This window comes from Gorilla gorilla, chromosome 20 (genome assembly GCF_029281585.2).
Source record: "Gorilla gorilla gorilla isolate KB3781 chromosome 20, NHGRI_mGorGor1-v2.1_pri, whole genome shotgun sequence".
NCBI lineage: Eukaryota > Metazoa > Chordata > Mammalia > Primates > Hominidae > Gorilla > Gorilla gorilla.
The window spans coordinates 26,970,571-27,258,928 of record NC_073244.2 but is presented as its reverse complement, the minus strand read 5'-3'; the positions used below and the strand labels follow the sequence as shown (position 1 = coordinate 27,258,928).

Here is a 288,358-nt window from a genome sequence, read left to right as displayed (position 1 = left end):
AAGTGTGGAGGTAACAAGTATTTACTAGTTCTTGTGTGTACCTACTCTGGGTAGGTGGAGGCTTATCCAACACGAACTGAGAAAGCTCATGAAGTAACTCGTGTGCTTCTTCGAGATCTTATTCCTAGATTTGGACTGCCCTTATGGATCGGCTCAGATAATGGGCTGGTGTTTGTGGCTGACTTGCTACAGAAGACGGCAAAGGTATTGGGGATCACATGGAAACTGCATGCTGCCTACCAGCCTCAGAGTTCCGGAAAGGTAGAGCAGATGAATCGGACTATCAAAAACAGTTTAGGGAAAGTATGTCAAGAAACAGGATTAAAATGGATACAGGCTCTTCCTATGGTATTATTTAAAATTAGATGTACCCCTTCTAAAAGAACAGGATATTCCCCTTATGAAATATTATATCATAGGCCCCTTCCTATATTGCGGGGACTTCCAGGCACTCCCAGAGAGTTAGGTGAAATTGAGTTACAGCGATAGCTACAGGCTTTAGGAAAAATTACACAAACAATCTCAGCCTGGGTAAATGAGAGATGCCCTGTTAGCTTATTCTCCCCAGTTCATGCTTTCTCCCCAGGTGATCGAGTGTGGATCAAGGACTGGAAAGTAGCCTGTTTGTGTCCACAGTGGAAAGGACCCCAGACTGTCGTCCTGAGCACTCCCACCGCTGTGAAGGTAGAGGGAATCCCAGCCTGGATCCACCACAGCCGTGTAAAACCTGCAGCGCCTGAAACCTGGGAGGCAAGACCAAGCCCAGAAAACCCCTGCAGAGTGACCCTGAAGAAGACGACAAGCCCTGCTCCAGTCACACCCGGAAGCTGACTGGTCCACGCATGGCCGAAGCATGAGGAAGCTCATCATGGGATTCATTTTTCTTAAATTTTGGACTTATACAGTAAGGGCTTCAACTGACCTTACTCAAACTGCAGACTGTTTCCAGTGTATTCATCAGGTCACTGAGGTAGGACAGCAAATTAAAACAATGTTTCTGTTCTATAGTTATTATAAATGTATAGGAACATTAAAAGAAACTTGTTTGTATAATGCTACTCAGTACAAGGTATGTAGCCCAGGAAATGACCGATCTGATGTATGTTATAACCCATCTGAGCCCCCTGCAACCACCGTTTTTGAAATAAGAATAAGAACTGGCCTTTTCCTAGGTGATACAAGTAAAATAATAACTAGAACAGAAGAAAAAGAAATCCCCAAACAAATAACTTTAAGATTTGATGCTTGTGCAGCCATTAATAGTAAAAAGCTAGGAATAGGATGTGATTCTCTTAACTGGGAAAGGAGCTACAGAATAAAAAATAAATATGTTTGTCATGAGTCAGGGGTTTGTGAAAATTGTGCCTATTGGCCATGTGTTATTTGGGCTACTTGGAAAAAGAACAAAAAGGACCTGGTTTATCTTCAGAAAGGGGAAGCCAACCCCTCCTGTGCTGCCGGTCACTGTAACCCACTAGAACTAATAATTACCAATCCCCTAGATCCCCATTGGAAAGACGGAGAACGTGTAACCCTGGGGATCGATGGGACAGGGTTAAACCCCCAAGTTGCCATTTTAATTAGAGGGGAGGTCCACAAGCGCTCTCCCAAACCAGTATTTCAAACCTTTTATGAGGAGCTGAATCTGCCAGCACCAGAATTTTCAAAACAGACAAAAAATTTGTGTCTCCAATTAGCAGAAAATGTAGCTCATTCCTTTAATGTTACTTCTTGTTATGTATGCGGGGGAACCACTATCGGAGACCAATGGCCTTGGGAAGCCCGAGAGTTGGTGCCTACTGATCCAGCTCCTGATATAATTCCAGTTCAGAAAACCCAAGCTAGCAACTTCTGGGTCCTAAAAACCTCAATTATTGGACAATACTGTATAGCTAGAGAAGGGAAAGACTTTACCATCCCTGTAGGAAAGCTTAATTGTATAGGACAGAAGTTGTATAACAGTACAACAAAGACAATTACTTGGTGGGGCATAAACCACACTGAAAAGAATCCATTTAGTAAATTTTCTAAATTAAAAACTGCTTGGGCTCATCCAGAATCTCATCAGGGATGGATGGCTCCCGCTGGACTATACTGGATATGTGGGCACAGAGCCTACATTCGGTTACCTAATAAATAGGCAGGCAGTTGTGTTATTGGCACTATTAAGTCATCCTTTTTCTTATTACCCATAAAAACAGGTGAGCCCCTAGGTTTCCCTGTCTATGCCTCCCCAGAAAAGAGAGGCATAGTTATAGGAAACTGGAAAGATAATGAGTGGTCCCCTGAAAGGATCATACAGTATTATGGGCCTGCCACATGGGCACAAGATGGGTCATGGGGATACCGAACCCCCATTTACATGCTCAATCGGATCATACAGTTGCAGGCCGTCTTAGAAATAATTACTAATGAAACTGGAAGAGCTTTGACTGTTTTAGCTCGGCAGGAAACCCAAATGAGGAATGCTATCTATCAGAATAGACTGGCCTTGGACTACTTGCTAGCAGCTGAAGGAGCAGTTTGTGGAAAACTTAACTTAACCAATTGCTGCCTACAAATAGATGATCAAGGACAGGTGGTTGAAAACATAGTCAGGGACATGACAAAGGTGGCACATGTGCCTGTACAGGTTTGGCACAAGTTTAATCCTGAGTCTTTATTTGGAAAATGGTTTCCAGCTATAGGAGGATTTAAAACCCTCATTGTAGGTGTATTGCTAGTGATAGGAACTTGCTTGCTGCTCCCCTGTGTATTACCCTTGCTTTTTCAAATGATAAAAGGTTTTGTTGTTACTTTAGTTCATCAGAAAACTTCAGCACGCATGTATTATATAAATCACTATCACTGTATCTCACAAAGAGACTGAAAAAGTGAGGACAAGAGTGAGAACTCCCACTAAAAAGTGAAAATTCTCAAAGGGGGGGAAATATGGTATGAGGTCACCACTTCTCCTGTTGTCCTTCTCAGTTTCTCCCCAACCTCCCCTTTTCCCTAGTTTATAAGACAGGAGAAAACGGAGAAAGCAAAAAGTTGAAAAGAAACAGAAGTAAGATAAATAGCTAGACGACCTTGGCACCACCACCTGGCCCTGGTGGCTAAAATAATAATAATATTATTAACCTCTGAATAAAACTATTGGTGTTATCTGTAAATTCCAGACACTGTATGAGAAAGTACTGTAAAACTTTTTGTTCTGTTAGCTGATGTATGTAGCCCCCAGTCAGGTTTCTCACGCTTACTTGATCTATTATGACTTTTTCATGTAGACCCCTTAGAGTTGTAAGCCCTTAAAAGGGCTAGGAATTTCTTTTTCGGGGAGCTCAGCTCTTAAGACATGAGTCTGCCGACGCTCCCGGCCGAATAAAAAACCTCTTCCTTCTTTAATCTGGTGTCTGAGGAGTTTTGTCTGTGACTCATCCTGCTACACTATTACCAGATATATACCAAAGGGATATAAATCATTCTACTATAAAGACACATGCACACATATGTTTATTGTAGCACTTTTGACAATTGCAAAGATATGTAATCAATCTAGGTGCCCATCAACAGTGGACTGAATGAGAAAAATGAGGCACATGTACACCATGGAATACAAGTCAGCCATAAAACAGAATAAAATTACGTGCTTTGCAGCAACATAGATACAGCTGGAGGCCATTATTATAAGCAAATTAATGCAGGAACAGAAAACAAAATACTGCATGTTCTCACTTATAAATTGAAGCTAAACATTGAGTACACATGAATTCAAAGAGGAAAACAATAAACACCACAGTCTACTTGAGAGTAGAGGGTGTGAGGAGGGTGAGAATAAAAAATCTACCTATCTGCCAGGCACGGCAGCTCACACCTGTAATCCCAGCACTTTGGGAGGCTGAGGCAGGTGGATCACCTGAGGTCAGGAGTTCGAGACCATTCTTGCCACCATGCTAAACCCTTGTCTCTACTAAAAATACAAAAATTGGGCTGGGCGCGGTGGCTCACTCCTGTAATCCCAGCACTTTGGGAGGCTGGGGTGGACGGATCATAAGGTCAGGAGGGCGAGACCATCCTGGTCAATATGGTGAAACCTGGTTTCTATTAAAAATACAAAAATTAGCCGGGCATGGTGGCATGCACCTGTAATCCCAGCTGCTCAGGAGGCTATGGCAGGAGAATCACTTGAACCTGGAGGCGGAGGTTGCAGTGATCCAAGATCATGCAACTGCACCCAAGCCTGGGCAGCAAGAGCAAAACTCCCTCTAAAACAAACAAACAAACAAACAAACAACTTATCAAGTACCATGTTCACTATCTGGCTGGTGAAATAATGTGTACACCAAACCCCAGAGACATGCAATTTACCCATTTCACAAACCTGCACATGCACCCTTGAACCTAAAATAGAAGTTGGAAGAAAAAAGCACAAATAAAATAAGATTCAGAAATTGAGTAGATGAAACAACGATGATTTTAAAAACAGCTTTCTTGCTTTTCTAAAATATGGATGTTAATAGATGTTCTGGATCTTCAGCCCTCATCTTGGACCATGAAGAATGGAAAACAAATGTCAGGGGTGATGGAGCAGAGACATCCCTAAAGGCTTCCTGAAGCTGCCAAACCAGCCCAGGTATGCCTAACTCCTGACTTTTTATGTGAAAAAAAAATAATAACGTGTGTTTTAAGTCAGTATGGATAGATCGCAATTATTCATAGCTAAATAAAGTGAAATAAGCTGTTGCACTTGAAAAAAATAGCAATATTTTGAAAAATTCGCTCCAGTTACAATTTACCAATAACAATTACAGCTCTTTGCCAGGTGTGGTGGCTCCTTCCTGTAATTTCAGCACTTTGGGAAGTTGAAGCAGGCGGATCACCTGAGGTCAGGAGTTTGAGACCAGCCTGGCCAAGATGGCAAAACACCGTCTCTACTGAAAATACAAAAATTAATCAGGTGTGGTGGTGCACGCCTGTAATCCCAGCTACTTGGGAGGCAGAGGCAGGAGAATAGCTTGGACCTGGGAGGTGGAGGTTGCAATGAGCCAAAATCATGCCACTGCACTCCAGCCTGGGTGACAGAGTGGGACTCCTTCTCAAAACAGAAACAAACAAACAAGAAAAATGATTACAGCTGTCTATTGTCCACAGAGAAATGAAGGAATTTGGAACATGCTTTTCTCATCTATGATTTCTGAAGAAAGAAAGAGGCTCACAAGGAGTAAGAGGAAAATGCTGAGTGTGATATACGAAGAACAGACAGTGAAGTCAGTGTGTCTTTCTGGGTTCTGTGCTTCCTTTAGGTGTTCCTCTGCTAAAAAGCAAATTTTCTGTGAATCTTCAAATTCCTGAGCAAAACTATTCTTTTTTTTTTTTTTTTGAGACGGAGTCTTGCTCTGTCGCCCAGGCTGGAGTGCAGTGGCGTGATCTCGGCTCACTGCAAGCTCCGCCTCCTGGGTTCACGCCATTCTCCTGCCTCAGTCTCCCGAGTAGCTGAGACTACAGGCGCCCTCCACCACGCCCGGCTAATTTTTTATATTTTTAGTAGAGACGGGGTTTCACCATGTTAGCCAGGATGGTCTCGATCTCCTGACCTCGTGATCCGCCCGCCTCGGCCTCCCAAAGTGCTGGGATTACAGGCTTGAGCCACCGCGCCCAGCCCGAACTATTCTTTAATATTTAATCAGGAAATGTGAGTATATGAAAAGCTTGAGGCCAGGCGCGGTGGCTCACGCTTGTAATCCCAGCACTTTGGGAGGCAGAGGTGGGCGAAATCACCTGAGGTTGGGAGTTCGAGAACATCTTGACCAACATGGAGAAACCCTGTCTCTACTAAAAACACAAAAAATTAGCCGGGTGTGGTGGTGCATGCCTGTAATCCCAGTTACTTGGGAAGCTGAGGCACGATAATCGCTTGAACACGGGAGGCGGAGGTTGCAGTGAGCGAGATCATGCCATTGCACTCCAGCCTGGGTAACAAGAGTGAAACTCCACCTCAAAGAAAAAAAAAAAAAAACACCTTGAGTAGAATATGTGAAAGGTTACAGTGCAAAAAAAACCTTGAAATTAAATATTGATATAAACATAAATGGGGCAAATATGTGCAATTTAATGTAAACTAACATGCAAATGTTGATTTATTTTAGGAATAAATGTTATCAGCATTTATCCTCACAGAGTTAGAGATTCTAAACTGTTCAATATTTATAGAAGAAACAGAGACATATCTCAAAGGGTTATTCTCACATAGAAAAACACCAACATTATACACTTGAGAGAGAAATTCTACTTATTAAATAGTTGATAAACTGTTGCTATCTAGACTGTTCAAGAGTTTTAATGTAGGCAATCTTCCCACTACTTATGTGTAAATGTTCATAAGAGGGATATGAGAACTTTGCTTAAACAAACACATATAGAATATTACAGTCATATAGAACATATAATGTAAAAATTTTAAATATTGGAAGCCATTGTGTCAGCACACTAAAACATATAATTATATTATGATCCAGGGTACTTTATGCTAGAAATGCAAGTGAGATTTAGCATTTGGAAATCCACTAACAAATTAGTTAAATAATTTAAACCAATAGAATGTCATGTTTCATGTTCATAGCTATAAATAAAGACATTACCAGAATTCTAAAGAAAAATTTATATATATATATATATATATATATATTTTTTTTTTTTTTTTTTTTTAGATAGAGTCTCACTCTGTTGCCCAGGCTGGAGTGCAGTGGTGTGATCTTGGCTCATTGAAACCTCTGACTCCCAGGTTCAAGCAACAATTCTGCCTCAGCCTCCCGAGTAGCTGGGACTACAGGTTTGTGCTACCACACCCAGCTAATTTTTGTATTTTTGGTTGAGATGGGGTTTCACCATATTGGCCAGGCTTGTCTCAAACTCGTGACCTCGTGATTCACCTACCTCAGCCTCCTAAAGTGCTGGGATTATAGGTGTGAGCCACTGTGCCTGGCCTAGAAAATTATATTTTTAAAAAATTAATAAGGATTTAGCAGAAAGTATTTCTGAAAAACATGAATAACAGATAACTGTACAAGTAAAAGTTAGTGGCAATACATGTTTGAAAAGGAAGATTCAACAGAATTGGGTCAAGGATCTTTTAATCAGTTTAAAAATTGAGTTGAATCCAACAGAGACACCATCTTATTGTGTTCTGAAAATAGAAATTTTACTGCAAAGAAGAATAAATGAATAAAGAGATATGTAAAAAGCATAAAGGCTCACGCCTATAATTCCAGCACTTTGAGAGGCCGAGGTGGGTGGATCACCTAAGGTCTGGAGTTGGATACCAGCTGACCAACATGGTGAAATCCCACCTCTACTTAAAATACAAAACATTAGCTGGACATGGTTGTGCATGCCTGTAATCCCAGCTACTTGCGAGGCAGAGGTAGGAGAATCGCTTGAACCCGGGAGGTGGAGGTTGCAGTGAGCTGAGATCACGCCATTGCATTCCAGCCTGGACAAAAAGAGCAAAAACTCTGCCTCAAAAAAAAAAAGAAAGAAAGAAAGAAATAAATATGAAGTAACATCTTCTGTCATGTGTTATAAGGAATTGAAAAGTTAAATAATGTAGTTTTAATTTATGAACAGATTTAGAGACAAATGGAATATAAAATTAAAAAATAGTATGAAATATATGTGAAATGTCGTGTATGACAGATGCAGCAGTAGTGAAATTGATGTGCACTCAATGTGTCTCCCTGGAGACTGAAGCCCACATATATGCAGTGAGGACCTTGTCTCCCAATGTTTTATTTTTGTACATCTGATGTTTTCACATGTGCGGGGAAGAGGTATAATATTTGATTGTCTTTGGCTATGGTCTGATGGATGAGTTTCTCCTGACTCAATAAACATTGTAACCTGTTCTGAGAGTTCACAGTGTGTCTCTTGGTAAACATAGATGCTACTACTGTCTGCAAAGGTTGACCATCTGCAACAGACACTCTTGCTCTGTTTGGGAATAGGTACATATTGTTTCAGTAGTTATTTTCAGTTGGTGAATTTTCTGGGGGACACCCCCATGCCCTTGTCCCACATGAGGTAATTGTCTCAAAGTAGTTCAGGAAGGACAACTTTGCGTAGACTCTGGAATGGGCTGCTTCAAAGTAGGATACTCCATATAACCTATATTCTAATATGCAACCAACAAAAGACAGTACATTTTTTGTGTGTGTGTGAAAAAAACTTTTGGAGAAAATAGGCAAGGCATGGTGGCTCATGCCAATAATCCCAGAACTTTGGGAGGCCATGATAGGAGTATCACTTGAGGCCAGGAGTTTGAGATTAGGCTGGGCAACATAGGGAGACCTAGTCTCTATAAAAAAAAGAAATTAATAGAGCATGTTGACACAACAGTACTCCCACCTACTCAGGAGCCCAAGGCAGGAAGATCACCTGAGTTTAGGAATTCCAGGCTACAGTGAGCAATAATCACACCACTGCACTCCAGCCTGAGTGACAAAGATCGATCTTGTTTATTAAAAAAATGAAATAAATAAAGATTCTTTGTTATAAGAAATAAAACTAATCTTAAGTAGATGTGCTATAATGTAAATTAACAGATGTTTTATGCCTATATTGAAACTTTTGTTTGTTTGTTTGTTTTTGAGATAGAGTCTCACTCTATCGCCCAGGCTGGAGTGCAGTGGTGTGATCTCGCCTCATTGCAACCTCCGCCTCCCGGGTTCAGTGTAATCCCAGCCACTCAGGAGGCTGAGGAAGGAGAAATAACATGATGAAAGTACCAATAAACATGGTGAAATACCATCTCTACTAAAAATACAAAAATTAGCCTGGCATGGTGGCACATGCCTGTAGTCCCAGCTACTTGGGAGGCTGAGGCGGAAGGATCACTTGAACCTGAGAGGTGTAGGTTGCAGTGAGCCAAGATCGCATCACTGAACTCCAGCCTGGGGGATGGAGTGAGGCTCTTGTCCTTAAAAAAAAAAATACTTTTATCTAATGAAAGAAATCAGAAGGAGCAAAGAGTAGAAAGATACACCGTGATCATGAATGCAAATACTCCATATTGTTAAGATGTCAGTTCCTCCTAGCTTGATCTGTGATGCACTACAACCTTAAACAAAATTCCATGAACTTCTTTTGGGGCTACTGAAAAACTGATTCTGAAGTTTATATATAGAGGCAAAAACCTACATGTAGAGGCAAAAGACCTAGAATAGCCAACACAATATTGTAGAAGAATAATAAAATTGGATGATTGAGACACTACTCAGCTTCAAGATTAAATATAAAGCTACAGTAATCAAGACAGTGTGTTATTGGTAAAAGAACAGACAAATCAGTTGATGGAACGAATGCAGAGCCCAGAGGTAAGCCCATATTAGTATACTGAATGAATCTTTGACAAAAGACTAAAGGCAATACAATGCAGCCAAGAGAATCCTTTCAACAAATGATGCTAAAACAATTGGACATCCACATACAAAAGCATGAATCACAAACATTACATCCTCACAAAAACTAACACAAATGGAACACAGACCTAAATTTAAAATGCAAAACTATAAAATTCCTAGAATGTAATTAGGAGAAAATCTAGATGACCCTGGATTTAGCAATTATAATTTAGATAAAATACCACCGGTTCATTTTCTGAAAGTAAAATATCGATGTCAAATTTACCAAAATTAAGCATTTTTGCTCTGTGAAAGACATTGTAAAGAGAATGAAAAGAAAGACAGTATGGAAGAAAATATTTGCAAAAGATATATCTGATAAGGATTGTTATCCAAAATATAGAAATAATTTTCAAACAACAATACAACAAACCACCTGACTAAAAAATAAAAATAAAGAGTGAGTCGAAGACCTCAAACAACACCACACCTGAGGGCAGCAGGAATGAAATAACCACAGGTAAACCACTGCTTACTACTGTTGCCCACCTTTCTTTCAGAGAACAGACAGTGAACAAAGGATGATGGGGCCACAGGAGAAGAAAACTCTATGTCTTCAGATCTCTACACTGTCTGGACCTTTAATATTTACTAGGAAGAAAATAGATTAAAGGCAAACTTATTTTGCTATTTGGCCTTGACCCTAATGGTCAGGCTGTGGTTATCCGTTTTCTCCTGTGGTGTGGGAAACTGAGTGAACATAAGCGCCAATCACATGCATACATGTCCACATGTATTTCTGCATTTCTTTTCTTTTATTTATTTATTTTTTGAGACGGAGTTTTGCTCTTGTTGCCCAGGCTGGAGTGCAATGGCATGACCTCAGATCACAGCAACCTCCACCTCCTGGGTTCAAGAGATTCTCCTACCTCAGCCTCCTGGTGAGTAGCTAGGATTACAGGTATGTGAAACGAGGCCCAGCTAATCTTCTGTATTTTTAGTAGAGAGGGGGTTTCTCCATGTTGGTCAGGCTGGTTTCAAACTCCCAACCTCAGGTGATCTGCCTGCCTTGGCCTCCCAAAGTACTGGGATTACAAGCATGAGCCACCACACCCAGCAATATTTCTGCATTTCAAAAAAAACCATTTCTGCATTTCTCAACATTATCTTACAAGACATCTAACTTTAAATAGGGAAAAATATCAGTACTTTTATGCTGCTCAGCATTAGAAGGTAACTAGTAATCAACCTGTCATTAAATCTTGGCATTCTATCTGCACTGGGTGCACATATTAGTTAGCTGTGGCAGCATAACAAACCATCCAAAACTGATTAGCTCATAATTGAACTGCTCAGCCATTTAGGCTGGACTCAGTGGGGCCATTCTTCTGTTCTCAGCTGAGCTTCTTTAGACATGTATCATGAGCTGCTCATTGACTAGGAAGGCAGCTGTGCTTCTAGGGGTGAGCTTCTGCTTCTGGGGCTGTCAACAGGGGCAACTTGCTTCTCCTCCCCATGGTATCTTATCCTCCAGCTGGCTAATATAAGCTTGTTTCATGAAGATGGCAGCATTCTGAAAGAAAAACAGAAGCAGGCCCAGCATGGTGGCTCACGCTTGTAATCCCAGAACTTTAGTAGGCCAAGGTGGTTGGATCACCTTAGGTCAGGAATTTGAGACCAGCCTGGCCAACATGGTGAAATCTTGTCTTTACTAAAAATACAAAAATTAGCTGGGTGTGGTGGCACATGCCTGTAGTCCCAGCTACTCAGGAGGCTGAGTCAGGAGAATTGCTTGAACCTGGGAGATGGAGGTTGCAGTCAGCCAAGATCACGCCACTGCACTCCAGCCTTGGTGACAGAGAAAGACTCCTTCTCAAAAAAAGAAAAAAAAAAGAGAGAGAAAAGAAAAGAAAAACAGAAGTAGCCAAAACTATTTGAACCTAGGCCCCAAAATAAGACATTGTCATGTTCCCAGGTTTCTACTGCCCTAAGCAAAAAAGGCCAGCCAGATCAAGTGTTTGGAAAATAGATTCTGAATCTTGATGGGAATGGCTGTAAAAGCACCTGACAACGGACATGAATACAAGAGGGATGAAAAATTGCTACCATATTTGTAATCAGTATCCTTCTGCTGTTGTTTGTCTCTTTGTTTGTTTGTTTGTTTGTTTGTTTTGAAAGGGAGTCTCACTGTTGCCAGGCTGCAGTGCGGTGATGCCATTTTGGCTCACTGCAACCTCTGCCTCCTTAGTTCAAGCTATTCTTGTGCCTCAGCCTCTTGAGTAGCTGGGATTACAGGCCCACACCACCACACCCAGCTAATTTTTGTATTATTAGTAGAGACAGGGTTTCACCATGTTGGCCAGGATGGTCCCCATCTCCTGACTTCATGATCCACCCGCCTCGGCTTCCCAAAGTGCCAGGATTACAAGCATGAGCCACCACACCCAGCCCATTCTGCTTTTTCTGCATATGTGGTCTATAGAACTCTTCCATATCAAGAAATTGTCTGAATACCCACAGCTACTACGTGGCTGGGCTGGGACTCAGGATCAACTCTGACTCCAAAGCCTATGTACCTCCATGGATCACACTATTCAAGTAGCTGTCCTAGACTCTTAAAATCCTGGAGAGTGACACTTCAAAAATAGAAACCAGATTGCTTTTAGATTTGTGCCCACATAGTACTGTTTATTGTTGGGAATAATCTCAAGAAATTACTGAAGCACATGGTGGCTCACATCTGTAATCCTAACACTTTGCGAGGCTGAGATGGGAGAATCACTTAAGCTCAGGAGTACAAGTGCAGCCTGGGCAACATAGTAAGATCCTGTCTCAATATAAAACAAATTTAAAAAATTAACCAGGCATGATGATGCTCGGGTGTCCAGGGTAGGAGGATTGTTTAAGCCTGGAAGGTGGAGGCTGCATTGAGCCATGATTGATTCCACCACTGCACTCCAGCCTGGGTGACAGAGTGAGACTCTTTCTCAAGCAAAACAAAACAAAAGCAAAAAAGAAATTGCAAAAGCATTTTGAAAGAACATAGAATAACTTGGAAAAAATAGCTGACATAGCTGATATGGAATAATTTGGAAAACATAACTTATTTTTGATAATCAAAGTCCAACAGCACATAACTTATTTTTTTATCATACGAAACATTTGAAAACTTTTAAATGAAAAAAACTTCATAGAAATTAAGTTTCACATAGTTTAATTGAGCAAAGAATAATTTGCAAATTTTAAGCAGCCTATGGGGTCCCGGGTAGCCTCAGAGAGACTCCAGCACAGCCACGTGGAAAAAAAGATTTATATACAGAAGAAGCAAAGTGACATACAGAAAATACAAATGAGGTACAGAAACAGCCAGATTTATTACAGCTTGGGATTTGCCTTATTGGAATATGGTTTGACCAGCTGATGTTCTTTTATTGGCAAAAACATAGTGGTTGGTACAAGAATAAGTTACAATCTATTTACATATTCAGCTAGGTTTTAGTTTACTGTGTACAGAAAATCCTATTAACAAAATTAAACATAAAAGCGATCAGCTTTAGGCTATAATTAACTTAACAATATCTCCCTTTTGGTTATCTCCTCAATTTCAAGAAATTAAACAAAACTTCAGGCGTTGATATTACTTTGTCACCATCAAAAATGTACTTATTTAGTCTCAAATTCCACTGTAAAATAGCAGAACTGTGGGTTTTATAAAGTGAAAACAAGTACTTCAGGGTATTATTTTTTAAAATGATTACAGTAGAGGAGACCTCCTTGTATCGAAATCTGCTTTTCACCAAAGAAAAACAAGACCTGGCCAGTTTTAGAATCTACCTATTTCTTTAAACTTTCAGTTTGACTATGTCACATTCAACATGAATGACTCCATTTTGGTTTGGTTTGGTCTGTTTGGGCCTAGTGAACAAGCTCAGTCCAGAATGATGGCCTCCAATAATTTTGTTTAAAAAATTTCCCCCTTTTGATTAGGTTTTCACATAGGTCAAAGTGTGACCAAAACTCAGCGTCTTAGTGTCACTCTCAGTTTCCATTATTTTTGATTTCCATTCTTATCAGGTCATTCATAGGTTATGGTGTTGTCATGGTCAAATACATTTTCAAGTTTTCATCATTCCAGTTAAAGAGAGACCACTTGACATTCTAGAGATGACTGCATGCAAAGATTTATAACTTTTGAAAGAATAGAATGCAGTAGGGAGACTATATTTTGATTATCAGGAAAATAATATCAAGAGTTAGAAGTACGATTTTTTTTTTTTTTTTTTGAGACGAAGTCTCACTCTTGTCACCCAGGCTGGAGTGCAATGGTGTGATCTCAGCTCACTGCAACCTCTGCCTCCTGAGTTCAAGTGATTCTCCTGCCTCAGCCTCCCAAGTAGCTGGGATTATAGGCATGTGTCACTACACCTGGCTAATTTTTGTATTATTAGTTGAGACAAGGTTTCACCATGCTGGCCAGGCTGGTCTCGAATTTCTGACCTCAGGTGATCCACCTGCCTCGGCTTCCCAAAGTGTTGGGATTACAGGCGTGAGCCACCGCGCCCGACCAGAAGTATGCTTTTTAACCAAGGTTCCCATGAACCAACCAACCAAGATTAAATAGATCAAACAGTTAGCTAGTTAAATGCTCTACTCATTTCAACCAAGCAGTCTGTTCATCAATTTCCTACAACTGAATCTCTGTAATACTCGATGTATTTCTCCATGTGCAACTACAAATACTACCAAGTGCACAGATACTTCTCTGTTTATCCAGTAAGTAAACTAGATAAATTATTTTATTTAGCACAACTTTATTTAAAAAATATTAAATTCTATTGTGTAACCATAGCCTTTATGGTAGAATCTGCTATAGAGCCTGTTATGGAAGATAAATTTCTAATCATTGCCTTATTTACTCTAAGCCTTTGAAGAAAAGACCTAACAAATGATGATCACTCAGAAGACTAATGGCCTCCTGGCAATGCTCTTTATCCTATTCCGAATAAGTTTATCTTTAACTTAATATTCCTCCAAGAGCAGTTGATCAATATTCTGTTTCTGATATTATGAGGCAACAAATTTCCCATTACAATTTCTCACCCACAATGGCCCTTCATCTTTTACCTATTAAGACATAAGTTTTTTTAAATGTTAGCTGTAAAATTATTTACATATATAAGTATACCCCATGAGAGCACACAAGAGATCCCTTTTTTATTTCTGTTGTGTGTAGAGCCATAAAAAAAGAAACTGTGAACTAAGAGTGTCATGATATCAGAGAGGTCTTCATTTTTTATCTTGTGGAAGCAGCTATCTACCTCAAGGTTGTCATCTTCTTTTGAGGAGAAACTTCTCTGGTTAGCTTTACCTCAAGATCTCCAATTAAAATCTCCAATATGATTACAAGAGTTTAGAGGGCCCTCTTTGAGTTGTAACGTTATGAACCCAAGGTTTAAAGTCCCGAAGTCTTGCTACATTGTAGATGGCAAGCAGATTCAGTCTCTTTGTTCTAAATTATGAAAGGTTTTCCTGTTCCCAGTCAGTAGACTATTAAAAGCTTTTCTGGACAGATGCAGTGGCTCATGCCTGTAATCGCAGCATTTTGGGAGGCCAAGGCAGGTGGATCATTTGAGGCCAGGAGTATCAGACCAGCCTAGCCTAAAAACAGAAAAATTAGTAGAGCGTGGTGATGCACACCTGTAATCCCAGCTACTCAGGAGGCTGAGGCATGAGAATCACTTGAACCCAGGAGGCGGAGGTTGCGGTTAGCTGAGATCACACAACTGAACCCTGGGTGACAGTGAGACCATCAAAAAAAAAAAAAAAGCTTTCTTTACCTTGTGAAAATATGCTTTGCCATAATGCATTAGAGCCTTGCCACATTTAGTAATATTAGACTTCAGTAGCAGATGATACATGACGTTCTATTATTAGGTGCATAGGTCTTCCAATGACTCTTTATAAAAGTCAACACGTTTTTTCCACTCTAAGTGGATCTGAGTGTCATCAATTGCAATTACAAAAGCAATCTAGTGAATTTAGTTAGCTTTGCTCAGTACTATTGTATCTGTAATATCTTATTTAACAGTTTTACAACTTTTCTAGTGAAATAAGTATCTTTGTAATTGGAGACCTTTTCAGCAAGTCTTCATGGGGAAAAAACAGTCTTAGTATCCTTTTAGCTACCGCTATAATAACAACCTTCTTGCATCAGAAAGCTTTTATACTACCAGAAAACATGCATTAAAAATGACAATTGCCAGGCATGCAATTTTCTGTCTGGTGCTCACATCTGTAATCCCAGTACTTTGGGAAGCTGAGGCGTGAGGATCATCTGAGGGCAGGAGTTCAAGACCAGACTGACTAACATGGTAAAACCCCGTCTCTACTAAAAACACAAAAATTACCTGGGAGTAGTGGTGGGTGCCTGTAATCCTAGCTACTCAGGAGGCTGCGGCAGGAGAATTGCTTGAATTCAGAAGGCAGAGGTTGCAGTGAGCTAAGATCGTGCCATTGCACTCCAGCCTGGGCAACAAGAGTGAAACTCAGTCAAAAAAAAAGCCGGATGAAGTGGCTCATGCCTGTAATCCCAGCACTTTGGGAGGCCAAGGCGGGCAGATCACGAGGTCAGGAGTTCAAGACCAGCCTAGCCAATATGGTGAAACCCTGTCTCTACTAAAAATACAAAAATTAGCTGGGCATGGTGGTGTGTGCCTGTAGTCCCAGCTACTAGGGAGACTGAGGCAGAAGATTCGCTTGAATCCAGGAGGCCAAGGTTGTAGTAAGCTGAGATCGTGCCACGGCACTCCAGCCTGGGTGAGAGAGTGAGACTCTGTCTCAAAAAAAAAAAGACAGTTTCTGTATAAATGTTTAAATCACACATGAGGTAGCAGAAACATACATAAACTTTTAATAGTCTTCTAAGAATTATAAGTTTGACAAAAGAAATTGGTCTTAACCTAGTGTAATAATTTAGAACAGTCACCACACACACACACACACACACACAAACACACATTCAATTTATATTTAATGTACATTACTTTATCTTTTCTGTGATGAGTAGTGAAATGCGTAGCTTTTAATAATGGAAACTTCAAGAACTCAGAAATAGGGTCTGAATGCGGTGGCTCACGCCTGTAATTCCAGCACTTTGGGAGGCTGAAGGGGGTGGATCACGAGGTCAGGAGTTTGAGACCAGCCTGGCCAACATGGTGAAACCCAATTTCTACTAAAATTACAAAAAATAGTCGGGCGTGGGGGTGACCACCTGTCATCCCAGCTACGTGGGAGGCTGAGGCAGGGGAATCACTTGAACCTGGGAAGTGGAGGTTGCAGTGAGCCAAGATCATGCCGTTGTACTTCAGCCTGGGTGACAAGAGCAAAACTCCATCTCAAATAATAATAATAATAATAATAATTAATTAATTTTTAAAAAAAGAACTCAGGAAATATCAAGTGGCTGCCTAGGTTCTCCATGAGTCCACACTGAACATTAAGTTTATGTCTTCTTAAACACTAGGTTACTTTCCCCAATTTAGGTGCAAGCACTGATACCTGAGAGGTTATCATAGGTAATTTGACTTGAACCACAGAGTTTATTTACAAAGTATATCTAAAACATTTCCGTACTGGCTGATATAACTTTAAAAATGTGGCACAGTATTTTTGTAATAGTCAATTAATTTTTGTCTTGTGTAGGCTTACAGGTGTTTTTGTTTGTTTGTTTTTGTTTTCATTTTGTTTTGTTTTGTTTTGTTTTGAGATGGAGTTTCTCTCTTATTGCCTGGGCTGGAAATGGCACGAGTTTTGCTCACTGCAACCTCTGCCTCCCAGGTTCAAGTGATTCTCCTGCCTCAGCCTCTCAAGTAGCTGAGATTACAGGCGTGCGCTACCACACCCTGTTAATTTTGAATTTTTAATACATACGAGGTTTCTCTGTGTTGGTCAGGCTGGTCTTGAACTCCCGACCTCAGGGGATCTGTCTGCCCCGGCCTCCCAAAGTGCTGGGGTTACAGGCGTGAGCCACCACACCCCAGCCTGGGCTCAAAGTTTTTTAAGAGTCTGTCTCTTCATTCAAATTCTCACAATCCTTAGCCAGTCCAAATATAATATGATCCTAAAATTATCAGAAGCCTGTACTTAACTTGTGTGGACCCTTTCCATCTTTTCATAAACCTCTTTAAAGACACAGTCCTCTAGGATGTTATGTGCTTTTGAAGTTTTTGGAAACTACATCAGAATTAAACCATTAACTGTGAAAATGACTTAAAACGGTTATGAAGAAATAAATGAAAAAAATGATTATACCTGTAGTCTATAATTTATCATAAAAACCATAATTATTACTAGTAACATATACTCAGATACATTAGATTTTTAGAGATTTCATATAATTTTGAAATGAATATCATAACATTTATTAAAATATGTTGATAAAGGTCAAAGTTTTAATTTGACAATGCTTTCCATGTAATTTAACATATCAAAGAATTCTGTTTATCACTCTTTTAAATGCTGCATTGGACTTATGTAGCATTCAAATATTAGGGGTCAAATACACACAACTTTTAAGCTGAATTTTAATTTTGGGAAGCCTGCCAAATATGTCAAAGGGTTAAAATACTTGAACAAAATGGGATCACAGTCCACTATTAAATAATAATCATTCATTTAGCCAAAGCAATAATTAAAAGATTTATTTATTATTTTTATTTATTTATTTATTTATTTATTGAGATAGAGTCTCACTCTGCCACCCAGGCTGGAGTGCAGTGGTGTGATCTTGGCTCACTGCAACCTCTGCCTCCTGGGTTCAAGCAACTCTCCTGCCTCAGCCTCCCAAGTAGCTGAGACTACAGGCGGTCACCACCTTGCCTGGCTAATTTTTGTATTTTAGTAGAGACGGGCTTTTGGCATATTGGCCAGGCTGGTCTCGTACTCCTGACCTCAGGTGATCTGCCTGCCTCAGCCTCCCAAAGTACTGAGATTACAGGCATGAGTCACGGTGCCTGGCCTATTAGAAGACTTATAAAAACAAAACCTTTTACTGTTTGATGCAGGAAATTCAGTTTTCCAATCAAATGACCCAAGAAAGACAGCACGAGAAAAACCTATCTCTACTCTCCTCTTTTTAAATTAATTCAAAAGGTGAATAAAAATAGGTTATTGTGTTATAGTAATAATACACAAAATTTTTGTTCAAGAGAAAATCAACTTATACTTTTGTATTAGTGTGCTATCAATACTAAAGCTAATTTTGACCGGGCGCAATGGCTCACGCCTGTAATCCCAACACTTTGGGAGGTCGAGGCAGGCAGATCACCTGAGGTAAGGAGTTTGAGACCAGCCTGGCTAACATGTGAAACCCCGTCCCTACTAAATTACAAAAATTAGCCCGGCATGGTGGCAGGTGCCTGTAGTCCCAGCTACTTGGGAGGCTCAAGCAGGACAATCACTTGAACCCAGGAAGTGGAGGTTGCAATGGGCCAAGACTGCACCACTGCACTCCAACCTGGGTGACACAGCAAGACTCCATCTCAAAAAATAAAAATAAAAATTTTAAAATTTAAAAAAAATTAAAAGCTAATTTTCATAAAACTTTATAAATAAATCCATCAAATATATCATTTTGACCACTCTAGATTTCCATACATAGTTTATACTTTTTTTAATTACTTTTTTTTTTGATTTGGAGTTTCACTTTTATTGCCCAGGCTGGAATGCAATGGCGCAATCTCGGCTCACTGCAACCTCTGCCTCCCGGGTTCAAGATATTCTCCTGCCTCAGCCTCCCAAGTAGCTGGGATTACAGGCAAACGCCACCATGTCCGGCTAATTTTGTATTTTTAGTAGAGATTCGGTTTCTCCATGTTGGTCAGGCTGGTCTCCAACTCCCAACGTCAGGAGATCCACCTGCCTCGGCCTCCCGAAATGCTAGGTTTACAGGCATAAGCCACCACACCCGACCTTTTTTAAATTACTTTTAAAAGTTTCTGTATTTTATTTTTATCTACATTCTTTATATTTTTTCAATTTGAGACAATCTAAGTAATTTCAAACTAGACAAAATGTTTTGGCTTTCTTCATTGAAAGTATATTTTTGCTTATGTTTGCACACTCTCTATGCAGAATTATTTTTCTTAGATCCAGTAGTTTTAATTATATGTATTAATTACATTAACTCTTAAAAACCTAATTTTTTTGTGGAATCTTTAGGAAGTAATTTAGAACTGTTTGGTATCAGTATTTGTAGACAAAAACCATTTTACATTTTTAATAGGAGACGTTTTTTCAAATTCTCTGTTAACTAGCAGATCTAAATATGTTTAGCTTTTCTATATCATATAAAAATAAGATTCTGGTCAGGCACGATGGCTCACGTTTGTGATCCCAGCATTTTGAAAGGCCAAGGCACAAAGACTGCTTAAGCCCAGGAATTGGAAGCAAGCCTGGGCAACATGGCAAAACCCCATGTCTACAAAAAATACAAAATTAGCTCGGCATCATTACCTGCACCTGTAATACCAGTTAACCAGGAGGCTGAGGTAGAATTGCCTGAGCCCAGGAGGCCGAGACTGCAGTGAGCCATGATCAAGCCACTTCACTCCTTCCTTGATGACAGAGACTCTTTTTTTAAAAATTAAATGCCAAAGCATATAAAATTAATTTTATGGGACTTTGGGGGTGGGGGTTTGTTTTTATTATTATCTCAACAGCTTTGTGGCTATGGGTGGTGTTTGATTACATGAAAAAGTTTTTTAGTGGTGATTTCTGAGATTTTAGTGCACCTATATCCCGAGCAGTGTACACTGTACCCAATGTGTAGTCTTTTATCTCTTTCCCCCTTCCTGTTCTTTCCCCCAAGCCTCTAGAGACCATTATATAATTCTTCTTCTTCTTCTTTTTTTTTTTTTTTGAGTTTCACTCTTGTTGCCCAGGCTGGAGTGCAATGGCACGATCTTGCCTCACTGCAACCTCTGCCTTCCAGGTTCAAGCGCTATCTTGTCTCAGCCTCCCAAGCAGCTGGGATTACAGGCATGTGCCACCACGCCTGGCTAATTTTGTATTTTCAGTAGAGACGGGGTTTCTCCATGTTGGTCAGGCCAGTCTCGAACTCTCAACCTCAGGTGATCCACCCGCCTTGGCCTCCCAAAGTGCTGGGATTACAGGCGTGAGCCACCGCACCCTGCCCATTATATAATTCTTAAGGCTTTACATCCTTATAGCTTAGCTCCCACGTATAAATGAGAATATATGGTGTTCAATTTTCTATTCCTCAGTTACTTCACTTACAATAATAATCTCCAACTCCACCAAGGTTGCTGTGAATGCCATTATTTTGTTCCTTTTTGTGGCTGAGTAGTATTCTATGGTATATATACACCACATTTTCTTTGTCCACTCATTGGTTGATGGGCATTTAGCCTGCTTCCCAACATTTGCAATTTTGCAATTGCAAATTCTGCTGCTATAAACATGCATGTGCAAGTGTCTTTTTCACACAATGACTTATTTTTCTCTGCATAGATACCCAGTAGTGGGATTGCTGAATCAAATGGAAGTTCTACTTTTAATTCATTTAGAAATCTCCAGACTGTTTTTGATAGTACTTGTACTAGTTTATATTCCCATCAGCAGTGTAAAAGTGTACCCTTTGAACTACATCAATACCAACATCTGCCGTTTTTTGATTTTTTGATTATGGCCATTCTTGCAGGAGTAAGGCGATATCACATTGTGGTTTGATTTTTAGTTCTCAGATCATTAGTGATGTTGAGCATTTTTTTAAATGTTTTTTAACCATTTGTATGTCTTCTTTTGAGAATTGTTTACTCATGTGCTAAGCCCACTTTTTTATAGGATAGTTTGTTTTTTTTTGCTTGTTTGTTTGAGTTTCTTGTAGAAACTTTGTCAGTTTTTTGTCAGATGCATAGTTTGCGAATATTTTCTCCCACTTTGTGTGTTGTTTGTTTACTCTTCTGATTATTACTATTTTTTTCTGAGCAGAAGCTTTTTAGTTTAATTAAGTCACATTTATTGATCTTTGTTTTTGTTGTATTTGTTTTTGGGTTTTTGGTCATGAAATCTCTGCCTAAGCCAATGTCTAGAAGAGTTTTTCCAATGTTTTCTTGTAGAACTTTTGTAGTTTCAAGTTTTCCATTTAAGTCTTTGATCCATCTTGGGTTGATTTTTGCGTAAAGTGAGCAATGAAGATCCAGTTTTATTCTTCTAGATGTGGCTTGCTAATTATCTCAGCAGCATTTGTTGAATAGGGTGTCTTTTCCCTACTTCATGTTTTTGTTTAGTTTGTAGAAGATCAGTTGGCTGAAAGTATTTGGCTTTATTTCTTTTTTCACTATTCTGTTCCGTTGGTCTATTTGCCTATGTTTATACCAGTACCATGCTGCTTTGGTAACAATAGTCTCCTAGTATAGTTTGAAGTCAGATAATGTGATGTCTCAAGATTTGTTCTTTTTGCTTAGTCTTGTATTGGCTATGCAGGCTTTTTTATTTTTCTATATGAATTTTAGGATTGTGTTTTCTAGTTCTGTGAGGAATGATGGTGGTATTTTGACAAGAATGGCATGAATTTGTAGATTGCTTCTGGCACTATGATCATTTTCACAATATTGACTCTACTCATCCGTGAATATGCGATGTATTTCCACTTGTTTGTATCATCTTTGATTTCTTTCAGGAGTGTTTTGTAGTAGTCCTTGTAGAGGTCTTTCACCTCTTTGGTTAAGTATATTCCTAAGTATATTTTTTCTGCAGCTGATGTAAAGGGGTTGAGTTCTTGCCTTTATTCTCAGCTTGGTCACTGTTGGTGTATACCTGCGATATTGATTTGTGTACATTCATTTTGTATCCTGAAACTTTATTAAATTTATTTCTCAAATCTAGGAGCTTTTTGAATGAGTCTTTAGGGTTTTCTAGGTATACAATTATATCATCGACAAGCAGTGACAGTTTGACTTTCTCTTTACCAATTTGGATGCCCTTTATTTCTTTTTCTTTTTTGAGAAGGAGTCTCACTCTGTCACCAGGCTGGAGTGTAGTGGTGCAATCTGGGCTCACTGCAACCTCCACCTTCCGGGTTCAAGCGATTCTCCTGCCTCAGCCTCCCGAGTAGCTAAGACTACAGGCATGCACCACCATACCCAGCTGATTTTTGTGTTTTTAGTAGAGACGGAATTTCACCATGTTGACCAGGTTGGTCTTGATCTTTTGACCTCATTATCTGCCCGCCTTGGCCTCCCAAAGTGCTGGGATTACAGGCATGAGCCACCGCTCACTTATACTTTGCCTTGCTATATCTTTATTCTGTATGAATGTTAACAGAATTATAGATAGACCTGGATATAGATATATGTAAGTACATAAACACACACATACAGGATTATATTAGTTTGTATATGTAAATATTTATGCATACAAAAGATGTTCATCAATAGACATTTCTAATTTTCCAGCCTAACCTGAGGACACAGATGAAGACTTACTTTTCACCTATATGCCTTTATACCATCTCAGATTGGAACACAGCCATAAAGTGTTATGTATAAACATGAAGAAACTTCATGTTTATGAGCATGGCCTGTGAAGTAATACATTCATAGTGTGACGTAAGGCTTTATGTCTGGCTTAGCATTTTAGGTCCTTACTTTTCTTCTCAGAGTATGCCTGTATTATTCACATCTATTATTTTGAGCCTGCCTTGATGTCTACACTTTTCCAGTTTAGCTAATCAGTTGGTTATATTTACCTGATCTGACCTAATTGGCTTTTTGCAATCACACAGGCTGAGGTAATTTGCTTATTTAACTTATCTGGGATGCAGGGGTAGAAATGAAGATGACCTCTGTCCTCTATGGGACATACGCACAAATAAACTTGACCTATACATACATATGTGACTCATTCTTTGTGTGTATGTTTGTCTATCAACCTATCTTATATCCATATTTACATTTACAGAAAAAAGGCACTGAAGTAATCTTGGTAAAAGGTAATTTCCATTTTCTTTACTTCCAGGCTACATAAATCCAATCAGATGATTAGCTCAGTGAAGATTTATAAAATCCAAGCCAAAAGCCACACTTTTTTTTTCCATAAATGTGAAAATGTCCTTGTTATCTGGCACCCAGGTCTTTTTATTTGTGAATCTCAATAAATCAGCCTAGTGGGTTTCTGTCCAGTTAAAAAAAAAAAAAAGCAGGAATGCTTGACATCAGTAAGACTATCCTTACTCAGAAAGAAGTTTTGGTCTGGCCAATAAGGGCCACAATTGGCACTTCTGTGAATGTTCACTATGGTCTGGTTGAAATGTGTTCTGGTACCATGAACAATTAATTATATTTGCTTTCAGTATGATGGTCTATCTTCCAGAAAGAGTGCTAGACTCTATCCATTACCATAATGACACTACTTCAGCCACAGAGATGAAGAGACCAAATTGTACTTTTAAATTACATACTCATAAAAATGAAGTTGATCCCATGTCTTAAAGAAAGCCCAGATGAGAAAAAATAAGCATTTCACAATTTAGGTGAGAACATTAGGACTAGGGCTGGTTCACCTCTGGCCATATGTGCAACATGAAGGGAAGGGTCAACCTTGACATGGCAGTGAATGACTCCCATTGGTTAGTGCATGTTCATTTTCCAGGAGTGAGCAAAAAAGACCAGTGCTTCCTTCGTATATGTTAAATGCAGCAGGATGTATGTCAGAACATTCTTCTATTCGTGTACTCTTCTAGATCTAGTTTACAGGGCAAATAGATTTATACATGTATAGAAGTTACTTAGTTGGGGATGGGGACAGAGTCTTGCTGTGTCACCCAGGCTAGAGTGCAGTGGCAGAATCTCGGCTCACTGCAACCTCTGCCTCCCGGGTTCAAGTGATTCTCCTACCTCAGCTTCTAGAGTAGCTGGGACTACAGGCAAGTGCCACCACACCACGCTAATTTTTGTATTTTTAGTAGAGACAGAGTTTCACCATATTGGCCAGGCTGGTCTCGAACTCCTGACCTCATGATGCATGCACCTCAGCCTCGCAAAGTGCTGGGATTACAGGCATGAGTCACCATTCCTGGGCAGGTAAATAGATTTTTAAAACTTACATAAAGGATTATATGAGTATATTTATGTAAATATTTACGTATACAAGAAATGTTCCCCAATAGACCATTTTCAATCACTTGGCATATACTAATTATACAGACGTATACTTACTTTCCATCTCTTTTGCTCAGTAGCATTTTAGAATGGAACATAGCCATATAATATTGTTTGTATAAACATAAAAAAAATTCACCTTCAGTAGCATAGGCCTCAGAAATAAGCTGACAGCAAAGTCACATTATACAGGCTGTTAAGTTTGGCACTTCAGGGCCCTGCATTCCTTCTCAATGTAGGTATGTGCTTTTCACATCCGGTAGCTTGGGCCTGCTTTGATAAACCTGCAGTCACTATTCAGATAATTGGCTGATTGCATCTAACTAGGCTAAGAAAATTGGATGAATGGAATCACCTTGGGCTAATCTAATTGGCTAATTAGATTCACCTTTACAGATATAATTGGCTAACTGGTATCACTTGGGCTCATTTAATTGGCTGATTGGAATTTCACTGGGCTAACCTAATTGGCTAATTGGATTCACCTGTACTGATATAATTGACTAATTGGTATCACTTGGGCTCATTTAATTGGCTGATTGGAATCACCTGGGCTGAGCTAACTGGCTGAGTAGAATCACATGGGCTGAGCTAACTGGCTGAGTAGAATCACATGGGCTGAGTTCATTGACTGCGTCTTGAGGAGAATGAGTAAGGTAATGACCTCTTACATATTTTTCTTTTGGGGCTTTTTTTCAAGACATACTCACAAATAGACATTAATTAGACATATGATATAAGCTTTTGTGTTTGTATCTGTTTTCCTATATACATGTCTTATATCTGTTTCTAAATCTACAGAAGAAAGTGTCTGGCTGGATGCGGTGGCTCATGCCTGTAATCCCAGCACTTTGGAAGGCCGATGTGGGTTGATCACTTCAGGTCAGTAGTTTGAGACCACCCTGACCCACATGGTGAAACCCCATCTCTACTAAAAATACAAAAATTAGCCAGGCACAGTGGCAGGCACCTGTAGTCCCAGCTACTTGGGAGGCTGAGGCAGGAGAATTGCTTGAACCTGGGAGTCGGAGGTTGCAGTGAGCCGAGATAATTGCACCACTGCACTCCAGCCTGGTGACAGAGTGAGACTCTGTCTCAAAAAAACAAAGACAAAAAAAAAAAAAACCAATGCTTACTTTGTACAAGTTAAATGCCAATGGATTTAGGTCAGAGCATACATCCATTTGAGTGGTATTCTAGGTATATTTCATAGAGCAGAAAATTTTATACCTCTATGGAATTATCTTTGTATATTACTAATGATATCAACAATCAACACTTTCACCTTCTACATCATTATTTTCTGTGAATATAGATACAAACCTGGATACATCTGCATATAGTTAGACAGATAAATACACACATACAGAGTTATATAAGTACACTTATGTAAATGTCTATTAATAAAGAAGATGTTCAGCAAATGACATTTTTAATACCTTAGTATATACTAAGAATGCAGATGTGGACTTACTTGTATACTTTATGGCACAATAGAAATCCAAAATGGAACATAATCATACAATGATGTTTACAGATACATAAACAAAGATACACATTCAAAGGCAAGGTCTTGGAAATAAGCTGATAATACAGCAATGTAATCCTTTATGACCAGATTAGCATGTCTGGGCCCTGCTTTTTTTCTCAGTGTAGAAAAGTGCTATTTACTTCCACCATTTTGACTTAATGAATCTATAGTCACTATTTAGATTGTTGTCTGATTTGATCCATCTGTACAGAACTATTTGCCTTATTGGAATCAACTAACCTGAGCTAATTGGTTAATTAGATACTTCTGAACAGAGCTAATTGACTGATTGGAGTCACAGTTTCAACTAAGTGGCTGATTGGATTCTCTAGAACATTGCTAATTTCCTGATTAAAAGCACATGAGCTAGCCAAGCGCTGGGGCTCACAACTGTAATCCCAGCACTTTGGGAGGCCGAGGTGGGTGGAACACCTGAGGTCAGTAGTTCAAGACCAGCCTGACCAAAATGGAGAAACCTTGTCTCTACTAAAAATACAAAATTAGCTGGGTGTGGTGGCACATGCCTGTAATCCCAGCTACATGGGAGGCTGAGGCAAGAGAATCACTTGAACCCAGAGGGCAGAGGTTGCAGTGAGCTGAGATTGTACCATTGCACTCCAGCCTGGGCAACAAGAGCAAAACACTGTCTCAAAAAAAAAAAAAGAAAGAATAAGAATTATACAATGAACTCTAGAGGCTTGGGGAAAAGAATGAGATGGGAGAAAGGGATAAAAGACTACACATTGGGTGCAGTGTACACTGCTCGGGATATGGGTGCACTAAAATCTCAGAAATCACCACTGAAAAACTTTTTTTATGTAATCAAACACCACCTGTAGCCACAAAGCTGTTGAGATAATAATAAAAAGAAGCCCCAGCCCCCAAAGTCCAATAAGTTCAAGTTTATCTGCTTCGGCATTTAATTTTTTAAAAAAGAGTCTCTGTCATTGAGAATTGAGTGAAGTGCCTTTATCATGGCTCACTGCACTCTCAATCTCCTGGGCTCAGGCAATTCTCCTACCTCAGCCTCCTGGGTAGCTGGTACTACAGGTGCAGGTAACGATGCTGAGCTAATTTTGTATTTTTTGTAGACATGGGGTTTTGCCATGTCGCCCAGGCTTGCCTCGAATTCCTGGGCTTAAGCAATTTTTGTGTCTTGGGCTTTCAAAATGCTGGGATTACAAGCATGAGCCACCATGCCTGACCAGAATCTTATTTTTATATGATATAGAAAAGCTAATCATATTTCGATCTGCTAGTTAACAGAGAATTTGAAAAAAAACTTCTATTAAAAATATAAAATGGTTTTTGTCTACAAATACTGATGCCAAACACTCCAAAATTACTTCCTAGGGATTTCACTAAAAATTAGGTTTTTAAGAGTTAATGTAATTAATATATATAATTAGAACTACTACATCTAAGAAAAACAATTCTGCATAAAGAGTGTGTAAAAAAAAGCAAAAATTTGCTTTTCATGAAGAAAGTTAAATATATTGGGGTCAAATGCCCCAATTAAAAGACACAGACTGACAAATTGGATAAAGAGTAAAGACCCATTGATGTGCTGTATTCAGGAGATGCATCTCATGTGCAAAGACACACATAGGCTCAAAATAAAGGGATGGAGGAAGATCTACCAAGCAAATGGAAAGCAAAAAAAAAGCAGGGGTTGCAATCCTGGTCTCTGATAAAACAGACGTTGAACCAACAAAGATCAAAAGAGACAAAGAAGGCCATTACATAATGGTAAAGAGATCAATTCAACAAGAAGAGCTAACTATCCTAAATGTATATGCACCCAATACAGGAGCACCCAGATTCATAAAGCAAGTCCTTAGAGACCTACAAAGAGACTTAGACTCCCACACAATAATAATGGGAGACTTTATCATCCCACTGTCAATATTAGACAGATCAATGAGACAGAAAATTAACAAGGATATCCAGGACTTGAACTCAGCTCTGGGCCAAGCAGACCTCATAGACATCTACAGAACTCTCCACCACAAATCAAGAGAATATACATTCTTCTCAGCACCACATTGCATTTATTCTAAAATTGACCATGTAATTGGACGTAAAACACTCCTCAGCAAATGTAAAAGAACAGAAATCACAACAAACTGTCTCTCAGACCACAGTGCAATCAAATTAGAACTCAGGATTAAGAAATTCACTCAAAACTGCACAACTACATGGAAACTGAACAACCTGCTCCTGAATGACTACTGGGTACATAACGAAATGAAGGCAGAAATAAAGATGTTCTTTGAAACCAATGAGCACAAAGACACAATGTACCAGAATCTCTGGGACACATTTAAAGCAGTGTGTAGAGAGAAATTTATGGCATTAAATGCCCACAAAACAAAGCAGGAAAGATCTAAAATCGACACCCTAACATCACAATTAAAAGAATAGAGAAGCAAGAGCAAACAAATTCAAAAGCTAGCAGAAGACAAGAAATAACTAAAATCAGAGCAGAAATGAAGGAGATAGAGACAAAAAAAAACCTTTAAAAAATCAATGAATCCTGGAGGTGGTTTTTTGAAATGATCAGCAAAATAAGACCACTAGTTAGACTAATAAAGAAGAAAAGAGAGAAGAATCAAATAGATGAAATAAAAAATGATAAAAGGGATGTAACCACTGATCCCATAGAAATTCAAACTGTCATCAGAGAATGCTATTAACACCTCTACACAAATAAACTACAAAATTTAGAAGAAATGGATAAATTCCTGGACACTTACATTCTCCCAAGTCTAAACTAGGAATGAGTTGGATCTCTGAATAGACCAACAACAGGTTCTGAAATTGAGGCAATAATTAATAGCCTACCCACCAAAAAAGTCCAGGACCAGACAGATTCACAGCCGAATTCTTCCAGAAGCACAAAGAGGAGCTGGTACCATTTCTTCTGAAACTATTTCCATCAATAGAAGAAGAGGGAATCTTCCCTAACTCATTTTATGATGTGAGGATCATCCTGATACCAAAGCCTGACAGAGACACAACAAAAAAAGAGAATTTTAGGTCAATATCCCTGATGAACATCGATGTGAAAATCCTCAGTAAAATACTGGCAAACCTAATCCAGCAGCACATCAAAAAGCTTATCCACCACAATCAAGTTGGCTTCATCTCTGGGATGCAAGGCTGGTTCAACATATGCAAATCAATAAAGGTAATCCATCACATAAACAGAACCAATGAGAAAAACCACATGATTATCTCAGTAGATGCAGAAAAGTCCTTCAAAAATATTCAACAATGCTTTAAGCTAAAAACTCTCAATAAACTAGATATTGATGGAACATATCTCAAAATAATAAGAACTATTTATGACAAACCTACAGAGGATATCATACTGAATGGGCAAAAACTGGAAGCATTCCCTATGAAAACAGGCAAAAGACAATGATTATTTCGCTCTCCACTCCTATTCAACATAGTATTGGAAGTCCTGGCCAGGGCAATCGGCAAGAGAAAGAAATAAAAGGTATTCAATTAGGAAAAGAGGAAGTCAAATTGTCTCTGTTTGCAGATGACACTGTATATTTAGAAAACCCCATCATCTCAGGCTAAAACCTGCTGAAGCTGATATGCAACTTCAGCAGTCTCAGGATACAAAATCAATGTGCAAAAATCACAAGCATTCCTATACACCAAAAACAGACAAACAGAGAGCCAAATCATGAGTGAACTCCCATTCACAATTACTACAAAGAGAATAAAATACCTAGGACTCCAGCTTTCAAAGGATGTGAAGAACCTCTTCAAGGAGAACTACAAACTGCTGCTCAATGAAATAACAGAGGACACAAACAAATGGAAGATCATTCCATGCTCATGGATAGGAAGAATCAGTATCGTGAAAATGGCCATACTGCCTAACGTAATTTATAGATTCAATGCTATCCCCATCAAGCTACCAATGACTTTCTTCACAGAATTGGAAAAACTACATTAAATTTCATATGGAACCAAAAAAGAGCTCGCATAGCCAAGACAATCCTAAGCAAAAAGAACAAAGCTGGAGGCATCACACTACCTGACTTCAAACTATACTATAAGGCTACAGTAATCAAGATGACATGGTACTGGTACTAAAACAGAGATATAGACCAATGGAACAGAACAGAGACCTCAGAAATAGCACCACACATCTACAACCACCTGATCTTTATGAACCTGACAAAAACAAGCAATGGGGAAAGGATTCCCTATTTAATAAACGGTGCTGGGAAAACTGGCTAACCATATGTAGAAAGCTGAAACTGGATCCCTTCCTTACACCTTACACAAAAATTAACTGAAGATGGATTAAAGACTTAAATGTAAGAGCTAACACTGTAAAAACTCTAGAAGAAAACCTAGGCAATACCATTCAGGACATAGGCATGGGCAAAGGCTTCGTAACTAAAACACCAAAAGCAATGGCAACAAAAGCAAAAATAGACAAATGGGATCTAAGTAAACTAAAGAGCTTCTGCACAGTGAAAGAAACTATCATCAGAGTGAACAGGCAACCTACAGAATGGGAGAAAAATTTTGCAATCTACCCATCTGACAAACGGCTAATATCCCGAATCTACAAAGAACTTAAACAAATTTACAAGAAAAAAACAAACAACCTCATCAAAAAGTGGGCAAAGGATATGAACAGACACTCCTCTAAAGAAGACATTTATGCAGCCAACAGATACATGAAAAAATGCTCATCATCACTGGTCATTAGAGAAATGCAAATCAAAACCACAATGAGATACCATCTCATGCCAGTTAGAATGGTGATAATTAAAAAGTCAAGAAACAACAGATATTGGAGAGGATGGGGAGAAATAAGAATGCTTTTACACTGTAGGTGGGAGTGTAAATTAGTTCAACCACTCTGGAAGACAGTGTAGTGATTCCTCAAGGATTTAAGACTAGCCACACCATTTAACTCAGCAATCCCATTACTAGGTATATACCCAAAGGATTATAAATCATGCTACTATAAAGACACAGCACACGCATGTTTATTTTGGCACTATGCAATATACCAAAGACTTGGAACCAACCCAAATGTCCATCAATAATAGACTGGATAAAGAAAATGTGGCACATACACACCATGGAATACTACGCAGCCATAAAAAAGAATGAGTTCATGTCCTTTGTAGTGACATGGATAAAGCTGTAAACCATCACTCTAAGCAAACTATCACAAGGACAGAAAACCACACACCGCATGTTCTCACTCATAGGTGGGAGTTGAACTATGAGAACACATGGACACAGGGTGAGGAACATCAAACACTGGAGCCTGTCAGGGGGTGGGGGGCTTGGGGAGGGATAGCATTAGGAGAAATACCTAATGTAAATGACGAGTTGATGGGTGCAACAAACCAACATGACCCATGTATACCTATGTAACAAATCTAGAACTTAAGTACCCTAGAACTTAAAGTATTATAAAAAAGAGAAAAATGCATTGCAAAACCAAAAAAAAAAAAAAAAAAAGAAAAGAAAACTACCAAGCCAAACACTCAATCTGGATGAGTAGAGAATAAAAAAATATTTACAGAAACTAGGAAGTTTCTCCTCAAACTTTCTTAGGATGTTACTGGATGATTTTCTTAAGCAAAATGAGGAGGCTAAGAATGTGGAAGACATGGGATCCAAAGAAAGATGGATCCAGGGTGACCAAGAGAAGCAGGAGTACCAGGATGCAGCTTTGGAGGAGGCCTGGAAGCAGCACTCCAGACAGAATGAAGAAAACAGAGGCTCCAGCAAGGAGACATTTTGCAAAAAATGGTGTTTCATAGATTTCATATGATCTCTAGGAAGATAGAACTACTTAAAAACATATTAAAGACAATATGAAGAAATAAGAAGAGAATTAGAAACTCCAGAAAAATCCAAATAGCTATACAAAACCCACAAAATTAATCCTAAACAAGGGCTTGTTTCTGCAGCAAATAGTACTCGGAAGAGGAATAACAAACAAAACATGATTCACTTCCTGCTTTCATAATAAACCATAGATAAAGGACAGAAGACAGGTATCATCTTGGAAAGGAATGCAAATATTATCAAACCTGACAGTTTGCAAGGTTGAGATTTAAAAAATATTATCTCTGCAAATAAGGTCAGGTGATCTTTGAAACATTAGTAAATTAGAGAATAAACTTTATCTCAACTAGAGAAGAGGTATTTCCTATAGTTGCTGTAAAAAGAAATATAATGGTGAACATTTATTTAAAGTTACAAAAGTAATTAATAGAAAAACAAAAAAAGTAGGCAAAGAATCATACTGGCAGGAGTATTAAGGGAAGGCTAGGGATGATATAAAGAAGTTAAATCTTTTGTCAGACTAGTGAGTCAGTAAATGCTATTTCAAATTAATCAAGGAATATAGTGCAATAACAGATTATTTAAAGGTGGATTATAATCAGAAATATAAGTTTAGAAATCTTTTTTCTTGTGGGAGTGGGGACAGAATCTTGCTCTATCACCCAGACTGGAGTGCATTGGCATAATCTTGGCTTACTACAACTTCTGCCCCCCCTGGCTCAAGGCTTTCTCTCACCTCAGCTTCCTGAGTAGCTGGGATTACAGGCATGCACCATCACACCCAGCTAATTTTCAAATTTTTTGTAGAGGTGGGGTTTCACCATGTTGACCAGGCTGGTCTCAAACTCCTGACCTCAAGTGACCTGCCTTCCAAAGTGCTGGGATTACAGGAACGAGCCACCATGCCCAGCCTAGAAATAGTTTTAAGAGTTAAATAGTGTTACTGATATAGTTTGGATATTTGTCCCTTCCAAATCTCATGCTGAAATGTAATCCCCAGCATTGGCAGTGAGGCCTGGTGGGAGGTGTTTCACCTTCTGCTGAGTAAAGCTCCCTGAGGCCTCACCAGAAGCTGAGCAGATGCTGGCACCACACTTCTTGTGCAGGCTGCAGAACCAGGAGCCAATTAAACCTCTTTTCTTTATAAATTATCCAGCCTCAGATATTTCTTTGTAGCAATGCAGAAAAGGCCTAACAGTTACCCTGTACGAAAAGAGGTTAGAGACTGTTAGGCATGGGGCAGGGAAGTTTATTTTTCATTTTAATCTCTCTATTTGATTTAATTTTCCAAAGCATATGAATAGATACATTTGATCAAAAACTTAAATACAAGCACTTTCTAAGAGTTGGAGTTAAAGTAACTGATACCCATTTGTTTCCGTGGCTGGTCTTGTGTAATGAAGACAGAGCATTTGCCAGCAGGATCGCAGAGAGACTTTACAGGCCTACCTGGGAATTAGGTAATCACCAGGCCATGTTTGACTCTGAGATAAGTTTTCTCCAAGATTTGTAAGCTCCAAAACCCACAATAGCATTTCAGGCTATCCTCAAATTCTTTCACTGATACAAAAATTAGGTAATAATTCACATTTGTATGTAAAGGTAGGAGTGGGTGATGTAAAAGACTTACCAGAAATGAGTTTATTGCTAAAAAATTTTGCAGCAGTTGAGAAATTTCTGACCTCTTCTTATTGAATGGCCTTGTCTCATGCTTTGATATTTCTCATAGGCCATAGTTGGCATCTTTAATGCCCTAGGGCAAACTTCAAGAACTCTAGAGTTATTGTAAATTAGCTATTGCAAGCATACAACTGCTCTGGTCATTTAAAGTAATCCTGTCTTCAGTTAGAGCAAATAGGAGAAAAATAATGTTTTACTGAATGCTTAGCCTGTTTGTAATTATCATCAAACTTGTAAAACACAAGGTTATAATAGCCTTCTATTTTGTAAACAAAAGTGAGGACAAATAATTAGTCATAGGATAGAAATACAATCAATTTTCCATAACACTGAAGTTTGTGTACATTCTAGTGTCTTGCTCTTCACTCTCTACAAAGCTGCTTCACAACTAAATCAAACCAAACAAACAGGGCAGCTGGACTGGTTTTCTGGTGGTGGCGGTGGGTTGGGGGTGAGTTCTCTGGCATGGAAGCTTTCAGGCATAAGCTCCAAGACCATTCTTTTTCAGGTTGTTTTAGAGAAGGTTCAAGGACAAGTGGGTTGGAATTGGGCTCTGGGACCTCTCCTAACAATGGGATTGTATTTATGATATCTCAAGAGTACGTTCAAAGAAAAATTCTTTGGATCGTCCATGTAGGATGTGAGGTGATAAACTCAAAGTCATACTCCCATTTGATAAAAACAAACAAGCAAAACAAACAAAAAACAACTTAATTTGAATCCACGTTTTGTAGGTCTCAGCCTGGAGTCTTCATATTAATTTGTGCTAACTTCCAGAGCAGATAAGTTGCTCCCAAGCACATTGGGGCTGATAGTTCTGTTGTAGGAAGAGGGACTTAGAAATTCTAATGAAAAGCAGTGCTGGGATCGAAAGAATCAACTCAGGAAATCTCAGAAATTATTCATCTCTTGATTTGTCATTACCTAGGCTGTCTTTGTACATAGCTAACAGGAACCTGAAGAGGAGCCATCTCGCAAATGACAGCCAGAGGAGAGACTTGGAATTTGGCATGAGCTTTAATGGAGATATTCTGCAATTTATGGTTTTGGCAAGTGGAGACTAAAGGTAAAATAAATACGTTACAGCTTTTGAGAACAAATATTTTTTCATAAGTTTCCTCTGGCAGTTAATTTGTCTTTGACAGATTACTCTCAAAGTAATGGAGATGAATAGAAATGACTTTACCCAGAATGGCCTTATTATGATGCATAATCCTTTTAATGTCTCATTTTATAGGGCCTAGAATCTTTAGGATTTGGCAACAGAGACCTAATCAAGACTGTCTGTCCTTTTTTTTTGGAAAAAAAAACCAAACAAACATAGTAAGTCTTTTTTTTTAAAGTCAAAGTGCCATCAAACCTATGGTCTAATTATCTTCATAAGCAAAGAGACACCTGCTTGCATAGGGATGAGAGTATTGCAAGAATTAATATGTTTTCCAATTTTTAAATAAAATGAACTAATGGAACCCAACATCTCATTAATGGTCAGAGTTAGGGCCATATATAAGATTAGATTCCACCAAATTCTGGCTCATATACTGTTACCTAAATGACTATTTCTTTGTATTTTCCAAACTAGACAAGGTCATTGAGTTGTCATCTCAATAGGCAATTAAATATCTAAGGTCAATGCTTCACTGTTTTTTTGGAAGATAGATTTTAGTTTGCCATAAAGTGTCAAAGAGAAACCAGCTGGATCTGAGTAATCTTAGATACATGTGGCCCATGCTGGATGTACTCTTGAAGCTTTCTTGAAGAGTAAGAAATTTTCCTAAGATTTTTATGGACTTTTAAAATGTTTTAATGACATCCCTACCTCTTCAACAACCTTCTGTTTTCGAAGTTACTTCCAGTATAACAGGCATTTCTGTTTGGTGGTTTCCAGGTAGGAAAAATGATAGACTTAATTGCTCTTGCTCTTGGCAACTATTCTCTTTCCACAGAACTCTGGCAAGCTGGTTTACACCAACTTCTTTTGTTTCCTGATATTTTCACCACCTGCTGGTTGCCCTTATATTCTCTGGTTGACACTATAGGTACTATTAGTTTGAAGATGTTAAGTGTTTGAAGCTTCTGATTTTACTTTATTTCTGTATATTATTTACCTTTAGGACTCATGATTCTACAAAGTGGAAAGGAATAACGATATTTTGATAGACTCCATGAATTCAAGCAGTGATCCCAAAGCTCATAGCTTATATCAGTGAGGCTTCTTACACACATGTCAATTTTCTGACCTTTGTAGAATCAACTAGCTGCCTTTTAGCTTATACTCTTTAAGAATATGGTTTTTAAAATCTTTTTTTATTATTATACTTTAAGTTCTAGGGTACATGTGCCCAATGTGCAGGTTTCTTACATAGGCATACATGTGCCATGTTGGTTTGCTGCACTCATCAATTCATCATTCACATTACGTATTTCTCCTAATGCTATCCCTCCCCCAGCCCCCCACCTCCCAACAGGCACCAATGAGTGATGTTTCCCTCCCTGTTCCATGTGTTCTCATTGTTTAACTCCCCTTATGAGTGAGAACATACAGTGTTTGGTTTTCTATCCTTGTGATAGTTTGCTGAGAATGATGGTTTCCAGCTTCATCCATATCCCTGCAAAGGACATGAACTCATGCTTTTTTATGGCTGCATAGTATTCCATGGTGTATATGTACCACATCTTCTTTATCCAGCCTATTATTGATGGACATTTGGGTTGGTTCTAAGTATTTGCTATTGGGAATAGTGCCACAATAAACATACATGTGCATGTGTCTTTATAGTAGCATGATTTATAATCCTTTTGGTATATACCCAGTAATGGGATTGTGGGGTCAAATCATATTGCTAGTTCTAGATCCACGAGGATCTAGAACTTATATACATATATATAATTACTTTCAATCTCTTTTGCTCAGTAGCATTTCAGAATTGATATATAATTACTTTCAATCTCTTTTGCTCAGTAGCATTTCAGAATTGAACATAGACATACAATATTATTTGTATAAACATAAAAAATCCTTAATCTTCAGTAGCATAGGCCTCAGAAATAAGCTGACACTAAATCAGGTTATTCATGCAGTTCAGGTTTGCACTTCATGGCCCTGCATTCCTTCTCAATGTTTGTATGTGCTTTTCACATCCACTAGTTTGGGCCTGTTTTGATAAACCTGTAGTCACTATTTAGATAATTGTTTGATTGGATCTACCTAGGCTAAGAAAATTGGCTGATTGGAATCACGTTGTGTTAATCTAATTGGCTAATTAGATTCACCATTCTTGGGAGAAAAGCTGAGTGTTGGGAGAGAAGCTGAGGCAGGGCTTGCATGTCTGACATAATGTAAAAAGTCTTGGAACATGTCCAGGGTCCAGGGTCTAAAACCCCTTGTGGTCTTTGGAACACCAAGCTCTGTGCTAAAGGGTGGAAGGCTACCCTGACACACCATAATCTAAGCCCAGGGCATAAACTCCTTCGTGGCTTGGATAGAATCCAGAGGGCTAATGGCTCTGGAATGTGTCTAGATGTGCTGGCTCCTTGCTCTCCCAGGATTGATTGTATCTTGAGTTAAAAGAATCTCTGCTGCATTATCTCAAGTAGCACAGCATATGCTAAACCATCACAGCTGTAGATTATGCACTTGCCCTTTCAACCCCCACATTCTCACCACCTGTTTCTTTGTTTGATCACCAATAAATAGTGTGGGTTCCCAGAGCTCCGGGCCTTCACAGCCTCCATACACTAGCGATGGCCCCCTGGTCCCACCTTTCTCTCTCAAACTGTCTTTTTCTCAATCCTTTGATTCTGCTGGACTTTGTCACCCCCATGACCTGGTGTTGGGTCTGATCACCCCAACATTCCTGGCTGCCCAATGTGGGGCAACAGAGACCCCAGTGAAGAAACACTAGAGCATGTGAAAGTGGATGACCCATCCTCAAAGGACATCCAAAGATGACTAAAAGAAGCTCGGTAGGAAAGCTGAGTGCTCAGAAGAACCAGGGTAACAATGGCACAAATTGAAAACAAACATTCTGCTTACTTGAATTTCTTAAGGAATTTATTATGAAGAGGGTGAGGCATGGGTTAAGACCCAGTGGAATCTGAGGCTTGTTTATTCAGAGAGCACCTCAACAAACTGAGGCATATATGGCACAGCCAGTGCCCTTACAAATGTACAACAATTGTTTCCTTCCACAGCAGGCAGTGCTGCCATAGACCTCTGCGGCACAATTCCCATCTCCTTACTTCCTGGGGAGCAACCAAAGAAGGTCACTATGGGAGTTGGGGGACCCTTACCCTCAGGAACAGTTCATCTATTACTTGCAAGGTCTAGTCTAAATTTGAAAGATGTCACTGTGCATACAGGAATAATTGATTCTGATTATAGCAGAGAAATTCAATTCGTTATTAGTTCCTCAACTCCGTGGTCTGCTTCCCCAGGAGAGAGAATTGCTCAGTTGTGGCTGTTATCTTACATAAAACTAGGAAGCAGCACAGTGAAAAGAACAGGAGGCTTTGGTAGTACTAATTCAGCAAGAAAGGCTGTATATTGGGTTAATCAAGTGTTTGACAAAAGACCTATTTGCACAGTAACTATTCAGGGAAAGGATTTTGAAGGACTAGTAGATACTGGAGCTGGTGTCTCTATTATTGCTTTATGTCAATGGCCCCAGCACTGGCCCAAATTAAAGGCTTCCATGGGTATCACTGGCATAGGAACAGCCTCAGAAGTTTTTCAGAGTTCCTTGATTTTACCATGTCAAGGGCCAGATGGCCAGGAAGGGACAATTCAGCATATTATTACACCTATTCCAGTCAATTTATGGGGCAGAGACTTATTGCAACAATGGTGTGCACACCAAATATCTGAAGATCTATCATGAGCCACAGCATCTAGTGGGCCCACCTGTACAGTGCAAATTGAAGGTTTGAGAAGCCTTGATTTGCTTTCTCTGTGCCTTCTGTTAGAAGGGGCCTGTTTCTCATTATCAGTGGAAAGTTTTACCTCATGGTAATTAAACAAAGAGGCAGAAGCTGAGTTAACAAATGCTTCAGCAATTGCATGCCTCCCAGTTACAACCACAAAACTTTTTGCTTCTGTTTCGCTAGGTTTACTAATGTGGGATCGAGGGTACGCTTGTGATTTTGCAGGAGATGAATGAACCATGTGGATGCAACCCCTATAACATGGGACAGAGCAAGAAAACAGCACAGGAAGCTGAGAAACTGCTGGAATGCCAGGGTTTTACCTATGGATGCTTAACAGACCAATGCTTTCTGACTGAGCTCCTCTCTACCCTGAATACAAGAGTCCCTAATAGTTAGGCAGGATTATCATCACTCCTATTCAGCATGAAGAAGTTACAGAAGATGGACCTTCATCCTTCTGCAACCCCTAGGATTAAGGGTCCTCTTGTAAAAGGGAAAAGGGAGATATGTGGGAAGCATTCAAACCAGAGCGACTCCATTTTGAATAAGAGCTAAGCAGAGCTGAGTAAGTAGAGCTAGAGATAAGTAAGTAGAGATAGAGATAGAGAGATAGAGATAAATAGAGAGAGATAAACAGAGATAAATAGAGAGATAGAGATAAATAGAGATAGATGAAGACTAGCAATATAAGATCAGTGCCCTAAAGAGGTACAAAAGCAAAGACTAGCAATATAAGGTCAGTGCCCTAAAGAGGTACAAAAGTAGAGGCTAGCAAAGACTAGCAGAGATTTGCAGGGACAGACAGGAACATTCTGAATTATGGAAATTAGCTATGGCTCAAAGTCCAAGCAAAATCTGAGAGGGCAAATATACAAGGAATAGAGGGGAGGAAGGTAAGGATAAAAATGCTCTTTCTTTTCTCTCCAACAGGACCTTTTGGATTCAAAGTTGTGCTAGCAATAGGAAATGTTACTCTTGATATAAATATATGCCTTATTACTTGCCCCGAATGTCACTTGTTTACCTACATTAATTCAACCTTTGATAAAAATCAAACTATCTTGATAATTAAAGCCAGAGAAGGAGTTTGGATCCCTGTACCTCTAAATAGACCATGGGAGACATCACCATCTATTTATATTGTAACTGAGACCCTTAAAAAACTATTATCCCATTCTAAAAGATTTATAGTTGAAGGCCATTGGAGGTTCTACATTTGTGGATTTTGTTCTGGTGGTTGTGTGCTTGTGCTGTCTTCTTTTAGTCTGCAGATGCGAAAGCTGCCTCTGAAGATGAAGCCACCTCTGAGAGAAAGCTGACATCAAGAACAAGCAATGATAGCTGTGGCGGTTTTATGAAAAAGAAAAGGGGGGCATGTTGGGAGAAAAGCTGAGTGTTGGGAGAGAAGCTGAGGCAGGACTTGCATGTCTGACATAATGTAAGAGTCTTGGAACATGTCTGGGGTCCAGGGTATAAAAACTTCTGTGGCCTCTGGAACACCAAGCTCTGTGCTAAAGGGTGGAAGGCTACACTGACGCACCAAAATCTAAGCCCAGGGCATAAAATCCCTCATGGCTTGAATAGAATCCAGGGCTCGTGGCCCTGGAATGTGTCTAGACTTGCTGGCTCCTTGCTCCTTGCTCTTCCAGGATTGATTGTATCTTGAGTTAAAAGAACCTGCTCTCCATTATCTCAAGTAGCAGAGCATATGCTAAACCATCACAGCTGTAGATCATGCACTTGCCCTTTCGACCCCACATTCTCACCACCTGTTTCTTTGTTGGATTACCAATAAATAGCATGGCATCCCAGAGCTCAGGGCCTTTGCAGCCTCCATACACTAGCAGTGGCCCCCTGGTCCCACTTTTCTCTCTCAAACTTTCTCAATCCTTTGATTCCACTGGACTTTTTCACCCCCACAACCCGGTGTTGGGTCTGATCACACCAACACACCGATACTGATATAATTGGCTAATTGGTATCACCTGGGCTCATTTAATTGGCTGATTGGAATCACCTTGGGCTAATCTAATTGGCTAATTGTATTCACCTTTATGATATAATTGACTAATTGGTATCACATGGGCTCATTTAATTAGCTGATTGTAATCACCTGGGCTGAGCTAACTGGCTGACTAGGATCACATGGGCTGAGTTCATTGACTGTGTCTTGAGGAGAATGAGTAAGGTAATAACCTTTTACATACTTTTGGGGCTTTTTCTCAAGACATACTCACAAATAGGCATTAATTAGACATATGTATATAAGCCTTTGTGTTTGTTTATGTTTTCCTATATACATGTCTTTTTTTTTTTTTAAATAGAGTTTCATTCTTGCTGCCCAGGCTGGAGTGCAATGGCATGATCTCAGCTCACTGCAACCTCTGCCTCCTGGGTTCAAGTGATTCTCCTGCCTCAGCCTCCTGAGTAACCAGGATTACAGGCAGGTGCCACAATGCCCACCTAATTTTTTTGTACTTTTAGTAGAGACGAGGTTTCTCCATGTTGGCCAGGCTGGTCTTGAATTCCCTATCTCAAATGATCTGCCTGCTTCGGCCTCCCAAAGTGCTGGGATTACAGGTGTGAGCCACCATGCCTGGCCATATGTGTCTTATATCTGTTTCCAAATCTACAGAAGAAAGTGTCTGGCCAGGCGCGGTGGCTCATGCCTGTAATCCCAGTACTTTGGAAGGCTGAAGTGGGCTGATCACCAGAGGTCAGGAGTTTGAGACCAGATTGACCAACATGGTGAAACCCTGCCTCTAGTAAAAATACAAAAATTAGCCAGACCTGTTGGCAGTCACCTGTAGTCGCAGCTACTCGGGAGGCTGAGGCAGTTGAATCACTGGAACCTGGGAGGCGGAGATTGCAGTGAACCGAGATCATAGCACCACTGCACTCCAGCCTGGTGACAGAGCAAGACTCCATCAAAAAAAAAAAAACTATGCTTACTTTGTATAAGTTAAATGATGATAGATTTAGGTAATAGCATACATCCATTTGAGTAGCATTCTAGGTATATTTCATACGGCAGAAAATTTTATACCTCTATGGAATTATCTTTGTATATTACTATTGATATCAATTACGATCAACACTTTCACCTTCTACATCTTTATTTTTTGTGAATATAGGTACAAACCTGGATACATCTGGATATAGGTAGATAAACACACACGTACAGAATTATATAATTATAATTACATAAATGTTTATTAATATACAAGATTTCAGCAAATGACATTTTTAATACCTTAGTATATACTAAGAATGCAGATGTGGACTTACTAGTCTACTTTATGGCACAATAGAAATCCATAATGGAACACAGACATACAATGATGTTTACATAAACAAAGCTTCACTTTCAAAGGCATGGTCTTGGAAACAAGCTGACAATACAGCAATGTAATGCTTTATGACCAGATTAGAGTGTTTGGGCCCTGCTTTTCTTCTCAGTGTAGAAAAATGCTATTTAAATCCACCATTCTGATTTAATGAAACTACAGTCACTATTTAGATTATTGGCTGATTTGATCCACCTGTGCAGAACTATTTGTCTTATTGAAATCAACTAACCTGAGCTAATTGGTTAATTAGATACTTCTGAACTGAGCTAATTGACTCATTGGAATCACAGTTTCAACTAACTGGCTGATTGGATTCTCTAGATTTTCTCTAGCTAATTTCCTGATTAAAATCACATGAGCTAGCCAGGTGCGGTGGCTCACACCTGTAATCCCAGCACTTTGGGAGGCCGAGGCAGGTGGATCACCTGAGCTCGGGAATGCAAGACCAGCCTGCACAACATGGAGAAACCTTGTCTCTACTAAAAATACAAAATTGGCTGGGCGTGGTGGTGCATGCCTGTAATCCCAGCTACTTGGGAGGCTGAGGCAGGGGAATCCCTTGGACCTGGGAGGTGGAGGTTGCAGTGAGCCGAGATCATGCCATTGCACTCCAGCCTGGACGACAGAGAGACTCCGTCAAAAAAATAAAATAAAATTACATGAGCTGAGCGTTCTGATTAGGATCACTGAGGCTGAGTTAATTGGCCAATTAGATTCACCTGGGCTGATCTCATTGACTGATTGAAATTGTTAAGGCTGAGCTAATTGGCTGTTTGAAGTCACCTGGGCTGAGCGAATTACTGATTGGAATCAGCTGGATTGAGTCAATTGGCTAAATGTAATCACCTGGGCTGAGCAAATTTACTGATTGTAATTGCCTAGGCTGACATAATTGGCCTAATGGAATCACTTGCGCTGAGCTAATTGGCTAATAGGAATCGCCTGGGCTCAGCTAATTGGTTGATTGAAAACAGCTGGCTTGAGCTCATTGGCTTATTAAATTTGCCTCATGAAATCGCATTCATCTATCTTGAGGAGCATGAGTATGGACATAACCTCTGACTTACTTTACGTTTGCGAGATTTTACAAAACATAGTCACAAATTCAGGTTACATACATATGTCTCTATACGTTTCTATGACCCTGGGTCTTTGTATTTTTTTTTTTTTTTTTTTTTTTTTTTTTGAGACAGAGTCTCATTTTGTCGCCCAGGCCGGAGTGAAGTGGTGTGATCATGGTTCACTGAAACTTCCACCTCCCACGTTCAAGCAATTCTCGTGCCTCAGCCTACCTAGTATGTGGGATTGCAGGTGTGTACTACCATGCTCAACTAAGTTTTGTATTTTTAGTAGAGACGGGATTTTGCCATGTTGGCTCGGCTGGTCTCACCATGCCCAGCTAATTTTTGTATTTTTAGTAGAGATGGGGTGTCGCTATGTTGGCTTGGCTGGTCTTGAACTCCTGGCTTCAAGTGAAGCACCTGCCTTGGCCTCCCAAAGTGCTGGAATTACAGGCATGAGCCACTGCACCTGGCTGTATATGTTTCTCTAGCTACATATGTATATCTGTATCTAAATCCAAAGAAAAAAGCATCTGAAAATACCCTGAAATTTGCTTTCAGTATAGCAGTCCATCTTAAAGTCAGAGACCTCTTGTTTAATTTTCTTACCCAAAATGTTACTACTTGAGCAAACACAACAATATGATAAGATTCTATTTCTGCCAGGCGTGGTGGCTCACACCTGTAATCCCAGCAGTTTGGGAGGTCGAGGCTGGCAGATCACCTGAGGTCAGGAGTTCAAGACCAGCCTGACCCACATGGAGAAACCCCGTCTCTACTAAAAATACAAATTTAGCCAGGTGTGTTGGTGGGTGCCTGTGATCCCAGTTACTCGGGAGGCTGAGGCACGAGAATCACTTGAGCCTGGGAGGTAGAGGTTGTAGTGAGTCAAGTTGTTGCCATTGCACTCCAGCCTCCGCAACAAGAGTGACTGCAAAAAAAAAAAAAGCCGGAAACAGTATCTCATGCCTGTAATCCTAACACTTTGGGAGGCTGAAGTGGGCAGATCACAAGGTCAGAAATTGGAGACCAGCCTGACCAACATGGTGAAACCCCATCTCTGCTAAAAATACAAGAATTAGCCAGGCGTGCTGGCGTATATGGTTTTAAACTCAGCTACCCAGGAGACTGAGGCAGAAGAACTGCTTGAACCTGGAAGGCGGAGGTTACAGTGAACTGAGGTCGTGCCACTGCACTCCAGCCTGGGCGACAGAGTGAGACTCCGTCTCAAAAAAAAAAAAAAAAAAAAAAAGAAAGAGAAGAAGATTCTATTTCTATGTCACATATTTGAAAATAAGAGCTCTAAAATTGAGGGAAGCTTTAAAGAGAATTATTTCTCATTTGCAAATTTGGATTAAGGCTTTCAAGCTAAGGCTAGTTTATCCATGTTTTCCCGTTCACCAGAATTAAAAAGGCCATTTTTGACTTGGCAATAAATGACTCGATGGCCTTAGTGCACTTTTGCTAACAGATTGTGAGCAACAAAAACCAATTCTTTCTTTGAAAACATCAAATGCAGCAAGATGCAGGTCAGAGCATACCTCCATTTGTGTACTCTTGTGGATAAAATTTAAGGGGCAAATAAGATTTTGCAGTTATTGAAGTTTTTCTTTACATTGCTATAAGTACAAATACCTATTTATCCTTTTACCTCCTATATCTTTACTCTTTATTCATATGGAAAAAATGATAGCTAGATCTGTATATAGACATACATGGGTAGACAGATAAACACACACATATAGAATTATGTGGGTTTGCCTACGTAGATATTTATTTGTACAAAAGATATTAATAAACAAACTTTTTTTTTTTTTTTTGAGACGGAGTCTCGCTGTGTCGCCCACCCTGGAGGGCAGTGGTGTGATCTCGGCTCACTGCAAGCTCCGCCTCCCGGGTTCACGCCATTCTCCTGCCTCAGCCTCCGGAGTAGCTGGCACTACAGGCTCCCGCCACTACGCCCGGCTGATTTTTTTGTATTTTTAGTAGAGACGGGGTTTCACTGTGTTAGCCAGGATGGTCTCGATCTCCTGACCTCGTGATCCGCCTGCCTCGGCCTCCCAAAGTGTTAGGATTACAGGTGTGAGCCACCGCGCCCGGCCTTAACAAACATTTTAAATTCCCCAGCCTACACTGAGGATGCAGATATAAACTTACTCTCACCTATACGGATCCATACCATCTCAGATTGGAACACAGCCATACAATGTTATGTTTAAACATGAACAAACCTTCACGTTTAGGTGCATGACCCGGGAAGTATGTTTTTGGTAAAGCCATGTAAGACTCTAGTTCCAGCTTAGCATTTCAGGGCCCTGCTTCCTTTCTCACCGTATGCCCATGTGATTCACATTTGCCGTTTGGGTCCTGCCTGGATGCTTTCACTTTCCCAATTTAGCTAATTGACTTATATCCATCTACGCTGATCTAAGAGGCTCATTAAACTCACCTGGTGTGAAGAAGTTGGGAAGAAAAACGGCGTCTGACCTACCCATTCTCAGGCTTCTCTGCAGGACATATGCAATAATGGAAATTACATTGACATACCTGTGTTACCCATTTTCTGTGTATATGTTTAGCTAGCCACCTATCTTATATCTACATATATATCTGTAAGCATAAAAAAGACCACAAAGAGGAATAGGTCAGAGGTGATTTTTATTTTATTTTCCATTCAGGCCAGGTAAATCCAATCATCCATTACCTCAGTGAAGATTTATCAACTCCAAGCCACCACCAAATCACGTTTTGCTAAATGTGAAAATATCCTCATTACTGGCCACCAAGGTGTTTTAAATTCAGTGTATATTCAAAATAGCCCATGGGGTTCCGTCCATCCAGCTAGGAACTTTCGGACATGCCAGTGGCCCTAACCTTTTTCACAAGGAGCTCTGGCCTGACCAATAAGAACCACCTTTGGTGCTTCAGTGTAGTGTCACTATCACTTGTTTGAAATGCAGCCAAGTAACATGTACCATTATATTTGCTTTCAGTATCACAGTCTACTAATAAGAAACCTAGGCTTTTGGTGGGGCGTGGTGGCTCATGCCTGTAATCCCAGCACTTTGAGAGGCTGAAGCAGGCAGATCACCCGAGTTCAAGAGTTCGAGATCAGCCTGACCACCATGGTGAAACCCCATCTCTACTAAAAATACAAAAGTATCCGGGCGTGATGGTGCATGCCTGCAATCCCAGCTACTTGGGAGGCTGAGGCAGGAGAATCGCTTGAACCTGGGAGGTGGAGGTTGCAGTGAGCTGAAATCGTGCCATTGCACTGCAGCCTGGGCAACATAAGCAAAACTCCATCTCAAAAAAAAAAAAAAAAAACAAAGAAAAAATAAAGAAACCTAGGCTTTCTGTCCATTACCATAAAGTCCCTATTTTAGCCACAAAGGCAAAAGGACAACAGTGTACTTTCACATTGCACACTCATGGAAATAAACAAGAGCCCCTGTCTTAATGAAAGTCTTAATGAAAAAGAATAAACATTCTCAAATTTTGGTGAGAAACTTTAGACTGAGGCTGGTTCAACTTTTGCCCCATGTGCAACAGAAAGAGAAGGGTAAACATTGATATGGCAATGAATGACTTCCATCACCTTAGTGCATTTTTATCTCCCAGAAGCAAGAAACAAACAAACAAAAAGCTGCTTCTTTCATATATGTTAAATGAGGCACGATGTATGTTAGAGCATATTTTTATTTGTGTAATATTTGTGATATTGTTTGTAGGGCAGATAAACTTATACATATATGGAAGTTACTTTTGTTTTTGTTTTGTTTTTGTTTTTCAGACAGAGTCTTGCTCTGTCGGCCAGGCTGGAGTGCAGTGGCACAATCGTGGATCAATGCAACCTCTGCCTCTAAGATTCAAATGATTCTCTGACCTCAGCCTCCCAAGTGGCTGAGATTACAGGCGCTCACCACCCCGCCTGGCTAATTTTTGTATTTTTAATAGAGACAGGGTTTCACCATGTTGGCCAGGTTGGTCTCGAACTCCTGAGCTGAGGTGATCCACCCACCTTGGCCTCCCAGTGTGCTGGAATTACAGGCACGAGCCACCGCACCCGGCTGGAAGTTACTCTTTATCTTACTATTTGTAGCAATGCATATCAATACAAAGATTGACATATCTAGATATAAATATACATATGAAGACAAACACATAATTATATAAATATTTATATGTAAATACTTATGTATACAAAATACATTCCCCAAAAGACATTTTTAATCTTCTGGCATGCACTAAACATGCTGATGTAGAATTACTTCTTTTTTCTTTTGCTAAGTAACATGTCAGAATGGTACGTAGCCATACAATGTTGTTTATGTAAATATCAACAAAGCTTTAACTTCAAGGGCAAGGCTGCAGAAATAAGCTGAAAATAAAACCATGTAACACATCTGTCCAGGTTAGTATTTCAGTGCCCTGCATGTCTCCTCAGTGTGTGCATGTTCTGTTCACATCCACCATTTGGGGCCTGCCTTAATAAAGCCACAGTCTCTATTTAGATAATTGGATGATTGGATCCACCTCATCTGAGCTAATTCGCTGGTTGGAATCACCTGGGCTGTGCAAATTGACTGATTACAACCACCTGGGTTCTGCTAATTTGCTTATTTAATTTACCTCGGCTTCAGGGGTAGAATACGGAGATGTCATCTGATCTGCTTTACTTCTGAGCCTTTTTGTTTGTGAGATCTATGCACAAATAAACATTACGTAGACATATCCATGTGACTCATTTTGTGTGTATATGTTTATCTAGCCATCTATTTTATATCTATATGTACAGAAATAAGCCTGTAAAATAAACTTGGTCAGAGGTTATTTTCATTTCTTAACCAACAGTTAGGTAAATTCAATCAGCTGCTTACCTCAGTGAAGATGTATTCAAACCAAGCCACACGCCACATCACATTTTTTTCCACAAGTGTAAAAATGTTCTTAATAACCTGGCACCTGGGTGTTTTTAATTCTGGTCTCATTAAACCAGCCCAGTGAGGTTTTGTTCATCTATCTAGGAACCACCAAAAATGCTTGACATTAGTGGGCTGAGCCTTCCTCACAAAGAAGATTTGACATGGTAAATAAAAGCCACCTGTGGCACTTTGGTGACTGTTCACTATCACCCATTTGAAATGTGGCCAAGTACCATGTACCATTATATTTGCTTCCATCATCACCATCTTTCTTCTAAAAAGAGACCTAGACTTCTTTTTCATTACCATAAATACCCGACTTCTGCCACAAAGACAAAAAAGACAAGGGTGTGATTTTACATCACAAAGTGCGGGGATTACAAGCGTGAGCCACCGCACCCAGCAAAAGTATAATCTTTCATAAAAAATTAATGGATTTTAATAAAAACAAGCATATGCATCAATAATGCTTGTGGTAAAATAAAGATTCATTTTGTTGATTTCTATTGAGCTCCTGAATATTTGATCAAAAGCTAGCAAATATACAGCAGAACAGGAATATTATTCTAAATAAGAATATCGTGAATGATTATTTTGTCAATGTAAGTAAAAATATGACCTCACGCTAATAGTCTCCCCTATAGTTGTACAACATCAAATGCTATGTTTTATTTAAAATTGTATTTCATATAAGTATTCCATTTATATCACCCTCCTTTGCTATTTCAATGCCTTCTCCACTTTATATCAGTGGAAAACAGGCCAGCAGGTCCCAGGAAAGCACGTGGTGCTATTGCTGCTTTAACAATGATCGTGAAGAGCACTTGTTTGGGTGCTACTAACGTGTCAAACACTGTTATTTGGCTTAAAGTACTGGTTTTCTATTTTTTTATACATGTACCAGTAATACAAATTTGTTAGCTAAGAAGACTTTATCTTATTCAATATGTTTTATGGGATTTCATTGACATTTAAGTGTCTGAATTATCTGGAACATTGAAATTCTCCATAAACCCAAATTGAGTACTATAATCATTTACTAAAAGCTTTTCTGAGGCAGAGTAAGATTTATAACATTTTATTATCATATAGAAGAAGTGTGTTAACCATGTTTTCAGTAATCACTCTGAACACAGCATTCTCAGTTCCCAGTATGCACCCTGAGTCACTTGGGAAACTGGTTTCTCTATAAAGAGGCAGAAGAAAATGCTGAGTGGAGGCACCACACTGCACAGCAATGCTTTCCACATGCACCTATGAGGGTCTTCATTTAATTGGGCTGTTATTTGCATAGCTAGATACTTACTGAACTTAGTCATACTAGTTTTTAGCAGCTAATGGCTTCTGTTACCCATTAATTTTATACATTGGCTTTTTTGAAAAACAAGTCATTTGTTAATTTACTCTAAATTGAGACTACATTTACAACCTTCAATTTTTCAGTGTTAAAGCAAATCAGAGAAGAGCAATGTGTGTATACAGTGTGCATTTTCCTGCCTACCAAAATTCTTCCTTCATTGCCTTGGAAACCCTAGGCAGCCACCAATAAAATACTCCCTTTGAATACTTTAGCAAGGATTTTAGATTTCAAAAGGTCAAAAACAATCATTGAGCAAAGCCAAAATCTTGTCTTTGTTTCTTGTTAATTATCTGGCCATTTCCAAAAGCATGGAAATTACGCCAAGCCATTGAAAAGATGTGGTTTTGATTAATTTTATCCCATGTCAAATGTTTTCTCTAATTGTTACTTTTGTCATGTTAATCTAAAACAAACTATCTACATAACTAATCATGCATTCAAGAAATATTCATGTTAAGGTGTTTACAGTTTAATCTTGTATTACAGTATGGTAGAATCCTCTATAATTAGAAGTTAATTATTTATAAATGTATTGTTTTTAAGGTTTTTCAAAAGTGAAAACAAAGAATTAGGAATGCTTTTTGAAATAAGTTCAATTCTAGGACATTACCCACTGGTCTTCGTGGTATTTCTGTAATGAATACTGTAAACCTGGGTCACCAGAATGGTGCAGACATGCTGATTGAAATAGAATGAGTTCAGCCTTGTTGGTAGACTATCAGTATCCCAGAGTCTGATCATTCACTACAGATTACTAAATATTGTTCCATAATGCCAGTGAGCACTTTTACCCAGGTTACCCTTTTCCTCCCATTAATTTGGTCCTGTTGTGGTCTCCTGTTTCTCTTAAGCTATCCCACATGAGAGGTGATTATTTCTTGCATGAATGAATTTCCCTTTTCTTCCCCCCTCTGCCATAGGATCCTCTTATTCTCCCTACTGGAAGCAACATCCAGGAGGCAGGAATGATGACAATAAACAAACATGTTTCCTGCCATGTGACCACCATAAGCAGCTTACAACATGGCCCACCTAGAAGTCACTGACTTTCAGGCCAGCAGGGGTGATTTTCTGTGATGTGTCTCTTTCCCTTAAAAGCACCTATGATTAAGATTAGCACAATCAGGATAATCTCCATTTTGATAACACAAAGTCAACACATGAGTAACCTAATTTCATGAGTAATTTCCCACCACAGTCACACATCTTTTTACACTCAAGAGGAAAGTATTACACAGCAGGTGTGCAACAGACTGGGAATCCAGGGTATTATCTTAGAATGTTGCCTACCCAACTGAATAAGCTTTTAAAATATTCTTTCTGCTATTTTTGTTATCTACATAAACAAAGCTATCATCTGCAAATAATAATTAACTCCTTTCCAGTTTTATTCATCACAAATATTAACTAACATCTTCTTTCTGGCTTATTTTTCCTTTATGTACTATTTTACACATTCACACACACATAGAACAATAAAAATGTATCCAATTAGTCAATTTTAGTTAAATTTTCATTAAAATAAATGTTAGAAATAATTGTTTTCTGTTTGAAGAGGGCTTTTACTGTTGTACTCAAGAGTGTTATTTCTGGAGAGAAAGTTGCCTGTGCTTTAATAGGCAGATTCTGGGGAGAATCCGAACCATAAGTCATAAAATTTTACATTAATAAATTCAAGACAAAGCAGAAAGTATAGATTTGCTTTCAGCATTTTCATGGTGTTTAGTTTTCTATCAGTCACCTAATTAATTTTTTTGTTCCAATAATTGCACTTTTCTTCTAAAAATATGTACAAACTCATACACAAACACACTCACTTTATAATTTTCTTACATCTAAGGTTTATCTTCAGAGTAATATGTATATACTTAACTCTATGTAAATTAAAAGTCTATATGTTTGCATGCAGAGAGACCACATGTTCAAAGAAAACTATATAACAAATATTTATTAATAATTCTTCAGGACTCAGAAATGTATGAATTTTATTTCTATTTCTGTTTATTTTATTTATTTATTTTTTGAGATGGAGTCTCTTCTGTCACTGAGGCTGGAGTGCAGTGGTGCAATCTCAGCTCATTGCAACCTCCATCTCCTGGGTTCAAGCGATTCTCCTGCCTCAACCTCCAGGCATGTGCTGCTAATTTTTATATTTTTATATTTTTAATAGAGACGGGTTTTCACCATGATGGCCAGCCTGGTCTTGAACTCCTGACCTTAGGCAATCCCTGTCTTGGCCTCTTAATGTTCTGGGATTACAGGCATGAACCCCTGCTCCTGGCTGTATTCTACTTATATTTCTGTATAATTTTTATTATGACCATAAAAATAACCCTGTAGTCCATAAGAATTTAATTGTACATTTTACAATAAATAATAAATAAAGTGTATAAGTACACTGTTTGTAATACAAAGAATAAATGCTAGAAATGATGGATGCTCTATTTACCCTAATGTAATTACTACATATTGTATGCTTGAATACAAATATGCCATATAAGGCATAAATATATACACATACTGTATACACACAAATACTAATAATAAATTTCAATAAGAAAAAAGAATAAAAATTTAACCTATGAGAACAGTATTCTTCAACTCATTTGCAGTTTAAAGCCACTGGCAAAGTGATTACTAGAGATGTTATTCCACTATGCACCAAATAGTATATTGCTACCATCTTTTACCTACACCCTTGAGTAACGTGGGATAGGTTAGTGGCATAATAATGCTTCATTCAATGCACAGTAGTCTTAACATGGTAAAAAAAATAAATTAAGTTCACAATCTAACAATTTTTAAATGTACTTCATTTTATTACATAAAAGTACAACCAGTAAAATCTACTAATTTATTTTAATATACTTTTAACTATAATTAATAATTTCTCTCACTATAATATAGAAAAGTATTACTCTGAACATCTACCATATGCATTACTTAATATAGGTTAACTACAAAGAGCCTCTCCACTCATATTTTCATCATGCATCTTTCATTTTAATGTCCTTACTCTTTTATAGAAAAGGTCATAAATATGCCCAATTAATAAAAAAGAATCTCTAATATCTTGATGCAGCAACAATTGATCACATGCTTTCACATGTGAATACGATAGGAATAAAATAACAGCACAAAGTAATTTGAAAGCTGTATTACATCATATTCACTTTTCAAAAAATTTTTTTCAAGGAAACAAGTATACTTTCAATGTAATTACAATGCTTCAAAAAATCTACTCCTTTTATAGTTACATACAAATAATTTATCTAACAACTTTAGTTTTGGATTAGTTTTTATACTCAACACTAATTAAGTGTAATGTCTGAAGTGTCAGTGCCTTAGTTATTCTAGTGTAAATTCTCTGATATTTACATAGAATCAATTTTGAATTAAGTATTTTTTCTTATTTACTGCAACAGCAAAAATATTCTTTAGTATAAACTCTCTGGTGTTTTACAAGCTGTAGTTTTTGTAAAAAAAAATGTCTTTCCAAATTCATTACATTTGCAGGACTTTTCTCCAATATAAAATCCCTGATGTTGAACAAAGCTTGAGCAACTGCTTAGGGATTATCCTCTAGTACAAAATGATTGCAATAAGATCTGTGATACAAGTAAAGGTACCACAGCCTCCTTTATATTTATAATGGTTGTCTTCAGAATAAATTTTTTTTCACTTTAAAGTTTTATATTTTCTGAAAGATTTTTTGACAGTAATTGCACTTTTAATGCTTTCATTAATTATGAATCTTCTTATGTTGAGTAAGATGTGAGTAGGCATTAATGGTTTTTCCATATTCTTTATATTTGTACAATTTTTCTCAAAGATAGTAGCTTTACTATGAAATAAGGTGTAAGCACTGATGAAAAGTTTTGCCACATTCTTCACACTTGTAGGAGTTTTGGCATTATGAATTATCTTATGTACAATCAAGTGTGGCAACCATATAAAGGCTTTTTCACATTTTATGTATTTCTAGAGTTTCATACCAGTATAATTTTTTTTATGTATAGAAAAGTTGGAGGTGGTGCTAAAAGCACTTTCACATCTTTCAGGTTTGTAGAGCTCCTCCTCAGCATGAATTATCACCATGTCTCTTAAGAATTGAGAACTTGTGGCTGGGCATGGTGGCTCATGCCTGCAGTCCCAGCACTTTAGGAGGCTTAGGCGGGTGGATCACCTAAGGTCAGGAGTTTGAGACCAGCTTGGGAAATATGGTGAAACTCCATCTCTACTAAAAATACAAAAATTAGCTGGGTGTGGTGGTGGGCATCTGTAATCCCACTTACTTGGGAGGCTGAGGCAGGAGAATGGCTTGAACCCAGGAGGCAGAGGTTGCAGTGAGCCGAGATTGTGCCATTGCACTCCAGCCTGGGTGACAAGACTGAAACTCTGTCTCAAAAAAAAAATAAAAATGAGAACTTGTTATAGGCTTTGCCACATTTTTCCCACTTGTAGGTTTCTGTCCAGTATAAATTATGTGTAATGAGGGTTGAGAACTTCCTTATAAAGCTTTGTCACATTCTTGGTTTCTGTCCAATATGAATTATCTTAGGTTTATTAATGTCTGAGGATCAGTTAAAAGCTTTGCCACATTCTTCACATTTGTACGGTTTCTCTGCAGTAGAAATTCTCTTATGTATAGTAAGGTGTGAGGACCAGCTGAAGGCTTTGCCACATTCTTCACATTTGTAGGGTTTCTCTCCTGCATGAATTATCTCATGTTTACTAAGGGTTGATGATTAAATAAAGGCTTTGCCACATTTATCACACTTGTGTGATTTCTCTCCAGTGTGAATTTTCCTATGTGAAAAAAGGGTTGTGGGATGGTTAAAAGCTTTGCCACATTCTCTACATCTGTAGGGTTTCTCTCCAGTATGAAGTATCTTATCTGTAGTAAGGGTAGAGGAGTATATAAAGGCTTTGCCACATTCTTTACATTTGTAGGGTTTCTCTCCTTTATGAATTATCTTATGTTGTAAGGTGAGAGGAGTTCTTAAAGACTTTGTCACATTCTTCATATTTGTAGGGTTGCTCCTTAGTATGAATTATCTTAGGTGTAGTAAGGGATGAGGACCAATTGTAGGCTTTGCAACATTCTTCACATTTGTAGGGTTTCCCCTTAGTATGAATTATCTTATGTGTAGTAAGGTTAGAGGACTGCTTAAAGGTTTTGGCACATTCTTCACATTTGCAGAGTTTCTCTCCAGTATGAATTATCTTATGTGTAGTAAGGTGTGAGGACCAGTTGAAGGCTTTGACACATTCTTCATATTTGTAGGTTTCTCTCTAGTATAAATTTTCTTATATGTAGTAAAGGTTGAGGACTGGTTAAAAGCTTTGCCACATTCTATACATTTGAAAGGTTTTTTCCAGTATGTCTTCTTTTATGTCTGTTTGAATTTGAAAACTTATGAAAGACTTTCATATATTTATCACACTGAAATATTTTGCTCTAGGTATTTGTGAAACATTGGTTAAGTCCGTTACAACCTCTTTTGTGCACCTCACACTCATCCATATTTTCACAGCCTTTTTTTTTTACTGTAAATTGTCATGTCCACTTTTTTCATATCTTCTCAGTATCACTTTTTGGAAAGATTCTTTTATTCTCTGCTCTGGCCAAAGGTCTGGGGCAAAATGAGACCACATAACCAAAAGAAACAATAAAAACACATTACTTCAATTGCTAGACTCAGATAAATATACTTTACAAATCTAACCTATAAAATTATACAAACTACATAAGCAAGATGACATAGGAAAATACCACAAGCTGTAATTTCTTCCTGGACATATAAATTTAACAAAAACATACTGACCAAAATACATTTGTAACAAATTTATAAATAAGTTACGTGTATGAATGGCCCCAGGTGAGCACAATGCAAACAGCCACATAGAAGAAAAAGTAAAGTCTGTTACTTATACCCAACACAGGTCCTCCTGCTCTCCAGTATAACATTGTACTTTTAAAAGTAAAAAGCTGGCTGGGCTTGGTGGTTCATGCCAGTAATCCCAGCTCTTTGATAGGCTGACATCGGTGGATCACGAGGTCAGGAGTTCAAGACCAGCCAAGATAGTGAAACCCCATCTCTGCTAAAAATACAAAAAATTAGCCGGTCATGGTAGTGGGTGCTTGTAGTCCCAGCTACTTGAGAGACTGAGGGAGAGAGTTGCTTGAACCCAGGAGGCGGAGGTTGCAGTCAGCCAAAATTGTGCCACTGCCCTCCAGCCTGGGCAACAGAAAGAGACTCCGTCTCAGAAAACAAAAAGAATAATAAATAAATAAAATAAAATATATTGAATAATATTCAGTAAGTGAAATAGGAACACAGACAACTTCTGAAGATTAGAAAAATGAGGATAACAACAAGAAATATTAACAAGGAAAAAAAAGGCCAGGCGCGGTGGCTCACGCCTGTAATCCCAGCACTTTGGGAGCCCAAGGCAGGTGGATTACCTGAGGTCTGGAGTTCAAGACCAGCCTGGCCAACGTGGTGAAACCCTGTCTCTACTAAAAATATAAAAACCAGCTGGGTGTGGTGGTGGGCACCTGTAATCCCAGCTACTCGGGAGGCTGTGGCAGGAGAATTGCTTGAACCCAGGAGGCGGAGGTTGCAGTGAGCCAAGATCATGCCATTGCACTCCAGCCTGGGCAACAGGAGCAAAACTCTAAATCCAAAAAAAAAAAAAAAAAAAAAAAGCAAAAAAAATTGTGAATATAAATAATACAAAAAATAACTGAAAATTTCTTAAAAGAAAACATGATATAAAAATGAAGAAGCTAAACAAACAAACTAGGATACACCAAAGATATTCATAACAAATATACATATAAATAAAATTTCAAAAGTCACAGATAAGAAGAAGAGAATTTTGGGAGGTGCAAGATAAAAATGACGTGTTATTTATAAGCATGGTTTCATGAGATAATCAGTGAATTTATTTAAAAAATTTGCAGGTCAGAAGGAAGCTATGTGATATTGTTAAAGTTATAATTAAAAAAAAACTGTCAAGTGGGAATGAGAATATCAGGAAAATTGTACTCTCAAATAAAAAGAAGTCCTTCCAAAGTAACCAAATCCTGAGAAAGTATATTGGCACTGCATATGTCCTACATATCAAAGATGCTGAAAGGAGTTTCTTCCACTGAAAATAATACAATGCAAGAAAACAACACTTAATCATATGAAAATACATAAATTTCTGGAAAAAATATGTACATACACAAAAATAAAATTTCTTACTTAACATTATCATAATGGTCCAGAAAACATTGTTAGTTATTTTCTAAAATTTAAAAGATAAAAGTATAGGAATTACTATAAACATCTGTTAATGAATATACAACATAAAAAATATAATTAGCAAAATCATAACAAAGTTGAAGGCTGATGTAATGATGAAGAATTTTTGTATGCAACTGAAGCTGATTCTTTATTACAAACAAATATATTGTTGGATCTTTTAGAGGTTTTATGTAATCCTTGAAAGTACCACTTAGAAAATATCTGTATAGATACATAAAAAAGAAATAAGACAAAAACAGAAAGCATGTTATTGCGGGATCTGGCCAGCAGCCTGCAATGCAATGGGGCTCTTTCTTTGTTCCTAGGTGGATCGGCAGGTCGAGAAATAAAAGACACACACAAGATAGTGAAAGCTGAGTCCAGGAGGGTCACCGCCTTCTGGTCCTGCCATGCTGCCAATGCGCTGGATATACCAGCATTTATTATTAAGTTTAGTGAGGGTGGGGGTAGGTTAGTGAGGGATTTAGGGTCATTTGATTATGAGGTGAGATGGTCACATGGGAATGAAGTAATTCTTTAACATAACATCAGTATGCAGAAGTAAGTATACAGAGATAAGAATTTACAATATAGTGTGTGCATCAGCAATTTTTAACAGAGCCTTAAAACGGAAACACTGTCTCTCCATAACCTATGATTAATGATGAGCAAGATATTAATCAATAGTAATAATTACAGCAAAAGCTGGTTGCAAACAATCAATAAAAGGAGGATGTGAAACTAGACAACCGATTAGACCACAAATTCTCAGAAGGGAGTATGTCTTAACCCTAAAGAGACCTAGAAGAGCCATGGCAAGATAAGGGCGTTTATAGCCCTATGTTATCCATATGAACAGGCACCCCTCATGCATCCATTTGTAGGCTCTCCACAAGGGTCGCATTCCATTCCCAGAGCTATGAATATCTGCTTTTCTGGGATAGGAATCTTGGTGATGTGAAACCTTCCTGACTGCACATCCGTTTATAGGCTCTCTGCAGGGGGAAGCACATCACACACTGTTGGCTCATTCTGGCAGCCCAACCTGGCATTGTCTTTACACAATCCTGCATGGAATTTTGTATTTACAATTATCAGGAGCATTTCATCTTTCACTCCATAGCCATAGTTTCAGGGGGTCTCCCTACAGCATGTCAATATAAAAATAAAAATAAAAAAACACAAAAAAGACAGAAAGAGAAAATGAGAGACAAAGATACAAAAATCAAATAACAATTAATAAAATAACATTAGTAAGTTTTTCTCTTTCAAAAAGCTATTTTAATATATATATAATTATATTTCCAATCAACAGACATACTTTCAATATAAAGGTTTATTAAAAAATTTTTAAATCAAGATTCAACTTGCTTTTCTACAAGAGTCAGTTGAGATCTAATGAGAAAAAAAGACTGAAAGTGGAAAGATGGAAGTAGAAATTTCATGTAAATATTAACCAAATGAGAGCAGAAGAGCTCAGAATAATATTACACAAGCTACATCTTAAGTCAAAAACTGTCATATTTTATAAAATGTACTTTAAGTCAAATCTTCAAAATGTCAAAGAAGCATGAAGGATGGTTAAACGCTTTGCCACATTCTTCACACTTGTAGAGTTTCTCTCCAGTATGAATTCTCTTATGTATAGTAAGGTATGAGGACCAGTTGAAGGCTTTGCCACATTCTTCACATTTGTAGGGTTTCTCTCTAGTATGAGTTATTTTATATGTAGTAAGGTGTGAGGACCAGTTGAAGGCTTTGCCACATTCTTCACATTTGTAGAGTTTCTTTCCAGTGTGAATTATCTTATGTGTAGTAAGGTATGAGGACCAGTTGAAGGCTTTGCCACATTCTTCACATTTGCAGGGTTTCTCTCTAGTATGAATTTTCTTATGTGTAGCAAGGGTTGAAAACTTGTTAAAAGCTTTGCCACATTCTATACATTTGAAAGGTCTTTTTTCCAGTATGTCTTCTCTTATGTCTGTTTGAATTTGAAAATTTGTGAAAGACTTTCATATATTTATCACATTGAAATATTTTTTTCTTGGTATTTGTGAAGCATTGGTTAAGTCCATTATAACCTCCTTTGTGCACCTTACACTCATCCACACTTTCACATTCTTTTTTTAACTGTAAATTGTCATGTCCACATTTTTCATAACTAACTTCTCAGTATCAGTTTTTGGAAAGAATCTTTTACACTCTGCTCTGGCCAAAGGTCTTGGGCAAAATGAGAACACATAACTGAAAGAAACAATACAAATACATTACTTCAATTGCTAGACTCAGATAAATATACTTTACAAATCTAACCTATAAAATTATACAAACTACATAAGCAAGATGACATAGCAAAATACCATGAACTGTAATTTCTTCCTGGACATATAAATGTAACAAAAACATACTGATCAAAAAACGTTTGTAAAAAATGTATAAATGAGTTAAGTGTGTGAAGGGCGCCAAGTGAGCACAATGCAAAGAGCCACATAGAAGAAAAAGATGTCTGTTACTTATGCCCAACACAGCTCTTCCTACTCTCCATATAAGATTGTGTCTTCAAAAGTAAATTGCCAAATGGATGTGGTGGCTTATACCTGTAATCCCAACACTTTGGGAGGCTGATGTGGGTGGATGACTTGAGGCCAGGAGTTCAAGACCAGCCCGGCTGAGATGGTGAAACCCCATCTCTACTAAAAATACAAAAAATTAGCCAGGCATGGTGGTGGGTGCCTGTAATCACAGCTACTCGGGAAGCTGAGGCATGAGAATTGTTTGAACCTGGAAGGCGGAGGTTGCAGTGAGCAGAGATCGTGCCACTGCACTTCAGCCTGGGCGAAAGAGAGAGACTTCATCCCCCACCCCCCAAAAAAAGTAAATTGCTGACCAGGCATGATGGCTCATGCCTGTAATCTCAGCACTTTGGGAGGGCAAGGCGGGAGGATTATCTGAGATCAGGAGGTTGAGACCAGCCTGACTAACATGGTGAAATCCCATCTCTACTAAAAATACAAAAAATTAGCCAGGCTTGGGAACAGATATGTGTAATCCTAGCTACTTGGGAGGCTGAGGCAGGAGAATTGCTTGAACTGTCGTGGCAGAGATTGTAGTGAGCCAAGATCATGCCACTGCACTCCAGCCTGTGTAACAGAGTGAGACTCTGTCTCACACATACACACACAAATGTAAATTGCCAACCCCTCGTTTTTAAAAACAAAACAAAACAAAATTAGAAAAATATTGGCACATATATCTTTATTTCTGGCTTCTAGGGGCTGTCTTAGACATTAGTTAATGTCTCTCATGACATAAAATGCTGAAAGAAATGGTGATACATGTTAGAATGACAGTTTGAGTCTGCTGAGTCTGAAGGTATATTATAGAGAAGCAGAGAAACTGCAGTACCCCAAACAGGGAATGGGTGTGGCAAGTGATTATGGATTATTAAGAAGAAATGTGAACAAGCTGATTTATCTAAACAATAAAAACAAAATTTTAGACAAGATACATCCTAAAAACATGTTTGAGGAATTCACAGAATCTTTAGCCAAGACAATTGACTTCAGACTACGCAAGCACAAAGCTATATTATAAAGATTGTAACAGGTAGCTTTTTGTTAATGTCCAAATCTCAATCAAAGATTATAATGTATACCAAATATTAGAACAACATGGCCCCATCAAAAACATAAAATTTTCTAAAGCAACCATAGAAAGTATAGAAAGTAATTTTAAAAATTCAAAATAGATTGAACAGGCCAGGGTTAGTGGCTCATTTCTGGAATCCCAACACACTGGGAGATCAAGGTGGGAAAATCACATGAGGTCAGGAGTTTGAGACCACCCTGGCCAACATGATGAAACCCTGTATCTACTAAAAATACAAAGATTAGCTGGGCATGGTGGCATTTGCCTGTAATCACAGCTACTTGGGAGGCTGACACAGGAGAACTGCTTGAACCTGGGAGGGGAATGTTGCAGCGAGTGGAGATTGTACCACTGTACTGCAGCCTGAGCAACACTGTCTCAAAAATAAAATGAAAAAGGCTGGGCTTTGTGGCTCGTGCCTGTAATCCCAGCACTTTAGGAGGCCAAAGTGGGTGGATCATTTGAGGTCAGGAGTTCAAGATCAGCCTGGCCAACATGGAGAAACCCCGTCTCTACTAAAAATACAAAAAATTCGTTGGGCGTGATGGCAGGCAGCTGTAATCCCAGCTACTCGGGAGGCTGAGGCAGGAGAATCGCTTGAACCTGGGAGGCAGAGTTTGCAGTTAGCCGATATCACGCCACTGCACTCCAGCCTCAGCGACAGAAAAAGACTCCGTATCAGAAAAAAATAGAAACACAGACAACTACCGAAGATCAGAAAAATAAAGATAAAAAAATTAAAATACAAAAACCAAAAATTGTGGATATAAAATTACCCAAAAAACTGAAAAATTTCTTAAAAGAAAATATGACGTAAACATGAAAAAGCTGAAAAAACAAATTTAGGTACACACAAAGATAATAACAGACACAAATATAAGCAAAATTTCAAAATGGCATATGAGAAAAGAATTTTGGGCACTACAATATAAAAATGTTTCATTTATAAGCATTGTCTCATGAGATAACCAGTGAATTTATCAAAAAAAATTTGCAAGTCAGAAGGAAACTGTGTGATATTGTTAAAGTTATAATAATTTTAAAAAAGCTGTCAAGTGGGAATAATACCATCAGCAAAATTGTACTACCAAATACAAAGACGTCCTTCCAAAATAACCAAATCCTGAGAAAGTATATTGACATTGCATATGCTCTACATATCAAAGATGCTGAAAGGAGGTTCTTTCACTGAAAATAACATAATGCAATACGCACATACACAAAAATGAAATTTATTACTTAACATTATCATAATGATACAGAAAACATTTTTAATTATTCTCTAAAATTTAAAAGGTAAAAGTATAGACATGATTATAAACATCTGTTAATGAACACAAAACATAAAAAAATAAAATTAGCAAAATCGATAACAAAGTTGAAGGCAGATGTAATGATGAAGAATGTTTGTATGCAATTGAAGTTAGTTTTTTACCATATTCAAATACATTGTTGGATCTTTCAGAGGTTTTATGTAATCCCCCAAGGTATCTAAGAAAATATTTATATAGATACACAAAAGAAAGTAAGAAAAAAACGGAAAGCATATCAATACAGAAATTTAAAAAAAAAACACAAAAAAAGGCAGAAAGAGAAAATGAGAGAAAAAGATAGAATCAAATAAAATGATTAATAATATAAGATTAGTAAGATTTTCTCTTTCAGAAAACTATTTAAATATATATATATAATTATCTTTCCAATCAAGAGACATACTTTCAATAAACAGGTTTATTAAAAAATGTTTAAAATCAATGTTCAACTTGCCTTTCTACAGGACTCAGTTGAAATCTAATGACAAAAAAGACTGAAAGTGAAATAATGGAAGTAGAAATGTCATGTAAATATTAACCAAATGAGAGCAGAAGAGGTCAAAATAATATTACACAAGATACATGTTAAGTCAAAAACTGTCATATTTTATAGAATGTACTTTAAGTTCAAACTTCAGAAAGACAAAGAAGGACATTAAACAATATATAGATTCATTCACTGAGAACCTATGACAAATTTATTTATCCATGTGTTTATTTGTGTGTGTGTGTGTTTCAAATTAGGGTTTCAAATATATAAAGCAAACACTAACAAAATTGAATAAACACAGAGAGAGCAATATAATTATAGTAGGATATTCCAATACCCCACTTTCTGTAATAATAATGAAACAAGACAGAATATTAGTAAGAAACAGAGGACTAGAAGGCAGTAAAAAACACTTATTTCTAATGAAGGTATAGAGAACACTCCTCAACAGCATCAAAATACACAGCCTTAATAGCTCAAACAACATTCTCCTATATAGACCACCTGTTAGTCCAAAAACAAAATCTTAACACATATATATATATATTTTTGAGATGGGGTGTTTCACTCTTGTTACCCAGTATGGAGTGCAATGGTGCAGTCTCAGCTCACTGCAACCTCCGCCTCCCAGGTTCAAGTGATTCTCCTGCCTGAGCCTCCTGAGTAGCTGGGATTACAGGCATGCACCACCACGCCCAGCTAATTTTGTATTTTTAGTACAGGCACGGTTTCTCCATGTTGGTCAGGCTGGTCTTGAACTCCTTACCTCAGGTGATCCGCCTGCCATGGCCTCCCAAGTGCAGGGATTACAGGTATGAGCCACCGCGCCCAGCCTTAACACATTTTTTAAAACGTAGATTTTATAGATTACTTTCTATGACAAAAAATGAAATTAGAATATAAAACAATAATATAAATATTTAATACATTTACAAATATATAGAAATTATACGACACACTCTTGAGCATGCACTTGTTGAAATTACTGGGCTGGGTGCGATGGCTCATGCCTGTAATCCCAGCACTTTGGGAGGCCGAGGTGGGTGAATTTAACTCCATCTCAAAAACAAACAACCAAAAAAGAAAGAATTAATATTGTGAAGATGTCTGTACTGCTCAATTTAATCTACAGATTTAACTCAATGTTTTTCAAATTTCTCATTGCATTTTTGAAGAAATAAAAACAGCAAATCCAAAAGTATATGGAATCTAAAGAGACAAGAGAGTACCTACCCAACAATCTTCAAAAAAAGGAACAACGTTGGAGGCTTTACCATTTCTGATTTCAAAACACATCAAAAAGCTACAGAATTAAAACAATTGGTATGAGTATAAAGGTGAAAAATTAGAAAAATAAAACAGAATGCAGTACATATATTAACTTTCACATAACTATTGCAGCATTGTGACTGAAAGCCAATAGGTAAAAGCAATGCAAATTTCTGTCACCAAATCATTCAGTAGGTACAAAAATACTGGAATATCACTCAGTGAGCCACTGCACCCGGCCTAGAAATATTTTATTGTAAATTTTGTTATGTTTTTGACACAAAATACATTAGTAAAAATAATACCTAAGAGAGATACAGAGTTATTATAGTTTTTAAATTATCTTCAAATCCAAAAGTGTTTCTTTCACACAAAAATAATGTAGATTCACAAATAAATAGATGTTGAAATTAGGAGATTTTTTATGACTACTCATCTAGACAGGATTAAAAAACTGTTATAGGCTTGGTGCAGTAGCTCATGCCTGTAATCCCAGCACTTAGGGAGGCGGAGGTGGGTGGATCACCTGAGGTCGGGTGTTCGAGACCAGCCTGACCAATGTTTAAGCCCCGTCTCTACTAAAAATACAAAATTAGCCTGGCATGGTGGCGCATGCCTGTAATCCCAGCTACTTGGGACACTGAGGCAGGAGAATTGCTAGAACCCAGGAGGCAGAGGTTGCAGTGAGCTAAGATCCCACCATTATATTACAGCCTGGGCAACAAGAGCAAAACTCTCTCTCAAACAAACAAACAAACAACAACAACAAAAAACTGCAAAAAACCTACTACAAGAAACACACAACAAATATACAAGTGACACAAAAATACCAGGATAAAATTTATACAGGCCAACAAACATAGAAATAATTATACTGGTAATAGACATACGGCTTATTCACATTTAATTTTGCTCCACACTGTCTTAAATTGTACAGAGTTAAATATTGTCATATACAATTATAATATAAACTAAAAAATCAAAACACAACTAACTGCTGTGATGTGGCATACCCAAAAATATATAACACAATAATATAAAATCGCAAAACAAAATTAACACATGGAATGTAAAACTTATTGGATACCATCAATTGGAGCAATGTATTCATGAAAGGAATCTTAGAATATAGAGAAAAAGTAATACAGACATTACTTGAAAATTAAAAAAAAAAAAGCTGAGAACTTCCCAAATTTTAATGTAACAAAAAAAATTTCTAACCAGTAAAACTCAATTCAAAATTACACTACTTCAATAAGAAGACAAAAATAAAGACTTTCCAAAATAAAAGGTGAGACTGTTCATCACCACTAACAGTTCTACAAAATATACTACACGGGGCTGGGCACACTGGCTCACACCTGTAATCCTAGCAGTTTCAGAGGCCGAGGTGGGTGAATTGCCTGAGATCAGGAGTTCAAGACCAGCCTGAACAATATGGTGAAACTGCGTTCCTACTAAAAATGCAAAAATTAGCCGGGCGTGGTCGTGCACACCTGTAGTCCCAGCTACTCAGGAGGTTGAGGCAGGAGAATCACTTGGACCCAAGAGGCGGAAGTTGCAGTGAGCCAAAATCATACCATTGTACTCCAGCCTGGGCGACAGAGCAAGACTCCATCTCAAAAAAAAAAAAAAAAAAAAAATGCCGGGCGAGATGGCTCAAGCCTGTAATCCCAGCACTTTGGGAGGCCAAGGCAGTTGGATCATCAAAGGTCAGAAGTTCGAGATAAGCCTGGCCAACATGTTGAAACCCCATGTCTACTAAAAATAATAATAATAATAATAATTAGCTGGGCATGGTGGCATGCACCTGTAACCCCAGCTACTCGGGATGGAATCTGAGGCAGGAGATTTGCTTGCACCTGGGAGGCGGAGGTTGCAGTGAACCAAGATCATGCCACTGCACCCCAGGCCTGGGTGACAGGGAGACTCGGTCTCAAAAAAAAAAGTAAAAAAGAAATACTGCACGGGGCTCAGGCACAGTGCTTCATGCCTGTAATTCTACAGCTTTGGGAGGCCAAAGCAATCACATCACTTGAGACCAGAAGTTCAAGACCAGCCTGAGCAACATAATGAGACCCTACATATAAAAATAGAGAAATGTTAAAATGTGTCTGTTATGTTGAAACATAAAATGGTGCTGGACAGCATCATAAAAACATATGTAAATATAAAGCTCTCCAATAAATGTAAATATATGGACACATATAGAATTCTTTACTATCAGAATGACAGTACACGCTGGGAATGGTGGCTCACATCTGTAATTTCAGCACTTTAAGAGGCTGAGGTGGGCGAATCATCTGAGGTCAGGAGTTCAAGACCAGCCTGACCAACATGGTGAAAGACCATCTATACTACAAATACAAAAAATTAGCCAGGCTGGCCTGATGGCAGGCACCTGTAACCTCAGCAACTTGGGAGGCTGAGGCAGGAGAATCCCTTGAACCCGGGAGGCAGAGGTTGCAGTGAGCCAAGATTGCACCATTGCACTCCATCCTGGGCAGTAGAGCGAGACTCAGTCTCAAAAACAAATCAAAACAAACAACCAAAAAAAACAAAAAGGATGGTACATAAAACCTTTAAAGTTATTTTATAGAATATAAAAACAATGTGTAAATCTGCATGCATCTGTTAATAGATACACCATATAAAATAATTTAAATATCAATAACAAACTGGAAAATATAGAGGCATAGTTTTTGTATTCAGCTGAAGTTTTTATGAGATTAAAACATATTGTTTTAACTTTAAGATGCATGCAATCTCCAGTTTTCAGATGATTAGAAAGAAAATATTTATAGAAAGTATGCAAAAGAAAATAAAAAATAAAGCATGTGAGTACAAAATTAAATAAAAATTAAGAAAGTAAAACAGGAAATGAGAAAAATATAACTACTGGAAACACATAAAACCATAAATATAACTGGTAATAACAACTTCATTTCTTTAAGCAATCATTTTAAATATAAATTAATTAAACTACTTAATAAAATAAAACGTAATCTTAGGACTTTAGAAGACCAAGGTAGGCTGATCACTTGATCCCAGGAGTTCAAGACCAGCCTGGGCAACATGGGAAGACTCTGTCTCTACTAAAAATACAAAAAAGCTACCTATGTGTGATGGCACATACTTGTAACCCAGCTACTTGAGAGGCTAAAATGAGAAGATCATCTGAGTTTGGGAGGTTCAGGCAGCAGTGAACCACGCAAATCAGCCTGGTTGACAGACTGAGATCATATCTCAAAAATAAATGAGGCCGGGCACAGTGGCTCACACCTGTAATCCCAGCACTTTGGGAGGCCAAGGTGGGCAGATTACCTGAAGTCGGGAGTTCAAGACAAGCCTAGCCATCATGGTAAAACCCAGTCTCTACTAAAACTGTTGGCAGAAGAGCTGAGGCAGGGCTTGCTTGTCTGACATAATGTAAAAGAGTCTTGGAACATGTCCTGGGTCCAGGGTCTAAAACCCCTCATGACCTTTGGAACACCAAGCTCTGTGCCAAATGGTGGAAGGCTGCCCTGCCACACTACAGTCTAAGCCCAGAGCATAAAACTCCTTGTGGCTTGGAAAGAACCCAGGGCTCAGGGCATAAAACCCCTTGTAACCTCTGGAATGTGTCCAGACTCACTGGCCCCTTGCTCCTTGCTCTCCGAAGATCATAACTTGATTAGATCTTGAATTAGAAGAAACTGTTCTCCCTTATCTTAAGTAGCACAGCATATGCTAAACTGTCACAGCTACACTTGACGCACCACTACCTTTCTATCCTCACGTCCTCACCTGTCTACCCTCATATCCACACGTCCTCACCACCTGCTTCATTGTTTGATTACCAATAAATAGTGTGGACTCCCACAACTCAGGGCCTTCACAGCCTCCAAACTGGCTTTGGCCCCCTGGACCCACCCTATGTACTCTTAACTTGTCTTGTCCCATTCGTTTGACTCTGCCAGACTTCGTAGCCCCCACAACCTGGTGTTGGATCTGATCACCCCAACAAAAACTACAAAAATTAGCTGGGTGTGGTTGTGGGTGCCTGTAATTTCAGCTACTTGGGAGGCTGAGGCAGGAGAATTGCTTGAACCCGGGAGGTGGAGATTGCAGTGAGCTGAGATTGCACCATTGCACTCCAGCCTGGGCAACAAGAGAGAAACTCCATCTTAAAATAAATAAATAAATAAATAATGTAAAGAAAATGATATAGAGTGCCTGAGTGGTTTTCTTTTTTTCTTGAGACTGAATTTTGCTCTTGTTGCCCAGGCTGGAGTGCAATGGTGCGATCTTGGCTAACTGCAACCTCTGCCTCCTGGGTTCAAGCAATTCTCCCACCTCTGCCTCCCGAGTAGCTAGGATCACAGGTGCATGCCACCACGCCCGGCTAATTTTTGTATTTGTAATAGACATGGGGTTTCTCCATGTTGGACAGGCTGGTCTCAAACTACTGACCTCAGTTGACCCACCCACCTTGGCCTCCCAAAGTGCTGGGATTACAGGTGTGAACCACCATGCCCAGTGTGAGTGGTTTTTCTAAAAAGCATACAATATGCTGCCTACAAGAGACTCATTTTAGCATTCAGTCAAATAGGCTGAAAGTAACCAAATGAAAAAGATGTATATTCCATGAAAATAGTAACCACAAGTGAGTGAAGTGGTCATAATTATATTAGACATATTATGCTTTAAGTCAAGTACTACCATGAGACAAAAATTGATAATATATTACGGTAAAGTGAGCTGATTTACCAGGAATCTTTAACTATAATATTTATTTATCTATATGAATGTGTGTATATAACATCAGAGGTCCAAAATAAATAAAGCAAATATTGACAAAAGTGAAGCAAGACATACATAGTAACATAATAATTGTAGACATCAAGACTCCATTTGCAATAATAAATAGAAAATTCAGATAAAAAATAAGAAACAGAAAACCTAGGCAACATTATAGACGGTATTAATTATTTTGCATATAGAGAAATTCTTGAGAGTGCATAATTTACAAAGAAAAAAGGTTTATTTGGCTCACAGTTTGGCAGACTGTATAAGAAGTGTGTGCCAGCATCTGCTTTTGGTGTGGGTCTCAGGAAACTTACCATCATGGTGGAATGTAAACAGTAACTGGACATATTATATGATAAGAGACTGAGCAAGTGTGAGGTGAAGGAGCCAGGTTCATGTAATGAACCAGCTCTCATTTGAATTAACAGAGTGTAAACTTTTTGGTTACCAAGAGGATGTACCAAGCCATTCATGAGAAATATGCCCCCATACAAAAACACGTCCCACCAGGTCCTTCATCCAACATTAAGGATTTATATTGCAGCATGAGCTTTGGAGAACATGAACATCCAAACCATATAATAGACCAACTAGGCTTCACAAACACATACAAAACTTTCCAGTCAAAACCAAGATAATGTACAATATTCTTATTTGCATCTGGTGTATTCTGTTAGGACACACACCAAGTTTTATTAAATTTAAAAATACTGACTGAGTGCAGTGGCTGTTGCCTATAATCCTAACACTTTGGGAGATCAAGATAAGAGGATCCATTGGGGCCAAAAGCCTGAGACCAGTCTGGGTAACACGATGAGAAACTTTTAATAAATAAGCATTTAAAATAAACCAACGTTATTTTTTATGTTTTAAATATATGCTATTCTTACACAAAATGAAACTGCTGTAATCTAACTTTAGAAGTAAAAAACAGCCTTACATTGTTAAATATAGAAAATATATACATATATATTTTGCAGAATAAAGTGAGACCCTCTGATATGTGAAACAAATATTAGGAAATAAACTATTTTATTATGTAGATGTAAGCTGAAGAAAGCAGATGAAAATACTATAATTCCTTTTTGCCTGTGGCAAACTTAAATTTACAAATAACTGAGTAAATATGGAGTGCTTACTAATTATCTAATTTACTTCAGGAATACCATCAAATTCTAGCATATTGTCCTAAATATCTGAATCTAAAATTACAGACAAATCTGAAAGAGAAAATAGAAAGTAAAAATGTGTAGGGAGAGTGACATCAGTAAGATGAAAAGATTAAAAGTGCCCTATTTTCATATCCCCTCACAGCAAAAAAAAAGTCAGCCATCCCTGACAAAAATGCCTTTATGAGAAACCAGGCATTATGGCTCACACCTGTAATGACAGCTACATGGTACATTAAGGTTGGAGAACTGCTTCAGGCCAGGATTTCAAGACCAGCCTGGGTTAAGCAGCAAGATGCCATCTCCAAAATAAGTGCCTCTAAGAGAGATTTGAGATCCCAGGAGGGAGTTGTGAAACACTACTAAAGCTTAAGATTGAGAAGTGTTCTATTAAGAAGGCAGGATGTCATTCAGGTGGGAAACTACAGGACCCCTGTTTTTGGCTACAGACCAGGATAGGGTTCACCCAACTTGATCCCACTGAGAATTCTGAACTTAACTCTGTAACCATCCCAAACTCCTCCCAGCCACAGTCTGGGAGAGGTCCTGCCATTCCAGAGACCTGGAGGAAGGTACCCATTTACAGCCATGCAGGCAGACTTGTAGACCTTGGCCTTTGCTGTGGTCCCTGAAGTCGTTCAATGGCTCAGTTTCAGTACTTGAGCCACAGTTCATGGCCAGTTTTGCCTACATAGAAACCCAAACAGTTACATGAGGAAATGCTCTCTGGTACTCAGTGAAAGCCATACTCATCCATGTCCTGATATAAGGCCCACCATATGCAGACCCAACTGCAAAAACATGCCCTAGTGTCTGCCCTATGGAGCAAAGTCCTGAAAAATTTGCAGCGTGTCCAAAACAAAATGAGAATTATGACTACCCAAGCCCCTGTAACAAGCCAACTAAAGGCGGACCCTAGTGCAGACCCAGCGGCCTTTTGACCAAACTATAACCTCTCTTCACTACAAATTCAGAGGGCATCTCATAACCCCAAGGGCCCCAAAAAAGATCCTTACCTTCTAAAATCAGTTTATGAAAACTTGAAGAGGTGTTTGCTCCATCAAATTCAGACACCAGTACAAAACTATATTGTGTCCATTGTCAATACTTCTATTTTAATGTAGAACTGGAAGTATGTGGCAGAAGAATTACTCAAAGAAACAAAAAAATCCATTGAAATTAAAGAAAAATAAGTAAAAAGTTGCTGTTTGTAGATCATACAATCTTATATTTTAGAAAAACCATCACAGTACATTAAAAGCTACATAAACTAATAAATACACTCAGTAAATTAGCAAAATATAAAATTAACATGCAAGTATATATATGGTTTCAGAAACTTAAACTATCAGATAAAACAGAAGATGAAACAAATCTTATTTACTATTGCATTAAAAAATAAATTTGTGAGAAAAAATTAACCAAGGAGGTAAAAATCTTCACAATAAAAAAAATCAATGAAAAAATTAGAGAAGATCTAAATAAATTTTAAAATTTTTTGTGTCTATAGATTGAAAGAATAAATATTATTAAAGTGCCATATTATCCAAAGTGATCTATAGATTCAATAAATTTCCTATCAAAATTGCAGTGGTATTTTTTTCACAGTAATGGAAAATACAATTCTAAAATTCATGAAACTAAAATAAACTTTGAATAGCCAAAGCAATCTTGAGAAAAAAGAACAAAGCAGAAAAATATCATACTTATAATTTCAAACTATATTTCAAGGCTATATAGTAATAAAAACAGAATGGGCTGGGCAGAAAAATGAACAAAAATATTCAACAGAAACAACTACTCCCACACATTTCAAATCTGATGCAAAAAAAAACTTTAAAAACTTTTAGTTTCTCAAAATCATGCAGATAGTTGTGTGTCCCCAAAACAATAGAAAAGCAGCCAGATTGTGCAGTCTCTTATATGCCCTGAAGAGGACTTTGGCTCTCACTGTGAACTTGAAGGAAGCTCACGGAAAGAAAAGTGGAATTTTTAGAGAATTTAAAAGCACAAGACAGAAGATGCCCCTTTGTGAGAATAAAATTAAAAAAACAAACAAACAAACAATAGAACAGCTGCCCAGGAACTATTTCCTTTGGAACACAGCTTCCCAAATCACATTCTAAGGACTGGCTTTCTCTTTGACCTTGGGATCTCTAATCTGTGTCATCTGTTGTATTCATTTTCACTCGCACCTACCTGGGGGTTTGGCAATTATCTCATGTCTCTTCATAGTCAAAGTTTTTTTTCCTGCTCCAGACAGGTGATCAGGTCTGGTTCAGAGACACCAATACATGTTTTATTAAAAATAAATAACATGAATCTTGCTCATATTCTCCAATTACAAGCTAGTAATGTGTTCAGCAGAGAGGATGTGATAAAATATTCTAGTAAATTAGGCTAGGCGCAGTGGCTCACGACTGTAATCCCAGCACTTTGGGAGGCCGAAGTGGGTGGATCACAAGGTCAGGAGATTGAGACCATCCTGGCTAACACAGTGAAACCCTGTCTCTACTAAAAATACAAAAAATTAGCCGGGCATGGTGGTGGGTGCCTGTAGTCCCAGCTACTTGGGAGGCTGAGGCAGGAGAATGGCATGAACCCGGGAGGCAGAGCTTGCAGTGAGCCAAGATTGCACCACTGCACTCCAGCCTGAGCAACAGAGCGAGACTCCATCTCAAAAAAAAAAAAAAAAAAAAAAATATATATATATATATATATATATATATATATATATTCTAGTTATCAGGGGAAATTCAGCCAGATGTCGGGTGAAATTCACTCCCAATATTTCATGTAGGTTGTTTTCTATTTTCCCTAAGTGTCGGCCAGTCTGAGAAATAAAGGGACAGAGTACAAACAGAGAAATTTTAAAGCTTGATGTCTGGGGGAGACATCACATGTCGGCAGGTTCTGTGAGGCCCCTGAGCCATAAAACCAGCAAGTTTTTATTAGTGATTTTCAAAAGGGGAGGGAGTGTACAAATAGGGTGTGGGTCACAGAGATCACATGCTTCACAAGGTAATAAGATATCACAAGGCAAATGGAGGCAGGGTGAGATCACAGGACCACAGGACCAGGGTGAAATTAAAATTGCTAATGAAGTTTTGGGCATGCATTGTCATTGATAACAGCTTATCAGGAGACAGGGTTTGAGAGCAGACAACTGGTCTGACCAAAAATTTATTTGGTGGGAATTTCCTCATCCTAATAAGCCTGGGAGCGCTATGGGAGACTGGGGCTTATTTCATCCCTACAGCTTGACCATAAAAGATGGCTGCCCCCTGAAGTGGCCATTTTAGAGGCCTACCCTCAGGGATGCATTCTCTTTCTCAGGGATGTTCCTTGCTGAGAAAAATAATTCAGTGATATTTCTCCCATTTGCTTTTGAAAGAAGAGAAATATGGCTCTGTTCTGCCCGGCTCACTGGCGGTCAGAGTTTAAGGTTATCTCTCTTGTTCCCTGAACATTGCTGTTATCCTGTTCTTTTTTTCAAAGTGCCCAGATTTCATATTGTTCAAACACACATGCTCCACAAACAATTTGTGCAGTTAACGCAATCAACACAGGGTCCTGAGGTGACATACATCCTCCTCAGTTTATGAAGATGATGGGATTAAGAGATTAAAGTAAAGACAGAGATAGGAAATCACAAGGGTATTGACTGGGGAAGTGATAAGTGTCCATGAAATCTTCACAATTTATGTTCAGAGATTGCAGTAAAGACAGGCATAAGAAATTATAAAAGTATTAATTTGGGGAACTAATAAATGTTCATGAAATCTTCACAATTTATGTTCTTCTGCCATGGCTTCAGCCAGTCCCTCCATTCGGGGTCCCTGACTTCCTGCAACACTAGTAAATTATTACCAAAATACTAAGTTATAACAGAAACTTCTAAATATATAGAAAATACTTTCAACTTGTAGGTTTCTTTTTGGTTTTTTTTTTTTTTTTTTTTTGAGATGGAATTTCACTCTTGTTGCCCAGGCAGGAGTCTAATGGTGTGATCTCAGCTCACTGCAACCTCTGCCTCCTGGGTTCAAGAGATTCTACTGCCTCACCCTCCAGAGTAGCTGGAATTATGGGCATGCACTATCATGCCCGGCTAATTTTGTATTTTTAGTAGAGACAGAGTTTCTCCATGTTGGTCAAGCTAGTCTCGAACTCCTGACCTTAGGCAATCCACATGCCTAAACCTCCCAAAGTGCTGGGATTACAGGAATGAGCCACCGCACCTGACCCTCCTTGTAGGTTTTTAAATTTTACTACCTGGTACTACTGAATCAAAAATTGGTGATGGCAATGAGATTGTCAGGTGGGGGCATCAGTATTTTATGCCACTAAACTGCTGGAATTACCACTAATTCAGGGTTAAGAATACAGCTCATCTTAGGAATGTCAAAAGTTTGGATTAAGATAAAAATTCTTGAAGAAATTGTTTTCTAAATGAACAAATTCTGAACATTTTCTGGAGAAAGGCATCCAAAACTCTTCTATGCAAAGAATAAATTAGTAAAAAATATTCTAGAAAAAAAGAGAAATAAAACCTTTAGGGTATATTATGAATTATGTATTCAAGTTATACTCACCAAGGAAGACCACACACACAAGAACACAGCATCACTGTTGAAATATTCCTCCCAAAAAAGTAAATAAAATCTTAATTTAACCATGAAGAAACATGTGTTATGTCAACTTCAAAGTACAGATTACTCCTATGTTCTGTAATTTTTAGTAGCAATTTTAAGTAGGCTTCATTTAGCACCCTAGAGAGCAGGTATCTCCTAATAAGTTTTTTCAGATCTTTCTGGGTAATAAATGCCATCTCATTTAAATAAGCATTTTCTTAATCCTGTTCTGCACAGAGCTAATGGAACACACAGATGGAGCCTCAACATTACATGTTCTCCATCTTTACTAAGGACCACAGTTTTCCCTAATAGGAATCTTGAGTATCTACTTCTTTCCATGTTCAACAGCCACAAAGGGAACATTTTTGATATTGCATGTTGGAAACAGTTGCTCAGAGTCAAACAGAAAACAAGCACTCAAACAGAGAACGTCTCAGCAAGGCAAATTTACTTCTATAGAAGGCAGCATCTCGTGGATGGAACAATGGTGAGAGTACTTTTGGACAAGGGAGGAGAAGGGGGTCTTATCCCTAAGGCGGCTAGTCCCTACTTCTGTGTGTTTCCCCTATTGGGTAGGGTTGGACCACACAGTTTAAGCTAATTTTGATAGGCTATTTTAAAGGGACCAAAGGTACAAGCCAGAGTGGCATGGTGAGTAGTTTTGGCAGAAAGGAGAGTTACAAGGCAGGTGACTGGGGTGACTCTGGATACAGCAGGTGACAGGGATGACTCAGAGGAGGTAACTAGAGGTGACTCAGGATACAGCAGGTGTTGAGGGATGACTAAAAACTCTAAATATGTGAGTTAGAAGGGGGTTGTTTACTAAACTAGGAGCAAAGAACATAAAGATTGAGGAAGTTAAACTTTAAAATGGAGAATAAACAACAGGAAAGCAGAACATACTGACATATTGATTCTTTGAAGAGGACCTCAGAACTCATTGTACTTAATGATCTTCCCCTTTTGGATTTTAAAGGAAGTTAACAAGCTAAAACCTTTGAAGATAAATTTACGTATCCTACATTGTGGATCATAAATTCTTGCTGAGAATTCTGCATGGCATATAAGAAGCTATGATGAAGAGAATGTAGAGAAGGCTCTGGAATATAGGAAAGAAATATTTTTCAGAAACCCTTGACTATCATAAGAATTTAAAGAAGTAGTTAAACCAAACTCATTAGGGAGGAAAAACACAAGTAGAGAAGTAAAGGTTTGTGAGTATTAAACGCATGGCAGTCCAGGAGGAAAAGTTGACACAGCTCTTCATCTGACACATGTTTACCTGAAGGAAAGCCACTTTTTTTCTTTCTCCTCCTTCTCTGGAGTTTATTCTCAGTTGAGATTCTCTGGACAAATTACACCTGCATCTTGAGAATATGCCTTTAAGGATGTCAGTACCACATGTTTACCTGCTATCATAACATCAATTGGAAGAAAAACAAAGACAGAAAATGTCCACTCATTTCTGTCCTTTAAAACAGAAGAGATTCAGGAAAAATGAGCTGCTCCATGAAGATAAAAATATAAGTTTGTCCTTTCCTGTTCTCAGGTGCCCTCCCGTGCCACAGACTCTAGCAATTTCTCAGGGGCCATATCACCTGTCTTTATTTGCCCTGTAACAGCAGCATACAAATTTAGTCAAATAAAAGATACTTAAGTTGTGTTTACTTATGATTATCCCTATTGAATAAAGTAATAAACATTTCAGATGAATATCTACTTACTGTAACAATTTCATAGTAAATTTTCTTTGGATATTTGATATCTAAGTATGAATAATTTTAATGAACTAGTCATAATGTATGTAGCATTTTTAAAAATTACAAATATATTTCAGTTAAAACACTTTATATTTCAAAAGTATAAATAACAATACTAAAATAACCATTTAAATGATTCATTCAAAGTAAGTATTGCAGCTTTATCTTCATACGATTGTAGACAATGCTGTTTATGTCTCACACCTGTAATTCCAACATTTTGGAAGAGTGAGGCGGGTGGGTCACCTGCGGTCAGGAGTTCAAGATCAAGCTGGCTAACATGGTGAGACCCCATCTCTACTAAAAATGCAAAAACTTAGCCTGGCATGGTGGCTTGCATCTGTAATCCCAGCTACTTGGGAGGCTAAGGCAGGAGAATTGCTTGAACCTGGGAAGCAGTGGTTGCACTGAAATGAGATCACACCACTGCACCCCAGCCTGGGTGGCACAGTGAGACTCTGTCTCAAAAGAAAGAAAGTACTGTTTAATGTATATGAATGCAGGTTGTCTACAAACACTACACATAACTATGCTAACAGTTCCGAAGTAATCAATAGAAAGCAAGGTACAACTACAGACTCCACTGTTCAGTTTATACACTGAACTGTTCTTGCTTCCGCAGTATAAGTCCTTCAGCCTGCAAATACTGCATAATTGCTTTGGATCATCAGGTTTCTGTCAAACATACTTAGTGTCTTTTAGTCTTTATCATTCTGTATTGCTAAATTTATTCCTATTTTTGTGTTAAGCTTCTGTGTGCTCTTAAAATTAGCTCTTATCCAAACAAATCTGTGTCTACTTTAGAGGACTAAAAATGAAAAAAAATAAATTTTCAAGAAGCAAAAACAAAGCAATAAATCTGAAGTACTAGATAAAGATAATCTGGAGTCAGAGAAAATGACAAAAGCTTTATTCAGCTGTTAATATGATTTACATGTATTTCAAAAAAGCAGAGAAAAACATCTACAAATAATCTAATTCCCTTAAGAAAAGAGGGAATAGCAAAATATTTTTTGGAACTTTTTAAAGAGATTTGAACTCTTGAACATCTGAATTTTGCACACTAGATGCACTTGAAAGAATGTTTATGGGAGAAAAAGCAGAAGAGAGAAAGATGTTATAAAAAATCCATGAGTGCCCAAGACCAACGCAACAGAATAGAGAGCCCAGAAATAATGTCACCCTCCTACACCCATCAGATTTTTGACAAAACTGACAAGAAGAATGTGGGAAGAATTCTGTCTTTAATAAATGATGCTGGAATAACTACCTAGCACTATGTAGAAGACAGAAACTGGACCCCTTCATTACACCATATACAAAAATCAACTCAAGATAAAGAGTGAAAAGAAAAACTTAAAATTCTAAGAAACCCTGCAAGATAACCTGGGAAATACCATTCTACATATAGAAACTGGCAAAGACTTCATGATGAAGCTACCAAAAGCAATTGCCACAAAAGCAAAATTGACAAATGGGACCTATTTAAACTAAAGAGCTTCTTCACAGCAAAAGAAACTATCAACAGAGTAAACAGACAACCTAGAGATTAAAAGAAAATATTTGCAAACTTTGCCTCTGACAAAGGTCTAATAATCAAAATTTATTAAGAACTTAAACAAGTTTACAAGAAAAAAAAACAATATCATTAAAAAGAGGGAAAAAATATGAACAGATGCTGTTCAAAAGAAGACATACCTGTGGCTAACAAGCAAATGACAAAAAATGCTCATTGCTAATCATTAGAGAAATTAAAAGAGAAACCACAATGAGATGCCTCATCACACTTGTCAGAACACTACATACCCATCAGGATGGCTATTTTTTAAAAAGTCAAAAAGTAACAGATGCTGGCAAATTTGCAGAGAAAAGGGAATGCTTATACTCTGCTGGTGGGAATGTAAATTAGTTCTACAACTATAAAAAGCAGTGTGGTGATTCCTCACATAACTAAAAACAGAATTATCAATTGACCCAGGAACCTCATAATTGGGTATATATCCAAAGAAATATAAATTATTATATTATCAAGACACATCCACATGCATGTTCACTGCAGAACTATTCACAATAGCAAAGACAAGGACAGGCCCTAAATGCCTATCAATGGTAGACAAGATAAAGAAACTATGGTATGGTCAGATGCGGTGGCTCATGCTTGTAATCCCAGCACTTTGGGAGGCTGAGGCAGCTGGATTGCCTGAGTTTAGAAGTTTGAGACCAGCCTGGTCAACATGGCAAAATCCTGTCTCCACGGAAAACAAAATGAAAAATCGGCCAGGTGTGGTAACGCACACGTGTAGTCCCAGTTACTTAGAAGGATGAGGGCTACAGAATTGCTTGAGCCTGGGAGGTTGAGACTGAAGTAAGCAAATATCATGCCATAGCACTCTAGCCTGGGCAATAAGCCTGTCTCCAAAAATAAAATAAAATAAAAGATTTAGTAAAAACAAAATATGGTACATAAACATCATGGAATACTCTGTGGCCATTTAAAAAATGATCATGTCCTTTGCAATAACATTGATGAAGCTGGAGACCATTATGCTTAGAAAACTAATGCAGAGGCCGGGCACTGTGGCTCACACCTGTAATCCCAGCAATTTGGGAGGCCAAGGCGGGTGGATCACCTGAGGTTGGGAGTTTGAGACCAGCCTGATCAACATGGAGAAACCCCATCTCTACTAAAAATACAAAATTAGCCACACATGGTGTTGCCCGCCTGTAATCCCAGCTACTTGGGAGGCTGAGGCAATGGACTAGCCTGAACCCAGAAAACGAAGGTTGCAGTGAACCGAGATCATTGCATGCCAGCCTGGGCAAAAAGAGCAAAACTCCTACTCAAAACAAAACAAAACAAAAAACAACAAAAAAAGAAAACTACTGCAGAAACAGAAAACCAAATTCATGTTACTATTTGTAAGTAAGAGCTAAGTAATAAGAACACATGAATACAAAGAGGAGAAAAACAAGACACTGGAGCCTAGTTAAGGGTGGAGGGTGGGAGGACTCAGAGGATCAGAAAATATACGTGTTTGGTGCTATGCTTAGTACCTCAGTGACAAAATAATCTGCACACCAAACCCCTGTGACATAATTTTAGCTGTTTAACAAACCCACATGTGTACCTCAAACAAAAAATAAAAGCTAAAAGAAAAAAAAAGTCCCTGGGTGGGACAGAGTATAATGTAGGTGAAAGGAATAATTTTTTGCTACAGATAGTGGCTCAGGTGGGGCTGTATTCTGATTCATTTCTGTGTGCATGCAGGCAGATGAGATTATGAACAGGAGGGCCAGAACCCTAGGCTGGTGGAAAAAACAGGTTGCTGCTGCAGATTCATTGTTCAGGGATGGGGATATGCAAGGAGACTTGCAAACACTTGTGGCTTTTTGGCAAGAAACACTTTGATCAAAAATGCCATGGTGAAGTTTCTGAGGATGGTGCCTAGTCCTGGGAGGAGTGTGGACATGTCACGTCTAGTGTGTGTGTTTGGGAGTAGGTGGGAATCCTGTGGTGGTAGCTGCAAGAAAAGGGGGTCTGTCATCAGAGCTCTTTCCTCTAAGTTTTCAGTCTTCTGTCACCTTGGGAGGAATCACAAGACAATGGGCAGTGTGACAGCCTGTGTACAGGAGAGCAAAGCCTCCCATTCCCAAATACCCAGAGTTTTATTCCAGGCCAGGCCTCCATGATATCTTTTTTCTGGCACCAAATCTGTAGAGTTTTCTGAACATCAAACAATTCTCCAACACCAACTCATTGTCAAACATTTGAATTCTGACACTACCCAAAGTCAGCACAGACTGCGATTCAGTCCCACAACATTGTTCTTACTGCAGATGCCAGTCACAAACCCCATGGGCCCATCTATGCTTCTGAGGTACTGTTTAAAAAGTGGGGACTTTCATAACCTCCCTGAAGTTCAATAATTTGGTAAAGCTACTCACAGAACTCAGAAAAACACTGTAGTTATGTTTACCAGTTTCATATATAAGAGGCAGCCCAGGAAAAGCCAAATGGAAGAAATGTGTAGAACAAAGAGATGGGGAAAGATGAAACACATAGATAATCTTGGAAAATATTTGTGATTAATAAAATTCTCCCTCTTTTGTGTACTCCAAGAACAGTTTATGGAAATAAACACTCTTCCTGTTATGACTTTTTCTTACATATCACACAGGCAGACACACACTCTGCACAGTTTCTCCTTTTTCTCATTAAGAAAATCAATTGAATTTGTCTTCACTGGTCAATATATATATATATTTTTTTTGAGATGGAGTCTCGTTCTGTCGCTCAGACTGGAGTGTAGTGGCACAGTCTTGGCTCACTGCAACATCCTTCTCCCAGGTTGAAGCAATTCTCCTGCCTCAGTCTCCCGAGTAGCTGGGATTACAGGTGCCCACCAGGATGCCTGACTCATTTTTGTATTTTTAGTAGACACAGGGTTTCACCATGTTGGCCAGGCTGGTCTCAAACTCCTGACCTCAGGTGATCCGCCTGCCTCGGCCTCCCAAAGTGCTGGGATTACAGGTGTCAACCACTGTGCCCAGCTTAAAATAAAATATTTTTTAATCAAACTTTACTTAGGGTTATCTCACTCCCTCAGGCTCCTGAACTTTGAGCTACCCTCAGCCTGAGTCAACATACAACCTTATTTTACATCCCTCCTAAGAACATGCTGATTTCAGGGTAAGACATTCTCTGATCCAAAATCTGACTTTTTCATCCTCCATTTGCCATTTCCCTCCCACCTCCTTTCTAAACTTGTTTGCTCCTCCCTAGGGAAGAAAGTCCTTTCATGCCTACATTTTTTGCAAGCCATAAAGATCTTATAGTTGGTTATTGCTTTCTCCTGTTGCAATGATTTTTTGGCATTCTTTTTTTTTACATAAATCTAACATTTTTATTTTACAAAATCTGGAAAGTGCCTCAAAACAATAACAACTTCATGATCAGTAAGACCCTCCCAGTTTCCCTTCATCTTAGCCTCAACTGCATCTGCCTGTGCGACCCCAGCTTTCCAGGGCGCTGTAGCTTCTCTCAGAATAACGGCTCCTTCAATGGCTGGGGTGAGCAGGCTGAAACATCTGCAGGGGGGTCTTTCCAGAAAAAAGTAGCTGGGCCTTTGGCCGGACGCAGTGGCTCACGCCTGTAATCCCAACACTTTGGGAGGCTGAGGCGGGTGGATCACGTGGTCAGGCCTTCGAGACCAGCTTGGCCAACATAGTGAAACCCTGTCTCTACTAAAAATACTAAAAAATTAGCCAGGTATGGTGGCGGACACATGTAATCCCAGCTACTCAAAAGGCTGGGGCAGGATAATCTCTTGAACCCAGGAGGCAGAGGTTGCAGTGAGCCGAGATCCTGGCACTGCACTCCAGCCGAGGCGACAGTGTGAGACTCTGTCTCAAAAAAAAAAAAAAATCTAACTCTGCCTTTAATAACCTTCTGTTGCAGGCTTAATATTAGCCTTAGATTCAAGTCACTAGGTTAAAGCTTTAATTTCCATGTCAGAGTTATTCACTTGATTTTGAAACTAACTGCTTGAAAAATCCAGTGAAATTACTCAAAGTGTTTACATAAGGGAAGGAAATTTTAAGGTGCTTACTTTTTTTTTTTTTTTTTTGAGATGGAGTCTCGCTCTGTCACCCAGGCTGGAGTGCAATGGCACAATCTCAGCTCACTGCAACCTCTGCCTCCCAGGTTCTAGCCATTCTCCTGCCTCAGCCTCCCAAGTAGCTGGGACTACAGGCATGTGCCACAGCACCCGGCTAATTTTTGTATTTCTAGTAGAGACGGGGTTTTGCCATGTTGGGCAGGCTGGTCTCAAACTCCTGACCTCAAGTGATCAACCTACCTCGGCCTCCCAAAGTGCTGGGATTGCAGGTGTGAACCACTGAAAATGGCTAAGGTGCCTGCATTTTGTATCTCCATAAGAAAAGCAAATATGTCTACTTCTTTCAGAAAATACATGTATTATTTTATTATTTCTATTAAAAATAATGTCATAAAAAATTAGTCATATGGGGACACTTGTAGAAGGTACATAAGTTTTATCATATATAATTTAGCATTAAACTAAGAAATCAAGGCAACATGATATAGAACCAAGATATTCACTGTCACAAATTTACCCTGCAAAAAGAGGAACTGGTGTTTTGACAAATCTATGTAACCCATAAATTATCTACCACATTTTCCTGTGGAAATATATTCATTGTCCACAGTCAAAATGAAAGAAAGATTTGCTCTAATTTTTTTTTTTTTTTGAGATGGAGGATGGAGTCTCACTCTGTCACCCAGGCTGGAGTGCAGTGGCGTGATCTCGGCTCACTGCAACCTCTGCCTCCCAGGTTCAAGCAATTATCTGCCTCAAGCTCCAGGGTAGCTGGGATTAGAGGCGCCCACCACCATGCCCAGCTAATTTTCATATTTTTAGTAGAGATGGTGTTTCACCATCTTGGACAGGCTGGTCTTGAACTGCTGACCTCGTGATATGCTCGCCTCATCCTCCCAAAGTGCTGGGATTACAGGCATGAGACACCGCGCTTAGCTGGTAGCTAGCATTCTTAAAGCTAAGGCTTGGAATTTTGTTTGAAATAACTCAGCCATAAAAAACACATCTGAAAAAATTCCTAAGCTTACTCTGGGAAAGAAAAAGGTAAATGAGAATTATTAATAAATGGAATGTATTATTAAATACCAATTTTTGAAACTCGTCTCTTTTCTGTCCTTTGTAAATATTTTCTTACCTTTTAAGCCCTATGAATAAAATGCAAATTACAGTAAAAAAAACCGATGCAGCTGGGTGCAGTGGCTAATGCCTGTAATCCCAGCACTTTGGGTGGCCAAGGCAGGTGGATCACTTAAGACCATACATTTGGGATCAGCCTGGTCCATCTCTACTGAAAATACAAAAACTAGCCAGGCGCAGTGGTGCACACCTATAGACCTAGCTACTTGGGAGGCCGAGGCATGAGAATCACTTGAAGCCAGGAGGTGGAGGTTGCAGTGATCTGAGATCGAGACATTGAATTACAGCCTGTGCAATAGAGGGAGACTGTCTCATAAATAAATAAACAAACAAACAAACAAATAAATAAATAAATACCTGAGGTCAAAATAAGTGAACAAATCTTTCCAAGGTACACATCCAATTACCTATCCCATCCTGTTCACTTACATGCTCAATAACCACCCTCCCAGGAGATAGTGCGCTATGCCCCAGTGAGTGCCCCAGGTACATTTCACTTCATAAGTTTTTATGCCATCACACTGGGGTCAGGTTTTTTTTTGTCTGTTGGAGTTTTTTTTTTTTTCTCCAAATTTTTCACTATTTTCTCGTCACTATTTTTCTGCCCCACTCAAGAGAATCCAGGGGGCAGAAATTATCTGTTTTCCCCTCAATATCAGCATCTGATTGGCTGCCCAGCAATGTGTCTCCAAGAAATGGAAGCTAGGGTGGTTGAAGACAATCTTCATGTCTCAAGGAGTTAGTTTTTCAAAAAAAAAAAAAAAAAAAAGTGCACCAGGAGATGCCTTTCAGCCCCAGGGCTGCCACCTGCTCCCTTGAGAGGCTACACTCCATACTTCACGTGGTCCTATGGGAGAAAATGACCCAAGAGCTAATAGTCACTAGACACTCTAGCAGACATAGCCATGGTGGGTATCTTGGTTTATCCCCAGAAAGTACTAAAACCCAGGCCCAGAAAAAAAACTGAAGGATAGCTGAGGACACATCACCCTATAAAGTTTCCAAAGGGTAATCTTGACCCAAAAACATTCTGGTAAGTTCTCTGGAAAAATAGAAGAAAAAGAGGCACAAATATTTTTACAATACAGTGTCCGGGGATTATTCTTTTCTTTCTTCTCAGGGGAGATATTTACAAACAGGAAACAAATTTATTTAATAGTGTTAAAAATGATTAATTGAGGAACATGGGGGACACTTGAGGCCCCACTTGGGACACATGTGAAAAATGCCAGAGAAAATCAGTCCCCTGTGGGGTGTGAAAATAATTAAGTGGCAGGCAATTAGACTTTAGGAGTCTGAGAGACTGAAGAGGCTCTATTCCCTGGATTGCTACTTCTAAGAAAAAAATATAAACTCAAGTGCATTTTTTGGTAAATCACTACATTAGGGGAAACACAATTCAAGCTTAAACAACTATAAAATGCCAATTAAGCTCTGATTACATAATCAGGAAATTTCCACCTAGATTGTACAAATTAAGAAACTACCTAACTATATCTAACCAATTATTGAATTTAGTGTTCTTCATCATGCACCTTATAAATGTCTTTTCTTCAAGCCCCTCCCATGGACCACAAACTACAAACTGTAGCTGGGTGCTCTACAATTCTTGAATCACTCTTTAAATTACTTGATATTTTTGCGGTGACTTCCTTTTTTTTTTTTTTTTTTTTGACAGAGTCTTGCTCTGTCGCCCAGGCTGGAGTGCAGTGGCGCGATCTCACCTCACTGCCACCTCTGCCTCCCGGGTTCAAGCGATTCTCTCTCCTCTGACCCCCGAGTAGCTGGGACTACAGGCATTCACCATCACATCCAGCTAATTTTTGTATTTTTTTTTTTTTTTTTTTTTTTTTTGAGACGGAGTCTGGCTCTGTCGCCCAGGCTGGAGTGCAGGGGCGCAATCTCAGCTCACTGCAAGCTCCGCCTCCCAGGTTCACGCCATTCTCCTGCCTCAGCCTCCCGAGTAGCTGGGACTACAGGCGCCCGCCACCACGCCCGGCTAATTTTTTTTGTATTTTTAGTAGAGACGGGGTTTCACCGTGTTAGCCAGGATGGTCTCGATCTCCTGACCTCGTGATCCGCCCGCCTCGGCCTCCCAAAGTGCTGGGATTACAGGCGTGAGCCACCGCGCCCGGCCTAATTTTTGTATTTTTAATAGAGATGGGGTTTCCCCATTTTGGCTAGGCTGGTCTTCAACTCCTGACAAGTGATCTGCCCGCCTCGGCCTCCCGAAGTGCTGGGATTACAGGCGTGAGCGACAGCACCTGGCCCCATACATTTTTAATAGGATAAAAGAAAAACTGTGAACCCCACGGACCAAAGCTCTTTCCATTCGTGAACCCGCAGCCCAGTCAGGAATCTCCCCTGCCTACCCTGCCCTGGTCCCTGCACAATCTGGGAGAGACGCGGCGCTGCGGGTGCAGAGCTGCCCAGAGAGGGCTCCAGGCCAGGGCGCAGTCACTGCGCAGGGAAGAGACAGGACGGCCGGGGCCCGGCTGTCAGCCTAGCCAACATGTTATGGCTGAAGGGAACAGAGGCCGAGCTGGGCGAGAAAAACTCCGGGAGCAGATTTTGGAGCTGAGCGCGGGAGGCCTGAGTCCTACCACAGCCATCTCCCAGCCAAGGGAGGCGGTGACTGAGCAGGCTACCCAGACTAGGAAACTGTGCTTTTTCCATGAAACTGTGCAATCCACAGATCAGAAGATTCCGCTCGTGAACCCACGCCACTGGAGCCTCAGATTCCAACCGCGGAGTTGAACAGATTAACAGCCTCTCAGCTAGAGTCTGCTTAAGCCTGCTGAGTTCCCGAGGGAGGGGCCACCAGCACCATGGCTGTGGCTGCCTGCAGTCTCAGCCTTTTGAGCTCCTTGGAGGAGGGACAGCAGCCAGCACTGAGACTCCCAGTTGCCTAATAGGCTAAGCTCCCTCGGCACGGGAAGGGCAGCAGCCATTTCTAGAGCTCCTGGCTGCATTTTTCCCCTGCTAGAGCCAGGGAGGTTGGACAGCTTGGTCTCAAGAGGTGTCCCCCACAGCCCAACACACTGGCTGTGGCAGACAGCAGCCAAAGTGTCTCTTCAGGCCTGACCCTGACTCATCCCTCCACACTGGGCTGGGCCTCCCTGCAGGAACTCCAACAACTCCAGTCAGGGACTCAGGGACAGAATTCTGATGTCCCTGGACCTGAGCCCCTAGGGGAAGGGGTGGCTGTGAGAGAAGAGAGACAGACCCTCTCATATTGTTTTATATTGTTTTGTACTCAGAAAAGGAAAGAAAAGCGAAACAAAAGGCAGGTAGCCCGGCGCCTAGGAACCAGACACAAAACCAAGGAACCAGACCTGAAACCAGGCCTGGGCCTGCCTGACCTAAGCCTGGTAGTTAAAGATCAACCCCTGACCTAACCGGTTATGTTATCTATAGATTCCAGATATTGTATAGAAAAGACATTGTGAAACTTCCCGGTCTGTTCTGTTTCACTCTGACTACCGGTGCATGCAGCCCCTGTCACGTACCCCCTGCTTGCTCAATCCATCACAACCCTCTCACGTGGACCCCCTTAGAGTTGTGAGCCCTTAAAAGGGACAGGAATTGCTCACTCAGGGAGCTCGGCTCCTGAGACAAGAGTCTTGCCAGATGCTCCCGGCCGAATAAACCACTTCCTTCTTTAACTCAGTGTCTGAGGAGTTTTGTCTGTGGCTCGTCCTGCTACAGTTGCAGTCTCTGTGGACCAGCAGACTTAGCCTTTCCTCCTGCTAGTTCTGAAAAACGTGGGCAGCCCACATGAGTGGGTTTCCCCCCAGCAAAACACTCCCCTCCACTAAGGAACAAAGTGCTTCATTAAATGGGTTCTCCTCTCCATGCCACCCAACTGGGTGAGACCCTTCAACAGGGGTTGTCAGACACCCTATACAGGAGCGATCCTACTGGCATCAGGTTGGTGCCTCTTGAGGTCAGAGATCCCAGAGGAAGGAGCAGACACTCTTCTTTGCTATTCTCCAACCTCCTTGATTGACATCTCCAGGAACAGGAGTGAACCAGATGAATAGGGCCTGAAGTGAACCCCCAGCAAACTGCAGCAGCCCTACAGAAGAGGGACCTGACCACTGAAAGAAAAACAAACAAACAGAAAACAACAACAACAACATCAACAACAAAAAAGTACCGACAAAAACCCCATCCAAGGCCGGGCATGGTGGCTCACACCAGTAATCTCAGTACTTTGGGAGGCTGAGACAGGCAGATCACTTGAGGTCAGGAGTTCAAAACCAGCCTGGCCAACATGGCAAAACCCCATCTCTACTAAAAAATACAAAAATTAGCCAGGCGTTGTGTTGCATGCCTGTAATCCCAGCTACTCGGGAATCTGAGACACGAGAATCACTTGAACCTGGGATGCGAAGGTTGCTTTGAGCCGAGATTGTGCCACTGCCCTCCAGCCTGGGTGACAGAGTGAGACTCTGTCTCAAAACAAAACAAAACAAAACAAAAACAACCATTCAGTTGTCAGCAGCCTGAAAGATCAAAACTAGACAAGTTCATGAAGATGAGAAAGAATCAACAAAAGAACGCTGAAAGGCCAGAGTGCTGCTTTTCCTCCAAGTTATCAAAATGTCTCTTCAGCAAGGGTGCAGAACTGGACAGAGGATGAGATGGATGAATTGACAAAAGTAGGCTTCAGAAGATGGGTAATAAACTCTGCTGAGCTAAAGGAACATGTTCTAAACCAATTCAAAGAAGCTAAGAACCTTGCTAAAAGGTTAGATGAACTGCTAACTAGAATAACTGGTTTAGACAGGAACATAAATGATCTGATGGAGCTAAAACACACAGCATGAGAACCTCCTGAAGCATACAAAAGTATTTGAGGCTGCATTGACCAAGCAGAAGAAAGAACATCAGAGTTTGAAGACAACCTTGCCAAAATAAGGCATGCAGACAAGATTAAACAAAAATGAATAAAAAGGAACAAACGAAGCCTTTGAGAAATATGTTCTGTGCAGGAAACACATGAGGGGAGAAGAAAAGACACACACACAATACCTTTAAGGGTAAACAAGCTTTATCCCAGGTAAATGGCAATGCATATATAATAAGCAAATTGATATAATAAGAGCATTGCAATGGGAAGGGGAGAAGAGAAAAAATATATATCTTTACACTCACCAGACTATGGAGGATTCATCAGCAGACCAGGAAGCAACAGCCTGGGCTCCAGAGTCGGCCACCCATCCCTGCACAGACAAGGAGAGGTCTTTGGAGCTTTGGTGCAGTCTGGGATCCTAGCTCTTTTTGTAACAAGTTGTTTGGCATGAGGCCCAGTTGCAACTGGGCTCTTTGCAACTGGGCTCAAGGAACACAAAAAAGTCAACTTTTTTTTTTTGCGATTGGCTATTGTTTTTCAATAACTAATTTATAGGAATAGATTAAAATAGAGATTTCTCCAAACCAATCTGCGCCCAGTTCTCTTTGCCCAGCTTGGCCTCAGTCCTATTCAGCCAGAAGATGGCAGCTGCGCTGACAGCCAGGCCCCCAGGAGTCCTGCCTCTTCACTGCGCTGTGACTGTGCCCTGGCCTGGAGCCCACTTTGGGCAGCTCTGCACCTGCAGCATGGCATCTCTCCCAGATTGTGCAGGGACCAGGGGAAGGTCGGCAGGTGAATGCCTCAAGGGGCTCACATAACCTGTTCCAGGACTTGGTGACCATTGTTTGTGTCCATGTTCAACTGAGTTCAAATTTAATATTTAACTTTTCCTCCACAAATTCACCTGTCTTGATGAATCATCTCTGTCTAGGCAAGATGAAGCCCTTAGGCCGTTACACAACCTCCGCCTCCTGGGTTCAAGCGATTCCCCTGCTTCAGCCGCGGTAGCACCTGGGACTACAGGTGTGTACCACCACACCTGGCTAATTTTTTGTGTTTTTACTAGAGATGAGGTTCAACATGTTGGCCAGGCTGGTCTTGAACTCGTGACCTGAAGTGATCCACCCACTTTGGCCTCCCAAAGTGTTTGGATTACAAGCGTGCACCAGCGGACTGGCCCTAAAGGATTTCTTTGTCTCCTGTAACAGTTTGAAATTACTTAAAGGTTGTTTCAAATTGAAAAAACAAAAAGAATGTAGATAAAAATAAAATACAAAAAGTTAAAAAATTACATTAGATTACAAAATATGTATGTAAATCTCGAGAGGTCAAAAATGACAAATTTGATTTTTTATAAGGTTTTATCAAAATTACCTTTAGTATTGATAATACATTATTGCCAAAGTTGATTTTCTCTTGAACAAAAATTTTATGTATTATTAATATGAGAGCAAAATACTTCTGTTCACCTTTTGAATACATTCAAAAAGAGAGAGAGTAAAGAAAAGATAGAATTCTCCCATGCTCTGGGGTGGGCCTGGCTCAGCTCAGGAAGGAAGCCCTGCCTGAAAAGGCTGCAGCTTAGGCTGTCACTCTTTCTTCACTCACCTCAGCGTCTGATCACATCTACTGTCACTCAGGGCCTCAGGGGGCGGGGCCTTAAGCATTATCCAATCAGGGATGGTGGGCTGAAAACCATCCAATCAGGAACGCAGCTGGAGCGAAGAGGACGGTTTCCGGGTTTGGTGCGGCCTTTGTCTCTCGCTGCAGTCAGAGCTGCAGGTCTGGTTCTTACTGCTCCTAAAGGCCCGGGCTCTGTGGCCCCGTGTCCTGCAGGTATTGGGAGATCCACAGCTAAGACACCGGCACCTCCTGGAAGCCAAAAATGGTGAGAGTGAGGGTCCGACATCCCGAGAGAGGAGAGGGACTGGTTGGAACCGGTGAAAAGTGGCTGTGGCGGGACTCAGGCCTCCCCGCAGTCAGCTCCACAGTCTGCTCCCCCAGTTCTCCTTGCTCAGCTCGGCCTCAGTCCTGTTCAGCCATAAAATGGCAGCTGCGCTGGCAGCCGGCCCCTGGGCGTCTTGTCTCTTCACTGCGCGGTGACTACCCTAGCCTGGAGCCCTCTCTGGGCAGCTCTGCACCCGCAGCGTGGCGTCTCTCCCAGATTATGCAGGGACCAGGGGAGGGTGGGCAGGGGAGAATCCTGACTCGGGGTGCGGGTTCATGAATGGGAAGAGCTTTGTTCCTTTGGGTTTACAGTTTCTCTTTTCTCCTATTAAAAATTTATGGGGCCGGACGCTGTGGCTCACGCCTGTAATCCCTACGTTTTGGGAGGCCGAGGCGGGCGGATCACTTGAGGTAAAGAGGTGTTAGGACAACTAAGTTCCTTTTAAATGACTCAACTTTCTGGTCATAAGTTGTAAAAGTTGTAAATCAACCCTACCTCTTCTTCTACCCGCTTTTCCTTTTCTCGCAAATCGCGCATTTACTTTATTTGGAAAAAGTTTGGGTCTAAGCTTACCGGGATCAGCTTAGATTGTGCGGTCTGATCCCAGCCAATAGGGGATGGAAACAAAAACAGGAACTGCATTAGGGTTCAAAACCCCTTCCTGGCTGGGCGCGGTGGCTCAAGCCTGTAATCCCAGCACTTCGGAGGCCGAGCCGGGTGGATCACGTGGTAGGGAGTTCTAGACCAGCCTGGCCAACGTGGCGAAACCCGTCTCTACTAAAAATACGAAAACTATCGGCGTGTTGGCACGTGCCTGTAGTACCAGCCACTTGGGAGGCTGAGGCACGAGAATTGCTTGAACCCGGGAGGCGGAAGTTGCAGTGAGCTGAGATCCAATCATCGCGCTCCAGCCTGCGTGACAAAGCGAGACTCCGGCTCAAAAAAAAGAAAAAAAAAGTAAGCATCTTAAAAATTCCTTTATGTAAACACTGTGAGTAATTTCACTGGATTTTCTAACACTTACTTTCAAAAACCAAGTGAATAACTCTGATGTGGACATTAAAGCTTGAACCTAGTGACTCCAAGCTAAGGCTAATATTAAGCCTGCAACAGGGTATTTTTTTTTTTTTTTAGACACAGTGTCGCTTTTGGTGCCCAGGCTGGAATGTAATGGCGTGATCTCGGCTTACTGGGTTCAAGCGATTCTCCTACCTCAGCCCCACCAGTAGGTGGGATTACAGGCATGCACCATCACGCCCGGCTAATTTTGGTGTTTAGTAGAGACGGGTTTTCTCCATGTTTGTCAGGCTGGTCTTGAACTCTCTGCCTCAGGCCCGCTTCGGCCTCCCAAAGTGCTGGCATTATCGGTGTGAGCCACCGCACCCGGCCGACAGGAGGTTATTAAAGGCCCTGTTAGTTTTTTCTGGGGAGTCTCCCTTGCGGATATCTCAAGACTGCTCACCCCAGCCATGGAAGGAGTCTTCATTCTGAAAGAAGCTACAAAGCCTTGGAAAGCTGGGGCCCCACAGGCAGATGCAGTTAAGATTAAGATGAAAGGAAACTGGGAGGGTCTTACTGGTAATGAAGTTGTTATGGTTTTGAGGCACTTTTTACGCTTTCTAAAATAAGAATGTTAGATTTATGTAAAAAAAAAAATGAATTCCTAAAAAGTATTGCAACAGGAAGAAGTACCAGCTAACTAAAAAATCTTCATGGGTTGCAAAAATGTAGGCAGAAAAGGGCTTTTCTCCTACATTGGAGATGGCTTATCTCCATCCCTCACTAGCCTGAGGGATGGAGATAAACTTAAGTAAAGTTTGATTAAGAAATATTTTAGGCTGAGCGCCATGGCTCAGGCATGTAATCCCAGCAGTTTGGGAGGCCTAGGCAGGCGGATCACCGCAGGTCAGGAGTTTGAGACCAGCCTGGTCAACATGGTGATAACCCTCTGTCTACTAAAAATACAAAAATTAGCTGGTAGTTGTGGTGGCCACCTGTAATGCCAGCTACTTGGGAGGCTGAGGCAGGAGAATTGCTTGAACCATGGAGAAGACAGAGGTTGCAGTGAGCTGAGATGGTGCCAAGGCACTCCAGCCTGGGTGGCCGAGCGAGACTCCATCTCAAAACAAAAAAATTATTTTGACCACTGAAGACAAATTCAGCTGAATTTCTTAATGAGAAAAAAGAGAAAATGTACAGTGTGTGTGTCTGGCTGTGTGATAGGGAAGAAAAGAGAGCACCATCTAAGTCATAATGAGAAAGGCATTTCTTTCCATATACTGTTCCTGGAGCACACAAAAGGTGGAGAATTTTATTAATCACAATATTTTCCAGGATTATCTATGTGTTTCCCCATCTCTTTTCTTTGTTCTATGCATTTCTTCCATTTGGCTTTTCCTGGGCTGCATCTTATATATGAAACCGGTAAACATAACTACAGTGTTTTGCTGAGTTCTGTAAGTAGCTCTACCAAATTGAACTTCAGGGAGGTTTTTGGGAGTCCTCAGTTTTCAAACAGTAGCTCAGAAGCATAGATGGGCCTATGGGGTTTTTGATTGGCCTCTGCAGTGAGGACAATGTTGTGGGACCCAGCCCTGGATCAGGGTCTGTGCTGACTCTAGGTGGTGTCAGAATTCAATTATTAGGCAATGAGTTGGTGTTGGAGAATTGTTTGATATTCAGCAAACTCTATAGATTTGGTGCCAGAAAAAAGATATCACTGGGGCCAGACCTGGAAGAAAGCTCTGGGTATTTGAAAATGGGAGGCTCTGCTCTCCTGTACACAGGCTGTCACACTGCCTGTTGTCCTGTGATTTAAGGTCTTCTTCCAGGGTGACAGAAGACTGAAAACTTAGAGGAAAGAGTTCTGATGACAGACCCTGTTTTCTTGCAGCTGCCACCACAGGATTCCCACCCACTCCTAAACACACACAGTAGACATTGACATGTCCTCACTCCTCCCAGGACTGGGCACCACCCTCAGGAACTTCACCATGGCATTTTTGATCCTAGTGTTTCTTGCCAAGAACCCAAAAGTCTCTACAGGTCTCCTGGCATATCCCCACCCCTAGATACAGAATCTGCCGCACCAACCTGTTTTTTCCACCAACCTAAGGTTCTGGACCTCCCGGTTATAATCTCATCCGTCTGCATGCAAACAAAGATAAATCAGAAAACAGCCCCACCTGGGCCACTATCTGTAATGAAAATCAGTCCATTCACCTACATTGCACTCTCTCCCACGCAGGGATTTTTGTTTTCTTTTTTTAGCTTTGATTTTTGGTTGGGTGTACACATGTGGGTTTGTTATACAGCTAAAATTATGTCATGGGGGTTCGAAGTGCAGATTATTTTGTCACTGAGGTACTAAGCATACCATCAAACAGGTATGTTTTCTGATCCTCTTACTGCTCCCACCCTCCCCCCTCAACTAGGCCTCAGTGTCTGTTCTGTTTGTGTTCACGTGTTCTTATTACTTAGCTCTTACTTATAAATAATAACATGCATTTGGTTTTCTGTTTCTGCATTAATTTTCTTTTTTTTGTTTTTTGTTTTGTTTTGTTTTTTTGAGATGGATTTTTGTTCTTGTTGCCCAGGCTGGAGTGCAATTGTGCCACCTCGGCTCACCGCCACCTTCGCCTCCTGGATTCAAGCAATTCTCCTGCCTCAGCCTCCTATGTAGCTGGGATTAGAGTCGCATGCCACCACACCTAGCTAATTTTGTATTTTTAGTAGAGAGGGGTTTCTCCATGTTGGTCAGGCTGGTCTTAAACTCCTGAACTCAGGTGATTATCCCACCTCGGCCTCCCAAAGTGCTGGGATTACAGGCGTGAGCCACCATGCCTGGACTCTGCATTAGTTTTCTAAGAATAATTGTCTCCAGCTTCATCAGTGTTATTGCAAAGGACATGGTCATTTTTTTTTAATGGCCACAGAGTATTCCATGATGTTTATGTACCATATTTTGTTTTTACTAAATCTTTTATTTTATTTTATTTTTGGAGATAGGCTTATTGCCCAGGCTAGAGTGCCATAGCATGATATTGGTGTACTTTAGCTTCCATCTTTCAGGCTCAAGCAGTTCTCTCCTACCTCATCCTCCCAAGTAGCTGGGACTACACGTATGCATTACCATGCCTGGCCAATTTTTCATTTTGTATTTTCTGTGGAGACAGGATTTTGCCATGTTGACCAGGCTGGTCTCAAACTTCTAAGCTCAGGCAATCCACCTGCCTCGGCCTCCCAAAATGCTGGGATTACAGACATGAGCCACCGCATCTGACCATACCATATTTTCTTTATCTTGTCTACCAGTGATAGGCATTCAGGGCCTGTCCACGTCTTTGCTATTGTGAATAGTGCTGCAATGAACATGCATGTGAATATGTCTTTATAATATAATAATTTATATTTCTTTGGCTATATACCCAATTATGAGATTCCTGGGTCAAACTGATAATTCTGTTTTTAGTTCTGTGAGGAATCACCACACTGCTTTTTACCGTTGTTGAACTAATTTACACTCCCACCAGAAGAGTATAAGCGTTCCCTTTTCTCTGCAACCTTGCCAGCATCTGTTATTTTTTGACTTATGAAAAACAGCCATTCTGATGGGTGTGAGGTGGTATCTCATTGTGGTTTTTCTTTTAATTTCTCTAATGACTAGCGATGACCTTTTTTTTTTTAATAATGCTTGTTAGCCACATGTATGTCTTCTTTTGACAAGCATCTGTTCATGTTATTTGCCTACTTTTTAATGAGATGTTTGCCTTTTTCTTGTAAACTTGTTTAAATTCTTAATAAATTCTGTATGTTAGACCTTTGTCATCGACAACGTTTGCAAATATTTTCTTTTATTCTGTAGGTTGTTTGTTTGTGCTATTTATAGTTTCCTTTGCTGTGAAGAAGCTCTTTAGTTTAAATAGGTCCAATTTGTCAATTTTTGCTTTTGTTGCAATTGCTTTTGGTAGCTTCATCATGAAGTCTTTGCCAGTGTCTATATCTAGAATGTTATTCTCTATGTTATCTTGCAGAGTTTCTTATAATTTTAAGTTTTTCATTTAAGTCTTTAATTTATCTTGAGTTGATTTTTGTATATGGTGTAATGAAGGGGTCCAGTTTCAGTCTTCTACATAGTGCTAGGTAGTTATTCCTGCACCATTTATTAAAGAGAGAATTCTTCCCATATTCCTCTTGTCAGCTTTGTCAAAAATCTGATGAGTGTAGGAGGGTGACATTATTTCTGGGCTCTCTATTCTGTTGTGTTTGTCTTGTGCACTTACGGATTTCATATATCTTTCTCTCTCCTGGTTTTTCCCCCATAAACATTATTTCAAGTGCATAGAGTGTGCTAATTTCAGATGTCCAAGAGTTCAAACTCTTTAAAAAGTTCCAAAAAAAATTTTGCTATTCCCTCTTCTTTTTTTTTTTTTTTTTGAGGCAAAGTCTCACTCTGCCACCCAGGCTGGAGTGCAGTGGGGCGATCTCGGCTCACTGCAACCTCTGCCTCCTGGGTTCACGCCAATCTCCTGCCTCAGCCTCCCAAGTAGCTGGGACTACAGGCGCCCGCCACCATGACCAGCTAATTTTTTTGTTCTTTTTTTTGTATTTTTAATAGAGACGGGGTTTCACGATGTTAGCCAGGATAGTCTTGATCTCCTGACCTTGTGATCCACCTGCCTTGGCTTCCCAAAGTGTTGGGATTGCAGGCATGAGCCACCGTGCCTGGCCGCTATTCCCTCTTTTCTTAAGGGATTTAGAATATATGTAGATATTTTTCTCTGCTTGTTTGAAATATATGTAAATCATGTCAACAGCTAAATAAAAGTTTTGTCATTTTTTCTGACTCCAGATTATTTTAAGTACTTAAGATGTATTGCTTTGTTTTTGGTTCTGAAAAGTTTATGTTTTTGATTTTTATTCCTTTAAGGTAGACACAGATTTGTTTAGATACAAGCTCATTTTAAGAGCACACAGAAGCTTAGCACAAAGATAGGAGTAAAGGTAGCAATACAGAATAATAAAGACTAAATGATACTCAGTTTCTTTGACAGAAACCTGGTAATCCAAGGTAACTATCCAATATTTGCAGGCTGAAGTACTTATACTGCGAAAGCAAGAACAGTTCAGGGTATAAACTGAACAGTTGAGTCTGTAGTTGTACCTTGCTTTCTGTTTATTATTTCAGAGCAATTAGCAGTTATCTTTGTAGATAATCTGCATTCATATAAATTAAACCATATTTTCATTTTTTTTTTTTTTTGAGACAGTCTCACTCTGTTGCCGAGGCTGGAGTGCAGTTGTGTGATCTCTGCTCACTACAACTGCTGCCTCCCAGGTTGAAGTGATTCTCCTACCTCAGTACCCTGAGTAGCTGGGTTTACAGGCATGCATCACCATGCCTGGCTGAATTTTTGTATTTATAGTAGAGATGGGGTATTACCATGTTTGCCAGCTTGAACTTGAACTGCTGACCTCAGGTGATCCACCCACCACAGCCTCCCAAAGTGCTGGGATTATAGGCGTGAGCCATAAACAGTATTTTCTAAAATAGTATGAATACAAAGCCACAATATTTACTTTGAATTAATCACTTAAATGGTTATTTTAATACTGTTATTTATGCTTTTGAAATATAAAATGTTTTAACTGAAGTATGGATTTTTTTTTTTTTTTTTTTTTCCGGAGTCTCACTCTGTCGTCGGGGCTGGAGTGTCACCATCTCGGCTCACTGCAAGCTCCGCCTCCCGGGTTCATGCCATTCTCCTGCCTCAGCCTCCCGAGTAGCTGGGACTACAGGCGCCTGCCACCACGCCCGGCTAATTTTTTTGTATTTTTAGTAGAGACGGGGTTTCACCGTGTTAGCCAGGATGGTCTCGATCTCCTGACCTCATGATCCACCCACCTCGGCCTCCCAAAGTGCTGGGATTACAGTGTGAGCCACCGCGCCTGGCCTCTGTTGCCCAAGCTGGAGTGCAGTGGTGCGATCTTGGCTCACTGCAACCTCCGCCTCCGAGGTTCAAGCAATTCTCCTGCCTCAGCCTCCCAAGTAGCTGGTAGTACAGTTGTGAGCCACCAGGTCCAGCTAATTTTTTCATATGGTTTTTGTAGAGACAGCGTTTCACTATATTGGCCAGGCTGGTTTTGAACTCCTGACCTCGTGATTCACCTGCCTCGGCCTCCCAAAGTGCTGGGATTACAGGCTTGAGCCACTGCGCCCAGCCTAACTGATGTATGGTTTTAATTTTTTTAATGCTACATACATTATGATTAGTTCATTAAAATTGTTCATACTTAGATATTTATATCTAATATCCAAAGAATATTTACAACCAAATTGTTACAGTTAGTAGATATTAGACATGTTTGTTACTTTATTCATTCAGGATAATTATGAGTAAACACAATTTTAGTATCTTTTATTTCACTAAATTTGTATGCTGCTGTTACAGGACAAATAAAGACAGGTGATGTGGCCACCCAAAAACTACAGTAGCTCTTCAATTAGCTATGTTGCAAGTTCCAATATATTCCAGTGTATGAACACAGTCAGATTCTATTTTTTCATCAAAATGTGTTGTTGGAAGTTGTAAGATGTATTTCAATATAGACCCCCATTCAATGGCTAGGAGAGGAGAGAACAGCAGAGATGGAAATGAAACTTTATAAAATTCTTCTGAAAATATGTCCCTGTTCTTTTCCTTTCTTTTTTTCTTTTTTTTTTTTTTTTTCTGCTGGGAGGGCAGGGGACAGAGTTTCACTCTCTCCCCCAGGCTGGAGTGCAGTGGTGCTATCTGGGCTCACTGCAACCTCTGCTTCCCAGGTTCAAGCGATTCTCCTGCTAAACTACCACCTGTTATAAAGAGGTGAAAAGTTTATTTGTCATTGAATATAAGTAATTAGCATACACAGATGGCCTCTTCAATCTCCAGGTGAATTTAGGATGAACTATGTATGACATGGTGCTGGAAATTCTTCTACTTGTGAACTAATTATGGTGACCATCTTTCTATCTTTGCAGTCTCTTAAGCAGATTGACTATGATGCATGTCACATTCAAGTTTAATTGTGTAATAAAACCATTTTCTTTCTGTTCTATTATTGTGGAGTTTCTCTGGGGCTGGAGAAAATTTTTCTTTTAATTATTGTTTCCAAACAGTCTAGAATTACCAGACATGATATAAACACATAAGGGCCAACCAGAATTTACTCGAGGGGACATTCCCTCTCAGGCTTCCAGTCAATTCACACTTGTGCAGAAAAGTGCATGCCATACCCTAAATGTGCAGGCAGAATTGTGTTTCTGCCTATTTGTTATCTACAGTCCTCTACAGTCACTTCTAGAGAGTCTAGATCAGATTTCTATAAATTTCACAGGGCAGCAATCAATCATTTTACCTCTTTCAGTGACTCTTTTATCTTCAAACCTGAAACTGATTCAGAGGCCATGGGGCCAACAAACCCAAGTAGAGTAGCGTGTGTATTGAGTAGACATGTAGACAAGAAAATCTCCATTTCTTTCTTCCTTCTCTTGCTAAAAAGCTCACAAATGTGCAGGTAACATGCGTGCTACTCCAGCCACTCAAGCCCTAAATCTGCAGCTCCATATTTTGAATCCAGGTCTTGAGATTTGGGAATTAAAAAACTTTTATCTGAAAAATGCAAGTCCTTTTAGTTATCAAACTCAGAGACGTTAAAATAAAAGTGCAATTATGTCTTTCTCCTCCCTTTGAATTCTGTATTCATCTTTTGAAACTGTTCACTATTGCCACATGTAGCTATAAATTAAACTATAATAATGCTACATTGGACACTATATCCCATACCCTAAACTATAATGATATGTATCTAATCAATAATCAATGTTATTTTTGTAAATAAATAGAAATTCCTGACAAACAACTTTGCCCACTCTCTGTGTTTCTCTTATTGTCTTTACAAATCTTCTTGTAAATGCTGCTACTCAAAGTGTAGATTCCAGGCAACTTTAATCTTTGCTCGCAGGTTATATATAATCTGTAAACTTTACCCAAATAAACTGTCTACTTATATTCATGTTGTGTCAGCTTTTTTTTTTTTTTTCATGTAGACTTATCATTTAGAATGTGCTAGAGCAGCCTCTATGGGGGGGATCTCTCCTTCGTTTGTACTCCACTTGCTGTAACACCAAAGGATGCAGAGCCAGGTGGATCCTACCTAGAATCTGCAGATAACATCTGGCCTCTGCCTGGGATTTACAAAAAAGGACCGGACTTTGGATAGAGAATGTACAGAAAACTAAGAAAAGGCATTTTCTGCATTGTGAGATGTCAACCTAGACAGCTTACAGCTCCCATTTGGGAGTGTGGCTCTGTGAGATTTTTCACATCTTGTTCATTGACCTGCTACAGTGATGTGAGAACCTCCAGAAGGAAATAGAATCTGATGACAGAATATGTATAAGTGTAAAAAAAAGCATCTTAAGAGTGAGAGAACAAGGCCACAAAGTATCCAGAGTTATGACCACAACTATATTTACCTGTAAAATGTGATACTGGAGTAGAGTATTTGTGTTCTTTCTCTTACACAAGAGCTAGCAAATCAGGACAGGTGATCCAGGTTCTGGAGCTCCACCAAGGCAGTTCTATTTCCTATTTAGAATCAGCCTGAGTCTCTCTAGCCTGGCTTATCATTGGGCCACCAGCCCCAGGTCACTGGGAATTCTCTCACAATCATCTAGTGGTCTTTGAGGGATTTGAGGATGTCCAGAGCAGAATTGTGTCAGGCTGACAAGAGTGGTTAATTCTGCTTCTTTCTCAGCGTAAGAGAAATGAATCATCCTGTTTGTTCATCCCCTCATACAAGGTGTCTTAGGTTGGTACCCAGATGAGAGTTTCTCCAGTTTCCTGGTACTGGGATGATAAACAAGGAGGAGATCTGGAGACCCAAACAGATAAACTAGTAGCTTCCATTTCATATGACCGTTAAAATAAAACATGAAGCAGCCATGGTTCCTACAATCCAGAAACTTAGTCTAGACTAGCAACTAGATAAATACTTGAATTATGCATCATATGGTTGGTATAACAAATAGATATGTCCAAAATATTGGGCATTATTTGCCACTTTATATTGTTGTGACTTCTGATGTCTATACTTGAAAGGATATTTATGAACAGAAGAATTGTTGTTATAATTTCTTTTTTTTTTTTTTTGATATGGAATCTCCCTCTGTCACCCAGGCTGGAGTTCAGTGGCACAATCTCGACTCACCACAAACTCTGACATTTGGGTTCAAGTGATTCTCCTGCCTCAGCCTCCCAAGTAGCTGGGATTACAGGTGCCTGCCACCACACCCAGCTAATTTTTGTAATTTTAGTAGAGACGGGGTTTCAAAATCTTGGTTAGTCTGGTCTTGAACTCCTGACCTCGTGATCCACCTACCTCAGCTTCCCAAAGTGTTGAGATTACAGGCATGAGCCACCAGGCCCAGCCGTATTTCTATTTCTTTCATCCTGTTAAGTGTACATATTTGTTTCCTAATAAACTTACCCTAGAAAACCTTAAGGGATTTGTTTAAATTGCATATTAGCATATAATATAAAGTTGACAGGGCAGTGGCTAGAAAAGATTAAAATTACACAGACTCTGGGATTTAAGTTTATTTTAGGTTAGTTTAGAAAAAACAAAACTGGAAATACCCCAGTGACATAGAGAACAGAATTCTACATAGGGTCCACTTCCTGACCCAGTTCTGTTGAGATTGACCCTTTTTGGAGGCTTTATTTACATCTGACCCTACCCTGGAGTCTTGTCTCACAGGTAGAAGAGGTCAGAGTTTTGGCTGGTGAATCCTGTTGTCTTTCTAGAGCTGGTGCTTACAATTTCCTGAAATCCAAAAGTAGATAAATGGGAAAAATAAATTATGTGTTATAGGGTCTTAGTTTTTAAATTTTATATTAAAACCAGTGTTTGCAGAGACATTCTATTTAGGGACTTGTTTTCCATTCCTGCATATCCAGTAATTGCTCCACAAGTCACAAAAATGTAAATATAAACAATAAAATTTTCTCTGAACTACATTAAACTCTTGCTTTCCATATTTCTTTCATCTGTCTATATTTAGTTTTAATTTTTTACGGGTTTTTTTTTTAACAAATTTGATGGCAGAGAAACAGAAGAAGCAATAAAAATGCTGGGCCCTTTACCTAAATCCTGAAAATTATTATACACTTAGTACCGGCTCCCAGGGTGTTATGAGAATTAAATCACGTAATATGTTATGCCCAGCACAGTGCTCTGTATCATACTCTTGAGCACATACTACCTGCTTAATAAACATTGCATTAGTACATGTGTACATGTTGTTTTTTAAATCCAGACTTCTTCAGACATTGCTGCCTTCTGTTTTTTCTGTAAACTTTAAAGAACCAGCAAAGGATATAAAACTTTTGGATGGAGATGGGTTGTCCTTATTTGTACAAGAAGTATTTGGTTGTGACAAGAGTGCTAAGTGTAAGAGACCTTGTACTGTACCTGCTTTCTCTAACTAATGCTAATGCGCCAAGGGGCGGGGGAGCAACATCAGCATTGAAAGGGAACTTGTTTAAAACACCCATTCATGGACCCTTTTCAAACCTCCAGAGTCACATTACATAAATTGGGGCCAAAATTACCAAGTGATTTATAAGCTCATTAAAGTTTGAGAGAAAATGCTTAGCTCCGTGGTTATCAACCCAGGCTTCTCATTAGAATCACATGGCCAATTTGCAGAAATTCCTTGTGTCCTCCACACAGCTTCTGTTTATTGTTCTGGGTGGAAGCATCCATGGAGTCCCTTATGTGACTCTAAGGTGAGACCAGAACCAAGTATGAGGGGTTCAAAATACATTCATGAGAGTTAAGTTCCACCTTTGCCCTAAAGGGTGGTCACAGGGCCTGTTCTGTTTGCGTTTGGTAGGGACAGGTCAGTGTGGCGCTTATTTCCATTACTGTAGCAGAAATGGCTGGTGTCCATGGCAGGGGAGAGTATCTGAGGACAGCAAAGAGAAATTTATATTTTTATCTTCATGGAGCAGCTCATTGTTCATGAATGTCTTCTGTTGTAAAGGACAGAAATGGGTGGACTTTTTCTGTCTTTGTTTTTCTGCCAGTTGATGTTATGCTAGCAGGTAAACATGTGGTACTGACACCTTTAAAGACATAGTCTCAAGATAACAGGTGTAACTTGTCTAGAGAATCTCATCTGAGAAGGAATCCAGAGAAGGAGGAGAAAGAAAAAAAAGTGGCTTTTCTTCAGGTAAACATGTGTCAGATGAAGAGCTATGTCCACTCTGCCTCCTAGACTGCCATGCGTTTAATACTCACAAACCTTTACTTCTCTACTTGTGTTTTTCGTCCCTAATGAGTTTGGCTTAATTACTTCTTTAAATTCTTATGGTAGTCAAGAGTCTGAAAAATATTTCTTTCCTATATTTCAGAGCCTTCTCCTTATTCTCTGCATCATAGCTTCTTATATGCCATGCAGAATTCTCAGCAAGAATTTATGATCTGCAATATTAAAAATGTTCCCTTTGTGGCTGTTGAACATGGAAAGATGTGGATACTTAAGATTTCTATTGGGGAAAACTGTGGTCCTTAGTAAAGATGGAGAACATGTAATGTTGAGGCTCCAGTTGTGTGTTCCATTAGCTCTATGCAGAAGAGGATTAAGAAAATGCTGATTTAGGCCAGGTGCCGTGGCTCACGCCTATAATCCCAGCACTTTGGGAGGCTGAGGCAGGTGGATCATGCAGGAGATCGAGACCATCCTGGTCAACATGGTGAAACTCTGTCTCTACTAAAATACAAAAAATTAGCTGGGCATGGTGGCAGGCACCTGTAGTCCCAGCTACTTGGTAGGCTGACGCAGGAGAATGGCGTGAACCCGGGAGGGGGAGCTTGCAGGGAGCCGAGATTGCACCACTGCACTCTAGCCTGGGCAACAGAGCCAGACTCCATCTCAGGAAAAAAAAAAAAAAAGAAAATGCTTATTTAAATGGGATGGCATTTATTACCCAGAAAGTTCTGAAAAAAATTATTAGGAGATACCTCCTCTTTAGGATGCTAAATGAAGCCTACTTAAAATTACTACTAAAAGTTACTGAACATAGAGTTGTCTGTATTTTAAAGTTTGTATACAACTGATGATTCTTTTTTTTTTTTTTTGACACAGAGTCTGGCTTTGTCACCGAGGCTAGAGTGCAGTGGCATGATCTCGGCTTACCGCAACCTTCGCCTCCCAGGTTCAAGCAATTCTGCCTTAGCATGCTGAGTAGCCAGGATTACAGGTGCTTGCCACAACACCCAGCTAATTTTTGTATTTTTAATAGAGACGGGGTTATACCATGTTAGTCATGCTGGTCTCGGACTCCTGACCTTGTGATCCTCCCGCCGCAGCCTCCCAAATTGCTATCACAGGCATGAGCCACCATGCCTGGCCTAAAACTGATGTTTATGGTTATATTCAGACTATAATTTACTTTTTTTGGGAGGAATATTTCAACAGTGATGCTGTGTTCTTCTGTGTGCATTAGCACATCATAAAAATTTGTCCTAGGCTGGGCGCGGTGGCTCACACCTGTAATCCCAGCACTTTGGGAGGCCGAGATGGGTGGATCACGAGGTCAGGAGATCGAGACCATCCGGCTAACACGGTGAAACCCTGTGTCTACTAAAAATACAAAAAAATTAGCCAGGCATGGTGGCGGGTGCCTGTAGTCCCAGCTACTCAGGAGGCTGAGGCAGGAGAATGGCGTGAACCTGGGAGGTGGAGCTTGCAGTGAGCCGAGACTGCGCCACTGCACTCCAGCCTGGGCGACAGAGCAAGACTCCGTCTCAAAAAAAAAAAAAAAACCATTGTCCTAGTGCAGTTAACAGTTAATGCATTAACCATTAATTAATTGGTTAAAGATCTCTGGGACATATTTTTTTCACTATAGAGTTAATTATTTTTCCTCTTTATTATTAAGTATCTTTATGCAGCTGATGTGCATAAACCATCACATTTAATCTGGCAACTGTCCTTATTTTTTTTTCTACACATGTTTCTTTGGTAAGTGAGGGCTATTATGTTTGTTTACAGGCTAGAAAAAGTGGGAAAAACACAGGCTCTTCCACTTACTAAATGTTTGACAAAATATACTTCTTGGGCCAAAGACATTGGCATTACTGGTGAGCTTGTTAGAAATTCACCAAATTGGCCAGGCGTGGTGTCTCCACCTGTAATCCCAACACTTTAGGAGGCCAAAGTGGGCAGATCACCTGAGGTAGGGAGTTCAAGACCAGCCTGACCAACATAAACAACATCTCTACTAAAACTACAAAAAAAATTACTGGGTGTGGTGATGCATGTCTGTAATCCCAGCTACTCAGGAGGCAGAGGCAGGAGAATTGCTTGAACCCGGGAGGCGGAGGTAGCGGTGAGCTGAGATGTCACCATTTCACTCCAGCTTGGGCAACAAGAGCGAAACTCCATCTCTAAATAAATAGATAAATAAATAAATCAGACTTTATTCCAGATCTTCTGGGGGGAGAAAAAACCTGCATAACAATGTCTTCAGCTTATTGTACATATTAAAACTTTAGAGATGCCTTCTAACTCAACATGTCTTTTCCATCTGAAAAATATTCACAACTCATTCTGTATAATGTAACTATAGCACTGAAAAATTTACATGTTCCTGTTCTTGCCCTTAATTTTATACTTTATTATCTAGAAACATACATGAATTGATGTTGTGGATCTTATGCTGCTCTTTCTTCTCAGAGTTAGAGAATACATTAGAGAATATTTCTGTTTTGAAATCATTTTATTGGATAATTTTAGTCAGTCCTATATGTCAGAACCAGTTCTCTTTACTCTCTTATTTCACCTTAAGTCAAGTTAAAAATTCTGCCCATGGCCACTTGGTAAAAATGTGTGTGTGTGTGTTTTGCAGGGACCATTGCAATTTAGAGATGTGGCCATAGAATTCTCTCTGGAGGAGTGGCATTGCCTGGACACTGCACAGCGGAATTTATATAGGGATGTGATGTTAGAGAACTACAGAAACCTGATCTTCCTTGGTGAGGATAACTTGAGTACATAATAATATACCCTAAAGATTTTATTTATTTATTTTTTGTAGAATGTTTTTTAGTAATTTATTCTTTGCATAAAAGAGTTTCAGATCCCCATTTTCCAGAAAATCTTCAGAATTTGTTCATTTAGAAAAGAATTTCTTCAACATGTTTTATCTTAATCCAAACTTTCCACATTCCTGAGTTGAGCTGTATTTTTCACTCTAAATTAGTGGTAATTCCAGAAATTTAGTGGCATAAAATATTGTTGCTCCACCTGAAAATCTAATTGCCACCCCCAATTTTTGATTCAGTAGTACCAGGTAGTAAAATTAAGAAACCTACAAATTGAAAGTATTTTCTACTTATTTAGAAATTTCTGTTACAACTTAGTATTTTTGTATTAATTTACTAGAATATTTTATCACATCCTCTGTGCTGAGCACATTACTAGCTTGTAATTGGAGAATATAAGCAAGATTTATGTTATTTATTTTTAATAAAACAGGTATTACTGTTTCTAAGCCAGACCTGATCACCTGTCTGGAGCAAGGAAAAAAACCTTTGACTATGAAGAGAAATGAGATGATGGCCAAACCCTCAGGTAGGTGTGAGTGAAAATGAATACAACAGATGACACAGATAAGGGGTCGCGAGGTCAAAGAGAAAGCCAGTCCTTAAAGTGTGATTTGAGGAGCTGTGTTCCAAAGGAAATAGTTCTTGGGCAGCTATTTTTGTTTGTTTGTTTGTTTGTTTGGTTTCTTTTTAAATTTTGCTTACAAAGGGGCATCTTCTGTCTTATGCTTTTAAATTCTCTAAGGATTTTCCTTTTCTTTCAGTGAGCTTCCTTCAAGTTCACAGTGAGAGCCAAAGTCCTCTTCATGACATATAAGAGACTGCACAATCTGGCTGCTTTTCCATAATTTTTGGGACGCACAAATGTCTGCATGATTTTGAGAAACTAAAATTACTCTCAAAGTTCTCTTTTTGCATCAGATCTGAAATGTCTGAGAGTAATAGTTTCTGTTGAATTTTTTTTTGTTCATTTTTCTGCACAGTCCATTCTGTTTTTATTACTATCTAGTCTTGAAATATATAGTTTGAAATTATGACATCCTTCCGCTTTGTTATTTTTCCTCATGATTGCTTTGGCTATTCAAAGTTTATTTTAGTTTCATGTAAATTTTTGAATTGTATTTTCCATTATTGTGAAAATAGTACCACTGCAATTTTAATAGGAAGTTTATTGAATCTATAGATTACTTTGGATAATATGGCACTTCGATAATATTCATTTTTTCAATTCATAGACAAAATATTTTAAAATTTATTTGTATCTTTTCTAATTTTTCCTTTTTTTATTGTAAAGATTTTTTACCTCCTTGGTTAATATTTTCCTCAGAAATTTATTATTTAAGTTATAGTCAATAAAATTTTCTTCCTCTATTTTGTCAGATAGTTTAAGTGTATGAAACCATAGATATACTTGTATGTTAATTTTATATTTTGCTAATTTACTGAGTGTATTTATTAGTTTAGAGAGGTTTTAATGTACTGTTTATGGTTTTTTAAATATAAGATTACTTATTTTTTAATTTCAATGGATTTATTTATTTCTTTGACTAATTCTTCTGCCCATACTTCCAGTGCTACGTTAAAATAGAAGCATTGAAAATGGGCACAGTATAGTTTTGTATTGGTGTTTGAATTTGATGGAGCAGACACCTCTTCAAGTTTTCATAAACTGATTTTAGATTGTAAAGATTTTCTTTTATTGGGCCCTTAGGGTGATGAGATGCCCTCTGAATTTGTAGTGAAGAGGGGTTGTAGCTTGGTCACAAGGCTGCTGGGTCTCCACTAGGGTTCACCTTCAGTTGGCTTGTTACAGGGGCTTGGGTAGTTGTAATTTCCATTTTATTTTTGGACAGACTGCATATCCTTCAGGACTTTGCTCTGTAGGGCAGACACTAGGGCATGTTTTTGCAGTCAGGTCTGCATATGCCGGGCCTTAAATCAGGATGTGGATGAGTGTGGTTTTCAGTGAGTACCAGAGAGCATTTCCTCAGGTAACTGTGTGGGTTTCTATATAGGCAGAACTGACCATAAACTGTGGCTCGTGTAACTGAAACTGAGTCAGTGAACTGTTTCAGGGACCATGGTAAAGGCCAAGGTCTGCAGGCCTGCCTACATGGCTGTAAATAGATGCCTTCCTCCAGGTCTCTGGAATAGCAGGACCTCTGCCAGACTCTGGCTTGGGAGGAGTTTGTGGTGGCTATAGAGTAAGTTCAGAATTCTCAGTGGGACCAAGTTGGGTGAACCCTATCCTGGTCTGTAGCCAAGAACAGGGGTCCTGTAATTTCCCACCTGAATGAGGGCCTGCCTTCTGAATAGAACACATCTCGAACTTAAGCTTTAATAGGGTTTCACAACTACATCCCTGGATCTCAAATCTCTCTTAGAGGCACTTATTTTGGAGATGACGTCTTGCTACATAACCAAGGCTGGTCTCAAAATCCTGGCCTGAAGCATTTCTCTCCAACAGTAATGTACCATGTAGCTGTCATTACAGGTGTGAACCATAATGCCTGGTTGTCTCATAAAGTCATTTTTGGTCAGGGATGGCTGACTTTTTTTGCTATAAGGGGATATGAAAATAGAGCACTTTTATTATTTTCCTCTTACTGATGTCACTCTCCTTATACGTTTTTTCTTTCTATATTCTATTTCAAATTTGTAATTTTAGATTCAGTTATTTAGGACAATATGCTAGAATTTGCATGGTATGCTGAAAGTAAATAGATAATTAGTAAGCACTCCATATTTATGAAAATAGTTACTAAATAGTTATAGTTACTAAATATAAATATAAATAGTTACTAGTTATAAGTAGTTATAAAATTATGGAATTGTCATCTACTTTCTTCACCCTGTATATAAATAATAACAGAGTTTATTTCCTAATATTTGTTTTACATATCAGAGGGTCTAACCCTATTCTGCAAAATATATATATATTTTTTCTGTGTTTAACAATGTAAGGCTATTCTTTGCTTCTAAAGTTAGAATACAGCAGTTTTATTTTGTGTAAGAATAGCATATATTTAAAACATAAAAAGAAACTCCAGTTTCTTTTAAATGCTAATTTATTAAAAGTTTCTTATTAGAATCTATTTATAATTATACTGCATATTCTCAAAATTTTACTGCTACACCGTGCATGCCAATGATTCAAAATACCTGTATATGATGAGTACATAATACTAGTTAAAGATTGCAGTTACTTCAACAATTTTTTTTTTTTTTTTTTTTGAGAAGGAGTTACCCTCTCTCATCCAGACTGGAGTGCAGTGGTGCGATCTTGGCTCACTGCAACCTTCACCTTCCGGATTCAAGCAGTTCTCATGCCTCAGCCTCCCAAGTAGCTGGGATTACAGGCATGTGCCACTATGCCTGGTAATTTTTGTGTTTTTAGTAGAGATCGGGTTTCATCACGTTGACAGACTGGTTGACCTGACCTCAGGTGATCCACCCGCCTCAGCCTCCCAAAGTGCGAGACTACAGGCATGAGCCACCGTGCCTGGCCTGACAAATTTTCGTAATGATACTTCCATGTGTTACACCAGATTTTATGAGTAAACATTTGTCTTATTGTTTGAAGTTCTGTATTAACATGTTTCTTCAGTGTAGTTTTTTTGTTTGTCGTTGTTTGTTGTTGCTGCTGCTGTTGTTGTTTTGAGAGGAAGTTTCGCTCTGTTGCTCAGGCTAAAGTGCACTGGCGCGATCTCAGCTCACTGCAACCTCCGCCTTCCAAGTTCAAGCCATTCTTCTGCCTCAGCCTCCCGAGTAGCTGGGACTACAGGGACGCCACCACCCCTGGCTAATTCTTGCATTATTATTCGAGATGGTGTTTCACCATATTGTTCAGGCTAATCTCAAACTCCTGACCTTGTGATCCGCCCACCTTGGCCTTCCAAAGTGCTGCAATTATAGTCATGAGCCACTGCGCCTGGTCTCAGTGTAGGTTTCTTAACAACAGTTTATTGTGCCTATTGGTTTTACTTATGTATTATAATTTTAGAGAATTTGCGATTCTGTTTGTACACTTTAAGTCCATTTGAGGTTTAAGAGATAAATTGCACGTGTCTATCACAATCAGATTACTTATGTGTGTGTGTGTTTATCTATAAATGTGACCTCAGTTTTAGTTATGGCTTATCTTATATTCTTAGCTGATTTTTGATGGTAGTTTTATCTTGTCTAAGTGAGTAGTCATGAAGATAGTCTTATTTTCAACATGGGTTTAATGATGAATATATATTTCCTTTTGTGAGAGAAACAGTTTTGTGATTTGAAGGTAATTTTCAAAAAAATTAATTCTGGATTTTTTTGTTTTTTTTTTTTTAAACATTGTTTTAAAAACACGTAACATAACATTTACCATCTTAAATTTATTGAAGTGTACATTTCAGGGCCAGGCATGGTTGTGGCTCTCTTCTGTAATCCCAGGATTTTGGGAGGCCAAGACATGAGGATTCCTGGAGCCCAGAAGTTTGAGACCAGCCTGGGGAACATATGAAGACCCCTTTCTATAAAAAAAAATAAGAGTCAGGCATCGTGGTGTGCAGCTGTGGTCCCAGCTACATGGGAGATTGAGCTGGAGTCAAAATTGTGCCACTACACTCCAGCTTGGGTGACAGAGTGAGACCCTGTCTCAAAATCAACAAGCTGTTCATTTCAGGCATGTTAAGTATATTCACATTGTTATGCAAAAGACTTCTAGAAATTTTACATCTTGCAAAACTAAAACTCAATACCCATGAAATAACAACTGCTAATTTTACCCTCTCTCCAGCCCTTGACAGACAAAATTTCCACTTTCTATTTTTATGATTTTGACTACTTAAGGTATCTCATATAAGTGGAATCATACAGTATCCATAATTTTGTTACTGGATTATTCAAGTGACATAATATTCTCAATGTTTATCTTAAAATGTGACAAGATTGTTTTATTTAAGGTGGAATAATATTCCATTTTATGTATATGTTACATTTTTTGACGTATTTTTAAATCAAGAGACATCTGGGTTGCTTCAGCCTTTTGGCTTTTTTGAATACTGGTATAATAAAGATAGATTGTCAAATATGTCTTCCAGGTCCTGTGTTGCTTTTTTTTTTTTGAGATGGAGTCTCACTCTGTCACCCACACTAGAGAGCAGTGGTGTGATCTCGTGTAACTGCAATCTCTGCCTTCTGGGTTCAAGCGATTCTCCTGCTTCAGCCTCCCAAGTAACTGGGATTTTAGGTGCCCACCACCATGCCCAGCTAGTTTTTTGTATTTTTAGTAGAGACAGGGACAGCCTGGTCTCAAACTCCTGGCCTCAGGTGATCTGCCCCCACCTTGGCCTCCCAAATTGCTAGGATTGTGGGCTTGAGCCACTGTGCCTGGCTTTTTTTACATATTTTGGATATAGATTTATAAATGAGAAACATTTATAACTTTTTAAAATAATGACTGCACCTTTGTTATCCACCAACATTCAACTTAAGTTTCATTTTTATTGCATCATCAACAGATTTGGTGTTTTTAAAAAAATTTATAGTGGTCATTCTAATGTGTGTGAGGTGATTTTGTTTGTCATTGTGGTTTTTTTTTTTCATTTCTCTATAAACTAGTAATTTTCTGTGTCCTTTCAAATGCTTTTTCTCATTTGTGTACTTTTCAAATAAAAATTTCATTTGTCCATTTCTAAATTAAGTTATTCAACTTCATTGTTTAGTTTTAAGGGTTGTTTATATATTTTGAATATTAATTTCTGTCACATGTAATATGCAAATGTTTTACCCATTTTCTAAGGGATGTTGTTACTCTTGAATTGTTTCTAATATGCAGAAATTTTGAAGTCTATTGTAAACTTTTCTGTTTCGTTTGTTGCTCAGGCATTTAATTTTGTATCTAAGAAAATTGTGCCAAGACCAGTGTCAAGTCTTTTTCCCATATTTTTTTTCTAAAAGATTTGTTAGTTATTTTATCTCTAAATATTTTATTAAAAATATATTTTTGTAACATTCAAGGAAATAATCCAACTTTATTTTATCGGTGTTGATATTCACTTTTCAACATCATTTTTTGAAGAGATTATTTTTCTCCATTTTGTACTCATGGCAACTTCGTGGAAGATCATTTCATCATATACAGAAGGGTTCATTTCTGAGCTCTCCATTCTGTTCTTTCATCTGTTTATCTTTGTGTCAGTATCACATTGTTTTTAACTCAAGATTTTATTGACATTTTGTGAAAAATGAAATTTTTTGACCCCTGAGCAAGAATATGTTGAAGAGTGTGTTTCATATACACAGTTTTGAATTTGCCAGTTTGACTTTTGCTTTTAATTCCTAGTTTCATTCAGTTTTTGTTAGAAAACACACAGTGTGTAATTTTAGTCTTTTTTAAATGATTGTTTTTGTTGTTTTGAGGCAAGATCTTACCGTCACCTCGTGTGGAGTGCAGTGGCATAATTTTGGCTCTCTGTAGCCTCAGCCTCCTGGTCTCAAGTGATCCTTTTACCTCAGTTTTCTGAGTAGCTAGGACTACAGATAATGCACTAGATGTCTGTGGTTTGTTTGTAGTGTTCGGATCTGACTACGTTGCCCAGGCTGGTCTTAAACTTTTGGCACCAATGGATCCTCTTACCTTGATCTCCTGAAGTGTTAGGATTATAGACAACAGCCATGGCACCCAATCAGTATTTTTGAATTTAATAAAACTTGGTATGTGTCCTAACAGAATACACCAGATGCAAATAAGAATATTTTGTATTATCTTGGTTTTGACTGGAAAGTTTTGTATGCATCTGTGAAGCCTAGTTGGTCTATAATATGGTTTGGATATCCATGTTCTCCAAACCTCATGCTGCAGTGTAAATCCTTAATGTTGGATGTAGGACCTGGTGGGACATGTTTGGGTCACAGGGGCAAATTTCTCATGAATGGCTGGTACATTTTCTTGGTAACCAAAAAGTTTACACTCTATTAATTCAAATGAGAGTAGGTTCCTTAAAAGAACCTGGCTCCTTCACCTCACACTTGCTCTGTCTCTTACCGTATAATACATCCAGTTACTCTTTATTTTTCACCATGATTGTAAGTTTCCTGAGATCTTCACCAGAAGCAGATGTTGACACACACTTCTTATACAGTCTGCCAAACTGTGAGCCAAATATACCCCTTTTCATTATAAATAACGTACTCTCAATTATTCCTCTATTTGCAAAATAATTAACATAGTCTATAATGTTTTCTAAGTTTTCTGTTTCTTATTTTTTAATCTGAATTTTCCATTTATTGCAAATGGGGTCTTGATGTCTACAATGATTATGTTGCTATGTATGTCTTCCTTCCCTTTTGTCAATATTTGCTTTATGTATTTTGGAGCCCGGATGTTATATACACATATACATATAGAAAGATAAATATTATAGTTATAGATTTCTGCTACATCAACTCACTTTGTCATAATATAATATCAGTCTTTGTCTCATAGCAGTACATGACTTAAAGCATGTTATGTCTAATTATGACTACTCCACTCAATTGTGGTTACTATTTTCATGGAATATATGTTTTTTCCATTCTGTTACTTCAGCCTATTTGACTGAATGCTAAAATGAGTCTCTTATAGGCAGCATACTGATTGCTTTTTAAAAAAACCACTCAGGCTTTCTATTTCTTTTTCTCTATATAATTTTATTTATTTATTTATTTATTTAGACATGCAGTTTTGCTCTTGTTGCCCAGGCTGCAGTGCAATGGTGCAATCTCAGTTCACTGCAGCCTCCACCTCCTGGGTTTAAGCAATTCTCCTGCCTCAGCCTCCAGAGTAGCTGGGATTACGGGCGCCCGCCACCATGCCCAGCTAATTGTTTTATATTTTTAGTAGAGACAGGGTTTCACCGTGTCGGCCAGGCTGGTCTTGAACTCCTGACTTCAGATGATCTGCCCATTTCGGCCTCCCAAAGTGCTGGGATTACAGGCATGAGCCACCACGCCTGGCCTCATTTATTTTTGAAATAGGGCCTCACTCTGTCAACCAGGCTGATTTGCATGTCTCACTACTATCCAGACCTCCCAAACTCAGATTATCCTCTCATTTTAGCCTCTCAAGTAGCTGGGTTACTAGTATGTGCCATCACACCCAGATAGCTTTTTTGTATTTTTTGTAGAGACAGAGTTTTGCCATGTTGCCCAGGCTGGTCTTGTACTCCTGAGATCAAGTGATCAGCCTATGCTGGCCTTCCAAAGTCCTAAGATTACATTTTATTTTATTAAGTAGTTTAATTAATTTATATTTAAAATGATTGCTTAAAGAAATGAAGTTGTTATTTCCAGTTATATTATTATTGTTTTGTGTGTTTCTAGTAGTTTTATTTTTCTCATTTCCTGTTTTACTTTCTTGATTTTTATTTAATTTTGTACTGGCATGCATTTTTTTTATTTTCTTTTGCATACTTTCTATAAATATTATCTTTGTAATCATCTTGAAAGCTGGAGATTACATACATCTTAAAGTTAAAACAATATGTTTTAATTTTATAACAACTTCAATTTAATACAAAAACTATGTCTCTACATTTTCCAGTTTTTATTGATATTAAAATTTATGTGGTATATTAACAAATTTAGGCAGAATTTTTTTTTTTTTTTGAGACAGAGTGTCACTCTGTTGTCCAGGCAGGAATGCAATGGCACAATCTTGGCTCACTGCAGCCTCCATCTCCCAAGTACAAGTGATTCTCCTGCCTCAGCCTCCTGTGTAGCTGGGATTACAGGTGTGCACCACTATGCCCGGCTAATTTCTGTATTTTTAGTAGAGACAGGGTTTCACCATGTTGGCCAGGCTGGTCTCGAAGTCCTGGCCTTGTGATTCCCCCCTTGGCCTTCCAAAGCACTGGGATTACAGGCATGAGCCACTGCGCCCAGCCGATTTATGCACATTTACATATTGTTTTTTATATTCTATAAAAGAACTTTAAAGGTTTTATGAATAATCATTTCGATTTTGTTTTTTGTTTTGTTTTGTTTTGTTTTTTGAGATTGAGTCTCACTCTATGGCCCAGGATGGAGTGCAGTGGGCACCATTGCACCGGGCCTTTTTTTTTTTATTTTTATTTTTTGACATGGAGTCTTTCTCTGTCACAGGCTGGAGTACCATGGCATGATTTTGGCTCATTACAATCTCCGCCACCTTGATTCAAGAAATTCTCCTGCCTTGTCCTCCTCAGTAGCTGGGACAACAGGAATGCGCCACCATGCCCAAATAATTTTTGCACTTTTAGTACAAACGGTGTTTCACCATGTTATTCAGGCTGGTCTTGGACTCCTGACCTCAGACAGTCCACCCACCTTGGCCTCCCAAAGTGTTGGGATTACAGGCGTGAGCCAGGGAGCACAACCCTGTATATTATATCTTGTAGGACTGTGCTAATGGTGATGAACAGTCTCAACTTTTATTTTGGAAAGTCTTTATTTTTATATTCTTTTTGAAGTAAAATAATTTTGAATTGAGTATTACTGGTTAGAAGTTTTTGTTGTTGTTACATCAAAATTTGGGAAGTTCTCAGCTTTTTTTTTTTTTTAAATCTTCAAGTAACCTCTGTATTACTTTACCTTATATTTTAAGAGTCCTTTCATGAATACATTGATCTACTTGTTTTACATCCCATGTTTTAATTTTTTTGTAATTTAATATTTTGTGTTATATATTTTTGGGAATGTCACATCACATTTAATTATGTGTTGATTTTTTAGTTTATATTATAATTGTATATAACAATATATTTTTTAGTTTATAATTGTATGTAACAATATTTAACTGTACAATTTAAGACAGTGAAGAGCAAAATTAAATACGAAAAAGGCATGTATCTATTGCCAATATAATTGTTTCTGTGTTTCTTTGCCTGTATAAATATTATCCCTGTAGCTTTGTGTCACTTGTATATTTGTTGTGTAGGTATGGTGTAACAGGTTTTTGTTTTTGGTTTTGGTTTTGGTTTTGGTTTTTTTGAGAGGGAATTTCACTCTTGTTATGCAGGCTGCAGTACAATGGTGGGATCTCAGCTCACTGAAACCTCCAACTTCTAGGTTCATGCCATTCTCCTACCTCAGCCTCCTGAGTAGCTGGGATTACAGGCATGTGCCACCACACCCAGCTAATTTTGTACTTTTAGTAGAGACAGGGTTTCACCATTTTGGTCAGGTTGGTCTCAAACTCCTGACCTCAGGTAGTCTGCCTGCCTCGGCCTCCCAAAGTGCTGGGATTACAGGCATGAGCCACTTCGCCTGGCCTGTAACAGTTTTTTTAATCCTGTCTAGGTGAGTAGTCATAAAATCTCTCCCAATTTCAACATCTATTTATTTGTGAATCTATATTAATTTTGTGCCAGAGAAACATTTTTGGATTTGAAGATAATTTAAAAACAATAATTACTCTGTATCTCTTTTAGATATTATTGTTTATTTTTACTTATGCGTTATGTGTCAAAAACACATAACAAAATTAACAATAAAATTTTCTAGGCTGGGCGCGGTGGCTTATGCCTGTAATCCCGTCACTTTCAAAGGCCGAGGTGGGTGGATCACAGTGTCAGAAGATTGAGACCATCCTGGCCAACATGGTGAAACCCTGTCTCTACTAAAATACAAAAAATTAGCCAGGCGTGGCGGCGCTCACCTGTAATTCCAGCTACTGAGAAGGCTGAGGCAGGGGAATCACTTAAACCCAGGAGGCGGAGGTTGCAGTGAGCTGAGATAATGCCACTGCAGTTTTGCCTGAGAGTTAGAGTGACAAGTATATATTTCTAAATATTCAGTTTGGTCATATTAATTATATTGACATTGTTATGCAACATCACTAGAATGTTTTTATCTTGCAAAGCTAAATCTCACTACACATTAAACAACTACCAATTCATCCAATTTCGTGGCACTTTTCAAACACCACTCTGTTTTCTGTTTCTAGGAGTATAACTGCTTTACATATCTCATATAATCTCTGTCTTTTTCTGGCTGGCTCATTTTATTTTGCATAATGTCATCAATATTTATCTTAATAGTTAGACTATTTTCTGCTATTTGAAAACTGAATGAGATTCCAGTATTTTTCTACCTACTGAATGATTTGATGACAGAAATTTGTATTGTTTTAACCTATTGGCTTTCAGTAACAATGCTGCAATAATTATGTGAAAGCTAACATATGTGCTGCATTCTGTTTTACTGTTCTACTTTTTCACTTTTATACTCATACCAAATTGTTTTAATTCTGTAGCTTTTTGATGTGTTTAGAAATCAGAAATTGTAATGCCTCCAACATTATTCCTTAAAGATTATTGAGTACTTTATTATCTCTTTAGATTCCATATACTTTTGGATTTGCTGTTTTTATTCAAATGTGCAATGAGAAATTTGAAAAATGGTGCATTAATTCTGTAGATTAAATTGAACAGTATAGACATCTTCACAATATTACTCCTTTTTCGATTGTTTGTTTTTGAGATGGAGTTAAATTCACCCACCTCGGCCTCCCAAAGTGCTGGGATTACAGGCCTGAGCCACTGCACCCAGCCCAGTTATTTCAACAAGTGCATGCTTAATACTGTGTTGTATCACTTCTAAATATTTTTAAATTTATCAATTATTTATATTATTGTTTCATACTCTAATTCCATTTTTTGTCACAGAAAGTGATCTATAAAATTTCAGTTTTAAAAAATGTGTTAAGGCTTTGTTTTTGGCCTAACAGGTGGTCTATAAAGAAGAAAGTTGTGTGAGGTATTGAGAAGGCTGTGTATCCTGATGTTGTTGAGGAGTGTTCTCTATACCTTCATTAGAAATAATTGTTTTTTACTGCCTTCTAGTCTTCTGTTTCCTTACTAATAATCTCTCTTGTTTTATTACAGAAAGTGGAGTATTGAAATATCCTACTATAATTATATTGCTCTCTTTGTGTTTATTCAGTTTTGTTAGTATTTGCTTTATATAGCTGAAACCCCAATATGAGACACACACACATAAATACACACATGTATATACAAATTTGTAATAGGTTCCCAGTGAATGAATCTAATGTCCTTCTTTGTCTTTTTTGAAGTTTTGACTTAAATACATTTTATAAAGTATGACCATTTTTTAACTTAACTTGTAGCTTGTGTAACATTATTTTGACCCCTTCTCCTCTTGTTTTGATAATATTTACATGAGGGAGGAGGAGCCAAGATGGCTGAATAGGAACAGCTCTGGTCAACAGCTCCCAGCATGAGTGACACAGAAGACGGGTGATTTGTGCATTTCCAACTGGGGTACTGGGTTCATCTCACTGGGGAGTGCCAGACAGTAGGCGCAGGATGGTGGGTGCAGCGCACTGTGCATGAGCCGAAGCAGGGCGAGGCATCGCCTCACCCAGGAAGTGCAAGGGATCAGGGAATTCCCTTTCCTAGTCAAAGAAAAGGGTGACAGATGGCAACTGGAAAATTTGGTCACTCCCACCCTAATACTGTGCTTTTCCAACAGGCTTAAAAAACGGCACACCAGGATATTATATTCCTCACCTGGCTCAGAGGGTCCTACGCCAACGGAGTCTCACTTATTGCTAGCACAGCAGCCTGAGATCAAACTGCAAGGCAGCAGCGAGGCTGGGTGAGGGGCGCCCACCATTGCTGAGTTAGTTGTTTGATTAGGTAAACAAAGCAGCCGGGAAGCTCAAACTGGGTGGAGCCCACCACAGCTCAAGGAGGCCTGCCTGCCTGCCTCTGTAGGCGCCGCCTCTGGGGGCAGGGCACAGACAAACAAAAAGACAGCAGTAACCTCTGCAGACTTAAATGTCCCTCTCTGACAGCTTTGAAGAGAGTAGTGGTTCTCCCAGCACGCAGCTTGAGATCTGAGAATGGGCAGACTGCCTTCTCAAGTGGTTCCCTGGCCCCCAAGTAGCCTAACTGGGAGGCACCCCCCAGTAGCGGTGTACTGACACCTGACACGGCCGGGTACTCCTCTGAGACAAAACTTCCAGAGGAACGGTCAGGCAGCAGCATCTGCGGTTCACCAAAATCCGCTGTTCTGCAGCCACCGCTGCTGATACCCAGGCAAACAGTGTCTGGAGTGGACCTTTAGCAAACTCCAACAGACCTACAGCTGAGGGTCCTGTCTGTTAGAAGGAAAACTAACAAGCAGAAAGGACATCCACACCAAAAACCCATCTGTACGTCACCATCATCAAAGACCAAAGGTAGATAAAACCACAAAGATGGGGAAAAAAACAGAGCAGAAAAACTGGAAACTCTAAAAATCAGAGTGCCTCTCCTCCTCCAAAGGAATGCAGCTCCTCACCAGGAACAGAACAAAGCTCGATGGAGAATGACTTTGACGAGTTGAGAGAGGGCTTCAGACGATCAAACTACTCCAAGCTACAGGAAGAAATTCGAACCAATGGCAAAGAAGTTAAAAGCTTTGAGAAAAAAATTAGACGAATGGATAACTAGAATAACCAATGCAGAGAAGTCCTTAAAGGACCTGATGGAGCAGAAAACCAAGGCACGAGAGCTACGTGACGAATGCAGAAGCCTCTGTAGCCGATGCGATCAACTGGAAGAAAGGATATCAGCGATGGAAGATGAATGAAATGAAGCAAGAAGAGAAGTTTAGAGAAAAAAGAATAAAAAGAAATGAACCAAGCCTCCAAGAAATATGGGACTATGTGAAAAGACCAAATCTACATCTGATTGGTGTACCTAAAAGTGACGGGGAGAATGGAACCAAGTTGGAAAACACTCTGCAGGATATTATCCAGGAGAACTTCCCCAATCTAGCAAGGCAGACCAACATTCAAATTCAGGAAATATAGAGAACGCCACAAAGATACTCCTTGAGAAGAGCAACTCCAAGACACATAATTGTCAGATTCACCAAAGTTGAAATGAAGGAAAAAATGTTAAGAGAAGCCAGAGAGAAAGCTCAGGTTACCCACAAAGGGAAGCCCAGCAGACTAACAGCTGATCTCTCGGCAGAAACTCTGCAAGCCAGAAGAGAGTGGGGATCAATATTCAACATTCTTAAAGAAAAGAATTTTCAACCCAGAATTTCATATCCAGCCAAACTAAGCTTCATAAGTGAAGGAGAAATAAAATACTTTACAGACAAGCAAATGCTGAGAGATTTCATCACCACCAGGCCTGCCCTAAAAGAGCTCCTGAAGGAAGCACTAAACATGGAAAGGAACAACTGGTACCAGCCACTGCAAAAACATGCCAAATTGTAAAGACCATCAAGGCTAGGAAGAAACTGCATCAACTAACGAGAAAAGCAACCAGCTAACATCATAATGACAGGATCAAATTCACACATAACAATATAAACTTTAAATGGGCTAAATGCTCCAATTAAAAGACACAGACTGGCAAATTGGATAAAGAGTCAAGACCCATCAGTGTGCTGTATTCAGGAAACCCATCTCACGTGCAGGGACACACATAGGCTCACAATAAAGGGATGGAGGAAGATCTACCAAGCAAATAGAAAACAAAAAAAAGGCAGGGGTTGCAATCCTAGTCTCTGATAAAACAGACTTTAAACCAACAAAGATCAAAAGAGACAAGGCCATTACATAATGGTAAAGGGATCAATTCAACAAGAAGAGCTAACTATCCTAAATATATATGCACCCAATACAGGAGCACCCAGATTCATAAAGCAAGTTCTTAGTGACCTACAAAGAGACTTAGACTCCCACACAATAATAATGGGAGACTTTAACACTGCACTGTCAACGTTAGACAGATCAACGAGACAGAAAGTTAACAAGGATACCCAGGAATTGAACTCAGCTCTGCACCAAGTGGACCTAATAGACATCTACAGAACTCTCCACTGCAAATCAACAGAATATACATTCTTTTCAGCACCACACCACACCTACTCCAAAATTGACCACATAGTTGGAAGTAAAGCACTCCTTAGCAAATGTAAAAGAACAGAAATTATAACAAACTGTCTCTCAGACCACAGTGCAGTCAAACTAGAACTCAGGATTAAGAAACTCACTCAAAACCGCTCAACTACCTGGAAACTGAACAACCTGCTCCTGAATGACTACTGGGTACATAATGAAATGAAGGCAGAAATAAAGTTGTTCTTTGAAACCAACAAGAACAAAGACACAACATACCAGAATCTCTGGGACACATGCAAAGCAGTGTGTAGAGGGAAATTTATAGCACTAAATGCCCACAAGAGAAAGCAGGAAAGATCTAAAATTGACACCCTAACACCACAATTAAAAGAACTAGAGAAGCAAGAGCAAACATTCAAAAGCTAGCAGAAAGCAAGAAATAACTAAGATCAGAGCAGAACTGAAGGAAATAGAGACACAAAAAACCCTTCAAAAAATCAATGAATCCAGAAGCTGGTTTTTCGAAAAGATCAACAAAATTGATAGACCACTAGTAAGACTAATAAAGAAGAAAAGAGAGAAGAATCAAATAGACAATAAAAAATGATAAGGGGATATCACCACCGATCCCACAGAAATACAAACTACCATCAGAGAATACTATAAACACCTCTACACAAATAAACTAGAAAATCTAGAAGAAATGGATAAATTCCTTGACACATACATCCTCCCAAGACTAAGCCAGGAAGAAGCTGAATCTCTGAATAGACCAATAACAGGCTCTGAAATTGAGGCAATAATCAATAGTTTACCAATCAAAAAAAGTTCAGGACCAGATGGATTCACAGCCGAATTCTACCAGAGGTACCATTCCTTCTGAAACTATTCCAACCAATAGAAAAAGAGGGAATCCTCCCTAACTCATTTTATGAGGCCAGCATCATCCTGATACCAAAGCCTGGCAGAGACACAACAAAAAAAGAGAATTTAGACCAATATCCTTGATGAACATTGATGCAAAAATCCTCAATAAAATACTGGCAAACCAAATCCAGCAGCACATCAAAAAGCTTATCCACCATGATCAAATGGGCTTCATCCCTGGGATGCAAGGCTGGTTCAACATACGCAAATCAATAAACGTACTCCAGCATATAAACAGCACCAAAGACAAAAACCACATGATTATCTCAATAGATGCAGAAAAGGCCTTTCACAAAATTCAACAACACTTCATACTAAAACCTCTCAATAAATTAGGTATTGATGGGTCTTATCTCAAAATAATAAGAGCTATCTATGACAAACCCACAGCCAATATCATACTGAACGGGCAAAAACTGGAAGCATGCCCTTTGAAAACAGGCACAAGACAGGGATGCCCCCTCTCACCACTCCTATTCAACATAGTGTTGGAAGTTCTGGCCAGGGCAATCAGGCAGGAGAAGGAAATAAAGTGTATTCAATTAGGAAAAGAGGAAGTCAAATTGTCCCTGTTTGCAGATGACATGATTGTATATCTAGAAAACCCCATTGTCTCAGCCCAAAATCTCCTCCAGCTGATAAGCAACTTCAGCAAAGTCTCAGGATACAAAATCAATGTACAAATGTCGCAAGCATTCTTATACACCAATAACAGACAAACAGAGAGCCAAATCATGAGTGAACTCCCGTTCACAATTGCTTCAAAGAGAATAAAATACCTAGGAAACCACCTTACAAGGGACATGAAGGACCTCTTCAAGGAGAACTACAAACCACTGCTCAATGAAATAAAAGAGGATACAAACAAATGGAAGAATATTCCATGCTCATGAATAGGAAGAATCAATATCGTGAAAATAGCCATACAGCCCAAGGTAATTTATAGATTCAATGCCATCCCCATCAAGCTTCCAATGACTTTCTTCACAGAATTGGAAAAAACTACTTTAAAGTTCATATGGAACCAAAAAAGAGCCCGCATCGCCAAGTCAATCCTAAGCCAAAAGAATAAAGCTGGAGGCATCACACTACCTGACTTCCAACTATACTACAAGGCTACAGTAACCAAAACAGCATGGTACTGGTACTAAAACAGAGATATAGACCAATGGAACAGAACAGAGCCCTCAGAAATAATGCCACATATGTACAACTATCTGACCTTTGACAAACCTGACAAAAACAAGCAATGGGGAAAGGATTCCCTATTTAATAAATGGTGCTGGGAAAACTGGCTAGCCATATGTAGAAAGGTGAAACTGGATCCCTTCCTTACACCTTATACAAAAATTAATTCAAGATGGATTAAAGACTTAAATGTTAGACCTAAAACCATAAAAACCCTAGAAGAAAACCTAGGCATTACCATTCAGGACATAGGCATGGGCAAGGGCTTCATGTCTAAAACACCAAAAGCAATGGCAACAAAAGCCAAAATTGACAAATGGGATCTAATTAAACTAAAGAGCTTCTGCACAGTAAAAGAAACCACCATCAGAGTGAACAGGTAACCTACAGAATGGGAGAAAATTTTTGCAACCTACTCATCTGACAAAGGGCTAATATCCAGAATCTACAATGAACTCGAACAAATTTACAAGAAAAAAACAAACATCCCCATCTTTTTGATGGGCGAAGGATATGAACAGACACTTCTCAAAAGAAGAGACATTTATGCAGCCAAAAAACACATGAAAAAATGCTCATTATCACTGGCCATCAGAGAAATGCAAATCAAAACCACAATGACATACCATCTCACACCAATTAGAATGGCAATCATTAAAAAGTCAGGAAACAACAGGTGCTGGAGAGGATGTGGAGAAATAGGAACGCTTTTACACTGTTGGTGGGACTGTAAACTAGTTCAACCATTGTGGAAGTCAGTGTGGCGATTCCTCACGGAGCTAGAACTAGAAATACCATTTGACCCAGCCATCCCATTACTGGGTATATACCCAAAGGATTATAAATCGTGCTGCTATAAAGACACATGCACACGTATGTTTATTGCGGCACTATTCACAATAGCAAAGACTTGGAACCAACCCAAATGTCCAACAACGATAGACTGGATTAAGAAAATGTGGCACATATACACCATGGAATACTATGCAGCCATAAAAAATGATGAGTTCGTGTCCTTTGTAGGGACATGGATGAAACTGGAAACCATCATTCTCAGCAAACTATCACAAGGACAAAAAACCAAACACTGCATGTTCTCACTCATAGGTGGGAATTGAACAATGAGAACACATGGACACAGGAAGGGAAACATCACACACCGGGGACTGTTGTGGCGTCGGAGGCGGGGGGAGGGATAGCATTGGGAGATATACCTAATGCTAAATGACAAGTTAATGGGTGCAGCACACCAACATGGCACATGTATACATATGTAACAAACCTGCACATTGTGCACATGTACCCTAAAACTTAAAGTATAATAATAATAAAATTTTAAACATATATTTTCATGAAATTCTACTTCCATCTTGCCACTTTCAGTCTTTTTTTGTCATTAGATCTCAACTCACTCCTGTAGAAAGGCAAGGTGACTCTTGATTTTTAAAATTTTTTAATAAACCTGTTTATTGAAAGTATATCTCTTGATTGGAAAGATAATTATATATATTTAAATGGTTTTATGAAAGAGAAAAACTTACTGATGTTATTTTATTTGTTTTATTTGCTTCTTATATCTTTGTCTCTCCTTTTCTCTTTCTGTGGTTTTTGTGGTTTTTTGCTTTTTGTATTGGTATGCTTCCAGGATTTTTTAAATTTTCTTTTGTGTATCCATACAAATATTTTCTTAGCAGTACCTTGGGGGATTACATAAAACCTCTAAAAGATCCAGCAATATATTTGAATGTGGTAAAAAATAAACTTCAGTTGAATACAAAAATTCTTCATCATTACATCTGCCTACATACAGCTCCTAAAATTCTCTTCTTATGATTTTTGAAGTTTTGCTTGTATGTGTGTTATAAATATCTTTGTGTGTATCCTAGTTTGTTTCTTCAGCTTTTTCATGTTTACATCATTTTTCCTTTTAAGAAATTTTTCAATTATTTTTTGAATTTTTTATATCCACAATTTTTGTTTTTTGCTATTTCAGTATTTCTTATTATTATCCTTATTTTTATCTTCAGTACTTGTCTGTTTCACTTACCTAATGTTATTCAAATTTATTTATTTAGTTAGTTTTTCTGAGATGGAGTCTTTTTCTGTCACCCAGGCTCTGGAGTGCAGTGGCGCCATCTCAGCTCATAGCTACCTCTGCCTCCCGAGTTCAAGCAATTCTCCGGCCTCTGTCTCCCAAGTAGCTGGGGTTACAGGTGGCTGCCAGCATTCCAGCTAATTTTTTTGTATTTTTAGCAGAGACGGGTTTTTACCATGTTGGCCAGGCTAATTTTGAACTCCTGACCTCAAATTAGGAGGCCAAGGTGGCCTCCTAAGTTGCTGCGATTACAGGCATGAGCCATTGCACCCAGCCTATTTTATTTTTGAGACAGTCTTGCTCTGTCACCCAGTCTGAAGTGCAGTGGTACAATATTCACTCACTGCAACCGTCCCCTCCCAGGTTCAAGCAATTCTTGTGTTGTGTGTCAGCCTCCCAAGTAGCTGGGATTACAGGCACATGCCACCGTGCCCGGCTAGTTTTTGTATTTTTAGTAGATACAGGGTTTCACCATGTTGGCCAGGCTGGTCTCAAATTCTCACCTAATGCGGTTTTCCTACCTTGGCCTCCTAGTGTGTTGGGATTCCAGGAATGAGCCACTAAGCTTGACCTGTACAACTTATTGGGAATTTTTAAAATTACCTTATATACATTTTATGGTTGCTTTAAAAATTTTATAACTTTTTGATGGGATTGTGTTGCTCTAATATTTTGTATTTATTGTAATCTTTGAGATTTTTACATTAACAAAATGCTACCTGTTACAATCTTTATAATATAGCTGTGTCCTGGCATAGTCTGAAATCAATTGTCTTAACTAGAGATTCTGGGAATCTCAGCTCACTGTAACCTCCACCTCCCAGGTTCAAGCAGTTCTCTGCCTCAGCCTTCTGAGTAGCTGGGATTACAGGTGCCCCATCACCACACCCAGCTAATTTTTTGTAATTTTAGTACAGATTGAATTTCATCATCTTTGCCAAGATGGTCTTGAACTCCTGACCTTTTGATCCACCCACGTCAGCCTCCCAACGTGCTGGGACTACAGGCGTGTGTCACCCCAGCCAGTCAACAATTTACTTTTAAAGGCACAATGTTATACTGGAGAGCAAAACCAGCTGTGTTGTGTATAAGTAACAGACTTTTCTATTTCCTCTATTTGGCCATTTGCATTGTGCTCACCTGGGGCCCTTCACAACTTATTTATAAATTTTTTACAAATGTATTTTGATCAGTATGTTTTTGTTAAATTCATATGTCCAGGAAGAAATTACAGCTTGTGGTATTTTCCTGTGTCATCTTGCTTATGTAGTTTGTATAAAACTATACAAACTACATATATTTATTTCTATTTATCTGAGTCTACCAATTGAAGTAATGTGTTTTTATTGTTTCTTTCAGTAATGTGTTCTCATTTTGCCCAAGACCTTTGGCCAGAGCAGAGCATAAAAGATTCTTTCCAAAAAGTGGTACTGAGAAGATATGAAAAATGTGAACATGGCAATTTACAGTTAAAAAAAGGATGTATAAGTGTGGATGAGTGTAAGGTGCACAAAGAAGGTTATAATGAACTTAACCAATGTTTGACAACTACCCCAAGAAAAATATGTCAATGTGATAATTATGTGAAAGTCCTTCATCAATTTTCAAATTCAAACGGACAAAAGAGAGGACATACTGGGAAAAAACCTTTCAAATATATAGAATGTGGCAAAGCTTTTAAGCAGTTCTCAACTCTTACTACACATAAGAAAATTCATACTGGAGGGAAACCCTACAAATGTGAAGAATGTGGCAAAGCCTTTAACCACTCTTGTAGCCTTACTAGACATAAGAAAATTCATACTGGAGAGAAACCCTACAAATGTGAAGAATGTGGCAAAGCCTTTAAGCACTCCTCCACTCTTACTACACATAAGAGAAATCATACTGGAGAGAAACCCTACAAGTGTGGTAAATGTGGCAAAGCCTTTATGTCATCCTCAACCCTTAGTAAACATGAGATAATTCATACAGAAAAGAAACCCTACAAATGTGAAGAATGTGGCAAAGCCTTTAAGTACTCCTCTACCCTTACTACACATAAGAGAATTCATACTGAAGACAAACCCTACAAATGTGAAGAATGTGGCAAAGCCTTCAAGCGGTCTTCAGACCTTACTACACATAAGATAATTCATACTGGAGAGAAACCCTACAAATGTGAAGAATGTGGCAAAGCTTTTAAGTACTCCTCTAACCTTACTACACATAAGAAAATTCATACTGGAGAGAGACCGTACAAATGTGAAGAATGTGGCAAAGCCTTCAACCAGTCCTCAATCCTTACTACACATAGGAGAATTCATACTGGAGAGAAATTCTACAAATGTGAAGAATGTGGCAAAGCTTTTAAGCAGTTCTCTAACCTTACTACGCATAAGAAAATTCATACTGGAAAAAAACCCTACAGATATGAAGAATGTGGCAAAGCCTTTAAGCACTCCTCTAAACTTACTACACATAAGAGATTTCATACTGGAGAGAAACCCTACAGATGTGAATAATGTGGCAAAGCTTTTCACCTATCCTCACACCTTACTACACATAAGATAATTCATACTGGAGAGAAACTGTGTGAATGTGATGAATGGGGAAAATCTTTTAACCAGCCCTCAATTTCTAACTATGAGAATTGATATGGAATATAAACCCTACAAATATAAAGAATGTGACAAATTTTTTAAGGAACTTCTCAACCTTTATTACACATAATTCATACTGGAAAGAAACCCTACAAGTGTGAAGAATGTGGCAAAGCATATATCAAGTTCTTTTTTTTTTTTTTTTTGAGATGGAGTTTCAACTCTTGTCACCCAGGCTGGTGTGCAATAGCACAATCTCGGCTCACTGCAACCTCCGCCTTCTGGGTTCAATCCATTCTCCTGCCTCAACCTCCCAAGTAAGGGGGATTACAGGTGCCCACCCCCATGCCCAGCTAACTTTTGTATTTTTAGTAGAGACAAGGTTACACCATGTTTGTCAGGCTGGTATCCAACCCCTGACCTCACATGATCCACCCACCTCAGCCTCCTAAAGTGTTGCAATTACAGGCATGAGCCACCATCCCTGGCCACAAGTTCTTAATTCTTAAGAGACATGGTGATAATTCATTCTGAAGAGGAACTCTACAAACCTGAAAGATGTGACAGTGCTTTTATCAACACCTCCATCCTTTCTATACATAAAAAGTTTATACTAGTGTGAAACCCTAGAAATATATAAAATGTGAAACAGCCTTTATATGGTTGCCACATTTGATAGTAAGATAATTCATACTGGCAAAATTCCTACAAGCATGAAGAATGTGGCAAAACCTTTAATCAATGTGTACACCTTATTTTGCAGGAAAGCTATTATCCTTGAGAAAAATTGTACAAATACAAAGAATATGGAAAACCCATTAATGCCTACTCACATCTTACTCAACATAAGAAGGTTCATAGTTAATGAAAGCATTAAAAGTGCAATTACGGTCAAAAAAATCTTTCAGAAAATATAAGCCTTTAAAGTGAAGAAGAGTATTTATTCTGAAGACAACCATTACAAATATACAGGAGGTTTATTACACACATTTTGTGCTAGAGGAAAATCCTGAAGCAGTTGCTCAAGCTTTGCTCAACATCAGAGAACTTATATTGGAGAAGAGTCCTGCAAATGTAATGAATTTGGAAACACTTTAAAAAAAAAAAAAACTACAACTTAGAAAACAGCAGAGTTTATACTAAAATATATTTTTGCAGATGCAGTAAACATGAAAAAATATTTAATTCAAAATTAATTGTACGTAAATATCAGAATTTACAGAATAACTAAGGCACTGACACTTCAGACATTACATTAAATAAGTGTTGAGTATATAAATGAATTCACAACTGAAGTTGTTAAATTTGTATATAAATTTGTATAAATTAGTATATAACTTTAAAAGATTTTTTGAAGCTTTGTAATTACATTGAAAGTATATTTGTTTCCTTGAAAACAATTTTTTTGAAAAGTGAATAATGATGTAATACAGCTTTCAAATTATGCTGTTACTTTATTATATTCACGTGAAAGTATGTGATCAATTGTTGCTGCATCAGAGATATTAGAGATTCTTTATTAGTTGGGCATTCTTTATGACCTTTTCTATAAAAGAGTAAGGACATTAAAATGTAAGATGCATGACGAAAATATAAGTGGAGAGGCTCATTGTAGTTAACCTGTATTAAGTAATGTTTAAGGTAGGTGTTCAGGATAATACTTTTCTACATTATACTGAGAGAAAGAAATTATAAATTAAAGTATATCAATTATTGTATTTTACTAATTTTACTGTTATGTAATAAAATGCAATATATTTAAAAATTGTTAGATTATGTGTGAACTTAACTTATATTTTATTTACTTATTTAACTTTTCTTTTGAGATGGAGTCTTGCTCTGTCACCCAGGCTGGAGGGCAGCAGTGCAATCTCAGCACAATGACTGCAACCTCCGCCTCCCAAGTTCAAGAAATTCTCCTGCCTCAGCCTCCCGAGTAGTGGCGACTACAGGTGCGTGACACCACGCCTGGCTAATTTTTATATTTTTAATAGACACGGGGTTTCCCCATATTGGTCAGGCTAGTCTCAAACTCCTGAGCTCAAGCGATCCACCCACCTCGGGCTCTCAAAGTGTTGGGATTATAGGTGTGAGCCAATATGTCCAGCCTAATTTTTTTTTTTTTTTTTTTACCATCTTAAAACTATTGTGCATTTAATGAAGCATTATTATGCCACTAACTTTAACCTATCCGGCCTTACTCAATGGTGTAAGCAAAAGATGGAAGAAGTATACTATTTGGTATATAGTGGAATGTCATCACTAGTAATCACTTTGCCAGTAAACTGCAAATGAAGAATATTGTTCCCGTTAGTTAAATTTTTAATCTTTTTTCTTAATTTATTATTACTTTTTGTGAGTATATAGTATGTGTATATATGTCTTATAGAGAATATTTTGATTCAGGCATACAATATGTAGTAATTACATTAGGGTAAATAAGGTATCTATCACCTCTAGCATTTATCCTTTCTATTCCAAACAGTGTAATTATACACTTTTAGTTACTTGTAAATGTCCAATTAAATTGTAATTGACTACAGGGTGATTTTTATGGTCATAATAAAAATTATACAGAAATATAAATAGAATATGGGCTGGACGCAGTGGCTCATGCCTGTAATCCCAGCACTTTGGTAGGCGACGTCGGGCAGATCATGAGGTCAGGAGTTCAAGACCAGCCTGACCAACATTGTGAAACTCTCTCTCTACTAAAACTACAAAAATTAGTTGGGCATGGTGGTGCACCCGTATTTCTAGCTACTCGGGAAGCTGAGGCAGGAGAATGGCTTGAACCTGGGAGGTGGAGGTTTCAGTGAGCTGAGATAGCACCACTACACTCCAGCCTGGGTGACAGAGGGACACTCCATCTCAAAAAGAAAAAAAGCCAGGGACAGTGGCTCACACCTGTAATCCCAGCACTTTGGGAGGCCCAGGCAGGTGGGTCATGAGGTCAGGAGATCAAGACCATCCTGGCTAACACGTTGAAACCCTGTCTCTACTAAAAATAAATTAGCTGGGCATGGTGCTGGGCGCCTGTAGTCCCAGCTACTCCAGAGGCTGAGGCGGGAGAATGGTATAACCCAGGAGGCGGAGGTTGCAGTGAGCCGAGATCGTGCCACTGCACTCCAGCCTGGGCAACAGAGCAAGAGTCCGTCACACACACAAAAAAGAAAAAATACGGCCATGTGCAGTGTCTCATGCCTGTTATCCCAGCAATTTCGGAGGCTGAGGCAGGTGGGTTGCCTGAGCTCAGGAGTTCAAGACCAGCCTCGCCAATGTGGTGAAACCCTGTCTCTACTAAAAATAGAAAAATTAGCCAGCCATGGTGGTGCACACCTGGAGGCTGAGGTAGGAGAATCACTTGAACTTGGGAGGTGGAGATTGCAGTGAGCCAAGATTGCGCTGCTGCACTCCAGCCTGGGTGACAGAGTGATGAGACTCCTCAAAAGAAAAAAAATTACATTTCTGAGTCCTGAAAAATTATTAATAAATATTTGTTATATAGTTTCTTTGAACATGTGGTCTCTCTGCCTGCAAACGTAAAGACTTAATTTTCATAGAGTGAAATATACACATATTCCTCTGAAGATAAACCTTAGGTGTAAGAAAATTATGAAGTGAGTGTGTTTGGTGAACATGCATTTGTACATATTTTCAGAAGAAAACACAATTATTGGAACAAAATAAGTTTTTAGGTGATTAATGGAAAACTAAATACCTTGAATATGCTGAAAGCAAATGTATACTTTCTGCTTTGTATTGAATTTATTAATATAAAATTTTATGGCTTATGGCTCGGATTCTCCCCAGAATCTGTGTATTAAAGCACAGGCAACTTTGTCTCCAGAAATAACACTCTTGAGTACAACAACAAAAGCCCTCTTCAAACACACACAAAAAATTATTTTTAACGCTTATTTTAATAAAAATTTAACCAAAATGGAATAATTGGATACATTTTTATTGTTCTATGTGTGTTGTGAATGTATAAAATGACACATAAAGGAATAATAATTTAAGCCAGAAAAAAAGATGTTAGTTAATATTTGTAATGAATAAAACTGGAAAGTAGTTATTATTTGCAGATGACATTTTTGTTTATGTAGATAACAAAAGCAGTAGAAAGACTATTTTAAAAGTGTATTCAGGTGGGTAGGCAACATTTTAAGATAATACCCTGGATTCCCAGTCTGTTGCACACCTGCTGTGTAATACTCTCGAGTGTAAAAAAGTGTGTGACTGTGGTGGGACATCACTCATGAAATTAGGTTACTCATCTGTTGACTTTGTGTTTACCAAAATGGAGATTATCCCGATTGTGCTAAACTTAATCAGAAGTGCTTTTAAGAGAAAGAGACACATCATAGAAAACACCCCTGCTGGCCTGAAAGTAAGTAACTTCTAGGTGAGCCATGTTGTAAGCTGCTTATGGTGGCCACATGGCAGGAAACGTATATTGTCATCATTTCTACCTTCTGCATGTTGCTTCCAGTAGGGAGAATAAGAGGATCCTATGGCAGAGGGAAAAAAAGGGAATCTCATTCATGCAAGAAATAATCACCTCTCACCTGGGATAGCTTAAGAAAAACAGGAGACCACAACAGGATGACATTAATGAAAGGAAAAAGGTAACCTGGGTAAAAGTGCTCACTGGCATTATGGAACTACATTTAGTAAGCTGTAGTGGACGATCAGCCTCTGGGATACCAATAGTCTACCAACAAGGCTGAACTCATTCTAATTCAATCAGCATGTCTGCACCATTCTGGCGACCTAGTTTTATACTATTCATTACAGAAATACCATGAAGACCAGTGGGTAATGTCCTAGAATTGAACTTACTTCAAATCATACCTAATTGTTTTCATATTTGAAAAACCTTAAAAACAATGAATTCATAATTCTATTGTAAATGATTTTACTATACTGTAATAAATGATTAAACTGTAAACAATATGAATAATTCTTGAAAGCATAATTAGTTATGTAGACAGTTTCTTTTAGATTAACATGATAAAACAATTAGAGAAAACATTCCAAATGGGATAAAATTAATCAAAACCACATATTTTCAATGACTTGGCTTAATTGTCATGCTTTTGGAAATGGCCAGATGACTAACAAGAAATAAAAACAAGATTTTGACTTTGCTCATTGTTTTTTACCTTTTGAAGTCTAAAATCCTGGCTAAAGTATTCAAAGGGAGTATTTTATAGTTGGCTTCCTTGGGTTTCCAATGCAATAAAGAATTTTGATAGGAAAATGCATACTATATACACATTGCTCTTCTCTGATTTGCTTTAACGCTGAAAAATTGAAGACTGTAAATGTAGTCTCAACTTAGAGCAAATTAACAAAAGATTTGTTTTTCAAAAAAAGCAAATGTATAAAATTAATAGGTAACAGACCCCATTAGCTGCTCAAAAATAGTATGACTAAATTCAGTAAGTAGCCATGCAAATATCAGCCCAATTAAATGAAGACCCTCATAGGTGCATGCGGAAAGCATTGCTGTGCAGTGTGGTGCCTCCACTCAGCATTTTCTTCTGCCTCTTTACAGAGATACCGATTTCTCCTGAGTGACTCAGGGTGCATACTGGGAACTGAGAATGCTGTGTTCAGAGTGATTACTGAAAACATGGCTAATACACGTCTTTCATATGATAATAAAATGATATAAATCTTATTCTGCCTCAGAAAAGCTTTTAGTTAAAGGTTATCTGTAGTACTCAATTTAGCTTAATGGAAAATGTAAGTGCTCCAGATAATTCAGACACTTAAATGTCAATGAAATCCCATAAAACATATTTGAATAAGATAAAGTCTTCTTAGCTAACAATTTTATATTACAGGTAAATTTAGAAAAAAGTAGAAAAACAGTACTTTTATTGCAGTAAACTGAGGAATTAAGAGATGAATACGGAGTACAGGAGGATTTTTTTTATTTTAGTTGTGCACCGGCTCAGAGGATTCACATCCAAAAGCTGAGCATTAAACAAAGACAGAGTGGGGTTTTTATAAGCGGCCTTTCAGAAGCAAAACAAAAGCAGTTAATCATAAAATGACAGGTCATGTAATCTATAGTATAACATAACTTGTGACCTAGCCAGTGGCCTTGTAGCTGCATTAGAAGGAAAACAAGAACTGACGAAATACAGACATTTGTAAAACATAATCCTGCTTAAGAAGCCTGGGAAAAGAGTAACAGTAAAATAACTTGTCTTTCTCTTTTTTTTTTTTTTCTTCCTTCAACCTTGCTCTGGAAGGGAGGGGGGTGCCTGGAGTCCATTCCTTTGGCCTTGGCTATACAGACAGCGTTATCTTCTAACTGTTCTTGAAGTGAGCTGCTAGGCAGAGGAAAACGTGTTCTTTTCTTTTTAACCCTTGTCTTGCCACATTCTGGGCCTTAGCTTTTACTTTTCTTGGAGTGAATAATTGTAGTACTTATTTTTAAATGCCTGCCTCAGTTTCCCCTTTCTGATGCCTTTTATGAAAGAAGTTTAATAGAAGTCATCACTATTACTTAGTTCTGCCTGAAGAGACAAGTTTTCTTCTTTAGACAAAGCTTGATATTTACACAGAGTCATGAGCTGTGTGGTAGTTTGCCTAGCTACTATTTCCTCTGTAGTTGATTGAATGCTTCTAACAAGCAAGAGGTAAGACACAAGGGAGTATTAGGCAGTTCCTAGTATGGCCAGAACCACCCTTATTAAAATCTTGAACCCTGTGAAAAATGAAAACCAGCCTCCAAAGAGAGAATCTGGGGACCACCCTTTCCAAGTTTGAACTGGAATATGGGCTAATTTTCTCATTCTTGCAGTTATTTCCATAATTGCTTTTCCATTGTCATCAATTTCCAGGCAACAATTAGTTAGATTGAACTTTCCTCATGCTCTCCTTCCTGGGCTAGGAGGTAATCTAAAGCTAATCTGTTCTGATAGTTAGCATTTCTCATTTTTGTGGTTTGCTGGGCCAGTAAATCTAATGCATTTGCTCTTTCATTCATGATCATTTCAAGTACTGCCTGCAACCTTATGATGTGGTTAAGCATGTAAATAGGAGTGCAGTATCCCCGTGACCCATCTTGTGCCCAGGTAGCTGGCCCATAGTATTGAATTATTCTTTCAGGGGACTTCTCTATGTCTTCCCAATCTCCTATTTTTTATATATTTTTTATGGCTGCATCTCTTTTGTTTCTTCTCCTAACTTCATCATAGACAGGATACCCTAAAGTTTTCCCCTGTTGCAGTGGGAGTAGGAAGAAAGATGGTCTAATTGTTCCAAGCACACAGCCCCCTGTCCATTTAGCTGGCAACTGTCAATATGCTTGAGGCCCACAGATCCAGTAAAGACCGGGGGTGCTTGCCAAGTATTTGGAGCTGCAAGTTGATACCAAGTGTAATTTAGAGAAGAGAAATGGGAGAACGAATTTGGATGATGTGCTTTGTAGTCATCTCTGTCCCACCACAAAGTTTTCCTTAATGGTTCATTATAATATTGCAGTCCTAAGCAGGTTTGTTCTTCTACTGGGTCTGTAAAATCCTTTCCCCAGCAAGCAACACAGTATCTCCCAATAATAGAAGTTTTTAAGAGCCAGACGCTTGAACCTGTGGGCATCTGTTTGGGAAAAGAGTCAGTCAGAGTAAAGTTATCTTGAGGCATTAACTCTTTTACTTCCCAAGGCCATTGGTCTCCCATGTTAGTCCCTCCACAAACATAACATGAGGAAACGCCTAGGCTGCTGGCAATGTTTTCAGCCAGCTGAGCAAATAGGTTTTTGCCTAACGGAGGAGGCTCTGGTAACTTCTGGGTTATATGCTCAAAGAATGACTTAAAGACTCAAAATTGCTGCTGGGCTGACTGCTTGGTTTGAGTCCTCTTTAGAATATACAAAGTTATTTTAGTTTTTTGACCATAACTTTGTAATGCAATGGAGTAACCTGTAGTCCATATAGGTAGATCTGGCTTTAAGATAGTAAGACTTACAGGATTGCAAGTGCTTGTCTTACAATCCAGTTTTGCTGGTACTTTGATGAGCAACATTGGCTTTGACCTCGGTGATGATCAGTCAGTGAACTACATTGTACAGTTCCAGCAAGCTATTGCTAGGGCCTTGGAAGGACAAACAGAGGGTGCACACACAGTTTTGTACTGGCAGTTTGTATAGTACTCTGTAGGACCAGAGATTGTGAGATAGTTTGGGTTCATAGATGTTAACTGACAAATATCAAAGTATATGCATATAGCTCCAGGAAGAGAGGCTTAGGTTTGACCTATAAGACTTCTTTCCTTTGACTCAGTATGAATCTCCAACCAAGTCCCAGGTAAAGACTTAGGGTCACAGCATATAGAAGGCTGACCATTTCTTGGGTCACAAATTGAATAGGTGGTCTAATTATAAGTACAAGTTCCTAATCGAGTCCCTGTACACTCATAAGTATAGTACAATAGGGTTCTAGTTATACTGTTCCCTAATCAAGTAGTATATGTACAGTGGAGACACCCTTCTATAGGTGTTTATTCTGGAATGGTTAAGAGGAGTAACAACAACAAAACAATGTACAGCATATTCATATCCAGCAAGGGCAAAAGAGGTCCTCACCTGGGAAAAAGGTTGAGCACAGGGACAGAACAACAGTAAAACAGTTAGTATACAGTAAAACTACTAGTCCTAAGATTTCTAACTGCATTTACTTGCTTGATGAGTCCTCAAGTTTTGGCCGTGCATAGACTAGTCAGCTTCCGGTGTGTGACTAGAGCAGGGCTTGTTGTTTCCTCAAGCTTCAGCCATGCATAGACTGGTCAGCCTCTGGAGTGACCAGAACAGGGCTGTTGTCCTCAGCAGCAGCTTGGTCTCGCCTCAGGATCAGCCAGGTTGGATGATCTGGGTCCTGTTAGCTGGTTCACTTGTCCTGAGCTGCCGGTTTTAGCCGACTGTGGTGGATCCAAGACACAACACCTGAAACTTTAACAGCAGTGGGAGTGGACAAGATTACAGTAGAGGGCCCATCCTATTTGAGTCCTAGAGAAATTAGATTCTACTTTTTAACCTAAACAGTCACCAGATTTAAAGGGGTGTCAGGCTTATAGGCATTTTCATGTACCTAATTCTAAACACTTTGTATGGCTATTCCTAAAGCCTGCATCTCTTTCTTAAGGTTAATTCCCCTACTTACTGGAGGGCACCTTTAATTTGACTTATGATTTGGGGGTGCCCGACTGAACAAAATCTTATTGGGCAAATACCCAATTTGTTTGGTGGGGGTGCACCTGACTTGGAGGAGGATCATATGCAAACACCTGATTCTATCTCAAATGAATTTCCTGGCAATATTTCTTCAGTAGCTATTTGAGTGTCTGGTTCATGCATTCCACCTTTTCCTGAAATTTGCAGCTAATAGGCTGTATGTAACTTCCATTTTATTTTTAACAGTCTTGTTAAATCTTGCACTATTTCAGCTAGAAATGCCAGTCCATTGTCTGACTTTAAAGTTAAAGACAGTCCAAACCTGGGGATAATGCCTTTAACTTCTAATGTGACCATGGGCTCCTGGAAGCCTAGTGAGAAGGTGCCCGATCTGTCTTAGTCTTTATATCCTTCAGCTCCTGGCAGCCCAATCAGATCAGTATTTGGTTCCTCAAAGGTGCGGCAGCCCTTGACCGATGGCCTCTTTGTCTCGCTGCCTTAGCCATTTCCCTTATTGCCTTCTGAACATTCATCTTTCCAGGGTCCTTTCTTTTCGCTTCTCACACATTAATCTCTTTCCAGCCTTGTCCGGCTCTTGAATTTCTGCCTAACTTGACTTCTTCCATGTCTGCGTCCACGTCCAAGTCCTCTCACATGGCTAATCTCTCTTTCCATAAGAGCTGTTGCCAACAGACTGGCCTTTTTCTTAAGCTTTCAATTTACTTTCCTTTTTCCTTCCTGAGTTCTCCTGCTCCTGCAGCCAGCGGTGGGTCTGGGCAAGAGTACGGACCCTACCGACATGCTTGCTGTCTGTCTCTCCTGTTTCTTTCTGATTTCCATTTTACTTTCTTCTTTCCCTTCTCACACTCTTTCTCCTTACCTTCTCCTTCGCTCTTCTCCCAGTGCCAGTCCCCACCCTCGTCTCTTTCCAGATAGAGCCGGGCTGGGGAGAGGGACTTAACCCTTGGAATGCCTAGCTGCCACATTTGTTGCTTTTGCATATTGTTCCCTGGTCACAGTTAACATACACCTTGGCCACTTTTATAGACTGGGTGGTATTCATGCCTGCAGCTTCTGCTTGATGTCACCCTGGGCTTGACTTACAAATGCTGTGTTCACCACAGGCTGATTTTCAGCAACCTCAGTGTTAAATGAGGTATAAAGGCAGAATGCTTCACAGAGTCTCTTATAAAACTAACTTGGGCTCTTGTCAGCTCCCTGAAGCATTTCTGAAATCTTCCTTATATTAATTGCTTTCCTTCCACCAGCTCTTAGGCCCTGCAGAAGTGCCTCTCGGTGCCTCTGCAAACACTGAAGCTGAGCTGCATCCTCCGGGTCCCAGTTGGGGTCTTGGTCTGGGAACTGACCCTGAGCGTATGCCTGAGCATTCACTATGTCTGTTGGTGCATGAGCTTCTAGCCAGTGGAGAGCCACCTGTGTCATCCTCTGGCACTCTTTAATGTTAAACAACATTAGGAAAAGCTGCCTGCAATCTGGCCAGGTTGTATTGTGTGTCAGAAAGAGGAATTGCATCAGATCTATAAGAACTTGAGGCTTCTCCATGTTGGACAGTGTATGGCGTTTTCAGTTTAGTAGATCAGTAATTGAAAAGGGCTAATAGATGTAAGTCCATTGCCACCCTCTGGATGTGGCCCTGGTCATCATAATAGATAGGTCCTATCTTCTCCCTGAGAGGCATTTGCACAGCTTGAGCATGGCCAGATCTGAAATGGCCCACTTGACTGTCTTGACTTCCTTCCCTAGCCTCTCAAGGGCCTGATCCTCCCCTTCGAGGAAAGACCTGGGGCGTGTTAGCTCCTGAATCTTGTTCCTGGGGGGCTGTTGGCCTCGGTAAAGGGGGGTAGGCTGGGACATACGGAGGAAGAATTTCTGTTTCCTCTGCAGCTCCTGCAAAACTGGCTTCTCTTGCTTTCTCTGGGATTCCCCGTTTAACTCTGTATCTGCCAGTGAAGCTGCTCTTTCACTTTTGGCTTTTTTTGCAATAAGCCATTAAACAGGGCTGGATCTATGCTGGTTTTGTCTATATTATATTTAACCACGAGTCAATATAAAGGAATTTCATCTGGGTACACTGGCAGTCCTCCAACCCCTGTCACCACCCTAAATACATGGCCAATTGTTCCCTGTCTATAGTTCCTTTGGTCCGCCGTCCAACACCAAAAGAGGGCCATTCTAATTCACAGAAAGTTCTCAACCTCTGAGGGGGTTAACTTAACTCTATAATCTTAATCTTAACTCTATAACCCCTGCAAAACCTTTCTTAAGGTTCTGTAACATGCACGCCAAGTTTTGATGTTTTGATGACTTTCCTCGCATTCCTCCCTTTACGACGCAGCACATTCACTCTTGCACACTCACTCTTCCTCTCATTTTAGCTGACTACACTGTCTCTTACTACAGGAGTTTTCAGATGCTGCTTGGCTTTGGAGAAGTCCTTATTCCCGCTACAACTCTGAGCTGTAGGGCAGTTTCTATTAGCTGTATGTAGATTGCCACTAGTCTTAGTCGACCCCACACTTTCTTGGAGCACACAGTCCACGCTGAGAGATCTGTGACTCCCCACTTCCCAGCTGATGAGCCTAATTAGTCCCCTCCATTCACATACTTTCACACATTTTCAGTTCCCATGTTCATAACTGGAGTGGTGAGCCACTCCCACCCCCTCTAGTTTCACAGTTGGTGTGGCGAGCCACTCTTGCCACCTCTAGTTCCCAGTTGGGGTGGTGAGCCTCTCTCACCACCTCCAGTTTCCTAGGCAACTTAGCGAGCCACTTCCATGTCCTGTGTCAGCGGGTTGTGAGTTTCATCCGAATCGATGAGCCACTCCCATTGCCCTGAGCCCCTCTGGGTCCGATTATTTGGCACACCCCAGGAGGTGATCAGGCTCCCCTTCTGTCCAAGGGACAGGTCCTGCCTTGGGCCCCCAAAACCTTACCGTGCTTCCTGAAGCACGCTGTTTCTGAAATTGTCCTGTAGCTCCTCTTTAGGTTCTATTGCACTGCTGGGTAGGGGGCACTGGGTGAAAAGAGAGCTGATCTCCCCTCTGGGCTGAAGTTCTCCCAGTGGCACCTGGGGTCACAGGTTTCCCGAGGCGCACGCTCCAGTCCCCAGAGGCAAAGGAGACAGTAAGCCTGCCCTCTCTGGTCCCTTCATGGTCACCAAAAATGTTGTGGTAAATTGAGGAATGAAGAAACCAATACAGAGTACCGAAGGGCTTGTTTATTTTAGTTATGCACCGGCTCAGAGGATTCACATCCAAAAGCTGAGCATTGAGCAAAGACAGAGTGGGGTTTTTAGAAGCAGCATTACAGAAGCAAAAGAATAGCAGTTAATCATACAGTGACAGGTCACGTAATCTATAGCATAATATAACTTGTGACCTAGCCGGTGGCCTTGTAGCTGCATTAGAAGAAAAACAAGAACTGGCTAAATACGGACATTTGTAAAACATAATCATGCTTAAGAAGCCTGGGAAAAGAGTAATAGTAAAAGAACCTATCTTTCTCTTTGTTTTTTCCTTCACCCTTGCTCTGGAAGGGAGGTGGATGTCTGGAGCCCATTCCTTTGGCCTCGGCTATTCAGACAGTGTTATCTTCTAACTGTCCTTGAAGTGAGCCGCTAGGTAGAGGCAAACTTGTTCTTTTCTTTTTAACTTTTGCCTTACCACATTCTGGGCCTTAGCTTTTACTTTTCTTGGGGTGAATAAATGCAGTACCTATTATTTTTAAACTTCTGCCTCACTTTAAGCCAAATAACAGTGTTTGACAAGTGAGTTGCACCCAAACAAGTGCTCTTCATGATCATTGTTAAAGCAGCAATAGCAACATGTGCTTTCCTGGGACCTGCTGGCCTGTTTTCCACTGATATAAAGTGGAGAAGGGATTGAAATAGCAAAGGAGGGTGATATAAATTGAATACCTGTATGAAATACAATTTTAAATGAAAAACAGCATTTGAGGTACAACTCTAAGTGAGACTATTAGTGCGAGATCATATTTTTACTTGTATTGACAAAATAACCATTCACGATATTCTTATTTAGAATAATATTCCATTTCTCTTGTATATTTGCTAGCTTTTGATCAAATATTTTGGGAACTCAATAGAAATTAACAAAATGAATCTTTATTTTACCCCAAGAATTATTGATGCATATGCTTGTTTTTCTTAAAATTCATTAGCTTTTTATGAAAGATTTATACTTTATTTTCAGTGTGTTGTTTATTGCTTAGAAGTGGCTGTCTTGCCAGAAAACTGCTATTCTCAGCTATACCCACATTGACTAATAGTGAGTGGAAATGAAGTGGGTAAAAAGCAAATTGTCTTCTCTGTATCTTTTTTCACCCTTTGGCTGGAGAACAGAGGGATGCAGAAAATGAAAGAATATATAATCCCTGAAAGATCATGAAGAAGCTCTCTTAACCAGACCAAAAACCCAGTAGGGGGATTTTTTTCTCTCTCTCATTATTGTATTCTCTGCTTCTATGAGTTAAATTTTTTTTTTTTTTTTGAGATGGAGTCTCACTCTGTTGACCAGGCTGGAGTGCAGTGGCCTGATCTTGGCTTACTGCTACCTCCACCTCCCAGGTTCAAGCAATTCTCTTGCCTCAGCCTCCTGAGTAGCTGGGATTACAGGTGCATACCACCACACCTGGCTAATTTTTGTATTTTTAGTAGAGACAGGGTTTCACCATGTTGGTCAGGCTGGTCTCAAATGCCTGACTTTGTGATTTGCCCACTTTGGCCTCCCAAAGTGCTGAGATTACATGCGTGAGCCACTGTGCCTGGCGAGTTTAAATTTTTTTCACACTTTACATAGATGTTGGATTATGTGGGCCGGGCACAGTGGCTCATGCCTGTAATCCCACCACTTTGGGGGGCCGAGGTGGGTGGACCACTTGAGGTCAGGAGTTTGAGACCAGCCTGGCCAATATGGCAAAACCCTGTCTCTACTAAAAATATAAAAATTAACTGGACATGGTGGTGAGCACCTGTAATCGCAGGTACTGGGGAGGCTGAGGCAGGAAAATCGCTTGAACCCAGGAGACGGAGGTTGCAGTGAGCCAAGATGGTGGTGCCTCTGCACCATTGCCTGCCTGAGCAACAAGAGGGAAACTCCATCTCTTTTCTGTGCTGGCTTATTTTACTTAGCATATCATTCAGGTTCATGAATGTTGTTGCAAATAACAAGACTTCCTTATTTTTAAGGGCTGAATAAAAGTGCATTGTGTACATATACCACATTTTCTTTCTCCATTTACCTATTGATGCACATTTAGGTTGATTCCATACCTTAGCTATTGTGAGTAATCCACTTCCTTCCCGTTTGTTTATTTTTTTATTTTGTTTTGTTTGAGAAGGAGTCTCATTCTGTCACTCAAGCTGGAGTGCAGTGCAGCAATCTTGGCTCACTGCAACATCCACCTCCTGGGTTCAAGTGATTCTAGTGCCTCAGCCTCCCAAGTAGCTGAGATTACAGGTGTGCACCACCACACTTGACTAATTTTTGTATTTTTAGTAGAGGCAGGCTTTCACCATGTTGACCAGGCTGTCTTTCATTTGTTTGTATATTTCTTTCTTCCTTTCCTTTTTTATTTCTAGAAGCATTTTAATTTTAAAATATAAATTATGAAAGTTAAAAACCTCCATTTCTCTGTCTTTGATTACTATTATGGCTGATGAAAAAATAAGTTTTTTTGAAATTTCCTGGATAAACGTTATTACTTCATTATTAACATAATGAGATAATATAGAAATGAAAATGCACATTTGTTAATAAAACAGCAATTATCTAGCTCCTGGTAGTCATTTAATCTCTCACTCGCTCTTTAGAACTTCTATCAAGACAAGAACTCTATTTTTTTCCAAGAATGTGTGATGCAAAATCACAGTCTTATATTTTTGTCTTTGTGGCAGGAGTCGGGTATTTATGGTAATAAAAAAGAAGTCTAGATCTCTTTTTAGTAGACAGATGGTGATGATGGAAGCAAATATAATGGTACATGGTACTTGGCCACATTTCAAATGGGTGATAGTGAACAGTCACTGAAGTGCCACAGGTGGCTCTTATATTCCAGGTCAAATCTTTGTGAGGAAGGCTCAGCCCACTTGCGTCAAGCATTTCTGGCAGTTCCTAGATACATGAAAAAAACCTTACTGCGCTTGTTTAATGAGACCAGAATTAAAAACACCCAGGTGCCAGGTTATTAAAAACGTTTTTACCCTTATGGAAAAAAATGTGATGTGGCATGTGGCTTGGTTTGAATAAATCTTCACTGAGCAAAGTAGCTGACTGGATTTACCTGACCTGTAGGAAAAGTAAATGGAAATCACCTCTGAACAAGTTTATTTTATAGGCTTCTTTCTGTACATAGAGATACAAAATATGTGGCTAGATAAACATATACACACAAATTGAGTCACATGGGTATGTCTACGTAATGTTAATTTGTGCATAGGTCCCGCAAAAAAAAGCCTCAGAAATAAAGTAGGTCAGATGACATCTCCATATTCTACCCCTGAAGCTGAGGTAACTTAAATAAGCAAATTAGCAGAGCCTGGGTGATTCCAATCAGCCAATTTGCATAGCCCAGGTGATTCCAACCAGCCGAGTAGCTCAGCCCAGGGCAAACCAATCATACAATTATTTGAATAGTGATTGTGGCTTTATTAAGGCAGGCCCCAAATGGTGGATGTGAACAGAACACGCACACTCTGAGGAGACATGCAGGGTGCTGAAATACTAACCTGGACAGATGAGTTACATGGCTTTATTCTCAGCTTATTTGTGTGGCTTTGCCCTTGAAGATAAAGCTTTGTTGATATTTACATAAACAACATTGTATGGCTATGTTCTATTCTGACATGTTATTTAGCAAGAGAAAAAAGTGATTCTACATCAGCATCTTTAGTGCATGTTAGAAGATTAAAAATGTCTTTTGGGGAACGTGTTTTGTATACATAAATATTTAGATAGAAATATTTATAGAATTCTCTATGTGTTTGTCTTTTATGTATATTTATATCTAGATGTATCAATCTTTGTATTGATATGCATTATTATGAATAGTAAAATAAAAAGTAACATCCCCCCAGGCGCGGTGGTTCACGCCTATAATCCCAGCATTTTGGGAGGTGGAGGAGGGCAGATCACCTGTGGTCAGGAGTTCGAGACCAGCCTGGCCAACATGGTGAAACCTCGTCTCTACTAAAAATACAAAAATTAGCCAGGCAGGGTGGTGGGTGAAGGAACCCCAGTTACTTGGGGGGCTGAGGTGAGAGAATCGCTTGTACCCGGGAGGCAGAGGTTGCAGTGAGCTGAGATTGCGCCACTGCACTCCAGCCTGGGTGACACAGTGCGACTCCATCTCAAGAAACAAAAACAAAAACGAAATGAAAAAAAGTAACTTCCATACATGTATAAGTTTATCTGCCCTGTAAACAATATCACAAATATTACACAAATAAAAATATGTTCTAACATACATCCTGCCACATTTAACATATATGAAAAAAGCACTTTTTGTTGTTTCTTGCTTCTGGGAGGTAATGCACTAAGGGGCCAGGTGCGATGGCTTGCGTCTGTAATCCCAGCACTTTGGGAGGCTAAGGCGGGTGGATCACCTGAAATCAAGAGTTAGAGACCAGCCTGACCACCATGGCGAAACCCCATCTCTGTTAAAAATACAAAATTAGCCAGGCATGGTGGTGCATGCCTGTAATCCCAGCTACTCAGGAGGCTGAGACGGAGAATCGCTTGAACCCGGGAGGCGGAGGTTGTCGTGAGCCAAGATCATGCAATTACACTCCAGCCTGGGCCAAATGAGGGAAACTCCATCTCAAAAAAAAAAAAAAAATTGCACCAAGGCAATGGAAGTCGTTCATTGCCATGTCAATGTTGATCCCTCTGTTTATGTTACACATGGGGCCAAAGTTGGACTAGCCTCAGTCCAAAGTTTCTCACCAAAATTTGAGAATGTTTATTTATTCTCATTAAGACTTTCATCAAGACAGGGGTTCTCGTTTATTTCCATGAGTGTGCAATGTGAAAGTACACTCTTGCCCTTTTGTCTTTATGGCTAAAATAGGGTCTTTATGATAATGGAAAGCCTAGGTTTCTTATTAGAAGATAGATTGTGATACTGAAAGCAAATATAATGGTACATGTTACCTGGCTGCATTTGATAATGACACTGCACTGAAGCACCAAAGGTTGTTCTTATTGGTCAGGCCAGAGCTTGTGAAAAAAAATTAGGCCTACTGGCATGTCTGAAGATTCCTAGCTGGATGGACAAAACCACATTGGCTATTTTGATTAGACTCTGAATTTAAAACACTTTGGTGCCCAGTAATGAGGACATTTTCACATTTAGCACAACGTGATTTTGTGGTGGATTGGATTTGATAAAACTTCACTGAGCTAATGGCTGATTGGATTTACCCGGCCTGAATGGACAATAAAGTAAAAATCACCTCTAACCTACTCTTCTTTGGCAGTCTTTTTTATACATATAGATATATATATAAGATAGGTAGCTAGATAAACATATACACGGAAAATGGGTAACATAGGTATGCCAATGTAATTTCTATTATTGCTTATGTCCTGTAGAGAAGCCACAGAATAAGTAGGTCAGAGGTCATTTTTCTTCCCAACTTCTGCAGCCCAGATGAGTTTAATGAGCCACTTAGATCAGCTTAGATGGATATAAGTCAGTTAACTAACTTGGGAAAGTGAAGACATCCAGGCAGGACCCAAATGGCAAATGTGTCACATGAGCATACAGTGAGAAAGGAAGCAGGGCCCTGAAAATGCTAAGCTGGAACTAAAGTCTTAAATGGCTTTACCAAAAACTTACTTCCCAGGCCATGCACCTAAACGTGAAGCTTTATTGATGTTTAAACATAACATTGTATGGCTGTGTTCCAGTCTGAGACGCTATGGATCCATATAGTTGAGAGTAAGTTTATATCTGCATCCTCAGTGTAGGCTGGGGAATTTAAAATGTTCATTGATTAATATGTTTTGTATACGTAAATATCTACATAGGCAAACTCATATAATTCTATATGTGTGTGTGTGTTTATCTGTCTACCCATGTATATCTACATACAGATCTAACTATCACTTTTTCCGTATGCATACAGAATAAAGGTATAAGAGGTCAAAGGATAAATGGGTGTTTGTACTTATAGCAATGTAAAGAAAAACTTCAATAAATGCAAAATCTTATTTGCCCTTTGAATTTTATCCATAAGAGCACACAAGTGGAGGTATGCTCTGACCTGTATCTTGCTGCATTTAATGCTTTCAAAGAAAGAATTGGTTTTTGTGCTCACATCTGTTAGCAAAAATGTACTAAGGCCACGAGAGTCATTTATTGCCAAGTCAAAAATGGCCTTTTTAATTCTGGTGAACGTGAAAACATGGATAAACTAGCCTCAGCTTGAAGGCCTTAACACAAATTTGCAAATGAGAAATAATTCTTTTTAAAGCTTCCCTCAAATTTAGGGCTTTTATTTTCAAATACATGCATAGAAATAGAATCTTTTTTTTTTTTTCCCCAGATGGAGCTGGGTGTGGTGGTGGGTGCCTGTTATCCCAGATACTGGGGAGGCTGAGGCAGGAGAATCACTTGAACCTGGGAGGCGGAGGTTGCGGTGAGCAGTGATGGAGCCATTGCACTCCAATCTGGGCGACAGAGTGAGACTCCGTCAAAAAAACAAAACAAAACAAAAAACTCACAAATGAAAAGTAAATCAGAGGTTATGTCCCTACTCATGCTCCTCAAGATAGATGAATACAATTTCATCAGGCAAATTTAATAAGCCAATGAGCTCAAGCTAGGTGTTTTCAAATAGCCAATTAGCTGAGCCCAGGTGATTCCCATTAGCCAAATAGCTCAGCCCAAGTGATTCCATTTACCCAATCAGCTCAGCCTAGGCAATTCCAATCAGTAAATTTGCTCAGCCCAGGTGATTACATTTTGCCAATCGACTCAACCCAGGTGATTCCAATCAGTAAATTAGCTCAGCCCAGGTGATTTCAAACAGCCAATTAGTTCAGCCTTAACAATTCCAATCAGTCAATGAGATCAGCCCTGGTGAATCTAATTTGCCAATTAACTCAGCCTCCACGATTCTAAACAGAAAGCTCAGCTCATGTGATTTTAATCAGGAAATCAGCTAGGTTCTAGAGAATCCAATCAGCCAGTTAGTTGAACCTTGTGATTCCAATCAGTCAATTAGCTCAGTTCAGAAGTATCTAATTAACCAATTAGCTCATGTTAGTTGATTCCAATAAGGCAATTAGTTCTGCCCAGGTGGATCAAATCAGCCAATAATCTAGTGACTGTAGATTCATTAAGTCAGAATGGTGGATGTAAAAAGCACTTTTCTACACTGAGAAGAAAAGCAGTGCCCAGACATACTAATCTGGTCATAAAGCATTACATTGCTGTATTGTCAGCTTATTTCAAAGACCTTGCCTTTGAAAGTGAAGTATTGTTTATGTTTCTGTAAACATCCTTGTATATGGCTATGTTCCATTTGGGGTTCCTACTGTGCCATAAAGTAGACTAGTAAGTCTACATCTGCATTCTTAGTATATACTAAGGTATTAAAATGTCATTTGTGGAACATCTTGTATATTAATAAACATTTACATAATTGTACTTATATAATTCTGTATGTGCATGTTTATCTGTCTACCTATGTCCAGATGTATCCATCTTTGTATCTGTATTCATAAAAAATGAAGATGTAGAAGGTGAAAATGTTGATCATTATTGATATCAATAGTAATATACAAAGATAATTCCATAGATGTATAAAATTTTCTGCACTATGAAATATCCTAGAATACTACCCAAATGGATGTATACTATTACCTAAATCCATCGGCATTTAACTTATATAAAGTAAGCATTGTTATTTTGGTTTTGACATTATTTTTTAAAACGGAGTCTCACCCTGTCGCCAGGCTGGAGTGCAGTGGCACGAGGATCTCGGCTCATCGCAACCTCCACCTCCCAGGTTCAAGCGACTCTCCTGCCTCAGCCTCCCGAGTAGCTGGGACTACAGGCGCCTGCCACTACGCCCGGCTAATTTTTGTACTTTTAGAAGAGACGGGATATTACCACGTTGGCCACGCTGGTCTGGAACCCCTGACCTCGGGTGATCAGCCCACCTCGGCCTTCCAAAGTGCTGGGGTTACAAGCGTGAGCCACCACGCCTGGCTGGAAACTTTCTTCTGTAGATTTAGAAACAGATATGAGACATATATGTAGGAAAACACATATAAAAACTAAGGCTTATATACATAAGTCTAATTAATGTCTATTTGTGAGTATGTCTTGAAAAAAAGCCCCAAAAGAAAAGTATGTAAGAGGTCATTACCTTACTCATTCTCCTCAAGACACAGTCAATGAACTCAGCCCATGTGATTCTAGTAGGCCAGTTAGCTCAGCCCAGGTGATTCCAATCCGCCAATTAAATGAGCCCAAGTGATACCAATTAGTCAATTATATCAGTAAAGGTGAATCCAATTAGCCAATTAGATTAGCCCAAGGTGATTCCAATTCACCAATTAAATGAGCCCAAGTGATACCAGTTAGCCAATTATATCAGTAAAGATGAATCTAATTAGCCAATTAGATTAGCCCAAGGTGATTCCAATCAGCCAATTTTCTTAGCCTAGGTAGATCCAATCAAACAATTATCTAAATAGTGACTATAGGTTTATTAAAGCAGGCCCAAACTAGTGGGTGTGAAGGGCACATACAAACATTGAGAAGAAATGCAGGGCCCTGAAGTGCCAACCTGAACAGCATGAATAACATGGCTTTGCTGTCAGCTTATTTCTGAGGCCTATGCTACTGAAGGTGAAGGGTTTTGTTCATGTTTATAAAAACAATATTGTATGGCTATGCTCCATTCTGAAATGCTACTGAGCAAAAGAGATTGAAAGTAATTATATGTCTGTATAATTTGTATATGCCAAGTGATTAAAAATGGTCTATTGGGAAATTTTTTTGTATACATAAATATTTACCTAGACATACTCATATAGTCCTGTATGTAAGTTTTAAAAATCTGTTTACCTGGCCAGCTGCAGTGGCTCATGCCTGTAATCCCAGCACTTTGGGAGGCTGAGGCGGATGGATCATGAGGTCAGGAGTTCGAGACCAGCCTGACCAATATGGTGAAACCCCGTCTCTACTAAAAATACAAAAATTAGCTGGGCATAGTGCTGCATCCCTGTAGTCCCAGCAGGAGAATCGCTTGAACCCAGGAGGCAGAGGTTGCGGTGAACTGAGATTGCACCACTGCACTCCAGTGTGGGCAACAGAGCGAGACTCCATCCCCCTCCCCCCAAGAAAAGTAACTTCTATACATGTATAAATATATTTGCCCTGTAAACTAGATCTACAAGGGTACACTATAGAGGTATGCACTGACATACATCCTGCTGCATTTAACATATACGAAGGAAGCATTGGTCTTTATTGCTCACTTTTGGAAACTAAACATGCACTAACCAATGGAAGTCATTCACTGCCATGTCAAGGTTAATCCATCCCTTCATGTTGGACATATGGCCGGAGATCAACCAGCCCCAGTCCTAAGGTTCTCATCTAAATTGTAAAATGTTTATTTTTTTCTCATCAGGGCTTTCTTTAAGACATGTGATCTAGTTTATTTTTATGAGTATGTAATGTAAAAGTACAATTGGTATTTTCGTCTTTGTGACTGAAGCAGTGTCTTTATGGTAATGGGAAGAAAGTCTAGCACTCTTTCTCGAAGACAGGCAATCATACTGAAAGTAAATGTGATTGTACATGGTAGCAGGCTGCATTTCAACCAGATCATAGTGAACATTCACAAAAGTGCCAATGGTGGCTTTTATTGGCCAGTTCAAAACTTCTTCCTGAGTAAGGATAGTCTTACTGATGTCAGGCATTCCTGCTTTTTCAACTGGTTGAACAGAAGCCCACTAGGCTGATTTATTCAGATTCAGAAATAAAAAGACCTGGGGGCCAGGTAACAAGGACATTTTCACATTTATGAAAGAAAAAATGTGGCAAAGTTTTGGCTTGGATTTTATAAATCTTCACTGTGCTAATCGGCTGATTGGATTTATGTAGCCTGGAAGTAAAGAAAATAGAAATTACCTTTTACCAAGTTTACTTCAATGCCTTTTTTTCTGTAAATATAAATATGGATATAAGATAGGTTGATAGATAAACATGTACACAAAGAATGAGTCACATATGTATGTATAGGTAAAGGTTATTTGTGCATATGTCCCATTTAGGACAAAGGTCATCTTCATTTCTACCCCTGCATCCCAGATAAATTAAATAAGCAAATTAGCTCAGCCTGTGTGATTGCAAAAATCCAATTAGGTCAGCTCAGGTAAATATAACCAACTGATTAGCTAAACTGGAAAAGTGTAGACATCAAGGCAGGCTCAAAATAATGGATGTGAATAATACAGGCATACTCTGAGAAGAAAAGTAAGGACCTAAAATGCTAAGCTGGACATAAAGCCTTACATCCCACTACCAAAATATTTATTCACAGGCTATGATCATAAACATGAAGTTTGTTCATGTTTACATATAACACTTTATGGCTGTGTTCCAGTCTGAGATGGTATAAAGCCATATAGGTGAAAAGTAAGTCTTCATCTATGTCCTTAGGTTAGGGTGGAAAATTAGAAATGTCTATTGATGAACATCTTTTGTATGCATAAATATTTACATATACAAACTAATATAATCCTGTATGTGTGTGTTTATGTACCTACATATATCTATATCCAGATCTATCTATAATTCTGTTAATATTCATACAGAATAAAGATGTAGCAAGTCAAAGTATAAGTGAGCAGTGGCTCATGCCGGTAATCCCAGTGCTTTGGGAGGCCAAGGCAGGTGGATGGCAAGGTCAAAAGATCGAGACCATCCTGGCCAATATGATGAAATTTCGTCTCTACTAAAAAACACAAAAATCAGCTGGGCATGGTGGTGCATGCCTGTAGTCTTAGCTACTCAGGAGGCTGAGGCAGGAGAATCGCTTGAACCCGGAAGGTGGAGGTCGCAGTGAGCCCAGATTGAGCCACTGCACTCCAGACTGGTGACAGAGCGAGACTCCATCAAAAAAAAAAAAAGGAATAAAGGGCATACAAATTGGTAAAGAGGAAGTCAAACTGTCACTGCTTGTTGATGATATAACTGTATACCTAGAAAACCCTAAAGACTTATTCAAAAAGCTCCTAGATTTGAGAAATAAATTTAATAAAGTTTCAGGATACAAAATCAATGTACACAAATCAATATCACTGCTATACACCAAGTGACTGAGCTGAGAATCAAGTCAAGAACTCAAACCGTTTACACCAGCTGCAGAAAAAATATACTTAGGAATATACTTAACCAAAGAGGTGAAAGACCTCTACAAGGAGTACTACAAAACAATGCTGAAAGAAATCAAAGATGATACAAACAAGTGGAAACACATCCCATGCTCATGGATGAGTAGAGTCAATATTGTGAAAATGATCATAGTGCCAGAAGCAAGCTACAAATTTATGCCATTCTCATCAAAATACCACCATCATTCCTCACAGAATTAGAAAAAACAATCCTAAAATTCATACAGAAAAATAAAAGATCCCGCATAGCCAAAACAAGACTAAGCAAAAAGAACAAATCTGGAGACATCACATTATCTGATTTCAAACTATACTAGAAGACTATAGTTATCAAAGCAGCATGGTACTGGTATAAAAATAGGCAAATAGACCAATGGAACAGAATAGTGAATAAAAAAATAAAGCCAAATACTTTCAGCCAACTGATCTGCTACAAACTAAACAAAAACATGAAGTAGGGAAAAGACACCCTATTCAACAAATGCTGCTGAGATAATTAGCAAGCCACATCTAGAAGAATAAAACCGGATCTTCCTTGCTCTCTTTATACAAAAATCAACCCAAAGTGGATCAAAGACTTAAATGGAAAACTTGAAACTATACAAGATAATATAGCAAAAACTCTTCTAGACATTGGCTTAGGCAGAGATTTCATAACAAAAACCCCAAAACCAAATGCAACAAAAACAAAGATCAATAAATGTGACTTAATTAAACTAAAAAGCTTCTGCTCAGAAAAAAATAGTAATAATCAGAAGAGTAAACAAACAACACACAAAGTGGGAGAAAATATTTGCAAACTATGCATCTGACAAAGGACTGACAAAGTTTCTACAAGAAACTCAAACAAACCAGCAAGAAAAAAACAAACTATACTATAAAGAAGTGGGCTTAGCACATGAATAAACAATTCTCAAAAGAAGATATACAAATGGTTAAACAACATTTAAAAAATGCTCAACATCACTAATGATCAGAGAACTGAAAAACAAACCACAATGTGGTATCATCTTACTCCTGCAAGAATGGCCATAATGAAAAAATCAAAAAATAACAGACGTTGGTATTGATGTAGTACAGCGGGATCACTTTTACACTGATGGTGGGAACATAAATTAGTACAACTACTATCAAAAACAGTCTGGAGATTTCTAAATGAATTAAAGGTAGAATTTCCATTTGATCCAGCAATCCCACTACTGGGTATCTACACAGAGAAAAATAAGTCATTGTATGAAAAAGACACTTGCACATGCATGTTTATAGCAGCAGAATTTGCCATTGCAAAATTGCTATGAGGATGTATGCTAAGCTATGAGGATGTAAAGGCTTAAGAATTATATAATGGGTGGGGTGTGGTGGCTCACGCCTATAATCCCACCACTTTGGGAGGCCGAGGCATGTGGATCACCGAGGTGGGGAGTTCGAGACTAGCCTGACCAACATGGAGAAACCCCGTCTCTACTAAAAATACAAAGTTAGCCGGGCATGGTGGCACATGCCTGTAATCCCAGCTGCTTGGGAGGCTGAGGCAAGATAATCGCTTGAACCCGGGAAGTGGAGGTTGCAGTGAGGCAAGATCGCACCATTGCACTCCAGCCTGGGCAGCAGAAGCAAAACTGAGTCTCAAAAAAAAAAAAAATTATATAATGGACTCTAGAGACTTGGGGGAAACAACGGTACGGGGAAAAGGGATAAAAGACTACACATTGGTGCCAGGCCCTGTGGCTCACGCCTGTAATCCCAGCACTTTGGGAGGCCCAGGCGGGCAGATCATGAGGTCAGGAGATCGAGACCATCCTTGCTAACACGGTGAAACCCCACCTCTACTAAAAATACAAAAAAAAAAAAAAAAATTATCCAGGCGTGGTGGCGGGCACCTGTAGTCCCAGCTATTCGGAGGCTGAGGCAGGAGAATGGCGTGAACCCAGGAGGCAGAGCTTGCAGTGAGCCGAGACCGCGCCACTGCACTCCAGCCTGGGAGACAGAGCAAGACTCTGTCTCAAAAAACAAAAATTAAAAAAAAAGACTACACACTGGGTACTGTGTACACTGCTTGGGATATGGGTGCCCTAAAATCTCTGCAATCACCCGTAAAAAACTTTTTCGTGCAGTCAGACACCACCTGTAGCCACAAAGCTGTTGAGAGAATAATAAAAACAAACCCCCACCCCCGAAGTCCCATAAGATTAAGTTTATATGCTTTGGCATTTAATTTTTTAAAAAAGGGTCTCTGTCATCCAGGATGGAGTGAAGTGACTTCATCATGGCTCATTGCACTCTCGATCTCCTGGGCTCAGGCAATTCTCCTACCTCAGCCTCCTGGGTAGCTGGTACTACAGGTGCAGGTAACGATGCTGAGCTAATTTTGTATTTTTTGTAGACATGGGGTTTTGCCATGTTGCCCAGGCTTGCCTCCAATTCCTGGGCTTAAGCAGTCTTTGTGTCTTGGCCTTTCAAAATGCTGGGATTACAAGCGTCAGCCACTATCCCCGACCAGAATCTTATTTTTATATGATAGAGAAAAGCTAAACATATTTAGATCTGCTAGTTAACAGAGAATTTGAAAAAACATCTTCTAATAAAAATATAAAATGGTTGTCTACAAATACTGATATCAAACAGTTCAAGATTACTTACTAGGGATTTCACTAAAAATTAGGTTTTAAAGAGTTCATGTAATTAATATATATAATTAAAACTACTGGATCTAAGAAAAACAATTTTGCATAGTGTGCAAACAAAAGCAAAAATATGCTTTCAGTGAAGAAAGTTAAAAATATTTTGTCTAGTTTGATATTACTTAAAGATTGTCTCACATTGAGAAGATAAAAAGAACGTAGAAAAAAATAAAGTAGAGAAAATTTAAAAAGTAATTAAAAGAAGGCCGGGCGCGGTGGCTCACGCCTATAATCCCAGCATTTTGGGAGGCCGAGGCAGGCGGATCACCTGAGGTCGGGATTTGGAGACCAGCCTGACTAACATGGAGAAACCCCATCTCTACTAAAAATACAAAATTAGCCGGACATGGTGGCACATTCCTGTAATCCCAGCTACTCGGGAGGCTGAGACAAGAGAATATCTTGAACCCGGGAGGCAGAGTTTGCAGTGAGCCGAGATTGCGCCATTGCACTCCAGCCTGGGCAACAAGAGTGAAACTCCCTATCAAAAAAAAAAAAAGTAATTAAAAGAGATTATAAACTATGTATGGAAATCTAGAGTGGTCAAAATGATATATTTGTTGGATTTATTTATAAAGTTTTGTGAAAATTAGCTTTTAATTTCTTTTATTTTTAAATTTTTGTTTTTATTTTTTGAGATGGAGTCTTGCTGTGTCACCCAGGCTGGAGTGCAGTGGTGCAATCTCGCTTGAACCCGTGAGGTGGAGGTTGCAGTGAGCCGAGATCACACCATTTCCAGCCCAGGCAACAAGAGAGAAACTCCATCTCAAAAAGAAAAGAAAACAAAACAAAACAAAAAACAAAAAACACAAACAAACAAAAAAACCTGCAAGCCCAGACAAGACAAAAATTAATTGACTATTACAAAAGTACTCTGCCACATTTTCAGTTACATCAGCCAGTATGGAAATGTTTTAGATATGCTTTTTAAATCAACTCTGTGGTCCAAGTTAAATGACCTATGATAACCTCTCAGGTGTCAGTGCTGTGCACCTAAACTGGGGAAAGAAACCTAGTGTTTAAGAAGACATAAACTTAATGTTCAGTGTGGACTCATGGAGAACCTGGGCAGCCACTTGATATTTCCTGAGTTATTTTTTTTAATTAAAATTTTTTTTTTTTTGAGACGGAGTTTCACTCTTGTCACCCAGGCTGGAGTGCAATGGCATGATCTCGGCTCACTCCAACCTTCACCTCCCAGGTTCAAGCCATTCCCCTTCATCAGCCTCCCAAGTAGCTGGGATGACAGGTGGCCACGACCATGCCAGACTAATTTTTGTAATTTTAGTAGAAATGGGTTTCACCATGTTGGCCAAGCTGGTCTCGAACTCCTGACCTCATGATCCACCTTCTTCAGTCTCCCAAAGTGCTGGGATTACAGGCGTGGGCCACCGCATACGGTTCCTATTCCTGAGTTCTTGAAGTTTCCATTATTAAAAACTCTGCATTTCACTACTCATCACAGAAAAGATAGTAATCTATATTAATCCATATTAAATATAAATTGAATGTATATGTGCATGTGTGTGTGTGTGTGTGTAGTGACTGTTCTAAATTACTATACTAGTTTAAGACTGATTTTTTTTGTCGAACTTATAATTCTCAGAAGATAATTAAAAGTTTATGTAAGTTTCTGCTACCTCAGGGCCATCATTTAAACATTTACACACAAATTGTCTTTTTTTTTTTTGAGACAGAGTCTCACTCTGTGGCCCAGGCTGGAGTGCAGTGGCAAGATCTCGGCTTACTGCAACCTTGGCCTCCCGGGTTCAAGCGATTCTTCTAACTCAGCTTCCCGAGTAGCTGGGACTAGAGCACGTGCCATCATGCCCAGCTAATTTTTGTATTTTCAGTAGAGATGGGGTTTCACCATATTGGCCAGGCTGGTCTCGAAGTCCTGACCTTGTGATCCATCTGCCTCAGCCTCCCAAAGTGCTGGGATTACAGGTGTGCTTTTTTTTTTTTTTTCTGAGACCGAGTTTCACTCTTGTTGCCCAGGCTGGAGTGCAATGGCGTGATCTTGGCTCACTGCAACCTCTGCCTTCCAGGTTCAAGCAACTCCTGCTGCAGCCTCCCATGTAGCTAGGATTACAGTCGGCTGCCACTATGCCCAGGTAAACTTTGTGTTTTTAGTAGAGATTTTGTTTTACCATGTTAGTCAGTCTGGTCTCGAACTCCTGCCCTCAGGTGATCCTCATGCCTCAGCCTCCCAAAATACTGGGATTACAGACATGAGCACTGGACAGAAAATTGCACACCTGGCAATTGTCATTTTTAATGCAAGCTTTCTGATGCAAGAAGGTTGATGTTATAACGGTAGCTAAAAGGATACTAAGACTTTTTTTCTTCATGAAAGCTTTTTGAAAAGGTCTCCAATTACAAAGATACTTATTTCACTAGAAAAATTGTAAAACTGTTAAATAAGGCATTACGGATACAATAGTACTGAGCAAAGTTAACTAAAAATTACTTTTGTAATTGCAATTGATGATAGATGCACTTAGAGTGGAAAAAATGTGTTGACCTTTATAAAAAGTCATTGGAAGACTTTTTTTTTTTTTTACTAAAGTTGTGTTAAATAAAAGAATTTATCTAGTTTACTTACTGGATAAACAGAGAAGTATCTGTGCAGTTGCTAGTATTTGTAGTTGCACATGGAGAAATACATCGAGTATTACAGAGATTCAGTTGTAGGAAATTAATGAACAGACTGCTTGGTTGAAATGAGTAGACCATTTAACTAGCTAATTATTTGATCTATTGGTTGGTTCATGGGGTCCTTGGTTAAAAAGCAAACTTCAGGCCTGGCATGGTGTCTCACACCTGTAATGCCAGCACTTTGGGAAGCCGAGGCAGGTGGATCACCTGAGGTCAGAAATTCGAGACCAGCCTGGCCAACATGGTGAAACCTTGTCTCTATTAAAAATACAAAAATTAGCCAGGTGTGGTGACACATGCCTGTAATCCCAGCTACTTGGGTGGCTGAGGCAGGAGAATCACCTGAACCCAGGAGGCAGAGGTTGCAGTGAGCCAAGATTGTGCCATTGCACTCCAGCCTGGGTGACAAGACAGAATTCGTCTCAAAAAAAAAAAAAGCATACTTCTAACTCTTGATATTATTTTCCTGATAGTCAAAATAATAGTCTCCCTACTGCACTCTATTCTCTCAAAAGTTATAAATCTTTGCATGCAGTCATCTCTAGAATGTCAAGTGGTCTCTCTTTAACTCAGATGATGAAAACTTGAAAATGTATTTGACCATGAGAACACCATAACCCATGAATGACCTGTTAAGAACGGAAACCAAAAATAATGGAAACTGAGAGTGACACTAAGACCCTGAGTTTTGGTCACACTCTGACCTATGTGAAAACTTAATCAAAAGGGGGAAATTTTTTAAACAAAATTATTGGAGGCCATCATTCTGGACTGAGCTTGTTCACTAGGCCCAAACAGACCAAACCAAACCAAAATGGAGTCATTCATGCTAAATGTGACATAGTCAAACTGAAAATTTAAAGAAATAGGTAGATGCCAAAACTGGCCAGGTCTTGTTTTTCTTTGGTAAACAGCAGATTTCAAACAAGGAGGTCTTCCCTACTGTAATCCTTTTAAAAAGTAATAACCTGAAGTACTTGTTTTCACTTTACAAAACCCACAGTTCTGCTATTTTACAGCAGAATTTGAGACTAAATAAGTACATTTGTAATGGTGACAAAGTAATATCAATGTCTAAAGTTTTGGTTTATTTCTTGAAATTGAGGAGATAACCAAAAGGAAGATATTGTTAAATTAATTATAGCCTAAAACTGACCCCTTTTATGTTTAATTTTGTTAATAGGATTTTCTGTACACAGTAAACTAAAACATAGCTGAATATGTAAATAGATTGTAACTTATTCTTGTACCAACCGCTACCTTTTTGCCAATAAAAGAACATCAACTGGTCAAACCATATTCAAATAAGGCAAATCCCAAGCTGTAATAAATCTGGCTGTTTCTGTACCTCACTTCTATTTTCTGAATGTCACTTTGCTTCTTCTGTACATAATCTTTTTTTCCATGTGGCTGTGCTGGAGTCTCTCTGAGGCTACTTGGGACCACAGGCTGCTTAATTTCCAAATTATTCTTTGCTCAATTAAACTATGTTAAACTTAATTTCTCTGAAGTTTTTTTCTTTTAAAAGTTTTCAAATGTTTTGTATGATAAAAAAATAAGTGATGTGTTGTTAGGCTTTGATTATCTAAAATAAGTTATGTTTTCCAAGTTATTCAATGTCAGCTATGTCAGCTATTTTTTCCAAGTTATTCTATGTTCTTTCAAAATGCTTTTGCAATTCCTTTTTTGTTTTTGTTTTGTTTTGCTTAAGACAGAGTCTCACTCTGTCACCCAGGCTGGAGTGCAGTGGTGTAATCAATCATGGCTCAATGCAACCTTTACCTTCCAGGCTTAAACAATCCTCCTACCCTAGACACTCGAGCATCATCATGCCTGGTTAACTTTTTAAATTTGTTTTATATTGAGACAGGATCTTACTATGTTGCCCAGGCTGCACTTGAACTCCTGAGCTTCAGTGATTCTCCCATCTCAGCCTCCCAAAGTGCTAGGATTACAGATGTGAGCCACCATGTGCTTCAGTAATTTCTTGAGATTATTCCCAACAATAAACAGTACTATGTGGGCACAAATCTAAAAGCAATCTGGCTTCTACTTTTGAAGTGTCACTCTCCAGGATTTTAAGAGTCTAGGACAGCTACTTGAATAGTGTGATCCACGGAGGTACATAGGCTTTGGAGTCAGACAGAGTTGATCCTGAGTCCCAGCCCAGCCATTTAGTAGCTGTGGGTGTTTGGAAAATTTCTTGATGTGGAAGAGTTCTGTGGGCCACATATGCAGAAAAAGCAGAATGGGCTGGGTGCAGTGGCTCAAGCCTGTAACCCCAGAACTTTGGGAAGCTGAGGTGGATGGATCACGAGTTCAGGAGATAGAGACCACCCTGGCCAACATGGTGAAACCCCATCTCTACTAATAATACAAAAATTCGCTGCGTGTGGTGGTGTGGGCCTGTAATCCCAGCTACTCAAGAAGCTGAGGCACAAGAATAGCTTGAACCTGGGAGGCGGAGGTTGCAGTGAGCCAAAATAGCCCCACTGCACTCCAGCCTGGTGACACAGCAAGACTCCCTCTCAAAACAAACAACAGCAGAAGGATACTGATTGCAAATATGGTAGCAATTTTTCATCCCTCCTGTATTCATGTCCATTGTCAGGTGCTTTTACAGCCATTCCCATCAAGATCCAGAATCTATTTTCCTAACGCTTGCTCTGGCAGTTCTTACTTGCTCAGGACAGTAGAAACCTGGGAACATGACAATGTGTTAGTTTGGGGCCAAGGTTCAAACCGTTTTGACTACTTCTGTTTTTCTTTTCTTTTCTCTCTCTGTTTTTTCTCTTTTTTGAGAAGGAGTCTTTCTCTGTCACCAAGGCTGGAGTGTAGTGGCGTGATCTTGGCTCACTGCAACCTCCATCTCCCAGGTTCAAGCAATTTTCCTGACTCAGCCTCCCGAGTAGCTGAGACTACAGGCATGTGTCACCACACCCAGCTAATTTTTGTATTTTTAGTAGAGACAGAGTTTCACTATGTTGGCCAGGCTGGTCTCAAATTCCTGACCTAAGGTGATCCATCTGCCTTGGCCTACTAAAGTTCTGGGGTTACAGGTGTGAGCCACCATGCTGGGCCTGCTTCTGTTTTTCTTTCAGAATGCTGCCATCTTCATGAAACAAGCTTATATTAGCCAGCTGGAGGATAAGATACCATGGGGAGGAGAAGCAAGGTGCCCTTGTTGACAGCCCCAGAAGCAGAAGCTCACCCCTAGAAGCACAGCTGCCTTCCTAGTCAATGAGCAGCTCATGACACATGTCTGAAGGAGCTCAGCTGAGAACAGACGAATGGCCCCACTGAGTCCAGCGTAAATGGCTGAGCAGTTCAATTATGAGCTAATCAGTTTTGGATGGTTTGTTATGCTGCATAGCTAACTGATACATGCACCCAGTGCAGATAGAATGCCAAGATTTAATGACAGGTTGATTACCAGTTACCTTCTAACGCTGAGCACCGTAAAAGTACTGATATTTTTCCCTATTTAAAGTTAGATGTCTTGTAAGATAATGTTGAGAAATGCAGAAGTATTGCTGAGTGTGGTCGCTCCTGCCTGTAATCCCAGCACTTTGGGAGGCCAAGGTGGGGTGGATCACCTGAGATCCGGAGTTTGAGACCAGCCTGACCAACACGGAGAAACCTTATCTCTACTAAAAATACAAAAAAATTATCCGGGCCTGGTTTCACATATCTGTAATCCCAGCTATTCCTCAGGAGGCTAAGGTAGGAGAATCTCTTGATCCCGGGAGGCGGAGGTTGCTGTGAGCTGAGATCATGCCATTGCACTCCAGCCTGACCAACAAGAGCAAAACTCCGTCTCAAAAAGTAAGTAAGTAAATAAATAAATAAATAAATAAATAAATAAAATGCAGAAATACATGTGGACATGTATGCACGTGATTGGTGCTTATATTCACTCAGTTTCCCACACCACAGGAGAAAACAGATAACCGCAGCCTGACCTTTAAGGTCAAGGCCAAATAGCAAAATAAGTTTGCCTTTATTTTCTTCCTATGTAAATATTAAAGGTCCAGACTGTGAACAGATCTGAAGCCATAGAGTTTACTTCTTCTGTGGCCCCATCATCCTTTGTTCACTGTCTGTTCTCTGAAAGAAAGGTGGGCAACAGTAGTAAGCAGTGGTTTACCTGTGGTTATTTCATTCCTGCTGCCCTCAGGTGTGGTGTTGTTTGAGGTCTTCGACTCACTCTTTATTTTGACTTTTGAGTCAGGTCGTTTGTTTTATTGTTGTTTGAAAATTATTTCTATATTTTGGATAACAATCCTTATCAGATATATCTTTTGCAAATATTTTCTTCCATACTGTGTCTTTCTTTTCATTCTCTTTACAGAGTCTTTCACAGAGCAAAAATGCTTAATTTTGGTAAATTTGACATCGATATTTTACTTTCAGAAAATGAACTGGTGGTATTTTATCTAAATTATAATTGCTAAATCCAGGGTCATCTAGACTGTCTCCTAATTACATTCTAGGAATTTTATAGTGTTGCATTTTAAATTTAGGTCTGTGTTCCATTTGTGTTAGTTTTTGTGAGGATGTAATGTTTGTGATTCATGCTTTTGTATGTGGATGTCCAATTGTTTTAGCATCATTTGTTGAAAGGATTCTCTTGGCTGCATTGTATTGCCTTTAGTCTTTTGTCAAAGATTCATTCAGTATATTAATATGGGCTTACCTCTGGGCTCTGCATTCGTTCCATCAACTGATTTGTCTATTCTTTTACCAATATCACACTGTCTTGATTACAGTAGCTTTATATTTAATCTTGAAGCTGAGTAGTGTCTCAATCATCCAATTTTATTATTCTCCTACAATATTGTGTTGGCTATTCTAGGTCTTTTGCCTCTACATGTAGGTTTTTGCCTCTATATATAAACCTCAGAATCAGTTTTTCAGTAGCCCCAAAAGAAGTTCATGGAATTTTGTTTAAGGTTGTAGTGCATCACAGATCAAGCTAGGAGGAACTGACATCTTAACAATATGGAGTATTTGCATTCATGATCATGGTGTATCTTTCTACTCTTTGCTCCTTCTGATTTCTTTCATTAAAGTACTTTTTTTTTTTTTTTTTAAGGACAAGAGCCTCACTCCATCCCCCAGGCTGGAGTTCAGTGATGCATTCTTGGATCACTGCAACCTACACCTCCTGGGTTCAAGTGATCCCTCTGCCTCAGCCTCCCAAGTAGCTGGGACTACAGGCATGTGCCACCATGCCAGGCTAATTTTTGTATTTTTAGTGGAGGTGGTATTTCACCATGTTTATTGGTACCTTCACCATGTTATTTCTCCTGCCTCAGCCTCCTGAGTGGCTGGGATTACAGATGAACCTGGGAGGCAGAGGTTGCAGTGAGGTGAGATCACACCACTGCACTCCAGCCTGGGTGACAGAGTGAGATTCTGTCTCAAAAACAAACAAACAAACAAAAGTTTCAATATAGGCACAAAACATCTGTTAATTTACATTATAGCACATCCTCTTAAGATTAGTTTTATTTGTTATAACAAAGAATCTATTTGTTTCCAGTTTTTTTTTTTATAAACAAGATCTTTGTCACTCAGGCTGGAGTAGAGTGGTGTGATTATAGCTCACTGTAGCCTCACTTCAGATCTGTTCACAGTCTGGACCTTTAATATTTACGTAGGAAGAACTCAGGTGATCTTCCTGCCTTGGACTCCTGAGTAGGAGGGACTATAGTTGCATGTCAACATGCCCTATTAATTTCTTTTTTTTTTTTATAGAGACAAAGTCTCCCTATGTTGCCCAGCCTAATCTCAAACTCCTGGCCTCAAGTGATACTCTTGTCATGGCCTCCCAAAGTCCTGGGATTATTGGCATGAGTCACCATGCCTTGCCTATCTTCTCCAAAAGTTTTTTTTAAAAAAAAAGAAAAAGGAAAAGTGTACTGTCTTCTGTTGGTTGCATATTAGAATATAGGTTATATGGAGTATCCTACTTTGAAGCAGCCCATTCTAGAGTCTACACAAAGTTGTTCTTCCTGAACTGCTTTAAGAGAATTACCTCATGTGGGACAAGGGCATGGGGGAGTCCCCCAGAAAATTTACCAACTGAAAATAACTACTGAAACAATAAGTACCTATTCCCAAACAGAGCAAGAGTGTCTGTTGTAGATGGTCAACCTTTGCAGACAGTAGTAACATCTACGTTCACCAAGAGACATACTGTGAACTCTGAGAACAGGTTACAGTGTGTATTGAGTCAGGAGAGACTGATCCATCAGACCATAGCCAAAGACAATCAAATATTAAACCTCTTCCCTACACATGTGAAAACATCAGATGCGCAAAAATAAAACATTGGGAGACAAGGTCCTCACTGCATATATGTGGGCTTTAGTCTCCAGGGAGACACATTGACCTCACATCAATTTCACTACTGCTGCATCTGTCATACACTACATTTCATATGTATTTCATACTATTTTTGAATTTTATATTCCATTGGTCTCTAAATCTGTTCATAAATTAAAACTACATTATTTAACTTTTCAATTCCTTATAACACATCATAGAAGATGTCACTTCACTTTTCTTTTTTATTTTTACTTTTTTTTGAGACACACTTTTTGCTCTTTTTGGCCAGGCTGGAGTGCAATGGTGAGATCTCGACTTACTGCAAACTCCACCTCGCGGGTTCAAGCAATTCTCCTACCTCAGCCTCGCAAGTAGCTGGGATTACAGGCATGCACCACCACACCTGGCTAATGTTTTGTATTTATAGTAGAGGTGGGATTTCACCGTGTTGGTCAGCTGGTATCCAACTCCAGACCATTGGTGATCCACCCACCTCAGCCTCTCAAAGTGCTGGAATTACAGGTGTGAGCCACTGCACCCAACCCACTTTTTTTTTATGCTTTTTATGAATATCTTTATTCATTTATTCTTTTTTGCAGCAAAATTTCTATTTTCAGAACACAATAAGATGATGTCTCTGTTGCGTTCAAACTCAATTTTTAAACTGATTAAAAGATCATTGATCCAATACTGTTGAATCTTCCTTTTCAAACATATATTGCCACTACTTTTACTTGTACAAATCTGTTATTCATATTTTTCAGAAACACTTTATGCTAAATCCTTACTAATTTTTTAAAAATATAATTTTCTAGGCCTGGCACAGTTGCTTATACCTGTAATCCCAGCACTTTAGGAGGCCGAGGTGGGCAGATCACCAGGTCAGGAGTTCGAGACAAACCTGGCCAATATGGTGAAACCCCGTCTCTACTAAAAATACAAAAATTAGCTGGGTGTGGTGGCACACATCTGTAGTCCCAGCTACACAGGAGGCTGAGGCAGAACAATTGCTTGAACCTGGGAGGCAAAGGTTGCAGTGAGCCAAGATCGCACCACTGCACTCCAGCCTGGGCAACAGAGTGAGACTCCATCTCAAAAAAAAAAAAAAAAAAAAATATATATATATATATATATATAAAATCTTAAGTATACATATAAATATATATAAACTTTTCTGTAGAATTCTGGTAATGTCTTTATTTATATCTATGAACATGAAACATGACATTCTATTGGTTTCAATTATTTGACTAATTTGTTAGTGGATTTCCAAATGGTAAATCTCACTTCCATTTCTGGCATAAAGTACACTGGATCATAATATAATTATATGTTTTAGTATGCTGACACAATGGCTACTAATATTTAAAATTTTTACATTATATTTATATGTTCTATATGTCTGTAATATTCTATATGTGTCTCATATATATGTGTCTTATATATGTGTCTCATATATGAGAACTCTTAAGCAAAGTTCTCATATCCCTCTTATGAACACTTACACATTAGCGGGAAGATTGATTGACTACATTAAAACTCTCGAATAGTCTAGATAGCATCAGTTTATCAACTATTTAATAAGTAGAATTTATCTCTCAAGTATATAAAGTTGGTGTTTTTCTGTGTGAGAATAACTCTTTGAGATACATCTCTGTAAATTGCACATATTTGCCCCATTTATGTTTATATGTTTATGTTTATATCAATATTTAAATTCGAAGTTATTTATTTGCACTGTAACCTTTCACATATTCTACTCAAGCTTTTTTTGTTTGTTTGTTTTTGTTTTTGTTTTTTGTTGAGATGGAGTTTCGCTCTTGTTGCCAAGGCTGGAATGCAATGGCGTGATCTCTGCTCACTGCATCCGCCTCCTGGGTTCAAGCAATTCTCCTGCCTCAGCCTCCCAAGTAACTGGGATTACAGGCATCCACCACCACGCTCAGCTAATTGTGTTTTTAGTAGAGACGGGGTTCCTCCATGTTGGTCAGGCTGTTCTCGAACTCCCGACCTCAGGTGATTCGTCTGCCTCGGCCTCCCAAAGTGCTAGGATTACAAGTGTGAACCACCGTGCCTGGCCTCCAGCTTTTTATATAATCACATTTCCTGATTAAATATTAAAGAATAGTTTTGCTCAGGAATTTGAAGATTCACAAAAAGTTTGCTTTTTAGCAGACTATCATCTTAAGGAAGCGCAGAGCCCAGAAAGACACACTGACTTCACTGTCTGTTCTTCGTATATAAGACTCAGCATTTTCTGCTCTCTCCAGGTGAGCCTCTTTCTTTCTTCAGAAATCATAGATGAGAAAAGCCTATTCCAAACTCCTTCATTTCTCTGCGAACACTAGAGAGCTGTAATAGTTTTTCTTGTTTGTTTGTTTCTGTTTTGAGATGGAGTCCCACTCTGTCACCCAGGCTGGAGTGCAGTGGCATGATCTGGGCTCACTGCAATCTCCACCTTCCAGGTTCAAGCTATGCTCCTGCCTCTGCCTCCCAAGTAGCTGAGATTACGGGCATGCACCATCACACCTGACTAATTTTTGTGTTTTCAGTAGAGACAGTGTTTCGCCATGTTGGCCAGGTTGGTCTCAAACTCCTGACCTCAGGTGATCTGCCCACTTCGGTTTCCCAAAGTGTTGAAATTGCAGGAGGGAGCCACCACACCTGGCAAAGAGCTGTAATTGTTATTGGTAAATTGTAACTGGAGTAAATTTTTCAAAATATCGCTATTTTTTTTTCAAATTCAACAGCTCATTTTCCTTTATTCAGCTATTAATAATTGAGATCTATTCATACTGACTTAAAACACGTAAATTATGTTTTTTTTCACATAAAAACTGGGGAGTTAGGCATACCTGGGCCAGCATGGCAGCTTCAGGAAGCCTTTAGGGATGTCTCTGCTCCATCACCTCTGACATTCGTTTTCCATTCTTCATGGTCCAAGATGAGGGCTGAAGATCCAGATCATCTATTAACACCCATATTTTAGAAAAGCAAGAAAGCTGTTTTTAAAATCGTTGTTGTTTTATATACTCAATTTCTGAATCTTATTTTATTTGTGCTGTTTTCTTACAACTTCTATTTTAGGATCAAGGGTCCATGTGCAGGTTTGTGAAATGGGTAAATTGCACGTCACTGGGGTTTGGTGTACACATTATTTCATCAGGCAAGTAGTGAGCATGGTACTTGATAGGTAGATATATATAGATATAGATAGATATAGATACATATGTAGATATATAAATATATATAGATATAGATATATAAATATATAGATATAGATATAAATATAGATATAGATAGATATAAATATATATAGATACAGATAGATATAAATATATATAGAGAGAGATATATTCTTTTCTTAGATGGAGTTTTGCTCTTGTTGCCCAGGCTGAGGTGCAGTGGCCTGATCTTGGCTCACTGCAACCTCTGCATCCCAGCTTCAAGCAATTTTCCTGCCATAGCCTCCAGAGTAGCTGGGATTATAAGTGCATGCCACCATGCCCGGCTAATTGTTGTATTTTTAATAGAGACCAAGTTTCACCATATTAACCAGGATGATCTCGAACTCCTGACCTTGTGATCTGCCTGCCTCGAGCTCCCAAAGTACTGGGAATACAGGCGTGAGCCACCACACCTGGCCCAATTTTTGTATTTTTAGTAGAGACAAGGTTTTTGCCTGGTGGCCAGGCTGATCTTGAACTCCTGACCTCAGGTGATCCACCCACCTCAGCCTCCCAAAGTTCTGGGATTACAGGTGTGAGCCACAGTGCCCAGCCTCAAGCTCCTTTTCTTAATAGCCATTCCATTATGTCTCCTTATTGGTTAAGTTGAAAAAATCTTCTGTTTCAATTCCAAGAGGAAATCATTTTTGCATTCGATAAATTCCACTTAAGATGATGCTAAATCAGAACATTAATATTCTACTTGAATCTTTGAATCATTATAGATATTTGCCAATAAATTATGCAATCATATTTAAATTTTAATATTTCATATTGCAATTTTAAATAAATATGTACAAACATTCTTTAAAAAACAAGAGATACAGAAATGTTTTTAAAATATGTGGATTTTTAAAAAATATATATCTGATATTGAGACAGCATAATAGTTAAAAGCATCTTCAACTCCTGAAACTGCCTCCTACAAGAAGGTAATTTTGGAAATGTCATTTATTCTATTTTTGTCTAAGCTCTCTTCACCTGTAAAATCAGAATAATAAACCACTTAATAGAGTTGTTGTAAAAATTATATGTAACACACAAATATAGTAGTTTTATAATGCTATATATATATAAAGTTATCACACTATATATAGTTATAATAATAAAGCAAAGCCAATGGCATCTTTCATATTAAAGGTTTTTGCAAGAAAAGCCAATGGAATCTTTCATATTAAAGTTTCATATTTGATTCAAGTATATTTCAATGAAATAATATAGATGAAAATTAAATTACTAAAATGGAAAATGCCTGACAACATGTGAGCTAGATGTCAACCACTGGAATTTATTTTAAAAAGCACAGGCTAAATGCAAATAATTTATATATATATATATGTGTGTGTGTTTATGAATTTATGTGTGTGTGTATATATATGTATATATAGAGAGATAATAGAAAAAAATCTTAGTGAAAGAAAAGTAGAATTTAAAAACAAAATTATAAATTGAAAACAGTGGTATGTGAACAATAATCCTTTTTAGTTGCCACAATAAAACAGACCTTATGTGCCTATGCAGAATATTCTCACTCCGAATAAAAATATTAGTAATTGGAAAATAATGAATGGCCTCCAGGAATTTGGAAATAGGAATAATCTTCTTTTCTCAGACAACAGTTGGATTATTGGGGAATTTATTTTTTTGCCACTTTGTTATACCAGGTGGATATTAAAGTCCACAGATTTGATTCTCAAGCACCTGGCTATAGCCAACATCTTGGTCATATTCTCCAAAGCAGCTTCACAGACAATGACTTCTTTTAATTTCAAGCATTTCCTCATTGATAGTGCATGCAAACATGTTTTCTATGTTCACAGAGTGGGCAGAGGTGTGTACATTACCACCATCTGCCTCTTGAGTGTCTTCCAGCCATCATTATCAGCCCCATGAACTCCAGGTGGGCACAGTTGAGACTACAAGCTCCCAAATACATTGGGTCCTCCAACATCTTGTCCTGGATTGGAAATACACTGACAAATACCATTTTTTCTACGCATGTGATTGGCAAATTGGACAGCAAAAACAATACAAAGAAAAAAGATTTAAGATACTGTTCTTCATTGGATAATAACAGAATTACCAGATTACTATGTACAACATTATCATCATTCCATGGTGTTTGTGTTTTAGACACAGTTATGTTCCCTCTTCAAATAGCTTATCCAGTTTCCCCATTCTCTATTCTATAATTCCAACTATTCCTTACCTCAACTGTGCCCCAACTTACCTAACTACGCCTAAACATGCATGAACTTGCTACAATCCAAGTCCCAATCTGCATTATTTTCCTTATTAGGGAATAGGTTGCTTTCCTAGTTCCCCTCAATGGACCTCCATTCTCTCTTACCTCCCTTACATGATTACCATATCTAAAAAGTTTGAAGTATTTAACCAATCAGGACTAGTTTAGACTGTGTGGTCCAAACCTAAGCAATAGGGGAAAGACACAGGTAGAAGCTGCACCGGAGATAATAAAAACTCCTGCTTCCTTTGTTCTATGCGCCCTTGTCATTGCTTAATTTACGAGGTGAACCCTTCTATAGAAGTAAATTTGCCTTGCTGAGTGCTATTTCTTGTGCAGCATCAAAAATCTGTTTGTAACATGTGTTTGAGACTCATAATCTGGACCAGTGGCTCTAAGATTTTTATTCTGTACAAGTGGCCAATGAGCAGATGAAAAGATGCACAACATCTTTATTCGTTAGAAAGATGCAAGTCAAAACCACAGTGATATATCACTTCATACCTACTGGTACAGATATATTTCAGAAGACAGATCAGTGTGGGTGAAGATGTGGGGAAATTGAAACCTTCATACAGTGCTGGTGCAATGGCAAAATTAGGCAGCAGTTTTGGAAAACATTTTGGCAGTTCCTCCTGAGGTTAGCGTAGAGTTACCACATGGCTTAGCAATTCCACTTCTGAGTATATACTCAACGGAAATCAAAATAGGTCCACACAAAAACAAGTATATGCGTGTCCGTAGAAATATTATTTGTTATGGCCAAAAGGTGAGAGCAGTGCGAATGCCTATCCATGCAGGACTAGATAGACAAATGTGATGTAGTATACGAGGCAATAGTATTCAGCCAGAAAAAGGAATGATGTGCCAATATGGGACACAACATGGATACATATTAAAGACACTATGCTTGATGGAAAAAGCTATACAAAAAGGGTCATGTATTTTTTGAATCCATTTGTATAAAATTCCCAAAACAGGCAAATCCTTTGAAACAGAAAGTGGATTAATGTTTGCCAGAGGCCAGTGGGGAAAATTGAAAGTGGCTGCTTGATGGGTGTGGGGTTTCTTTTTTGGGTAATTATACTGTTCAAAATTACCTATTGCTAATGATTGTAAAGCATTGTGAATACACAAAAAGATACTGAAGTGTAAACCTGAAAATAATTAATATATTGAATTTGATATTATGTGAATTTTATCTCGATAAACATAATTTTATAAACAAACTTCAAGCCACTCTTGCCAATGATAAAGACTAGATAATATGCTCTAAATGCAGCAGAAAAACACAGAAACACTAAGTTAGCTGAAAGAAAAATTGAAACTAAAATGAAAACAGAGTCCACAAAGTTCTACTGAAGCTTTAGTCACCTAGATATTCAAATAAAAACACCCAGGTTCAACTGTGTAACCCTCTGTCATAGAAGTTTGGATGCTTTTGATAGATAAATCCATTGGGCATATCAGTGTGACATAAAAAGTGCTTAAAACATAATTTTAAAAAAATTATAAATTCGTGACACTCATAAAGATGGGAACACATATTAAAATATTTATTTAACATCTGAGGAATCAGCCGATATGAGAGCCAGTACAAAAAAGAGTCAAATGGCCAGGCGCGGTGGCTCACGCCTGTAATCCCAAAATTTTGGGAGGCCAAGGCGGGCAGATCACGAGGTCAGGAGTTCGAGACCACCCTGACCAATATGGTGAAACCTGGTCTCTACTAAAAATACAAAAATTAGCCAGGCGTGGTGGTGGGCACCTGTTGTCCCAGCTACTCAGGAGGCTGAGGCAGAAGAATCACTTGAACCCAGGAGGTGGAGGTTGCAGTGAGCTGAGATCGTGCCACTGTACTCCAACCTGGGTAACAAAGAGAGACTCCATCTCAAAAAAAAAAAAATCAAATGTACAGCAAAAGCAATATAAATGGGAAATAATTAAATAAATATGTTAATGGAGGGAGACTCATATTATTGTATTGTAAGAGAAGAAACAATTGACACTCTACTGGACAAGACATTGTGAATGTCTTTCAATGACCTAAAACTTACAAAAAGTTGTAAAAGCACTCAAAGAGTACTGGCTAGAGTCTGATAATCTGTAGGGGTGTCCTCTAGACAGGGCAAAATATTCTACTGATGACACATTTTTGTCTACAACAAAAAGTCAACTGAATAGCTACAGTTTCTTTAAAAAGAGGGTTCAGTCATTAGAGTGACCAGATTTTAATCATGGGCATTTCTAGGCCCAGGCTTTATCATGGCCAAGTTGACACCAGCGGCATTTAAAGGTCTTGGTGAGCCAGGTGCGGTGGCTCATGATTGTATTCCCAGCACTTTGGGAGGCAGGCGAATCACCTGAGGTTGAGAGTCCTAGACCAGCCTGACCAACATGGTGAAAACTCGTCTCAACTAAAAATACAAAAATTAGCTGAGTGTGGTGGCGCACGCCTGTAATCCCAGCTACCCAGCTACTCAGGAGACTGAGCCAGGAGAATCGCTTGAACCCAGGAGGCAGAGGTTGGAGTGAGCTGAGCTGGTGCCATATCACTCCAGCCTGGGCGACAGAGTGAGATTCTGTCTAAAAAAAAAAAAAAAAAAGCAGGGCGCGGTGGCTTACACCTGTAATCTCAGCAGGTTGGGAGGCCGAGGCCAGCAGGTCACCTGAGGTTGGGAGTTCAAGACCAGCCTACCCAGCTACTTGGGCGGCTGAGGCAGGAGAATCGCTTGAACCTGGGAGGCGGATGTTGAGGTGAGCCAAGATCGCACCATTGCATTCCAGCCTGGGCAACAAGAGCGAAACTCGGTCACAAAAAAAAAAAAAAGAGGCCAGGCGCAGTGGCTCACGCCTGTAATCCGAACACTTTGGGAGCCCGAGGCAGGCAGATCGCCAGGTCAGGATATCGAGACCAGCCTGGCCAACATGGTGAAACCCCGTCTATACTAAAAATACAAAAAAATTAGCTGAGAGTGGCGGCAAACACCTGTAGTCCGAGCTACTCGGGAGGCTTAGGCAGGAGAATCGCTAGAACCCGGGAGGTGGAGCTTGCAGTGAGCCAAGATAGCGCCACCGCACTCCAGCCTGGGCGACAGAGCAAGACTTCGTCTAAAAATAAATAAATAAATAAAAGTAGACTCACCTTCTTAGCAAGAGCAGAGCTGCAGTTCTCCATGATATGTTTGGACACCTCTTGTGGGAGATCTGCTGTGCCCAGTGCCTGGAGTCTTCCATGCTTATGTTTCTTGCTGCCACTCTTGAGTACCTGATGCCCCATATCCTAGAGCTGGTGACCAGTGAAGCTCATAACAGCCACAGAAGGTACAGTTATATTACCATCTATATTACATATGATTATCTATGTGTGTATTTTATATATATACATATATTCTATATATTATATAAAATGTATATATATATGTTTTGGACAAAGACTTATTCAAACAGTAGTTAATAGTTTTTAAATATTCAGAATCAAAATTATTTATAAATATATTTTATTTCAAACACAATTATTCATCTTATTCATAGCCAAAACACCTGATCTGTCTAATAAGCACATATTTCACAGAGCTACATAGAGTTATCAATGGCTAAATACGTTTTATAGGGAAAAGTATACTCTATAGAAATTCTGCCTTAATTGATGAACTCAAAGCCCCAAGTGTTATAAGCACTTTTATGGCTGCACTAAGTTAAAAATAAGTGTTCCATCAAGTGTTGGGTCAATCTAACTCCTTTCTCCTGAGTATCAACATTTGAAGTTTTCACCTATTCACCAAAGGCTCAAAGGGCACCCTCTGGTATCTCTGGATGTTTCATAGACAGATGGTAAGAAGCTGCCCAGCTCATTTCAAGTTCAGGCTCAGATGGTTTGTTCTAGAAGTTCCAGGTTACCATGTGCCAGCCATGTGATTCTGTGTATTCATTTATTCTAAGCAGCAGTCTCCACCTGTGTAAAACCAGGATGATGAGTTTCTCTATCTTTGGGTTATCCCAAATAAGAAGTCAATTTGAGCTTAAGTTTAAGCTTAATGCGATGCTTGTCACCACAGGGCATGACACAGGATGCTAAACTGGGCACCTGTATTTTACAAAACTATAAAACTTTGAATTTCTTTCCTCTCCTGCATTTTCACATGTATTTGGTTTCATCTCTAAATCTGTTGAATTTGAATAGATGTGTAGACAGGCATTGAGATTAGTAATCTCATTTACAAAAGCATGAAAAAGAATAAAATACACAGAAATAAATTTATTCAAAGAGGCAAAAGAGCTATTCACTAAAAACTCTTAAAACATTAATTAAATAAATTGAAGGCACTAAAAAATCGAAAAATACACCATGCTCACGAATTGAAAGAATTAATATTGTGAAAATGTCCATACTACCCAAAGTGATCTATAGATTTAATGCAATCCTTATAAAAATTCCAATTATATTTTTCTCAGAATTTAAAAAGTAATTATCAAATCTTTATCAATTCATGAAAGACCAAGAATAACCTAAGCAATACTGAGGAAAAACAACAAAGCTATAGGCATCACACTACCTGGTCTCTGAATATATTACAAAGCTACAGTAAGGCCAGGTGCAGTGGCTCACACCTGTGATCCTGGCACTATGGGAGGCCAAGTTGGGTTGCTTGAGCCCAGGAGTTCTAGACCAGCCTGAGCAACATAACAAAACACCATCTCTACAAAAAATACAAAAATTAGCAGAGTGTAATGGCACAAACCCACAGTCTCTGCTACTTGAGATGCTGAGGTGGGAGGATCCCTAGATCCTGTGAGGATGAGGCTGCAGTGAGCCACGATGAAGCAACTGCACTCCACCCTGGGCAACAGAGTGAAATCTGTCTCAAAAAACAGCTACAGAAAGCAAATAGCATGGTACTGAATAAAAATAAACACACACTAATGAAGCATAATAGTAAGTCAAGAAATAAATGTATCTACTTCATTTCTGGTAATGAAGGAACAACATTTTCACCAATAGACTTCACCTTTCAGTGTTCTATCAATGAATATTTATCAGTAGATTATTTTTAATCAAACTTCAAACATTCTGTAGAAGGCCAAATGAGGCCAGTCAGATGAATGTGAACATGAAATTTTTGTGGATTTATAGTTAATGAGAATCATTTATGAAATACTTACCTTATATTTCTGTAGTTGAATTTTTTGCAGTTGGTCTAGTGGTGAGCATAGGCAATAAGAAATATAGATAAATAAATAAATAAATAAATGTATAATGAGAAATTAAATCAGTAGCCTGAAGAAAAAGTAGATTGCTGTTTAAAACAATAAAGAAAGAATGCTCACTGATCTTTTTTTTTTTGTATCTGTGATGAAGAGTCAATCAATATTTCTATCTCAGAAGGCAAAAGAAAAAAAAAGGTGGCTAGGAGACAGAACTAACTTCTGTCTCCCACTTGGATGGACCGAACAGCATGTGGAGACTCTCATCATGAACTTTTGCTCCAAGAACTACCATAGGAACATACTAGGAAAACCAAAAGAGTGCACAGACTCTTTGAAAGAAGTGGCTTGCCACTGCAACCTCTGCGAGACAACTGAAAAACAGCAAGTGCCAAAAGTGTAAGAGACGGAACATTCACCTCTAAACACACATACTCAAAACCTGAAAATCCAGATCACCAGAGAAGGATTTAGCCTTACCTAGGGCTGAAATGAATTTAGAGAGTCAAGCAAAATATAAAAGTAGAAGAAGCAGTGGGAATAGCCCAATAGGCACTCTTGGTCCTCAGGGAAGCCATTTCTGACTTTATCTCACAGGGGTCCTTGGGACAGGCTGCCAGTGGAATTGGGGAAGGGCCACAGGGAGAAGGAAACTTCCAGCTAAATTCTGTAAGAATTTTAACCTAGTGTCAATGTTCCTTGGCAAAATTGGCATGGGGACAGTGAATGGGAAGCACAGATATGGGCACAGAAGCCATGGCAGGTGGTGAGGGGTGGGGCCTGAAAGCCCAGGTTGCTTTCTCAATGGGAAGGCTTATAGCCTGGGGCAAGATCTCAGTACTGCTCACCTACTGGATATAAACTTGGTGCTGTTAGTGGGGTAGGGTGTGAGTGAAACTGGCCTTGCTGGCTTCATGGGAGCTGAGTGAGGCCTGTCACTGCTGGCTTTCCTTCACTTCCATCCTGACCTGTATGATACAGCAGAGGCAGCCATAATTCCCCTGGGAACATAACTCCATTGGCCTGAGAACCATACTCCCAACCCCACAGCATCTGCAGCAAGCCCCACCCAAGGAGGGTCTGAGCTCAGACATGTCTAACCCTGCCTTCACCTGATGGTCTTACTCTACCCACCCTGGTAGCTGAAGACAAAAGACATACTCTCTTGGGAGCTCTATGTTCCCACCCATTGCCTGAGAATCCTGAATACTTATCCAGGTGACCTGATGGCAAGCTTGCATCCCCCCCATACTACGACAGCTGATGCTCTATTGAAAATCCCACCTCCAGGTTGGAGGTCAACCAACTCAAGCCATTGCAGCAACTCATCAAAGAACAACCCCATCCAGGTGGTGTGGCTCACACCTGTAATCCCAGCATTTTGGGAGGCTGAGGCAGGCGGATCATGTGAGGTCAGGAGTTCCAGACCCCCCTGACCAACATAGAGAAACTGCATCCAGTTTCTACTAAAAATACAAAATTGGACAGGCCTGGTCTTGCATGCCTGTAATCTCAGCTTCTTGGGAGGCTGAGGCACGAGAATCCGTTGAACCTGGGAGGCAGAGATTGTGGTGAGCTGAGATCACACCATTGCACTCCCGCCTGGGCAACAAGAGCAAAACTCTGTCTCAAAAAACAAACAAACAAACAAAAAATCCCCACTCCAATAAAGGAGAAAACAACAGCTAATTCCATCACCTGTAACATCCTGGCTAACCAGAAGTCCTCCTCAGTCTTTCCACGTGACAACTTCACTGCTAGAACAACTAGCATTCAAAAAAAAAAAAACCAGTGCACTAAACAGAACTACAACCAACGACCCTCACAAAGTCCACTTTACTCCCCTGCTGCTTCTACCAGAGCAGGTGGTAGAATCCATGGCTGAGAAACCTGAAGACAGATCACATCACAGGACTCTTTGCAGACACTCCCCAGTACCAGCCCAGAGACCAGTAGCTCCACTGGGTGGTTAAACCCAGAAGAACAATAACAATCCCTGCACTCTGGCTCTCAAGAAGCCCCATCCCAAGGGAAAAGGGGAGACCATCACATCAAGGGAATACCCCATGAAACAAAAGAATCTGAACAGCACCCCTTGAGCCTCAGATCTTTCCTCTGACATAGAAAACCCAAATGAGAAGGAACCAAAAAAACAATCTGGTAACAACAAAGCAAGGATTTTTTAACACCTTTGAAAGACCACACTAGCTCCCTAGCAATGGATGCAAACCAAGAAGAAATCTCTGAATTGCCAGAAAAAGAATTCACAAGGTCCTTTGTTAAGCCTCTTAAAGAGGCACCGGAGAAAGATAAATACTAACTGAAAGAATTTTTTTTTAAATACAGGATATGGACGAAAACAATTACCAGAGAAATAGATAGCATAAATTAAAAAAAAAATTCACAACTTCTGGAAATGAAAGGCACGCTTAGAGAAATGCAAAACATAGTAGAAAATTACAAAAATAGATCCAAACAAGTAAAAGAAAGAACTTCAGAGCTCAAAGACAAGGCTTTTGAATTAACCCAATCTAACAAAGATAAAAAAGAATTTAAAAAATTAACCAAACCTCCAAGAAGCTTGGAATTATGGAAACAACCTAACCTAAGAATAATTGGTGTTCCCAGGGAAGAAGTGAAACCTAAAGGTTTGGAAAACTTATTTGAGGAAGTAATTGAGGAAAACTGTCCTGGCCTTACTAGAGATCTAGACATCCAAATACAAGAAGTTCAAAGAACACCAAGGAAATTCATCACAAGAAGATCATCACCTAGGCACACAGTCATCAGGTTATCTGAAGTCAATATACAGGAAAGATTTTTAAGAGCTGTGAGACAAAAGCATCAGGTAACCTATAAAGAAAAACACATCAGATTACCAGCAGATTTCTCAACAGAATCCCTTCAAGCTAGAAGGGATCGGGGTCCTATGTTTAGCCTCCTTAAACAAGACAAGTATCAGCCCAAATTTTGTATTCAGTGAAACTAAGCTTCATAAATGAAGGAAAGATACAGTCTTTTCCAGACGAACAAATACTGAGAGAATTCACCATTAACAAGCCGCCACTATAAGAACTGATAAAAAGGGTTCTATATCTTGAAACAAAACCTCAAAATACACTGAAATAGAACCTCCTTAAGGCATAAATCTCACAAGGCCTATAAAACAATAACACAATATAAAAGGTATTCAGGAAACTACTGGCACAATGAATAGAATAGTCCTTCACACCTCAATACTAACGTTGAATGTAAATGGCCTAAATGCTCCACTTAAAACATACAGAATGGCAGAATAGATAAGAGTTTACCCACAAAATATCTGCTGTCTTCAAGAGACTCAACCAACACATAAGGACTCACATAAACTTAAGGTAAAGGGTTGGAAAAAGATATTCCATGCAAATGTACCCCAAAAGCAAGCAGTAGTAGCCATTCTTACATCAGACAAAACAGGCTTTAAAGCAAATACAGGTAAAAAATAAAAAACACAAAGAGGGACATTATATAATGATAAAAGTACTAGTCAACAGGAAAATGTAACAATCCTAAATATATATGCACCTAACACTGGAGCTCCCAAATTCATAAAGCAATTACTACAAGACCTAAGAAATGAGATAAATGGCAACACAATAATAATGGGGAACTTCAATACTCTACTGACAGCACTAGACAAGTCATCAAGACAGAAAGTCAACAACAACAACAAAAAAAACATGATGGACTTAAACTATACCCTAGAAAAAATGGACTTGACAAATATTTACAGAACATTCTACCCAACACCTGCAGAATATACATTTTATTCATCAGCATATGGAACATTCTCCAAGATAGACACATGATAGGCCACAAAACAAGTCTCAATAAATTTAAGACAATGAAAATTATATCAACTACTCTCAGACTGCAGTGGAATAAAATTGAAAATCAACTCTAAATGAACTATCAAAACCATGCAAATATATGAAAAATACATTTTAGAAATTAAATAAATACAAGGAAATTAAACAAAAAATTAAATTTATGATCAATCTGTTTCTGAATGATCATTGGATGAAATCAAGATTAAAATTTAAAAATTCTTTGAACTGAACATTAATAATGGCACAACCGATCAAAATGTCTGGGATACAGTAGAAGTGGTGCTGAAAGGAAAGTTCATAGCATCAAATTCCTCTGTGAAAAAGTCTGAAAGAGCATAAGTTGACAATGTAAGATAACACCTCAAGGAACTAGAGAAACAAGAAAACCCAAACCCAGCAGAAGAAAAGAAATAACAAAGATCAGAGCGGAGCTAAATGAAACTGAAACAACAACAACAACAACAAATCCAAATGATAAATGCAGTGAAAAGCTGGCTCTTAGAAAAGATACACAAAATTGATAGACCATTAACAGCATTAACCAAGAAGAGATAAGATCCAAATAAGCTCAATTAGAAATGAAACAGAAGATATTGCAACCAACGCCAGAGAAATACAAAAGATCATTCAGGGCTACTGTGAACACCTTTATGTGCACAAATTAGAAAACCTAAAGGAGATGAATAAATTCCTGGAAATGTACAACCCTCCTAGGTTAAAAAACAACAACTCTGAATAGACTAATAACAAGAAGTGAGATTGAAATAATTTCAAAAAATTGCCAACCAAAAAAAATGTTCAGAACCAGGTGGATTCACAGCTGAATTCTATTAGCCTTTCAAAGAAAAATTGGTGGTGGCAGGGCCAAGATGGCTGACTAGAAGAAGCAGCATCCCATAGAAAAGAACCATAATAGTATGTGAATCCTGCACCATAACCTGAGGTATCCAGGTCCTCTCATCAGAACTGACTAGGTGGATGGTGTGATCCATGGAGAGGAAGAGCAGTGTGGTGTGGCAGCCCACCTGACACCCACATGGGCCCGGAGGGCCCTCCCCCCATAGCCAAGGGAGGCGGTGAGTGAGCCTGCTACCCATCCTGGGAAACTGTGCTTTTTCCATGGAACTATGCAACCCACAGATTAGAAGATTCCACTCATGAACCCACGCCACTGGAGCCTAAGGTCCCAACTGTTGGAAACAAGAGCTCAGAGTCGCAAAGAAAACAAGGAATTTCTCAGCAAGGCAAGGCAAATTTACTTCTGCAGAAGGGTGCCAGTCATGTCTCTGGCTGTTGTGAGAGCACAGCATACAAGGGAGGGAAGGAGTTTTTATCCCTAACACAGTCCCTACTTCTGTGTCCTGCCCCCATTGGCTGGAGTCAGACCGCACAATCGAAGCTAACTCGATGGCTATTTTAAATCGAGACTGGCAGGAAGGTTGTTTACAGAGCAGGTAACTAGGAGTGAGGAGGACTTCTTCCAAATAAGGAAGAGATGTGGGTGACGGATTGCGACTGGGGAGAAGAGATGTTTACAGAGCAGGTAGCTAGGAGCGGGAAGGTACAAGGAAGTTGATTTTGAGAACAAACAACAAGGAAGTTACTCTTTGAAGAGGAACTTATTATGCCTGACACAACCCTGGAGCTGAGCAGATAGATTATGAACAGCCTCTCAGCTAGAATCTGCTTAAGCCTGCCGAGTTCCCACAGGAGGGGCGACCAGCACCACAGTTGCAGTTGGCTGCTGTCTAAGCTGTTTGAGCTCCTTGAGGGAGGGACAGCAGCCAGCACTGGGACTCAAAACTGCCTAACAGGCTAAGCTCCCTGGATGGGGAAAGGGAAGCAGCCATCTCTATAGCTCCTGGCCACACTTTTCCTCTGCTAGATCCAGGGAAACTGGACAGCTTGGTCTCAGGAGGTGTCCCCCACAGCCCAACACAAGGGCTGTGGCAGACTGTGGCCAGAATGTCTCTTCAGGCCTGACCCTCACCCATCCCTCCTCACTGGTCAGGGCCTCCCTGCAGGAACTCCAGCCAGGGGCTCAGGGACATAACTCTGATCTCCCTGGGCCTGAGCCCCTAGGGGGAGGGGTGGCTGCAGTCTCTGTGGACCAGCAGACTTAGCCTTTCCTCCTGCTAGTTCTGAGGAATTCGAGCAGCCCAGATGAGTGGGTTTCCCCCCAGCAAAACACCCCCCTCCACCAAGGAATAGTCAAAGTGCTTCATTAAATGGGTTCTGCTCCCCATGCCACCCAACTGGTGACACTTCAACAGGGGTTGTCAGACACCCTATACAGGAGTGATCCTACTGGCATCAGGTTGGTGCCTCTTGAGGTCAGAGATCACAGAGGAAGGAGCAGACTCTTCTTTGCTCTTCTCCAACCTCCTTGAGTGACATCTCCAGGCACAGCAGTGAACTGGATGAATAGGGCCTGAAGTGAACCCCCAGCAAACTGCAGCAGCCCTACAGAAGACAGACCTGACCATTGAAAGAAAAACAAACAGAAAGGAACAACAGCATCAACAACAAAAAAGTACCCACAAAAACCCCATCCAAGGCCAGGCATGGTGGCTCACACCTGTAAAAAGGTTAACCTGTTTTTGTAATTGGCTATTGTTTTTCAATAACGTATAGGAATAGATTGAAGTAGAAATTTTTCTGAAACAGCGCCGGATGAATGCCTAAAGGGGCTCACATAATCTGTTCTGAGACTTGGTGACCATTGTTTGTGTCCACATTCAATTGAGTTCAAATTTAATATTTAACTTTTCCACTACATTCAGCCTCAATTGGATACTCAATTGTATTAAAATACCCTCACAGATACATCGGGAAGGTAGAGTTGATATAGATTACAGATACAGGGTAAGCACAGGAGAATTAGAAGCACAATTAATAAAAATTAGACCCAACATGGCATTGCAAACAGAGTAATATTGTGAGACTTGCCAGGAATAAACACACAACATTCAGTATGCAGTAAGGCGCAAATCCCTCCTTGGGCTGCGGTAAGCATATCTAATGCCATTTGATTTTGCAACACAACAATATGCAGCTGAGCAAATTCATCTGATAACAACATAAGTCCAGTGCTACTATCATTAAGAGCTTTTTCTACAGGTAAGCTAAGTATTATAATTTGTTGGTGAAGCAAGATTCTACCAGCGGCAGGGGAGAATACTGTGATAGCGTACCACCACCAGAGAGTCCAGCACATTTGTAACCAGCGATGTTTGTAAGCATCTAGATTACTGGGGAGGGGAATATTATCCTGGATGGTGAATAGAATTAATGGTCACCCCCAAGTGCATCTCCCCATCCAAAGTGGGGGCAGTATCACCACCGATAGGATCTGCATACCCAGAGGGCCCCCCAGGGGACGGCAATGGAGCTACTGTAATCATAGTGTACTAATCTCTTATTAAAATAGGAAAGAGATTGTGGTTCGTTGGGTGCAATGTTGTTGATTTGGAGTATGTGTTGACAACTGAGTGGAGAAACCCGAGAGTAACATTAGAGGAGCCATTTAAGGCCTCTAGACAAAGCAGGGGCTATATGGAATCCAGCCACCAGCACAGAAGGTTCATAGTATATACCATTCCAGGAATATTGGGCAGAATACCAAGGCTTTCAATGCAAGGTGAGGGTGGAGTTCATCTTTTGTGTGACTTGGCAAAGATTGATTTTTTAGTGTGGTCAAATGAAGTCCAGGTTGGATTGCAAGTGCTGTTGCTGCAGCCCCATTGGTAACAACATAGCCATTCAGAAATGTTGTCAGGGATGATTCTCCAAGGTAGACCATTTTTGGCGGCCTCTAGCAACTCCACGTATAGCCAACATTGATTGCAGTTGGCTTCAGTTGCAGCAGTGGCTAACAAGTTGATGAATTTATTCTTGGCCTCAGACACAAAGACACAGGTGCTGACCATTAGTAGATAGGTTATTCCCTATAATAACAAAAACAGAGGGGAACATCATATTGTTTTTCATCTTTTGGAAATTGTACTATGCCTTCTTTTTCTGCTTTCATAGCTACAAGGTCACCAGCCTTAGGGTTGGGATCTGATGGACGCTGTACCCATATTTTGGCTCCAGGATTTAAGCTACCTGTACCAGGGGATATGAATCCCCAAGTTCTGTATGTAGCCTCTGTTGGACAAAGATTTCCTCAGGGGTTAATTGTGGACAAGGTACCACTAACAATTGAGCAACGAGCATCTGTGGTTTTATAGCAAAAGAATCTGGAGTGTTATTGTATAAAATGACCTTTAACTCTCCCTGGTAATCGCTATCAGTTATACCACCATACACTATAATGCCTCTCATTGCAAGGCTTGAACATGTTGTAATCCATTTACCCACATTCAAGATTGCAGTTATGGTGGAAATTTTTGCCTGTTGATCTTCCTGCTGATTAAATAGTCTGTCAAGAGAAAGCAGAGATGCATGAACATCAACATGGAAAACAGGGCCGGGAGCAGTGGTTCATGCCTGTAATCCCAGCACTTTGGGAGGCAGAGGTGGGTGGATCATGAGGTCAAGAGATTGACCATCCTGGCCAACATGATGAACCCCGTCTTTACTAAAAATACAAAAATTAGCTGGGCATGGTGGTGCACACCTGTATTCCCAGCTACTCGGGAGGCTGAGTCAGGAGAATCACTTGAGCGTGGGATGTGGATGTTGCAGTGAGCCCAGATCATGCCACTGCACTCCATTCTAGCGACAGAGTGAGACTGAGTCTAAAAAAAAAGAAAAAATTAGCTGGGCGTGGCAGCCCGTGCCTGTAATCCCAGCTACTTGGTAGGCTGAGGCAGGAGAATGGCATGAACTCGGGCGGCAGAGGTTGCAGTGAGCTGAGATTGCACCACTGCACTTCAGTTTGGTGACAGGGCTAGGAAAAAAACAACAACAACAAACAATGTGGAACACAGTGGTATGTGTTGTGCACCAGGATTCAGATACCTTACCAGCATTGTTCTCGCCAAACCTCTTTATTCCCAGTTAGCCACTTGTTTCATTGCCACTGGGGCACCCAGGTAGTAAGACCATTTACTACTGAGCAAGAGTTCGTATACAAGTGACAAATCCCTCTGGTCCCCTCCTGAATAGCTCAGAGGATGGCTACCAGTTCAGCTAACTGAATGCTCCTACTCCTTCCTTCATCAGAAATGCTTATGTATTTAAGAGGATTATAAGCCACACCCTTCCAGCATTGGGTCCCACCAATGTATTTGGTGGATCCATCAGTAAACCAAGCATGTTTCTGATCCCATCTGATGGGCGGTTGGGGAGGGGGGTGTTTCCCTCTCTATCTGCAGGACTCGTTCAGTGTTTCCTGAGCTGGCAAGTTTTGTCCATCCTCATGTGAAAGTGATACCCCCTTTGGTTTTGGCTTAGGCTGGTTTTGTATGTGACATTTCCATTATATGATGCTACTTTCTTGGGTGTGCCCTATCTGGTGGGTTTTGGGGGAACTCATGTCTCAAGTCATAATAGGAATTTCAGGTCTCATAAAAACATCATGGTTGAAGCAGAGGTGTTCTATTTCCAGCAAAGCCCAATAGCAAGCTAACAGTTGCTTCTTGAAAGAGGTATAAGCTTTTCCTCCCTCTGGTGGTTTCTGGGTCCAAATCCCGAAAAGTACCCTCTTCCCATCTTGTTTCTGCCCAAGGCTCCAATTAGCATGTTGATCTAGGACAGTTACTTGCAGTTCTACTGGCCCATCCCGTATGGGCCATAGATCCAGGGCCAGTTGCACTGCTTGTTTAGCTTGTTCAAAGGCCATGCTCTCTTTCTCTCCCCAGTGAAAGTCATAGCGTTTTCTAGTGGCTGCATGCAGAGGTTGTAAAATGTTACCCAAGTGGGGAATATGATGTCTCCAGAAACCAAACAAGCCAATACATTAGTGGTAGGGGTTGCAAAATCTAGTATTTTAGCCTTAGCCTTGGTAAAATGGACTATTTATTTGCATTCCATAAAATGCCAAGGAATTTTATACTTTGTGCAGGTCCTTGAATTTTACTAGGGTTAATTTCCCATTTTTGAAATAGGAACTGGGTTTTTACCTGCTGCAAGCCCCGGCTGACTAGTTCTTCAGTTTTATCCTGACTGGGCCACCTGGACAGCTGCTTTTTTCAGCGATAGGCTGATAGCTTTGAGCTTTATCAGTCAAGACATTGACTGGCATTGGGCCAGGGCCAGTCTGGAAGTCAGATTAGCATTTTCCTTTTCCACTTACATTTATCTTGTAGCAACCAGCCCCTATCACGATACATTAACTTACAAGCAGTAAGCAAACACCATCCACTCCGGGAGATCCCTCAGCATCTCCTTTGCTGACTGGAATCCCCCACAGCGCTTCCTGCACAGTCAAAGGTTTAAACTGCACTAATTTAGATTCCCAATTCCCACAAAGACCAGTTCCCCTTGACCATTTAATCACCAAGAGGGAGAACTGGGGGAGTTCCCATCCCAGGATATGGGAAGTCCCTGAGCCCTCCAGCCCTGTCCTTCTAGTCAAAAAGGGGCACACTTTTGTTTTCAAATCCTATTTGTGATGCCAAAAATGTTCTGTGAGGCAAATGTGAGAGAGGAGAAACAAAGACACACACACAATACCATTAAGGGTAAACAACTTTTATCCCACGTAAATGGCAATGCAGACATAATAAAGTAATAATATAATAAGCAAATGATATAATAAGCAAATAAATATAATAAGCAGATTGATGTAATAAGCCAATCTTAATAAGAAGAGGAGATGGGAAAAGAGATATATATATGTATATATTTACCCTCACCAGACTATGGGGGATTCACCACCAGAGAGGGAGGCAACAGCCACAGCTCTAGAGTCAGCCACCCATCCGTACACAGACAAGGAGAGGTCTCATGAAGCTTCAGGGCGGTCTGGGACCCTAGCTCTTTTGTAACGAGTTGTTTGGCATAAGGCCCAGTGATGAGAGCCCTTCACGACTTGCCTCAAGGAACACAAAAAGGTCAATCTTTTTTTGTGATTGTCTATTGTTTTTCAACAACTAATATATAGGAATAGATTGAAATAGAGATTTCTTCGATACAGCGCTGGATGAACACCTCAGGGGCTCACACAACCTGTTCTGGGACTTGGTGACAATTGTTTGTGTCCAAATTCAATTGAGTTCAAATTTAATATGTGACTTTTCCTCCACAAATTCCCCTGTCTTGATGAATCGGCTCTGTCTAGGCAAAGGGTAAAATAAACCCCTTGGGCTGTTACACAACCTCCTCCTCCTGGCTTCAAGTGATTCTACTGCCTCAGCCTCTGGTGTAGCTGGGACTACAGATATGCACCCCCACACCCAGGTAACTTTTTATATTATTAGTTATTATTATTATTTATTAGTTATTATTAGAGATAGGGTTTCACCATGTTGGCTAGGCTTGTCTTGAACTCCTGACCTCAAGTGATCTGCTCACCTTGGCCTCCCAAAGTGTTGGAATTACCAGCGTGAACTATCCGTGCCTGCCTCTAAATGATTTCTATCTCCTATAGCTGTTGGAAATTACTTAAAGATTGTCTCAAATTGAAAAAATAAAAAGAATGTGGATAAAAATAAAATATAAATAGTTTTTAAAAATTATGAGATATTACAAAATATATATGTAAATCTGGAGTGCTCAAAAATGACAAATTTGATTTATTTATAAGGTTTTATTAAAATTAGCTTTAATAGATAATACACCATTACCAAAGTAAAAGTTGATTTTCTGTTGAACAAAAATTTTATGTATTATTGACAGCAAAATACTTCTGTTCACCTTTTTAATACATTCAACAAGAAAGAGAGTAAACAAGAGATAAAATGTTCCCATGCTCTGGGGTGGGCCTGGCTCAGCTCAGGGAGGAAGCACTGTTTGAAAAGCCAGCTGCTTGGGCTGGCACTCTTTGTTCACTTAACCCAGCATCTGATCATATCTTCTGTCACTCAGCGCCTGAGGGGGCGGGGCTTTAAGCATTATCCAATCAGGGACGCTGGGCTGGAAGCCGTCCAATCAGGCACGCAGCCAGAGTGAAGCGGAAGGCTTCCGGGTTTTGCGGGGCCCTTCTCTCTGCAGCCGGAGCTCCAGGTCTTGTCTTCACTGCTGTGTGTCCTCTGCTCCTAGAGGTCCAGCCTCTGTGGCCCTGTGTCCTGCAGGTATTGGGAGATCCACAGCTAAGACGCCCGGGAGCCCCTGGAAGTCTAGAAATGGTGAGAGTGCCGGTCCGACATCCCGAGAGAGGGGGATAGGCTGGTTGGAACCGGTGGGAAGTGGCTGTGGCGGGACTCAGGCCTCTGCGCAGTCAGCTCCACAATCTGCACCCTGAGTTCTCCTTGCCCAGCTCGGCCTCAGTCCCGTTCAGCCATAATTTGGCGGCTACGCTGACAGCCGGGCCCCCTGGCGTCCTGTGTCTTCCCTGCGTAGTGACTGTGCTCTGGCCTGGAGCGCTCCGTGGGCAGCTCTGCAACCGCAGCCTCCCGTCTCTCCCAGAATGTGCAGGGACCACCAGAGGGTCGTCAGGGGAGAATCCTGACTCGGGGTGCAGGTTCATGAATGGGAAGAGCTTTGGTCCGTGGGGTTCACAGTTTCTGTTCTCTGCTATTCAAAATTTATGGGGCCGGGCGCAGTCGTTCACGCCTGTAATCCCAGCACTTTGGGAGGCCGAGGCAGGCGGATAACTTGAGGTCAGGACTTCAAGATAAGCCTGGCCCAAATGGGGAAACCCCATGTCTACTAAAAATGCAAAAATTAGCTGGGTGTGATGACAAATGTCTGTAATCACAGCTTCTCGGGAGGCAGAAGTGAGAGAATCGCTTGAACTCCGGAGGTGGATGTTGCAGTGAGCTGAGATCTTGCCACTGCACTCCAGCCTGGGCGACAGTGAGACTCCGTCTCAAAAAAAAAAAAAAAAAAAAATTCCTGGTTATGTAATTAGTTTAATTGGCAGTTTATAGTTGCTTAAGCCTGAATTTTGTTTCCCCTAATGTAGTAATTTCCCAAAAAATGCACATGAGCTTAGATTTTTTTTTTTTTTTTTGAGGTAGAAATCCAGGGACTAGAGCTTCTTCAGTCTAATTGCCTGCCACTTAATTATTTTCACACCCCACAGCGGACTGATTTTCCCTGGCATTTTCCACATGTGTCTCAAGCAAGGCCTCAAGTGTACCCCATGTTCCTCAATTTATTATTTTTTTTTTTTTTTGAGACGGAGTCTCGCTCTGTCGCCAGAGCTGGAGTGCAGTGTCAGATCTCGGCTCACTGCAACCTCCGCCTCTCAGGTTCAAGCATTCTTCTGCTTCAGCCTCTGGAGTAGTTGGGACTATGGGCACGCGACACCACGCCCAGCTGATTTTTGTATTTTTAGTACAGATGGGGTTTCAGTATGTTAGCCAGGAATGCTAGTTACCAAGGAAAAAAAATAGGGAAAATCTCTCTTCCATTTTGGCTGTAGACAATGAATATATTTCCACTGGAAAATGTGGTAGATAATTGATGAGTTACATAGATTCGTCAAAACATTAGTTCCTCTTTTTGCAGGGGAAATTTGTGACAGTGAATATCTCAGTTCTATGTCCTGTTGAGTTCTGAGTTAAATGCTAAATTATATGTGATGAAACATGGTACCTTCTAGAAGTGTTCCCATATGATTAATTTTTTACTATATTATTTTATTTATTTACTTTTTTTTTTGAAACAGAGTCTCGCTCTGTCAACAGGTTGGAGTGCAGTGGCGTGATCTCCTCTCACTGCAGCCTCCACCTCCTGGGTTCAAGCAATTCTCCTGCCTCAGCCTCCTGAGTAGCTGGGATTACAGGCACGTGCCACCACACCCAGCTAATTCTTTTGTATTTTAAGTAGAGAGGGGGTTTCAACATGTTGGCCAAAATGGTCGTGATCTTCTGATCTTCTGACATCGTGATCTACCTGCCTCGGCCCTCCAAAGTGCTGGGATTACAAGCATGATTTGCCGCACCAGGCCTACTTATTTTTAAGATAAATAATAAAATAATACATATATTTTCTGAAAGAAGTAGATATATTTACTTTTCTTATGGAGGTATCACATGCAAGCACCTTAGCCAGGTGCAGTGGCTCACGCCTGTCATCTCAGCACTTTGGGAGGCCGAGGTGAGTGGATCACTTGAGGTCAGGAGTTTGAGACCAGCCTGCCCAACATGATGAAACCTCATCTCTACTAAAAATACAAAAATTAGCCGGGTGTGGTGGCATATGCCTGTATTCCCAACAACATGTGAGGCCGAGGCACAAGAAGGTTTTGAACCCGGGAGGCAGAGGTTGCAGCGAGCCAAGATCATGCCATTGAACTCCAGCCTGGGCCACAGGGTGACTCTGTCTCAAAAAAAAAAAAAAAAGTAAGCACTTCCTTCTTATGTAAACACTGTGTTTGAGTAATTTCCCTGGATTTTTCTAACACTTAGTTTCAAAAACCAAGTGAATAACTCCGACATGGAAATCAAAGCTTGAACCTAGTGACTCCAAGCTAAGGCTGATATTAAGCCTGCAACAGGATGTTACTAAAGACTCAGTTTTTTTCTGGGGGGCCTCCCCTGCAGATGTCCCAGCCTGCTCACCCCAGCCATAGAAGGAGGCTTTATCCTGAGAGAAGCTACAGAGCCCTGGAAAGCTGGGGCCCCACAGGCAGATGCAGTTGAGGTTAAGATGAAAGGAAACTTAGAGGGTCTTACTGATGATGAAGTTGTTATGTTTTGTGGCACTTTCTACACTTTGTAAAATAAAAAATATTAATTTATGTTAAAAAAATGAATTCCAAAAAAAATTGCAACAGCAGAAAATACCAACTAATTTAAGATCTTTATGGCTTGCAAAGATGTAGGCAGAAAAGGGCTTTCTTTTTTAGGGAGGAGCAAACAAGATTAGAAACGAGGTGGGAGGTGAATGGCAAATGGAGAGTGAAAAAGTCATATTTTAGATCAGAGGATGTCTTACCCTGAAATCAGCATGTTCTTAGGAGGGACATAAAATAGGGTTGTATGCTGACTCAGACTGAGGGTAACACAAAGTTCAGGAGCCTGAGGGAGGGAGATAAGCTTAAGAAGAGTTCGATTAAGGGATATTTTATTTTAGGCTAAGTGTGGTGGCTCACGCCTGTAATCCCAGCACTTTGGGAGGCTGAGACAGGCGGATCACCTGAGGTCAGGTGTTCAAGACCAGCCTGGCCAACATGGTGAAATCCTGTCTCTACTAAAATACAAAAATTATTGGGAGGCTGAGGTGGGCAGATCACCTGAGGTCGGGAGTTCGAGACCAGCCTGACCAACATGGAGAAACCCCATCTCTACTACAGAAAAAAAAAGAAAGAAAAGAAAAATCAGGTATTGTGGTGCATGCCTGTAATCCCAGCTACTCATGAGGCTGAGGCAGGAGAATGGCTTGAACCTGGGAAATGGCTTGAAAGTTTGTGGTGAGCCGAGATCACACCAGTGCACTCTAGCCTGGGCAACAAGAGTGAAATTCCATTTAAAAAAAAAAAAAAAATTAGCCAGGTGTGTTGGTGGGTGCCTATAATCCCCAGCTATTTGGGAGGGTGAGGCAGGAGAATTGCCTGAACCTGGGAGGCAGAGGTTGCAGTGAGCTGAGATTGCACCACTGCACTCCAGCCTGGGTGACAAAGTGAAGAAATATTTTATTTTGAGCGCTGAAGACAAATTCAGCTGATTTTTTTAATGAGAAAAAGGAGAAAATGTGCAGTGTGTGTGTCTGCCTGTGTGATAGATAAGAGAGCACTAAGTCATAATGGGAACAGTGTTTCTTTCCATAAGCTGTTCCTGGAGCACACAAAAGATGGAGAATTTTATTAATCACAGATATTTTCCAGGATTATCTATGTGTTTCATCTTTCCCCATCTCTTTTATTCGTTCTGTGCATTTCTTCCATTTGGCTTTTCCTGGGCTGCATCTTACATATTAAACTGTTAAACATCACTGCAGTGGTTTGCTGAGTTCTGTGAGTAGCTCTACCAAATTATTGAACTTCAGGGAGGTTATGGGACTCCCCAGTTTTTAAACAGTAGCTCAGAAGCATAGATAAGCCCATGGGGTTTGTGATTGGCATCTGCAGTGAGGACAGTGTTGTGGGACTGAGCCCTGAATCAGGGTCTGTGTTGACTCTCGGTGGTGTCAGAATTCAAATGTTAGACAATGAGTTGGTGTTGGAGAATTGTTTAATGTTCAGCAAACTCTACAGATTTGGTGCCAGGAAAAAGATATCACAGAAGTCTGGCCTGGAATAAAACTCTAGGTGTTTGGGAATGGGAGCTCTGCTGTCTGGTCACAGGCTGTCACACTGCCCATTGTCCTGTGATTCCAGGTATTCTCCCAGGGTGACAGAGGACTGAAAACTTAGAAGAAAGGAGCTCTGATGACAGACCCCCTTTTCCCACAGCTGCCACCACAGGATTCCCACCCACTCACAAACACACACACTAGACATTGACATGTCCACCCTCCTCCCAGGAGTAGGCACCACCCTCAGGAACTTCACGGCGTTTTTGATCCTAGTGTTCCTTGCCAAGAACCCACAAGTCTCTACAAGTCTCCTGGCATATCCCCACCCCCAGACACTAAATCTGCAGCAGCAACCTGTTTTCTCCACCAACCTAGCATTTTGAATCAGCTGTTCATAATCTCATATGTCTGCATGCACACAGTAATAAATCAGAGTACAGCTGCACCGGGACAACTATCTGTAGCAAAAATCAGTCCTCTCACCTACATTGCACTCTCTCCCGCCCAGGGATTTAATTTTTTCTTTTAGCTTTTATTTTTGTTTCGGGGTACACGTGGGTTTGTTTTGGTGCATGGGGGTTTTGCCTGCAGATTATTTTGTCACTGAGGTATTAAGCCTAGCACCAAACAGGTATGTTTTCTGATTCTCTTAGTCTTCCACCCTCCACCCTCAACTAGGCCGCAGCGTCTGTTGTTCTTCTCTTTGTGTTTGTGTGTTCTTATTATTTAGCTGTTACTTATAAATAAAAACATGCATTTGGTTTTCTGTTTCTACATTATTTTCTTTTTCTTTCTTTCTTTCTTTTTTTTTTTTTTTTTTTTTTTTTGGAGACGGAGTTTCACATTTGTTGCCCAGGCTGGAGTGCAATGGTGTGATCTCGGCTCACCACAACCTCCGTCTCCCAGTTTCAAGTGATTCTCCTGCCTCAGCCTCCTGAGTAGCTGGGATTACAGGCACATGGCACCACGCCCAGCTAATTCTGTATTTTTAGTAGAGACGGGGTTTCTCCATGTTGGGCAGGCTGGTCTCGAACTCCTGACCTCAAGTGATCAACCTACATTGGCCTCCCAAAGTGGTGGGATTACAGGCATGAACCACTGCGCCAGGCCTCTGCATTTGTTTTCTAAGAATGATGGTCTCCAGCTTCACTGATGTTATTGCAAAGGACATGATTTTTTTTTTAATGGCCACAGAGTATTCCATGAGGTTTATGTACCACATTTTATTTTGACTAAATCTTTTATTTCATTTTATTTTTGGAGACAGAGTCTCCCTTATTGCCCAGGCTAGAGTGCTATGGCATGATATTGGTTTACTTTAGCCTCAACCTCCCAGGCTCAAGCAATTTTCTCCTACCTCATCCTCCCAAGTAGCTTGGACTACACGCGGGCATTACCACACCTGGTCAATTTTTTTTTTTTTTTGTATTTTCCATGGAGACAGGATTTTGCATTGTTGCCCAGGCTGATCTCAAACTTCTAAGCTCAGGGAGTCCACCTGCCTCGGCCTCCCAAAGTGCTGGGATTACAGACATGAACCACTGCATCTGACCATACCATATTTTCTTTATCCAGTCTACCACTGATAGGCATTTAGGGCCTGTCCTTATTTTGCTATTGTGAATAGTGCTGCAGTGAACATGCATGTGGATGTGTCTTTATAATATAATAATTTATATTTCTTTGGGTGTATACCTAATTATGAGATCCCTGGGTCAAATGATAATTTTGTTGTTAGTTCTGTGAGGAACCGCCGCACTGCTTTTTACAGTTGTTAAACTAAGTTACACTCCCACCAGCAGAGTATAAGCATTCCGTTTTCTCTGCAACCTTGCCAGCATCTGTTATTTTTTGACTTTTTGAAAATAGCCATTCTGACTGGTGTGAAGTGATATCTCATTGTTGTTTTTCTTTTAATTTCTCTAGTGATTAGCGATGAGCATTTTTTTTCAAGTACTTCTTAGCCACATGTGGTTTTTCTTTTAATTTCTCCAGTGATTAGCGATGAGCATTTTTTTCATATACTTAGCCACAGGTATATTTTCTTTTGAAAAGCAGTGTTCATCTTTTTTGCCTACTTTTTAATGAGGTCGTTTGGTATTGTCTTTTAAACTTGTTTAAGTTTCTAATAAATTCTGGATATTAGACCTTTGTCAGAGGCAAAGTTTGCAAATATTTTCTTTTATTCTGTAGGTTGTCTTTTTCCTCTGTTGATAGTTTCCTTTGCTGTGAAGAAGCACTTTAGTTTAAATAGGTCCCATTTGTCAATTTTTGCTTCTGTTGCAGTTGCTTTTGGTAGCTTCATCATGAATTCTTTGCCAGTTTCTGTGTCTAGAATGGTATTTCCTAGGTTTTCATGCAGTGTTTCTTATAATTTTAAGCTTACATTTAAGTGTTTATCTTCAGTTGATTTTTGTATATGCTGTAATGAAGTGAGCTGGTTTCAGTCTTCTACATAGTGCTAGGTAGTTATTCCAGCACCATTTATTACAGAGAGAATTCTTCCCACATTTCTCTTATCAGCTTCATCAAAAATCTGATGGTTATAGGAGGGTGGCATTATTTCTGGGCTCTCTATTCTGTTGCATTGGTCTTCAGCCTAAGTCTCTCCAGCCTGGCTTATCATTGGGCCATCAGCCCAGGGTCACTGGAAATTCCCTCAAAATCACCTAGGTGTCTTTGAGGCATTTGAGGATGTTCAGAGCAGAATTGTGTTAGGCTGATAAGAGTGGTTAATTCTGCTTCTGTCTCAGTGTAAGGGAAATTAGTCATCCTGTGTTTGTTCATCAACTCATACAAGAGGTGTCTTTGGTTGGTACCCAGATGAGAGTTTCTCCAGTTTCCTAGTACTTGGATGGTAAAGAAGGAAAAGATCTGGAGACCCAAATGGATAAACTAGTTGCTTCCATTTTATATGGCCATTAAAAAAAAACTATGAAGCAGTCTTTGTTCCTACAATCCAGAAGCTTTTAGTCTAGACTAGCAACTGGATAAATAATTGAATTATGCATCATATGGTTGGTACAATACATAGATGTGTCCAAAATCTTGGGCTTTATTTAGGCCACTTTCTTTATATTTTTGAGACTTCTGATGTCTACATCTGAAGGCATATTTATGAACAGAAGAATTGTTATTATAGGTTCTTTTTTTTTTTTTTTTGAGACGGAGTCTCTGTCACCCAGGCTGGAGTGCAGTGGTGTGATCTTGGCTCACTGCTGCCCTCTGCTGCCCTGGTTCAAGCGATTCTCCTGCTTCAGGCTCCTGAGTAGCTGGGATTACAGGTGCCAGCCACCATGCCCAGCTAATTTATATATATCTTTTTTTTAATTTTTGTATATTTAGTAGAGACGGGGTTTCACCATCTGGTCAAGCTGGTCTCGAAATCCTGAGGTCGTGATCCACCCACATCATCCTCCCAAAGTGCTGGGATTATGGGCATCAGCCACCACTCCTGGCCATATAATTTCTATTTCTTTTACCTTGCTACATGTACATATTTATTTTCTAATAAAATTACCCTAGAAAAGCTGGGCGTAGTTGGTCATGCCTGTAATCCCAGCACTTTGTGGGGCCGAGGCAGGTGGATCACAAGGTCAGGAGTTTGGGACCAGCCTGGCTAATATGGTGAAATGCTGTCTCTACTAATAATACAAAAATTAGCTGGGCGTGGTGGCATGCACCTGTAGTTCTAGCTACTCAGGAGGCTGAGAGAGATGAATCACTTGAACCCTGGAGGCAGAGGCTGTAGTGAGCAGAGATGGCACCACTGCACACCAGCCTGTGTGACAGAGCGAGACTGCATCTCAAAAAAAAAAAAAATTACCCTAGAAAACCTTAAAGGATTTGTTTAAATTGCGTATTAGAATGTAGTACAAAGTTGACAGGGCAGTGGCTAGAAAATACTAAAATTACAGAAACTCTGGGATTTAAGTTTTCTTTTTTTTTTTTTAGGTAAGCTTAGAAAAAACAAAACTAGTAGTACTGCAGTGACATAGAGAGCAGAATTTTACATGGGGTCCTCACCCTGACCCAGACCTAGACCTGTTCAGATTCACCCTTTTTGGAGGCCTTATTTAGGTCTGACCCTATCTTGTAGTCTTGCTTCAGATAACTGATTAGTAGAGATCAGAGTTTTGGCTGGTGAATCCTGCTGCCTTTCTAGAGCTGGTGCTCGCAATTTCCTGAAACCACAAAACAGATAAATGGGAAAAATAAAGTATGTATTTTAGGGTCCTAGTTTTTAAATGTTCTATTAAAACCAGTGCTTGCGGAGACATTTATTTAGAAACTTGTTTTCTATTCCTGCAGATCCAGTAGTTGCTCCATAAGTCACAAAAAAGTAAATATAAACAGAATAAAATTTTGTCTAAACTACATTAACCTCTTTCTTTCTATATCTTTCATCTGTCTATATTTAGCTTTTATTCTGTGCAATTTTAAAAAATTGATGACAGAGAAACAGAAGAAGAAATAAAAATGCTGGGCCCTTTAACTAAATCTTGAAAACTATTAAACCCTTAGTACCAGCTCCCCGGGTGTTATGAGAATTAAGTCACATAATGTGTTATGCCCAGCACAGTGCTCCGTATCATACTATTGTGCACATAGTACCTGTTTAACAAACAGTGCATTAGTACATGTGTACATGTTGTTTTTTAAAAACAGACTTATTCAGACATTGCTGCCTTGTTTCCTCTGTAAACTTTAAAGAGCCATCAAATAATATAAAACTTTAGGATGGAGATGGGTTGTCCTTGTTTGTATGAGAAGTATTTGGTTGTGACAAGAGTGCTAAGTGTAAGGGACCATGTGCTGTGCCTGCCTCTCTGACTAATGGTAATAATGAGCCAATGGGGAGCAACATCAGCATTGACAGGGGACTTGTTTTTGAAACACCCATTCATGGACCCTTTTCAAACCTGCAGAATCACATTACATAAAGTGGAGCTAAAATTACCAAGTGAATTATAAGCTCGTTGAAGCTTGAGAGGCAATGCTTAGCTTAGTGGTTATCAGCCCAGGCTTCTCATTAGGATCACATGGCCAATTTGCAGAAATCTCTTGTGCCCTCCCCACAGCTTCTGTTTATTGTTCTGGGTGGAAGCATCCATGTTGTTTTAATGAAGGGCCTCATGTGACTGTAAGGTGAGGCCAGAATCAGGTATGAAGGCTGCAAAATACATTCATGAGCGTTAAGTTCCACCTTTGCACTAAAGGGTGGCCACAGGGTCTGTTCTGTTTGGGTTTGGTAGGGACAGGTCAGTGGCACATATTTCCATTACTGTAGCTGAAATGGATGGTGTCTGTGGTAGGGGAGGGCCCCTGAGGACAGGAAAGGAGAGACTTATATTTTCATCTTTATGGAGCAGCTCATTTTTCCTGAACCTCTTCTGTTTTAAAGGACAGAAATGGGTGGATTTCTCTGTCTTTTTCTGCCAGTTGATGTCATGCTAGCAGGTATACTTGTGGTACTGACACCTTTAAAGGCATATTCTCAAGATTCAGGTGTAATTTGTCCAAAGAATCTCATCTGAGAAGGAATTCCGGTGAAGGAGGAGATAGGAGAACAAAAAAAAAAAAAGGCTTTTCTTTAGGTAAACATGCCTCAGCTGAAAAGCTGTGTCCACTCTGCCTTCTGGACTGCCATGCGTTTAGTACTCACAAACCTTTACTTCTCTACTTGTGTTTCTCCTCCCTAAGGAGTTTGGTTTAAGTACTTCTTAAAATTCTTATAATACTCAAAGGTGTCTGAAAAATGTTTCTTTGCTGTATCCCAGAGCCTTTTCTTCATTCTCTACATCATAACTTCTCATGTTCTATTGGGGAAAAGTGTGGTCCTTAGTAAAGATGGAGAACATGTAATGTTGAGGCTCCATTAGTGTGTTCCATTAGCTCTATGCAGAACAGGATTAAGAAATTGCTTATTGGCCGGGTACAGTGGCTCACGCCTGTAATCCCAGCACTTTGGGAGGCTGAAGCGGGCAGATCCCGAGGTCAGGAGATTGAGACCATCCTGGCTAACACAGTGAAACCCCGTCTCTACTAAAAATGCAAAAAATTAGGGGGGCGTGGTAGTGGGCGCCTGCAATCCCAGCTCCTCCGGAGGCTAAGGCAGCAGAATAGCTTGAACCTGGGAAGCAGAGGTTGCAGTGAGCCGAGGTTGAGCCACTGCACTCCAGCCTGGGCAACAGAGTGATTTTCCATATCAAAAAAAAAAAGAAAAAAGAAAAGAAAAGAAATTCCTTATTTAGATCGGGTGCAATGGCTCATGCCTGTAATTCCAGCACCTTGGAAGGTCGAGGTGGGCAGATCACCTGAGGTCAGGAGATCGAGACCAGCCTGGCCAACGTGGTGGAACTCTGTCTCTACTAAAAATACAAAAACTAGCCGGGCGTGGTGGCAGGCACCTGTAATCCCAGCTACTCGGGAAGCTGAGGCAGGAGACCCAATTGAACACAGGAGGCGGAGGTTGCACTGAGCCAAGATCACGCCATTGCACTCCAGCCTGGGGGACAAGAGTGAGACTTTGCCTCAAAAAAAAAAAAAAAAAAAAATGCTTATTTAAATGGGATGCCATTTATTACCCAGAAAGTTCTGAAAAAACTTATTAGGACATACCTGCTCTTTAGGGTGCTAAACGAAGTCTATTTAAAATTACTACTAAAAATTACAGAACATAGGAGTTATCTGTATTTTGAGGTTTGCATAAAACTGATGGTTCTTTATGATTGAATCAGATTTTATTTACTTTTTTAAAAGAGGAATATTTCAACAGTGATGCTGTGTTCTTCTATGTGCATTAGCACAACATAAAAATTTCTTCTAGTGAAGTTAATGGTTAATGATTCACTTGCTTAAATAGCTCTGTGACAGATATTTTTCACTATGTAGCTGATTATTTTTCTCTTCATTATTAAGTATCTTTATGCAGCTGATGTGAATAAACCACCACATTTAATCTGGCAGTTGTCCTTTTTTCTTAATTTTTTCTACATATTTTTCTTTGGAAAATGAAGACTCTTACCTTTGTTTACAGGCCAGAAAAACTGGGAAAAACAGGCTCTTCCACGTACTGGATGTTTGACAAAATATCCTTCTTGGGCCAAAAACATTGACATTATTGGTGAGCTTGTTAGAAATTCAGAAAATCAGACTTTATTCCAGATCTTCTGGAAAAAAACCCCCGCATAACAAGGTCTTCAACTTATTGTATATATTTAAATTTTAGAGGTGCGTTCTAACTCAACATGTCTTTGTCATCTGAAAAATATTCACAGCTCATTCCATATGATGTAAACATAGCACTCAAAAATGTACATGTTCGTGTTCATACCCTTAATTTTATACTTTACTATCTAGAAAAATACGTGAACTGATGTTGTGGATCTTACGCTGTTCTTTTTTCTCAGAGAATACTTTAGAGAATATTTCTGTGTTGAAAGTTATTTTATTGGATAATTTTAGTCAGTCCTATAAGTCAGAACCATTTGTCTTTACTCTCTCATTTGAACTTAAGTCAAATTAAAAATTCCACCCATGGCCACTTGGTAAAAACGTATGTTGTGTGTGTGTTTCAGGGACCATTGCAATTTAGAGACGTGGCCATAGAATTCTCTCTGGAGGAGTGGCATTGCCTGGACACTGCACAGCAGAATTTATATAGGGATGTGATGTTAGAGAACTACAGAAACCTGGTCTTCCTTGGTGAGAAAAACTTTAATACATAATTCATAATATACACAAAAGGCTTTATTTCTCTCTCTTGTAGAATTTTTTTAGTAATTTATTCTTTTATAAAAGAGTTTCAGATCCACTTTTTCAAGAAAATCTTCAGAATTTGTTCATTTAGAAAATAATTTCTTCGGTGCCTCATGCCTGTAATCCCAGCACTTTGGGAGGCTGAGGTGGGGGTATTACCTGAGGCCAGGAGTTCAAGACCAGCCTGGCCAACATGGTGAAACCTCATTTCTACTAAAAGTACAAGAAATTAGCCGGGCACGGTGGCACATGACTGTAATCCCAGCTAATTGGGAAGGTGAGGCAGGAGAATAGCTTGAACCCAGGAGGCGAAGGTTGCAGTGAGTCGAAATAATGCCATTGCACTCCAGCCCAGGCAACAGAGCAAGATTTTGTCTCAAGGGGAAAAAAAAAGAAAAAAATTTCTTCAAGATGTTTCATCTTAATCCAAATTTTCCATATTTCTGAGGTGAGCTGTAATCTTCACTCCAAATTAGTGGTAATTCCAGAAATTTACTGACATAAACTATTGTAGCTTCCACCTGAAAATCTAAATGCCACCACCAATTTTTGATTCAGTAGTACCAGGAAGGAAAATTAAGAAACCTACAAATTGAAAGTATTTTCTTTCTTTTTTTTTTTGTTTTTTTTTTTTGGGACAGAGTCTCACTCTGTCACCCAGGCTGGAGTGCAGTGGTGTGATCTCAGCTTACTGAAACATCCACCTCCCAGGTTGAAGCAATTCTTCTGCCTCAGCCTCCCAAGTATCTGGGACTACAGGGGCAAGTCACCGTGTTTGGCTAATTTTTGTATTTTTAGTAGAGATGGGGTTTCACCATGCTGGCCAGGCTGGTCTCTACCTCATGACCTCGTGATTCACCCACCTTAGCCTCCCAAAGTGCTGGGATTACAGGCGTGAGTAACTGCACCTGGCAAATTTAAAGTATTTTCTAAATATTTAGAAATTTCTGTTATAAATTTGTATTTTGGTATTAATTTACTATAATATTTTATTACATTGTCTTTGCGAGCACATTACTAGCTTGTAATTGGAGAATATGAGCAAGATTCATGTTATTTATTTTTAATAAAACAGGTATTGTTGTCTCTAAGCCAGACTTCATCACCTGTCTGGAGCAAGGAAAAAAACCTTTGACCATGAAGAAACATGAGATGGTAGCCAACCCCTCAGGTAGGTGCGAGTGAAAATGAATACAGCAGAGTGAAAATGAATACAGCAGATGACACAGATAAGAGGTCCCAAAGTCAAAGAGAAAGCCAGTCCTTAAAGTGTGATTTGGGAAGCTGTGCTCCAAAGAAAATAGTTCCTGGGAGCTGTTTTTTGTTTTTTGTTTTTTTTTCTTTTTTAAATTTTGCTCTTACAAAGGGGCATCTTCTGCTTATGCTTTTAAATTCTGTAAAAATTCTACTTTTCTTTCAGTGAGCTCCCTTCAAGTTCACAGTGAGAGCCAGAGTCCTCTTCATGGCATATAAAAGACTGCACAGTCTGGCTGCTTTTTCGTTGTTTTGGGGACACACAAATATCTGCATGATTTTGAGAATTATTTCTCTTTTTGCATCAGGTCTGATGTGTGAGAGTAGTAGTTTCTGTTCAATTTTTTTGTTTATTTTTCTATGTAGTCCTTTCTATTTTTATTACTATTATAGTCTTGAAATATAGTTTGAAATTATACGTATGATATCCTTCTGCTTTGTTCTTTTTTTTTTCAAGATTGCTTTGGCTATTCAGAGTTTATTTTCATGTAAATTTTAGAATTGTATTTTCCATTTCTGTAAAAAAAAAACACTGCAATTTTGACAGGACGTTTATGCAATCTATAGATCACTTTGGATAATATGAAACTTTAATAATATTTATTCTTTCAATCCCTAGACATAAAATATTTTAAAATTTATTTGGATCTTCTAATTTTTTCTTTTTTTATTGTAAAGATTTTCTTACCTTCTTGGTTAATTTTTTTCTCAGAAATTTATTATTTAATACTATATTAAATAAGATTTTTTCTTCCTCTATTTTATCAGATAGTTTGTTTTAAGCGTATGAAACAATACATGTACTTGTGTGTTAATTTTATATTTTGCTAATTTACTCAGTGTATTCATTAGTTTAGATAGGTTTTAATGTACTGTTTATGGTTTTTAAAATGTAAGATGTATGATCCACAAAGAGCAACTTTTACTTATTTTTCTTCAATTGCAATGGATTTCTTTCTTTCTTTCTTTCTTTTTTTTTTTTTTTTTTTTTGAGATGGGGTTTCACTCATGTTGCCCAGGCTAAAGTGCAATGGCGTGATTTCAGCTCACTGCAACCTTCGCCTCCTGGGTTCAAGCGGTTCTCTTGCCTCAGCCTGCTGGGTAGCTGGGATTACTGGTCCTCGCCACAACACCTAGCTAATTTTTAATTTTTTTTGGTAGAGACTGGGTTTCACCATGTTGGCAAGGGTGGTCTCAAACTCCTGACCTCAGATGATCTGCCTGCCTCGGCCTCCCAAAGTACTGGAATTACAGGCATGAGGCAGCCCGCCCGGCCCAATTGTGTGGGTTTCTATGTAGGCAGAACTGACCATAAACTGTGGCTCAGGTAACCGAAACTGAGTCATTGAACCTCTTCAGGGACCCCAGTAAAGGCCAAAGTCTGCAAGCCTGCCTACATTGCTGTAAATGGGTGCCTTCATCCAGGTCTGTGGAATGGCAGGACCTCTGCCAGACTGTGGCTGGGAGTTTGAGCTGGTTACAGAGTAAGTTCAGAATTCTCTGTGGGACCAACTTGGGTAAACCCTATCCTGGTCTGTAGCCATGAACAGGGGTACTGTAGTTTCCCACGTGAATGAGGGCCTGCCTTCTGAATAGAACACTTCTCAACCTTACGCTTTAACAGCATTTCACAACTCCCACCCTGGCTCTCAAATCTCCCTTAGAGGCACTTATTTTGGAAATGGCGTCTCGCTACATCTTTGATCTGGTCTTTGAGACCCAGGCTGGTCTCAAAATCCTGGCCTGAAGCAATTTTCCAACCTTAATGTTCCATGGAGCTGTCATTACAGGTGTGAGTCATAATCCTGGTTCTCTCATAAAGGTATTTTTGTCAGCGATGGCTGACTTGTTTTGCTGTAAGGGAATATGAAAATAGGGCACTTTTAATCTTTTCATTTTACTGATGTCAGTCTCCCTATATATTTTTACTTTCTATGTTCTCTTTCAGATTTGTTTGTAATTTTAGATTCAGATATTGAAGACAATATGCTAGAATTTGCATATGCCTGAAGTAAATTACATAATTAGTAGGCACCCAGTTACTAAAATAGTTATTTATAAATTTAAGTTTGCTGCAGGTAAAAAGGAATTATAGGATGTTCATCTACTTTTTTCAGCCTATATCTCCATAATAAAATAGTTTATTTCCTAATTTTTTTTTTTACATATCAGAGGGTCTAACCCCATTCTACAAAATATATATTTCTTATTTAACAATGTAAGGGTACTCTTTGCTTCCAGTGTTTGATTACAGCAGTTTCATTTTGTGTAAGAATACCATATATTTAAGACATTAAAAGCAACTAGTTTCTTTTAAATGCTAATTTATTTTCTCATTAGAATCTTCTATTTATACTGCATAATCTCTGAAATTTTACTGCCACACAGTGCATGCTAATGATTCAGAATGCTTGCATTTTGTGAGTACACACCAACAGTTAAATATTGCAGTTATCTAGAATTTTTTTTTTTTTTTTTTTGAGATGGAGTCACACTCTGTCACCCAGGCTGGAGTGTAGTGGTATGATCTTGGCTCACTGCAACCTCCACTTCCTGGGTTCAAGCTATGCTCATACCTCAGTCTCCCAAGTAGCTGGGATTACAGGTGTGTGTCACCATCCCCAGCTAATTTTTGTATTTTTAGTAGAGATGGGGCTTCACCACTTCGGCCAGGCTGGTCTTGAACTCCTGACCTCAGGTGATCTGCTCATCTTGGCCTCCCAAAGTGTTGAGATAACAGTGGTAAGCCACTGCGCCCGGCCTGACAATTTGTTTTTAATTATACTTCAATGTTGCATACAAGATTTTATGAGTAAACATTTCTCTTATTGTTGTTTTGAAGTTTTGAACCCCTCCGAGGTTCAAGTGATTCTTCTGCCTTGACCTCCTGGGTAGCTGGGACTACAGGCATGAGCCACCATGCTCAGCTAATTTTTGTATTTTTAGCAGAGATGGGGTTTCACTATATTGGCCAATCTGGTCTGGAACTGCTGACCTCGGGATTTGCACACTTTGGTCTCCCAAAGTGCTGGGATTACAGATGTGACCTACTGTGTCTGGCCTCAGTGTAGGTTTCTTAACATTAGTTTATTGGGTGTTTTGGTTTTACTTATGTATTATAATTTTAGACAATTTGCAGTTCTTTTTGTACACTTTAAGTCAATTTAAGGTTTAATTAAGAGATAAATTATGCATATCTATCATAATCAGATTACATTTGTATGTGTATTTATCTACAAATATGACCCCAATTTTAGTTATGGCTTATATTCTTTCTTAGCGGATTTTTGATGGTAGTTTTATCTTGTCTAAGTGAGTACTTATGGAGATAGTCTTATTATCACCATGTGTTTAACGATGAATATATATTTGCTTTTGTGAGAGACACTTCTACGATTTGAAAGTAATTTTCAAAAAGATACATAATTCTGGTTTTTTGTTTTTGTTTTTGTTTTCAGTTTTTCTTTAAAAAAAAATTGTCTTAAAAACACGTAATATAAAATTTACCACTTTAAATCTATTGAAGTGTGCATTTCAGGGCCAGGCTTGGTGGAGGCTCTTATTTGTAATCCCAGGATTTTGGGAGGCCAAGACTGGAGGATCCATGGAGCCCAACAGTTTGAGACCAGCCAGGGCAACATATGGTGACACCTCTCTATAAAAAAAAATAATAATAATAGCCAGCCATAGTGATGTGCAGCTGTGGCCCCAGCTACTTGGGAGATTTAAGGGAAGTCAAAATTGTACCACTACACTCCAGCTCGGGTGACAGAGTGAGACCGTGTCTCAAAAAAAAAGCTGTTCATTTCAGTCATATTAAGTATATTCACATTGTTATGCAAAAGACTTTTAGAAACTTTTCATCTTGTAAAACTAAAAGTCATTGACCATTAAGTAACAACTGCTCATTTTACCCTCTCTCCAGCCCTTGACAGACAAACCTTCCACTTTCTGATTTTATGATTTTGACTACTTAAGATATCTCATATATGTGGAATCATACAGTACCCAAAATTTTGTCACTGGATTAGTTCAGGTGACATAATATTCTCAAAGTTCATCTTAAAATTGACAAGATTGTTTTTTCTAAGGTGGAATAATACTTCATCATATGTATATGTTACATTTTTTGATATGTTTATAAATCAAGAGACATCTGGGTTGCTTCAGCCTTTTGGCTTTTGTGAATACTGGTACAATACACATGGATTTTCAATTATATCTTCCAGGTCCTGTGTTGCATATTTTTGTTGTTGCTGTTGTTTTCCTTTTTTTTTTGAGATGGAGTCTCACTTTGTTGCCCAGGCTAAAGTACAGTGGCACGATTTCGGCTCTCTGCAACCTCTGCCTTCTGGGTTTAAGCGATTCTCCCATCTCAGCCTCCCAAGTAGCTGGGATTACAGGTGCACGTCACATCGCCAAGCTAATCTTTTATTTTTAGTAGAAATGGTGTGTTGGCCAGGCTGGTCACAAACACCTGACCTCAGGTTATCTGCCCACCTCAGCCTCCCAAACTGCTAGGATTACAGGCTTGAGCCACTGCACCTGGCCTGTGTTACATATTTTGGATAGAGATTTATAAATGAGGAACATTTACAACATTTTAAAATAATGGCTGTGTCTTTGTTTTCCACCAGCAATCAACATGGGTTTTATTTTTATTGCACCTAATGGGTGTAAGTTGATTTTGTCATTGTGTTTTTTTTTATTTCTCTATAAATTAATGATTTTGTATGTTCTTTCAAATGCTTTTCCTCACTTGTGTATTTTTATGTTTAAGCATTTTGTTTAAAATGTATTATTGTACCATTCAAGGAAATAAACAACTTTATCAGTGTTGATATTCAGTTTTCAACATCATTTTTTGAAGAGATTATTTCTATTTTGTATGCATGGCAACTTTGTGGAAGATCATCTGATCATATACAGAAGGGTTCATTTCTGAGTTCTCTATTCTGTTCTTTCATTTGTTTATCTTTGTGTCAGTGTCACATTGTTTATGTTACTGTAGGTGGTTTTTTTTTTGTTTTTTTTTTTGAGATGGAGTCTCGCTGTGTCACCCTGGCTGGAGTGCAGTGACGCAATCTCAGCTTACTGCAAGCTCCGCCTCCCAGGTTCATGCCATTCTCCTGCTTCAGCCTCTGAAGTAGCTGGGACTACAGGCGCCTGCTACCATGCCTGGCTAATTTTTTGTATTTTTAGTAGAGATGGGGTTTCACTATATCAGCCAGGATGGTCTCAATCTCCTGACCTCGTGATCCACCTGCCTCGGCCTCCAAAAGTGCTGGGATTACAGGCATGAGCCACCATGCCTGGCCATGTTACTGTAGGTTTTAACTGTAGGTTGTATTGACAACTTTGAAAAATAAAATTTTTTGCCCCCTGAGCAAGAATATGTTGTAGAGCGTGTTTCATATTCACTTATTTTTGAATTTGCCAGTTTGACTTTTGCTTTTAATTCCTAGTTTCATTCAGTTTTTGTAGAAAACACACAGTGTGTAATTTTAGTGTTTTAAAAATGATTGGTTGTTGTTGAGACAAGATCTTACTGTCACCCAGGCTGCAGTGCAGTGGCATAATTGTGGCTCATTGTAGCCTCAGCCTCCTGGACTCAAGTGATCCTTTCTCCTTAGTTTTTTGAGTATCTAGGACTGTAGATATGCACTACCATGTCTGGATAATTGTTTGCTTGTTTGTAGTATTAGGATCTCACTATGTTGCCCAGGCTGGTCTCAAACTTTTGGCCCCAGTGGACCTCCCAAAGTGTTAGGATTATAGCCAAGAGCCACAGCACAGTCAGTATTTTTAATTTAATAAAACTTCATATGTGTCCTAACAGAATACACCAGATGCAAATAGGAATACTGTGTATTATCTTGGTTTTGACTGGAGAGTTTTGTGTGTGTCTGTGAATCCTAGGTGGTCTATAATGTGGTTTGGATGTCTATGTTCTTCAAACCTCATGCTGCAATATAAATTCTCACTGTTAGATGTGGGACCTGGTGGGATATGTTTGGGTCATGGGGGGCGAATTTCTCATGATCCACCCATGTGTCACCTTCCCACAGTTCTGAGATTACAGGCATGAGCGACTGCATCCGGCTGGAAATTTACTTTTAAAGGCACAATATTATACTGGAGAGCAGGAAGAGCTCTGTTGGGTATAAGTAACAGAATTTTCTTTTTATTCTATGTGGCTCTTTGCATTGTGCTCACCTGGGGCCCTTCATACACTTAACTCACTTATAAATTTTTTACAAATGTATTTTGGGCAGTCCACTTTTGTTACATTTATGTATCCAGGAAGAAATTACAGCTTGTGGTATTTTGCTGTGTCATCTTGCTTATGTAGTTTGTATAATTATATAGGTTAGATCTGTAAAGTATATTTATCTGAGTCTATCAATTGAAGTAATGTGCTTTTATTGTTTCTTTCAGTTACGTGTTCTCATTTTGCCCGAGATCTTTGGCCAGAGCAGAGCATAAAAGATTCTTTCCAAAAAGTGACACTGAGAAGATATGAAAACTATGGACATGACAATTTACAGTTTAAAAAGGGCTGTGAAAGTGTAGATGAATGTAAGGTGCACAAAAGAGGTTATAATGGACTTAACCAATATTTGACAACTACTCAAAGCAAAATATTTCAGTGTGATAAATATGTGAAAGTCATTCATAAATTTTCAAATTCAAACAGACACAAGATAAGACATACTGGAAAAAAACCTTTCAAATGTATAGAATGTGGCAAAGCTTTTAACCAGCCTTCAACCCTTACTACACATAAGAAAATTCATACTGGGGAGAAACCCTTCAAATGTGAAGAATGTGGCAAAGCCTTCAACTGGTCCTCACACCTTACTACACATAAGATAATTCATACTGGAGAGAAACGGTACAAATGTGAAGACTGTGGCAAAGCCTTTAGCCGGTTTTCATACCTTACTGCACATAAGATAATTCATAGTGGAGAGAAACCCTACAAATGTGAAGAATGTGGCAAGGCCTTTAAGCGTTCCTCTATCCTTACTGCGCATAAGATAATTCATACTGGAGAGAAGCCCTACAAATGTGAAGAATGTGGCAAAGCCTTTAAGCACCCCTCTGTCCTTACTACACATAAAAGAATTCATACTGGAGAGAAACCCTACAAATGTGAAGAATGTGGCAGAGCCTTTAAGTACTTCTCATCCCTTACTACACATAAGATAATTCATAGTGGAGAGAAACCCTACAAATGTGAAGAATGTGGCAAAGCCTTCAACTGGTCCTCACACCTTACTACACATAAGAGAATTCATACTGGAGAGAAACCCTACAAATGTGAAGAATGTGGCGAAGCCTTTAAGCACTCCTCTTCCCTTACTACACATAAGATAATCCATACTGGACAGCAACCCTTCAAGTGTGAAGAATGTGGCAAGGCCTTTAAGTGCTTCTCTATCCTTACTACACATAAGAGAATTCATACTGGAGAGAAACCCTACAAATGTGAAGAATGTGGCAAAGCCTTCAACTCGTCCTCACACCTTACTGCACATAAGAGAATTCATACTGGAGAGAAACCCTACAAATGTGAACGATGTGGCAAGGCTTTTAAGCGCTCCTTTATCCTTACTAGACATAAGAGAATTCATACTGGAGAGAAACCCTACAAATGTGAAGAATGTGGCAAAGGCTTTAAGTGCCCCTCTACCCTTACTACACATAAGGTAATTCATACTGGAGAGAAACTATAAATGTGAAGAATGTGGCAAAGCTTTAAGCTATCCCACTATGCTTTTTTCACATAAGAAAATTCATATTGGAGGGAAACTGTACAAGTGTGATAAATGTGGCAAAGCCTTTATATCATCCTCAAACCTTAGTAGACATTAGATAATTCATGCGGGAAAGAAACCCAACAAATAAGAAAATGCAGCAAAGCCTTTAAGGACACCTCTGCCCTTACTAGACATAAGATAATTCGTACTGGAGAGAACCCTGTGAGTTTGATGAATGTGGGAAAGCCTTTAACCAGCTATCAACTTTTACTAAATATGAGAATTTATATGGAACATAAACCCTACAAATACAAAGAATGTGACAACGCTTTTAGGAAGTTCTGAACCCTTCTTACACATAATTCATGCTGGACAAAAATCCTACAAGTTTGAGGAATGTGGCAAATCCTATAACAAGTTTTCAATATTTTTTTTTTTTTGAGATGAAGTTTCATGCTTGTCATCCAAGCTGGAGTACAGTGCCATGATCTCGGCTCACTGCAACCTCTGCCTCCTGGGTTTAAGCCATTCTCCTACCTCAGCTTCCTGAGTAGCTGGGATTACAGGTGTCCTCCAACATGCCCAGCTAATTTTTTTATTTTTAGTAGAGATGCGACTTCGCCATGTTTGCCAGGCTGGTCTCGAACTCCTGACCTCTGGTGATCCACCCGCCTTGGCCTCCTAAAGTGCTGGGATTACAGGCGTGAGCCACGACGCCCGGCCACAAGTTCTCAATTCTTAAGAGACATGGCGATAATTCATGCTGAAGAGGAAATCCGCAAAGCTAAAAAATGTGACATTGCTTTTACGAACACCTCCAACTTCTCTACACATAACAATAATTATACTAGTGTGAAACCCTAGAAATATATAAAATGTGACAAAGCCTTTATATGGTTGCCACACTTGATTGTAGGTAGGATAATTCATACTGGCAAAACTCCTACAAGTGTGAAGAATGTGGCAAAACTTTTAATCAGTTCTTACACCTTATTTCACAGAAAAGCTAGTATCCTTGAGAAAAATTGTACAAATAGAAGGAATATGGAAAACCTATTAATTCCTACTCACATCTAACTCAACATAAAAATCTTCCTTTTAATAAAAGCATTAAAATGGCAATTACTGTCAAAAAAACTTTCAGAAAGTATAAGCCTTTAAAGTGAAGAAGAGTATTTATTGTGAAGACAAGCATTACAAATATAAAGGGAGTTACATAGTACATTTACTAGTATCACGATCTTATTGCACACATTTTGTACTGGAGGAAAATCCTAAAGCAGTTGCTCAAGCTTTGTTCAACACCAGGGAATTTATATTGGAGATGAGTCCTACAAATGTATTAAGTTTAGAAACACTTTTTTTTTTCCCAGAAACTACAGCTTAGAAAACAACAGAGAGTTTATGCTAAAATATAATTTTGCAGATGCAGTAAATATGAAAAAATATTTAATTCAAAATAGATTGTATATAAATATCAGAGAGTTTACAGTAGAATAACTAAGGCCCCGACACTTCAGACATTACACTAAATCAGAGCATTGAGTATAAAAACTAATCCACAACTGCAGTTTTTAGGTAAATGATTTCTATTTAACTTTAAAAGGAGTAGATTTTTGGAAGCATTGTAATTACGTTGAAAGTATACTTGTTTCCTTGAATAAAATTTTTTGAAAGCTGAATAATGATGTAATGTAGCTTTCAAATTATGCTGTTATTTTATTTCTATTCATATGTGAGAAAGCATGTGATCAGTGGCTTCTGCATCAGAGATACTCGATTTTTTTACATTATTTGGACATTATGACTTTTTCTATAAAATAGTAAGAACATTAAAATGTAAGATGCATAATGAAAATACAAGTGGAGAGGCTGTTTGTAGTAAAATTCTATTAAGTAATGTATAACGTAAATGTTCAGAGCAATACTTTATTATAGTGATACAAAGAAATAATTAAAAGTATATTAAAATAAATGAGTATATTACTTTACTACTTTTATGTAATAAAATGCAGTACATTTTAAAACTGTTAGGGCCGGGCTTGATGGCTCATGCCTGTAATTTCAGCACTTTGGGAGGCCAAGGTGGGCAGAGCACCTGAGGTCAGGAGTTCGAGACCAGCCTGACCAACATGGAGAAACCCAGTCTCTACTAAAAATACAAAAAAAATTAGCCAGGCATGGTGGTGCATGTCTGTAATCTCAGCTACTCAGGAGGCTGAGGCAGGAGAAACACTTGAACCTGGGAGACAGAGGTTGCAGTGGGGCAAGATTGTGCCATTGCACTCCAGTCTGGGCAACAAGAGCAAAACTCTGTCTCAAAAAAAAAAAAAAATTGTTAGATTATTTGTGAACTTAATTTTATGTTATTTTTACCATGGTAAGACTGTCGTGCGTTTAATGAACCATTATTGTGCCACTAACTGTATCCCACTTTACTCAAGGGTGTAGGTACAATATTGTAGGAATATACTATTTCATACATTGTAAAATAACATCTTTAGTAATCACTGTCAGTGGCTTTAAACTGCAAATGAGTTAAGGAATATTGTTCCCATAGATTAAATTTTAACTATTATTTAAATTTTTTATTTGTATTCGTGGGTATATAATATGTGTATATATTTATGCCTTATATGGCATCTTTTGACTCAGGCCTACAATATGTAGTAATTACATTATGGTAAATAAGGTATCCATCACCTCTAGCATTTATCTTTTGCATTACCAATAGTGTAATTATATGCTTTTATTCATTTTAAAATGTACAATTAAATTGTTATTGACTACAGGATTATTTCTATGGTCATAATAATTATACAAAAATGTAAATAAAATACGGCCAGGCACAGTGGCTCACATCTGTAATTCCAGCACTTTGGGAGGCCGAGACGGGTGGAATGCTTGAGGTTAGGAGTTCAAGGCCAGCCTGCCCAATGTGGTGAAACCTTGTCTCTACTAAAAACACAAAAATTAGGCATGGTGGCACATGCCAGAAGGCTGAGGCAGGAGAATCATTTGAGCCCAGGAGGCAGAGGTTGCAGTGAGCTGAGATCATGCCACTGCACTCCAGCCTGGCTGACAGAGTGAGTCTCCATCTCAAAAAAAAAAAAAAAAAAAGAAAATCAAAATAAAATCCATACATTTCTGAGTCCTGAAAAATTATAAATACTTGTAATATAGTTTTCCTTGAACATGTGGTCTCTGCCTGCAAACACATAGACTTTTAGTTTTAATTTACATAGAGTTAAATATACACATATTACTCTGAAGATAAACCTGAGGTGGAAGAAAATTATGAATTGAGTGTTTTTGTGTGAGTATAGGTTTGTACATATTTTCAGAATAAAAGAGCAATTACTGCAACAAAAATTATGTTATTTAGGTGATTAACAAAACTAAACACTTTTAAAATGGTGAAAGCAAGTCTATACTTTCTGCTTTGTATTGAATTTATTAATATAAAATGTTCTGGCCTGTGATTCGGATTCTCCCCAGAGTCTGCCTATTAAAGCACAGGCAACTTCGTCTCCAGAAACAACTCTCTTGAGTACAATAATAAAAGCCCTCTTAAAACAGGAAAAAAAAAATCATTTTTAACACTTATTTGAATGAACATTCAACCAAAATTGAATAATTGGATATATTTTTATTGTTCTATGTGTGTGTGAATGTATAAATGGTGCATAAAAAATAATTTAAGCCAGAAAAATAGTGTTATTTGTAATGAATAAAATTAAAAAGTAGTTAATTATTATATCCAGTAGATATCTTTGTTTATGTAGATAACAAAAGCAGCAGAAAGACTTTTCTTTTCCATGATGGAGTGTTGCTCTGTCTCCCAGGCTGGAGAGCAGTGGCGTGATCTCAGCTCATGGCAGCCTCCACCTCCTGGGTTCAAGCAATTCTCCTGCCTCAGCCTCCTAAGTAGCTGAGATTACAGGCATGCACCACCACGTCTGACTAATTTTTGTATTTTTAGTAGAGACAGGGTTTCATCATGTTGGCCAGGCTGGTCCCAAACTCCTGGCCTCATGATCTGCCTGCTTCAGCCTCCCACGGTGCTGGTATTAGAAGCATGAGCCACCGTACCGAGCAAAAGATGATTTTAAACATTTATTTAGGTGGGTAGGCAACATTCTAAGATAATACCCTGGATTACCAGTCTGTTGCACACGTGCTGTGTCATACTTTCCTCTTTAGTGTAAAAAAAATGTGTGACTGTGGTGGGAAATCACTTATGAAATTAGGTTACTCATCCGTAGACTTTGTGTTTATCAAAATGGAGATTATCCTGATTGTGCTAAACTTAATCAGAGGTGCTTTTAAGAGAAAGAGACACATCACAGAAAAACACCCCTGCTGGCCTGAAAGTAAGTGACTTCTAGGTAGAACATGTTGTAAGCTGCTTATGGTGGCCACATGGCAGGAAAAATGTATCTTGTCATCATTTCTGCCTCCTGCATGTTGCTTCCAGTAAGGAACATAAGAGGATTCTATGGCAGAGGGGAAAAAAAGGGAATCTCATTCATTCAAGAAATAATCACCTCTCATCTGGGATAGCTTAAGAGAAACAGGAGACCACAAAAGGTCCACATTAATGGGAGGAAAAGGGAAACCTGAGTAAAAGTGCTCTCTGGCATTATGGAACAGTATTTAGTAAGCCGTAGTGAATGATCTGCCTCTGGGATACCAATAGTCTACCAACAAGGCTGAACTCATTCTAATTCAATCAGCATGTCTGTGCCATTCTGGTGACACAGGTTTACACTATTTATTACAGAAATGCCATGAAGACTAAATGGGTAATGTCCTAAAATTGAACTTACTTCAAAAAGTATACCTAATTGTCTGTTTTCAAATTTGAAAAACCTTAAAAACAATGAATTTATAAATAATTAACTTCTAATTATAGAGGATTCTACTATACTGTAATACAAGATTAAACTGTAAACACATTAATAAGAATAGCTTTTGAATACATGATTAGTTATGTAGATAGTTTCTTTTAGATTCACATGACCAAAGTAACAATTAGAGAAAAATTTGAAATGGAATAAAATTTACCAAGACCACATTTTTTCAATGGCTTCGCATAATTGCCATACTTACAGAAATGGCCAGATGACTAACAAGAAACAAAGACAAGATTTAAGCTTTGCTCAATGATTGTTTTTGACCTTTTGAAATCTGAAATCCTGGCTAAAGTATTCAAAGGGAATATTTTATAGGGGCTTCCCAGGGTTTCCAAGTAATTGAAGAAAGAATTTCTTTTTTTTTTTAGAAGGATTCTCACTCTGTCACTCACGCTGCACTGCAATGGCACGTACTCAGCTCACTGCAACTTCTGCCTCCCTAGTTCAAGTGATTCTTCCGCCTCAGCCTCCTGAATAGATGGGATAACAGGCACCCGCCATTATGCCCGGAGAATTTTTGTAGTTTTAGTAGAGATGGGATTTCATCATGTTAGCCAGGCTTGTCTTGAACTCCTGACCTCAGGTAATCCACCCACCTCAGCCTCCCAGAGTGCTGGGATTACAGGCATGAGCCACTTTTCCCAGCCAGAATAATTTTGGTAGGCAGGAAAATGCACGTTATGTACACACATTGCTCTTCTCTGATTTGCTTTAACACTGAAAAACTGAAGATTGTAAATGTAGTCTCAATTTAGAGTGAATTAACAAAAGATTTGTTTTTCAAAAAAGCAAATGTATAAAATTAATGGGTAACAGATGCCATTAGTTGCTAAAAAATAGTATGACTAAAGTTGGTAATTATCTAGCTATGCAAATAACAGCCCAATTAAATTAAGACTCTAATGGGTGCATGTGGAAAGCATTGATGTGCAGTGTGGTGCCTCCACTCAGCATTTCCTTACTGTCTCTACAGAGATACCAATTCCCCCTGAATTACTCAGGGTCCATACTGGTTTTAGAAATGTTTGTTCTCTGGTGCTGTAAAGAAATAGCACTTGAAAATAAATTTAATTTTTCTTAGCAAGGCCATTTTTACTTTTTTGCAGAAAGCAGTTTTGCCACGAGTACACTGAACAGAGGAGACAGAGTCATTTATAACTTGACGTGTCCACCCTACTGCTGTGTCCGGTTTTCACTGGCTGGAGTGGGACCTCACATTCTGTATTTGTCCCAATTGTTTAGCAACTTAGAACTTTTTAAAAGAGACAAAGGCAGAGGAGAACAAAGGAAGGAGGAAGTAACTTGTGGAATGCTGAGAAAGGTAAAAACACCTTCAAATAAGGAGGAGGAACAGGCTATGACCTAATGCTTGCTTGGATTAATATAAGCATGCCAGGGCAAATATTTAGGCTAAATTGTGGGAGCTAAGAACATAAAGTCCATTGACTTTTTAATTGTGCTTAGCAGATATTTAAGAATGTTAGCACAGGTCTTTGAATAAACTTTGCTTCTAAGAGAAGTTACTATTCATAATTAGGTAGAAAAGTCTGAAGAGGAACCTCTACTTCACTTTTTACACTGTGAACTGAGAATGCTGTGTTCAGAGTGATTACTGAAAACATGGTTAATACACTTCTTCCATATGATAATAAAATGTTATAAATCTTACTCTGCCTCAGAAAAGCTTTTACTAAAAGATTATGTATAGTACTTGATTTGAGTTCATGAAAAATTTTAATATTCCAGATAATTCAGACATCAATGAAATCTCATAAAACATTTGAATAAGATCATGTCTTCTTAGCGAAGAATTTTATATTACCAGTAAATTTAGAAAAAAAATAGGGCTGGGCGTGGTGGCTCATGCCTGTAATCCCAGCACTTTGGGAGGCCGAGGTGGGTGGATCAAGAGGTCAGGAGTTCAAGACCAGCCTGGCCAACATGGTGAAACCCCATCTCTACTAAAAATACAAAAATTAGCCAGGCGTGGTGGCATGCACCTGTAGTCCCAGCTACTTGGGAGGCTGAGGCAGAAGAATCACTTGAACCCAGGAGGCAGAGATTGCAGTGAGCCGAGATGATGCCATTGCACTCCAGCCTGGGTGACAGATGAGACTCTGTCTCAAAAAAAAAGAAAACCAGGCTGAATGTGGTGGCTCGCGCTTGTAACGTCAGCATTTTGGGAGGCCAAGGCGGGTGGATCACCTGAGGTCTGGAGTTCAAGACCAGCCTGACCAACATGGTGAAACCCCATCTCTACTAAAAATACAAGAAATTAGCCAGGTGTGGTTGCAGGTGCCTGTAATCCCAGCTACTGGGGAGGCTGAGGCAGAAGAGTTGTGTGAACCTTGTGGGCAGAGGCTGCAGTGAGATGAGATTGTGCCACTGTACTCCAGCCTGGGCAACAAGAGCAAAACTCCATCTCAAACAAGAAAAAGAAAAAGAAAAAAAAAAAAAAAACCCAGTACCTTAAGCCAAATAACAGTGTTTCACACGTGTGTAGCAACCAAAAAAGTGCTATTCATGATCAGTTTTTGCTTTTTGTTTTTTGTTTTTTGAGACAGAGTCTCGCTATGTCACCCAGGCTGGAGTGCAGTGTTATGATCTCAGATCACTGCAACCTCTGGCTTTCGGGTTTAAGCGATTCTCCTGCCTCAGCCTCCCTAGTAGCTGGGACTACAGGCACCCGCCACCACGCCCAGCTGATTTTATTGTTTTGAGAGGAGTCTTACTTTGTTGCCTAGGGTGGAGTACAGTGGCATGATCCTGGCTCACGGCAACCTTGGTCTCACAGGTTCAAGAGATTCTCCTGCCTCAACCTCCTGAGTAGCTGGAATTACAGGCACCCACCACCATGCACAGCTAATTTTTTGTGTTTTTAGTAGAGAAGGGGTTTAGCCATGTTGCCCAGGCTGGTCTTGAACTGATGACCTCAAGCAATCCACCAGCCTCAGCCTCCCTAAGTGCTGGGATTACAGGCTTGAGCCACCACACCTGGGAATTTTTGTATTTTTAGTAGAGACGGTGTTTCACCATATTGGCCAGGCTGGTCTCGAACTCCTGACCCTGTGATCTACCCACCTCGGCCTCTCAAAAGTGCTGGATTACAGGCATGAGCCACCATGCTTGACCTGTTTATTGTTAAAGTAACAATAGCACAACGTGCTTTCCTAGGACCTGCTGGCCTGTTTTTCACTGATATAAAGTGAAGAAGGCATTGAAATAGCAAAGGCAGGTGATATAAATTGAATACTTATATGAAATAAAATTTTAAATAAAAATTAGCATTTGACGTTGTACAACTATAGGTGAGACTATTAGTGTGAGGTCATATTTTTACTTATATTGACAAAATAACCATTCACAATATTCTTATTTAGAGCAATTTTCCTTTTCTACTGTGCTTTTGCTAGCTTTTGATCAAATATTACAGGAACTCAATAGAAATCAACAAAATTAATCTTTATTTTACTAGAAGGGTTATTGATGCATATGCTAATTTTTTTTCAGTTTTTTGTTTATTGCAGAGAAGTGGCTGTCCTACCAGAAAACTGCTACTCTCATCTGTATCCACAATGAATAATAGTGAATGGAAGTGAAGCGGATAAAAGGTAAATGTGTCTTCTCTGTATCTTTTTTCGTCCATTGGCTGAAGAACAGGAAAATGTGGAAAATAAAAGAAAATATAACCCCTGAAAAATCATGAAGAAGCTCTCTTAACCAGACAAAAAACCTTATAGGGGATTTTTTATTTGTTTTATCCTTGTACCGTCTGCTTCTATGAGTTTATTTTTTTTTTTTTTTACACTTTACATAGAAATAGGATTATGTGGGCTGGGCACAGGGCTGACGCCTGTAATCCCAACACTTGGAGGGGCTGAGGTGGGTGGATCAATCGAGGTCAGGAGTTTGAGACTAGCCTGGCCAACATGGGGGAAATCCTATCTCTACTAAAAATATAAAAATGTGCTGGGCGTGGTGGCACATGCCTGTAATCCCAGGTCCTGAGGAGGCTGAGGCAGGAGAATCTCTTGAACCTGGGAGCTGGAAGTTGCAGTGAGTGGAGATGGTGCCACTGCACTCCAGCTTGGGTGACAAAAGCAAAATTCCATCTCAAAAAAAAAAAAAACCAGGATTTTGTTTTTTTTCTGTGCTGACTTATTTTACTTAACATAATATCTTTCAGGTTCATGAATGTTGTTGCAAATAACAAGACTTTCTTATTTTTAAGGGCTGAATAGCATTTCATTGTGTATATATACCATATTTTCTTTCTCCATTCACCTATTGGTGAACACTTAGGTTGATTTCATACCTTAGCTATTGTGAGTAATCAACTTCCTTCTTTCTCTTTTATTTTGTTGTTGTTTTGTTTTGTCTGAGATGGAGTCTCATTCTGTCACCCAAGCTGGAGTGCAGTGGTGCAATCTCAGCTCACTGCAAACTCTGCCTACCAGGTTCAAGTGATTCTCATGCCTAAGCCTCCTGAGTAGCTGAGATTACAAGTGTGCGCCACCACACCAGGCTAATTTTTGTATTTTTAGTAGAGGCAGGCTTTCACCATGTTGACCAGGCTGCTTTTCATTTGTTTGTATATTTCTTTCTTCCTTTCCTTCTTTATTTCTAGAAGTATTTTAATTTTAATATATAAATTATGACTGGTAAAAACCTTCATTTCTCTGTCTTTGCTTACTGTTATGGCTGATTAAAAAATAAGTTTTCAAAATTTCCTGGATAAAGGTTATTACTTTATTGTTAACATAACTTGAGACAATATAGAAATGAAAATAAACATTTATTAGTCCGGCCAGCCGCCCCGTCCGGGAGGTGAGGGGCGCCTCTGCCCGGCCGCCCCTACTGGGAAGTGAGGAGCCCCTCAGCCCGGCCAGCCACCCCGTCCGGGAGGGAGGTGGGGGGGTCAGCCCACCGCCCAGCCTGCAGCCCTGTCCGGGAGGGAGGTGGGGGGTCAGCCCCCCGCCTGGCCAGCCGCCCTGTCCGGGAGGGAGGTGGGGGGGTCAGCCCCCCGCCGGCCAGCCGCCCCGTCCGGGAGGGAGGTGGGGGTTCAGCCCCCCACCTGGCCAGCCGCCCCATCTGGGAGGTGAGGGGCGCCTCTGCCCGGCCGCCCCTACTGGGAAGTGAGGAGCCCCTCTGCCCAGCCACCACCCCGTCTGGGAGGTGTACCCAACAGCTCATTGAGAACGGGCCGTGATGACAATGGTGGTTTTGTGGAATAGAAAGGGGGGAAAGGTGGGGAAAAGATTGAGAAATTGGATGGTTGCCGTGTCTGTGTAGAAAGAGGTAGACATGGGAGACTTTTCATTTTGTTCTGTACTAAGAAAAAATTCTTCTGCCTTGGGATCCTGTTGATCTGTGACCCTACCCCCAACCCCGTGCTCTCTGAAACATGTGCTGTATCCACTCAGGGTTGAATGGATTAAGGGCGGTGCAAGATGTGCTTTGTTAAACAGATGCTTGAAGGCAGCATGCTCGTTAAGAGCCATCACCACTCCCTAATCTCAAGTACCCAGGGACACAAACACTGCGGAAGGCCGCAGGGTCCTCTGCCTAGGAAAACCAGAGAACTTTGTTCACTTGTTTATCTGCTGACCTTCCCTCCACTATTGTCCTGTAACCCTGCCAAATCCTCCTCTGCGAGAAACACCCAAGAATGATCAATAAAAAATAAAAAATATAAAAAAAACATTTATTAGTAAAACAGAAATTATCTAGCTACTGGTAGTCATTTAGTCTCTCACCCAACATGAATGCTACATCTTGGTGTCATCTCTCCCAGTTGTATGAAAGAGGCTACTGACCAAATTGGTCAGCATAAAATTTCGTGAAGTTTAACACATTTGTTCTGAAAATTAAGCTGATCTACTACCAGAAAAGTAGATTTTTTGATATGTATAATTTGACTCTATTTAAATTCTTCAGAAAAATTAAACTGACAACATTTATTTACAAGTTTTTTGGAAATTAAAATTGCTTAAGAAACATTTATAAAAACTAAAAGTAAAAATAATTTCAGATTCTTAACATCTCTAAAATACTTCCAGTTATCATCCTCTGACAGTAGATAGATAGATAGATAGATAGATAGATAGATAGATATTTTTTCCTTTTTTGAGACAGAGTTTCACTCTTGCTCAGGCTGGAGTGCAATGGCACAATCTTGGCTCACTGCAACCTCCACATCCCTGGTTAAAGCGATTCTGCTGCCTCAGCCTCCCCAGTACCTGGTATTACAGGCACCCACAACCAAGCCTGGCTAATTTATGTATTTTTAGTAGAGATAGGGTTTCACTGTATTGGCCAGACTGGTCTCAAATTCCTGACATCAAATGATCTGCCTGACTCGGCCTCCCAAATTGCTGGGATTACAGACATGAGCCACCAGCCCAGCTCAGTGTTCAACTTTTCTGAATCAATTAACTCAGCTTAGATAATTTAAATCAGCCAATTAGGGGATTCCAAGCAGCCCATTAGCACATCCCAGGAGAATCCAATCAGCAAATTAGCTCAGCCCGGCTGATTAGCCCAGGTGATTTCTAACAGCCAACTATCTTATTCTAGGTGATACCAATCAGCCAGTTAGCTCAACTGATGAGCCCATTAGTTTAGCACAGGTGATTTTGAAGCACCATTCACTCAGTCCAGGTGATTTCAATCAGTGAATTAGCTCAGCCCAGGTGATTCCAATCAACCAACTGATCAGTCCAGGTGAATTCAATTAGCCAATTAGCTCAGTCCAGGTGATCCCAATCAGCTAATTATCTAAATAGTGGCTACAGATTCATTCAGGTATGCCCGAAATGGTAAATGTAAATAGCCCATGCACACCAAAAAGAAATGCAGGGCCTTATTTGCTCACCTGGACAGTATATACCACACAGCTTTACAAGGCCTGAAACCTGAAGCTGAATCTTTATGTTTCTATAAACAACATTGTATGGCTATGTTTTATTCTGACATGCTGTTGAGCAAAACAGAAGGCAATTAATTCTACATCTGCATCCTTAGTATATGCTCTATAATTTAAAAAGTGGGAGAATATTATATGTATACATTAATGTTTACAAAGACACATTCATATGTTTGTGTTTCTGTATCTACCATGTATGTATATTCATATACATACCTAATATGTATAAATATATATATATATGAAGCTGGAACAATCTTTATATATATTCATACAGAATAAAGACATTGAATGTGGAAGTATTGATAGCTATTGCTACAAACAGTAATACAAAAACCTTTCATACATGTATAAAAATCTTTTCCCTATAGAATACTATATCTAGAATAGTACAGAAATAGAGGAATGCTCTGATATACATCCTGCTGCACTTAATATATTCAAAGGAAGCACTGGGCTTTGTTGTGCACTTCTGGAAGATGAATACTTACTAAGGCCTTTCGAGTTATTTACTGCCGTGTCGGGATTGACTTTTCTTTTATTGTTGTATGTAGGGTCAGAGATGAACCAGCCCCTGTCCAAAGGTCCTAACCTAAATATGAGAATACTTATTCTTTCTCTTTAGAACTTCCATCAAGACAAGAACTGTATTTATTTCCAAGAGTGTGTGATGTAAAATCACACTCTTGTCTTTTTGTCTTTGAGGCAGAAGTCAGGTATTTATGGTAATGAAAAAGAAGTCTAGGTCTCTTTTTAGAAGATAGATGATGATGATGGAAGCAAATATAATGGTACATGGTACTTGGCCACATTTCAAATGGGTGATAGTGAATATTCACTGAAGTGCCACAGGTGGCTCTTATTTGCCAGGTCAAATCTGCTTTGTGAGGAAGGCTCAGCCCACTGACGTCAAGCATTTCTGGCGGTTCCTAGATAGATGAACAGAACCTCATGGGGCTGGTTTAATGGGAAGAGAATTTAAAACACCCAGGTTCCAGGTTATTAAAGATATTTTTACACTTATGAAAAAAATGTAATATGGTGTATGGCTTGGTTTGAATAAATCTTCACTGAGCTCAGTAGCTGATTGATTTACCTAACCTGTAGGTAAAGAAAATGGAAATAGCCTCAGATCAAGTTTATTTTATAGGCTTCTTTCTGTACATATAGATACAAAATAGGTGGCTCGATAAACATATACACACAAAATGAGTCACATGGGTATGTCTATGAAATGTTTATTTCTGCATATGACCCTTAAAAAAAACCTCAGAAATAAAGTAGGTCAGATGACATCTCCGTATTCTACCCCTGAAGCTGAGATAAATTAAGCAAATTAGCAGAAACCAGGTGATTGCAATCAGCCAGTTTGCACAGCCCAGGTGATCCCAACCAGCCAAGTAGCTCAGCCCAGGTGTATACAATCATCAAATTATCTAAATGGTGACTGTGGCTTTGTCGAGACAGGCCCCAAATGGTGGGCGTGAACACAACATGCACAGAATGAGGAGACATGCAGAGCGCTGAAATACTGTCCTGGACAGATGTGTTACATGACTTTCTTTTCAGCTTATTTCTGTGGCCTGCCCTTGAAGATAGAGCTTTGTTGATATTTACATAAACAAAATTGTATAACTATGTTCCATTCTGACATGTTATTTAGCAAAAGAAAAAAGAAGTAATTCTACATCAGCATCTTTAGTGCATGCTAAAAGATTAAAAATGTCTTTTGGGGAACATGTTTTGTATACATAAATGTTTAGATAGAAATATTTATACAATTCTCTATGTGAGTATTTATCTTCCTATGTATATTTATATCTAGATGTGTCAATCTTTGTATTGATATGAAATGCTATGAATAGTGAGATAAAAAGTAATTTCCAGCTGGGTGCTGTGGCTCACACCTGTAAGCCCAGCACTTTGAGAGGCTGAGGCGGGTGGATCACCTGAGGTCAGGAGTTCAAGACAAGCCTGGCCAACATGGTGAAAGCCTATCTTTACTAAAAAATACAAGAAATTAGCCAGGCTTGGTGGCAGGCATCTGTAATCCCAGCTACTAGGGAGGCAGAGGCAGGATAATTGTTGAACCTGGGAGGCCGAGGTTTCAGTGAGCTAAGATCACATCTATACACTCCGTCCTAAGCAATAGGGCAAGACTCAATTCAAAACAAAACAAAACAAACAAACTAACAAAATGATGGTACACAAGACCTTTAAAGTACTTTTATAGAATATAAAAAACAATATGGAAATCCGCATAAATATGTTAATAGATACACCATATAGAATAATTTTAAAATCAACAACAAACTGGAAAATATAGAGGCATAGTTTTTGTATTCAATTGAAGTTGTCATGAGATTAAAATATATTGCTTTAACTGTAAGATGTATGTAATCTACAGTTTTCAAGATGATTGCAAAGATTCTGTTTAAAGAAAGTATCTAAAAGAAAACAAAAAAAATCAAACCATGCCAGTACAAAATTAAAGAGAGTAAAAAAGGAAATGAGAAAAATATACTACTAGAAACACATGAAACAATAACAATATAACTGGAAATAACAACTTCATTTCTTTAAGGAATCATTTTAAATATAAACGTATTAAACTACTTAATAAATATAATGAAATATAATCTCAGGACTTTGGAAGGCCAAGATAGGCTGATCACTTGATCCCAGGAGATCAAGACCAGAATCAGCAACATGGCAATAATCTGTCTCGACAAAGAATACAAAAAAAAAAGTTGGCTGGGTGTGATGTTACATACTTGCAATGCAGCTACTTGAGAGGCTGATATGAGAGGATCATCTGAGTTTGGGAGATTCAGGCAGCAGTGAACCGAGCAAATCAGCCTGGTTGACAGAGTGAGACACTATCTCCAAAATACACAAGGCCGGATGTGGTGGCTCATGCCTGTAATACCAGCACTTTGGGATGCCGAGGCAGGTAGACCACCTGAGATCAGGAGTTCAAGACCAGCCTGGCCATCATGGTCAAACCCCATTTCTACTTAAAATAGAAAAAAGTACCTGGGTGTGGTTGCAGGCGCCTGTACTCCCAGCTACTTGGGAGACTGAGACAGGAAAATTGCTTGAACCTGAGAGGCAGAGGTTGCAGTGAACCGGGGTCACACCATTGCACTCCAGTCTAAGCAACAAGAGTGAAACTCCATCTGGAAAAAAATATATATATACACATATATATATATACACACACACTTGTGTATATATATATGTGTGTGTGTGTGTATATATATATAAATAAATAAAGTTATATAAAGAAAAAGATATAGAATGCCTGAGTGGTTTTTTATAAAGCATACAGTATGCTGCCTACAAGAGACTAATTTAATCATTGAGTCAAATAGGCTGAAAGTAACAGAATAAAAAAATGTATATTCCATGAATATAGTAACCACAAGTGAGTGAGGTGGTCATAATTATATTGGACAGAATATGCTTTAAGTACTACCATGAGACAATGATTGATATTATATTATGATAAAGTGAGTTGATTTAGCAGGAATTTATAGTATTTATCTATCTATATGTATATGTGTATATAACATAAGGGCTTTAAAATATATAAAGCAAATATTGACAAAAGTGAAGCAAGACATACATAGCGACATAATAATTGCAGACATCAAGACCCCATTTGAAGAAATAAATAGAAAATTCAGATAAAAAATAAGAAACAGAAAACTGAGACAACATTATAGACTATATTAGTTATTTTGCATATAGAGGAACACATGGGAGTGCATAATTTATAAAGGAAAATGTTTATTTGGCTCACAGTTTGGCAGACTGTATAAGAAGTGTGTGCCAGCATCTGCTTCTGGTGAGGATATCAAGAAGCTTAAAATCATGGTAGAAGGTAAAAAGTAACTGGACATATTATATGAGAGACAGAGCAAGTGTGAGGTGAAGAAGCCAGGTTCTTTTAATGAACCAGCTCTCATTTGAATTAATGGAGTGTAAACTTTTTGATTACCAAGAGGATGTACCAAGCCATTGATGAGAAATTTGCCCCCATACAAAAACATGTCCCACCAGGTCTCACAACCAACATTGAGGATTTATTTTGCAGCATGAGGTCTGGAGAACAGGGACATCCAAACCATATTATAGACCAACTAGGCTTCACAGACACACACAAAACTCTCCAGTGAAAACCAAGATAATACACAATATTTCTATTTGCACCTGGTGTATTCCGTTAGGACACATAGCAAGTTTTATTAAATTTTAAAATACTGACCGGGTGCAGTGGCTCTTGCCTATAATCCTAACACTTTGAGAGACCAAGGTAAGACAATCCATTGGTGCCAAAAGTATGAGACCAGCCTGGGCAACATAGTGAGATCCTAACACTACAAACAAGCAAACAATTAGCCAGACATGGTAGTGCATGACTGTAGTACTAGCCACTCAGAAAAGTGAGGTGAAAGCATCACTCGAGCCCAGGAGACTGAGGCTACAGTGAGCCAAAGTTATGCCACAGCACTGCAGCCTGTTGACAGTAAGATCTTGTCTCAAAACAACAACAAATCACTTTAAAAACACTAAAATTATACACTGTGTGTTTTCCAACAAAAGCTGAATGAAACTAGGAATTAAAAGCAAACTCAAACTGGCAAATTCAAAACCATGTGAATATGAAACACACTCTTCAACATATTCTTGCTCAGGGGTCAAAAAATGTTATTTTTCAAAGATGTCAATACAACCTACAGTTAAAAGCTAAAGAATATAAACAATGAGATACAGAAACAAAGATGAACAGATGAAAGAACAGAATGGAGAGCTCAGAAATGAATCCTTCTGTATATGATCAAATGATCTTCCACGAAGTTGCCATGATCACAAAATAGAAATAATCTCTTCAAAAAAATGATTTTGAAAACTGAATATCAGCACTGATAAAATAAAGTTGGATTATTTCCTAGAATGATACAAAAATATATTTTAAATAAAATGCTGAGACATAAAAAAACCAACAAATCTTTTAGAAAAACTACAGGAAAAAGACATGACATTGGCCTTGGCACCATTTTCTTAGATACAAAATTAAATACATGAGCAGCAAATGAAATAACAGAAAAGTTTAACTACAATAGGCTTCAAAATTTCTTCATACCAAAAAACAATTCAAGAGTAATGACATCCCTTAGAAAATAGGTGAAAATATTTGCAAATTAAACGTGAAAGAAGTTAATATTCAAAATATATAAACGACTCTTAAAACTAAAAAATAAGGTTGAATAACTTGATTTAGAAATGGACAAACAACATTTTCATTAGAAAAGTACACAAATGAGAAAAAGCATTTGAAAGGACACATAAAATTACTAATTTGTAAAGAAATGAAAAAAAAACCACAATGACAAACAAAATCACCTCATACCCATTAATATGGCCATGATACATTTTTTTAAAACACCAAATCTGTTGATGATACAATAAAAATGAAATCCATGTTGAATGCTGGTGGAAAACAAAGATGCAGCCATTATTTTAAAAAGTTATAAATGTTCCTCATTTATAAATCTATATCCAAAATATGTAATGAAGGCCAGGCACAGTAGCTCAAGCCTATAATCCTAGTAATTTGGGAGGCTGAGGGGGCAGATCACCTGAGGTCAGGAGTTTGAGACCAGCCTGGCCCCATCTCTACTAAAAGTACAAAAAATTAGCTGGGTGTGGTGGTGGGTATCTATAACCCCAGCTACTCGAAAGGCTGAAGCAGGAGAATCAGCTGAACCCAGGAGGCAGAAGTTGCAGTTAACCAAGATCACACCACTGCACTCCAGCCTAGGTGACAAAGCAATACTCCGTCTGAGGGGGGAAAAAAAAAAAATGCAACACTGGACCTGGGAGGCATATTTGAAAATTCATCTTTATTATACCAGTATTCACAAAAGCCAAAAGTCTGAAGCAACCTAGATGTTCCTTGATTTATAAACGTATCAAAAAATGTAACATATACATACGATGGAATATTATTCCACCTTAAAAAGAACAATCTTGTCACATTTTAAGATGAAGATTGAGAATATTATGTCAGTTGAATTAATCCAGTAACAAAATTATGGATACTGTATGATTCCACTTATATGAGATATCTTAAGTAGTCAAAATCATAAAAACAAAAAGTGGAAGTTTTGTCTGCCAAAAGCTGGAGAGAGGGTAAAATGAGATGTTGTTACTTAATGGTTACTGAGTTTTAGTTTTGCAATATGTAAAGTTTCTAGAAATCTTTTGCACAACAATGTGAATATACTTAACATGCCTGAAGTGAAGAGCATTTTTTTTTTTTTTTTTGAGACACGGTCTCACACTGTCACCCAAGCTGGAGTGTAGAGGCACAATTTTGACTCCCCCTCAATCTCCCATGTAGCTGGGACCACAGCTGCACACCACCATACCTGGCTATTATTAAGTTTTTTTTATAGAGAGGGGTCTCCATGTATTCCCCAGGCTGGTCTCAAACTTTTCAGCTCCAGATATCCTCCTGTCTTGACCTCCCAAAATTCTGGGATTACAGATGAGAGCCACAACCACAGCTGGCTGTGAAATATACACGTCAATAAATTTAAGATGGTAAATTTTGTTATGTGTTTTTAAAACAACGTTTTCAAGGAAAAACTGACAAAAATACAGAATTGTAAATCTTTTTAAAAATTAACTTCAAATCACAAAAGTGTTTCTCTCACAAAAAGAAAATATATATTCATCATTAAACACATCGTGATAATAAGACTATCTCCACGACTACTCACTTAGACAAGATAAAACTACCATCGAAAATCAGCTAACAAAGAATATAAGATAAGCCATAAGTAAAATTGGCATCGTATTTATAGATAAACACGCATGTCAGGCCTCTGAGCCCAAGCTAAGCGATCATATCCCCTGTGACTTGCACGTATACATCCAGATGGCCTGAAGTAACTGAAGAATCACAAAAGAAGTGAAAATGGCCTGTTCCTGCCTTAACTGATGACATTACCTTGTGAAATTCCTTCTCCTGGCTCAGAAGCTCCCCCACTGAGCATCTTGTGACCCCTGCCCCTGCCCACCAGAGAACAACCCCCTTTGACTGTAATTTACCATTACCTACCCAAATCTTATAAAACGGCCCCACCCCTATTTCCCTTCGCTCTCTTTTTGGACTCAGCCTGCCTGCACCCAGGTAATTAAAAAGCTTTATTGTTCACACGAAGCCTGTTTGGTGGGCTCTTCACATGGACATGCATGACATTTGGTGCTGAAGACCCGGGACAGGGGTACTCCTTCGGGAGGCCTGTCCCCGCCCTCACTCCGTGAGGAAATCTACCTATGACCTCGGGTCCTCAGACCAACCAGTCCAAGGAACATCTCACCAATTTCAAATCGGGTAAGCAGTCTTTTCACTCTCTTCTGCAGCCTCTCTTGCTACCCTTCAATCTCCCTGTCCTTCCAACTCCAGTTCTTTTTCCTCGCTAGTAGAGACAAAGGAGACACATTTTATCCGTGAACCCAAAACTCCGGCGCCAGTCTTAGACTCAGGAAGACAGTTTTCCCTTGGTGTTTAATCACTGTGGGGACGCCTGCCTGATTATTCACCCACATTTCATTGGTGTCTGATCACCGTGGGGACATCTGCCTTGGTCATTCACCCACATTCCCTTGGTGGCAAGTTAATTGCGGGGACGCCTGCTTTGGATGTTCACCCACATTGCAGCCCAGGACTGCTCACCACCCTCTTCTCCATGTCTCTACCTTTCTCTTTAAACTTACCTCCTTCACTATGGGCAACATTCCTCCCTCCATTCCTGCATCTTCTCCCTTAGCCTGTGTTCTTAAAAACTTAAAACCTCTTCAACTCTCACCTGACCTAAAACCTAAGCATCTTATTTTCTTCTGCAACACCGCTTGGCCCCAATACAAACTCTATAATGGTTCTAAATAGCCAGAAAATGGCACTTTTGATTCCTCCATTTTACAAGACCTTGATGATTTTTGTCAAAAAAGACAAATGGTGTGAGATGCCTGATGTCCAGGCATTCTTTTACACATTGGTCCCTCCCTAATCTGTTCCCAATGCGACTCATCCCAAATCCTCCTTCTTTCCCTCCCACCTGTCCCTTCAGTCCCAACCCCAAGCGTCACTGAGTCTTTTCTATCTTCCTTTTCTACAGACCCATCTGTCCTCTCCTCCCCAGGCTGCTCCTCGCCAGGCCAAGCCAGGTCCCAGTTCTTCATCAGCCTCCGTTCCCCCACCCTATGATCCTTTTATCACCTCCCCTCCTCACACCCGGTCTGGCTTACAGTTTCGTTCCATGACTAGCCCTCCCCCACCTGCCCAACAATTTCCTCTTAAAAAGGTGGCTGGAGCTGAAGCCATAGCCAAGGTTAATACTCCTTTTTCCTTATCTGACCTTTCCCAAATCAGTTAGCATTTAGGCTCTTTTTCATCAAATATAGAAACTCAACCCAGTTCATGGCCCATTTGGCAACAACCTTAGATGGTTTACCACCCTAGACCCAGAAAGGCCAGAAGGCCGTCTTATTCTCAATATGTATTTTATTACCCAACCCACTCCCAACATTAGAAAAGCTCCAAAAATTAGATTCTTGCCCTCAAACCCCACAATAGGACTTAATTAACCTTGCTTCAAGGTGCACAATAATAGAGAAGAGTTAAAATTACTTGCCTCTGCTGTGAGACAAAACCCAGCCACACCTCCAGCACACAAGAACTTCAAAATGCCTAAGCCACAGTGGTCAGGCATTCCTACAGGACTGCCTCCCTCAGGATCTTGCTTCAAGTGCCAGAAATCTGGCCACTGGGCCAAGGAATGCCTGCAGCCCGGGATTCCTCCTAAGCCATGTCCCATCTGTGCGGGACCCCACTGGGAATCAGACTGTCCAGCTCGCCTTGCAGCCACTCCTAGGGCCCCTGGAACTCTAGCCCAAGGCTCTCTGACTGACTCCTTCCCAGATATTCTTGGCTTAGCAGCTGAAGACTGACACTGCCTAATCACCTCAGAAGCCTCCTGGACCATCACAGATGCTTTAGGTAACTCTTACAGTGGAAAGTGAGTCCATACCCTTCTTAATCAATATGGAGGCTACCCACCCCACATTACCTTCTTTTCAAGGGCATGTTTCTCTTGCCTCCATAACTGTTGTGGATATTGACGGCCAGGCTTCTAAACCTCTTAAAACTCCCCAACTCTGATGCCAGCTTGGACAACATTCTTTTACGCACTCCTTTTTAGTTATCCCCACCTGCCCAGCTCCCTTATTAGGTCAAGACATTTTAACTAAATTATCTGCTTCCCTGACTATTCCTAGGCTACAACCACACCTCATTGCCATCCTTTTCCCCAGTTCAAAGCCTCCTTCACATCCTCCCCTTGTATCTCCCCACTTTAATCCACAAGTATAGGACAGGGAGTAGAGACTCCCTCCTTGGTGACAATTCATGCACCCCTTACCATCCCATTAAAACCTAATCACCCTTACCCCAAAGGATTAAAGCCTGTTATCATTTGCCTGTTACAGCATGGCCTTTTAAAGCCTATAAACTCTCTTACAATTCCCCCATTTTACCTGTCCAAAACCCAGACAAGACTTACAGGTTATTTCAGGTTCTGTACCTTATCAACCAATTGTCTTGCCTATCCACCCCTTGGTGTCAAAACCATATACTCTCCTATCCTCAGTACCTCCCTCCACAACCCCTCCATAACCCATTATTCTGTTCTGAATCTCAAACATGCTTTCTTTACTATTTCTTTGCACCCTTCATCCCAGCCTCTCTTCTCTTTCACTTGGACTGACGCTGACACCCATTAGGCTCAGCAAATTACCTGGGCTGTACTGCTGCAAGGCTTCACAGACAGCTCCCATTACCTCAGTCAAGCCCAAATTTCTTCCTCATCCATTACCTATCTCGGCATAATTCTTCATGAAAACACATGTGCTCTCCCTACCGATTGTGTCCAGCTAATCTCCCAAACCCCAACCCCTTCTACAAAACAACAACTCCTTTCCTTCCTAGTCATGGTTAGGTACTTCTGCCTTTGGATATCTAGTTTTACCATCCTGACTAAACCATTGTATAAACTCACAAAAGCAAACCTAGCTGACCCCACAGATCCTAAATCCTTTCACCACTCCTCTTTCCATTCCTTAAAAGCAGCCCTAGAAGCTACTCCCACACTAGCTCTCCTTAACTCATCGCAACCCTTTTCATTACATGCAGCCAAAGTACAGGGCTGTGTGGTCAAAATTCTTACACAAGAGCTGGGACTGTGTAGCCTTGTGTAGCCTTTCTGTCCAAACAACTTGACCTTACTGTTTTAGGCTGGCCCCCACATTATTCCTGATACCACAACTGGCCCACATGACTGTATCGCTCTGATCCACCTGACATTCACTCCATTTCCTCATATTTCCTTCTTTCCTGTTCCTCACCCTGATCACACTTGGTTTATTGATGGCAGTTCCACCAGGCCTAATTGCCACTCACTAGCAAAGGCAGGCTATGCTATAGTATCTTCCATATCTATCATTGAGGCTACCGCTCTGCCCCTCTGTGCTACCTCTCAGCAAACCAAACTCATTGCCTTAACTCAGGCCCTCAATCTTGCAAAGGGACTATGCATCAATATTTATACTGACTGTAAACATGCTTTCCATATCCTGCACCCCCATGCTGTTATATAGGCTGAAAAATGTTTCCTCACTATACAAGTGTCCTCCATTATTAATGCCTCTTTAATAAAAACTCTTCTCAAGGCGGCTTTACTTCCAAAGGAAGATGGAGTCATTCACTGCAAGGGCCACCAAAAGGCATCAGATCCCATCGCTTAAGACAATGCTTATGCTGATAAGGTAGCTTAAAAACCAGCCATCAAAAGGCATCAGATCCCATCGCTTAGGACAACGCTTATGCTGATAAGGTAGCTAAAAAGCAGCTAGCATTCCAACTTCTATCCCTCATGGCAGTTTTTCTCCTTCTTATCTGGTCACTCCCACCTACTCCCCCACTGAAACTTTCACCTATCAATCTCTTCCCACACAAGGCAAATGATTCTTAGACCAAGGAAAATATCTCATTCCAGCCTCACAGACCCATTCCATTCTGTAGTCATTTCATAACTTCTTCCATGTAGGTTACAAGCCGCTAGCCTGCCTCTTAGAACCTCTCATTTCCTTTCCATCATGGAAATCTATCCCCAAGGAAATCACTTCTCAGTGTTCCATCTACTATTCTACTACTCCTCAGGGATTATTCAAGCCCCCTCCCTTCCCTACACATCAAGCTCAGGGATTTACCCCTGCCCAGGACTGGCAAAGTGACTTTACTCACATGCCCTGATTCAGGAAATGAAAACACCCCTTGGTCTGGGTAAACACTTTCACTGGATGGGTAGAGGCCTTCCTGACAGAGTCTGAGAAGGCCACCATTGTTATTTCTTCCCTTCTATCAGACATAATTCCTCAGTTTGGCCTTCCCACCACTATACAGTCTGATAATGAACCAGCCTTTACTAGTCAAATCACCCAAGCAGTTTCTCAGGCTCTTGGTATTCATTGAAACCTCATACCCCTTACTGTCCTCAATCTTCAGGAAAGATAGAATGGATTAATGGTCTTTTCAGAACACACCTCAGCAAGCTCAGCCTCCAACTTAACAAAAAGGACTCTGTCAAGAATAGAGCCCCAAAACTCACCAACCAAACAAGTAATTACACTGAACCCCCTTGGACACTCTCTAATTGTATGTCCTGGGTCCTCCCAATTCTTAGTCCTTTAATACCTGTTTTGCTCCTTCTCTTATTCAGACCTTGTGTCTTTGGTTTAGTTTCTCAATTCATACAAAACTGCATCCAGGCCATCACCAATCATTCTATATGACAAATGCTCTTTTTAATAGCCCCACAATATTGCCCTTACTACAAAATCTTCTTTCAGCTTAATATCTCCCACTCTAGGTTCCCACGCCAACCCTAATCCTGCTTGAAGTGGCCCTGAGAAACATCCCCCATTATCTCTCCATAACACCCCACCAAAATTTTCACTGCCCCAACACTTCAACACTATTTTATGTTATTTTTCTTATTAATATAAGAAGACAAGAATCTCAGGTCTCTGAGCTGAAGCTAAGCGATTGTATCCCCTGTGACCTGCACATATACATCCAGATGGCCTGAAGTAACTGAAAAATCACAAAAGAAGTGAAAATGGCCTGTTTCTGCCTTAACTAATGAGATTACCTTGTGAAATTCCTTCTCCTGGCTCAGAAGCTCCCCCACTGAGCACCTTGTGACCCCCACCCCTGCCCACCAGAGAACAACCCCCTTTGACTGTAATTTTCCATTACCTACCCAAATCCTACAAAATGGCCCCACCCCTATCTCCCTTTGCTGACTCTCTTTTCGGACTCAGCCAGCCTGCACCCAGGTGATTAAAAAGCTTTATTGCTCACAAAAAGCCTGTATGGTGGTCTCTTCATATGGACATGTGTGACAACGCATACACATGTAATTTGATTGTGATACACATGCATTATTTATTTTTCAGTTGAAACTCAAGTTGACTTAAAGAGTACAAGCAGAATTGAAAATTGTCTAAATTTATAATACGTAAGTAAACCCAATAAACACAATAAACTGATGTTAAGAAACCTACACTGAGGCCGGGCTCGGTGGCTTAAGACTGTGCTCCCAGCACTTTAGGAGGCCAAGGCAGGCAGATCACTGAGGACAGGAGTTCAAGACCAGCCTGGCCAATATGGTGAAATGCGGTCTCTAATAATAAGGGAGGAGACCACCCCTCATATTATCTTATGCCCAATTTCTGCTTCCAAAGAAAGAAGAAGTAAAAACTAAAAGGCAGAAATGAAATCCACAAGCAGACAGCCTGGCACCAAAACCTGGGCCTGGTAGTTAAAGATCGACTCCTGACCTAATCGGTTATTTGTATAAGAAAAGCACTGTGAAGATCCCTGTCTTGTTCTGTTCTGTTCTAATTACCAGTGCATGCAGCCCCCAGTCATGTACCCCCTGCTTGTTCAATTGATCACGACCCTCTCATGCAGACCCCCTTAGAGTTGTGACCCCTTAAAAGGGACAGGAATTGCTCACTTGGGGAGCTTGGTTGTTGGAGATGTGAGTCTTGCCAAAGCTCCCGGCCTAATAAAGCCCTTCCTTCTTTAACTTGGTGTCTGAGGGGTTTTGTCTGCAGCTTGTCCTGCTACATTTCTTGGTTCCCTGACTGGGAAGCAAGGTGATTAAAGGACCATTGAGACAGCCACTTAGGCAGCTTAGGCCTGCCCTGTGAAGCATCCCTGCAGGGGACTCCGGCCAGCTTGAGCAACGCGGATCCTGAGAGTGCTCCCGGGTAGGCAATTGCCCCAATGGAATGCCTCACCAGAGCAGTGTGTGGCAGGTCCCCATGGAGGATCAATGCAGTGGCTGAACATCAGGAAGGAACTGGCACTTGGAATCCAGACATCTGAAACTTGGTAAGACTAGTCTTTGGAACTTGCCTACTCCATTTGAGTGGAAGCGTGGCCTGATCACCCATGACGTGCCCATACCAGCACTTAGGTTTTTTGTTTTTGAGTTGAGTTGAACTGCTTGATACTTAGGTTTTGGTTTTGACCTGGCTTGGATTTCTTGATACTCTGATTTTGGTTCTGATTCTGGTTTGGTGTAAACTGAAAAAGTGTGTGTGTGCCCTTTTTACCCGTTTTTGTTTTGTGGTGTGCATGTGGTGTAAGCGCGGTGTTTTGTCTTGAGGAAACATGGGTCAGGCACAAAGTAGGCCTACCCCACTAGGAACTATGTTGAAAAATTTCAAAAAGGGATTTAAGGGAGACTATGGAGTTACTATGACACCAAGAAAACTTAGAACTTTGTGTGAGATAGACTGGCCAGCATTAAAGGTGGGTTGGCCATCAGAAGGAAGCCTGAACAGGTCCCTTGTCTTGAAGGTATGGCACAGGGTAACCTACAAGCCAGGGCACCCAGATCAGTTCCTGTATAAAGATTCTTGGTTAGAGCTAGTTTTGGACCCCCCACAGTGGTTAAGAGGACAGGCAGCAGCAGTACTAGTAGCAAAGGGACAGTTAGTTAAGGAAGGTTCTCGCTCCACCTGCCGAGGGAAGTCAGCACCAAAAGCCCTGTCCGACCCAATACCAGAAGAATCATGGTCAGAATTGCAAGAGGAAGGGCTTCCCACTCCTGAGCCCATAGCACCCACACCTCCACCAGATAGCCACACTCCTAGACCACCCAGAGTAGACAAAAGAGGAAGTGAAGCCACGGGAGAAACTCCTCCCTTGGCAGCTCACTTATGGCCCAAGACTGGAATCCAAATGCCCCTGAGGGAGCAGTGATATACTGGGGTAGATGAGGATGGACACATGGTGGAAAGGCGTGACTTTGTGTATCAACCTTTCACCTCTGCTGACCTCATCAATTGGAAAAATAATACTGCTGCTTACACTGAAAAGCCTCAAGCTTTAATTGACTTGCTCCAAACTATTATACACACTCATAATCCTACTTGGGCTGATTGCCAACAGCTGTTCATGTACCTCTTTGATGAAGGGCTAAGGGTGCTCCGGGTGGCAACTAAGTGGCTAGAGGAGCACATCCCAGTGGATTATCAAAATCCCCAAGAATATATAAGAATTCAGCTGCCAGGAACAGACCCCCAATGGGACCTGAACTAGTGACCAGACATGGAGAGGCTAAGACGGTACCATGATGCATGAATAGAAGGTCTAAAGAAAGGGGCTTAAAAGGCTACAAATGTAAATAAGATCTCTGAGGTCATCCAAGAAAAAGAGGAGAGTCCAGCGCAATTCTATGAAAGACGGTGTGAGGCTTACAGTATGTACACTCATTTTGATCCAGATAGCCCTGAAAATCAGCACATGATCAACATGGCCTTAGTTAGTCAAAGCGTGGAAGATATCAGGAGAAAATTGCAGAAACAGGCTGGGCTTAAGTGTATGAATATCTCACAGTTACTGGAAATAGCCAATCAAGTGTTTGAATAGAGATGCAACAAGCCACAGAGAAAGCCGTAAGGAAGGTGAAAGCCAGGCCAGGCGAAACGCCAACTTACTGGCTGTGGCCATCAGGGGAATTCTGCCAAAAGGAGAGGGAAAGGGGGGTTCTGGGAAGAATACCCTGTCTAATCACCCACGCTTGCAATGTAACCAATGTGCCTATTGTAAGAAAATGGGACATTGGAAAAATAAGTATCCCCAACTGAAGGAAAAGCAACATGATTCAGAACAAAATACCTCAGATAAAGATGAGGGAGCTTTATTCAATCTGGCTGAAGGGCTATTGGACTGAAGGGGACCGGGCTTAATCACCCCTAAGGAGCCCACGGTCAGGATTACAATTGGGGGCAAAGACATTAAGTTTTTGGTTGATACAGGTGTTGAACATTTGGTATTGACCACCCCGGTCACCCCCTTGTCCAAGAAAACCATTGATATAATCCGAGCAACAGGAGTTTCTACTAAGTAGACTTTCTGTCTGCCACAGACCTACTCAGTGGCGAGACATGAAGTAGTTCACCAGTTCTTGTACATGCCTGGCTGTTCCTTGCCCTTGCTGGGAAGAGACTTGCTTAGCAAGCTGACAGCCACCATCTCCTTTACAAAACACGGCTCTTTACAGCTAAAGTTACTGGGAACAGGAGTTATCATTGTCCTTAAAGTCCCCTGGGAAGAAGAATGGGAAGAGATAAAACCAGCTGTAGCTGAGCATTGGTCTTGAGAATGGGCAGAGGATAATCGTCCAGGACTGGCGGCCAACCAAGCCCCCGTACTCATAGAAGTTAAGCCTGGGCCCAACTGATTAGACGAAAGCAGTATCCCTTCCCAGGGAAGCTCTCGAAGGAATCCGGGTTCATCTCAGCTGCTTGAAAGCCTATGGAATTATAGTTCTTTTCCAGTGTCCATGGAACACCCCCCTCCTGCCAGCTAAGCCAGGGACCAAGGACTTGACCAGTACAGGACTTGCGCTTGGTCAACCAAGCTACAGTGACTCTGCACCCAACAGTTCCTAACCCTTACACATTGTTAGGGCTGCTGCCAGCTGAGGACAACTGGTTTACCTGTCTGGACTTAAAAGATGCCATCTTTAGCATCAGAATAGCTCCTGAGAGCCAGAAGCTGTTTGCGTTTCAGTGGGAAGATCTAGAGTCAGGTGTCACTACTCAGTACACTTGGAACTGGCTTCCCCAAGGGTTCAAGAACTCCCTTACTATCTTCAGGGAGGCTCTGGCTTGAGACTTGCAAAAGTTTCCTGCTAAAGACCTAGGCTGCGTCTTGCTCCTGTACATGGATGACCTTCTGCTGGGACACTCCATGGCAGTTGGGTGCTCAAAAGGGTTGATGCCCTGCTTCAGCACCTGGAGGACTGTGGGTATAAGGTGCACAAGAAGAAATCTCAGATCTGCAGACAGCAGGTACACTACCTGGGATTCACTATTTGGAAAGGGGAGCGCAGCCTGGGGTCAGAAAGAAAGCAGGTCATCTGCAGCCTACTGGAACCTAAAACCAGAAGGCAAGTAATGGAATTCCTGGGAGCTGTGGGGTTTTGCAGATTATGGATTCCAAACTTTGCCGTGCTAGCCAAACCTTTGTATGGGGTTACATAGGAGGGCAACTGGGAGCCTTTTGAATGGGGGCCTCTACAACAGCAAGCCTTTTGTAAGTTAAAGGAAAAATTTACGTCGGTCCCAGCCCTAGGACTACCAGATTTGACAAAGCCTTTTGCACTCTATGTGTCAGAAAGAGAAACAATGGCAGTTGGAGTTTTAACCCAGACTGTGGGGTCCTGGCCAAGGCCAGTGGCCTATCTCTCAAAACAACTAGATGGGGCTTCCAAAGGCTGACCACCATGTCTAAGGGCCCTGGCAGCAACAGCCCTGTTAGCACAAGAAGCAGATAAACTAACCCTTGGGCCAAATCTGAATATAAAAGCCCCCATGCTGTGGTAACTTTGATGAATACCAAAGGACACCATCGGCTAACAAGTGCTAGGTTAACCAAGTACCAAAGCTTGTTATGTGAAATTCCCCACATAAACATTGAAGTCTGTAACACCCTAAATCCCGCCACCCTGCTCCCAGTATCAGAGAGCCCAGTCGAGCATAACTGTGTAGAGGTGTTGGACTCAGTTTATTCTAGCAGACCTGACCTTCGGGACCAGCCATGGGCATCAGTAGACTTGGAGTTATACGTGGATGGGAGTAGCTTCATCAACCCACAAGGAGAAAGATGTGCAGAATATGCAGTGGTAACTTTGGATGCTGTCATTGAAGCCAAACCATTGCCACAGGGCACTTCAGCCCAGAAGGCTGAGCTCATTGCTTTAACTCGGGCTCTAGAACTCAGTGAAGGTATAAGACTGTAAATATCTACATTGACTCTAGATATGCCTTTCTAACCCTCCAAGTGCATGGAGCATTATATAAGGAAAAGGGCCTGTTAAACTCTGGGGGAAAGGACATAAAATATCAACAAGAAATTCTACTATTATTAGAGGTAGTATGGAAACCTCAGAAGGTGGCAGTCATGCACTGCAGGGAATACCAGTGAGGCTCCACCTCAGTGGCCTTAGGAAACTCCCGAGCTGACTCAGAAGCTTGAAAAGCAGCATCTACCCCATACTGGGCATCGGTAGCAGCCCCCTTACTCCCTCAAATACCTGACCTGGTACCTACCTATTCTAAGAAAAAGACTTCTTCCACACAGAAGGGGGCAAGTAATAAAAGGAGGATGGATCAGACTGCCAGATGGGAGAGTAGCTGTGCAGCAGTTGCTGGGAGCCACAATTGTATTGGCCATGCATGAAACCACTCATCTAGGTCAAGAGTCATTTGAAAAATTGTTAGGCTGGTACTTCTAGATCTCACGCTTCCCAGCCCTTGCCAAAGCAGTAGCAAAACAGTGCGTTACTTGCTGACAGCACAATATGAGGCAAGGTCTCACTGTTCTGCCTGGCATACAAGCTTATGTAGCAGCTCCTTTTCAGGATCCTCAGGTGGATTTCACAGAAATGCTGAAATGTGCAGGTAACAAGTATTTGCTGGTTCTTGTGTGTACTTACTCTGGGTGGATGGAGGCTTATCCAACAAGAACTGAAAAGGCCCCCAAGGTAACCTGTGTGCTTCTCTGAGATCTTATTCCTAGGTTTGGACTGCCCTTATGAATCAGCTCAGATAATGGGCCGGTGTTTGTGGCCGACTTGGTACAGAAGACAGCAAAGGCATTAGGAATCACTTGGAAGCTACATGCCACCTACCGACCTCAGAGTTCTGGAAAGGTCGAGCCAATGAATCGGACTATCAAAAATAGTTTAGGGAAAGTATGTCAGGAAGCAGGATTAAAGTGGATACAGGCCCTTCCTATGGTATTGTTTAAAACTAGATGCACTCCTTCTAAGAAAACAGGATACTCCCCTTATGAAATACTGTATCACAGACCTCCTCCTATACTTTGGGGGCTTCCAGGCATTCCCTGAGAGTTAGGTGAAATTGAATTACATTGACAGCTACAGGCTTTAGGAAAAATTACACAAACAATCTCAACTTGGGTAAATGAGAGATGTCCCATCAGCTTATTCTCCCCAGTTCACCTTTTCTCTCCAGGTGATTGCATTTGGATCAAAGACTGCAACATAGACCCTTTGAGGCCACGGTGGAAAGGACCTCAGACCGTCATCCTGACCACCCCCACAGCTGTAAAGGTAGAAGGACTCCCAGCCTGGATCCACCACAGCTGTGTGAAACCTGCAGCCGCTGAAACCTGGGAGGCAAAACCGAGCCCGGACACCCCCTACAAAGTGACTCTGAGGAGGACGACAAGCCCTGCTCCAGTCACACCCGGAAGCTGACTGGTCTATGCATGGCCAAAGCATGAGGAGGATCATCGTGGGACTCATCTTCCTTATACTTTGGGCTTGTATAGTAAAAACTTCCACTGATTTTCCCCACATGGAGGACTGCTCTCAGTGTATACATCAGGTTACCAAGGTCGGGCAACAAGTTAAAACAATCTTTCTGTTCTATAGTTACTATGAATGTCTAGGTACTTTAAAAGGAACATGCTTATATAATGACACTCAGTACAAGGTATGTAACCCAGGAAACGACTGGCCAGATGTGTGTTATTACCCCTCTGAGCCTCCCATGTCCACAGTTTTTTAACAAAGATTAAGGACTGAAGTCTGGTGGGGACTCATAAATGATACAAGTAAAGTATTGGCCAGAACAGAAGAAAAAGGGGTGCCCAAACGCATAATCTTGAGATTTGATGCCAGTGCTGTCATTAATAGCAATAAGTTAGGAAAGCAAGGTGGCTCTTTTAGTTGGGAAAAAGGCTATATGACTGAAAAAAAGTACATTTGTCATGAATTAGGACTGTGTGGCAATGAATGTGGATACTGGTCTTGTGTCACTTGGGCAACTTGGATAAAAAATGAAAAGGATCCAGTCCACTTTCAGAAAGGAAAAAATAGCCTTTCCTGTATTAAGGGAAAATGTAACCCCACAGAGCTAGTAATAACGAATCCCCTTGATCCTCACTGGAAAAGAGAGGAGTGTGTGACCTTAGGAATTGACGGGTCTGGACGGGATCCTCAAGTAAATATCTTAGTTTGAGGAGAAGTTTACAAACGCTCTCCTGAGACAGTGTTTCAAACTTCCTATGATGAACTAAATGTACCAAAAATTCCCAGAAAAACAAGAAATTTGTTTTTGCAATTATCTGAGCACATAGCCCAGTCTCTCAATATCACTTCATGTTATGTGTGTGGAGGAACTGTAATGGGAGATCATTGGCCATGGGAAGCCCAAGGATTAGTACCTATAGACCCAGTTCCTGTTGAATTCCTGGCTCAAAAGAATCACCCTGATAATTTCTGGGCCCTAAAAGCCTCAATTATTGGACAATATTGCATAGCTAGAGGAGGAAAATAATTCACTCATCCCGTAGGACAACTTATTTGTCTGGGACATAAACTGTATAATGGTACCACAAAAACAGCCACTTGGTACAGTTCAAATCACACAGAAAGGAATCCATTTAGTAAATTCCCAAAGTTGCAAACCGTGTAGACCCACCCAGAGTCCCACCAGGACTGGACAGCCCCCACTGGATTATACTGGATATGTGGGCATAGAGCTTATGCCAAATTACCCAACCAGTGGGCAGGTAGTTGTGTTACTGGCACTATTAAACCATCTTTCTTCCTGTTGCCCATAAAGACAGGTGAACTCCTGGCTTCCCTGTCTATGCTTCTCATGAAAAGAGAAGCATAGCCATAGGGAATTGGCAAGATGATGAATGGCCCCCTGAGAGAATCATACAATATTATGGGCCTGCTACTTGGGCACAGTACGGCTCGTGGGGATACTACAACCCCATTTACATGCTCAACTGAATGATATGGTTACAAGCTGTCTTAGAAATAGCCATTAATAAAACTGGCAGAGCCTTGACTATTCTGGCCTGGCAAGAAACTCAGATGAGAAATGCTACGTATCAAGATAGATTGGCTCTCAACTACTTACTAGCAGCTGAAGGAGGGGTCTGTGGGAAATTTAACCTTACTAATTGAGGTCTACACATAGATGACCAAGGGCAAGTAGTTGAAGACATAGTTAGAGATATGACAAAACTGGCACATGTGCCTGTGCAAATGTGGCATGGATTTGATCCTGGTGCCAAGTTTGGAAAATGGTTTCCTGTGCTAGAAGCATTTAAAACTGTTATAATAAGAGTTATAATAGTAATAGGAACCTGCTTACTGCTCCCTTGTTTGCTACCTGTACTTCTTCAAATGATAAAAAGCTTCATTGCTACCTTAGTTCACCAAAATGTTTCAGCACAAGTGTACTATTTGAATCACTATCGATCTGCCTTGCAAGAAGACATGGGTAGCCAGAATGAAAGTGAGAACTCCCAGTACTGAGATTCTCAAAGGGGGGGAATAGGGAGGAGACCACCCCTCATATTGTCTTATGCCCAATTTCTGCCTCCAAAGAAAGCAGTAAAAACTAAAATGCAGAAATGAAATCCATAAGCAGACAGCCCTGACCTAATCAGTTATTTGTATAAGAAAAGCACTGTGAAGATTCCTGTCCTGTTCTGTTCCATTCTAATCACCAGTGCATGCAGCCTCCAGTCACATACCCTCTGCTTGCTCAATTGATCACAGCCCTCTCACATGGACCCCATTAGAGTTGTAAGCCCTTAAAAGGGACAGGAATTCCTCATTTGGGGAGCTCAGTTGTTGGAGACGTGAGTCTTGCCAAAGCTCCTGGCTGAATAAAGCCCTTTCTTCTCTAACTTGGTGTCTGAAGGGTTTTGTCTGCAGCTTGTCCTGCTACAATAATAATACAAAAATTAGCTGGGCTTTCATGCATCTGTATTCTCAGCTACTTGGGAGGCTGAGGCAGAAGAATGGGTTGAACTCGGAAGGCAGATGTTGCAGTGATTTGAGATTGTGCCAGTAAACTTTAGCCTGGGTGACAGAGCGAGACTTTATCTCAAAGCAAAAAAAAAAAGTAACCTACCCTGAAGAAACTCACTAACATAGCATTGTGGGAAGTTGGGGACCCCAAATGGAGGGACCGGCTGGAGTTGCAGCAGAGGAACATAAACTGTGAAGATTTCATTTTAATATGGACATTTATCACTTCCCAAATAATACCTCCATAATTTCTTATGCCTATCTTTATTTTAATCTCTTAATCCTGTTATCTTCATAAGCTGAGGCTGTACATCACCCCAGGACCAGTATGATAATTGTGTTAACTGTACAAATTGATTGTAAAACATGTGTGTTTGAACAATTATGCAATCAGTGCACCTTGAAAAAGAACAGAATAACAGTGATTTTTAGAGAACAAGGAAAGACAACCATAAAGTCTGACTGCCTGTGGGGTTGGGCAAAAAGAGCCATATTTTTCTTCTTGCAGAGAGCCTATAAACGGATGTGCAAGTAGGGAAGATATCACTAAATTCTTTTCCTAGCAAGGAATACTGATATTAATACTCTGGGAAAGGAATTCATTCCTGGGGGGAGGTCTATAAATGGCCTCTTTGGGAATGTCTGTCCTATGCAGTTGAGATAAGGACTGAGATATGCTCTGATCTCCCACAGTACCCTCAGGATTACTAGGATTGGGAAACTACACCCTGGTAAATTTTTGGTCAGACCGGTTCTCTGCTCTCAAATCCTGTTTTCTGTTAAGATGTTTATCAAGAAAATACGTGCACCACAGAACATAGACCCTTATCAGGAGTTCTGATTTTGCCCTTGTCCTGTTCCCTTAGAAACATGTGATCTTTGTTCTGCTTTTTGCCCCTTGAAGCATGTGACCTACTCCCTGTTCATACACCCCCTCTCCTTTTAAAATCCTTAATAAAAACTTGCTGGTTTTAAGGCTCAGGTGGGCATCACAGTCCTACTGATATACGATGTCACCCCTGGTGGCCCAGCTGTAAAATTCCTCTCTTTGTACTCTTTCTCTTTATTTCTCAGCTGGCTAACACTTATGGAAAATAGAAAGAACATATGTTGAAGTATTGGGGGTGGGTTTCCCCAATAACTGGTGTGCCAATGTTGTTTTCTTTTTCCTAAGTGCATGTGGGAACCCAATTCCCTTTGGTAGGTGTGGAGAAATGTTCATTGGTCCAGTCCACAGAAATGCTTGTTTGACTCCCTGACGATTGGTGAGTTGTCTGTGTATTGTCTGCGGTAACTATGGGTCATATGGAGTCTAAACATTTTGCTTGTCTCTGCTATACTAAACTCCTGTTAAAACTTGGTGGAGTTCTGGTGCCCAAGGAAAATCTGGTCACCCTATTCAGGGCAGTGGAAGAATACTGTCCTTGGTTTCCTGAAAAGGGAATGTTAGATGTGGAACTATGGGATCATGTTGGTGCAAAATTCTGGGAACTGGTCCTGACAGGAAATTATGTTGCCATCACTGTTGGGGTGATTGGGACTTGGTACATGGTGTCCTAATGACATACCAATCCTGTGACCCCCTGCAGTTACCACAATTTTCTAAATCTGGCAACCCTCTACCTCTTCCTCAGCTTTCCTCTCCCACTCAGCCTTCATTATCTGCTCAGCCTCTCCCTTTGCCTACTCCTCCCTGACCTGACAATGTTGAGAATTCAATACCTAACTCCAGTGACTTTGGCTTAACATCTCCCCTGATGATCTTATTTCTTTTCATGAAGAGCCGGTACTTGTAGCTCCCGTGGCCACAACTTGGACAGCCAGGACCATATCTATGCTAACTGTTCCCTCTTCAAACGTTTGCAGGCTTTGCCTCCAGAGACCCCTAATGGCTCCAGGACCAAACTATAATTTACCTGTAATTCTGTAGGCCCTCTCCCGTCCACCACAGCTCCTCACCCTCCTGTCATTTTGGTCCCTCAACCAGTCACTTTGCCATCCACTCAGCCTGCTTGTCTATGCCCTTCTTCATGCAAGGACACTTCTGCCACTCTAGTAGCACAGGACTGGGACAATAATCATATGCTTCTGGCTCTTCTGCTCCCCCAGTGCCCCTTTCTCACACTCTCATACCAGTCTGACCTCCTCAACCTCAGTTTCCCTCATCTGCACATACTTTTCCTGTCACTTCTATGCCAACTCCGTCTTATGTGCCTGTTCTTGAAACTTTCATGCAACACTTTCATGCAACACTTATTACACCAGAACAAAGAAACAAGTGGATTAGAGATGTAGGCTTATCTGGTCATGCTGGAACCTCCTGATGCTCAAGGGGTACAAGTGCTTCGGTATGCACTGCTCAATCTTACCTTTTTAAAATAATTCAAGGATCCCTGTATTCAGTATGGTCCTCCTTCTCCATATGTTAAAATGGTATTACAGACTCTTGTACTGAGGTCATTTTGCTTCCTTTAGACTGGGACTTTTTGGCAAAAGCTGTTCTAACTGCATCTCAGCATTTACAATTCTGTACCTGTTGGTCAGAGGAGGCCCATCTGCAGGCTCAAGTAAATTGGGCTGATGGCATTCTAATTGCTCAGGCTCAGCTCACAGGCTCTGATAATTACTCTGACACTAGCATTCAATTAGGCTTTGATGCTCTCACCATGGAACAAGTAACAAAGTTGTGTATGAGAGTTTGGGATAAATTACACACCCCAGGCCAAGCTCCTGTTTCATTTACTAGTGTTAAACAGGGTCAGAATTATACCCTCATTTTTTTGGCTAAATTACAAGATGCTGTTGAAAAATCTGTCTCTCATGAGCATGCTCAAGGTATTCTCCTTCATATGTTAGCTTTTGAGAATGTGAACCATGAATGTAAAATTGCCATGTGTTCCATCCAATGACAAAATTTTCCTGATCATGAGGTGTTGCCTGCATATATTAAAGCTTAGGAAAGCATTGGATCAGAGACCCACAAAGCTATTCTGTGGGCACAGGCCATGAAGGATGGCAATCAAACTGTCTCAACTTATTCTTTTCTTGGAGCCTGTTAAAAACTTAAAAGCAGCCAAGCCGGCTCAACAAACACAGTCAAATTCTCCTACTACTGTTTGCCCATGTTGTCATAAAGATAAACATTGGGCAAGTACTCGCCCCTCTAAGTCTGATATAGATGCAAATCCCTTGCCACAGAACCAGGGAAATGGGAAGTGGGGCCAGTCCCAGACCCCAATATCAAATGGGACACCTCAGACTCAGATCAATGTTGCATTTCCACTTCAAGTGGTCCCAACGTAGCCCCCAGCACAAACAAATTTACCTACAGCCAACCCAAATGGGTCCCATCTTCTTCTGTCTCAGTACAGTGCTTGTCTACCTCCACAGTAGGGGTCAGGGTGGTCGATTTCTGTATTACCATTCCTCTAAATTTACTACCTAATTCTTTGCCTTTAATTGTCCCCACAGGGGTCACTGGCCCTTTATCTCAAGGTTCGGTGGGCCTGGTGTTATGCAGGGTATCCACCTCTGCTAAAGGTATCATAGTTCATACTGGTCTCATTAATTCTGATTCCTCTGATGAGATTAAACTTATGGTGTCTGCCAAGGTTCCTGTTTCCATTCCGGCCAGTGAGTCAATTGCTTAATTACTTTCACTACCTAATATTGTTTAAACAAAGGAGATAAGACACGGGGCCCTGGGATGGGCTCTGGTGGTGAAAAAGCCACTTATTCGATTAACGTAATTTCTAAACAATGGCCCACCTGCACCATACGCCTTCAAGGAAAAAAGTTTCAGGGCCTAGTAGATACTGGGGCTGACGTTTCTATTATTTCCTCTAATTTATGGCCTTCCTCTTGACTTAAACATCCCACTAACATGGGACTAGTAGGTGTTGGAAAAGCTGATGAAGTTCACCAGAGCACATTTATCTTGGCTTGCACTGGCCCTGATGGTCAAAAGGGTGCAATTCAGCCTTATATCATGCCAATCCCCATTAATCTTTGGGGTAGAGATTTGTTTGCACAAGAGGGAGCTGAAATTAATATTCAGCATAACTCTTATAGTGCTCCCAGTCAACATATAATGGAAAACATGGGGTTTGTTCCCAGACTCGGTCTCAGTCCAAAACACGAAGGAATTGCTAAACCTCTTCAAGTTACTGTAAAAGAAGACAGGGCTGGTTTAGGTTCTCCTTTTTAATGGCACCCACTGCCATGCCTCCTAATCCTATTCCTTTACAATGAAAATCTAAAACACCTGTTTGGATTGATCAGTGGCCACTCTCTAAAAAAAACTGAAGGCTTCAACTCAATTGGTTTCTGAACAGTTACAACTTGGAAATGTGGAATCTTCTCTTTCCCCCTGGAGTTCTCCTGTGTTTCTAGTAAAAAAGAAATCAGGCAAGTGGTGGATGGTAACTAATTTAAGGTCCATTAATGCTGTAATTAAACCTATGGGAGCCACCCAAGCTGGCATGCCTGCCCCTGCTTTAATACCTAAGAATTTCCTCTCATAGTTATTGATCTTAAAGTATTTTTATTGCTTTACATAAATTGGATTGTGAAAATTTGCCTTTCCTGTACCATCTATCAACAATCAGGAGCCTGTAGCTCATTATCAATGGAGAGTACTTCCTCAGGGAATGCTGAATAGCCCTACCATCTGCCAGCTTTATGTTGGACAGGTGCTTTCACCAGTTCGAGCTCAATTTCCCCAGGCCTATATGCTTCATTATATTGATCATATATTAATTTCTGCCCCCACTGATAAAGAATTAATTGACTGTTATCAATTTTTGAGCCACCATGTCACTGAGGCTGGATTACACATCACTCAAGATAAAATTCAAAAGACCACTCCTGCTCAATATTTAGGAATGGTGGTCAATAAAGAATATATTCAACCTCAAAAAGTTCAGATTAAGAGAGATTCTTTGAAAACTTTAAATGATTTCCAAAAACTTTTGGGTAACATTAATTATTTAAGATCTACCTTAGGCATTCCAAAATATGCACTGTCTAACTTGTTTTCTACACTGTGTGGAGATTCCAATCTCCACAGTCTCAGGACTTTGACCCCTGAGGCTTCACTGGAACTGTAATTCATGGAAGAAAGAATCCAAACTGCCCTGTTGTCTAGGGTACAGCCATCTCAGCCTTTTCAGCTTCTGGTTTTTGCTTCATTGCGCTCCCCTACTGGGCTAATTGTTCAACATAATGATTTAGTGGAGTGGTGTTTTCTTCCTCATTCTGTGTCAAAAACTTTGTCTGTTTATCTGGACCAAATAGCCAACCTAATTGGACAAGCTCGGTGTAGATCACTTAAAATTTCTGGATTTGATCCAAATTTATTGTGGTTCCTTTAAATTGGCTTAAAGTTCAGGCCGCTTTTCAACATTCCATACTGTGGCAAATTCACTTGACTGATTTTATCTGTGTTATTGTCAATCACTATCAAAAAAATTGTTTGATTTTATAAAAATGACTTACTGGGTGGTCCCTCAATTGACCAAAGATCAGCCCATTCCTGAGGCCGTTACAGTGTTCACTGATGGCTCCAGTAACGGAAATGCTGGTTATGTGTGTCCTGCAGACAAGCTTATTTCTACGCCTTACACATCTGCTCAAAAGGCAGAGTTAATTGCTGTAATTATTGCCTTACAGGATTTCCCCCAACTGTTAAATATTGTCTCTGATTCTGTTTATGTTGTACATGCCACTAAAAATATAGAAATCGCTACTATCAAACATATTGATAATTCTGAATTGGCTTTTTTTATTTTCAAGTTTACAACAGGTGGTTCGCCAGTGTAGACACCCTTTCTATACTACACATATCAGATCTCATACCACTTTACTGGGACCCATGCCTGCTGGTAATCAAAAGGTTGACTGGTCTCTTTTGCAAACCAAGAAGCTCAGAGTTCCATAATCTCACTCATGTCAATGCTACTGGATTAAAAGATAAATCTGCTCTCACCTGGAAAGAGGCTAAGCTTATTATCCACTGCTGCCCTCAGTGCCAAGTTTTTGTACTTCCAAATCAGGAATCTGGCATTAATCCCAGAGGCCTAACTCCTAATGACTTATGGCAAATGCATGTGACTCATGTTAGCTCCTTTGGCAGACTTTCATATATGCATGTTTCTGTAGACACCTTTTCAGGCTTTATCTGGGCTACTTGCCAAACAGGGGAAGGCATGGCCTATGTTAAAAGACACAAGTATTCTTGCTTTGTAGTTATGGGGCTTCCACATCAGATAAAAACAGACAACACCCCTGGATATGTAAGTCTTTTGATTTATTTATGCAACAATGGGGAATTTCCCATATTACCGGAATCCCTTACAATCCTCAGGGACAGACTGTGGTGGAACAGGCCAATTGCACTTTAAAAACTCAATTGTCCAAACAGTCTGAGCAACAAAAGCATAATTTAACCACTCCCCACTCCCAATTACATTTAGCATTGTTTACTTTAAACTTTCTAAATGTTCCTAAAGACAACTCTGACTGCAGCTGAATGCCATTATACAGGCAAAAAATTCTCCCTAAATGAAGGCAAGCCAGTATTATGGAAAAACTCCCAAACCAATACCTGGGAACCTGGAACAATTATAACATGGGGAAGAGGGTATGCTTGTGTTTCACCAGGAGATCAATCCCCTGTCTGGGTGCCCACTGAGAGACTCAAACTTCATGTGAATAGTGACAAAGAAAGCCACAGGGAAAAGACATCCAAGTCAGAGACCGCCCTCATATCTGATGAGATCTCTGCCGACTTCTCAAAAACAGGCATGCCAAATCAAAATGGGTCTGGTTCAATCCTCCCTAATGGCAACGGAGACCCCTCTAATTAATCCCACTTCTCCTAAACCTAAAAATCTCACCATTTCTATTAGCCTGAAAATAACATCCCTCTGTTCTTCTCTTCCTCCTTCAGCACTGGATCTTGCTTACAATAGGTTTTATTCAATAATTCTCCTTAAACTTTCTGTCTCATCAGTTTCCCCTCAAAATGATTTACCTGCTACAAAAAATTATTCTTATTGGGCTTATGTGCCTTTTCTTCCACTTATTTGACCTCTCACCTGGATGAATGCTCCTGCAGAAATCTATACTAATGATAGTGTGTGGATACATGGAGCTACAGATGACCATTGCCCTGCTCAACCAGGAGAAGAAAGCACTGAATTTAATGTTACCATGGGTTACAAATACCCTCCTCTGTGCCTTGGACATGCACATGTAGATGGTTGCATCCATCTACAAGCTCAAATCTGGGCTGCTTTTCTTCCGGAGAGATTAGCTACAAGAGAACAGGGTGATCTCCGGCCTCTCTCTTTCTCCTTTAAGACAAATGAAAGGGGGAGTAATAGGAGATACCCCGAACTTTCACTATAAACCTGTAGGAAAACCATGTCCTAAAAATTTTGAGGGTCCATCTAAAATTTTAATTTGGGAAGATTGTGTTAACTCACATGCAGTAGTATTAAAAAATGACGCATATGGTTTAGTAATAGGCTGGGCACCAAAGGGCTATTTAAAAAACAATTGCTCCTCTGGTGGAAGGGAATGCCTGGAGGCTACTTATTTTATTTCTTATTGGGAGGACGATGATCATCGTTCTACTTTACATAGGAAGTTCAGCTCATTCTTTCCCTTAAAATGGAAAGATAAGGGCATTACCCCTCCGAGGCCTCATATGATATTCCCCATTCTGAGCCTGGAACACTCAGAACTTTGGAAATTGGCTATTGCCATGTCTGGACTGTGAGTATGGGAAGGGGAAACTTTTCTGTCTGTTATCCCCACTACTGCCCCTTGCATCCATGACTCTGAACCCCATGATAAATCCCCTTTGAACCCTTTTCCTCTTTTTGATGCTGATCCTCCTTTATGGGACTCCAATTGGCATTATGATAATTCTTCTTGACCCAGGTATGCCTCTCTACTTCCTCAGCTTCCCTGGGCACCTCAGATTGCTTCTTTATGGCAGACAACATTGGGCATTGCCACCACCTCTCCTCTCCCTCAGTATCAATGTTCTGCTTTGTCTACCTCCAGCCTGACTATTCCTATACAAAGTTGAGTTAAGCCTCCTTACATGCTGTTAGTGGGAAATATCAAAATTTGGACACACAATCAAACTGTCCAATGCATTAATTGTCATTTATACACTTGTGTTAACTCCCATTTTGACTCCAGGAGGAGTGTAATGTTGCTTCGAGCTCGAGCAGGAATCTGGATTCGGTAACTTTACCCAGACCTTGGGAATCTTCCCTCTCAGTATATTTAATGAATGGAGTGTTACAAAGAATTCTGAAGAAATCTAAGAGATTTGTTTTCACTTTAATCACTGTGATCATGGGCCTATTTATAGTCACTGCACTGGCCACCACTGCCGGAGTGGCATTACACCAATCTATTCAAACGGCTCATTTTGTTAATCTTTGGCAAGCAAATTCCACCCAAATGTGGAATTCTCAACAAGGCATTGATCAAAAATTATCTAATCAAATTAATGATTTAAGACAACCTGTTCTTTGGCTTGGAGATCAGCTAGTGACTCTTGAACATTGCATGCAATGTTGGTACATTTATATAAAAAGAAAGGGAGAGATAGTGTGGGAAGTCAGGGATGCCGCACAGAGGGACCAGTTGGAGTCACAGCAGAGGAACATAAATTGTGAAGATTTCATTTTAATATGGACATTTATCACTTCCCAAATTATACGTTCATAATTTCTTACACCTGTCTTTATTTTAATCTCTTAATCCTGTTATCTTCATAAGCTGAGGATGTACATCACCTCAGGACCAGTATAATTGTGTTAACTGTACAAATTGATTGTAAAACATGTATGTTTGAACAATATGCAATCAGTGCACCTTGAAAAAGAACAGAATAACAGCAATTTTTAGGAAACAAGGGAAGACAACCATAAGGTCTGACTGCCTGTGGGGTTGGGCAAAAAGAGCCATATTTTTCTTCTTGCAGAGAGCCTATAAATGGGTATGCAAGTAGGGAAGATATCACTAAATTCTTTTCCTAGCAAGGAATACTGATATTAATACACTGGGAAAGGAATTCATTCCTGGGGGGAGGTCTATGAACAGCCACTGTGGGAATGTCTGTCCTATGTGGTTGACATAATGACTGAGATATGCCCTGGTCTCCCACAGTACCCTCCGGATTACTAGGATTGGGAAATTACACCCTGGTAAATTTTTGGTCAGACCAGTTCTCTGCTCTCGAACCCTTTTTTTCTGTTAAGATGTTTATCAAGACAATACGTGCACTGCTGAACATAGACCCTTATCAGGAGTTCTGATTTTGCTCTGGTCCTGTTTTAGAAGCATGTGATCTTTGTTCTGCTTTTTGCCCCTTGAAGCATGTGACGTACTCCCCGTTCATACACTCCCTCCCCTTTTAAAATCCTTAATAAAAACTTGCTGGTTTTAAGGTTCAGGTGGGCATCATGGTCCTACCGATATGTGATATCACCCCTGGTGGCGCAGCTGTAAAATTCCTCTCTTTGTACTCTTTCTCTTTATTTCTCAACCAGCTGACACTTATGGAAAATAGAAAGAACATACAATGAAATATTGGGGGCGGGTTCCCCTGATACATAGAACCTCAAAACAATAATAAGAGAAATATTTATTTACAAAATCTGGTATGCCACATTGATGTATCATTAAAAAAAATTGTCAGGCAGGTGCAGTGGCTCATGCCTGTAATCTCAGCACTTTGGGAGGCAGAAGGGGGCAGATCCCCTGAGGTGAGGAGTTTAAAAGCAGCCTGGCCAATGTGGTGAAACCCAAAATCTACTAAAAATACAAACATTAGCCAGGCATAGTGGCACATCCCTGTAATCCCAGCTACTTGGGATGCTGAGGCATGAGAATTGCTTGAACCCAGGAGGTGAAGGTTGCAGTGAGCCAAGATCACACTATTGCATTCCAGCCTGGGTAAGAGAGGTAACTCTTTCTCAAATAAAAAAAAAAAAAATTATGTAGGTAACTGTGATATTCAACTGCTACGATGTAATCATCATATACCGATATTTTGAATCATTGGCATGCACTGTGTGGCACTAAAATTTCAGAAAATATGCAGTATAATTATAAATAGAAGACTCCAATGACAAACTTTTAATAAATTAGCATTAAAAAAAAAACTAGAGTTGCTTCTTGTTTTAAATATATGCTATTCTTACACAAAATGAAACTGCTGTATTCCAACTTTAAAAGCAAATAATAACCTTCCATTGTTAAATATAGAAAAAAATATATATTTTGCAGAATAGGGTTAGATCCTCTGATATGTAAAACAAATATTAGGAAACGAACTATGTTATTATTTAGATATAGGCTGAAAATAGTAGACGAAAATCCTATAATTCCTTTTTTGCCTGGAGCAAACATAAATTTATAAGTAACTATTTTAGTAAATATGGGGTGCCTACTAATACCTCATTTACTTCAGGTATAGCACGCAAATTCTAGCATATGTGCTAAATGACTGAATCCAAAATTATAGACAAATTTGAAATAGAAAATAAAAAGTAAAAATGTAAAAGGACAGTGACATCAGTAAGATGAAAAGATTAAAAGTGCTCTATTTTCATATTCCCTTATGGCATAAAAAGTCAGCCACCCCTGACAAAAATGCCTTTATGAGAGAACCAGGATTATGGCTTACACCTGTAATGACAGCTACATGGTACATTAAGGTTGGAGAACTAGTTCAGGCCAGGATTTTGAGACCAGCCTGGGTTATGTAGCAAGACACCATCTCCAAAATAAGTGCCTCTAAGAGAGATTTGAGATCCAGGGATGCAGTTGTGAAATGCTGTTAAAGCTTATGTTTAAGAAGTGTTCTATTCAGAAAGAAGGCCCTCATTCACGTGGGATACTACAGGACCCCTGTTTTAGCTACAGACCAGGATAGGGTTCACCCAACTTGGTTCCATTGAGAATTCTAAACTTACTCTGTAACCATCCCAAACTCCTCCCAGCCACAGTCTGGCAGAGGTCCTGCTATTCCAGAGACCTGGAGGAAGGTGCCCATTTACAGTCATGCATCCAGGCCTGCAGACCTTGGCCTTTACTGGGGTCACTGAGGCAGTTCCGTGACTCAGTTTCAGTTACCTGAGCCACAGTTTATGGTCAGTTCTGCCTATATAGTAACCCACACGGTTACCTGAGGAAATGCTCTCTGGTACTCACTGAAAGCCACACCCTCGACATCCTGATACAAGGCCCACCATATGCAGACCCAATTGCAAAAACATGCCCTAGTGTCTGCCTTATGGAGCAAAGCTCTGAAGGATATTCAGTCTGTCCAAAAATAAAATGGGAATTATAACTATCCAAGCCCCTGTAACAAGCCAACTAAAGGTGGACTCTAATGCAGACCCAGCAGCCTGGTGACCAAGCTACAACCCTTCTTCACTACAAATTCAGAGGGCATCTCATCACCCTAAGGGTCCAACAGAAGAAGATATTTACCTTCTGAAATCAGATTATGAAAACTTGAATAGGTCTTTGTTCCATCAAATTCAGACACCAATGCAAAACTATATTGTGCCCATTGTGAATGCTTCTATTTTAGTGTAACACTGGAAGTATGTGGCAGAAGATTTACTCAAAGAAATAAAAAAATCCATTAAAATTTAAGAAAACTAAGAAGTTTTTGCTTGTAGATCATACATTATATTTAAAAACCAATAAACAGTACATTAAATCCTATCTAAACTAATAAATACACTCAGTAAATTACAAAATATAAAATTAACATACAAGTATATGTACAGTTTTATACACTTAAATCAAGCTATCTGATAAAAATAGACGACAAAAAATCTTTATTATAGCATTAAATAATTTCTGAGAAAAAAATTAACCAACGAAGTAAAAAACCTTTACCAAAAAAAATCAGTGAAAGAAATTAGAGAAGTTCCAAAGAGTGCCATATTATCTAAAGTGATCTATAGATCCAATAAACTTCCTATTAAAATTGCAGTGGTGTCTTTTTCAGTAATGCAAAACACAATTCTAAAATTTACATGAAACTAAAATAAACTTCGATTAGCCAAAGCAATCTTGATGAAAAGAACAGAGCACAAGGATATCATACTTATACTTTCCAACTATATTTCAACACTATATAGTAATAAAAACAGACTGGAATGTGCAGAATAATGAAAAAAATTCAACAGAAACTACTACTCTCACACATTTCAAAATGCAAAAAGAGAACTTTGAGAATAGTTTTAGTTTCTCAAAATCATGCAGATAATTTTGTGTCACCAAAACAATGTAAAAGCAGCCAGATTGTGCAGTGTCTTATATGCCATGAAGAAGACTTTGGCTTTCACTGTGAACTTGAAGGAAGCTCAATGAAAGAAAAGTAGAATCCTTAGAGAATTTGAAAGCATAAGACAGCAGATGTCCCTTTGTGAGAGAAAAATTATAAAACAACTGCCCAGGAACTATTTCCTTTGGAACACAGCTTCCCAAATCACATTTTAAGCACTGGCTTTCTCTTTCACCTTGGGATCTCATATCTGTGTCGTCTGTTGTATTCACTTTCACTTGCACCCACCTGGGTGTTTGGCAATCATCTCATGTCTCCTCATACTCAAAGGATTTTTCCTTGCTCCAGACAGATGATCAGGTCTGGCTTGGAGACAACAATACCTGTTTTATTAAAAATAAATAACATGAGACCGGGTGTGGTGGCTCATGCCTGTAATCCCAGCACTTTGGGAGGCCAAGTTGGGTGGATCACAAGGTCAGGAGATTGAGACCATCCTGGCTAACACGGTGAAACCCTGTACCTACGAAAAAATACAAAAAATCAGCCACACGTGGTGGCAGGCACCTGTAGTCCCAGCTACTCGGGATGCTGAGGCAGGAGAATGGCATGAATCTGGAAGGCGGAGCTTGCAGTGAGCCCAGATCGCACCACCGCACTCTAGCCTGGGTGACAAAGTGACACTCTGTCTCAACAAAATAAACAATAAATAAATAAATAATATGAATCTTGCTCATATTCTCCAATTACAAGCTAGTAATGTGCTCAGCTGAGAGGGTGTGATAAAATATTCTAGTAAATTAATACAAAAATAGTGTTAAAACAGAAATTCCTAAATATTTAGAAAACACTTTTATTGTTATTATTATTATACTATAAGTTTTAGGGTACATGTACACAACTTGCAGGTTTGTTACATATGTATACATGTGCCATGTTAGTGTGCCGCACCCATTAACTTGTCATTTAGCATTAGGTATATCTCCTAATGCTATCCCTCCTCCCTTCCCCCACCCCACAACAGTCCCCAGTGTGTGATGTTCCCCTTCCTATGTCCATGTGTCCTCATTGTTCAATTCCCACCTATGAGTGAGAACATGCGGTGTTTGGTTTTCGGTCCTTGTGATAGTTTGCTGAGAATGATGGTTTCCAGCTTCATCCGTGTCCCTACAAAGCACATGAACTCATAATTTTTTATGGCTGCATAGTATTCTATGGTGTATATGTGCCACATTTTCTTAATCCAGTCCATCATTGTTGGACATTTCGGTTGGTTCCAAGTCCTTGCTATTGTGAATAGTGCCACAATAAACAAACGTGTGCCTGTGTCTTTATAGCAGCATGATTTATAATCCTTTGGGTATATACCCAGTAATGGGATTGCTGGGTCAAATGGTATTTCTAGTTCTAGATCCCTGAGGAATTGCCACACTGACTTCCACAATGGTTGAACTAGTTTACTGTCCAACCAACAGTGTAAAAGTGTTCCTATTTCTCCACATCCTCTCCAGCACCTGTTGTTTCCTGACTTTTTAATGAATGCCATTCTAACTGGCGTGAGATAGTATCTCACTGTGATTTTGATTTACATTTCTCTGATGGCCAGTGATGATGAGCATTTTTTCATGTATTTTTTGGCTGCATAAATGTCTTCTGAGAAGTGTCTGTTCATATCCTTTGCCCACTTGTTGACGGGGTTTGTTTTTTTCTCGTGAATTTGTTTGAGTTCATTGTAGATTGTAGATTCTGGATATTTGCCCTTTGTCAGATGAGTAGGTTGCAAAAATTTTCTCCCATTCTTTAGGTTGCCTGTTCACTCTGATGGTGGTTTCTTTTGTTGTGCAGAAGCTCTTTAGTTTAATTAGATCCCATTTGTCAATTTTGGCTTTTGTTGCCATTGCTTTTGGTGTTTTAGACATGAAATCCTTGCCCATGCCTATGTCACGAATGGTATTGCCTAGGTTTTCTTCTAGGGTTTTTATGGTTTTAGGTCTAACATGTAAGTCTTTAATCCATCTTGAATTAATTTTTGTATAAGGTGTAAGGAAGGGATACAGTTTCAGCTTTCTACATATGGCTAGCCAGTTTTCCCAGCACCATTTATTAAATAGGAAATCCTTTCCCTATTGCTTGTTTTTGTCAGGTTTGTCAAAGATCAGATAGTTGTAGATACGCAGCATTATTTCTGAGGGCTCTGTTCTGTTCCATTGGTCTATATCTCTGTTTTGATACCAGTACCATGCTGTTTTGGTTACTGTAGCCTTGTAGTATAGTTGGAAGTCAGGTAGCGTAATGTCTCCAGCTTTGTTCTTTTGGCTTAGGATTTACTTGGCAATGCGGGCTCTTTTTTGGTTCCATATGAACTTTAAAGTAGTCTTTTCCAATTCTGTGAAGAAAGTCATTGGTAGCTTGATGGGGATGGCATTGAATCTATAAATTACCTTGGGCAGTATGGCCATTTTCACGATATTGATTCTTCCTACCCATGAGCATGGAATATTCTTCCATTTGTTTGTACCCTCTTTTATTTCATTGAGCAGTGGTTTGTAGTGCTCCTTGAAGAGGTCCTTCACATGCCTTGTAAGGTGGATTCCTAGGTATTCTATTCTCTTTGAAGCAATTGTGAATGGGAGTTCCCTCATGATTTGGCTCTCTGTTTGACTGCTATTGGTGTATAATAATGCTTGTGATTTTTGCACATTGATTTTGTATTCTGAGACTTTGCTGAAGTTGCTTATCAGTTTAAGGAGATTTTGGGCTGAGACTATGGGGTTTTCTAAATATACAGTCATGTCATCTGCAAACAGGGACAATTTGACTTCCTCTTTTCCTAATTGAATGCCCTTTATTTTCTTCTCCTGCCTGAGTGCCCTGGCCAGAACTTCTAACACTATGTTGAATAGGAGTGGTGACAGAGGGCATCCCTGTCTTGTGCAAGTTTTCAAAGGGAATGCTTCCAGTTTTTGTCCATTCAGTATGATGTTGGCTTTGGGTTTGTCATAAATACCTCTTATTATTTTGAGATACGTCCCATCAATACCTAATTTATGGAGAGTTTTTAGCATGAGGCATTGTTGAATTTTGTCAAAGGCCTTTTCTGTATCTATTGAGATAATCATGTGTTTTTTGTCTTTGGTTCTGTTTATATGCTAGATTACGTTTATTGATTTTCATGTGTTGAACCAGCCTTGCATCCCAGGGATGAAGCCCACTTGATCATGGAGGATAAGCTTTTTGATGTGCTGCTGGATTCAGTTTGCCAGTATTTTATTGAGGATTTTTGCATCAATGTTCATCAAGAATATTGGTCTAAAATTCTGTTTTTTTGTTGTGTCTCTGCCAGGCTTTGGTAACAGGATGATGCTGGCCTCATAAAATGAGTTAGGGAGGATTCCCTCTTTTTCTATTGATTGGAATAGTTTCAGAAGGAATGGTACCAGCTCCTCTTTGTACCTCTGGTAGAATTCAGCTGTGAATCCATCTGGTTCTGGACTTTTTTTGGTTGGTACGCTATTAATGATTGCCTTAATTTCAGAGCCTGTTATTGGTCTATTCAGAGATTCAACTTCTTCCTGATTTAGTCTTGGGAGAGAGTATGTGTCCAGGAATTTATCCATTTCTTCTAGATTTTCTAGTTTATTTGCATAGAGGTGTTTATAGTATTCTCTGATGATAGTTTGTATTTCTGTGGGATCAGTGGTGATATCCCCTTTGTCATTTTTTATTGCGTCTATTTGATACTTCTCTCTTTTCTTCTTTATTAGTCTTGCTAGCAGTCAATCAATTTTGTTGATCTTTTCAAAAAACCAGCTCTGGGGTTCATTGATTTTTTGAAGGGTTTTTTTGTGTCTCTGTCTCCTTCGGTTCTGCTCTGATCTTAGTTATTTCTTGCCTTCTGCTAGCTTTTGAATGTGTTTGCTCTTGCTTCTCTAGTTCTTTTAATTGTGATGTTAGGGTGTCAATTTTAGATCTTTCCTGCTTTCTCTTGTGGGCATTTAGTGCTATAAATTTCCTGCTACACACTGCTTTGAATATGTCCCAGAGATTCTGGTATGTTGTGTCTTTGTTCTCATTGGTTTCAAAGAACATCTTTATTTCTGCCTTCATTTTGTTATGTAGCCAGTAGTCATTCAGGAGTAGGTTGTTCAGTTTCCATGTAGTTGAGCGGTTTTGAGTGAGTTTCTTAATCCTGAGCTCTAGTTTGATTGCACTGTGGTCTGAGAGACAGTTTGTTATAATTTCCGTTCTTTCACATTTGCTGAGGAGTGCTTTACTTCCAACTATGTGGTCAATTTTGGAATAGGTGTGGTGTGGTGCTGAAAAGAATGTACTTTGTGTTGATTTGGGGTGGAGAGTTCTGTAGATGTCTATTAGGTCTGCCTGGTGCAGAGCTGCGTTCAATTCCTGGATATCCTTGTTAACTTTCTGTCTCATTGATCTGTCTAATGTTGACAGTGGGGTGTTAAAGTCTCCCATTATTATTGTGTGGGAGTCTAAGTCTCTTTGCAAGTCACTAAGGACTTGCTTTATGAATCTGGGTGCTCCTATATTGGGTGCACATATATTTAGGACAGTTAGTTCTTGTTGAATTGATCCCTTTACCATTATGTAATGTCCTTCGTCTCTTTTGATCTTTGTTGGTTTAAAGTCTGTTTTATCAGAGACTAGGATTGCAACCGCTTCCTTTTTTTGTTTTCCATTTGCTTGGCAGATCTTCCTCCATCCCTTTATTTTAAGCCCATGTGTGTCTCTGCACATGAGATGGGTTTCCTAAATACAGCACACTGATGGGTCTTGACTCTTTGTCCAATTTGTCAGTCTGTGCCTTTTAATTGGAACATTTAGCCCATTTGCATTTAAGATTAGTATTGTTATGTGTGAATTTGATCCTGTCATTATGATGTTAGCTGGTTATTTTGCTCGTTAGTTGATGCAGTTTCTTCCTAGTCTTGATGGTCTTTATAATTTGGCATGTTTTTGCAGTGGCTGGTACTGGTTTTTCCTTTCCATGTTTAGTGCTTCCTTCAGGAGCTCTTTTAGGGAAGGCCTGGTGGTGACAAAATCTCTCAGCCTTTGCTTGTCTGTAAAGTATTTTATTTCTCCTTCACTTATGAAGCTTAGTTTGGCTGGATATGAAATTCTGGGTTGAAAATTCTTTTCTTTAAGAACGTTGAATATTTTCCCCCACTCTCTTCTGGCTTGCAGAGTTTCTGCCGAAAGATCAGCTGTTAGTCTGATGGGCCTCTTTTTGTGGGTAACCCACCTTTCTCTTGGGATGCCCTTAACATTTTTTCCATCATTTCAACTTTGGTGAATCTGACAATTATGTGTCTTGGAGTTGCTCTTCTCAAGGAGTATCTTTGTGGCATTCTCTGTATTTCCTGAATTTGAATGTTGGCCTGCCTTGCTAGATTGGGGAAGTTCTCCTGTATAATATCCTGCAGAGTGTTTTCCAACTTGGTTCCATTCTCCCCGTTACTTTCAGGTACACCAATTAGACGTAGATTTGGTCTTTCCACAGTCCCATATTTCTTAGAGGCTTTGTTCATTTCCTTTTATTCTTTTTTCTCTAAACTTCTCTTCATGCTTCATTTCATTCATTTCATCTTCCATCACTGACACCCTTTCTTCCAGTTGATCGCATCAGTTACTGAGGCTTGTGCATTCATCACGTAGTTCTTGTGCCATGGTTTTCAGATCCACCAGGTCCTCTAAGGACCTCTCTGCATTGGTTATTCTAGTTATCCATTCATCGGATTTTTTTTCAAACTTTTTAACTTCTTTGCCATTGGTTCGAACTTCCTCTTTTAGCTCGGAGTAGTTTGATCTTCTGAAGCCTTGCTCTCTCAGCTCGTCAAAGTCATTCTCCGCTCAGCTTTGTTCCATTGCTGGTGAGGAGCTGCGTTCCTTTGGAGGAGGAGAGGCACTCTGATTTTTAGAGTTTCCAGTTTTTCTGCTCTGTTTTTTCCCCATCTTTGTGATTTTATCTACCTTTGGTCTTTGATGATGGTGACGTACAGATGGGTTTTTGGTGTGGATGTCCTTTCTGTTTGTTAGTTTTCCTTCTAACAGTCAGGACCCTCAGCTGCAGGTCTGCTGGAGTTTACTGGATGTCCACTCCAAACCCTGTTTGCCTGGGTATCAGCAGCAGTGGTTGCAGAACAGTGGATACTGGTGAACCGCAAATGCTTCTGCTTGATTGTTCCTCTGGAAGTTTTGTCTCAGAGGAGTACCCAGCCGTGTGAGGTGTCAGTCCACCCCTACTGGGAGATGCCTCCCAGTTACACTACTCAGGGGTCAGGGACCCACTTGAGGAGGCAGTCTGCCCATTCTCAGATCTCAAGTGGCATGCTGGGAGAAACACTACTCTCTTCAAAGCTGTCAGACAGGGACATTTAAGTCTGCAGAGGTTACTGCTGTATTTTGTCTGTGCCCTGCCCCCAGAGGTGGAGCCTACAGAGGCAGGCAGGCCTCCTTGAGCTGAGGTGGGCTCCACCCAGTTCAAGCTTCCTGGCAGCCTTTTGTTTACCTACTCAAGCCTGAGCAATGGTGGGCGCCCCTCCCCCAGCCTCTCTGCTGCCTTGCAGTTTGATCTCAGACTGCTGTGCCAGCAATGAGCAAGGCTCCATGGGTGTAGGACCCTCTGAGCCATGTGTGGGATATAATCTCCTGGTGTGCCGTTTGTTAAGCTCATTGGAAAAGCGCAGCATTAGGGTGGGAGTGACCCGATTTTCCAGGTGCTGTCTGTCACCCCTTTGACTAGGAAAGGAAATTCCCTGACCCCTTGCACTTCCTGAGTGAGGGGATGCCTTACCCTGCTTTGGCTCACACACGGTGCAGTGCACCCAGTGTCCTGCACCCACTCTCTGGCACTCCCCAGTGAGATGAAGCTGGTACCTCAGTTGGAAATGCAGAAATCACCCATGTTCTGCGTCACTCATGCTGAGAGCTGTAGAATGGAGCTGTTCCTATTTGGCCATCTTGGCTCCCAGAAAACACTTTGAATTCATCAGTTTCTTTTCTTTTCTTTTTTTTTTTTTTTTTGAGACAGAGCTTCCCCCTTGTTGCCCAGGCTGAGGTGCAATGGCATGATCTTGGCTCAGTGAAACCTCTGCCTTCCAGGTTCAACCAATTCTCCTGCCTCAGTCTCCAGAGTAGTTGGGATTTCAGTCATGTGCCACCATGCCTGGCTAATTGTGTATTTTTATTAGAGATGGAATTTCTCCATGTTGGTCAGACTGGTCTCGAATTCCTGATCTCATGATCTTCCTGTCTCAGCCTCATGAAGTGCTGGAATTATAGGCGTGAGCCACCACGCCCAGCCTACTTGTAGGTTTTTTAATTTTACTACCTGGTACTAGAAAACCAAAACCTGTTGCTGATAATTAGATTTTCAGGTGGGGACAACAATATTTTATGCCACCAAATTTCTGGAATTATCACTAATTTAGAGTGAAAAATATAGCTCAACTCAGGAATGTGTAAAGTTTTGATTAACACAAAACATCTTGAACAAATTCTTTTCTAAATGAAAAATTTCTGAAGATTTTCTGGAAAATGGGTTCTGAAACTCTTTGATCAATGAATACATTACTAAAAAACATTCCACAAAAAAGAGAAAGAAAACCTTTAAAGTATATTATGAATTATGTATTAAAGTTATCCTCACCAAGAAAGACCAGGTTTATGTCGTCCTCTAACATCACATCGCTATGTAAATTTTGCTGCAAAGTATCCAGGCAATGCCACTCCTCCAGAGATAATTCTATAAGCACATCTCTAAATTGCAATGGCCCCTGAAACAAACACACACACACACACACACACACACACACACACACTTTTACCAAGTGGCCATGGGCAGAGTTTTTATTTTGACTTAAGGTGAAATTGGAAAGTAAAAGGAACTGGTTCTTACTTATAGAATTAAATTATCCAAGAAAATAATCTCCAAAAAAGAAATATTCTCTAATGTATTCTTTAACTCTGAGAAAAAAGAGCAGCATAAGATCCACATCAGTTCATATATGATGTTATTGTAGCTAACAAAGTATAAAATTAAGGGCATGAACATCAACATACACACTTTTCAGTGCTATATTTACATCATACTGAATGAGTTGTGAATATTTTTCAGATGGAAAAAGACATATTGAGCTACAAGACACCTCTGAAATTTTGATATGTACAATAAGTTCAAGACCTTGTTATACAGGTTTTTTTCTTTTTTTTTTTCCAGAAGATCCGACATAAAGTCTGATTTTTTGAATTTCTAACAAGCTCAGCAATACTGTCTATGTTTTTGGCCCAACAAGGATATTTTGTAACACATCCAGTAAGTGGAAAAGCCTGTGTTTTCCAAGTTTTTCTCACCTGTGAACAAAGATAAAAGCCTTCATTTTCCAAGGAAAAATATGTAGAAAAAATAAGAAAAAAGGGCAGCTGCCAGATTAAGTATAGCATTTTATATACATCAGCTGCATAAAGATACTTAATAATGAAGAGAAAAATAATTAACTGAAGAGTGAAAAAATCTGTCAGAGAGCTATTTAAGCAAGTGAATCATTAACCATTAACTGCACTGGACAAATTTTTATGATGTGCTAATGCACACAGAAGAACACAGCATCACTGTTGAAATATTCCTCCAAAACAAAGTAAATAAAATCTGAATTTAACCATAAAGAAACATGTTTTATGCAAACTTCAATGTACAGATAACTCCTATGTTCCATAATTTTTAGTAGTACTTTTTTTATTTTTTATTATTATACTTTAAGTTCTAGGGTACATGTGCACAATGTGCAGGTTTGTTACATAGGTATACATGTGCCATGTTGGTTTGCTGCACCCATTAACTCATCATTTACATTAGGTGTTTCTCCTAATGCTAACCCTCCCCCTGCACCCCACCCCATGACAGACCCCAGAGTGTGATGTTCCCTGCCCTGTGTCTAACTGTTCTCATTGTTCAATTCCCACCTATGAGTGAGAACATGTGGTGTTTGGTTTTCTGTTCTTGTGACAGTTTGCTCAGAATGATGGTTTCCAGCTGCATCTATGTCCCTGCAGCGGACATGAACTCATTTTTTATGGCTGCATAGTATTCCATGGTGTATATATGCCACATTTTCTTAATCCAGTCTATCATTGATGGACATTTGAGTTGGTTCCAAGTCTTTGCTATTGTGGATAGTGCTGCAATAAACATACATGTGCACGTGTCTTTATAGTAGCATGATTTGTAATCCTTTGGGTATACACCCAGTAATGGGATCACTGGGTCAAATGGTATTTCTTGTTCTAGGTCCTTGAGGAATCACCACACTGTCTTCCACAATGGTTGAACTAGTTTACACTTCCATCAACAGTCTAAAATCATTCCTATTTCTCCACAACCTCTCCAGCATCTGTTGTTTCCTGACTTTTTAATGATCGCCATTCTAACTGTTGTGAGATGGTATCTCATTGTGGTTTTGATTTGCATTTATCTAATGACCGGTAATGATGAGCATTTTTTCATATGTCTGTTGGCTGCATAAATGTCTTCTTTTGAGAAGTGTCTGTTCATATTACTTGCCCAATTTTAATGAGGTTTTTTTTCTTCTAAATATGTTTAAGTTCTTTGTAGATTCTGGATACTACCTCTTTGTCAGATGGGTAGATTGCAAAAATTTTTTTTTCATTCTGAAAGTTGCCTCTTCACTCTGATGGTAGTTCTTTTGCTGTGCAGAAGCTCTTTAGTTAATTAGATCCCATTTCTCTATTTTTGCTTTTGTTGCCATTGCTTTTGGTGTTTTAGTCATGAAGTCCTTGCACATGCCTATGTCCTGAATGGTACTGCCTAGGCTTTCTTCTAGGGTTTTTATAGTTTTAGGTCTAACATTTAAGTCGTTAATCCATCTTGAGTTAATTTTTGTGTAAGGTGTAAGGAAGGGATCCAGTTTCAACTTTCTACATATGGCTAGCCAGTTTTCCCAACACTATTTATTAAATAAGGAATCTTATCCCCATGTCTTGTTTTTGTCAATTTTGTCAAAGATCAGATAGTTGTAGATGTGTGGAGTTATTTCTGAGGCCTCTGTTCTGTTCCAATGGTCTATATATCTGTTTTGTCACCAGTACCATGGTGTTTTGGTTACTCTAGCCTTGTAGTATAGTATAAAGTCAGGTAGCATAATGCCTCCATGTTTGTTCTTTTTGCTTAGGATTATCTTGGCAATGCGGGGTCTTTTTGGTTCCATATATACTTTAAAGTGGTTTTTTTCCAATTCTGTGAAGAAAATGATTGGTAGCTTGATAAGGATGGCATTGAATCTATAAATTACCTTGTGCAGTATGGCCATTTTCATGATATTGATTCTTCCTATCAATGAGCATGAAATGTTCTTCCATTTGTTTATGTCCTCCTTTATTTCATTGAGCAGTGGTTTGTAGGTCTCCTTGAAGAGGTCCTTCACATCCCTTGTAAGTTGGATTCCTAGGTATTTGATTCTCTCTAGCAATTGTGAATGGGAGTTCACTCATGATTTGGCTCTCTGATTGTTATTGGTGTATAGGAATGCTTGTGATTTTTGCACATTGATTTTGTATCCTGAGACTTTGCTGAAGCTGATTATCAGCTTAAGGAGATTTTGGGCTGAGACAATGGTGTTTTCTAAATATACAATTTTGTCATCTGCAAATAGGGACAGTTTGACTTCCTCTTTTCCTAATTGAATACCTTTATTTCTTTCTCTTGCCTGATTGCCCTGGCCAGAACTTCCAACACTATGTTGAATAGGAGTGGTGACAGTGGGCATCCCTGTCTTGTGCAAGTTTTCAGAGGGAATGCTTCCACTTTTTTCCCATTCAGTATGATATTGGCTGTGGGTTTTTCACAAATACCTCTTTTTATTTTGAGATATGTTACATCAATACCTAGTTTATTGAGCGTTTTTAGCATGAAGGGTTGTTGAATTTTGTCAAAGGCCTTTTCTGCATCTATTGAGATAATCATGTGGTTTTGTTGTCTTTGGTTCTGTTTATGTGATGGATTATGTTTATTGATTCGTGTATGTTGAACCAGCCCTGCATTCCAGGGATGAAACCAACTTGATTGTGGTGGATAAGCTTTTGATGTGCTGCTGGATTCAGTTTGCCAGTATTTTATTGAGGTGTTTTGCACTGATGTTCATCAGTGATACTGCTCTAAAATTCTTTTTTTGTTGTGTCTCTGCCAGGCTTTGGTATCAGGATGCTGTTGGCCTCATAAAATGAGTTAGGGAGGATTCCTTTTTTTTCTGTTGATTGGAATAGTTTCAGAATGAATGGTGACAGCTCCTCCTCATAGAAACCAGCTGTGAATCTGTCTGGTCCTGGACTTTTTTTAGTTGGTAAGCTATTAATTATTGCCTTAATTTCAGAGCCTGTTATTGGTCTATTCAGAGATTCATCTTCCTTGTTTAATCTTAGGAGGGTGTATGTGTCCAGGAATTTACCCATTTCTTCTAGATTTTCAAGTTTATTTGCATAGAGGTGTTTATCGTATTCTCTGATGGTAGTTTGTATTTCTGCAGGATTGGTGGTGATATCCCCTTCATCATTTTTTATTGCATCTATTTGATTCTTCTCTCTTTTCTTCTTTATTAGTCTTGCTAGTGGTCTATCCATTTTGTTGATCTTTTCAAAAAACCAGCTCCTGGATTCGTTGATTTTTTGAAGGGTTTTTTGTGTCTCTATCTCCTTCAGTTCTGCTCTGATCTTAGTTATTTCTTGCCTTCTGCTAGCTTCTGAATGTGTTTGCTCTTGCTTCTCTAGTTCTATTAATTGTGGTGTTAGGGTGTTGATTTTAGATATTTGCTGCTTCCTCTTGTGGGCATTTAGTGCTATAAATTTCCCTCTACACAGTGCTTTAAATGTGTCCCAGAGATTTTGGTACATTGTGTCTTTGTTCTCATTGGTTTCAAAGAACATCTTTATTTCTGCCTTCAATTCGTTATTTACCCAGTAGTCATTCAGGAGCAGGTTGTTCAGTTTCCATGTAGTTGTGCAGTTTTGAGTAAGTTTCTTAATCCTGAGTTCTAATTTGATTTCAGTGTGGTCTGCGAGACTGTTTGTTGTGATTTCTGTTCTTTTACATTTGCTGAGGAGTGCTTTACTTCCAACTATATGGTCAATTTTAGAATAAGTGTGATGGGGTGCTGAGAAGAATGTATATTCTGTTGATTTGTGGTGGAGAGTTCTGTAGATGTCTGTGAGGTGTGCTTGGTGCAGAGCTGAGTTTAAGTCCTGGATATCCTTGTTAACCTTCTGTCTCATTGATCTGTCTAAAAAGTCTCCCATTTTTATTGTGTGGGAGTCTAAATCTCTTTGTACTTCTCTAAAGACTGGCTTTATGAATCTGGGTGCTCCTGTATTGGGTGCATATATATTTAGGATAGTTAGCTCTTCTTACTGAATTGATCCCTTTACCATTAGGTAATGGCCTTCTTTGTCTCTTTCGATCTTGTTGGTTTAAAGTCTGCTTTATCAGAGACCAGGATTGCAACCACTTTTTTTTTTTTCTTTCCGTTTGCTTAGTAGATCTTCCTCCATCCCTTTGTTTTGAGCCTATGTGTGTCCCTGCACATGAGATGAGTCTCCTGAATAGAGCACACTGATGGGTCTTGACTCTTTATCCAATTTGCCAGTCTGTGTCTTTTAATTGGGGCATTTAGCTCATTTACATTTAAGGTTAATATTATTATGTGTGAATTTGATCCTGTCATTATGATGTTAGCTGGTTATTTTGCTTGTTAGTTAATGCGCTTTCTTCCTAGCATCAGTGGTCTTTACAATTTAGCATGTTTTTGTGGTGGCTGGAACTGGTGGTTCCTTTCCATGTTTAGTGCTTCCTTCAGGAGCTCTTGTAAGGCACGCCTGGTGGAGACAAAATCTCTCAGAATTTGCTTGTCTGTAAAGGATTTTATTTCTCCTTCACTTATGAATCTTAGTTTGGCTGGATATGAATTCTGGGTTGACAATTATTTTCTTTAAGAATGTTGAATATTGGCCCCCACTGTCTTCTGACTTGTAGCATTTCTGCCAAGAGATCTGCTGTTAGTCTGTTGGGCTTCAGTCTGTGGGTAACCGGACCTTTCTCTCTGGCTGCCCTTAGCATTTTTTCCTTCATTTCAATTTTGGTGAACCTGATAATTTTGTGTCTTGGGGTTGCTCTTCTTGAGGAGTATCTTTGTGGTGTTCTCTGTATTTCCTGAATTTGAATATTGGCCTGCCTTGCTAGGTTGGGGAAGTTCTCCTGGTTAATATCCTGGAGAGTGTTTTCCACCTTGTTCCATTCTCCCCGTCACTTTCAGGTACATGAATCAAACATAGAATTGGTCTTTTCACATAGTCCCATATTTCTTGGAGGCTTTGTTCTTTTCTTTTTACTCTTTTTTCTCTAAACTTCTCTTCTCATTTTATTTAATTAATTTGATCTTCAATCACTGATACCCATTCTTCCACTTGATTGAATCAGCTATTGAAGCTTGTGCATGTGTCATGTAGTTCTTGTGCCATGGTTTTCAGCTCCATCAGGTCATTTAAGCTCTTTCCTACACTGTTTATTCTAGATAGCCATTTGTCTAATCTTTTTTCAAGGTATTGAGCTTCCTTGTGATAGGTTCAAACATCCTCCTTTAGCTCAGAGAAGTTTGTTACTACCAATATTCTGAAGCCTACTTCTGTCAGCTCGTCAAAGTCATTCTCTATCCAGCTTTGTTCCATTGCTGGTGAGGAGCTGCGATCCTTTGGAGGAGAAGAGGCACTCTGGTTTTTAGAATTTTCAGCTTTTCTGATCTGGTTTCTCCCCATCTTTGTGGCTTAATCTACTTTTGGTCTTTGATGTTGGTGACCTAAATATGGGATTTGGTGTGGATGTCCTTTTTGTTAACGTTGATGCTATTTCTTTCTGTTTGTTAGTTTTCCTTCTAACAGTCAGCTCCCTCAGCTGCATGTCTACTGGAGTTTGCTGGAGGTCCACTCCAGACCCTGTTTGCCTGGGTATCACCAGCGGCGGCTGCAGAACAGCAAATATTGCAGAACAGCAAATGTTGCTGCCTGATCCTTCCTCTGGAAACTTCATCCCAGAGGGGTACCTGGCTGTATGAGCTGTCAGTCAGCCCCTACTGGGAGATGTCTCCCAGCTAAGCTACACGGGGGTTAGTGACCCACTTGAGGAGGCAGTCTGTATGTTCTCCAAGCTCAAACACTGTGCTGGGAGAATCACTGCTCTCTTTAGAGCTGTCAGACAGGGATGTTTAAGTTTGCAGAAGTTTTTGCTGCCTTTGGTTTAGATATGCCCTGCCCCCAGAGATGGAGTCTACAGAGACAGAGGCCTTGCTGAGCTGTGGTGGACTCCGCCCAGTTCAAGCTTCCTGACTGCTTTGTTTACCTACTCAAGCCTCAGCAGTGGCAGACGCCCCTCCCCCTGCCAGGCTGCTGCCCTGCAGGTTGATCTCAGACTGCTGCACTAGCAGTGAACAAGGGTCCGGGGGCATGGGACCCACCAAGAAAGTCATGGGATATAATCTCTTTGTGTGCCATTTGCTAGGACCATTGGAAAAGCACAGTATTTGGGTGGAAGTTTCCTATTTTTTCAGGCACTGTCTTTGGTGAAAGTATGGCTTTCCTTGGCTAGGAAAGGGAAATCACCTGACCCCTTGTGCTTCCTGGGTGAGGCAATGCCCCACTATGCTTTGGCTCTCCCTCCGTGGGCTGCACCCACTGTCCAACCAGTCCCAATGAGATGAACCAGGTACCTCAGTTAGAAATGCAGAAATCACCCATCTTCTGTGTCAATCACACTGGGAGCTGTAGACCAGAGCTGTCCCTATTTGGACATCTTGGAACGGAATCACCTTAGTAGTAATTTTAAGTAGACTTCATTCAGCACCATAGAGAGCTGGTATCTCCTAATAATTTTTTTCAGAACTTTCTGGTTAATAAATGCCATCCCACTTAAATAAGCATTTTCTTTTTTTTTTTTTTTTTTCTTTTTTGAGATGGAGTCTCACTGTGTCACCCAGGTGGGAGTGCAGTGGCTCAACCTCGGCTCACTTCAACTTCTGCCTTCTGGGTTCAAGCAACTCTCCTTCCTCAGCCTCCCAAGTAGCTGGCATTACAGATGCCTGCAATGACACCCAGCTAATTTTTGTATTTTTGGTAGACACAGCGTTTCACCATGTTAGCCAGGTCTCGAACTCCTGACTTCAGGTGATCCACCTGCCTCTGCCTCTCAAAGTGCTAGGATTACAGGCGTGAGCCATTGAGCTCAGCCTAAAATAAAATATTTCTTAATCAAACTTTACTTAAGTTTATCTTTCTCCCTCAGGCTCCTGAACTTTGAGCTACTCTCAGTCTGTGTCAACATACAATCCCATTTTATGTCCCTACTAAGAACATGCTGATTTCAGGGTATGACATTCTCTGATCTAAAATCTGACTTTTTCACCCTCCATTTGCCATTCCCCTCCCACCTCCTTTCTAATATTGTTTGCTCTTCCATAGGAAAGAAAGCCCTTTTCTGCCTACATTTTTGCAAGCCATAAACGCCTTATAGTTAGTTGATACTTCCTCCTGTTGCAAGACATTTTGGAATTCGTTTTTTTTTTTAACATAAATCTGAAGTTGTTATTTTACAAAGTCTAAAAAATGCCTCAAAACAATAACTTCATTATCAGTTAGAACCTCCCAGTTTCCTTTCGTCTTCATCTTAACTGCATCTCCCTGTGGGGTCCCAACTTTCCAGGACTCTGTAGCTTCTCTCAGGATAAGGGCGCCTTCCATTGCTGGGATGCGCAGGCTGGGACATCTGCAGGGGAGGCTCCCCAGAAAAAAACAGTGGGCCTTTAATAACTTACTGTTAGCCAGGCGCGGTAGCTCAGGCCTGTAATCCCAGCACTTTGGGAGGCCGAGGCAGGCAAATCACCTGAGGTTGTGAGTTGGACACCAGCCTGACTAACATGGAGAAACCCCGTCTGTACTAAACATACCAAATTAGCTGGGTGTGATGGCACATGCCTGTAATCCCAGTTACTCTTGAGGCTGAGGTAGGAGAATCACTTGAACCGGGAGGTGCAGTGAGCCAAGATCGTGCCATTGTACTCCAGCCTGGGCAACAAGAGCGAATCTCTGTCTCAAAAACAACAACAACAACAATAACAACAACAAAAATCTCCTGTTGTAGGCTTAATATTAGTCTTAGCTTGGAATCACTAGGTTCAAGCTTTAATTTCCATGTCAGAGTTATTCACTTCGTGTTTGAAACTAAGTGTTTGAAAAATCCAGTGAAATTACTCACAGTGTTTAAATAAACAAAGGAAATTTTAAGATGCTTACTTTTTTCTTTCTTTCTTTCTTTTTTTTTTTTTTTTGAGAATGAGTCTGGCTCTTTCACATAGGCTGGAGTGTGATGGCACGATCTCAGCTTACTGCAACCTCCACCTCCCGGGTTCAAGGAATTCTTGTGCCTCAGCCTCTTAAGTAGCTGGGATTAGAGGCTCTTGCCACCACACCCCACTAATGTTTGTATTTTTAGTAGAGACGGGTTTCACCATGTTGTCCAGGCTGGTCTAGAACTCTTGACTGAAAGATTCTCCCCGGGGCCTGAAAGCTTGAAGGGATGAGTAACTCCCTTCTCAGGCCCTGTCCCAAGGTACAAGGCTACTTGCATCAGCAGTGTGCACCAGCAAGATAGCAGTAGTAGAAAGACAGATGGCCAGAAGACACCTACCCTGGCCAGAAGACACGTACTCCTAAAGATCAAGAAAGAGGCCGTCCGGGTACTATATAGCAGTCATGTCAGACTGGGCCACTTCTGATTTACAGGAGACCATAAAACCCCTGACCCATCCTTATTTGGTGCTGGCGCCATTTTAGGCCTCAGCCCGCCTGCAACCAGGCTCTCATTAAAACAGCATGTGTCTCCACACTGCCTCATGTTGTCTGTTAGCGTGCTCTCGGGGTTCAAACCAATACAAGAACCTTACATTTTGGTGCCAAAACCCAGGAGAGGCTCATGTCTGCATCCCCATGGACCTAACCCTCTGCCCTGGAGAGCAGGCCACAGCAGCTGGACAAAAGAAGCTCCTCAGCCTCCAGTCGCCTCTCTGTACATGCACATCAGTCACTGATCTCACCTACTGGTAACTTTCTGTGGGAGCCCGCTTAACAGGGAAAAATCTGTATGGCCTCTCTTGGTTCTTGTGTCCAAAAATCCAATGTTGGTCCAAGAAGGCTCTGGCATGTGTCAGGCACTAGCTGATCATCTGGTCTTAGGGGAACCCCTCTAAGCCATTTGATCCCATTCCAGGAATGAAAAAGGCAGTGGTGACAATTGCTCCTTTTATTGTCTCCGTCCGGCTATCCAGAATGGTCTCCTTTTCTCTGTTCTCTAGTGCCTACCCTCCATTATAGAAAATTCCCAGTTTTCCATTCTGAAGGACAGCCTTCTAGGCTGCCTTGTAAAAAACCTGCAAACCTTAGGCCTCAGGCAAGATATCTGCCCTAAGCACCTTGTCTTTTTTTGCGATTCAGTCTGGCCACATTATGAATTGGATAATGGGTCCAAATGGCCCACAAATGGAACATTCGACTTTACAATTTTAACTGATTAAAGCAATTATTGCTGACAGCTGGAAAAATGGGCAGAAATGCCTTATGTCCAGGCCTTTTTGCACTCAGATCACAACAAGACCTCTGCAATTCTTGCTCACTTGTTCAAATACTTCTCCATTCTCACCGACCTGATCGCCTTTCTCCCAACTCTACGTCTTTTTTCTTACTGGATCCAGCAGACTGCTGTCCACCCCTCACAGCCCCTACCTCTCCCTCTCAACTGTCTTCTATAACCCCCCAAGCCTCCTCTTTATATTCTCAGCTGCCATCTTCCCAGTCAGCAATATCCACTTCTTTTCCTACACCATCCCCTCCTCAGGACAATTCTAGTATTGCCTGTACCCAGTCTCCTCCCCCACCGCCCTCTCTTGAGGCCTGTAAACCCATCCAACCACCTTACACCCCTATCTATCCTCCACTGCCTATCAACTTAACCCCCCTTCTCCCTTCAAATGGTCAGCAGGAACCACTTCCGACTTCTTCCTTCTCTCCCATCTATACTCTCTCAGGTGCCATCTTTGGCCCATGCCCCACCCTTACTTCAGTGCCGGTGCTAGAGTGCCCCCTTTGGGAAGTAGCAGGACCTGAAGGTATTGTGAGAGTTCATGTTCCCTTCTCCCTCACTGATCTCTCTCAAATTAACAAAAGATTTGGTTCATTTCCAAAAGACCCTACCTCTTATTTTAGGGAATTTCAGTACCTTACCCAGTCTTATGAACTAACTTGGCATGACCTCTACATTATCCTCTCTTCAACTCTCACCCCAGAAGACTGAGACCGTATCTGGACCCTAGCTCAGGCACATGCTGATACAATTAATCACCAGGCTCTTGCCCAGCTACTGGTACAGAGGCAGTCCCCAACCAGGACCCCCACTAGGATTATCAAGATGGGGACCCTGGATGCCACTATCAAGACCACATGATTGTGTGTCTCCTTGCAGGACTCAAAAGGTGCCCATAAAGCAGTCAACTATGAAAAACTTTCAGAAATCACCCAATGTCCTGATGAAAACACAGCCCTTTTTCTCCCTCTGGTTTACCTGAAGCCATGAGAAAATATAACAACGTAGATTCAACCAGCTCAGAAGGAACCACTATTTTAAACCTTCAGTTCATTTCCCAATCCACCCCTCATATGCAGCACAAGCTTCAGAAGCCAGAAGCTTGATAACAGCCCACAAACCCCACAAAAAGACCTTAATTTAGCCTTCAAAGTCTTTAACAATCATGATGAGGAAAGTAAAAGGCAAAAACGGGCAGAGTTTCAAATGCTTGCCTCCGCCATCAGGGGCCCTGCAGGCCCATGGGGCCACAGCTCCACATGGAAGCCCCTAGGAATCCACCTGCACCTGCACATTTCAAGTGTGGCAATGAAGGCCACCGGTCCAGACAATGTCCAAACCCAGGTAAGCCCACCAGGTCATGCCCCCTCTATGGAGGACTCCACTGGAAGTCAGACTGTGAGTGGCCCCCAGAAGCACTGCCCTCATCCCTTCCTGAGCCAGCCAAAACCTCCTACTTGGATCTCACCAGCCTTGCTGCTGAAGACTGACGGTGCCCTGGAAAGGGCATCCCAGCAACTACCATATCTTCATCCAAGCCAAGGGTAACACTGATGGTGGCAGGTAGGCCAGTATGTTTTTTAAAATTAATACTGGGGCAACCTACTCTGCTTTACCTAATTTCCCAGTCCTCCCAGTCTGTTGTAGGAGTTGATGGACAAGTGTCCAAACCATGAGCCACTCCTCCACTTTTCTGGTCCCTGCACACCTTTTCCTTACTCACTCTTTCTTAGTCCTGCCCTCATGCCCAACTCCCCTCCAAAGTAGAGACATCCTCTCAAAACTCCACACTACTCTCCACCTCCACATTCCCCATAGTACCCAACGCATCTACCCAGACCCCTCGGGGGCTTCTAACTTTCTTCTTCTCCTCCAACCTCCCACCTTAAAACATGCAGCCTTTCCTTATTCCCCATCCATAGTTAACCTCACTGTTTAGGATACTTCCACACCCTCAGTGACAGAACACCACGCCCCCATTCACATTACCCTTAAAAACCCCACCCAGTTCCTATCACAGAAGCAGTATCCAACCCCCCAAGCAGCTCTTGTAGGCCTAAACCCTATCATTTCTCACCTCCTCGCCAATCACCTACTCCGCCCAACAAACTCCCCTTTTCACACCGATTCTACCTGTTAAAAAGCCACATGGAATTTATCACTTAGTCCAGGCCCTAGGCTTATTAACCAAGCTGTACTCCCAGTATGTCCAGTAGTTTCTAACCCATACACTTTACTTTCCGTGGTTCCCTCCAATATCACCCATTTTTCTGTCCTAAACTAAATAATGCTTTTTTTTTCACAATTCCTTCACACCCTGATTCTCAGGACCTCTTTGCCTTTACTTAGGAAAACCCCGACACCCACCTTTCACCTGGTGCATACCTAGGTATCCCACCAGGCCATGCCCTCTCAGGTAAGCCCACCAGGCCGTGCCCACCTACCCTTGAAGTAGTAACCTCAGGGTTTCAGAGACAGTCCCCACCTTTTTGGGCAGGCCCTGGCTTGCAACCTCTGTACCTTATTCCTAACACCATCCACTCTCCTTCAATATGCTAATGATCTGCTCTTGTGTAGCCCCTCTCAAAGAGACTGCAACGCCCATACTGTCTTTCTTTTAAACTTCTTGGCAGAATGGGGGTATCAGGTCTCCCCTAAAACTCAAATATGCACCCCCTCAGTCACCTATCTAGGCCTAGCTCTTACCCCACGAAACCAAAGGCTCACAGCCGACCACATATCCCTCCTCCAGTCCCTCCCGCCTCCACAAACTAGCAAGAAATTCTCTTTTCTAGGACTAGCGGGATATTTTAGTCTCTAGGTTTCCTCCTTCGCTCTACTTGCCAATCCGTTATACCAAGCCGCTAAAGGCCCTCTCCATGAGCCTTTAAACCCGGCACAGCCTATTACCCAACCTTTCTGTCTACTCCAGAAGGCTCTCAACTCAGCCCCCATCCTCATTCTCCCAGACCCAGACCTCACCAAACCTTTCTCCCTCTATACCGACGAACAGCGTAGAGTTGCACTAGGTGTTATAACCCAGTATAAGGGACCCACCCTCCAGGATGTTGCCTAACTCTCTAAACAGCTTGAAGCCACAGTTCTCAGATGACCTGCCTGTCTCTGAGCCTTGACGGCAGCTGCTGTTCTCACCCTTGAAAGTCTAAAACTATCTCTCCATGCCAACCTAACAGTTTATTCAACCCATAACATCAAAGACATACTAGCTCACCCCAGTGTACTAAGTCTCATCTCTGCCCCACTGCTCCTCCAACTGTATGCTCTATTCATAGAAACTCCCCACATCACTGTGCTAACAGCTCACATCTAAACCCAGCCATGCTCTGTCCCTGTCCTCATTCCCTCTTTTTTTACTCCTCTGAAGAAAAAGAGGACTTCCAGGCCAAAAACCTTCAAAAGCAAGGACCATGGTATGTCAAGGAAGGGTGCTTCATCCTTCCTCAATCTTAAACAATCCCTATCCTCCAAAGTCTCCACAACTCTTTCCATGTCAGTTACAAACTTCTCCCTCAATTTCTCCACCCTATTCTCACTTGTCCTCACCTTTCCTGCTGTGTTCAAGAAATCACCCTGTCCTGCTCTATCTGCCACTTAGTGTCACCCCAAGGCTTACCCTGGCCACCACCTTTTCCTACCCACCAAGCCCAGGGCAAGGTACCCGGGCAAGATTGGCAAGTAAACTTCACTCACATGCTGCCCAATAAACGGCTCCGCTATCTTCCAGTCTTTGTCTGTACTTTCTCCGGGTAGGTAGAAGCATTCCCAACAACTTCAGAAGGTGCAAATGTCATCACACAAACTCTCATCACGCATATAATTCCCCGTTTCGGACTCCCAACATCCATCCAGTATGATAACAGGCTCACCTTTATCAGCCAAATTACCCAAGGTGTCTCTACATCCTTAAGAATCAAATAGGTTCTCCATACACCCTACAGGCCTCAATCATCAGGCAAAGTTTAAAAAGTCAACTCCGTCCTTAAAGCCCAACTCACCAAGCTAGCTCTAGAAACCTACCAGTCGTGGACAAGAAATCTCCCTTTCACCCTCATGAGACTCCACACAACACCAAAAGCACCCTCTTTTTATACTCCCTTCAAAATCATATATACCCATACTTTTGTCTTAAGGCCTCCATCCTTACCAGACTCTGAGCCACTCAGGAATTACCTCCCCTACTTAATCCAGACACGGTCTTTCATTCATGAAGCAGCAAATGAGGCCATGCCTCTCCCTGTCAGCACCTCCTTGTCCTCCCAACATAACTGCCTTGCAGGCACAGACGTGTTTATCTGCCAACCCAGCCCTCACCAAAAGCTACAACCAAAGTGGACAGACCCTTACACTGTCATACTCAGCATGCCAACTGCAGTGAGAGTCCAAGAACTCCCCCACTGGATCCATCACACCAGGGTCAAGCTCATCTCCAAGGCTACTCCTTCCTCCAAAACATTAACAGCAGGCAACACCCTCGGAGTCCCTGTGCAAGAGGACGAGTGGCCTCCACAACAGATCATCGAATATTATGGCCCTGCCATTTAGGCAGAGGATGGTTCATGAGGTTATCGCACTCCCATATATATGCTAAATAGAATAATTACAGGCTGTTCTAAAGATAATCACTAACCAAAAGGTCTCAGCCTTGGAAATGTTCACACAACAACAAAATCAAATGCGCACAGCAATTTATCAAAACAGGCCAGCACTAGACTACTTATTAGCAGAAGAGGGTGGAATCTGTGGTAAGTTTAATATCCTAATTGCTGTCTTAACATAGATGATAACAGAAAAGTGGTTCTAGAAATCACTTCAAACATGAGAAAAGTAGCCCATGTACCAGTCTAAACCTGGAAGGGATGTGACCCAACAAACCTCCTAGGAGGGTGGTTCTTTCATTTAGGAGGATTTAAAAGGCTGGTAGGGACAGTTGCCTTTATCATTAGGTTCCTCCTGTTTCTCGCCTGTGTTATCCCACTAATAATAAAAGCCATTAAAACTCTCGTTGAAACTACAGTTAACTGCCAGACAATCCAGATGATGCTTCTGCTTCAACAACACGATGGACACCAATCCATCTCTCAAGAATACCACAAAAATTAACCAGCTCCCATCTAAACCCAGCCATGCACCTTTTCCCAAGGTTCCAATGCCACCCACTATGTCACGCCTGAAGTAGTTATTGAGAAAGTCACCCCTTTTCCCTTTCTTTCTATAACCAAAAAGAGAGGAAAGAAAGAATCTCCCCAGGGTCTGAAAGCTTGAAGGGATGAGTAACTCCTCCCTTCTCAGGCCCAGTCCCAAGGCGCAAGCCTACCTGCATCAGCAGTGTGTGCCAGCAAGATAGCAGAAGCAGGAAGAGAACCATCTGGAAGACATCAACTCTGGCCAGAAGACATGTAACCCTGAAGATCGAGAAAGAGGCTGTCTGGGTACTATGTAGCAGCCCCATCAGACTGGGAGACTTCCAGTTTACTGGAGACAATAAAACTCCTGCCTCGTCCTCATTTGGCGCTGACGCCATTGTAGGCCTCAGCCGGCCTGCACCCTGGCACTCACTAAAACAGCATGTTGCTCCACACCGCCTCGTGTTGTCTGTTGGCACGCTCTCAAGGTTCAAACCAATACAAGAGCCTTACATTAACCACGTGATCAGCCCGCCTCAGCCTCCCAAAGTGCTGGGATTACAGGCATGAGCCACCGCGCCCAGCCAGGAAGGGGTTATTAACCCTAACACAGTTCCTGTTTTTGTGTCCTTCCTCTATTGGCTTGAGTCAGACCCAATAATCTAAGCTGATCCCGGTTGGCTTAGACCCCAGCTTTTTCCAAATAGGGTAAACGAGCAATTTGCAACAAAAGGAGAAGGGGAAAGCAGGGATAAGATTGATTTACAACTTATGACAAAGAAGTTGAGTCTTTGAAGAGGAACTTAGTTGTTCTAATAACTCTTTACCTCAAGTGATCCGCCCGCCTCGTGCTCCCAAAGTGCTGGGATTACAGGCATGAACCACCACTCCTGGCCCCACACATTTTTAATAGGAGAAAAGAGAAACTGTGAACCCCACGGACCAAAGCTCTTCCCATTCATGAACCTGAACCCCAAGTCAGGATTCTCCCTTGACGACCCTCTCATGATCCCTGTACAATCTGGGAGAGACACAGCGCTGCGGGTGCAGAGCTGCCCACAGAGGGCTCCAGGCCAGGACACAGTCATTGCGCACGGAAGAGAGGACGCCCAGGGGGCCAGGTCTGTGTAGCCGCCATCTTATGGCTGAACAGGACTGAGGCCGAGCTGGGTAAGGAGAACTCGGGGCACAAATTGTGGAGCTGACTGACTGGAGCTGAGTCTTGCCAAAGACATTTCCCTCCGGTTCCAACCAGCCCCTCCCCCTCTCTCGGGATGTCGGACCGGCATTCTTACCATTTCCGGGCTTCCGGGATCCCGGCGTCCTAGCTGTGGATCTCCTAATACCTACAGGACACAGGGCCACAGAGGCTGGGCCTCTAGGGGCAGAGAACACAGAGCAGTGAAGAAGAGACCTGGAGCTCAGGCTGCAGAGAGACACAAAGGCCCCGCCAAACCCGGAAGCCGTGCTGTTCGCTACAGCTGCGTGCCTGATTGGACGGTTTCTAGCACACCGTCCCTGATTGGATAATTCTTACATCCCAGAGCATGGGAAAATTCTATTTCTTTTTTACTCTCTCCTGTTGAATGTATTCAAAAGGTGAACAGAAGTATTTTGCTGTCATATTAATAATACAACAAATTTTTGTTCAAGAGAAAATCAACTTTTACTTTGATAATAGTGTAGTATCCATTAAAGCTAATTTTAATAAAACCTTATGTATAAATCAAATTTGTCATTTTTGACAACTCCAGATTTACATACGTATTTTGTAATGTCTTGTAATTTTTAAAGCTATTTATATTATATTTTTATCCACAATATTTTTATTTGTTCAATTTGAAACAACTTTTAAGTAATTTCAAACTGCTATAGGACATAGAAAGAAATCGAGGCGATCCTGGCTAACATGGTGAAACCACGTCTCTACTAAAAAATACAAAAAAATTAGCCAGGCCTCCTGGCATGCACCTGTGGTCCCAGCTACTCCAGAGGCTGAGGCAGGAGAGTTGCTTGAACCAGGGAGGTGGAGGTTGCGGTGAGCCAAGATCACACCACTGCACTCCAGCATGTGCAACACAGTGAGACTCCATCTCAAAAAAAATTAAATAAATAAATAAACAAAACCTTGTAAATAAACAAAATTTCTCATTTTTGACCCCTCGAGATATGCATATATATTTTGTAATCTCTTCTAATTTTTATAACTTCTTGTATTTTATTTTTATGTACGTTCTTTTTATTATTTTCAGTTTGAAACAACCATTAAGTGATTTCACACTGTTATAGGAGATAGAAAGAAATCATTCAGGGACAGGCATGGTGGCTCACGCCTTTAATCCCAGCACTTTGGGAGGCCAAGGTGGGCAGATCACTTGGGGTCAGAAGTTCAAGACCAGCCTGGCGAACATGGTGAAACACCATCTCTACTAAAAATACAAAGAATTAGCAGGTTGTGGTGGTGCACTCCTATAGTCCCAGCTACTTCGGAGGCAGAGGCAGGAAAATCGCTTGAATCCAGGAGGTAAATGTTGTGTAAGGCCCAAGTGGTTCACTTTGCCCTTTGCCTAGACAGAGCCGATTCATCAAGACAGAGGAATTTGTGGAGGTAAAGTTAAATATTAAATTTGAAGTCAATTGAACAAATTTTTTAAAACTTGTGGACAGAAGCAATGGTCACCAAGTCCCAGAATAGGTTTTGTGAGCCCCTTGAGGCATTCATCCAGTGCTGTTTTGGAGAAATCTCTATTTCAATCTATTCGTATACATTCATTTTTGAAAAACAATAGACAATCGCAAAAACAAGTTAACCTTTTTGTGTTCCTTAAGCCCAGTTGCAAAGGGCCCTCATGACTGCGCCTCATGCCAAACAACTTGTTACAAATGAGCTAAGGTCCCAGACTGCGCCGAAGCTTCATGAGACTTCTCCTCATCTGTGCACAAATGGGTGGCTGACTCTGGAGGCCAGGTTGTTGCTTCCCACCCTGGTGGTGAATCTTCCATAGTCTGGTGAGCGTGAACTGCAAACTTTCCCTTCTCCTCTTCCCATTGCAACTTGCTTATTATATCAACCTGCTTATTATTATTTTTTTGCTTATTATATCATTTGCTTAATATATCTGCATTGCCATTTACATGGGATGAAGCTTGTTTACCCTTAAAGGTATTGTGTGTCTGTCTTTTCTTCTCCCCTTGCCTGTTTCCCACACAGAACAGTTTCGGCATCACGAACAGGATTCGAAACAAAAGTGTGCCACTTTTTGGCCAGAAGGACAGGGCTGGAGGCTCGGTGACTCTTCATATCCCACGATGGGAACTCCCCCAGTTCTCCCTTTTGAATGGTCCAGGGGAACTGCTCTTTGTGGGAATTAGGAATCTAAATTAGTGCAATTTAAACTTTTGTGCATGAAGTGCTGCAGGAGATTCCAGTCAGCAAAGGAGATGCTGAGGGATCTGCCAGAGTGGATGGTGTTTGCTTACTGCTTATGAGTTAATGTGTCAAGATAAGGGCTGGTTGCTACAAAAGAAATGTAAGCTGGAAAAGGAAAATGCTAATTTTACTTCCAGACTGGCCCTGGCCCAATGCCAGGCCTATGTCTTGACTGATCAGGCTCAAAGCTATCAGCCTATTGCTGAAAAAAGCAGCTGTCTAAATGGCCCGGTCAGGGTGAAACTGAGGAACTAGTTAGCTGGGGCTTGGAGCGGGTAAAAGCCCAACTCTTATCTCAAGGATGGGAAATTAACCTTAGTAAAATTCAAAGGACCTGCACAAACTGTAAAATTCTTTGGTGTTGGCAGAAGAGCTGAGGCAGGGCTTGCTTGTCTGACATAATATGAAACAGTCTTGGAACATGTCCTGGTTCCAGGGTCTAAAACCCCTTGTGGCCTGTGGAACACCAAGCTCTGTGCCAAAGGGCGGAAGGCTGCCCTGCCACACTACAATCTAAGCCCAGGGCATAAAACCCCTTGTGGCTTGGAGAGAACCCAGACTCAGGGCATAAAACCCCTTGTAGCCTCTGGAATGTGTCCAGACTTGTTGGCCCCTTGCTTCTTGCTCTCCTGAGACCATAAATTGATTGTGTCTTGAATTAGAAGAACCTGTTCTCCTTTATCTCAAGTAGCAGAGCATATGCTCAACCATCACAGCTACGCTTGATTCACCACTACCTTTCTATCCTCACATCCTCACCTGTCTACCCCCATGTCCACATGTCCTCACCACCTGCTTTTTTGTTTGATTACCAATAAGTTATAAGTTATAAATAGTGTGGGCTCCCAGAGCTTGGGGTCTTCACAGCCACCATGCTTGGAGTTGGCCCCCTGGATCCACCCTATGAACTCTTAACTTGTCTTGTCTCATTCCTTTGACTCTGTCAGTCTTCATAGCCCCCATGACCTGGTGTTGGGCCTGATCACTCCAACACCTTGGCATCCTATGGAATACAGAGAAATAGTCCATTTTACCAAAGACTAAAGCTAAAATACTAGAATTTGCAACCTCTACCACTAAGAAGGAGGCCCAGAAATGTATTGTCTTGTTTGGATTCTGGAAACATCATTTTCCCCACTTGGGTAACATTTTACAACCTCTGCATGCAGCAACTAGAAAATGCTATGACTTTCTTTGGGGAGAGGAAGAGAACGTGGCTTTTGAACAAGCTAAACAAGTGGTGAAGCTGGCCCTGGATCTATGGCCTATAGGGGATGTGCCAGTAGAACTGCAAGTAAATGTCCTAGATCAAAATGCTAATTGGAGCCTTAGGCAGGAACAACATGGGAAGAGGGTACTTTTGGATTTCGGACCTAGAAACTGCCAGAGGCCAGCAAAGCTTATATCCCTTCAAGAAACAATTGTTAGCTTGCTATTGAACTTTGCTGGAAATGGAACACCTCTGCTTCAACCATGATGTCTTTATGTGGCCTGAAATTCCTATTATGACTTGGGACATGAGTTCCCCCAAAACCTACCAGATAGGGCATGCCCAAGAAAGTAGCAGCATAAAATGGAAATGGTACATACATGACCAGGCTAAGCCAAAACCAAAGGGGGTATCAGTTTTACATGAGGATGTACAAAACTTGCCAGCTCAAAAAAACTACTAAGCAAGTCCTGTAGATATGGAAGGAAACCACCCTTCCCACCCCGACCAATGGCGCAAATCGTTTAAAGAACTAATCCCAGAAGATCAGAAACATGCTTGGTTTACAAATGGATCCACCAAATACATTGCTGGGACCCGATGCTGGAAGGCTGTGGCTTATAATCCTGTTAAAAACATAAGCATTTCAAAAATAGAATTCTTGTCTTGATGGAAGTTCCAAAGAGTGGGTGAGAGATTAAATGACTACCAGGAGCTACACAATTGCTGTTTTACTATCAAATATTCACTTTCATTTCTATGCTGTCTCAAGTTATGTTAATAATGAGGTAATAAATTTTATCCAGGAAATTTCAAAAAAACTTATTTTTAAATCAGCTGTAATAGTAATCAAAGACAGAGAATGAAGGTTTTCAACATTCATAATTTATATTTTAAAATTAACATGCTTCTAGAAATAGAAAAGGAAGAAAAATATATACAAACAAATGAAAGGTACTCTGGTCAACATGGTGAAAGCCTGCCTCTACTAAAAATACAAAAATTAGCCAAGCATGGTGGTGCACACCTGTAACCTCAGCTACTCGGGAGGCTGAAGCACTAGAATCACTTGAACTTGGGAGGCATAGGTTGTGGTGAGCTGAGATCGTGCCACTGCACTTTAGCTTGGGCAACAGAATGAGACTCCATCTCAAACAAAACAAAACAAAACAAAAAACAAAACAAAACAGAGGGAAGGAAGTGGATTACTCACAATAGCTAAGGTATGGAATCATCCTAAGTGTCCATCAATAGTTGAATAGAAAAAGAAAATGTGGTATATGTATACTATGAAATACTTCTCTGCACTTAAAAATAAGAAAGTCTTGTTATTTGCAACAATATTCATGAACCTGAAAAATATTATGCCAAGTAAAGTAAGCCAGCACAGAAAAACACACAAAACAATCAGGCCAGCAGGTTGTTTTTCTATGTGTCTCTTTCTCTTAGAAGCACCTGTGATTAAGTTTAACACAATCAGAATAATCTCCGTTTTGATAAACACAAAGTCAACAGATGAGTAACCTAATTTCATGAGTGATTTCCCACCACAGACACACATTTTTTTTCACTCAAGAGGAAAGTATGACACAGCAGGTGTGCAACAGACTGGTAATCCAGGGTATTATCTTAAAATGTTGCCTACCCACCTAAATAAACTTTTAAAATAGTCTTTCTGCTCATTTTGTTATCTACATAAACAAATATATTATCTGCAAGTAATAATTAACTTCTCTCCAGTTTCATTCATTACAAATGTTAACTTACATCTTTTTTCTGGCTTAAATTATTTTTCCTGTATGTACCATTTTATACATTCACACACACACATAAAACAATAAAAATATATCCAATTACACAATGTTGGTTAAATTTTCACTAAAATAAGTGTTAAAAATGATTATTTTTCTCTGTTTGAAGAGGGTTTTTATTGTTCTACTCCAGAGTGTTATTTCTGAAGACAAAGATGCCTGTGCTTTAATAGGCAGATTCTAGGGAGAATCCAAACCATAAGCCATAACATTTTACATTAATAAATTCAAGACACGCTGAATGTGGCAGTTCACACCTGTAATCCCAGCACTTTGGGAGGCCGAGGTGGATGGATCATTTGAGATCAGGAATGAAAGACCAGCCTGGCCAACATGGTAAAACCCAGTCTCCACTAAAAATAAAAATAAAAAAAAATTAACTGGGCATGGTGGCATGTGCCTGTAGTCCCAGCTACTGGGAGGCTGCGGCAGGAGAATCACTTGAACCCAAAAGCCGGAGGTTGCAGTGAGCTGAGATTGTGCCATTGCACTCCAGCCTGGGCAACAGGAGTGAAACTCTGTCTCAAAAAAATAAAATAAAATAAAATAAAATAAAAATAAAATAAAATAAAATAAAATGAATAAAGGAATTCAAGACAAAGCAAAAAGTATAGATTTGCTTTCAGCATTTTTGAGGTGTTTGGTTTTCTATTAGTCACCTTATTTATTCGTTTTGTTGCAATTATTGCTCTTTTCTCCTGAAAATATGTACAAACTCATACTCACACAAACACACTCACTTAATACTTTTCTTACACCTAAGGTTTATCTTCAGAGTAATATGTGTATATATAACTCTATGTAAATTTGAAGGGCTGGGTTGCCCCTCCACACCTGTGGGTGTTTCTCATTAGGTGGAATGAGAGACTTGGAAAAGAAAGAGACACAGAGACAAAGTATAGAGAAAAAAAAATGGGCCCAGGGGACCAGCGTTCAGCATAAGGAGGAACCGCACCTGCCATGGCCTCTGAGTTCCCTTAGTATTTATTGATCATTACCAGGCATTTCCCAGAGAGGGGGATGTGGCAAGACAATAGGGTAATAGTGGAGAGAAGGTCAGTAAGAAAACGCGTGAACAAAGGTCTCTGCATCATAAACAAGGTAAAGAAAAAAGTGCTGTGCTTTTGATGTGCATATACATAAACATCTCAATGCATTAAAGAGCAGTACTGCTGCCAGCATGTCCTACCTCCAGCCTTAAGGTGGTTTTCCCCTATCTCAGTAGATGGAATATACAATTGGGCTTTACACTGAGACATTCCATTGCCCATGGATGAGCAGGAGACAGATGCCTTCCTCTTATCTCAACTGCAAAGAGGTCTTCCTCTTTCACTAATCTTCCCCAGCACAGACCCTTTATGGGTGTTGGGCTGGGGGATGGTCAGGTCTTTCCCTTCCAATGAGGCCATATCTCAGGCTATCACATGGGGAGAAACCTTGGACAATACCTGGCTTTCCTAGGCAGAGGTCCCTGCGGCCTTCCGCAGTGTTTTGCATCTCTGGGTACTTGAGATTCGGGAGTGGTGATGACTGTTAAGGAGCATGCTGCCTTCAAGCATCTGTTTAACAAAGCACATCTTGCACAACCTTAATCCATTTAACCCTGAGTTGGCACAGCACATGTCTCAGGGAGCACAGGGTTGGGGGTAGGGTTACAGATTAACAGCATCTCAAGGCAGAAGAATTTTTCTTAGTACAGAACAAAATGGAGTCTCATGTCTACTTTCTACACAGACACAGTAACAATCTGATTTATCTCACTTTTCCCCACATAAATTAAAGCTGAAAGTCTATATGTTTGCAGGCAGAGAGACCAAATGTTAAAAGAAAACTATATAACAAATATTTATTAATAATTTTTCAGGACTCAGAAATGTAAGGATTTTATTTATATTTCTTTCTCTTTTTTTGTCATTAATGCCTCTTTATTATTTTTTTATTTATTTTTTATTTTTTATTTTTTATTGATCATTCTTGGGTGTTTCTCACAGAGGGGGATTTGGCAGGGTTACAGGACAATAGTGGAGGGAAGGTCAGCAGATAAGCAAGTGAACAAAGTTCTCTGGTTTTCCTAGGCAGAGGACCCTGCGGCCTTCCGCAGTGTTTGTGTCCCTGGGTACTTGAGATTAGGGAGTGGTGATGGCTCCCAACGAGCATGCTGCCTTCAAGCATCTGGTTAACAAAGCACATCTTGCACCGCCCTTAATCCATTCAACCCTGAGTGGACACAGCACATGTTTCAGAGAGCACAGGGTTGGGGGTAGGGTCACAGATCAACAGGATCCCAAGGCAGAAGAATTTTTTCTTAGTACACAACAAAATGAAAAGTCTCCCATGTCTACCTCTTTCTACACAGACACGGCAACCATCCGATTTCTCAATCTTTTCCCCACCTTTCCCCCCTTTCCATTCCACAAAACCGCCATTGTCATCATGGCCCGTTCTCAATGAGCTGTTGGGTACACCTCCAAGACGGGGTGGTGGCCGGGCAGAGGGGCTCCCCACTTCCCAGCAGGGGCGGCCGGGCAGAGGCGCCCCTCACCTCCCGGACGGGGCGGCTGGCCAGGCAGGGGGCTGACCCCCCCCCACCTCCCTCCTGGACGGGGCGGCTGGCCGGGCAGAGGGGCTCCTCACTTCCCAGTAGGGGCGGCCGGGCAGAGGCGCCCCTCACCTCCCGGATGGGGCGGCTGGCCAGGCGGGGGGCCGAACCCCCACCTCCCTCCCGGACAGGGTGGCAGGCTGGGCGGTGGGCTGACCCCCCCACCTCCCTCCCGGACGGGGCGGCTGGCCAGGCGGGGGGCTGACCCCCCACCTCCCTCCCGGATGGGGCGGCTGGCCGGGCAGAGGGGCTCCTCACTTCCCAGTAGGGGCGGCCGGGCAGAGGCGCCCCTCACCTCTCGGACCGGGTGGCCGGCCAGGCGGGGGGCCGAACCCCCACTTCCCTCCCGGACAGGGCGGCAGGCTGGGCGGTGGGCTAACCCCCCCACCTCCCTCCCGGACGGGGCGGCTGGCCGGGCAGGGGGCTGGCCCCCCCACCTCCCTCCCGGACGGGGCGGCTGGCCGGGCGGGGAGCTGACCCCCCCACCTCCCTCCCGGACGAGGTGGCTGCCGGGCGGAGATGCTCCTCACTTCCCAGACGGGGTGGCTGCTGGGCGGAGGGGCTCCCCACTTCTCAGACGGGGCGGTTGCCAGGCAGAGGGTCTCCTCACTTCTCAGACGGGGCGGCCGGGCAGAGACGCTCCTCACATCCCGGACGGGGCGGCAGGGCAGAGGTGCTCCCCACATCTCAGACGATGGGCGGCTGGGCAGAGACGCTCCTCACTTCCCAGATGTGGTGGCAGCCGGGAAGAGGTGCTCCTTGTTTCCTAGATGGGATGGCGGCTGGGCAGAGACGCTCCTTACTTTCCAGACTGGGCAGCCAGGCAGAGGGACTCCTCACATCCCGGACGATGGGCGGCCAGGCGGAGACGCTCCTCACTTCCCAGACGGGGCGGCAGCCAGGCAGAGGCTGCAATCTCGGCACTTTGGGAGGCCAAGGCAGGTGGCTGGGAGGTGGTTGTAGCGGGCCAAGATCACGCCACTGCACTCCAGCCTGGGCACCATTGAGCACCGAGTGAACGAGACTCCGTCTGCAATCCTGGCACCTCGGGAGGCCGAGGCTGGCCAATCACTCGCGGTTAGGAGCTGGGGACCAGCCCGGCCAACACAGCGAAACCCCGTCTCCACCAAAAAAACACGAAAGCCAGTCAGGCGGGGCGGCGCGCGCCTGCAATCGCAGGCACTCGGCAGGCTGAGGCAGGAGAATCAGGCAGGGAGGTTGCAGTGAGCTGAAATGGCAGCAGTACCATCCAGCTTTGGCCCGGCATCAGAGGGAGACCGTGGAAAGAGAGGTAGAGGTAGAGGTAGGGGTAGGGGTAGGGGTAGGGGTAGAGGTAGGGGTAGGGGTAGGTGTAGGGGGAGAGGGCATTAATGCCTCTTTAATAAAAACCCTTCTCAAGGCCCTCTTTCTCTTTTTTTGAGATGAAGTCTCACTCTGTCAACCAGGCTGGAGTGCAGTGGCATGATCTTGCCTTACTGCAACCTCCACCTCTGGAGTTAAAAGTGATTTTCCTGACTCAGCCTCCAGGCGTGTGCCACCATGCTAAATTTTTATGTTTAGTACAGATGGGATTTCACCATGTTGGGCAAAATGGTCTTGAAATCCTGACACCAGGCAATCCACCTCACTAAATTATACACTAAAAATGTATAATTACAGTTTGTAATAAAAGGATAAATGCTACAAGTGATGGATACCTTTTTTTTTTTTTAACAGAGTCTTGCTCTGTCACCAGGCTGAAGTGCAGTGGTGCGTTCTGAGCTCACTGCAATTTCCACCTCCCAGGTTCAAGTGATTCTCCTGCCTTAGCTTCCCAAGTAGCTGGGACTCCAGGTTACAGATGCGCACCACCGTGCCCAGCTAATATTTTTATTTTAAATAGAGATGGCGTTTCACCATGTTGGCCAGGATGGTCTCAATCTCGTGACATCATGATTCACCCACCTCGGCCTCCCAAAGTGCTGGGATTACAGGCATGAGCCACCACACCCAGCTGATGGCTATCTTATTTACCCTAAAGTAATTGCTATATATGTATGCCTAAATCAAAATATGCCATATAAGGCATAAATATATACACATACTACATACTCATAAATACTAATAATACATTTCAATAAGAAAAAAGAATAAATATTTGACCTATGGGAACAATATTCTTCAATACATTTACAGTTTAAAGCCATTGGCAAAGTGATTACTAGAGATGTTATTCCACTATGTACCAAATAGTATATTGCTACCATCTTTTATTTACACACTTGGGTAAGGTGAAATAGTTTAAAGTTAGTGGCATAATAATGCTTCATTTAAAAAAAATGCTTCATTAAATGCACACTAGGCTTAACATGGTAAAAAAATTAAGTTCACACATAAACTAACAATTTTTAAATGTAATGCACTTTATTACTTAAAAGTACAATTAGTAAAATACTAATTTATTTTATCTTATTTTATTTTATTTTATTTTATTTTATTTTATTTTATTTTATTTTTTGAGACTGAGTCATGCTCTGTCCCCCAGGCTGGAGTGCAGTGGCACGATCTCTGCTCACTGCAACCTCCACCTCCGGGTTCACACCATTCTCCTGCCTCAGCCTCCCGAGTAGCTGGGACTACAGGCGCCCGCCACCTCACCCGGCTAATTTTTTGTATATTTAGTAAAGACAGGGTTTCAACGTATTGCCAGGATGGTCTCGATCTCCTGACCTCGTGATCCATACGCCTCAGCTTCCCAAAGTGCTGGGATTACAGGCATGAGCCATGGCACCCAGCCTGCAATACTAATTTATTTTAATACTTTTGACTATAATTAATAATTTATTTCTCTCACTACAATGTAGAAAAGTATTACTCTGAACCCTCAGCTTATTTTTTACCTTTGTTTATTGATAAAGTAATTCTTTATGATTTTTGAAGAAAAGGTTTAAAATGTTCTGCCTATATGTTAATGTAGGTTAGGCCATCCAAAAGACAAAGCAAAGTGTCAACATTAAGTCATAGGCTAGGATTACACAAATGAGAACATGAACCACCACCTTATACATTACTTAATAGAGGTTTACTACAAAGAGCCTCTCCACTTACATTTTCATCATGCATCTTACATTTTAATGTTCTTACTCTTTTATAGAAAAGGTAATAAATAATGCCCAACTAATAAAAAACAATGTCTAGTATCTCTGATGCATCAACAATTGATCACGTGCTTTCATGTGTGAATAATATAGGAATAAAATAACAGCATAAAGTAACTTGAAACCTGTATTACATCATTATTCACTTTTCAAAATTTTTTTTCAAGCGAATAAGTATACTTTCTTTTTTTTTTTTTTTTTTTTGAGACAGAGTCTTGCTCTGTCGCCCAGGCTGGAGTGCAGTGGTGTGATCTTGGCTCACTGTAAGCTCCACCTCCAGGGTTCACACCATTCTCCTGCCTAAGCCTCCTGAGTAGCTGGGACTACAGGTGTGTGCAACCACATCCAGCTAATTTTTTTGTATTTTTAGTAGAGACATGTTAGCCAGGATGGTCTTGATCTCCTGACCTCGTGATCCGCCCACCTCTGCCTCCCAAAGTGCTGGGATTAGGCATGAGCCACTGCATCTGGCCGCAAATAAGTATACTTTCAATAGAATTACCATGCTTCAAAAATCTACTCCTTTTAAAGTTATATACAAGCAATTTATCTAACAGCTGTAGCTGTAGTTTAGTTTTTATACTCAACACTGATTTGCTGTAATGTCTGAAGTGTCAGTGCCTTAGTTATTCTACCATAAATTCTCTGATATTTACATAAAATCAATTTTAAATTAAATTTTTTTTATATTTACTGCATCTGCAACAATATATTTTAGTAAAAACTCTCTGGTGTTTTCTAAGCTGTAGTTTTTGAAATATAAGTGTTTTTAAATTCATTATATTTCAGGACTCTTCTCCAATATAAATTCCAATGTTGAACAAAGCTTGAGCAACTGCTTCAGGGTTTTCCTCTAGTACAAAATGTGTGCAATAAGATCTATGATGCAAGTAAAGGCACTACAATCCCCTTTATATTTGTAATGGCTGTCTTTAGAAGAAATATTCTTCTTCACTTCTTCCTGCTCTCCAGTATAACATTGTGCCTTTAAATGTACATTCCTGGCCAGGCAGGATGGCTCAAGCCTGTAATCCCAGCACTTTGGGAAGCTGAGGTCGGTGAATCACAAGGGTAAGTAAGTGTTCAAGACCAGCCTGGCCAAGATGGTAAAAACCCATCTCTACTAAAAATAAAAAACATTAGCCAGGCATGGTAACAGGTACCTGTAATCCAGCTACTTGGGAGGCTGAGGCAGGAGAATTGCTTGAACTCTGGAGGCAGAGACTGTTGTTAGCCAAGGTAATGTCACTGCACTCCAGCCTATGTAACAGAGTGAGACTCTGTCTCACACACATACAAATGTAAATTGCCAACTGCTGGTTTCTTTTTTAAAAAATGAGAAAAATATTGGCACATACATCTTTATTTCTGGCTTCTAGGGACTTTTTAAGGCACTGGTTAATGTCTCCCACAACATAAAATGCTGAAAGAAATGGTGATATATGTTGGAATGACAGTTTGAGTCTGCCAAGCCTTAAGGTAAATGTTACAAAAGCAGAGAAACTGCAGTACCCCAAACAGGAAATGGGTGTAGCAAGTGATTACTGATTATTAAGAAGAAATATTAATAAACATTTAACTAAACAATAAACACAAAATTTTAGACAAGACACCTCCTAAAAACAGGTTTGAGAAATTCCCAGAATCTCTAGCCAAGACAATTGATTTCAGACTATGCCAGGTCAGAGCTATATTATAAAGATTGTAACAGGTGGCTTTTTGTTAATGTTCAAATATCGATCAAAGATTACAATGTATACAAAATATTAAGGCAACATTGCCCCATCAAAAAAATTATAAAATTTTCAAAAGCAATCATTAAAAATGTATAAAGTAATTTTAAAAATTCAAAATAGATTGAACAGGCCATATTTGGAGGCTCATTCCTGTAATCCCAACACAATGGGAGGCCAAGGTGGTAGAATCACAGGAGGTCAGGAGTTGGAGACCAGCCTGGCCAACATGGTGAAACCCTGTATGTACTAAAAATACAAACATTAGTGGGCCTGGTGGTATCTGACTGTAATCCTAGCTACATAGGATGCTGACACAGGAGAATTGCTTGAATCCAGGAAGGGAAGTTTGCAGTGAGTGGAGATGTGCCACTGCACTAAAGCTTGGGCAACAGAGCAAGACTCTGTCTCAAAAATAAAATAAAATAGGCCAAGCATGGTGGCTCACACCTGTAATCCCAACACATTGAGAGGCTGAGATGGGCAGTTCATTTGAAGTCAGGAGTTCAAGATCAGCCTGACCAACATGGGGAAAACCCACCTCATTTAAAAACACAAAAAATTAGCCAGGCATACTGGCAGGTGCCTGTAATCCCAGTTCCTCAGGAGGCTGAGGCAGGAGAATTGCATGAATCCAGGAGGCAGAGGTTGCGGTGAGCCGAGATCACACAACTGCACTCCAGCTTGGGTGACAGGGCGAGACCCCGTCTCAGAAAAAAAAAAAAAAAAAGAATAATAAATAAATAAAATAAAGTAAATTGAATAATATCCAGGAAGTTATATAGAAACACAGACAACTACTGAAGATTGGAAAAATGAGATTAACCACAAAAAATATTAAAATAGCAGAAAATGAAAATTGTGGATGTAAAAAATCTGAAAAATTTCTTAAAAGTAAGAAAAAATGGGGTAAACATGAAAAAGCTGAACAAACTAGGATACACTCAAACATATATTTATAACAAACACATATATAAGCAAAATTTCAAAAACC

General features: G+C 40.1%; 2 protein-coding genes and 1 pseudogene across 4 annotated transcripts; 2 read left to right on the top strand and 1 right to left on the bottom strand.

The window, feature by feature from the left end:
- Positions 1–58,075: 58,075 nt before the first annotated feature.
- Positions 58,076–264,574, bottom strand: LOC115930172 (zinc finger protein 737-like; annotated as a pseudogene).
- ZNF626 (zinc finger protein 626) lies at positions 88,906–127,739 on the top strand. 3 transcript variants are annotated; one of them, XM_063701160.1, is made up of 5 exons: positions 88,950–89,103; positions 89,861–90,120; positions 104,121–104,247; positions 104,750–104,845; positions 124,752–127,739. In XM_063701160.1, the coding sequence occupies exons 3-5, from the start codon at positions 104,214–104,216 to the stop codon at positions 125,894–125,896; spliced, it is 1,275 nt and encodes a 424-aa protein (XP_063557230.1). In that variant the 5' UTR covers positions 88,950–89,103; positions 89,861–90,120; positions 104,121–104,213; the 3' UTR covers positions 125,897–127,739. The 3 variants fall into 3 exon arrangements, with proteins under 3 accessions (XP_030859877.2, XP_063557230.1, XP_030859878.1); XM_031004017.3 differs by lacking the exon at positions 89,861–90,120 and having other exon boundaries at positions 88,906–89,103; XM_031004018.3 differs by lacking the exons at positions 89,861–90,120; positions 124,752–127,739 and adding an exon at positions 105,081–105,358.
- On the top strand, positions 183,898–205,028 carry LOC101136504 (zinc finger protein 737). The gene is made up of 5 exons (XM_063701162.1): positions 183,898–184,074; positions 195,712–195,838; positions 196,968–197,063; positions 203,585–204,857; positions 204,941–205,028. Exons 1-5 carry the CDS (start codon positions 184,072–184,074, stop codon positions 205,026–205,028), a joined length of 1,587 nt encoding a protein of 528 aa, XP_063557232.1. The 5' UTR covers positions 183,898–184,071.
- Positions 264,575–288,358: the final 23,784 nt, after the last annotated feature.

Excerpts from the sequence above, each read along its gene's own strand:
- ZNF626 (XM_031004017.3), top strand. Across the intron at positions 104,248-104,749 it reads CAGAAACCTGATCTTCCTTG|GTATTACTGTTTCTAAGCCA; the intron begins GTGAGGATAACT and ends TTAATAAAACAG. Across the intron at positions 104,846-124,751 it reads GATGATGGCCAAACCCTCAG|TAATGTGTTCTCATTTTGCC; the intron begins GTAGGTGTGAGT and ends TGTTTCTTTCAG.
- LOC101136504 (XM_063701162.1), top strand. Across the intron at positions 195,839-196,967 it reads CAGAAACCTGGTCTTCCTTG|GTATTGTTGTCTCTAAGCCA; the intron begins GTGAGAAAAACT and ends TTAATAAAACAG. Across the intron at positions 204,858-204,940 it reads TCTACCCTTACTACACATAA|AAAATTCATATTGGAGGGAA; the intron begins GGTAATTCATAC and ends TTTTCACATAAG.